Source organism: Gigantopelta aegis, chromosome 1 (genome assembly GCF_016097555.1).
Source record: "Gigantopelta aegis isolate Gae_Host chromosome 1, Gae_host_genome, whole genome shotgun sequence".
Classification (NCBI taxonomy): domain Eukaryota; kingdom Metazoa; phylum Mollusca; class Gastropoda; order Neomphalida; family Peltospiridae; genus Gigantopelta; species Gigantopelta aegis.
The window spans coordinates 25,078,985-25,318,280 of record NC_054699.1 but is presented as its reverse complement, the minus strand read 5'-3'; the positions used below and the strand labels follow the sequence as shown (position 1 = coordinate 25,318,280).

The 239,296-nt window shown below is 37.5% G+C and overlaps 3 protein-coding genes across 21 annotated transcripts; 2 read left to right on the top strand and 1 right to left on the bottom strand.

Moving 5' to 3' along the window:
• Positions 1-47,241: 47,241 nt before the first annotated feature.
• On the bottom strand, positions 47,242-109,445 carry LOC121372822 (sodium/hydrogen exchanger 9-like). Of its 8 annotated transcripts, XM_041499289.1 has the most exons (21): positions 109,175-109,445; positions 107,697-107,914; positions 104,163-104,240; positions 103,618-103,694; positions 101,639-101,736; positions 98,349-98,454; positions 96,798-96,936; positions 94,671-94,776; positions 91,961-92,049; positions 91,059-91,172; positions 89,252-89,363; positions 86,839-86,992; positions 84,922-84,973; positions 82,180-82,263; positions 74,609-74,662; positions 73,259-73,354; positions 70,299-70,378; positions 69,728-69,836; positions 68,437-68,574; positions 52,728-52,752; positions 47,242-47,469 (listed from the first exon to the last, which is right to left on the bottom strand). In XM_041499289.1, exons 1-20 carry the CDS (start codon positions 109,359-109,361, stop codon positions 52,729-52,731), a joined length of 2,115 nt encoding a protein of 704 aa, XP_041355223.1. In that variant the 5' UTR covers positions 109,362-109,445; the 3' UTR covers positions 47,242-47,469; position 52,728. The 8 variants fall into 8 exon arrangements, with proteins under 8 accessions (XP_041355223.1, XP_041355221.1, XP_041355236.1 ...); XM_041499287.1 differs by lacking the exon at positions 52,728-52,752; XM_041499288.1 differs by lacking the exons at positions 47,242-47,469; positions 52,728-52,752 and adding an exon at positions 63,085-63,621.
• A 2,324-nt stretch (positions 109,446-111,769) lies between these two features.
• Positions 111,770-178,251, top strand: LOC121372738 (LIM and senescent cell antigen-like-containing domain protein 1). Of its 12 annotated transcripts, XM_041499241.1 has the most exons (15): positions 124,878-126,929; positions 126,963-127,169; positions 143,581-143,691; positions 153,213-153,329; positions 161,444-161,489; positions 162,606-162,672; positions 165,518-165,638; positions 168,081-168,152; positions 169,259-169,336; positions 170,466-170,561; positions 172,129-172,183; positions 174,174-174,266; positions 175,422-175,470; positions 177,643-177,718; positions 178,105-178,251. In XM_041499241.1, the coding sequence occupies exons 2-15, from the start codon at positions 126,988-126,990 to the stop codon at positions 178,217-178,219; spliced, it is 1,278 nt and encodes a 425-aa protein (XP_041355175.1). In that variant the 5' UTR covers positions 124,878-126,929; positions 126,963-126,987; the 3' UTR covers positions 178,220-178,251. The 12 variants fall into 12 exon arrangements, with proteins under 12 accessions (XP_041355218.1, XP_041355220.1, XP_041355196.1 ...); XM_041499284.1 differs by lacking the exons at positions 124,878-126,929; positions 126,963-127,169 and adding an exon at positions 111,770-111,869; XM_041499262.1 differs by lacking the exons at positions 124,878-126,929; positions 126,963-127,169 and adding an exon at positions 116,878-117,189.
• A 38,146-nt stretch (positions 178,252-216,397) lies between these two features.
• Positions 216,398-217,468, top strand: LOC121372732 (mid1-interacting protein 1A-like). Its single transcript, XM_041499211.1, has one exon. The coding sequence runs from the start codon at positions 216,587-216,589 to the stop codon at positions 217,103-217,105; it is 519 nt and encodes a 172-aa protein (XP_041355145.1). The 5' UTR covers positions 216,398-216,586; the 3' UTR covers positions 217,106-217,468.
• Positions 217,469-239,296: the final 21,828 nt, after the last annotated feature.

The window sequence follows — 239,296 nt, the reverse complement described above, 5'->3', positions numbered from 1 at the left end:
TCATGTTGTTTCTTTGCGGGTAATTTATTATATTACTAACTGATAAAACTAAATATGCAGGCTATGGAAGGTAACCCGACGGGGGTGGATCCTAGAACGCTCCACTACTGAGCTACGTCGCCCCCTATGCTAACTGATGACGTAACGATAATGGAGAAATCACAGTCAGTGAGGTCCAGCATCGTTTTTCTTCTTTCTTTTTACACCTACGTGTGCATGTACCTCATTCAGTGTTTGACAGAAATGACTAAGTCTTTCCCACCCTTACCACATTACCTCTTTTCCACCAAAACAGTGTCAAAGTATTAAACAGTAGTTAATAAACTTTATAAAGTTTTAGTTTAATAATTGAGGACCATGACGTCATCTTACTTTTTCCTCCCTTGAAAAAAGAGACCCAACTCACTAGCATTTTGGTAAAAGACCATTTATTTGTGAATATTCAGCTGAGATTTATGCACGACAGCCCCTGGGATCCTAAATGCCCGCCTATGGTTTAAAAATAAAGAAAGATACAGGCATTTTTAATCTCAAGGAAATGACAAAAAGGGTCATAATTATAACGAGGACTCATTTAATAAATATTTTTAGTCAAATGTTTGTGTTACTTTCATTTTTTTGGGACAATATTCACACCTATACAAACCGCACACAATCAGAAATTGGCGGGTATCACACATATATTTATGGAAACTTTGCTCATCAAACCTTAGAAAAGCCCTCATTTGAATAGAACTTTAGCTATGCAGTTTTTTTTACAAAATCAGCTTGTTTGAAAATTGCCTAAAATGATCGCGCTTTACGAATGTCAGAAGGAAAACCCCGGAGGAGCAAAGGGAGCTAACTGTATACTGCTGCTTTAGTTGAAGCCTACTTGTAATGATACATGAGATTTTAGGATGTATACCACCAAATCAAATCCCATAGACGACAATAGTAACATATGTGTCTAAAACTCCAACCTGCAGCGTATCAATCGACATAAACACAACGGATATAACTACTATAGTGCTGTTGGAAATATAATAAAAATTATTTTAGTCGAGTATTTCTTAAATATTAAACAGACAAGTAAATATTTTGTAAATATCTATTTAATTATAGTCTACCTAATTTAGCATTTATTTGTTTGGGCTCTCATTGATGTACAAGGTGGTGTTTACTTTTGAAATTAAAAGAAATATGTCAGTAAACAGGTGATTTGTGCACTTTATTGGAACAGACTATAACAAAGTTTAGTCAACATGTCTGATGATGGTTTACCCCTATTCCTCTCCAAAACTAAATATTTGTAGGCATTTATAAGTAACTTTTGAGCAAAACTGTCAAGAACCATTTTGAGTTTGTCATCTATTTTCCGGTATTAAAGGTGCTATCTCAAAGTTGCATAATGACAGCTATTGCAAATCATGTTTTTATTCAATTTGGCTTTAACATTTAAAGACTACACCTTTAACTATATGCCCCTAAATGATTATAGGAAATTATTTTATCTACTAGTAAAAAATACATTTTTATTGGAGAATCTTTATCACAAACAGATGCTCACATATAACACTGATATAACACTTTTAAGTGGTTGCAAGATTGTCTAAATTTCTACTGTATTTATATTGAATTTATATTAACTAAATATGCTAGTCAAAATTAATAATTTATGCTGCAATTTAAAATAATCAGTTATCTTGTAGTTTTAAATTAAAAGTTTGTTTAAAGGTAAATGAAACTGACACATACCCATCAAAATGTGTTATAGTCTGTTCCAGTAAAGGTCACAAATCTCCTGTTTACTGACATCCTTATTTTAATTTCAAGAGTAAACACCACCTTGTACATCAATGAGAGCCCAAACAAATAAATGCTAAATTAGGTAGAGTATCATTAAATAGGTATTTACAAAATATTTACTTGTCAGTTTAATATGAAAGAAATAATTGACAAAAATCATTCTATTTTCGACACTACTTTACCACCCCTGACCCTTAAATGGAATCAGAAAAAAAATTTGGGAGTCACGCTGATCATTTCAGAGATAACGGACTACCCTAGAGACTACCCAAGTTACGCACAACATTTTAGAACTTTTTCTTTACAGGTACCCCATACATGTTTCAAGCACAAGGCTTCTCGACACAGTGGTACTAGATGAAATAAAATTGCTCAGATGAAACATCTTCTTTTTTTACAACAAACACACTCACATTTATCACCAATCACGGGACTTGTGGTGTTAACTGCTCTATCAAAAGTTGGATACACCTCGAACTTTCACCCAGCCGGAAGTCATTTGGTTTAGTACTACCTTTAGTACCTTTGAGAGACAAATTGGTTCCCGAATCTTATCATATAGGCATATGAAAAAAAATGATCGACTATATGATGGAAATGGTGTAGAATGATAGAAATGGTGTAGAATGGTAGAAATGGTGTAGAATGATAGAAATGAGGTAGAATGATGGAAATGATGTAGAATGATGGAAATACAAGTAAAACGGTCTCTGGTTAGCACATTTTACCCGAATATCTGTATAATTTGTGCCCGTATTTGACGTTTTGTTTCAACACTAGGTTCCCCCTCCCCTCCTCTCCCGCCTATCTCATACGCTTATGAACAATGGCATTCTTCTTCATTGTGTTGGTTTTGACTCATACACGATACGGCATTACAACGTGTGGGCATAATTCTACAACCGTATTCTAACAACAACAAACTCGGTGATCTGTTATTCACACTGCAAAACTGTCAATTGTGGTTGCTGAGATCAGGACATAGGGCTCAACGTGCACGTTCAGAGAGATTGATCGCCAGGATGTACAGTTATAAACATTTGAGCCAAATTTTACATTGGTGACGTCAAGGTTTAATTGTGACAAGTAGGGTAATAATGTCTTCAAAAAAAGTAGGGGAACCTGAAATATTAATGTTAATATCAACTATTAGACCGAACATACGTTTTGACCACAGACATGCTAGTAAAAAACGTTCAGGTCTGTTTATTAACACACCGAAACATTCCATAGTTTGCACGTGCATTACGCAGTTGCCCGGTACACGTGCGTGGGGTGTCATTTTCGATTTTGACAATTTCCAGGAAGGTCGATTAATCACTGTGGAACATTATTTCTGTCAATCTTTTTCATTCTGTTGATCATACAGTTGTTATTGTTTTGGTTTTAGTCTTTTTTATTGCTTGAATTTGCGATGCGGCGTTTGCAACGCGATGAGCATCTACGGGCTATAGGCATGCTGCAAACGGGCAGAAGTCAGCGTGAAGTGGCCAACACCTTCAATGTTTCGAATCGGTGATTAGCAGACTATGGAACAGGTACCAACAAACCCAAAATGTTGACGACCGACCCCGTTCAGGTCGTCCCAGGGCAAGGACAGGAATACAATATCGATTCATCCGTAACCAGGCTCTACGAAACCGAGGTCAAACGGCAAATCAAATTGTTGCAAACCTTCATCAGGCTACTGGTGTCCGAGTTACGGGTCAGATGATTAGAAATTGTCTTTTATGCAGCCCATTGTCGTGCTCGACGGGCCCGGGTTGTGCCTACGTTGACAAATCGTCACATTACCCACAGACGTAAATGGTGTAGGGAGCGTCAGAACTGGGGTATTCGTCGCTGGTCACATGCCATGTATTCAGATGAGTCTCTATTCACTTTGGACTTCCTTGACAGGCGTGGTCGGGTCTGACGACGACGAAATGAATGGCACGCCAACGTGACAATGCGATCTCATGACAGATTTGGCGGTGGATCGGTTATGGTGTGGGTGGTATCACTATGACTGACACAACCCCCCTCCATATTGTGCAAGAAAGGGTCACTGGGCAGTACTATCGGGACAACATGCCGACACCCTTTGTTGTCCCGTTTGCTAGGCGTGTGGGTCGACGTTTTGTTTTTCAGGACGACAATGCCCGTGCTTACCGTGCACGAATCGTCAATGCTCACCTCCAGCAGTAGAACATCTAACGAATGCCATGGCCAGCAATGAGCCCAGACCTTCCCCCCATTGAACACGTCTGAGACATGGTAGGGAGACGTGTGTGTCAACGTCAAAGACCGCCGACCACGTTAGCGGAACTTAGTCAGGCGCTGCAAGAGGAGTGGAACAGACTCCCTCAAATGGCCATTGGGAGACTCATACGCAGTATGTCCCATACACTGAATGAATGTCTGGCACTTGGTGGCGGTATCACCCACTACTGATAAAAAAAAAACCCGTCAACTTTCAAATTTCACTTCTGACCCCAATCGTCCTTCAAGATCTTTGGTGGTCATAAAACCTACTGTAATGCTGAATTACCAGTTGTAATATTTGCCCAATTAATTCACTATTATCATATAATCATTCCCCACAGATAATATACCTTACAAATTTGGCAATTATAAGTTCTTATTAGAATTTCCGTACCTTTTTTGAAGAGTATATATATATATATATATATAATATATATATATATAGATATATATATTTGTACTATACGTGTGTGGTGGACAGTCACTGGTTTCCAGATATCAACAGTGATCATCAGAGTTGCTGATACAAGAAGCGAACTTTGTTCACTTTTATTTGTCTCCGATTCATCCTGTTATAACAGTAGTATGGAGTTGTCTGGTATGTATTACTATATATATATTATAGTTATTTCACTGTTGTTTCACATAGTTTATTGCTTTTGAAAAACAAGTGGATTAGGCACGCATTTTATAACTTTAATATTCTCGGAACCGAACATACGGGTACTTCAGCCGCCATTGTTTATCACGTGACGCGGTGAAGGTTTTCCTTAGTTACTTATGGTTTGATAGTGAACTTTCGTCGATCATTTACAACAGTTAACGGTCACTATGCCTAAAACATGTTGAAAAAATCATGGAACAAATTATAGAAACTTAAAAGAAAATTCTCTTCTTAACCGTTTAAGGAGTTTTAGACTATTAACTACTCAGTTGCCCCCCCCCCCCCCCCCCACCCCCCAACAGAAAATCCTAGCTATGGCCCTGTAGACAGGATAGCACATACCACGGGCACCAGTCGAGAAATAATATGTGAACTATGTAGATATTTAGTCAAAATTGGTAGTGTTTATAGTTAAATTGCTGATAGGGGGAGGTGGGGTGGGTGGTGGTGGGGTAATAGGTGAGAGCCTGTACCGGGCTGCGGACCCTGTACCTATCAGCCTTATCTCCTAGTGTAGGTCCGTTTTTATAGCGTGTTACAGCATTTAATTAGTCGGTGCTCTGTATCACCACGGCCAACTAAATCTTCAGGGCCTTATTCCACGGAGCGATCGTATAATGCTATACCTCGGCTGTCTTGTATAAAAGGTACATGTATACTAGATGAATGTGGCTTATGTAACATATTTTCATGCACACAGGTGAATGTTTTGTAGTTAAAATGTGCTGATAAACGCTATGGGCGTACGACCTACCATTTTTGTAACGGGGGGGGGGGGGGGGAGGGGGCTTAATGAAAATGCCCGAATCTGAATAACATTTCATCATATTAGAATTACTGTCAAACAGCTATATAGGGTTGCATTTTTACACGTATTAGAACTAATTTTGGGGGTTAAATGATGGAAATACATGGTTTAAAAAAAGTAATTTTTGCTCGAATTTGAGGATTTCCTCCCGCACTAGGGGCCAATTATGTGACCAATATGTAAGAAAACAGTGATAAAATTTGACTCATCTAGAGGTACAAATATATTAACTACAGAATGTAGAAGCACGAATTTAAATTAGAAAATTATTTGGTAAAATTGTCAACAAAAGATGCTAGAATATTATGTAAATTTAGAACTGGAAATGCCAAACTACCTATATAAACCGGTAGATGGTGAATTCCATCATATTTTTAATTATACGTATTTAGTTAAAGTTTGTTTTGTTTAACGACACCACTAGAACACATTGATTTATTAATCATCGGTTATAGGATGTCAAACATTTGGTAATTTGACATATACTTTGACATTTTTTTAATTAGTAGCAAGGGATCTTTTATACGCACCACCTTGTAGACCAGGGCCGTAGCTAGCGGGTGTGTGTGTGTGGGGGGGGGGGGGGGGACAAAATCCGGAAAAAAATTATAGAAACTGAAAGAAAATTTAAGGAGTTATAAACTATTAATACTAATAAAGAAATATTGACTAACGTTCAAGTATATATTAAACAAATTCATCGTTTTCATTAATAAAGTATTATTTAAATTACCATAAGGATTATTTGTAAATGTGATAGCGAGTTTAACTGCACACGACGTACTATTTGTGTAATCTTTTGCATCACTACTTTTTTTTTCTTTTTTTCTTCACATTCTTCTGTATATAATTATGTTTCCTTCCACTGGTTATACTTGACTGTATACATGTAGTTTATATTTACAGCTATGTAAGATAGGTCGCCAAGTATATTGTATGAATATAGAAGACGGCCTCGTAAGTTGTCAAACTTGTGCCCGATTCTTGTTTTCTTTGTACATTAAAATATGTTTCCAAACTGGGACCACAAGACCATGGTATGGTACGCCAACATTAAACCCAAGGTCACCATGCCTGGGCCAACTTCGTTAACCGCAAGTCTACTAGAATTATTGCAAGATTACGTATGGGAGTTACTTTGGGTTTAAATAGTATTAAATTTAAAATTTAAACAATTACTTCTCCCAGTTGTAATAGGTGTAACGTCCATGAAGACGTGAAACATTATCTTTTTTTGCAAAACAACGGAAAAAATAAATTAATTATTTTTGTAAAAATAATATTCCTTTTACGTGTGGGGGGATGCGATTATTAAAAGGAACCACAAACCAAGCACTTTGTTTAATCAGTGGTCTACAAATAAAAACCGCTCAACATTTTCCTTAAGTCACTAATTTTAGTTTTATAAAATATTAATTTAATAACCCCCCCCCCCCCCCCCCCCCCCCCAACACAAAACATTCCACTTCCAAGCCTTTAACCGGAACATATAAAATAATTCCAAAGGAAATAAAAAAAAAAATTAAATATTGTAAATGCTTTATTTCAGAGTGATTTTTAAAGTGTTGGTTTAAATGATTTTGGAATGCGGAGGTAGGTACAAATAACATAAAATAGCTGAAAATGCAACATCATGTCTTTGAAATTTTTATTTTTAAAATTGGTGGACCGATAGTGTGGTTTGGGTGTGATAGGGTTATTGGAATGTGGAACGACCCATGTTTTGTATCTACCCTCTACTAAAATGCAATGAACCATTCCTCAAAACAGGTGTCTCAAAACAGCTTTGATCTCATTGCGTTGAAATCTGGAATACTTTGATCATGATTTTCAAATAATAACCTTTTGATGTATCCCGTTATTATAATTCCATTAATAGCGGCATCCAGATATAAATTATTTTCCTAATTATAAACACTTATCATTAAATACACTAAATCAACTATGAAGAACATTTGGTATTTATACAACTTTAAAAACGAGCGGAATTATATATCTCTCCTACTATAAATTTGTTTCGTTTGAAAAACAACAAAGTAACTAAAAAATAATAATAATAGTCGATTGAGACGAATTCATAACTTATCTGGTTTTATTTATAAAATAATAATAATTTATATTAAATTTTAACAATTCAATTAGAAATTAATTCGCAACATAAACATAAACGTTGATGTCGTCGTTGCCGCTGATGCCGTCGCCGTCGCTGATACCGTCGCCGTCGTCAAAACCGTCGTAAAAGAAGAAGTGATTCGTTTAACGATGAACTCAACACATTTTATTTACGGTTATACTGACGTCAGACATGGTTAAGGACATCAAAGATAATGAGAGAGGAAACCAGCTGTTGCTATTCCATGGGGTACTCCTACCGAAAAACCAGCAAGGGATCTTTTTTATATGCACTTTCCCATAGAAAGGACACCACACACCACGATATTTGTTATACCAGTCGTGTGGCACTGGTTGGACTGGGGAAAAAACAGTGGGTTCACCGAAGAGATTCGATTCCACGACCCAAGCACCTCAGTCGAGCGCTCAAACCACTGAGCTAAATCGCTGCAGCGGTCCCAATTTTAAAGTAACGGTATTTTTATTTTGCAAAAACGTCCGTAGTGCCCGGAGGTCAGTATTCTACGGGGTCAAAATACCACGTTACTGGGATGCCGTAGTATTCTGACCCCCCGGTCACAATTCTACCGTAAAAGTCAGTTTTCTATGGCAAAGAGTCATTATTCTACATAGAAAAGTGACCGGGGAGTCATTATTCTACATAGAAAAGTGACCGGGGAGTCATTATTCTACGTAGAAAAGTGACCGGGGAGTCATTATTCTACATAGAAAAGTGACCGGGGAGTCATTATTCTACATAGAAAAGTGACCGGGGAGTCATTATTCTACATAGAAAAGTGACCGGGGAGTCATTATTCTATATAGAAAAGTGACCGGGGAGTCAGTATTCTACGGGAGTCAAAATACCACGTTACACCGGCCTCCCCTCCCTCCTGACCCTCACCTGGTCACACCAATTTTTAAAATATGATTGGCAGCCCCTTTCTTCTTAACTTCCCATGGGCTTAATGAATATTGTTTTATAATTATTATTAATTTTAGACCAGCCCATCTAAATTTGCGCCGAAATTATATTATATTAATCATTTATATAGGTTAGGAATGTTAATATTTTTCTTTAAGAGCGCAACTAAAACTTATTAACCCCAATTTTCCCCTTCTTTATACTTTTGACGTTAATATTAAAAATTTCAAAATTGACCCTATTTGTTAGGTTATCCCTATTCCGAGTCAGACCTCCGATCCTATCGGAGGCCGGACTCGGGATAGGCGTGTTCGAAACCCTAGTGGTGTATGAACACGTTAAATCAGTTACTAAGCCAAGCTAAGCCACTCAACTAAAATTATATTAATTAATTGAATTGGAGATGGGTGAGTTTAACCTTTATTTTAAATAAATTTTTAACAATTTACAAAATTTATATATTTGTATATAATTGTATATATTATTTTAATTTGAATTTTTAGTGTGATGTTGGTATGTTGTATGAAAAGGTGTGAATGTGAGGTCGGCTTGGGATGTGTGTGTGGAGAGGGGTGGGGGGGGGGGGGATTTATCTGGCAGTAAAACTTTCTCCCACTACTTGGCTTGAGTTGTATATATTGTTCTTTTTTTTGTTTTTGGTGTTGGTTCTTTTTTAGAATAATTCAAAATTGATAAATGTTTTTAAAAAGCGTGCCCATTTTTTTTTTTAAAGTTATTTTTATCATGTTTTTATCCTTTTATGTAATAAAAATTAAAATTTTAGCTTGTGCTAACCATTCCACATTTTACCCCCTAGGGCTAAAATTCCTTTTTAAATATTATATTTATTTTTAGAAATGCCCGCTCTAAAATGTGACTAAAATAAATTTAATTAAAGTAAATTTAAATATTATATAAAAAAAAAATTAGTTTGGTTTTGAACTAAAAAAAATTATTTAGATCTGCGCGTGTAAATTTAATAATTATTAGGTCCCTACTCAATTCCTAAAAATAATGAGTCAAAATTCTCTCGTAGTATTACTGTCCCGAGCCACGCCACTGGTTATCCAGAGACAGGGCCCGGGACAGCCATGCCTGAAACCGTAGAAGTATATGGGCATGTTAAAGGTACTCTCTCTCTCTCTCTCTGCAAACTATTAACTACTCAACCCCCCCCCCCCAAAAAAAAAAAACAACAAAAAAAAAAAAAAAAAAAAAAAACAGCAACAAAAAAAACAAAAAAACAACAACAAACAAAACAAAACAAAACTGGTATGCATATCCAATTATATATAATGCACATTATTGCTTAATATCAACATGTATAATCTTACAGTTAATTAATAAAACGGTTAAATGTGACGGCTGTTATATATTACGGGCGCAGCCATTTTGTACCATCCCAGTGAATACGCCCTCTGGCGAGCTAGTGGTTACGTAATATTTATCGTGTCACGTCAGGAACTGAAGAAACAAAACGTACCTGATTTTTGCGGATGCCTCGCAATGTTCTGTATTAATATCCATCCCCGTAAGCCAGCAATAAGTATATATTATTTTTCAGTACAAAATAAACCACTACTGCCAGTTTCGAAATAACTGTATTATGTTTCGTCCATACATTAACCCACGGACTGACTTGATAAGCGGAGTGTTGTTTTAGTTAATTGGTCCTTTCATTTCGTGGCCTGCACCTGTGATTCCTTATTGGCAGGTGTATATTGCATGGCATCGTTAAGACACACATACCAAAATACTTGCCAGGTGTTTTTTTAAGATCTCATGGTATTGTGGGATAACCTGCTGCCCCTACAATTGAACATTCTCAGCCACCCTGCTTTATTACTGTAAATAATTCTGTAAAACTCTTGATTAAGTAGACTTTCCCATCTAAAATAACAAAACGGCCAATTACGTCGTCCCAGAGAAAAGAAAATTATCACTTGGGTGGTCGTTTTAGCTCGAACGTACTCTTCCAATAGGCCTAATAATATGCTTTTTTTCTTTGGATATTTTAAGAGAGAAAAATTTATTTATGTCATTTATGTTGTTTTACAAGTCTGGTTGATTAAAGTCAAGCGCCTTGTCGTATACTACTAAACCACTGTGCATACAGGAGTTGGGCGGAGCTGGCGTCACTTCGCCCCAAGCTATAGTACCGGACGCCACGAAAACAAAACAAAATTACGCGTTTTTCATTTCTTGAAGTGTCAGTATGGGAAGGTGGTCCGGGTATGCATCTTTGTAACACATAAGGCTCATGTTGGAGTTTACTATCCCTTTAAAAGAATAAATTCTTGTCTTGTCTTGCTAAGATCAGGTTAGATGCATAGCAATCATATGCTCTTAAAGTAACCTCAGCCCTATGATCTCTTAGTCGAATCCAGATCGAGTACATTAAGCCACTGATAAAAACCCGGTGACGTCATGCCTTAGTGGAAATCCCGATTCTCGAAGAACGCGACCAAAGAGAGACAGACAAGGACAGAAAGGGAGAGAGAGAGAGAGAGAGAGAGAGAGAGAGAGAGAGAGAGAGAGAGAGAGAGAGAGAGAGAGAGAGAGAGAGAGAGAGAGAGAGAGAGAGAGAGAGAGGGATAAACAGACAGACATACATACATACTGGCAGATTGGGGATAATATTCGTTTAAATATGTTGGTGGAGAGTTCCTTAAAAAGAAGAACAATATCCTAGTTTAGTGTGTGTGTGTGGGGGGGGGGGGAGGGGAGTACCAAAATGCTCGTCAAAACATCCCTGATCACGTCATTATATTAGGTTGCAATAAATTATCATCAGTAAAGGTAACAACCAAATACTAAGTTGTATGCATAATGTTTATACTCAATCCGCTCTGTGTGTGTGTGTGTGTGTTTCTACGTGGATGAGTTACAAGTACATATTATATTGTTTATCTACGAACCGATTTACAGAGAACAAATTTTGGCAACGAATCCATCCAACCATATATAATATGCAGTCGGTCTAAGATTGATTCTCGGCGTGACCCATTGGGCTATTTCTCGTTCTAGCCGGTTTTCATGATATGGTGTAACAAATTCCGTGGTATATATTAACCTGCCTGTGGGACGATGACTATAATAGATCCGTGTTGCTAATCAAAGAGTAGCCCATAACATGACGGCATCGAGCTTCCTCTCTGTGGTCTTTTTGGAGTGTGTGTGTGTGTGGGGGGGGGGGGTGTTTAGTTTTTTAGTGAACATAGTGAAATGAAACTCTTGAATTTTGTTTTCTAGGCCAGCTTAAAGAGATCAGGATCGTTCTGTTGGGAAAAACGGGCAGCGGGAAAAGTGGTACAGGAAATTCTATATTGGGATCAGATGTCTTTGACGAAAGTTGTTACCCTGAAAGTCAAACAAAACAATGTTCCAAGGCCAAAAGGGAACACGACGACAGGAGTATCACAGTGGTTGATACGCCAGGTTTTTTTGATACTGCGAGAAGTGAAAGCGAAATTGATGATGAAGTGAGACATGTTTTCATGGCACTGATGATTTATAATGTGAATATTCGGATGTGTATAGGCTACCTCGTCCTGTGCACGTGTGTGATTGTAAGCCCATATTTTATAAATAAATGTATGTGTATATTACATAGAGTAGGGCGCACATTAATAAGTCAATACTTTTCTTAATGTGCAGGGCGAGTTGTTTCCCTCCATTTAGCTAATTTAAATAGGCGGGGAAATTTTTATGTTGTTGTTGGAAGATTTATTTTGTTAATAATGATACAAGTTATACAATAATACATTTTTGGTTTGTGTGTCCATTTGTTGCACTATTTCGGGTGAGAAACGATTGAAACATGGTGTCACAAGTTTTGAATGTACCTGCTATATATAGGGTATGTAACAATATCCACACTTTCTGCGTGCTTTCGGACTGTGTTATCATCATCGACTGGTGCGGCTGTTTTGACATGATCCGTTGATTTATCTACCACTTTAAATAAACGTTACGGACATAATGTATCGATGTGCATTGAAAACCAATGGCTCGAAGCTCTCGTGGCACATACGCATGTAAAAACGTTTCCAGACCAGGCTCGGAATCATCTGTTAACGCCTATTTTTACGGACGATAAACGGACCGTTTTGGATATAATGACAATTTGTGTGTCATTAGCTTAGCAGACATCATCAATTTTATTCCTCTGTGTATGTATGTATGTATGTATGTGTATGTGTATGTGTATATATATGTGTATGTGTATGTGTATGTGTATATGTATATGTGTAAGTATATATATATAGTCAAACGTCGGTATCTCGACCTCGGTAACCTCGAGTACCCAACATATCTCGAGGTCCATTGCCGGTCCCGGCATTTTCCCTATGTAATGTTACCAAATCGAACACTGTTATCTCGAGCACGCTAACCTCGAGTACCAGGCTTATGTCGAGCACATTTCGGTGTCCCTAGGTACACTTTGTTGGTTTTTCCCTTGAAGTATAACAAAAATTACCTGCTTTGACTATTGCTTTTATTTGCCATTATATATATGTGTGAGTGCGTACATGTGTGTACGTGTGCGTACATATGCGTGTACGTGCGTGTGTGTACACGTGTGTGTGTGGCGTGTGTGTGTGTGTGTGTGTGTGTGTAATATGTACACTCACGTCTGTATTAGTGTGATATGATATATGTACACAAAACGATCATATTACGATACTGACACCCCGGTGTATGTTGGTGATACGACACAACTTACTTCGCTATCTTGTACCTGTCATTTATACTTTATACCCACACCCGAGCAGGCCAGGGGTATTAAGAAAATAAAGACTTCGTGTGTTCTTAGTCCGTATGGTCGTATTTTGTTCCAGGTTCGTCGGATATGCATGCATTGAAATACCTGGCATTCTGGGCCAGGCGGCCACGTGGTATTGTTTAATGTTCACCCCGGACTGTTTGTGGACCGCACCCCCACCAATTGACGTAAAGACTCATATGACACTTAAGTAATGTTTTATGTGCGGTACGAAGAGGATTTTTTCTTCTTCTTTCTCTCTTTTTCTTTCTCCCTTCCCCCTCTCCCTTTCTTTGGTCAACCAGTGCTTTACGACTGGCATATGAAAGCGAACATTAATTTACAATACTAGTATTCATTGTTGTACAGTACGGGTAGGATCTATCTATCAAATCATCAACCCATCCACCCATCCATCCGTCCATCCGTCGATCTGTCTGGCTATCTATCTATCTATCTATCTATCTATCTATCCTATCTATCTATCTGTCTGTCTGTCAGTTCGTTCCTACGTCCATCTGTCCATCTTTTTATTTCTCCCTAAGCCTCCATTCCTTTCTTTCCCATAATGGGGAGGGAGGGTGGTGGTTCGAACGAACAATGCAATATCAGGCTACTCACAAAAATGTCCAGAGAAAATATCGACAAAACAGTTCATATTCGAATCGCCCCTGACTATATCGTTGACTGTTGTTAAGTTTGCAAACACATATGTTTGGCATAATTTATATCATTGACTATTGTTTATCTCGAGCCACGGATATCTCGAGCTTGGTGGTTCGGTCCCTTCAACATCGAGATACCGCAGTTTGACACAGGCCTGGCAGCGTCGTCTCGTTGACACCACTAAACGCTGGAGAAAGGGATGGTACGGGCTGTGAGGGTTGCTGGCTGAAACCTGTTTCGCAGATGCGTAGTTCGGATTCATGTGTCTTGGCGAGGGGTTGTCACGGGTGGTCGGCCGCTACGGGGACGGTCACTGACCTGGTTGTTTTGTTGATATCGTTGCCATAAGTGTCATATGGTGTTTTTGTGGACGTTGAATTGACGTGTGACATCACCCTGCGAGGTCCCAGATTCAAGCATCCCTATTACTAGTCATCATCTGTCATTTTCACTGAGGCGTGGCATGACGAGATTGCATCAAACAGTTCACTAATGGTGTTTTTCTGACTTCTGGACTTCTGAAGGCTGCACAAAGTGGCTATGATTTGCGACTGAATGTCTGGCCTTTTATGGTGAACACTGGACAGCATTTCTCCCGAATATTCCATGTTTCTTGCACAAAGCATGAAATCGCTGCAACAACTGCTTGGTTGCATTTCTTTGAGCTGTTTCATGCACAATTTCTCTGTTTTACATCCATAAATATATATATATATATATATATATATATATATATATATATATATATATATATATATATATATATATATATATATATATATATATATATATATATATATATACACACACACACTAGAATACAGTATATGTTATTACCAGTTTTTTTCAGCATTGTCAGTATCATATATTAGGAATAGAAATTGTATTACACGAGCCTCTGGCTTATAATATATAGTTCTTATAATTAATATTAGCAGTATAATTTAACAAAATGTATATTAAATTTTAATAATTAATTTTGTTTAGCCTTGAGTGGTAAAACGTTCGCTTGATGCGCAGTCGGTCTAGGATCGATCCCCGTCAGTGGACCCATTGGGCTATTTCTCGTTCCAGCCAGTGCTCCACAACTGGTGTATCAAAGGCTGTGGTATGTACTACCCTGTCTGTGGGATGGTGCATATAAAAGATCCTTGCTGCTAATCGAAAAAGAATAGCTTATGAAGTGGCGACAGCGGGTTTCCTCTCTCAGTATCCGTGTGGTCCGTAACCATATGTCTGATGCCATATAACTGTAAATAAACGGTCGAGTGCATTGTTAAATAAAACATTTTCTTCCTTTCTTCTATTTAGCCTTGAATATGTTTATAATATTGTCTGTGTAAACTTCATTGATAGATGTGCAGCGTAGGAATGCAAAATTTAATTGATAAATAGCTTTAAATGAAAACGAAGATAGGAAGGAAGGTAATGTTTTATTTAATGACACACCCAACACATTTTATTTACGGTTATATGGTGTCAGACATTTGGTTAAAGACCACACAAATATTAAGAGAGGAAACCCGCTGTCGCCGCTTCATGGCCTACTCTTTTCGATTAGCAGCAAGGGATCTATTATATGCACCATCCCACAGACAGGATAATACATACCGCGGCCTTTGTTACACCAGCTGTGGAGCACTGGCTGGAACGAGAAATAGCTCAATGGGTCCACTGACGGGCTGTGAGGGTTGCTGGCTGAAACCTGTTTCGCAGATGCGTGGTTCGGATTCATGTGTCTTGGCGAGGGGTTGTCACGGGTGGTCGGCCGCTACGGGGACGGTCACTGACCTGGTTGTTTTGTTGATATCGTTGCCATAAGTGTCATATGGTGTTTCTGTGGACGTTGAATTGACGTGTGACATCACCCTGCGAGGTCCCAGATTCAAGCATCCCTATTACTAGTCATCATCTGTCATTTTCACTGAGGCGTGGCATGACGAGATGGCATCAAACAGTTCACTAATGGTGTTTTTCTGACTTCTGGACTTCTGAAGGCTGCACAAAGTGGCTATGATTTGCGACTGAATGTCTGGCCTTTTATGGTGAACACTGGACAGCATTTCTCCCGAATATTCCATGTTTCTTGCACAAAGCATAAAATCGCTGCAACAACTGCTTGGTTGCATTTCTTTGAGCTGTTTCATGCACAATTTCTCTGTTTTACATCCATAAATATATATATATATATATATATATATATATATATATATATATATATACACTAGAATACAGTATATGTTATTACCAGGGTTTTTCAGCATTGTCAATATCATATATTAGGAATAGAAATTGTATTACACGAGCCTCTGGCTTATAATATATAGTTCTTATAATTAATATTAGCAGTATAATTTAACAAAATGTATATTAAATTTTAATAATTAATTTTGTTTAGCCTTGAGTGGTAAAACGTTCGCTTGATGCGCAGTCGGTCTAGGATCGATCCCCGTCAGTGGACCCATTGGGCTATTTCTCGTTCCAGCCAGTGCTCCACAACTGGTGTATCAAAGGCTGTGGTATGTATTTCCCTGTCTGTGGGATGGTGCATATAAAAGATCCCTTGCTGCTAATCGAAAAATAATAGCCTATGAAGTGGCGACAGCGGGTTTCCTCTCTCAGTATCCGTGTGGTCCGTAACCATATGTCTGATGCCATATAACTGTAAATAAACGGTCGAGTGCATTGTTAAATAAAACATTTTCTTCCTTTCTTCTACTTAGCCTTGAATATGTTTATAATATTGTCTGTGTAAACTTCATTGATAGATGTGCAGCGTAGGAATGCAAAATTTAATTGATAAATAGCTTTAAATGAAAACGAAGATAGGAAGGAAGGAAATGTTTTATTTAATGACACACCCAACACATTTTATTTACGGTTATATGGTGTCAGACATTTGGTTAAAGACCACACATATATTAAGAGAGGAAACCCGCTGTCGCCGCTTCATGGCCTACTCTTTTCGATTAGCAGCAAGGGATCTATTATATGCACCATCCCACAGACAGGATAATACATACCGCGGCCTTTGTTACACCAGTTGTGGAGCACTGGCTGGAACGAGAAATAGATCAATGGGTCCACTGACGGGGATTGATCCTAGATCAACCCATCAAGCGAACACTTTACCACTGGGCTACGTCCCACCCCCATAAATGAAAACGATGTCATTTTCCCGGTCTTTAATCTGTACATTTTCCCGGTCTTTAATCTGTACATTTTCACGGTCTTAATCTGTACATTTTCACGGTCTTTAATCTGTACATTTTCACGGTCTTTAATCTGTACATTTTCCCGGTCTTTAATCTGTTCATTTTCCCGGTCTTTAATCTGTACATTTTCCCGGTCTTTAATCTGTTCATTTTCCCGGTCTTTAATCTGTACATTTTCATGTCTTGTTTAGTTATTTTGGAAGTCATTCTGTGAAAGTTTTGTTCAGTGATGTGTGGTGTAATAAATAAAATACTAAAGTTGTTCCCATGTGAGACCGTTTATATTACAACTTGTGTGTTTTGAATCACTAGACCCCCCCCCCCCCCCCCTCCAGCTCTGCCATGCCTGATCAACCTGAATATGTGTACATGTATAATGATTCAAGCATTAAACATATTCTGTAGTTTCTTTTATTTCATCATCCTGGTAGGTAAATCAGTGCGCCCCCCCCCCCCCCCCCCCGCTAAATTTTGCGACAATTATAATTTTATTATATTCTGACTAATGTCATTGGGTTCTCCCCAAAATGGATTTTCTGGATCCGCCACTGGTTATATCTTAATTACGTATAATATATAATTACATGCCGAGACCATGCAACTAATTTTAAATAGTATCGTAACTGAAAATTCGGCTGGGTGTTTTTTCATGCGAGTTTTGCTTTACCCGTTTTGAGCTACGTTAGCATACTGCCTTCACAATATGGCTCATTTGTGTACCCTAGACCATTACTTCAGCTTCCTGTATAATGTAAATCCAACATTAGAACAACAACAAAAAGTAACTGGTATGGCAAAAGGGAACCTTCAGGCCTGGTGCTTATAAAACTTGGCGAGTCTAGACTCGAGACTCCAATACGTGAACATCATGGCAACGCCATACAAATTGTATTTGTGAGACGTCATTAGAGATCGAGTCTGGACTCTTAAAAGTTTTATAAGCACGGGCCCAGATGTGCGAATCCAGGCAATATGGTAGCCATTTTGAATTGTGTCGGCAATCTTGGATTTGAGGTCAAATTCTAGGTGGCCCAGAAGCTAATTTCAATGGGCAATGGTTCAGGATGATGAATCCACCGAGAACACTTTGAAAGGAAAAATTGGCAGTTTTGTCCTTTGCTGGGACCTGTTTGGGGCTTAGTAAGCACTTACACTTTACAAAAGAGCCACTAAAACTCACTCTGGGTTAAAGCAGATACCAGAATGCGAACGAACCAGAGCCGATCGCTTAACTACTACTACCACCACACAGAGCCTGATTAGCTACCGATTTCTCAAAGGAATGCTGGTCAACTTGCCCCAGTGTTTGGTCAACTTGCCCCAGTGTTTGGTCAACTCGCCTCAGTGTTTGGACAACTGGTCCCAGTGTTTGGTCAACTCGCCTCAGTGTTTGGACAACTGGTCCCAGTGTTTGGTCAACTCGCCTCAGTGTTTGGACAACTGGCCCCAGTGTTTGGTCAACTCGCCTCAGTGTTTGGACAACTGGTCCCAGTGTTTGGTCAACTCGCCTCAGTGTTTGGACAACTGGTCCCAGTGTTTGGTCAACTGGCTCCAGTGTTTGGACAATTGGTCCCAGTGTTTGGTCAACTCGCCTCAGTGTTTGGACAACTGGCCCCAGTGTTTGGTAAACTGGCCCCAAACTTCACTGTCCATAAATAATTGTGACGAAATTAAAGGACGTCTACAACTTTGGGAGGAAATGTTTTATTTAACAGCTGGCCCCAGTGTTTGGTCAACTGGCCCCAAACTTCACTGTCCATAAATAATTGTGACAAAATTAAAGGACGTCTACAACTTTGGAAGGAAATGTTTTATTTAAACTCAACACATTTTATTTACGGTTATATGGCGTCAGACATATGGTTAAGGACCACACAGATATTGAGAGAGGAAACCCGGTGTCGCCACTTCATAGGATATTCTTTTCGATTAACAGCAAGGGATCTTTTATATGCACCATCCCACAGACAAGATAGTACATACCACGGCCTTTGTTACACCAGTTGTGGAGCACTGGCTGGAACGAGAAATAGCCCAATGGATCCCCCGATGGGGATCGATCCTAGACTGACCGTGCATGAAGCGAATGCTTTACCACTGAGCTATGTCCCACCTCTCTACAACTTTGGAGTCATTTTATTTATTAATATTATTAATATTACAGTGAAACTCCACTATTACGACCAATTATTAAATGGTTTTATTTTGGGGAGATCCTAATATCGGGTAAATAATAATCTATTACAGTGAACTGTCAAGCTTATTTTAATGACGTTTTGTGAGTTTGTCACTCATTTCCTTTAAGGAATGATCAGGCAAGGGTGGTGTGCATATTCAACAATATTTAATGCGCATTTTTGCTAAAAATATTGGTATATTAACTGATATGGGCTGACTAAACAGTGTGGGACGAGTTGGTTTTGGGGCGAGTTGGTTTTGGGGCGAGATGACTTGCTCCCTCTCAAACAACCTGATAGAAAAAACTCAACACAGATATGTATTCTTCACTTGCATGTATTTCTCCAAAGGTACATAAATAAACAAATACAAAACATAGTCAACAAAACACACAGAATATCAGACAAAATGAAAAGGAGAAAAAAAGAGAAAATACGAGAAATTATCAGCTGTATAAAACATACATAAACATTATACATTCATAATACCATATAGTATACGTTCATATATACCATGTATTCAAAACTAGCATTTCAAAGTTGATACATTTTATTTTAAACGGACATACCCAAGTTTTTAAACACTAAGGCATGTGTTTCACTATTAGAGCCATTTATGATCACTGAAATCAAACTTTACTTATATTTTATTGTTTAGATTATCCATTTCCGTACACCGAAGTTTTTCTAGTCATTCTGTTGTTTCTAATACCACAAAATGCACTTTGCCTTTAAGTGTATATATATGTCGGTCTAAATATATCAGTATTTAGATATATATACCATCGTTGCTGTTACTGGATCACGAAAATAAGTATGCTTGAATTTGATAGTACGGTGAAACCTGACAAAACCGTATATGAACACCCCTCCTCTCCCCCCTCCCCTCCCCCCCCCTCGGCTCAAACTGCACGGGACTATGTGTTTTCTTAAACCAGTTGTGGATCACTGGGTTTTATGAGAAATAGAGCAGTGGGCCTACCGACGAGGATTGACCCTAGACCATCCTGGGAAATGTTGGATTTTATTCGAAACTTTAATATAGTTATCTGTGATATTTGTATTTTTGCACATCTCTTCAGAGCCGATTTATCCTAGCAGCACATTATAGCACGTGCTACAGTCCCAGTGCTTAAGGAAAAGTAAAGTTTGTTTTATTTAACGACGCCACTAGAGCACATTGATATTAAGGAAGCCCAGCGGTGATGTGCATATTTATTTTCCCCAGGTAATTGTTTCCCCTCTCCCCGATGGGGTTGTAAAATATATATCCTGGGAAGAGGGCCCCCGCTGTTATTTGTGCTGTAGGCCCTGCGGATCCTTAAAACAACCCTGTAGCACTTTACACTGTTTTTAATTTTAATTTTAACTTTTGAATTATTTATATTGGTATCGATCATCAATTCATTCATATATTTACTACTATTTCACATCCAACGGCCGATGGGTTTTTTTTGGTGTTTCTGTGTTGTTGGTTGTTTTGGGGTTTTTTGCTGGGATGTCGCTCAACACTTTTTCATTCCTAGGGGCGGGACGTGGTACAATGCTCGCCTGATGCGCGGTTGGTTTAGGATCGACCCCAGCCGGGCTTTTTCTCGTTCCTGCCAGTGCACACGACTGATATGTTAAAGGCCGTGGTATATGCTATCCTGTCTATGGGATGGTGCGTATAAAACATGTGTATGTGCCCCCCCACCCCACCCCCACCCCTACATTTCTTGATCCAGTATGGGGTTTTTTTTTTTTTAAATTACGTGTGTGTGTGTGTGTGTGTGTGTATCTATATGTGTGGTGGGGAGCGACACACACACACACACACACACACGTAAAACAAATTGTCACCTTCCTACGCCTCTGTCTTGTTACTAATGGAAAAATGTAGCGAGTTTCTTCTCTAAGACTATATGTTAGAATTATCAAATGTTTGACATCCAATAGCCGATGATTAATAGATCGAATGGTGTTGTTAAACAAAACAAACAAACAAACCTTCCATTCCTACATTACGTACTCTGCCGACTTCCGACGATTATTTTAGTCGGTAGCATTCGAACAGAACCGTAATTTACCGAATCGAAGCAATGGTTATTTTTAAACTTGCGGGGATCCCCCAACTAGGTTTTAACACGATCCGAAGTTGTTTTGTTTTGAATGCTCACTGTGGTGATTAAAAGAAGTATCGTGGTCAATTCTGCATAAATCATCATCTAGTGATCAGATTCATCATGGATGGCAGTTATTTTTCTTATTTACAACATAAACTGAAACTCGTCAAGCGCAGGTTACACGTGTTTCTGTTAGTTTGTTGTCTGGTTGTTCTTCCACACAGCTGGATGTTCTACTGGCAGTGGAATAATCAAGAAACCCCCGAACTCTGGTGTTTCAGCAACTCGTCAGAACTCTTCTCTAATTTGTGGCGGTCTCTTACGACCATTTATGTCTTATGCTCGTGTCTACTTGAGAGAGTCAGGAACAATAGTAGTTATTTGTTTAAAGTTGTGATTTACATTACAACTGTGGTTCTTTCTGTATATATTCTATACGCATGGCGAATCTTTCTTATTCAGATGATATTATTTGTCTGTGGATTAAAACCAATGTTGGATGAAAGTTATATCCGCCTGAAATGGGATTTTCCATTAATGGCAGATTTTAGTTACAATAAAGGATATGAAGAGATAAAATATTCTAGATACAAAGGAGAATCAGTAGTATTTTGCTGTACACAATACATTAGCTTTCAAAGAGGAGCTTCACTAATCGGAGACCCAGCAGTGTGGACTAGAAACAACTATTCGATTATGAACAGCAGTCTATACCACATTAGAACGATATCAGAACCGATCCTTCATGATCAGCTGAGTGTTTTTCTAGTAAAATCTGACCTGGAAATCGACAGTGTTGATGACGGTGACTACGGCAGGTTTTCGTGTAGCGTTCTGCAAGTTGCTATAAATAAAACACTGTTTGAGCATTACTCGTATGATGAGCTACTGCAAAAGTTATTTTCTACAATACGTTACAAACTAAAAACGAGGTTTTGGTTACAGGACATTCCTTCTAGAGTAATCGATGTACAAGTGCCCATAGGCGGAATAATGCATTTTGAAGCATTTTATCGCAGACTCTCCGCGACTGCAATGTTAATAAACCATACTGTGAACGGAGTAAACATTCGAAAGGTTTGTACAGACAGCTGTTCACTACTTACGTATTTCTATTTTATAACGTACCACGGACTCTTCCGTGACATACCTATTCATTTGGTATTTGATACTAAGGTGTATGACCCCAAAACACAGTGGTATAACTTCTATCTCGGATTCACATTACTATGTATGTGTCCTGATGCATATGGTCGTCACGAAATCAGGTACACACGGTACTATTATGACAGAAGAACCAGAGGACAGGAAATAGATGAAGGGACGTATCCATATATATTCCACGTGACACCTAGAACCCAAGCTATATTTCCCTCTATGGATACTAAGAAAGCTGTAGTACTTGACGCATCTTTGAAAAAGTTGGGGCCGAATTGCTGGACTAGAAATAACACTGATCCTTTATGTTCCAATGTTAAATATGACATAGTTAAAGACAACGAATATTGTTTAGAAAAGGAACAGATATTGGTACATAATGTGATATATGTTGGTTTATCAATCGCATGGTTCTTCTGGAAACTATATCTGCATATACTCTGGAAATTAGAACGGCCAACCGTTACAATAGTTAGAGACGTCGTCACCGCTTATTTGTCATACAGCGAAAACCGTGACCGAGATGCGCAGTGGTTGGCGAGTGAATTGGAATCACGAAGAATTCCGACTTTCTGTCCAAGCAGAGACCTACCACCTAATAGGCCCACTTGTATAACGATGGGAGAAGCTATAGCCGAAAGACACAGATTCATAGTTCTGTTGTCTCCTGAATATCTGAACGAAAACCGCTATGACCTTTCAATGATTCTTGACAGAGTCTGCGCACGGACAAGCTCCGGAGATATTATTTTCTTGAGATTTGATCAATGTGATGTTCCCACAGGATGTACATCTTTCCGGTGTTTTGACTGGCCACCTGACGTGGATACTATCGCCAAATGCATAAATGAAATTACGCATAACAATGCGCTACTGTATTTGATGGATCCTAGAATGCTATTAACACCTCCATCCGATGAGATCCAGGTGGCCTTTATGCTTTTACTAACGTTTGTTTTCATAGCACTGATGATTTATAAAGTGAGTATTCTGATGAGTATAGGCTACTTCGTCCTGCCCATGTGTGTGATTGTAGGCCTATATTTTATATCTAAATTTATGTGTATGTTACTTAGAGCAGGGCGCACATTAATAAGTCAATAATTTTCTTATGTGCAGGGCGAGTTGCTTTCCTCTATTTAGGAAATTTAAATTGGCCGGGAAATGTTTATGTTGTTGTTAGAAGATTTATTTTGTTAATAATGATGCGAGCTCTTCAATCTGGATTTGGTGAGTAGCCTACGGTAGGTTATACAATAATACATTTTTGGTTTGTATGTCCATTTGTTACACTATTTCGGGTGAGAAACGGTTGAAACATCGTGCCACAAGTTTTGAATACCAGCTATATGTAGGGTATGTTATAGCTACGCCCTCGATCATTACACCCGTCACTCAACGGCCGCAATAACCGTGGTCTATCTAGACAAATCTCTCGGGAAAAGGATGATGTAACTAGCTTGTACCACGCCTCCGTTACATATTTATATTGTAGCTTTATTAGTAATGTTAGTGAAAGTGTTACTTTTTAAAACAATGTTCTAAGTTACTTCCTGCTGAACTATATGTGACCTGTAGGCGTAACTTTCTTCAGCCATTCAGCAATCGCTAAAATTTAGGTCAGACACGCCCGTGGTCTAACTATGGGTTACACCACGGGTAAAATCAAAGGGACCGACACCAAAGCATGGTACAAGTAACAATATCCACACTTTCTGCGTGCCTTCGGACTATGTGTTGCCATCATCGACTGGTGCTGCTGTTTTGACAGGATCCGTTGATTTATCTACCACTTAAATAAACGTTACGGACATAATTTATTGATCTTCATTGAAAACCAATGGCTCAAAGCTCTCGTAGCACGTAAAGACGTTACCAGACCAGGCTCGAAATCATCTGTTAACGCCTATTTTTACGGACGGTAAACGGACCGTTAACGGATATAATGACAATGTGTGTGTTATTAGCTTAGCAGACATCATCTATTTTATTCTTCTATGTATGTATGTATTGATGTATGAATATCTATATATTGTATGTATGTCGAGGTTCACTGTTACATACATAGATATTAACGCACTGGCACAGGGGATAATTAAATCCTTCCTGGCCTCACAAATTGTCCCATGCCGTTGCTGGGACTCGAACCTGTGGCACCGAATCGCCAGCAAATTGCGAGACTAACCACGATGCGCTCTGAGCTATCGAGGCATCGATAAAAAAGGATGCTCTTTAACTCAACCACATGCATCGGGCCTACAATCTACGCGGTCGATCCCGCGTATGTGCACGAAACAGTGGGCAGACCTGGCACTGGCTAGTATGTATTGATGTATGGATATCTATATATTGTATGTATGTCGAGGTTCAATGTTACACACATAGATATTAATGCACTGTCACAGGGGATAATTAAATCCTGTCTAGCCTAACAAATTGTCCCATGCCGTTGCTGGGACTCGAACCTGTGGCACCGAATCGCCCGCAAATTGCGAGACTAACCACGATGCGCTCTGAGCTATCGAGGCATCCATAAAAAAGGATGCTCTTTAACTCAACCACATGCATGGGCCTACAATCTACGCGGTCGATCCCGCGTACGTGCACGAAACAGTGGGCAGACCTGGCACTGGCTTGTATGTATGTATGTATGTATGTATGTATGTATGTATGTATGTATGTATGTATATGTATGTATATGTATGTGTATGTGTATATGTATATATGTATGTATGTATGTATATGTATGTATGTATGTATGTATGTGTGTATGTGTATGTGTATGTGTATGTGTATGTATATGTATAAGTGTGTGTGTGTGTGTGTGTGTATATATATATATATACTACTCAAAAGAAGTTACGGGTCAAAGGAACTTTTTGATCATTTTTGGAAGTATGTATTTTTTAGGCCAGATAGGGTTAGAATATTAACCTTTGTGTTGTCATTTGGACTAAAGACACCACATTATTAAGGGTCATGCAATCATTGCCCTTATCTTTAGAAACTTTTTAAGTTAACCCAAATTTCCTTTTCATGGATTTGAAGCAAAAACATAGTCAGACTAAACTGACAACCTGCCTCGATACACCCACTGTGATACCTCGTGCACCATTTGCACGTGCTTAGCATGAGTGTAATTCAATGCGTGCCAATTTTAGCAATAAAAGGGATGAGCATTTTCCTTTCATCATCACTTTAAATTTGAAGATGGTTTGACGACAATTCAGTTTGCAAGACAGGGGAAGGGCCATTGGCTGGCTACAAGATGGACACACTCAAAGATCTGTGGCTGACCGTCTAAATGTAAGCTAAAGTGTTATCGGTAGACTCTGGCAGAGGTTCAGGACGACTAATTCTATTCAGAATCGCTCCCATTCTGGAAGACCATGATCAACAACAGCACGAGAAGACCGTTTCCTGATAATAACGGCGTTGCGACAGCGTTTTGTGACTGCACGGCGTCTTCGTGATCAACTCAGAGCTGCTACAGGCAACAATGTGTCTGACCAGACCATTAGGAATCGTCTGCGAGACCAAGGTGTGTGATGTCGGCGTCATGCAGTCCGACCACAGCTACTTGCCCGTCACAGAAGGGCTCGCCTTGGTTGGTGCAGACGTCATATCCGGTGGAACCGTGGGCAATGGGCAGAGACATTATTCACAGATGAGTCACGGTACTTGCTCCAGTTCAATGATGGCCGGGCTCGTGTTTACCGTCGTCAAGGAGAAAGATTTGCTGATGTTAACGTTGTTCAACATCTACCATAATGTAATGGTGTGGGCGGGCATATCCATGAATCACAGAACCCCTCTGTACCCCTCTGTACATCCTTAATGGAAATTTGACTGGTCAGCGTTATCTCAACGAGATTGTTCAACCTTTTGTAATTCCACTTCTGCAGCGGATTGGACGAGGAGCTTGGTTCCAGGACGACAACGCAAGACCTCATCGTGCCAGGGTGGTGACCGACTTCCTGCAGCAGCAGAACGTTCAGCACATGGATTAGCCTGCAGATTCACCAGACTTGTCACCCATTGAGTGCGTGGGATGAACTAGGGTGGCGAGTTCGATCACATCACGTCCCTGCCGTCAACCTCCAGCAACTGGCTCAGCAATTAGTTGCAGAATGGCAAGCGATTCCTCAACGTTATTTCCAACGCCTGGTTAACAGCATGCGCCAATGTCGTCAAGAATGTGTGAATTCTAATGGTGGCTACACCAGTTACTGACGCTTCTACTACATGTGTGAACATCATTTTGGGGGGTGCATGACTTTCTCCATCTGGGTAGTAAACTAGTTTCAAAGCAAAGGTTTTTTGTTTTGTGTTTTTTGTTCTTGAGACATCAAATAAATAATTTGTCATTAGTCGTCACAATTTTAGCATATTAGCTTATTTTTATTTGCACAAATATTTTTGACCCTTAACTTCTTTTGAGTAGTATATATATATATGTATATACATACGTATATGTATACATACATATATGTATGTACATACATACATACATCTATCTATCTATCTATCTATCTATCTATCTATCTATCTATATCTCTATCTATACATGTATATATATATACATGTATATCCATGTTTCTTGCACAAAGCATGAAATCGCTGCAACAACTGCTTGGTTGCATTTCTTTGAGCTGTTTCATGCACAATTTCTTTGGTTTACATCCATAAATCCAATCACAAATTTATTACTCCAAATAATCCATGTCACAAAACTTTTGCTTTTTTAAGTATATATATATACATATATACATACGAATATATACTGTAGCTATACATACATACATACATACAAGCCTGGCATATCGTATATATATATATATATATATATATATATATATATATATATATATATATATATATATATATATATATATATGTATGCTATATATTATTACCAGTGTTTTTCGGCATCATCAATATCATATATTAGGAATAGAAAGTGTATTATACGAGCCTCTGGCTTATAATATATAGTTCTTATAATTAATATTAGCAGTATAATTTAACAAAATGTAAATTAAATTTTAATAATTAATTTTGTTTAGCCTTGAGTGGTAAAACGTTCGCTTGATGCGCAGTCGGTCTAGGATCGATCCCCGTCAGTGGACCTATTGGTGCTATTTCTCATTCCAGCCAGTGCTCCACAACTGGTGTAACAAAGGCTGTGGTATGTACTGTCCTGATTGTGGGATGGTGCATATAAAAGATCCTTGTTAAATAAAACATTCCCTTCCTTTCTTCTACTTAGCCTTGAATATGTTTATAATATTGTCTGTGTAAACTTCATTGATCTGTGGGATGGTGCATATAAAAGATCCCTTGCTGCTAATCGAAAAAGAATAGCCTATGAAGTGGCGACAGCGGGTTTCCTCTCTCAGTATCCGTGTGGTCCGTAACCATATGTCTGATGCCATATAACTGTAAATAAACGGTCGAGTGCATTGTTAAATAAAACATTTTCTTCCTTTCTTCTATTTAGCCTTGAATATGTTTATAATATTGTCTGTGTAAACTTCATTGATAGATGTGCAGCGTAGGAATGCAAAATTTAATTGATAAATAGCTTTAAATGAAAACGAAGATAGGAAGGAAGGTAATGTTTTATTTAATGACACACCCAACACATTTTATTTACGGTTATATGGTGTCAGACATTTGGTTAAACACAACACAAATATTAAGAGAGGAAACCTGCTGTCGCCACTTCATGGCCTACTCTTTTCGATTAGCAGCAAGGGATCTATTATATGCACCATCCCACAGACAGGATAATACATACCGCGGCCTTTGTTACACCAGTTGTGGAGCACTGGCTGGAATGAGAAATAGCCCAATGGGTCCACCGACAGGGATCGATCCTAGATCAACCCATCAAGCGAAAACTTTACCACTGTGTTACGTCCCGCCCCCTTAAATGAAAACGTAATTTTCCCGGTCTTTAATCTGTTCATTTTCATGTCTTGTTTAGTTATTTTGAAAGTCATTCTGTGAAAGTTTTGTTCAGTGATGTGTGGTGTAATAAATAAAATACTAGTTGTTCCCATGTGAGACCGTTTATATTACATCTAGTGTGTTTTGAATCACTAGATCCCCCCCCCCCAGCTCTGTCATGCCAGCTCAACCTGAATATGTGTACATGTTTAATGATGCAAGCATTAAACATAGTTTCTTTTATTTCATCATCCTGGTAGGTAAATCAGTGGGCAATGGTTCAGGATGATGAATCCACCGAGAACACTTTGAAAGGAAACATTGGCAGTTTTTCCTTTGCTGGGACCTGTTTGGGGCTTAGTAAGCACTTACACTTTACAAAAGAGCCACTAAAACTCACTCTGGGTTAAAGCAGATACCAGAATGCGAACGAACCAGAACCGATCGCTTAACTACTACTACCACCACACAGAGCCTGATTAGCTACCGATTTCTCAAAGGAATGCTGGTCAACTTGCCCCAGTGTTTGGTCAACTCGCCTCAGTGTTTGGTCAACTGGTCCCAGTTTTTGATGAACTGGCCCCAGTGTTTGATGAACTGGCCCCAGTGTTTGGACACCTCGCCCCAGTGTTTGGACAACTGGCCCCAGTGTTTGGTCAACTGGCTCCAGTGTTTGGACAACTGGTCCCAGTGTTTGATCAACTGGCTGCAGTGTTTGGTCAACTGGCCCCAGTGTTTGGTCAACTTGCCCCAGTGTTTGGTCAACTGGCCCCAGTGTTTGGTCAACTGGTCCCAGTGTTTGGTCTACTGGCCCCAGTGTTTGGTCAACTGGCTCCAGTGTTTGGACAACTTGCCCCAGTGTTTGGTCAACTTGCCCCAGTGTTTGGTCAACTGGTCCCAGTGTTTGGTCTACTGGCCCCAGTGTTTGGTCAACTTGCCCCAGTGTTTGGTCAACTGGCTCCAGTGTTTGGACAACTGGTCCCAGTGTTTGGTCTACTGGCCCCAGTGTTTGGTCAACTGGCCCCAAACTTCACTGTCCGTAAATAATTGTGACGAAATTAAAGGACGTCTACAACTTTGGAAGGAAATGTTTTATTTAACGACAAACTCAACACATTTTATTTACGGTTATATGGCGTCAGACATATGGTTAAGGACCACACAGATATTGAGAGAGGAAACCCACTGTCGCCACTTCATAGGCTATTCTTTTCGATTAGCAGCAAGGGATCTTTTATATGCACCATCCCACAGACAAGATATACATACCACGGCCTTTGTTACACCAGTTGTGGAGCACTGGCTGGAACGAGAAATAGTCCAATGGGTCCACCGACAGGGATCGATCCTAGACCGACCGCGCATCAAGCGAACACTTTACCACCAAGCTACATTCCGCCCCTCTGCAACTTTGGAGTCATTTTATTTATTAATATTATTAATATTACAATGAAACTCCACTATTACGACCAATTATTAAATGGTTTTATTTTGGGGAGATCCTAACAAAGGATAAATAATAATCTATTACAATGAACTGTCAAGGTTATTTTAACAACATTTTGTGAGTTTGTCCCTCATTTCCTTTAAGGAATGATCAGCCAAGGGTGGTGTGCATATTCAACAATATGTACCGTATTTGACCGGAAATAAGCCCACCTCCGTTTTGATAGCATTTAAGAAATTAGGCCCTCATTCGTAAATAAGCCCACCCCCAACTTCGTCACCTTATAAATAACATGAAATTGCAAGTTTGCTCAAAGTTCATTTAAAAGGTCATACCTCCTGCAGATAATTAAACACAAATGTAACACAATATTTTACCACCAGTGAGATTTAGCAGTCTAACAATAACAGTGTGTAACATTGTTTTCAATTTCATGCCTGCAGTATTTCTCTGAAGTATCCAAGCCCAAGTATGAACTAAAAACCAGTGTCTATTTTTACCACCACTGGGTCCGCAGTTAATGCTAATTAAGCAAATACCTTATTCTGATTGGCTAAGAACAATGACCTTAGATTGACAATTCTTTGTAGTGTAAGCTAGCACATTTTTGCTTAAAATATTGGTATATTAATTGATATGGGCTGACTAAACAGTGTGGGACGAATTCGTTTTGGGGCGAGTTGACTTGCTCCCTCTCAAAGAACCTGATAGAAAAAAACTCAACACAGATATGTATTCTTCACTTGCATGTATTTCTCAAGTTCAAAGATACGTAAATAAACAAATACAAAACACAGTCAACAAAACACACAGAATATCAGACAAAAAAAAAAGAAGAGAAAACACAAGAAATTATCAGCTGTATAAAACATACATAAACATTATACATTCATAATACCATATATTATACGTTCATATATCCCATGTATTCAAAACTAGCATTTCAAAGTTGATACATTTTATTTTAAAGGGACATACCCAAGTTTTTAAACACTAAGGCATTTGTTTCACCATTAGAGCCATTTATGATCAATGAAATCAAACTTTACTTATATTTTATTCTTTAGATTATCCATTTCCGTACAACCGAAGTTTTTCTGGTCATTCTGGTGTTTCTAATACCACAAAATGCATTTTTTATATTTTTAAAAATGCACGTGCATCTGAGAAATAACAGTTATGGAGTTGAGTTTTAGTTTATTTTTAATGGAATTTCACTGTTTTAACTTCACAAACTCGTTTCACTTTCTTGTAACGTTATCCAAATGTGTTACAGGTTTGTAACTTGGCCAAACTTACGTCCATTTTTACGGGTTGAAACTAGGGTCCGCACTTTTAAAGGGAGTATCCTGAGTTTACTGCATTGTATGATGTGTTTGACTAATGAAAGGTTGTAACAACCAGTATTACATATTAAATATACTGATGGAAAGAAATAAGGGAACGCATGGTATTTGAGACCAAATGTAATTCACTACTAAAGTAGTTGTCTGTATAAAATGCAGATATATTGTGGCATTGCATGTCAGTAGTGTGGTTATGTCCAGTAACACGGTTAATTTCCTGATTCTTGTGGACGAGGATTTTGGTTATAGTCAACATTTGGTGTTACTACTCGCATGTTCCTTTATTTATTTCCATCAGTATATATATATATATATATTTCCTTGTTTACAATATCAGTCTGTATATTCAATGTGTTTCTGATCCTCCTAATATTTGTAAGTAACCCAAACTGGATATGGTATCCCAATAATTTAACAAAAAAATATATATTAGGAAATAAAATGAAGTTTGTCCTAGTGCAAACACTAAGACGATCAAAAACACATTTAATATACAACCACTGATATTTTATTTAGAAAAATACATTTAATATGTAAATACAGGCGTTAAAAAGTCTCTGTTGGTCGACATCATCTTAACAATCGCCAAAAATGAGGATGGTCTCCTTAAATGACAAATAAAACGATAATTAAGGACATAAAGTAAACAACTAGAAAAAGCATGTTATATAATAGTCAGTCTGCTTTAACAACTAGTTACATTAAGCAACCATCTGGCATAAGAGAACATTATATTTTTCTGTCAAATCATTACAATACACACCAAAAAAACCTGTATTTAGAAGGCATCTGTATTTTAGGGACTAATTCTTTATATACAACTTATTATTCTATACAACACTTTCATCATTTAATTTATTTTTAAATTTAAAAAAAATTATATTGTCATAGTGGCAGGTGGTTTGACTATTTAAAAAATATGATTTCCGGTATTTTTGGGGTGGCAAGCAAATTGAGAATACAGTAAGAAAAACTTAGCCAACACTTAAAACTGGTAAAAAAAACACTAATTATAAAAACAAAGAAAATACTCCTCCCCCCCCCCCCCCCCTTTCTGGTTGTTACAATCTATTTGTATTTGTTTACCATTGTAATAATAACATCTATCTATATGACAATACTACTACTGTGCTCAAACACCTATCATTCTATAATAAACAGTCTAAGAAATGTGTTAACGAAGTTCATACAATACTGAATCCCTATCAAGACCAAGATGACACAAGTGCTTCACAGTGGGTCGAACATCCCATTATAAGACTGCAATTTGTCGAGCGTGCAGCACCATCAAGCACACACTTAACCAAAAACAAGGAGACAAAAGCAGGTACAAAACCCCCAAACATATTCAGTCAGTTTAGTGTCATACTTTGAACCACTTTCAAAGTCATCAAGACAAAACTACCAAAAATGGCTATATCCAAAATCATGGTTTCTATAAAAACAAAAACAAGTTTGAAAGTTTAAAAATTCAGAAAATTAAAAAAAGCTTTTTATTTTAGCATTTAATTTTCAGAAATAAGACTAGTGTTCACTAATGAACCTATAATTCAAAGACCATACACAATTGCCTGGCTTTTTAATCAACAAAAATTAACTCCATAGACATACACAGAATACATTTGAGTAAATTTTTTGATCATACTCAGAATTGTTTCGAACAAAGTCTGTGTGTAATCTTTAAAATTCACCAAGATAAAATTTCAAGATAATGTAAATTCCCCAAATATTTTAAATCCCTCCAATATATATATATTTTTCAGACTGAAAATAAATTACATAAAACGTGTACTAACACATTTTAGCCAGTTTCATGTATGCTTCAAAATTTATTAACATAAACATGCAAATATATTACTGATTTCTAAAAAAATAATAAAAAATTGTTTCACATTATTAGTATAGCATTTAATTGATGAACATTAATTTTTTTCACCATTTGTTCGTGCACGACATTTGTAAAATAGGGTTCAGATGATATCTATACATATTATGCTCACAAATGTACTTGAAATGTTTCAGCACTTTAAGTTAATGCCCTGCAGATCTTGTTCCAACCAATAACAGGAAGAAAATACAAATTGTTAACAAATAATTTTTAAACGAGAAAAAAAGTAATGGAAACAATATATATATGACGAGTTTAGGTGCAAAATGCGATATATCCATTTTTTTCATTTTCAGCAAAAGTAATTTTTTTTAATTGGCGTATGTTGTGTTTTGATCAAAAACGGTATTTACCCAATACAATTTCATAAGGATCAATCACATTTTGCGGCAAATCAGCGGGCCTACGATTAACCCTTACTGACATACAATAATGGCTTTAACTAAAAACAAGAAAATGGTTTACATCGCGTTTTGCGCCTGAACTCTTCATATATTTTGTTTACCTTGAGATTTCCTGCGCTAACAAGAGGTTGAGAAGTCAAAATAATGTTTAACTGTAAATAATATAACATAATATCAGGCAGAATAAATTTAATATTGAAAATTCACACGTGTCTTTTGTGATCTCATCATAATGTCATTGAAAGTTTAAATCATGTATAACAGGTATGACAGGTGACCAGTGGTTCGTGATCTCCTCAACATTCTCACTCAATGTATTTCAATAATAAAGCAACTTCAAAACACTGTAATTTAAATGTCACAAAATGTTCAGTCTACTTGCAATCACCACAAAACAAAACATGCATTCTGAGAGTACTGCTAAAGCGATACATGTCCCTTACCAGACCCAACAAAATTTTCATATCTCCTAAGTTCAAGGACCATAACTCTGTCAATAATGGTCAAATCTCTATCAAAATCAAACCTCATCTCTAACTATACATGATAAAGTGATACACAAAAGTTCATCTCAATATTTTGAGGCATTGAGAAAACCCCCTAAGTCCAGACACTATACTTGGGACAGTTAGATGAAAAGACTGAGACAAAACCTCCAGTCCCCTCCAGTTGGATTGGTATGTGACTAAGAATGAGGCCTTTCTTATTCTATATTAATTTGTTTAAAGCGACAGACCCTAGTTTTTAACTACGGTACTACGGCATATTGTTTCACTATTAGAGCCACTTGTGATCACTGAAATCAAACATTACTTACATTTTATTGTTTAGATTATCTATTTCCGTACAACCGAAGTGTTTCGGGTCATCCTAGTGTTTCTAATACCACAAAAATGCATTTTTCATATTTTTTAAAACGCATGTGGGTCTGAGAAGTAACAGTTATGGAGTCCCGTTTTATTCTATTTTTAAGGGTATTTCAATTTCACGGACTCTTGTTTGACTCTGTTGTATCTAAATTTATTGCAGGTTTGTAAATTAACCAAACTTAGTGTCCATTTTTACGGGTTAAAATTAGGGTCTAGATGAAAAATATGCCTTAGTGTTTAAAAAAACTAGGGCCTGTTCCTTTAAAGAAAACGAATCGTCTAAATTAGACTATATTAATTTAATGCTGCAAGTAGCAATGATGAGAAATATGGGTATTGCACCTTAAGCTTCAGTTTTCCAACTAAATCACACAAAAAATTAACAATTAAATTTCTGTTATATTCATTACAATTTAAAAAGAAAGAAATGTTTTATTTAACGACGCACTCAACACATTTTATTTACGGTTATATGGCGTCAGACATATGGTTAAGGGCTACACAGATTTTGAGAGGAAACCCGCTGTCGCCACTTAATGGGCTACTCTTTCCGATTAGCAGCAAGGGATCTTTTATTTGCGCTTCCCACAGGCAGGATAGCACAAACCATGGCCTTTGTTGAATCAGTTATGGATCACTGGTCGGTGCAAGTGGGTTACACCTACCCATTGAGCCTTGCGGAGCACTCACTCAGGGTTTGGAGTCGGTATCTGGATTAAAAATCCCATGCCTCGACTGTTGATCCGAACCCAGTACCTACCAGCCTGTTGACCGATGGCCTAACCACAACGCCACCGAGGCCGGTTCATTACAATTTAAAGCCAATTTAGCATTATTATTAATAAGTACACATATAATAATTATGTTTTAAATATAATTATAAGGATTGTCGGTTATTTCTTTTATTTTCATTGGGTGTGAATGTAAAATAAATATAAACAATCCTTACCAGAAGTACAGTTTGGCACTTGTAATTCACAACACATTTACCAATTTGTGTTAATTCAAAATTTCATTAAAAGCTTTATTTCATTGTTTCAAAGCTTAGTTTAGAAAAAATCAAATTTGACTACATATTAATATGCAAAACCATGATCCTGCTTGTGCAGGTGCAGTGTGTAAATTTGTTTATGATTATACATGTATTAACCAATAATTAGTTTATTATCCTGTTTGTCTGTGCCATGTTGTACAAATATTACATGTTTTGCATCCAGTTCCAAATGTGGAATGTTTATATGCAATAATGTTTATCTTTATCTTTATTTGACATGTATTTTGAAATAAAATTCACAAAATTATACTGTCTTGCTCAAGCACTGCGATATCTACATTAATATTGGTCATCTTAATGTTGATAACAGTCAGCACTAAATTTTTAATCTGAATAGTTCTCAGGGGCGACACAGTGTAAACGATAGTCGTATAACTAGAGGTTGCATGACTCCCCTTTCAAATTCACTTGTGGAGGACATTTTCAGAGATACAACAAATATAACCCACAAAACCAAAAAAAAGTGGTGTGGCCATGCCGTACCTCTTTGAAAAGTGGTACGTCAATAGCCCTACCGGCCGTACCATCTGCACCGGCCCTGGCTCTACCAACCGTACCGTCTGCACCGGCCCTGGTTCTACAGTGTAATAAGATGGAAAGCAAAGCTGCTCGTGAAAATGGTTATCAGAAAGCATAAAATATATTATTATACCCACATGGTTAAACATATCTCGGTTCATATCAAAGTGATACGTCCCACTGGAACACCACCAAGTGGAATGTAACACTTCGATGTAACACTTCGACGTAACACTTCAACGTCATCAATTGGCGCACTACAACCTTACAGGAAGGTCAACCAAACGAGTTGACTGATATAAATTAAGATTGTGGAGAGGCATTAATATAGGCCAATGGCCTGTTTGCCCATCCATTTCTTTTATGAAATAAATATTGTTTAAACCATATAAATTAAGATTGATTATAAATAGGATATTAAACTCGTCACCATTTTGTATCATGTTCATGTGCCTTGTGATATAATTTTCATTGTCACTCGCTAAAGCTTGTGACTATATAGAGATTATTATACGAGTTTGTGTGTTGTACTGCTTTTACGAAACGAGTGTCAGAAATTTTGTATTGCCCGAGCGAGAGCGAGGTAATACATGAATACCGACATGAGTTTCGTAAAATCAGTACGACTCACACGCGAGTGTAATAATTTCTTTATTATCTATATTATTATTGTTGTTTTCTTTATGAATAACAAGACCCAACTCAAAATGTTTCAGCCACAACTAGGAGAGGACGAAATGACGTGAGCTAGGACTGAAGAAGCAACGTCATGTTATGGATGTCGCTTCCCAAAATTACGTCATTATACTTGTTATTACACGTGTGCTTCATATGATTATTATTAACTGGGTTATGTTGAACCATATGGATAAAAATGAAAATTATTTCACTCGGTACATAAATATGACAGGAAATGAAAGCTCGTTTAATATCCTATAATTGTGTATTTTTAGTAGCGACTGCCTCTCGTTCCCTTTTAATATCAAGCTTTGCACCACTATAACCTTTTATAGTACCAAAATACATCAGTATGAGTATCTACATATATTATACAGCAACATGTAAAAATCAATAGGACATAACATGTCAATATGAGTATTTATATACGTTGTACAGCAACATATATAAATAATGTATATTAACCGGGACACATGCACAAATATATATACATGTATAGACAGACAGCAACATAGACAATAAAATAATTAATATTACCTTAATAAGTAACAAGATATATACCAAATTACATGCATATAACAATATCTTTTGTGAGTGTACAACCAACGACAAACAGAAATGTGTATTATATAAGTTCCCAAGGGCAACAGTACTGCAACTGGTTCATTGTATATCCAGGGATGTGCATGGTACTCATTTAAAGATAAAAAGCTGAAAATTCCATACCATATTGAAAAATAACACTCATTCTTAAGCATTTCCGATCAAATCTGTCCTACTTTGTGCACATTATTTTAGAAAAAGAAAAAGCTGAAATCAGATATCATAATATACAAAAAAGAAAGTTTGTTTTGTTTAACAACACCACTAGAGCCCACTGATTTATTAACCATCGGCTATTGGATGTCAAACATTAGGTAATTCTGATATAATACATGTATACAGATGATACTGAATGAATGACATGTGCTCGCAATCACCTGTTCTTTATGAAAACACTATCCTTATTACATGGGGAAGGGGGAGGGGAACTGGAGAGGGCATAAGTTATAGTAAGTGGGGAACAAACTATTTTTTGTCTTTGATGCTTAAATTTGTTTTACATACTTACATGTAATTGCCTGAAATATGATTGCATAGAAATGAGTTAGTAAATCTACCAATATTACTATGTTCAGTTCGAAGGAAAGTGTACATGTAAATACAGAATATATTAAAAATCTTTCCTGTTCATTATAAAACTAAATAGTAAATCTACTGATACATGTATTACAATGTTTGATTTGATGGGAAGTATAGAATGTATTAAAAATCTTTCTAGTTCATCTAAAGTTTAAAAGTAAATATTAAATCTACCAATATTATGTTCAATTTGAAGGGAAGTGTAGATACATGTACAGAATATATTAAAAATCTTCCAGTCCATCTACCAAAAATCTAACAATATTACAATGTTCAATTTGAAGGGAAGTGTAGATACAGACTATATTAAAAAAAATTCCAGTTCATTTAAAAATATAAATATTAAATCTACCAATATTACAATGTTCAATTTGAAGGGAAGTGTAGATACAGAATATACTAAAAATCTTTCTAGCATATCTAAAGTTTAAAGGGACATTCCTGAGTTTGTTGCAACTTTTAATATGTTATCGACTAACAATGCCTTTTTAACAATTGTAATTACATATCAAATATATTTTTCTGCATGAAATATTAATGGCTGTATATTAAACGTGTTTCTGATCATTCTAATACTTATACTAGGTTCTACTTTATTTACTGTAAAATCATTACAAACAAAATAAGAAGAAAACAGACTACAAACAACAAACACTACAATGACAGAACAATGAAAGTTACTTCAGTAAATTGTCCAGCAGAACACGACAAAGACTGGCACACCAAACTGCTGTTTTTAATAAGGTAATAAGTGTAAAATAATACATAAAACAATTTTGTTTATACATTATGTAACAGTTATTTTGTAAATGAATGTATGAATGTTTAATGACACTCCAGCACAAAAAATACATCGGCTATTTGGTGTCAAACTAAATGTAGTTATATTGTAAATGAAATATAAAATAATTTTAGTCATATCTTTTCTTATATTATATGGATGCCATGGTAACAAAACTATGAAAATGTGTAATAAATAAAAAGAAAGTTTTAAAATAAAAATTAGTACACAATTTTGATATTTTGTTTACAAATTATATACCAAATAAAACGTTATTGTTATATATCCTTGTAATAGTTACTGTTTGATAACATCTAACATGTGTATATATCTGGGTTTGCAAAACAACTTCATTTTGAAAATTATGGAGTATAAAATGGTATAAATAAATTAGGAACTGTTGGTGTTTTGTTTTTTAATTATTATTTTTTTTATATGAGTATACCTTCTTTGTAGCCTATTATCAAAACAGTATATTTATTGTAGTGGAACTGTAGAAGTTTTATTTATTTATTTATTAAATGACAAAATCATTGTTCAGTATGAAATATAACTTGAAAAAAATGTTTTTAAGAAACATTTTAAGGAATGGATTCTCTAAAACTACATTTTTAGAATTTATGAGTTGTATATAAAGCTACAATTTTGTTGGGAACCATTCAGGATGTACAATAAAAGGTGACCTGTGTTTTATTTATTAAAGCTATATTTACCATATTTTTCTCGGGTATTATACATTAAAGAAAACCAAAATGACATTTTGTTCAAACTTTAAGGTACATTTTGTACAGGTAAGCAGAGAGCACAAATGTTTGAGTTTTTTAAAGCCACAATAGTCACACCCATGTCCAAGATCACCCATTTGTAGATCATTTTTTAGGTTTATAATTGGTTGCTGCATGGTCATATCCCAATTGCTACAGCCATACCCATCCAACAAAATAAGCACAACTGAAATTGACTGCTCTATGATGCATAAGCTAACTGCAAGCATCATAAATATGTTTTAGTTGAAAAAGATATTTAAATTTGTTTTAATCCTAGGATTTGAATTAGATGTGTAAGAAATAAAATACTACATTTGTGTCAATTACAAAGAAAGAAATGTTTTATTTAACGATGCACTCACATTTTATTTATGGTTATATGGTGTGAGACATATGGTTAAGGACCACACAGATATTGAGAGGGGAAAGAAATGTTTTATTTAACGACACACTCACATTTTATTTACAGTTATATGGTGTCAGACATATGGTTAAGGACCACACAGATATTGAGAGGGGAAAGAAAGAAAGAAATGTTTTATTTAACGACACACTCACATTTTATTTACAGTTACATGGTGTCAGACATATGGTTAAGGACCACACAGATATTGAGAGGGGAAAGAAAGAAAGAAATGTTTTATTTAACGACGCACTCACATTTTATTTACGGTTATATGGTGTCGAACATATGGTTAAGGACTATACTGATATTGAATGGGGAAACACAATGTCGCCACTTTACGGGCTACTCTTTTCGATTAGCAGCAAGGGATTTTGTATATGCACCATCCCAGACAGGGTAGTACATACCACAACCTTTGATACACATGTACCAGTCGTGTGCACTGGCTAGAATGAGAATTGTGTCCATTAGATACCATTTATCTTATCTGTTGCTTAAAAATGTATCCAACTCATTTATGCTTGATAAATACATTACTTAAACAACTCATGGTAAGATAAATGGCATCCACTAATGTAGTATTCTCTTTGTTCATTTTTTCTCGTTCCAACTAGTGAACCACAACTGGTCAACGGTTGTCGTATGTGCTTTCCTGTCTGTGGGAAAGTGCATATAAAAGATTTCTTGCTGCATTAGAAAAAAATGCAGCGGGTTTCCTTTGATGACTATGAGTTAAAATTACCAAACGTTTGATGATGATTAATTAATCAATGTGCTCTAGTGATGTCGTTAAATAAAACAAAATTTAACTGTCCATTTTGGTTTTCCAAGTAAATACATATACTCATACCTATTAACACTAATGCCTTTGTAACCGTGGCTACATAAATACTTTAAAGGCAGGTCACATCTGAAATGCTATTAAAAAAAAGGACTTGAGTGTAACTGCATTAAAGGGACATTCCTGAGTTTGCTGCAATTTTTAAGATGTTAACTTTTTAACGATTGTAATTACATATCAAATATATTTTTCTGCATAAAATATTAGTGGCTCTATATTAAACGTGTTTCTGATCGTTCTAATATTTATACTAGGTTAAATTTCATTTTATTTCCTAAAATATATTTTTTCGTACATAATCCAGTTTTGGCTTCTTACAAATATTAAGATGACCAGAAACACATTGCATATACAGACACTCATATTCTAAACAAGAAAATATATTTAATATGTAAGTTTAATCGTAGAAATATTTTATTAGTTAGAAACATCTTACAATACATCAAACTCAGGAATGTCCCTTTAAGCACATGAACTTGTTAAAGCCGCTGACAGTAGTTTGTGTTATCAGGGTTTCTGTCAGAGGGTAAAACGGGTATGGCGCCATACCCAAATGTTTTTGCAGATTATTTTTTCTTAAAGTTAACCTTCTGACAAAATTAATTGCACTTATCATTAATGTATGATTTTCTTAACCCTAACCCTAAACCTAACCCATTTTCTTTCTGGAGGAGCCTCCGATACCCCCAGTTGACTGGTTATTTTCAATTCCATAGCGCCATACCCAAAAATTTCTTTCTGGCAGAAACACTGGTTATGTATTTATTAGTAATAAAATATCAAACAGTGGTGTGAGATTGTGGCTTTAAAACTGTTACCGAGTTTGCATTTGGCATCATTAGGAGAAAACTGAATGATTGGCAGGCAAGATTGGGACTTTAAGACTATATAGCTGTGTAGCATATTTAATATTACTATTTAGTAAAAGATATTAAATGATGAACTGATAGAAAATGTTTCAAGATAAAATCCAACATAACAACAACAAAAACAAAGCAACAACAATTGCTACCTACACGTATGTATATGATATGCTAACACAAGAAAAGAAAAATGTGATATATCAATAGATACATCATGTCCTGTAAAAAACATAGAACACTTTCCATTTCAACTTATTTTTGTGCGTATATTCAATTAAGGTTCAAGCATGTTGTCCTGGGCACACACCTCAGGCTGTCTGTCCAGAGGGTTAATTGTTAGTGGTTAGTGAGAGAGAAGAGGGTATAGTGGTCTTACACCTACCCACCGAGTCATTAAAACTCGCTTTGGGTGGGAGCCGGTACCGGGCTGTGAACCCTGTACCTACCAGCCTTATGTCCAATGGCTTAACCACGACACCACCGAGGCCAGTCTTACAACACACCCCAGTGTACTTGTTAAGTAGACCTATTATAATTAGTGTATGAAGTTCAAAATAAGTGAGGGACAGTCAAACACATGACAGTAGGAACAATGTAATACTTGCATTTATCAGGGTTTCTAGAATTTTTATAAAATCCACTAGCCATGGGATCAGTGATTTAAAAAAATTACTAGCCATTATTAAAAATTCGCAAGCCCTACTTTACATTAAGTTAATACAATTTTACTAAATAATAGTAATAATTGGATATGTCACCTAAAGAGGGAGATAGAGCTTTAAAACACTAACATTGAGGGGTGGCATGGGAGCAGGATATTCATATCTACAAAATAGACTTAAATGCAACATATAACACAAAAAAATTCACTAGCCGCCGGGCATGGCAATAGTAGTTATTTACTAGCCCAACATTGAATAATTGAATATCCCTAGCCATATGGGAGTGGGGCTACCATAATCTAGAAGTCCTGTCGGGCAAGGCAATAGTAGTTATTTACTAGCCCAACATTGAATATCCCTAGCCATATGGGAGTGGGGCTACCATAATCTAGAAGTCCTGTCGGGCATGGCAATAGTAGTTATTTACTAGCCCAAAATTGAATATCCCTAGCCATGGGAGTGGGGCTACCATAATCTAGAAGTCCTGTCAGGCATGGCAATAGTAGTTATTTACTAGCCCAACATTGAATATCCCTAGCCATGGGAGTGGGGATACCATAATCTAGAAGCCCTGTCGGGCATGGCAATAGTAGTTATTTACTAGCCCAACATTGAATATCCCTAGCCATGGGAGTGGGGCTACCATAATCTAGAAGCCCTGCATTTATTCTAACTGTAGTGAATAGCAAAGCAACAGCATCGATGTGATAAGACATTGCTATCAAATGTTTATGCCCTAGCCAGACTCCAATAAAATTTGTTTTGTTTAATGACACCACTAGAGCAAATTGATTAATCAATCATTGGCTATTGGATGTCAAACATTTGGTAATTCTAACTTGTAGTTAATCAGAGGAAACCCGCTACATTTTTTAATTAGCAGCAAGGGATCTTTTTATATGCACTTGTCCACAGACAGGAAAGCACATATCATGACCTTTGACCAGTTGTTGTGCACAGATTGCAATGAGGAAAACCCCAATAAATTGAATGGATCCACCAAGGTGGTTTGAGATTCAAACAGAGACAGGAAGGTTAAAGCTTGTGAAGTTCATGCTAAATGATTAATGCATAAATAACAAAAAGCACAATCACTGCAGTTCTTTAACTCTTTCACCACGACAGGCCGGTATACCGGCTAGCGATACCAGTGCCTCTCGCCACGACAGGCCGGTTTAGCGGCTTGTAACACCTGTTCATATTTGGCGCCAAATGACGCGTCAATAATATAATTAGACAAAATCTCGCGCGACCATAGCTGCCATGAGCTTCATAAACTCTAAAATCTGTTATGTCCCGCTTTTGTGAGGTTTTTTGATTGGGAAATGTTTTTTTTCATTGTAAATATTGTAAAGCGGGTTTTTGGTATATTTAAAAACCCGCTTTACAATATTTACAATAAAAAAACCGTCACTAAAGCAATAGCTATTGTTCGAAACACACGTGTTAATTATGATTGGAGCTTCATAAACTCTAAAATCTGTTCTGTCCCGCTTTTGTGAGGTTTTTTGATTGGGAAATGTTTTTTTTTTATTGTAAATATTGTAAAGCGGGTTTTTGGCATATTTCGGGTGACCGCCATGTGACACACTGTAATGGCTGCGCCCATGTTCTAGCGAATTTTGAATGAGTTTTTCCAAGTTTATACTGATATTCTGACTGTAATTAAACATGAACCGAGGTGACGAAATTTCGTCTGTTGAAAACAATGGTTGCGATTCAGATGACGGGTTTTCCGATGATGAAATGTGGGATAATATGGACTTTGGTGCATTTGATTTAATCGAGATTGGCGATCGTGAATGAAATGTCATTAAACATGGCAATTTAGAAAAAAATGATACCGATGACGAGTTACAAGATGACTTGCCACTGTTTTACCACGCGCCTGAGTTTACCTGGACACATGATCCATATTCGGTTACCTGCAGATCAACGTTTACTAAAAATCCGGGGCCCGTAAACGTGTTTGACGTCAACACAAACGCCATAGAGTACTTTTCGCTATTTTATTCCAATACAGTGTATGGAAAAATTGTGTAATTTACCAACATGAATGCAAAAAAAAAGCTTGATACAGATCCTGCTAACAACAAAGGTGTGTGGTATGATATTTCTGTTGATGAAATGAAAGCTTAATTTTGCAAAAGCATTGTAAATATATATTTTAAAATTATAACTGGAATGTTAATTAATTAATTATCCAACAAGAAAAACATTTGTACTGGGTTGTTTTTTTAAATTACCAGTCCTACCTACTCAAATAGGCGAGTAATATACATAGTTTACCTGTAATTACCAGATTTATACCTGTTGAATCTAACATTTTTAAAGTATTAATTTTTTTTATCTAGACAGCCGTCCATTCACCTTTCTGGAAATGTATAGCCTATAACTAAAATTAATGATAAAACAAGTAGTTTTATCCTTTAACAAACATGATCATAAATCTGCTATTTAAACTCAGTGTGCAGGGAAGGTCAAGACTGTAAAACTTAGTGGTGAAAGAGTTAAGCATGCACAAATTTATCATGACATGATCTAGATCGCACATTCAGTGCCAGCTTGGAGCATCCATTTCTACGATGTTGTTGACATCACCTGATGATATACCTTATGTGTTCGATGGGGTAAAGGTCTGGGCTCATGACTGGATATGCATGGCAGTTAGGTTGTTGAGTTTGAGCATTGTATCATGTTTTATTTACTCTTATTTACAGTTGAATGCAAATATGCAAACTTAAAACTTGTCATTCAACAAATCTGGGATGGGACGTAGCCCAGTGGTAAAGCGTTCGCTTGATGCGCGGTCGGTTTGGGATCGATCCCCTTCAATGGGCCCATTGGGCTATTTCTCACTCCAGCCAGTGCACCACGACTGGTATGTCAAAGGCCGTGGTATGTGCATATAAAAGATCCCTTGCTACTAATGGAAAAATGTAGCAGGTTTCCTCTCTAAGACTATATGTCCAAATTTCCAAATGTTTGACGTCCAATAGCCGATGATTAATAAATCAATGTGCTCTAGTGGTGTCATTAAACAAAACAAACTTCTACTTCAACAAATCACCGCAATTGAATTTAAGCTAATTAGTCAAATATAATTTATTACTGAACAGCCGAATTCTTTGAAGAGCATTCATTTTGTTATTTTTGTTTAGCCAACTGACACTTCAATTTGGCTACAGATTTTGGGACCCAATCCACAAAACTGCAAATAATATAAGGTTCTATCTTAAACTCTGAATATCCCCTACTTATTCACTTCACCACATTTAAACAAAATTAATATAACTGGGCTATTTCAGATGTTTTTACATTATAGATGGGTGGGCTCCGAAGTATAACTTTATGTATGGTGTGTACTTGAGACATTTTGAAAACCAAAGCTCGAAATTTCTTTTTGTAAAAAGGGGAGTGAACTCTGCTTCTCGCATTTTAATGAGGAAGCAGTTCTCAACCACTTGAATTGATATAAACTTTAATTTTATGAAAAATGAAACCAATCATTTTTGTTAATATTGCTCCACATAGCTGACACTAATTTCTTAATTTGAATAGATGTACAATGCTTTAAGGTGGAAAGAAAAAGTCACATGTGAATTGATTATAACTGGTGCTTCAAAGATTCTAATAAAGTCCGAGACACTAATGTCATGACAACGCCATACAAATTGTATGCATATATGATGTCATTAGAGATTAAGTCTGGATTCTAAAAAATTTATAAGCATTGGACCTGAAAGAACAACATTTATTGTGCAATTTGAATGGCAACTGCCTCTTGCTCTGTCATTTTGAAGCCTTTGAAAACACATACGGTAACTGGAAAGTAGGTGTTAGGATTTTAAAATTTTAACACCCATACCACCATTTTATTATTTCTGGAACAGTCACTGATAATTGGTAAAACAGAACTCAAACCACAATTGACTGAGAACAAATCAGCTGCACAAAAATTAGCAAAAACAACATCTACCCTAAAAAAGTACTAGCAGAGTTAAAATGGTCATAATTATTATTTCAAAAACTCAAAATTCTTGAGAATTTGTTTTATCTGACATAATTTTGATATTAAAACAAGTTTTAAAAACTGAGTGTTTTCAAAACTAAACAGAGAAATGTAAATATGTTCTATGAATGCAGACCTATATTCAGTTCTATAAAGGTTCGATATAAAACAAATAATGCAGAGATTAATATTAACCAGCTGTAACGATGATTCATGTACCTTGTTGTATATGATCCACAGTACTAGTGTTTTCCCTAGCTTGTTTTAGCATGGAGTGTCACCATGCCTCAATAGCCTCTAGCCAACTTGCCTAAATCAGCACCATGCTGCTCCGAGATTAAACAAGCCTTTTTCAACAATTAATTCTGAAACTGCCTTTATAAAAAAATACACAGAAAATTTATTATTAATTAATAAAATATGCCTGTTATATATTTTATTATTCATTTATTAAAGCAAGCACATTAATTACATTTATTTTTATTTCAAAAAATGTTTGACTTTAATGAAAAAAAAAGTGCCCTGAAAATGCCCCAAAAGGGTTTAGTCTACCATGCCTTGCTACATTTATAGGGAAAACACTAGGTACCTCCATAATCTACCAAAGTCGTCTGGTGATCCCTTTAAATGGATGGGCAGGCTCAGCAAACTGCCCACCAGTCAAAACATTCAACACTTCACAACTGCTGATTCGAAAGTATTTTGCCCTCTCCTCCAATCAGAGTTGAGGATAGCTGTTTAGCATTTTTCCAATTTGTTGTTCTGTTGTATCACTCAATGACAGGCTCTTTTTCAGTCCTCCAATCAAAACCACTGACACACACTTTCTGCTTTGCAATCCTCCAATCAAATTAAATGATACATCTATTTTTTTAGAAGTATCATCATCATTACATTATCCCACCAATGAGACGCTTGTGTGCACTTCACAACAGCTACTGCATATAAATAAAAAATATAATTTTTCCACATCAGGAAATGGTCGATATTTCATAGGCATTCAAGCCACTTCAGCTGTAAATAGGCCAGACACTAATACAGATGGTGCACGGAGTTACAGTTCTTGTTGGCACTGTTTCAGACTTTGTCACCAGAGGGCCCTGCTAAATTGACTCTCATGTTCATTGGTATTGTACTGCCTGGTTCCATCCCCTGCTCGCATTTCTTGCTTCTGTGAGAAAAAAAAAAGATGAGAAAAATATAAATTATGCGTGAGATAGACAAAACACTACAACACTGATAGTAGAAGAAAATTCAACATACATTTTTAAGTGAAAAGCCTGTAATAGTAAGCTTTAGATGCAACCTCTCTTTATCCACAAGAATAAGGGCTTCTTTGTGATAAAGTGTGTTTTGTTTAATGACACCACTGGAGCACAATGATTTATTAATCATCAGCTATTGGATGTGAAACATATTGTCATTTTGACACAAACATAGAGAGGAAACCTGTTACATTTTTCTATTAGTAACAAGGGATCTTTTATATGCACCATCCCACAGACAGAATAGCACATACCACAGCCTTTGATATACCAGTCATGGTGCACTGGCTGTGACGAGAAATAGTCCAATGGGCCCACTGACGAGGATCGATCCCAGACCAACTGTGCATCAAGCGAGCGCTTTACCACCGCTTAGCCAAATACACGTACATGCAGGTAGGCTGGTAGATGCAGAAATCTCCAACCACACCTCAACGTGTCAAAGTTTACCTTTAAGACCATGTACTTTATATATAAATTATGTATTCCATCTCTTTGGCAATAAAATTAACGTTATGTTATATTATATGTTACATTTTTACGAATATTATTATTCCAGATTTTCTACTCAGGTTTAACATTCCAACAAAAACTGCTTTGCTATGTGTAAATTAAAATGTTATAATTTACATATATGCAGGGTAGATGGGCATTTTTGGTTGGTTGGTTTGGTTCGTTTTATTTTCTTTTCTTTTTTTCTTTCTAAGAGTTCACTGTTCTTACCATCACAGGATTAAAATCTGATATTCCATACATCAGAATATTCAGGCAACTTCAGAAAAGATCATAGGGGTGGGTGGGGGATCTGTAATTTTCTGAATGTAAATCAAACAGGGCTAGAAATACATGGGAGTACAATATGCCCTAAGAAAAACAAAATGGCCTGCTGAAAATAAACACAGCACAGCATGGGGTGAGTGGATGGTTTGGGACAGTGTGTGAAAAGTTAGAACTTAATTCTGATGTATTTTAGAACATTATAAAATTAAAATTAATGAGCTTAGCCTCAGTTATATAAAAAATGAGATGATCATACATACATCTCTTGAAAAATGACCTGCAAATGACCTGGTAATTTTTATTTTTATTTTTATTTCACCTGCTACATGTAGGTATAGAAATCCATTAGCCATGGGATCAGTGATTTTAAAAATGTACTAGCCATGATTAAAAATTCACTAGCCCTACTTTAAATACAATTTAATTAAAAGTAATAATCAGATATGTCATCTAAAGAGGAAGATAGAGCTTAAAAATCCTCAGACTGGGGTGGAAAGAGGGGGCAGGACATTCATATTTACAAAATATGTAAATGCAGCATTTGACAAGGGTTTTTCCCACTAGCTGTCGGGCTAGTTATAGTTGTGATTTACTAGCCCAACACTAAATATCACTAGCCATGGGAATGGGGCTACCATAATCTAGAAGCCCTGTGGACAAACTGCTTTATGCTTTGAGCTCTGTATCACATCCTGACAACAATAAAATCAACCATGGAGCAATATATGCCCCATTAATATAATTAAAAATATAGACATAAAACCTGTTAAAATGGTAGTATTGTAAAAACAGCATTCGTGTGGTGCAAGTTCTTGTTGTGATGTTGCTTTTTGCAACAACAAAAATGTAGAGAAACTAATAACTCACAAAGAAAACACACCAATGTTTACAGTGACTAACATCATACAGTTACCAATCAAAACGTGCAATAACATCACATGACACCACATCTACCAATCAGAGTGTGCAATAACATTGTATGATATCAGTAACGAAATCAACACATTAACATTGAAAAACCACAGAAAAAGATAATAAAAAACAGAATAAAAGTTGAAAACAATGAAAATACTGTCCATTTATTTATTATCGAAAAAATCAGGCCGCCTTGTGTTTTAAGGCGAGCAATTACCCATGCTCGCCATAGTCCGTGTAAAGTGCCAACCAGGCGGGCTACAAACTGCCCACCTTGCCTAAAATATTGTTGAAGAATTACCAATCTATACAGAAGTACATGTACTTTCCCTAGGCTTGTTGTACAAACTCACCTAATAAATACTAACAGAAATAAATATTATTTAAATCACAAAGTTAAAATCAATAGTCCGTCCCACGGAGAACGTCTTTTTTCATGCTATGAAATTTACTACAAGTTATTTATTTCTGAGCTGATTGTTTTCTAAATTGGACACAAAAACAGTAGTTGTTTGTTACTTCTAAAACACTTTTACTTTTCTACAAAAAAAATTAAAAATTGTAGGAGGATGGGACGGACTATAGGTATTAGTGTTCTGTTTAATTCTTAACCTACTGTACCTTTAATAAGAGAACCCTCATTTTCTACATAGCAGAACAAATAAATGAACACAATTGTGCAGTACTGCACAAGTATACAAGTAATTTCTACATGCAGAAAATATAAAATAAAATTATGGGGAATATTAATGAATAGCTTTAAAATATAAAAAAAAAAATTGTATTGTTTAACAACACCACTAGTGCACATTGATTTATTAATCATCGGCTATTGGATGTCAAACATATGGTCATTTTGACACAGTCATAGATAGGAAATGTGCTACATTTTTCCATTAGCAGCAAGGGATCTTTTATATGAACCATCCCAGACAGGATAGCACATACCACAACCAGGGTTCATACACCTAAAGGAAGTCACAATTCAAGGGTTTTTCAAGCACTTTCCAGGTCAACTTTACCAAAATTCCAGGACCTTACCGAGTTTCCACAGGTCGTTAAACACGCAAGTGCCAACCATCTTTGTGGGTTTACAATAGATTCCTTAACTTGACACGCTCCCTGAACTTGCTAAATACAGACATCAAATTATAATTTTCAAGGGTTTTCCAGACCGCAAGATGATTTTCAAGGGTATTCAAGCACTGGAATACATTAGTTTATTTTTAAGGGTTTTCAAGGGTTTTCCAGGCACGTACGAACCCTGCACAACCTTTGATATACCAGTCATGGTGCACTGGCTGGAACGAGAAATAGCCCAATGGGCCCACCAGCTGGGATCAATCCCAAACTGACCTTTAAAATACAGACAATACAGACAACAGAGTCAACATATTTTAAGGGAGGCCCATCGTAAAAAAGTTATTTATTTAAGAAATGTTTATAGAATACTGTGATATTTTAAATTATAGTATTGATTTAAGACATATGAAAGTGCATGCACCAGTCCCTATTGAACAGTGTCTGTGTTACTTTAATCAGTAATTATTCTTGTGTAATTTTTAGTGTTTATATGTGCTATTTTGTCTTTCATCATGATATTCTCCAAGACGTGCTTTTGTGTGCATGCATATGTGCATATGGTGTGTTGTGTGCGTGTGTGTGAGTGTATGTGTGTGTGTGTGTGCATATGTGCGAGTGTATGTGTGTGTATATGGTGTAGTGTACGTGTTTGTGTGTATGTGTTTGTTTGAGTGTGTCTGTGTGTGTGTATGTATGTGTGTGTGTGTGTGTGTGTGTGTGTGTATGTATGTGTGTGTGTGTGTGTGTCTGTGTGTGTATGTAGGTGTGTGTATGTATGTAGGTGTGTGTATGTGTGTGTATGTAGGTGTGTGTTTATGTGTGTGTGTGTATGTGTGTGTGTATCGGTGTGTGTGTATGTAGGTGTGTGTGTGTATGTAGGTGTGTGTGTGTATGTATGTAGGTATGTGTGTATGTATGTGTGTGTGTGTGTGCGTCTGTGTGTGTGCATGTAGGTGTGTGTGTATGTAGATGTGTGTATGTAGGTATGTGTGTAGGTGTGTCTATGTAGGTATGTGTGTATGTGTGTATGTATGTATGTGTGTGTGTGTGTATTTGTGTTTGTGTGCATGTACAGATGTGTGTGCATGCATGCATGTATTAACCAAACCCTCAAAAATACCCACTGATCAGTGACCTTTTAAATGTATATTGCATGCTTGCTTTTTTTTTGTATGCATGCTTAAATACTAAAGAAGTAAGAAAAACCCTTGACCAGTTAAAGTTTAAAAAAAAGAAAAAAAGAAGAGTAAAACAAATTGGGCTGAGTTTATGATGCCTGTTTTTCTGAAACGCTGGTGTTTAAGCAATTATGTAGTTAGGGTACCAGACATTTCGCCCCCAAGCCAGTTCACCCCCAGGTCTGTTCGCCCCCAGTCAGTTCGCCCCCACGTGCATAACCAGTTTGCCCCCACAAAGGTACCAGTTGGCCCCCATAAAGATACCATTATGTGATGTGAATGTGTGGTCTGGACCCATCTGTGTGTGCCGAGCTTCCTCTAGTGCAACCCTACCTTATTTTAAAACGATTGTGCGCACTCCCATGTGCATTTTTAGATGTGCAGTTCGCCAGTCATCGAACTTTGATGCAAGTATGATTTACATTTTCAGATCACGTGGAATTTTACTTTTGTAATCCGGAATAAACAGAGTTATTATGAATGTTATCTATGTTTAATTCTTAGTCAGGTGTGCCATGTCGCAGGTTCTTCATACATGAATGGTAAACAGCCTTTTTCGGGTGTGTAGTCAAAGAGCATCTGTTGTATTGAAACCGAAACCCATGGTCGGTCCCATGATTATGTGACGATAAGGTGGTACACATCCTAGCTGGTAATTTAAATCTACTAATATACTGCTGGCACCAGTTCTTTCTGCGGACAAATACAACAAATTAACAAAACATTCTGCGATTTTAGCCTGCTATTTATACCACGAATAGGCGATGACAACTCATGATAACAATGCTTAAAAATGACGAACGACTGGACTAGCAAATCACGCTAAGAAAAGAAACACACACAATACAATAATTGTTTAAAAGTAACAAATAACTGGGAGTTGGGGGTGAACTGACTGAAAGTTGGAGGCGAACTGACAAATAATTGGGAGCAAACAGGCAAACAGTTGGGGGCGAACTGGTACATGGGGTGAACAGGTCAAACTAGGGGTGAACTATCTTGTGGGCAAAATGTCATGGATTCATGTAGTTAAAGCATGTAAGTGTAAAACAGGCTTTGTAAATTCGGCCTATTGTTAAAACTATATTTGTGCATGCATGTGCATGCCTATGTGTGTGTGTATGCGAGCATCAGAAACAGAAGAAAAATTCAACCCGTGAAAGATGCGAAAAAAACCAAAAAAAGAAAAACAAATTAATAATTTCTACCTCATGCATGAATCTCAGCCTCATGCTGAAACAAAACAAAACACATTTATGACATTTATTTAAAATCAACAAGCATTTTGAGAGTACAGCTAAAGCAATTATACATGTCCCCTACCTGGCCCAACAATATTTTCTATCTCCTAAATTTAAGGGCCATAACTCTGAAAAGTGGGTAAATCACCATGAAACTTCAACTTGATCTGTGAAGCTATATACAAATGAAAACCTATATAAAAAATTTCATCCTGATATCTCCAGGCATTGCAAAAATCCAGAACACAAATTTTCACATCTCCTAAGTTCAAGGGCCATAACTCTGTCAAAAATGGGTAAATCGCCATGAAAGTCAAACTTGATCTGTAACAGTATGTGATAAACATAGACTCAAAAATTCAGCTCAATATCTAAAGGTCTTATGAAAAAGAAAAAAACCCATCCAGAAAACATGTGGGACAGACGGACGGACGGACAGACGGTCAGACAGACAGACAGACAGAGACAAGACAGACAGAACAGAGATGAAACCTACATTCCAATCTGCCTACAGAGTGAGCTAAAAGTCATAGAGAGAGGACATTATGTGGAACGGTTCAGCTGTTATCTGCACTATGCCAATATAACTAATGCCATTGTTTAGGTAGCAGTGTTCTGGAGATCGGCTATTGGGGGTCAAACAATGGTAAATGCAAAAACATGTTTATGACACCTACATCATTGCGGTTGCAAAACGAGAGTACTAGTAGGCGTTCAAAACTGACTAGTAGGCGTTCAAACTGACAGAGTAGGAGTTGGGGGTTTATCGAGAGCTACAGACACTCAGTAATGGGGGCATGCACGGGGGGGGGAGAGGAAAAGAAGGGTTCCATGGGCCGGAGTTTGTTACCACAGATTTGTGCACTGTAGTCCACTTGTAATGCATATAGTTGGTGAAATTGTTGGCCCAAGAATAGAACAAGTATGACTGAGTGGTTTTCCGTTTTAAAAACAAGCTATTTTCCATTTCATGTTTTTGTAAAGTCCGTTTCATTTCCATTTCAGACTACAATAAGCAATTAACAATTGAACTAACACAAGTTGTGACAAATTAAAGTCCGAACCAAATTGTTAACAACTACAATAAATTACTCTCCTACCTTTAATTGCCGATACATTTCCCCCAAATTTTGTTTAGACACAAGTTGTGAAAAAACCATTACAGTGACACAGATTCCACATACGAGACTGTAACGATGTTACCAGTGTCGACTTCGTTGATAGCATAGGGCAAAATACATGCAGTTTTCTGCCGTCTGCCATTTTGTTTCTTTATGGAATACTCTTCAGAGGGGTGAAAGCCTCCAAAGTATGTGTCATAATTAATATAAAAATCAATGTTCTCATTAAATCAAAGTAACCCTACATATTAGTAGCGAAAAATTCAAAGCAAAGGCTACAATTATAATAACTACATAAAGCATGATTGTCTAACAATTAAGTGCACTGCAGTTAGGGTTCACAAAACGTAAACATTTATTTTTTCATCTCTGTGACAGTCTAACGTCGTCTGCAAATTGAAGTATGCTGAAATAAAGTAACATTGCAACGTTCAGCCAGCCGTTTTTTGCTAAACGTTTGCAAACACATTTTGACGGGTGGTTCCAGAAATGGTCATTCGGTTTAATGTGTAGCGTAAAAATCTGTCTTCCAAGACAAGCGTTAGCGACAAACTGCTGGCTAAACTTACTCCTGGAAAAAACCCTGTCCCATCTGTGCAGGCGCAACAGACTAAGCAATAAACCAGCCCCAAGTTCAGCCAGCAAACGTTTCACTAACATTCGCGAAGTATTTGATTGGTTCCCAATGTCACCATTTGGTTTACCGTGAAGCACATAATCCAGTCTAGCTTTTGCCAATAGTACTGCGCACGGGTCAATCGTCAGTTTACAGAGTGTGGTAATAGTAAAATAGTATTAAAAATTTTAACTTTGCGGAAAATCGTAATTCCGTTTCCAAATGTAAATTCCGTTTCACAATGGGAATTCCGTCTGTTTGCCGCGATCGCAAAAATCACTGGGTCTACTGTGTTCATGAATCAAAACAAAATATATTTTAAAAACAAAGGCAATGAGCAGTAATGGACACTGTATTCGTAAGAAACTCCAAGTTTTCCTGAAGAAATTAACCCATAGAAGCCGAGCTATACATTCAGACAAGAACCAAGAAAATATAAACTGGAGTCTGAGCAACTGTGGCGAAAATAGACATCGGAAATGAGGGTAGTAAACGTTGCATGCGACGCCTTGTTTTGCAACCACTGCTACATGTATATCTGTCACACCCACCCCCTAGAGGGTGTATACTATCAAATCAAATCCCATAGACAACAATAGTAATATATGTGGCTAAAACTCCTACCTGCAGTGTATCAATCGACATAAACATCACAGATACAAATACTACCAAGGCTCACCCTTAAAGTAAATCAGAAAAAAATGGGGGTCAAGCTGCTCATTTCTGAGATAATGGGTAGCGTCTATGACTACCCTAGTTCTGCACAAAATTTGAGTACTTTTTTTCACAGGTACCCCATACATGTTTCAAGCAAAAGGCTACTTGACACAGTGGTACTAGATGAAATAAAATTCCATAAATGTTTTGCCCAGATGAAACTTTTTTTGTTTTACAACCAACACACTCACATTTATAACCAATCACAGGACTTATAGTGTTCATTTCTCTATCAAAAGTTGGGTGCACCTCAAACTTTGACCGAGCCGGACGGAAGTTATTTGGTTTAGTACTACCTAGAAGCTTATTTCCTAAAACGCTTTTTTTTGTTAACATACGTGTAATTTTATAACTGACAAGGAAAACAAAAATACAGGTCTACAAAATGTCCTCTCTACACAGCACTTAGGTCTCACTACACAGTTCACTTCCGAGTGAGAGTTCATTCATCACGGTCCACTATAGTTCCTAATTGTGACATATGTTGTGGTTCACATTTTCACTTGTAACAATTGGGGAAGAATTAAAACAATTTATATTTATCAATGGTAAGCCCTCTTGCTGGATTTCCCCCGTTATTTTATAATATTGTGCAGTGACTTTTTGGGATATGGGGCAGGACGTAGCCCAGTGGTAAAGCATCCGCTCGATGTGCGGTGAGTCTGGGATCGATCCCCATCGGTGGACCCATTTGGTTATTTCTCGTTCCAGCCAGTGCACCACGACTGGTATATCAAAGGTCATGGTATATACTACCCTGTCTGTGGGATGATGCATATAAAAGATCCCTTGCTGCTAATCGAAAAAGAGTATCCCATGAAGTGGCGACAGCAGGTTTCCTCTCTTAATATCTGTGTGGTCCTTAACCATATGTCTGACGCCATATAACCGTAAATAAAATATGTTGAGTGCATCGTGAAATAAAATATTTCCTTCCTTCCTTTTGGGACATGGGAGTGTAGCAGAACAAGCAGCCAGTGTGAATCGGTTCCTGAACCACCTGTTTGGACCAGTACTACATCCAGATGCAGTCATAATACAAAAAAGTGAGACCGTAGTTCATACTGAACCTGGGGTCATAATTCACAAAGCTACCGAAGCTAGATCTTAGCGCTACAATATCGTAAAACTGTCGTATTGACTTCACAGTTTAAGACGGTTTTATGATATCATAGCACTCCGATAGATTTGAAAATCTGTAGCCTGGACACCAAAAGAAACAAAATTTAATAGTATGGCTTGAAATAAGCATTTGTTAAAAATTCATCTATTACTCAGTCTTTATTGATATTTTGAACCAAATTAATGAACTCAAGCTATATAATACATTTGCATCAAACTTTTGAAGCATATTAAACATGATCATCTCATGTTAGGGGCATAGTATGGTCTAGACCTGGGGGTGTTGGGGAGGGGGGAAGAGGCTGTTCACATATGAACCTAGTGGACTCTATTTTCCTACATTTCCCAGCACACCTATATTGCATTGTATTTATTACATACCTTCTTTTATGTTTTACAAAAACGTTTTTTAATTTAATCATAACACTGTTAAATCTATGATCAAAACTCCTTTCATGGATTTGCTTAATGTTAAGAATCACACTCTGTGGGCAGCCTTGTGTAATGTTTCAAATACGATGTGACATCATTTTTAAATCATATATGATGTCAGTAAATAAAATGTGCTCACTGCAGTAAAAATTAAAAAGGGAATTCCCCATTTAAAAGTTCCGGTCCAGATCCCACACATGTGCGATACAAAATAAATTTATCACACTGTTTCAAAATGTCTTTATCACTATAGTAAGATTGAATAGGGGGTATTGTAAAATCGAGAGTATTGTAAGTTCGAGACTAGGCGACTTTCGTGAAATTCACGAGCATGCTCGTGTTTCAACCATTGTTTTTGATAATAAAAACATCAGAAGAGACACCAAGAGTTTATGAACAAGTTTCAAAGAAATAATGCAATAAAAACAGATATAACCAAAACAAAATGTTTGTTTATATAGTTTTTAACTGTTTTCACTAATTCCTCGTTTCACATCGGAAACGCAACCCAGCATTATAAAAAATACGGAAGTAGAGAAAAATGGTTTGGGTTGGATGGCAAAAATGACAGCTTTTGGTCACATGACACATTGGGAGGGACTCTGTATGGCCACGATAAAGTAATTAAATGGGTACTAACAGAGTTGAGGGTCTTATCAAATAAACAGCAAATAAAGCACTGACAGAGTACTTGAGAGTGGGTGATAATGCCAGGAATTCTGCTTTTAATGTACTGCACCAAAGAAAGAGTGATCAGGAGAGGTGATCGATTCTTTTGCCCTCACTGTAGGTCCAATAGTCAAAACAATGAACAGTAAATTACATGTTCCATGCTGATTTTCAGATTTTCCACAGTTGTCAACATTTAAAATTTTATGACGTTTCATTACTCATTGTTTTATTAATGTTACTGTCCTTTCCATCAGTTGGTTAAAAAAACGGAGGTTTGTTTTTAATATAAAAGAAATGTTATAAAATGTCCCAAAAACAAAACATTTCTTGAGTTTGCGGCAATTTTAGAGACTTTTAGACGATTGTAATTACATATCAAATATATTTTTCTGCATACAATATTAGTGGCTGAATATTAAACGTGTTTCTGATCGTTCTAATATTTGTACTGTTAAATTTCATTTTATTTCCTAAAAACGATTTTTTCGTACGTACAAAATTATTTGTAGACAAAATCCAGTTTGGGCTTTTTACAAATATTAAGACGACCAGAAACACATTGAATATACAGACACTGATATTCTAAACAAGAAAATATATTTAATATGAAAGTTTAATCGTAGAAATATTTTATTAGTCGGAAACATCTTACAATGGAGCAAACTCGGGAATGTCCCTTTAAGTGACCTCAACTGAATGTGACGTCATAGAATGTAACACTGTGTTTACTCTCGACTTTACAATATTCTAACCGGACACCATTTGTTTTAGGGGAATTGTGTTTATTATATTAGCAGTGTTCCAGTGAATTTTATTTTCATTTGACATTACATTACTATAAACATATTTCTGTACAGGTAAGCAACATTTATATTGTTGTCAGTTGTAAAGTATGGTCCTTCCGAGTAAGTTCAACGTTAGGGTCTCGAAATTACAATACTCAACTGTATGTAATAAAAGATATGATAATATTTATGCTGCAAGTGAAATAATGTTCAACTGTCACAAGCTTATAAAGCTCTGATGACATTTACATGCATGTCCCAGTAGAAATAGTTTTCAGTTGTATATAAAAGTTAAAAGTTTGTTTTGTTTAACAACACCACTAGAGCACATTGATCTATTAATCATCGGCTATTGTATGTCAAACATGGTCATTTTGACAGTCATAGAGAGGAAACCTGCTACATTTTTTCATTTGTAGCAAGGGATCTTTATATGCACCATCTCAAAGACAGAATAGCACATACCACAGCCTTTGTTATACCAGTCGTGGTGTCTTGTACATGTAAAGGTTCCCCTAACACCATTTCAGGAGAGTAATCTTAAGCTTACCTGGAGTTTACTCATGACTAAGACCGATTGGAATTTTAGTATAATTGTGATTACAAATACTACATGTAGCTGAACTGAGTTAGTGAAGTTAAAGGGACATTCCTGAGTTTGCTGCATTGTAAGATGTTTCCGACTAATAAAATATTTCTACAATTAAACTTACATATTAAATATTGTTTCTTGTTTAGATATCATTGTCTGTATATTCAATGTGGTTCTGGTTGTCTTAATATTTGTAAGAAGCCAAAACTGGATTTTGTCTTCAAAATACTTTTGGAAATAAAATGAAATTTAACCTAGTACAAATATTAGAACAATCAGACATACGTTTAATATACAGCCACTAATATTTTATGCAGAAAAATATATCTGAAATGTAATTACAATCGTTAAAAAGTCTCCGTTAGTTGATAATGTTAAAAATTGCACCAAATTCAGGACTGTCCCTTTAAAATTTGTTTGGTTTAATGAACCCCACTACAGCACATTGATTTATTCATCAACAATGACTGGATGTTAAACATTTGTCAATTCTAACATAGACTCAGAGGAAACTACATTTTTCCATACACAGCAAGGGATCTTTTCTTTTAGATGCACTTTCCCAGACAGGACAGCACATACCTTGGCCTTTGAAATACCAAATTGTGGGTCCACTGAGTTGATTCGATCCTATCACACAAGCACCTCAGGCGAGCACTCTACTGACTTCGTTCGTTTGTTTAACAACACCACTGGAGCACATTGATTAATTAATCATCGGCTATTGGATGTCAAACATTTGGTAATTTGACTTATAGTCATCAGAGTAAACCTGCTATATTTTTTCCTAATGCAGCATGGTATCTTTTATATGCACTTTCCAACAGACAGGAAAGCACAAACCACACCCTTTGTCCAGCTGTGGTACACTGGCTGGAAGAAGAAAAAAAAACCCAATCAGTTGAATGGATCCACCGAGGTGGTTCAATCCTGTTACACAAGCACCTCAAACGAGCTCTCAACCGACTGAGCTAAATCCTGCCATTCTACTGACTGAGATAGATCTACATTTTTGTAGATCCCCACCCACAACTGACTGAATTATGCATGTGTCTAAATAACAAAGAAAAATAATGCAAAATAAAAATATTCAATAATTTATTTTCAACATAACAAAAGTGATGACAAATGCACACTGTCCTTGTAAAATAATGTTATACAAATTGAGATAAACAAAACATGTCGCGGCCAATCAGAACAGAATATTGTCAGAGAGAGCCTCAGGGTAGATTACTCAAGTGATGCTATACCATCTTAAAATAAATATTAATTATTGTTACAATGTATACTGTTTGTTGTACCACAACCTACATGTATTTATATAAGTCACAATCACTCACATAAAAATATCATTACTGATTTCTTAGAAGCTATTAACAATGAAAATTTCCATATGTGTACATTGTATAAACCGTACTCTTTATTGTAATCTGATTGTATAATCAGCAATTATTTTAATTGTAAATTCAGATCTATTAATAAATGGAAGAAAAAAATATTGCAATGGGAATTAATCTAATTGGACAAACTTGCTGTCCCAAAATCTCTGCACATGGAGGGGGGGGGGGGGGGGGGGGAGAGAGGGGAATCCCACATCACATTCTTAAAGTTAATTCATTCATAATGACATTTTTATCTATTACAGAAATGTCCACAGATCCAGTCTTGTAAGAAATGATATATGAAATTGTCATTAATGATAAAGTAAAGTAAAGTTTGTTTTATTTAACGACGCCGCTAGAGCACATTGATTTTTTATCTTATCATAGGCTATTGGACGTCAAACATATGGTCATTCTGACACTGTTTTTAGAGGAAACCCGCTGTCGCCACATAGGCTACTCTTTTTACGACAGGCAGCAAGGGATCTTTTATTTGCGCTTCCCACAGGCAGGATAGCACAAACCATGGCCTTTGTTGAACCAGTTATGGATCACTGGTCGGTGCAAGTGGGTTACACCTACCCATTGAGCCTTGCGGAGCACTCACTCAGGGTTTGGAGTCGGTATCTCGATTAAAAATCCCATGCCTCGACTGGGATCCGAACCCAGTACCTACCAGCCTGTAGACCGATGGCCTGCCATGACGCCACCGAGGCCGGTCGTCATTAATGATATGCAGTCTGATTAAATCAATTAAAACAATTATCAGTATGTATTTGTTATGATAATATATGAATAAATGTATACCTACAAATGTAAAACATATATTACACGTTACATTAACACACGTACATTCCGATAAAAAACAACAACAACAACATACATAAATACTTTGGCCATAGAACTTGTTTAGGTACAAAGCACTGGGAATAGAAAATGTTCCTAAACCACTTATGGGTTAGACAAAAACAAATTCAGGTAACCCATTTCGTTTTTAGGTAAACCCATCATGAACATGTAAATGATGTCATAAATTCAACGTGTGAATGAAAAATGGGTTATGCAAACTATACTTACGCAAGCGACGCATGAACGAAAGTACCGCTCTCGTAATTTTCAGAAGCCCGAGGTATGATTAATTTTATAAACTAATTTTTATGTTATGTGATTTACGACATAAGTGTGCATTCATTCTGTGATATTTGTTACAAACTACATTCTCTGTGTGCTGGGGTGTCCATTAACATTCATTCATTCTATCATTCACTGGGGTATTTGTCAGATAAACATTACAACCTGTGTTTTTCTGTGTGCTGGGGTGCTGGTGAACATTAATTCATTCATTTCATTCATTCATTCATTCCATTCATTCCATCCATTCATTCATTCATTCATTCATTCATTCATTCGTGTTATGTGTTAGGGTTTTTTCTCCCTTGACTAATTGATTTATTTGTTTATGTACATAAATGTCATATACATGTATGTATGTGACAATATTATTATACAAAAGTTAAAACAAATGTGTGGTTTTGACCTCTTCCTTGGCAAATATAAAGGTTAAAAATAAATGCCATGTGTGACCATGACCTCTTTCCTCCATCAAATATCAATAACTTTTCAAAACACAATACATACATGTACATGTACTTGTTGACAAACTTGAATAAAAACAATCATCCTAACATCATGTAAATCAGTGGGGAGAAATAATCTCATATCATGACAATGGTGACCTTTGATATGCTGACCTTAAATCAAACTTGACATAGGACTTCAGATTAGAGAAGGAAGGAAATGTTTTATTTAACAACACTCAACACATTTTATTTACGGTTATATGGCGTCAGACTTATGGTTGAGGACCACACAGATATTGAGAGAGGAAACCCGCTGTCGCCACTTCATGGGCTACTCTTTTCGATTAGCAGCAAGGGATATTTTATATGCACCATCCCACAGACAAGATAGTACATACCATGGCCTTTGTTACACCAGTTGTGGAGCACTGGCTGTAACGAGAAATAGCCCAATGGGCCCACCGACGGGAATTGATCCTAGATTGATCGCGCATCAGACGAGTGCTCTACCACTGAGCTATGTCCTGCGCCTTGGATTAGACAGTTCAATTTAATCGTTTGTTACATTCATGAACATTCAAGAAAAGATCAGAGCTTTCTTTCACCCCGCTCTGTATAACCTGTATCATGAATACAGCCTGGGTTTGTATTGGGGTTGTTTTTGTTGTGGCTTTTTTAAATTTTAGTTTGTTGTTTTGGTGTGTTTTTACTTCATGTACATGCATGAAGCATAATGGTCAATCTGCACAGAATGTTTGTCTACAAACAAAAGAAAATAATGTGGGAATGTGAAAAACCTTGAATAATTTAGTTTCTTATCAAGTGAAAACCAGCACAATAAATAGGGAATTATCAAATGGGGAGTTATCAGTGCAAGGGAGAAAAATCAATATCACTGGCAAGAAAGCATACTGACACAAATTACTGGCAATAATTATAAAAGAAACCAAAAACATTAATTAAATTATTATTTTAAAATAAGTTACATACATGTTTGTAAGACTAATTAAAACAACAACAGGAAACAAATTCTAAAACAGAGAAATAACCAAATCACCATGGAAAATAAGACAATAAATTAAAATGGAAGGAAGGAAATGTTTTATTTAACGACGCACTCAACACATTTTATTTACGGTTATATCGCGTCAGACATACAATTAAGGAGCACACCATATTGAGAGAGGAAACCTGCTGTAGCAACTACATGGGCTACTCTTTTCTATTAGCAGCAAAGGATCTTTTATATGCACCATCCCATAGACAGGATAGCACATACCATGGTCTTTGTAACACCAGTTGTGAAGCACTGGCTGGAACGAGAAACAGCCCAATGGTTCCACCGACGGGGATCGATCCTAGACCGACCATGCATCAAGCAAACGCTTTACCACTGGACTACGTTCCGCTCCTTAAATTAAATTAAAATGGAGTGATGGTAAGGACAACCTATAGGTACATTTCTACACGTATAAAACTGGCTGAATGTTAAATAGCATTTGATGGTTTGCTGAACACAATGTTTCCTGGCTTGATTGCTTCAGGGATTATTTCCAAAATACAACTTGATCAAAAGTGGTAGGACTGCCCTAATAGGACTATTGATTACCGAAAGAGGTAGAAATGCCCTAATAGAACTATTGATTACCGAAAGAGGTAAGACTGCCTTAATATTACTAGTGATTACTGAAAGAGGTAAGACTGCCTTAATATTACTAGCAATTACCGAAAGAGGTAAGATTGCCTTAATATTACTAGCGATTACCGAAAGAGGTAAGACTAGAATTAAGGAGTGAGAAGTTGGTCGTCACTGCTGAAACTGTAGGTCCTCGCCATTTCGATCTAAGTGAGAGAAAAAAAGGAAACAAAACAAAATAACACAAACTGTAGAAGTCTCATGCAAGATGAATGTGAGATGCATGTACGTGTGATAAATGTTATATACTCATTACATAATCTCTCTTACAGATAGATGGATGTTGGGTAGGTCAATGAAATGTGATAAATATACTCGTTACATAATCTCTCTTACAGATAGATGTTGGATAGGTGAATGGAATGATAAGTTAGTGGGTGGGCTTCAGATAAATGAGAAGGGATAATGAATGGATGAGGGCAAGTGGGTGAGTGAGCAAGTGGGTGAGTGAGCAAGTGGGTGAGTGAGCAAGTGGGTTGGTGGATGTATGTATGGCTAAACATTTGTGAAAATCTCCAAATCTACAACCACCCACATATGCACTCACTCACACCTCTCCCTCCCTCTTTCCCTCCCTCCCTCTTTCCCTGTCTGTCTGTCTCTGTCTCTCTCTCTAACTCTCTTTCTGCCTCTGTCTCTTCTGTCTCACACACACTCAGACATACCTGCCCACATACACACCTGCATGAATACATACCTGTAACATACATACATAAACACACAAACATAGTGTCATGCCAAACACAGCACATGCTATGCACCATTTAATGACACCCCAGCACACTCTTTAATCACTGGTTATTAGGCCATTAGGTGTCTTAACAGTGGTATTAGAAAGGAAAGGAATGTTTGTTTCATGACACCCCAACACACTCTTTAATCACTGGTTATGAGGCCATTAGGTGTGTAACAGTGGTATTAGAAAGGAAAGGAATGTTTGTTTCATGACACCCCAATACACTCTTTAATCACTGGTTATTAGGCCATTAGGTGTCTAACAGTGGTATTAGAAAGGAAAGGAATGTTTGTTTCATGACACCCCAACACACTCTTTAATCACTGGTTATTAGGCCATTAGGTGTCTAACAGTGGTATTAGAAAGGAAAGGAATGTTTGTTTCATGACACCCCAACACACTCTTTAATCACTGGTTATTAGGCCATTAGGTGTCTAACAGTGGTATTAGAAAGGAAAGGAATGTTTGTTTCATGACACCCCAACACACTCTTTAATCACTGGTTATTAGGCCATTATGTGTCTAACAGTGGTATTAGAAAGGAAAGGAATGTTTGTTTCATGACACCCCAACACACTCTTTAATCACTGGTTATTAGGCCATTAGGTGTCTAACAGTGGTATTAGAAAGGAAAGGAATGTTTGTTTCATGACACCCCAACACACTCTTTAATCACTGGTTATTAGGCCATTAGGTGTCTAACAGTGGTATTAGAAAGGAAAGGAATGTGTTTCATGACACCCCAGCACACTTTTTAATCAGCGGCTATTAGGTGTTTAACAATGGTAATAGAAAGAAAAGGAATGTTTGTATAATGACACCCCAGCACATTGTTTATTCAGTGGGTGTTAGGTGTCTAACAATGGTAATAGAAAGGAAAGGAATATTTGTTTAAAGACACCCCAGCACATTGTTTAATCAGTGGTTATTAGGTGTCCACCAAAAAAGAAAGGCTTTATTGGTTGACACCCCAGCACATACTTTAATGAGCAGTAGTCAAGTGTATCACAGTAATCATGGCATTCCTGTTGTTGTACAAGTCATTCCTACCAATTAGCATGAACAAATCTTTCACACACACACACACACACACACACACACACACACACCAGTAACTATGTTCCGTTCAGAGAACAGCTATATTTATGTGTCCTTTGAGATATGCTGAACAAACTACATGTGTATAGCTGAACTTCACCAAATCAGGTAAAAACATCTACAGCTTGATTACAGTGTTCTGCCAGAAAGACATTTTTGGGTATGGCACTATGGATTTGAATGCAACCATGCAGTCAACAGGCAGTGTTTTTGCCAGAAAGAAATTTTTGGGTATGGCGCTATGAAATTGAATGCAGCCACAGTCAACAGAGGTTAAGGGGGGCCTCCCCAACAAAGAAAATGGGTTACATTTAGGATTAGGGCTAAGAAAATCGTACAATAACGATAAGAATCATTAATTTTGTCAAAATGTTAACTTAAAAAAATAATAATTTGGGTATGGCGCCATACCCATTTTACCCTCTGGCAGAAACCCTGACAGGGGGTATGAGGGGCCTCCCCCAAAAAAGGAAATGGGTTATATTTAGGGTTAGGCTTAAGAAAATCATGCAGTAATGATAAGAGTAATTAATTTTGTCCAAAGGTTAATTTTTTTTTTTTAAATCTGCAGAAAAGTTTGGGTATGGTGCCATACTCATTTTACCCTCTGGCAGAAACAAGATGATATTTTGCTTAAGTTTAAGTTTAAAAACTCAAAGTCTAACTAGCTATCATATCCAACAGTACGTTACAAACATATGGCATGTAGTTTCCCTATACAAGGAAGGAAGTATTTTATTTAATGACGAACTCAACACATTTTATTGATGGTTATGTGGCATCAGACATATGGTTAAGGACCACACAGATATTGAGACGAAACCCGCAGTCACCACTTCATGGACTACTCTTTTCGATTAGCAACAAGGGATCTTTTATATGCACCATCCCACAGACAGGATAGTACATACCTCGGCCTTTGTTACACCAATTGTGGAGGACTGGCTGGATCGAGAAATAGCCCAATGGGTCCACCCACTGATGGGAATTGATCCTAGACCACTTTACCACTGGGCTACATCCTACCCCTTTCCCTATACAAAGTCAAAGATCTACATTTTGTTACAAGTATTTTTGTAACATATTCTTTAGCTTTATATATCGAAATTACCCATGATATGAGAATCTCTGCATTCATTTACTGTATACTAAATTTATTTGGCTGTAGAAAAAGGGAAATTCAAATTTATTTCGCTGTTGAAAAAGGGAAATTCAAATAAACTTAAAACCCCAGAAACTATTTAAAGCATGTCCGAGCGTTTCCCTTTTCAGAAATACTTAACCTGGCCACTGTAATGAACTGTATCTCTCAACCACTCCACACATACTTGAGAATATGAATTGGTTTGAACATTCAAACAGCCAATCAAGTGACTATTATCTTTTTTTAACTCTCTCGTGCAGATATATATTGTCTCCAACATATTGGAGGTAACGTTTGAGATTTGTGACTGCTTGCTCCATGGTAATGTCCAGGCCTGGTGCTTGTAAAACGTTTAGAGTCTAGACTCAAGACTCTAATATAGAGTCTGAGACACTAAATGTCATAACACCACCATACAAATTGTATGCATGTGACGTCATTAGAGATTGAGTCTGCAACTCATGCAATTAAGAAAATGTCCACAGCAAAAATACATAACATTAAAAAAACCCTGAATAAAGGCCAAAGCAAAAAAGTGCTGTGGCGAATTAAAAACTCCACGGCAATCTCCACAGCATTGCCAATTGCCGTGGGCAACTGCAGGGGTTGAGTCTGGACTCTAAAAGTTTTATAAGAACAGGCCCTGGTATCCAGAGCCATACTATCCAATAAAATAAGGATGTTCGAAATAGATTGTTCAGTGAGTAAACCTTCAACTGATTACAGTACATCACATAAGTTGCCATACGAGTAAGAAAAATAAGTTTCAGTGTTTTGAGGATGTGTATTAAATAGAATATCACATTCATGTCTTTTAAGATACCATTTATCTTCCAATTCTTTGTTGCTCAGTAAGTGGTTTTTTTAAACAACTAGTAGATAGATACTTTGGGCACCCACATGTGGCTACTGGGATGTTCAAATCATTCTATATAAGGTTGGGGTAAGTTAATGTATGAAATGAAATGTCTTTATAATCACGACATAGGGCTCGAACTTAATGCCAGCAACTGCCGTCGGTGACATAAACTGCCGTTGGTTGGGGGCGTCACAGATGGCACTTTTGTGCTGCCAGATAAAAATTACAGCCGTCGGTATAGCTCTTAACTGACAGCAAAATGTATAAACGTGTATGAACATTATCTGCCAGTATTTAACACGGATGTTTGGGTCCTGGTTGGAGTTAATTGGTGTTTAGTTTGTACCACGTAACAGAACTATATTTAGTCATGCGCATACCCTTTGCATGATTCCATTTATAATAAATTCTTCTTTATTGAAGTTTATTGACATAAATTCAAGAAATTAGACTACATGTAGGCTACATACAGAAAAATAACCTTTCAGTCAAGTTTATTTGCAGCAAAAGTCAGTTTAAATATTTGCCATTGGCATACTCAAAATTGCCATCGGTGGGCCCTTTCACCGATGGCAATTTATTTTTTAATTGTCGTGGGTGATAAATTCTTAAGTTCAAGCCCTGACGACCTGAAAGTCAAACTGTAGAACTAACATGATCAACTGATGACACAAAAATGATGCTTAAACTGTTACACAAATGAATGATGTATTCTTCTAGCAGACATCAGTCTTGGGAAAAACATTTATAACACATCACATACAACATCACAAGAAATCCATTTGTAAATCCCAGCTCAAGAACTTTGTCCACATACGAGAAGAAAAAAGTTAACTTTGAACGAACAGCTAGAAAACTTAACTTTAGATGAATGGCTAGCTAGCTGATCACTATGAAGCTGATGAAAGTTCGACAAATCTACTTTAAAAAATACTTTAACTAAAGCTTAATTAGAAGCAAGCTTTCTGTCCCACATGCATGGAAAAGTCGCCTATTAAAAGGCAAAACAGGAATTCTGTTAAATTAAATATTTCATGTATAATATAAAATGCAAAATTAACACTCGTAAATCTTCAATAGCTGCTACACTAGAGAAGGAACGAGATGAACTATGAAGTACGAACCTCTGCGGCGTTGGGCTGCATCTCTGCGGTGTGGTTGTTGGCCGACGGCGCGATGATCTCGCTGCTGCCTCCGATCGACATCTGTGTGTTGTCGATGATCATGTCAGTGTCGGAGTCTGAGTCGGCTTTCAGTTCACCCTGAAACATAAAACACAGTACTGTGAACAGAAACGAAAAGAGGAATGTTTCTTTATAATGATGGGGAGGGGGTGGGGATTTAACTCAGTCACTTGAGTGCTCACTTGAGGTGCTTGCATCCTAGGATTGAACCACCTCAGTGGATCCATTAAACTATCTTTTTATTTATGGTTATATGGTGTTGGATATATGGTTAAAGACCACACAGATATTGAGAGGAAACCTACTGTTGCCACTTCATGGACTACTCTTTTCGATTAGAGGGGAGGGGAGGGGAGGGGAGGGGAGGGGAAGGCAAGGCAAGGCAAGGCAAGGCAAGGCAAGGGGGGGGGGGGAGGGGAGAATATGGGAGGCAAAGGGTAGGGAAGGGAAGGGAAGGGAAAAGAAGGGAAGGGAAAAGAAGGGAAGGAAAGGGAAGAGGGGAAGGGGAAGGGGAGGGAAGGGAAGGGGAGAGGGGGAAGGGGAGGCGAGGGGAGGGGAACACAAAGAAGCACTGGTTTTGTTCTGACCTTATGCTACAGTCACATATCCACCGATTCAGGATAAGGCACCCGTACGGGCCTAAATTTCCTGGAAAATTAGCAAAATCTCATAGCGGCCGCAAGGGTGCCATGACTATCCTGTGGACGCCTTGGCGTTCTTTCCTCACTGTAGGGCGCATTGGAAGCTTTTAGTGCGGAGTTAAAGGTTCCCGATGTGTCGGTAGAAATGTTTATTGGCCATAAACCCGTAGACACGTTGTATACAGCACCAAGCGGGCCCAGTACGGCCCCAGCAACATTCATACGGATACCGTACGATTTTGGGATAAGTATCTTACGATGTCCATGTGAGTCCCTCATGAGCCCTGTACGATGTGTAAAAATCGTACGGGTATGTCACGGCTCCTGTCTGACTGCCGTGTGGCATACGTAGTATTATCCTGCGGTACCACGGCAGCTTATCCACGGGCGCCTCGTGATTGGAGTCGAAAAAACTTCAAAGGGCACCACGCGGGCCCCGCTGAATATGTGACTGCTACATATGGATGCCGCAGACCCCTGCGAGGTAGAAATATTCATACGGGGCCGAAGGATATGTGACTGTAGCATTAGCAGCCCCATACCTGACAAAGAAGAAAATGAGCATGAACAAATACAGGTAATGTTTTCACCTGAGAAAGCTGTTCCTCGGTGGTGAATATCTTTGCGAGGGGGAAGCAGCACTTGGGTAACGTGTCGAGCAGCGATGGCCGTGAGTTCGTCAGCAGAGGTTTCATGAACCTAAAAACAAACAGTAAAACAATTAAGTGTCCAGTGTAAATCAGCAGGATCACCAAGTCATGCTTGGGTAAAATCTGGACAACTAAATATTCAGTGTTCGAGATTAACGGTATGCTGATATCCCGGGGATACCAGACTTCAAGAACCCAGTATCCCACCGGGATACCATATAATGTTGTTGGTCTTTTTAATCCTGCATTTTTAATTTTCGCTGAAACAATGAAAGTCATCATTTACTGGTGAAGTTCAGTAACAGTATTTTCGAGCTCGTACCCAGTCTAATGCTATGCCGTAATAATATCTCTCACAACTCGTACCCAGTCTAATGCTACACTGGAGCAATAGTGCTGTAGCAATAGACTGAAAAACTCTCTAAACCAGATACCTCTTAAAACCAGACATTTTACTTGGTGTCCGGTTTAGAGGGGTTTCACCTTAGTTACAATATCAATATATACTTACAAGACATCGAAGTGGTGCCACTTAGCCACAAGCCACGCTTTGTCGGGCTTCTTGGGACCCGGCTGAGATTCCTCGGGGGGCTGGAAATAAAACAATACAATCATATCACCCAGATATATAACCACTACCCGGTACATACACACATGTACAATACAGTAGCAGTCAAGGTGTGAAATCTTCATAAATAATATAAACCGTAAATACAGTGTATTACTGATGGGACGTAGCCCAGTGGTAAAGCATTCGCTTGATGCGTGGTCAATTTCAAATCGATCCCCATAGGTGGGCCTATTGGGTTATTTCTCGTTCCAGCCAGTGCACCATGACTGGTATATCAAAGACCATGGTATGTGCTATCCTGTTCGAGGGATGGTGCATATAAAAGACTGTTCAATCAGCAACCAGTGGGTATCATGCAAATGCAACACATGGTCTAGAGAAAGTGAAACAACTTGCTTATTTTGTTTTTTTTAGTTAGTGGCAAGGGGTCTTTTACATATATATTATAACTTTTCAATGGACATGACAGCACATACCACAACCTTTATAGACCGCTGATCATAAGCATAAAAATAAATAATCTAATAAATTCACTAAAAGAACCTATGAACTACTGGCAGTGTTTCTGGGTATGGTGCTATTGAATTGAATGTAACCAGTCAACCAGTTTGGGGGCTTCCCCCAGACAAAAATATGGGTTAGGTTTAGGGTTAGGGTCAAGAAAATCATACCGTAATGATAAGAGTCATTAACTTTGTCAAAACGTTAACTGAAAAAAAAAACAATCTGCAAAAATATTTGGGTATGACGCCATACCTGTTTTACCCTGACTGTTACAGTATAGATCTGTATATTAGTATATAGATTTTTCTATCTTTGTTACTCAACAAATATCTATCCCCATAAGCCACATGGGGGTATATAACTACATGCATGTAAAGAGTAACGTTCATTTCCAAAACAAAATATACGCCAATTTCCAAATTTTGGATTTAGCAGTAAAGGTACGCTGTTTGCTGATGTTAGTACTACTCAGCAATATGACAAAAGTTTTTTTAAAGTTTGTTTTCTTTAACAACACCACTAGAGCACATTGATTTATTAATCATCGGCTATTGGATGTCAAACAAATGGTCATTTTTGACAAAGTCATAGAGAGGAAACCCGCTACATTTTTTCATTAGTAGCAAGGGATCTTTTATATCCACCATCCCATAGACAGGATAGCACATAAGTCTTTGATATACATGTACCAGTTGTGGTGCACTGGCTGGAACAAAGAAATAGTCCAATGGGCCCACCGACAAGGATCGATCCTAGACCGATCACACATCAGGCATGCTCTTTACTACTAGGCTACATCCCGCCCCACAATATGACAAAGTTTACATCAAAATGAAATATATGCTCACTTAATAGGATCTTATACAGGTCTGTCTTTCATGTGATATGCATATATGCTACATCATGTACATACAATGAATATGCTACACCATGTTGCAGAAGAACCAAGTTTTCCTCAAAATTATCTAAATTAATATATAGTGTTCTGGAAATGAACTCTTTATAATGATCATGAACGCCACCAGAAGTAAATCCTAGGTAATCAGAAGAGTATGAGATTTTCAAAGTGTCTGGATTACTAAATTTAAAATAAGAGTTACATGTATCTAACATAAAGGAAGGAAATAGTTTATTTACAGACGCACTCAACACATTTTATTTACGGTTATATGGCGTCAAACATATGGTTAAGGACCACACAGATATTGAGAGAGGAAACCCAAAGTCACCACTTCATGGGCTACTCTTTTTGATTAGCAGCAAGGGATCTTTCATATGCATCATCCTACAGACAGGATAGTACATACCACGACCTTTGTTAAACCAGTTGTGGAGAACTAACTAGGAGAAATAGTCCCATGGGCCCACCAACAGGAATTGATCCTAGATCGATCACGCATTAGGCAAGCGATGTACCACTGAGCTACGTCCACCCCCTGAATCTAACATAAGAGTTACATGTATCTTTCTTGATTGACAAACATTAAAAACTCGTTTTAGTGATTACATGTAAGTAGATATTGTTTCAAGCATAAAGAAAGTAATAACTTCAGCAAATATCAGCTCAGATTGAACACCCAAAACTCTTGATTCAAAACAAAGGAGTGAGACACTTAGCAGCCATATTGGCAAGTATCATAAAATTTGTAAGACTAGACCTGATTGGACAATTCACACTGAACATGTTTCTCCATGTATGTTTGATTTTTGTGACTATACAATTTGTGATACTACATGTGTACATGTATGCATTGGCCTTGTGTCAAATAAAGCTATACTTTCAAACAGTGTTTTAAATAACTGTACAAACATGGATTAATGTAATAACGTAAACTGTTAGAATTTCATTTTTCATTTACATGTCATTGTCAATAATGTGAGTCTGGATTAATGAGGTTATATAAGTGTAAAATCAAATAAAAAGTGAGAAGTGATGAAAAGGTGAAAAGACAATTTCATGCAAAATAAATTAACTGTAAATTTGAAAAATGAAAAATGATATAATAATGAATACTTAACAAACAGATAACATAACAAAGTACATAGAATTCAACAAAATAAAAATAAATATAAAACAAAGATTTAATAAATGAACGAGTATTTTGTGAACTAAAACACCTGTTACAGTAATAGACAACATCATATTGAATAAACAATTCAAATGAAACATTAAAACAATGGTTTACAAGATAACGAATATGAAATTTTAATAAACAACATCATATTGAATAACACTTCATATGAAACATTAGAAGAAGAAAAATGAATGTAAAATTTCAATAAACAACATTACCTGACAATGCATGCTACAATGTACATAACAATTCAAATTAAACAAAACGACAATTTAGAAAAACAAATAATCAATTGTACAAGACAAAACTAACATGACTAACCACATGGTACATGTATTTTGGATTGCGTGGTACACAATAACGCAGTAACGACGATGCAAGCAACATATTGAGAGAAGTATAACCTTTAGCCATGCTCTGTAAATTGTAAATGAAAACACACAATAACATAGATGAAGTTGGTGCAGGAAAATAGTAGCAGTGAAAGTATATATAGGGTATATGTGCACTATTAGTAGATTACATGTAAGCTGTATGCTGCAATCAGCCATAAAGTTCTATTTTTAAACACAAAAAAAAAAAAAAAAGGGAAAAAAAAACCCACAAATAAAATACCGGTAAATAATTACTAAAAAAGAAAGAAAGAAAGAAAGAAAGCAAGAAAGAAAGAAAGAAAAAACAACCCCCAAAAATATTTTAATATAGATCGAGTACAACATTAATTTATAAAAATACAAACCTTGACGTGAAAAAAAAAATGGAAGGGAAAGTATCAGGGTTTCTGCCAGAGAGTAAAACTGGTATGGTGCCATACCAAAATATTTTTGCAGATTTTTTTTTTTAAGTTAATCTTTTGACAAAATTAATTACTCTTATCATTACTGTATGATTTTCTTAACCCTAAACTTAATCCATTTTCTTTCTGGGGGATGTCCCCCATACCCTCTGTTGACTGTGGTTGCATTTAATTCCATAGCGCCATACCCAAAAATTTCTTTCTGGCAGAAACACTGGGGGAATTATTAACTGCTTCCCTAACTTTGATTATGGGGTGCCATTTAAGATACATGTATTACCATTATGATACCATATAAATTACTCTCCTTAACTATAGTAAGTATTAAGATTTCAGTTTAAAATCTTTTAAAACAACTTGATTTCTTGGTCACATTAAATTTAGAAAAATAAAAAATGTTGTTTAGAATTTAGTTTTTACAATAATTTTTATTTGTTTATGAAAAAAAAGAAAAAAAAGAAAGAAGAAAAACAAACAAACATATTTTTTTGGTTAAATATAAAAATGTTACATTCTTATTTCATGCATTCATATGAAATCACATACATTTTTATTCTTTAGCAAAATCATATTGAAATTTTATATTTTAGCTTTTACAACACTTTTAATTTAAAAAAATTTAATAGCCAACAGTAAATATATAACATAGCATTACTTCATGCATCATTAAGAGACACAAAAGTTAGCAAACTCAATGTCACAGATGTCAAAAAAAAAAAGGGAAAAAAAGAAAGACAGAAAACAGAAAAATCCCTGCCGACCAACTGAACGACACTTTACAGTAAAGGTTTGCTTTGTTCAAAGGCACCTCTAGAGCACACTGAGGTATTAACCATCGACTACGGTTGTCAGAAAAACTAAATGTATCTAAGTACCTGGTCTAACAATGGGGAACTTGGTTCAGTAGGCGACTCCTCGGACTGCCCTAACTGAAAATACACACAGACATCGCCACAACGTTAAAGCATAGACACACACAGCACAGTTAAACCTGCCTATACTGGCCACCCATGGTACTTTAGAGCAGTGGTCTTTATACAGTGGTCAAATGATGTATTCAAGTATTTGAAGGGCACATTTGAAATGGTATATATAAACCTAAAAGATGTGGTCTTTATACCTTTGTTTTTTAAGTGTCTGTTATATATTCCATTCCATGTTTGGTGCTTAATTATACCCAATTAATGTTCTAGCAAATTGGTCCTGGGAATACACCTAAGCCATTACAAAGGCCACAACAGTACACTATAGATGTTGTTTTTAAGGCAAGGTGGTCCATATGCAGAGGTTTTGCTGGGACAAAGTTAAGTGCTTTATAACAAATTACATTTTAATATACAATGTATTTTTGTGCTTGTAATATTTACATGTGGTTCAGGCATGCTGATCCTGGGCATACATGTTAGTTTCTCTGGGCTGTCAAACAAGGACAAATGTTTTAAAAATTTGCTTTGTTTAACAATATCATTAGAGCACATCGATTTATAAATCATAAGCTATAGGATGTCAAACATTTGGTAATTTTGACATATAGTCTTAGAGAGAAAACTTGCTACATTTTTCTATTAGTATCAAGGGATTGTTTATTTGTAGCTTCCCACAGACAGGACATCACATACCATGGCCTTTGATATATCAGTTGCGTGGACAGCAAAGAACACAATCAGTGGGAGCACTCTAATGACTTAAAATTTGGGATTCACAGAACGAAATCTTGCTAAATTTGTCCAGTAGTAGCAATGGATTGTTTATATGAACTTTACCATAGACAGGATAGCACATACCATGGCCTTTGATATATCAGTCATGGGGAGCAGCAAAAAACACAATCAGTGGGAGCACTGTAATGACTTAAAATCTGGGATTCACAGGATGGAATCCTGCTAAATTGTTTCAGTAGTAGCAAAGGATCATTTATATGTACTTTCCAGTGGACAGGATAGCACATACCATGGCCTTTGATATATCAGTCACACGGACAGCAAAGAACACAATCAGTAGGACCACTATAATGACTCAAAATTTGGGATTCACACGACGGAATCCTGCTAAATTCGTAGCCCGAATGTGTCCATTATAGAAGGTTCAACTGTACACACAACTCACACATCACATACAGCAGAATTACATAAGCACGAAACAGAAGATACCCACAGTTAAAATACATCAATGTAACTCCTGACCTCACAGAATTAACATGAATCAATGGTAAGACGTTAACTACACCCCAGCACTATGTTCAATCAGCGAGCCACCAGGTGTCTAAATGTTATGGTAATTGCAACACTGGGTCTGGAGAGAAGAAACTCACATGGTTACCGAACCTATTAGTAGTAAGGTTGTTTTTTCATATGGACTTTGTCACCTGACAAAATAGCACATATGTTTCATGAATACCTGCGACTGTCATAGAATACTAGCTAGAATTGGGGGGGGGGGGGGGAGGAATTTTGCTTAAGCAGCCTCTACAGTTACATGTACATTAAAAATATTGTTTTGTTTAAAGACACCACTAGAGCACACTGATTTATTAATCACTGGCTATTGGATGTCAAACATTTCATAATTTTGACATATAGTCTTAGAGAGGATACCTGCTACATTTTTCCATTAGTAGCCAGGGATCTTTGATATGCACCATCCAACAGACAGGACAGCACATACAACATTCTTTGATATACCAGTCATGGCACACTGGCTGGAATGAAAAATAGCCCAATGGACCCACCACCTGGGATCGATCCTAGACCGACTGTGCATCAAGCAAGCGCTTTACCACTAGGCTACGTCTTGCTCACCAGCCTCTACTAAGTTATGTAAGTATCAAATATATAGTAACTGTTATACATCAGAGACCACTGTCATTTTATTCCTGTTAAGTAACAGCTTACGGTATGCAGCCTTTTAAATGTACTTTCCTACAAACAGGACAACACATACAACTTTTTAAATATCATTAATAATGAAGAACTGGTTGGAACATGAAAAACCACAAAGAGATCTCAGGAGGATTGATCCCATGACCTCCCACACTTGGAGCCAATACTCTACGCCATGGGACTGAATACCACTTGGGCTAGACAAGGAATATATGTGACTCAGTGTAAGTCTAAACACATGTACTAAAAACTAACAACAGTCAGAAAAAGAAAGAAGAAAATGTTCACAACTAAAAACAGAATAATGGAAGAAAAGAAAGTTTAAACAGACAAATAAAGGAAAGAAAGAAGAACAACTGGATGTCAATATACAGCAAGGTTCTTGTGTTTATCTGCAAACTTTAGCCACCTTCATGTCAGTGACGTTTTATTCAAACAGAAATTAATTTTCCACATTGCTGTTTTCATTTGTTTCATAAGCTACATGTATACCTCAGTGACCACTTGTTTTGGTTTCATTTGTTTCATAAGCTACATGTATACCTCAGTGACCACTTGTTTTGGTTTCATTTGTTTCATAAGCTACATGTATACCTCAGTGACCACTTGTTTTGGTTTCATTTGTTTCATAAGCTACATGTATACCTCAGTGACCACTTGTTTTGGTTTCATTTGTTTCATAAGCTACATGTATACCTCAGTGACCACTTGTTTTGGGGTCTGGGACAGATGAATGTTTGGACAGCTGAATATAAAAACAAGACATCAAAAAATAAATAAATTATTGACACCATGACACAACTCATTTGAATAAAATGGTGGCCAAATACAGAGGAGAATGGAAGCAAAGATACAAGTTTGTTTTGTTTTATTTAACACTCAGACAGAAGCACACTGACTTATTAATCATCGGCTATTGGATGTCAAACATTTGGTAATTCTGACATGTAGTCATCAGAGGAAACCCGCTACATTTTTCCTAATACAGCAAGGGATCTTTTATATGGACTTTCCTACAAATAAGAAAGAACATACCACAGACTTTGACCAGTTGTGGTGTCCTGGTTGGAACGAGAGAAAAAAAACCCAATCAGCTCAATGGATTCAGCAAGGTGGTTCGATCCTGTGATACAAGCACCTTAAGCAAATACTCAAGCAACTGAGCTAAATCCCACTCCCTCAAAGATACAAATATACCTGTATGTTCTGATGCAAAAATACTCAAAGATACAAATATACCTGTATGTTCTGATGCAAAAATACTCAAATACAAATATACCTGTATGTTCTGATGCAAAAATACTCAAAGATACAAATATACCTGTTAAGTTCTGATGCAAAAATACTCAAAACGAAAGATTGAAGGAAAGAAATGTTTTATTACACCAGTTGTGAAGCACTGGCTGGAACAAGAAATAGCCCAATGGGTCCACCGACGGGGATCGATCCAAGACCGACCGTGCATCAAGCGCACGCTTTATTACTGAGCTACATGTACGTTCCCCCCCAAAAAAAAATGAAAGAAAATAAAAGAATAGAAAAAGACACAACAAATGAAAAAACAAAAACAGAAGAAGAAAAGTAATATATTTAAATCAAATTTAAGTGTAAAGGAAAGGAATGTTTGTTTAACGACACCTCAGCACATTTTAAACTACGGCTATTTGGTGTCTAACATATCTACACGGTTATTTTGATTATTGGTCTAGATAATGGCTGGAAACCCACTGCTGCCACAAAACCAAATGCTACCACAAAGCAGCAAGGCATCTTTTATGTGAGCTTTCCCACAAACATGGCAACACATACCAAAGAATTTGCAATAGCAGCACTGGTCCACCAAGCAGAGATTGATCCTACTTTACTAACAATTACACCACTGTCTGAGGTACTTCTATCTCACATACATACATACAGAAGAATGGTGAAAGAAAAAAAACAAAGTAGACACATGGATTTAATAAAAACAATGGTGGAAAACAAATACAAAAACTAGACCATGTAACAAACGTAACGAGCACAAACGTCAAGGAAATAAAATGTCCAACAAACAAACTTAAATTCACCATATAAACAATGGTGGTAAGGAAAAAACTGAAGTTAAAAAATGAAACACAGTGCTCTGTGTAAAATAGAAAACAAACAAAGAAGTTGTGAAAACTCAAACTACATTAACCTTTACTGTATCTAAATACATTTTTGAAAGAACATGCAATGTCAATTCACACAACTGACTTAATCTTAGACCTATCACCTCTTAGTTTTGTCCAAAAAAAAAAAGAAGGGAAAAAAAGGTAAATAAATAAATTTGCACAATGGCAACATAGGTTTTAAGCTTTTAAGCTGCATAAAAAAACTATTTAATGTGGCATCACTGCATATCCCTTTAACCAGCAGCTCACTTACTCATTCACTCACGCACGCACTTGCTCACTTACTTATTCACCTATTCATTCTATTACTCGATACCTCATTCACTTAACTAGTGTACATAGCTGTTTATAATGTTATGTCTAAAAATCAGAATCTTTCCTACATTTAATACACAACTTTAATTTGATGACTTGCTTTACTGGTGTCATACAACTGACATGTTCACGGCATGTATAATTGTTACAAGAAGAAACCTGACAAGCTACAGTTTAATTCCTGTATACTGCCACACAATCAGCTGATTTCAAGATGAAACAATGTTACTCTTTGGCAGTTCTCTCTAACAAATCATTCCAAACAGGAAGGAAGGAGTGTTTTATTTAATGACCAACTCAAAACAATTTATTTACAATTATATGGTGGCAGATCATTCCAAACAGGAAAGAAGGAAATGTTTTATTTAACGACGCACTCAAAACATTTTATTTACGGTTATATGGTGTCGAACATATGGTTAAGGACCACAACCAAACAGAGAACCAATTCCAATAACTTAGATGTACATGTATACTGTACATGACACACAATTTATTGTCACAGGAAAACATTTGCTTATCTAGTACAATTTTATAAACAAATCTGACTCAATCTTCTTGTTTATACACTCAACATGCTATCTCTGAATTGAATATTAACAGAAAATCCTAATATTAGGTTTTGGTATATTTAAATTACATTAAGTTAAAGGATATCTGTAAACACTTGATATATCTAAATTCTTTGACTTTGACCTCTTACATTAAGTTTGCTGGTTATTAGTTGAAATATTATCTTCAAATTCATGCATATTAGTTTGGATTTTTTTTTTTTTTTTTTTTTTTTTTTTTTTTTGAATATGATCTCTAAACACTTTCAAGATACCATATCCTTGACCTTTCAACAGTACATCTCCCAAGTTGAAACATATTGCAAAATTGTCTAAAACCGTCTAACATGAAGATGGCTTGATAGTCCATCAGTTCATTCATATACATTTGTACCAGCAGAATGGTATGCAGAAAACACTCAAAAATATGAGTAACTGTTATGATGGTGGCCATCTTGAAAAGATTGCACTGTTTGATGAAGAGAATATTCCAAATGAAATATGATGAATAATAATTTTTCATAAAGGTTCTTGGTCCTTTTATTACACTGTATGTTATTTCGGACAAAAGTATCTTCAAATAGTAACCATTTCCACAAGTGAAATTAGTTTCAAGTGCAAATAAATTATGGCATTGCCCAATCCTGAGGTGGGATCAACATGTTCATGTAGCTCAGTTGGGTAGAGCTCTTGTCCCAGGGGCCTAATTCACTAAACTCTTGCAACTTTGCGATCTCGCAGTGCAATGCTAAAAGCCTTACAAAGAAGATGCTTTATTGTCTACCAGAGCCTAAGAGACCTTTGTGAATTAGGTGCCAGGTTTAAATTTACCCCACATACATGTAGCCACATATGATGGAAGGAAAGAAGGAAGGTAATGTTTAATTTAATGACGCACTCAACACATTTTATTCACGGCGCATATGATGGAGATTCATAATAACTGATATGAGATTTTAAAAGTCCATGAGAGACGGAAACACACAAACAATTAAATAAAGAAAGACCATCTAAAAAATAAAAATAAGTTTAAAGCCGCAATATCAAGAATAAACAATGATTTAACTATTCAAAACAGACCACCCACATTAAGCTTCTTACTATTACATGTCAGAGTTCAATTTTCTTTTGCTATACAGGATTCATAGACTTAAAGACCAAACAAATTCAAAGACTTTCAAAGATTTTTACCTGCCATTTCAAAGACTTTCAAAGACTTTTACACAGCGGTCAAAGACAATAGAATGCGATAAAAATACCAAATCAGTTTGTTTACGTTGCTGTCCATGGCAAAAAATTGAGCTTTTTTACATGCATCATGACAGATTAAACTTTGTAACTGGAAAATATTACGTGCATGCATGCAGCTGTAAAAGATATCATAGCTTTGGCTATGATTTGTGAGAATTTAAGACTTTTAAAGACTTTTATTACAATTTAAAGACTTTCAAAGACCTAAAATAATGTTTTCAAATTAAAGACTTTGAAGGAACTTAAAGACCGCTACGAACCCTGCTATATTCGCTAATTAACTTCACTTAAAATGATTCTCTATTCTAGCACTCAAAAGCAGGGCACTATTCCACTACTGCGTGATGCAAAATATACTTAGACAAAAAAGTTGAGTAATTTGGTAAATGTGCTTAAATAAAAGAAAACTTATGATTTACAAAATAAAATCATTCACTGGATTTAATTGAGGCATCATTTGTCAGGATAGGGCGGGACGTAGTCCAGTGGTAAAGTGTTTGCTTCATGTGTGGCGGTCTGGGATCAATCCTTGTCGATAGGCCCATTGGGCTATTTCTGATGCCTGATGCATGATCAATCTAGGATTAATTCTGGTCGGTGGGCCCATGGGACTATTTCTCCTAGTTAGTTCTCCACAACTGGTGAAACAAAGGTCGTAGTATGTATTATCCTGTCTGTGGGATGGTGCCTATAAAAGATCCCTTGCTGCTAACTGAAAAGAGTAGCCCATGAAGTGGCGACAGCAGGTTTCCTCTCTCCATATATCTGTGGTCCTTAACCATATGTCTGATGCCATATAAATAAAATATGTTGAGTGCGTCGTTAAAAAAATAAAAACATTTCCTTCATTTGTGAGAATAAGTAAGAGATTTTCAATATAAAATGTAATGTGTGACTGTCACATAGTTCAATGGTGCTTGGGGGAAATCAGAAAATTATTTAAGCACATTTACCAAATTACTCAATCTGTTTGGCTAAGTATATTTAAAACATTGTTAAAGACTCTTAACTGCTAATAGGCTTACTGAGTTTATTAAAACTGTAGGTGTATTTGTATTTTACATTAGCAAATATTGCTTATAATACGGTTATGTGAGATTGCAGCTTCAACTGTGAAATCAAAACATACTTTAACATTCTATATTTGCTACTGGAAAAGAACTCGACAAGTGATTAAAATGCAACAAAAAACAAAATGGCTGAAGTGCAGCTAAGGGGAGATAAGCAAGGCAGAACTATTGTGAGTTAGTAGGGAAACTCAAGCAATACAGGCAGCTGAACAAGAGGTGGAACAAACCGGTGGGCCAGTGGAATTATGGGAAGTGTGTTGCTCGGTAACAGGCGAATCCATGGACCTGTACTGGCGTTGACCTTCTATTGCCTGGATGTGGAGGAATAAATATGTTTGTTTTTTAATGTCAGCACAATGGATGTGGAGAAATTAGTTTGTCATTGTGTGAAAGGTTTGTTGTGTAAAAGCTTTGCTAGGAATGAAAACATTTGGATTACTGTCATTTCAAATTAATTGATCAAGTTCTACATATTGAAAAAATTACAATTTAATTATTTATGTCACATGTTTGCTATTTGAAAGTCTGTTATGGTTTTTAATTGGTTAACAGTGAATTACAACTGTTCAATATGCAGCTATTAACAGATGTAACAACTACATATTTTATATACATGTGTCAAATAATATGTAAATAAGCAAATGTACATGTATATATGGAAATACTATAATAATTTCTTGCTTGTAAGCTGAATGGATGATTAGATGCTAGCGATTGGATTAGATGCTAGCTATTGGATGATGATGATCATGATAATGGTGATGGTGATGATGATGATGGAAGTAAAATATGGCCTGCTATTTTCTTCTTTTTTCTTCTTTTTTCTTCTTTAATACATGTAGGAGGCAAAACCAAATATGTACTGCTAAGAAAGAAAAATACGGCCTTTTGGAAATAAACAGCACGGGGTGAGTGGAGGGTTTGAGATAGCGTGTGAAAAATTAGGACATCTCAGATGTATTTTAGACCATTATAAATTTAAAATAGGACAATCACGAGCTCAACAAAAAATGATGTGCTATTTGTTTGGTCATTTCTATTTCACCTGCTAGATCTAAAAAATGGAATGCTTTTCAAAAGCCACTGTTTCGAGCCAGACAATTTAAACATAAGCTGGAAATTTATTAGGTTGGTCAGGGCTTCTAGATTATGGTAGCCCCACTCCCATGGCTAGTGATATTCAATGTTTGGCTAGTAAATAACTACTATTGCCATGCTTGTGATTTTTTTTTTGGGGGGGGGGGGCAAATGTTGCAGTTACTGTAAGTCTGTTTTGTAAATATGAATATCCTGACCCCACTCCAACCCCCAATGTTAGTGTTTTTAAGCTCTATCTGAGTATCTCCCTCTTTAGGTGACATACCTGATTATTACTATTATTTAGTAAAATTGTGTTAACTTAGGTAAAGTAGGGCTAGTGAATTTTTAATCCTGGCCTGTACATTTTTTAAATCACTGATCCCATGGCTAGTCGATGGAAAAAAATGTCCAGACACCCTGGGTTACTTCTATATCAAATATTTGTTTAAAAGAATATAGAATAAAATATCTTTCAGAAGACCTATGTTTAACCAAGCATGACTTATGGAGGTGATGAGTAACGTTTTCAAACCAAAGATGAGTTAAGTTAATAAAAAAAATAAGAAATCCCAAAACCATTAAAAACAAATGTGAAAACCAAATAAAAGAATTTCGATACATTGTCATTTGATATGCTATTGATGTAATGTGGTGTGTTTTAAGAACGAAGACAGTGGTGAAATTCTGTTTTAACATTGGGAGTCCAGTTTAGCTCAGACCTTGAGCATGAAAGGTCATGGCAATGGTCTCCTCCATTAGAAACAAATGTGAAAACTATATAAAAGAATTTCGATACACTGTCATTTGATATGCTATTGACATTATGCAGTGTTTTTTAAGAACAAAGAAAGTGGTGGAATTTAGTTTTAACATTGGGAATCCAGTTTAGCTCAGAGGTTGAGCATGAGAGATCTCGTCCCCTCCTGTCCCTAATCATGTTTTTCACATTCCAACCAGCACTTCAATACTTTATAAAGTAATCACTGTTGCATGCGAGATTAAACAAGTGATAAAATAACTGATAAATAAATGTATGAACCAGTGCACGGTGTTCACCATTTTTTTCACCATTTTTTTTAAAATAGAAGGCTGTTTGAGAAAAGTAGGTAGCAACATTTACTGAATGTAGACAGATTTATAACCGTAAGCATGAAGTACATGTATAGGTGGCAGTAAGGGCAGCAACAGTCACCAAAAATCGCTGCCTTCCGCTTAGATTAAATTTCTACGAGTTGCTTCCATCTTGAGTAGTAAAGAGTGAGTGCTTCACACTCCAAAAAATATATTTCGAAGCATTTAAATTTCCAAGCCCACTCAAAGGCAGCATGAACATGTTGGGGGGGCATAATTAACCTTCATAATTTCAATACATTTATGATGAATTCTTTAGCATGTTTTACAATGAATTACAAACTAAAATTGATATAAGATTTATAGCAAGTTTGTTTTTTAATTAATGTAGTGTTTTCCCTAGAAATTTGCCATGGCAAAACACTTTTGGACCATTTTCAGGGCACTTTTTTTTTCATAAAGACAAATAATTAACTGAAATAAAAATCATTGTAATTAATGCATTTGCTTTAATAAATGAATGGCAAAATTTAATAATAATATTTTTTTAGTGTTTTATAAGGCAATTTGAGAATTGATTACTAAAAATGACCTGTTTAATCTCAGGGCAGCATATTGCTGATTACCCTAAGATGACACATGACTATTGAGGCATGGTGCCGCAGCATACCAAAACAAGCTAGGGAAAACACTATAATGTAATCATTACCAAAATGTTAATAATGATATATACTGTTTTGTTAGTACGTATGTGCATTCTTTAACCATACTGTGCCAGGATTACAACAGAATACTGAGTGTAAAGAGAGTCTACTCACACTTCTAACTGTTGCCACATTCTGAAGGTCCAGATCTTCGTCCACCCCGACACTGAAAAACAATTTCTACAAGTTACTCATGATGGTCTGTGTAAAAACAGGGCTTCTAGATTATGCAGTCCCACTCCCACGGCTAGTGATATTCAATGTTTCGCTTGTAAATAACTACTATTGCCATGCCCAACGGCTGTCAAATGTTGCAGTTAAGTCTATTTCAATTTCTTCAAGTTACTCATGATGATCTGTGTGAAAAGAATCATTAAATATGACTTCAGCAGGCCCTAATCTAGAATTGAACAAATTTGAGAAGTGACTTCTCCCTTCCCAGAAGAAAGGGGAGAAATTTGATAACAATAGGCAAAGTGAACATTTATCAGTATATTTCATAATGTTTAGCCATTCATTCGAAAAAATTATGAATTATACACTCAGTTCTAATTGTAATATTTCAATATAAAATACTATTACTTCTGGTAATAATTTAAACAAAATAATTCTGTTTCATTAAAAATGTGGTATTATTAAGTAGTTGATAATGTGTCGTTTTGTTAAAATGAAAGTAACAATTATGGTTATTTTCTGGTATTACTAAAATGAACGTGGCCCAGAATTAATAACGCTTGACTAATAGCTGCAAATGGCGCGACATGCATTGATGTACAATTTGACGCCAAAGTAAAAACACAGACCGACAAGGTGCCAAATGAGCTGCGATTTTGTTTTTAAAAATCAGAATAGGTCCAAAATATTACGGCGACTTCGACTTCTCACTACTCGGCGACTTGAGGCGACTTTTGGTGAAGAAAACGTTCATTCGCCGGCTAGATTAGTGCCTGTTTCACACCCAAGAATTATTAGCAATTTGGCAAAGTTTCAGAACTTTAGCCAATTTATAAAATACAACAAAATTAAGGCTCTATAAATAATTGCATTTATTTTAATTTTAAATGAGTTTCCTAGTAATTTAATAATGAAACTATATTTGTCAAATTCAACAGAATATTGTGTTTGTTGATTTGGCTGCTAATCAATTAAAATACAACTGAGTGATTAACGAACTGTGCTGAAACTCATATCAATCCATCAATTCACATAAGACTTTTTTTTTCTTTTTTTTTTAAATATATTTATTATCCCAGATATTTATATATTGATAATGTCAGGGTTGGGGCCCTGAAATCATTATCTTACAATAGATACATAAATATAAAGTGCATTCAATAAAATTACTAGTTAACTGAAACAGTCAAATTTGGAGCACAAAATTAATGACAGACTAAATATATAATAAAAAAGAAATTAAACAGATAGATAGAGAGAAAAGAAGAAAAGAAAAATCCATATTTCCAAATATTTTGGCATTGCTATTAAAAACTATGGCTCATGATAACTTCACCGAAAATGACAAACAATTTTTATATAAAAATTACATTCCCAGTAGAATCTTCTTTTTTTCGTTGTTGAATTCATCAATACATAGAATTCATCAATACATAAAAATAGCATAGTAGAGTGAATTTATTTTATGCCAAATTTGTGACCACCATCATAGCTTGATTGCCTGATGTGCGATCGATCTAGGATCGATTCCCGTCAGTTGGCCCTGAGCTATTTCTTGTTCCAGCCAGTGCTCCACAGCTGGTGTAACAAAGGTCGGGGTATGTACTATCCTGTCGGTGGGATGGTGTATATAAAAGAACCCTTGATGCTAATCGAAAAAGAGTAGCCCATGAAGTGGCGACAGCAGGTTTCCTCTCTCAATATCTGTGTGGGCCATAACCATGTCTGACGCCATATAACCTTAAATAAAATGTGTTGAGTGTGTTGTTAAATAAAATATTTCCTTCCTTCCTTTTATAGCCTGTTTAAATTTTTCAAAAATTATATCTTTTATCTAATCATAAAACAGACACTTACCTAATTTGTAACCACTGCAGCATGGGCGTGGTCAGACACCCACAGACTATCACAGTTGACAGAACGATGATCATCGTCGCCGGCACCATCAGCTGACGGGAATCAGTTGATGTGTTTCGGATCGAGAGAGCAAACGCAATCGCACCTCTCAAACCTGAAAAAGGAATTACGTTATAAACATGACTGCCACAATGACATTGACACTGAAGTACATTTGTATCAACAATAATGTAAATTATGACAAAATCAGTCTGTATGCCTAAATATTGTTGACGAAACATTGAAATTTTAATCTTATGGTTTTAAACAGAGACAGTAATTTTATTATAAATATTGTTCTTAAATCCAACTCTGTTTCATACAAGTACATTGTGTGGTATTCAAACAAGACAAAGGCTATTATGAATTTAACAATAAACAAATGTGAGTTACAGTACTTGAAACTAGAAAAAAACTTTATATACTCTTCAAAAAAAGATGGGGAACCTGAAATATTAATGTTAATATCAACTATTATATCGTTTTGACCACAGACATCCTAGTAAAGAACGTTTAGGTCGGTTTATCAACACACCAAAACATTCCATAGTCTGCACGTGCAATACACAGTTGCCCTGTACACGTGTGTGGGGTGTCATTCTCGCTTTTGACAATTTTCAGGAAGGTCCATTAATCACTGTGGAACATTATTTCTGTCAATCTTTTTCATTCTGTTGATCATACAGTTGTCATTGTTTTGTTTTTAATCATTTTATTGTTTGAATTTGTGATTTACTGTCACCTTTCAAATTTCACTTCTGACCCCAATCGTCCTTCAAGATCTTTGGTGGTCATAACACCTACTGAAATACCGGTTGTAATGTTTGCCCAATTAATTCACTATTATCATATAACCATTCCCCACAGCTAATATACCTTACAATTTTGGCAATTGTAAATTCTTATTAGAGTTCCCCTACTTTTTTGAAGAGTATAATTTCTTTTTCACTGATTTTGTTTATTTTCATGCTTATATTCAGTTGAGAAGTACTGGTTTGGAAGGGGAAAAAAACAATCCAGGAATTTCTGTGGAGATTTGATCATGTGACCTATAGCACCTCGGGCAAGTGCTATATTGACCAAGATATGTAGACCCTGCCCCTATATCCAATGACACTGTATAATAAGATTGACTCTATCATGGGCACATGCTTCAGCTATCTGGGCAAAGAAGTTTATTTTGTTTAAACAACACCACTAGAGCACATTGATTTATTAATCATCGGCTATTGGATGTCAAACATTTGGTAATTTTGACACAGAGTCTTAAGGAGGAAACTCGCTACATTTTCCCCCATTTAATAGGAGCAAGGGATCTTTAATATGCACCATCCCACACAGGACAGCACATACCACAGCCTTTGATATACCAGTCGTGGTGCACTGGCTGGAACGAGAAATAGCTCAATGGGCCGATGGACAGGGATTGATCCTAAACCGACCGCACATCAGGCAGACGTTTTACCGTGTGGCTATGTCCCACCCCATATCTGGGTGAATTGATCCCGGATGGGAGTAAATGGTCAGTGAAAAAGAAGTCAGCATAGTGACCTTGCATCTCAACACTGAGCGATGAAGTCACTCTGGATTAGATACGGTAAAGGATTTGAACCTAGCGCCTAGCAAGTTTAAATCTGAGTTTTAACCACTTTAAAGTCGCAGACTACTCGTTTTGACACGTAAAAATGGACACTAAGTTTAGTTAATCTACAAACCTGTAACTCATTTGGATAATGTTACAATTGAGTGAAAGAAGAGTCTATGACTTTAAAACCCGGGAAATATCCTTAAAAATAGACTAAAACTCGAATCAATAGGTATAACCTCTACTTCTCAGATGCATGTTCGTTTTTACACATATGAAAAATGCATTTTCTGAACCAGGATGACCAGAAACACTTCGGATGTACAGAAATGGATAATCTAAACAATAAAATACAAGTAATGTTTGATTTCAGTGATCATAAACGACTCTAACAGTGAAAAATATGCTGTAGTAGTTAAAAACTAGGGTCTGTCACTTTAAACTTTCACTCTTGGGTTAAGCCACTACTGAGATTCAACCCAAGTGGTTACCAACTCTAAATCAGATGACATAACAACTTCAAAACTCACTCTTCATTTGAGCCACTGCTGCGATTTGACCTCAGTGCCTACCAACTCTAAACCTGATGACTAAACCACTTCAACACCCACTTTAGGTTTAAGTCACTACTGCGATTTGATCCCAGTGCCTACCAACTCTAAACCTGATGACTTCAACTACTTCAAAACTCACTTTAGGTTTAAGCCACCACTGAGATTTGACCCCAGTGCCAACCAAATCTAAACCTGATGCCTTAACCACTTCAATGCCGAGAAGAGACGATCTCACCTGAAAACATCATCATGTGCTGGAACTTCAAGCGGATCTTGTTGGTCCGGCCCAGATTCAGAAGGAAAGACAACGGATACACATTGAAAGCCCGAGCAGCTACTGAAGCAAACTGTGAACATCAGTCAAGGATTTTGTAACGCAAGAGTTATAACAGCAAATGCTACATTTTGCAGAAACTTCTCTTCTAAACACTTCAGCATCTATATTAAAAAACATTTATGGTTGGCACTGCTAGCAGTGTTTTTGCCAGAAAGACATTTTTGGGTATGGCGCTATGGAACTGAATGCTACCATAGTCAACAGGGGGTATGGGGGACCTCCCCCACAAAGAAAATGGGTTAAGTTTAGGCTTTGGGTTAAGAAAATCATACAGTAATGATAAAGAGTAATTAATTTTGTCAAAAAGTTAACTTCAAAAAATTAAATATGCAAACAATTTGGGTATGGTGCCATACCCATTTACTTTATCAGCAAAATGTATAGTACTTGAAGAAAGGAATCAAATTTCATTTAAAGGGACATGCCTGAGTTTGTTGCATTGTAAGATGTATCCGACTAATAAAATATTTCTACGATTAAACTTGCATATTAAATATATTTTCTTGTTAGAATATCAGTGTCTGTATATTCAATGTGTTTCTGGTCATCTTAATATTTGTAAGAAGCCCAAACTGGATTTTGTCTTCAAATAATTTCGTACGTACAAAAAAAAAAAAATTGAAAATAAAATGAAATTTAACCCAGTAAAAATATTAGAATGATCAGAAACATGTTTAATATAATATTTACAATCGTTAAAAAGGCTCAGTTAGTCGATAATATATTAAAAGTTGCAGCAAACTCAAGAATGTCCCTTTAAGCACTTTACAGACCTTCAAACCGGCAGCTGTCAAGATTCTTAAATGTAATTCATTGAACTAAATTATCATTTATCTGGCAGTGAGTAAGATGCCACTGCACAAGAATTTTGACTACGCCACATTTTTAACTTCCTTGATCTTGTACAGTTAATATACAAAATAATAAATTGTGGGTTTCTCTGCATTACAAAAATGACGGACAGCTGTTAAGATTCTAATATGTAATTCATTGAACTGAATTATTATTTATCGGAATAAGAAAGAAAGAAAGAAATGTTTTATTTAACGACGCACTCAACACATTTTATTTACGGTTATATGGCATCAGACATATGGTTACGGACCACACAGATTTTGAGAGGAAACCCGCTGTCGCCACATAGGCTACTCTTTTACGACAGGCAGCAAGGGATATTTTATCTGCACTTCCCACAGGCAGAATAGCACAAACCATGGCCTTTGTTGAACCAGTTATGGATCACTGGTCGGTGCAAGTGGTTTACACCTACCCATTGAGCCTTGCGGAGCACTCACTCAGGGTTTGGAGTCGGTATCTGGATTAAAATTCCCATGCCTCAACTGGGATCTGAATCCAGTACCTACCAGCCTGTAGACCGATGGCCTAACCACGACACCACTGAGGCCGGTCGCTTATCGGAATAAGATGCCATTGCACAAGAATTTTGACTACGCCATATTTTGAACTTCCTTGATCTTTTATAGCTAATATATAAAACTATAAATTGTGGATTTCTCTGCAGACAAAACCTACGGATAAAACGATGAATACAGCCATATTCTGATGTATTCTGTCAGGTTAACACAAACAGAATTAGGTCCATGTTATCAAGTAAAATTCTGCTTAAATTCAGTAAACTGCAATAAAATCCATAAACAAGCTCTCTATATAATTCATGTTTTCTACCGATTCATGAAAAGGATACCAAAGCAGAAAAGATAAAACCAGCATGCCATTTCTGGTACTGGAACGTGAAAATGGAGACACCAATGTATAAAAACACAAAGTTCTCCGATAAAAATCCAGTGAGTTGAAACAACTGCAAGTAAAAAAATACATCCATATAATATATCTATATACATTATACATCATGACTATCAAAATAATTTATTTGTCAGAAACTGAACATGCAATATTGATTACTTATATTTTATTAAAATTAATTACATTCAGTGTTCACTTCAAAGGGCCTTTCTGTCCCAGGTCAGGCCTCTGGCTATCCAGAGACCGGATCCGGGATGGACATGTCTGAAACCATAGTGGTATAGGGGCATGTAAAAATAATCTAAAGTCTAAGTCAAAAGGCCTTCTCTGAGAAGTCAACTGCAACTTACATGTATGTCTACACTTCTATTAAATGGCCATCTCACTGATTTTTTAAAAAGTTTGTTTTGTTTAACGACATCACTAGAGTATATTGATTTATTAATCATCGGCTATGGATGTCAAACATTTGGTAATTTTGACATAGTCTTAAGAGAAAAAACAGCTACATTTTTCCATTAGCAGTAAGGGATCTTTTATATGCACCATCCCACAGACAGGATAGCACATACCACAGCCTTTGATATACCAGTCGTGGTGCACTAGTTTGAACTAGAAAAAGCCCAATGGGCTCACCGACGGGGATCGATCCCATACCGACTATATGTCAAAATCATCAAATGTTCGACATCCAATAGCCGATTATTAATAAATCAATGTGCTCTAGTGGTGTTGTTAAACAAAACAAACTTTAATTTCGAGTGGCATTTGCTGCCTGCCTTCTGTGGTCTTAGAATGTGGTGTTAGCTCTCTCTCTCTCTAAAACAATTGTCTGAATATTACCTCTTTAGTTCTCGTCTTCGACTCCGCTGATAAGTTGTTCTGCGTGTAATGAGCTTGCGTAATTCCACAGAACAGTACCGCCACAATACCTGCAAAACAGAACAGTGACAAATAAACACACAACCATGATGTGTAATTCCACAGAATAGTACCGCCACAATACCTGCAAAACAGAACAATGACAAATACACACAAAACCCTGATGTGTAATTCCACAGAACAGTACCACTACAATACCTGTAAACACAACAGTGACAAATAAACACACAACCATGATGTGTAATTCCACAGAACAGTACCACTACAATACCTGTAAACACAACACTGACAAATACACACAAAACCCTGATGTGTAATTCCACAGAACAGTACCACTACAATACCTGTAAACACAACAGTGACAAATAAACACACAACCATGATGTGTAATTCCACAGAACAGTACCACTACAATACCTGTAAACACAACACTGACAAATAAACACACAACCGTGATGTGTAATTCCACAGAACAGTACCACTACAATACCTGTAAACACAACAGTGACAAATAAACACACAACCATGATGTGTAATTCCACAGAACAGTACCACTACAATACCTGTAAACACAACACTGACAAATAAACACACAACCGTGATGTGTAATTCCACAGAACAGTACCACTACAATACCTGTAAACACAACAATGACAAATAAACACACAACCATGATGTGTAATTCCACAGAACAGTACCACTACAATACCTGTAAACACAACAGTGACAAATAAACACACAACCATGATGTGTAATTCCACAGAACAGTACCACTACAATACCTGTAAACACAACAGTGACAAATAAACACACAACCGTGATACTCCAACACAATGATGGTAAACAAACCTAACTTTGATAATTACAAGTGATAAATAAAGTAAAAGTTGTCGATAATTGTGGCTCCAGGGCACCATTTTATGAACAAAAACAATCTTAGCGCTAAGATCACCATAAGTGTATAAGAAAGATATGTACTTAAGGTTATTTTAATGCTAAGATCGCTTCGTAAAACGGGGCCCAGATGTCATAGCTTGTGTTTTAACATACCTAAACTTAAAATTTTCTTTTAATACATTCCCTCTATATGTACAACACCTACCCACTCTCCAAAGAAAAACAACTACAGCCCCAGGAATAAAACAGTGAACAGATGGCTGCACAAAGAAAGGAAGGAAGGAAATGTTTATTTAACAATGCACTCAATACATTTTATGTTCAGTTATATTACATCAGACATATGGTTCAGGACCATACAGATACAGTGAGGAAACCTGCTGTTGCCACTTCATGGGCTACTCTTTTTTATTAGCAGCAAGGATTCTTTTATATGCACCATCTCACAGACAGGACAGTACATACCATGGCCTTTGGTACACCAGTTGTGGAGCACTGCCTGGAATGAGAAATAGCCCAATGGGTCCACCAACAGGAATTGATCCTAGAACGACCGTGCATCAGGCGAGCGCTTTACCACTGAGCTACGTCCCGACTTTTTATTAGAATATAATTATGAGAACACAGTTCACAACCTTCAGTGGTCATTAGTATGGTTTTCAGCAGCATCTGCCACCAACACTGCCTACTGTCATACATACTGTACTCATTAGATAGATATAAATTATATATATACTTTATTATCATTATATAGAATACTATACAAGTTTTCGACAGATATTTTTTTACGAAATAAATTAGGGAACTTCCTGAAAGTGAGGTCAGATACCATGGGAAGTTCATTAGTTTCCTATAAATGTAATCTAGTAACAACAAGGATGGCATTTTATTTATTACCCACCTTCAAATAATGTAAAATCTGACAATTACTTCCAAATATTACCAAACGAGACATGTGAATACACAGAGCCAAGACCAGGGAAGATGACGTCACTTACTGAAGTCACGTCACTTACTGAAATCACGTCATTTACAAATTAATACACACCTAGTGGTGCATACAAAATCAGTATATCACACCCAGATGTTCATCTGGTAGATAATAAAACCGCCTTATTATCAGGTTTACAATTAGATCATGTCAGGTCATAGGGCTTGACGTGCACATTCAGAGAAAGCTGTTGTAGCACATGCCTGTCATGGGCGCAGGGGTTGGTGGGAGGAGGGACCGTCCGCACTGGCTGATGCAACAGAGCACCAGCAGCCCGACCAGGGTCGGTAGCGAGCAGGGATTTACAATTATACACCGCACTCAGTAAATATAGCCACCAACTTTTCTAAAAACTGTTTCCCACTTTCTAAGACAATGATCACCTAGAAACTCTAGGCAGACGCAGGGTTCAAAATTAATGACAACAATAATGGCAATTGCCATCATTGAGATATAAATTGCCGCAGGTAAAGAGCATAACTGATGGCATTTTTGTGCTGTCGGTAAATCTTCTCAACAATGGAAAAACGTATACACCTGGTGTATATTACCTAATAATATTTATTAACATTTGCACATTTGAAATAGGTCTACATACAGCAAAATGACCTTTTAGTCATCTTTATTTGCTGCAAATGTCACTTTAAAAAAAGTTGCCATGGGCAAGCTCAAAATTATTGTTGGTGGTCAGTTTCACCCATGACAATTTGTTTTTTTTAAATTGCTGTGGGAGACCAATTCTTAAGTTTGAGCCCTGCAGAAGAAACAATGTCTTTGACTTACCTGTAAATCCAGCACTTTCTGCTGCCTGGAATGAGCTGTAGGACATGAGGAAAAACAGTGCCGTCTCCAGCAAGGGGAAATCTCGTATTTTGGTAAACTTTGTCAACTACGACCAGTTAAGGAAAGTAGACATTTCTAATAAACGTTTCTACATTTCAATTCTATATTTCAACATTGTATGGTGATGATTTATGATAGTGAGCCCTAGCAATATGAATTTATGAACATCTCAGGGCTAGTTCTGGCACTGCATGGTGATGATTTATAATAGTGAGCCCTAGCAATATGAATTTATGAACATCTCAGGGCTAGTTCTGGCACTGCATGGTGATGATTTATGATAGTGAGCCCTAGCAATATGAATTTATGAACATCTCAGGGCTAGTTCTGGCACTGTATGGTGATGATTTATGATAGCACGCCCTAGCAATATGAATTTATGAACATCTCAGGGCTAGTTCTGGCACTGTATGGTGATGATTTATGATAGTGAGCCCTAGCAATATGAATTTATGAACATCTCAGGGCTAGTTCTGGCACTGTATGGTGATGATTTATGATAGTGAGCCCTAGCAATATGAATTTATGAACATCTCAGGGCTAGTTCTGGCACTGTATGGTGATGATTTATGATAGCACGCCCTAGCAATATGAATTTATGAACATCTCAGGGCTAGTTCTGGCACTGCTTGGTGATGATTTATGATAGTGAGCCCTAGCAATATGAATTTATGAACATCTCAGGGCTAGTTCTGGCACTGTATGGTGATGATTTATGATAGTGAGCCCTAGCAATATGAATTTATGAACATCTCAGGGCTAGTTCTGGCACTGTATGGTGATGATTTATGATAGTGAGCCCTAGCAATATGAATTTATGAACATCTCAGGGCTAGTTCTGGCACTGCATGGTGATGATTTATGATAGTGAGCCCTAGCAATATGAATTTATGAACATCTCAGGGCTAGTTCTGGCACTGTATGGTGATGATTTATGATAGCACGCCCTAGCAATATGAATTTATGAACATCTCAGGGCTAGTTCTGGCACTGCTTGGTGATGATTTATGATAGTGAGCCCTAGCAATATGAATTTATGAACATCTCAGGGCTAGTTCTGGCACTGTATGGTGATGATTTATGATAGTGAGCCCTAGCAATATGAATTTATGAACATCTCAGGGCTAGTTCTGGCACTTACCAAATTTGCCAATTGTGAATTTTGAAAGCAAGTTGGCGAATTTGGTTTTAATTTGTTGAACTAATTTCACGCAATAATTTTTAAAGAACTGTTGATTTCTACAAGTTTAATAGACAATTTGGTGAATTGTTTTGCTCATCCAGAGATAGCCCTAATGTCATCCAATGTCATCCAAATTGCTAAAATGGGAAGTCCTATTTTAATTATTGATACCCGGTAATATATATATATATATATATATATATATATATATATATATATATATATATATATATATATAGAGAGAGAGGATTCGTCACAAGTATTTTTTACTATGGAAAATATCAACCGAGTCTATGTTAATCGGTATTTGTCAAGGCTCTGCCATGACAAATACCAATTAACTAGAAGAGGTTGATATTTTACATATTAAAAAACACGAGTAGCGAATTCTATTTATCCTATAACACTTCTAAAATAACATTTTAATTCAATTTTTAGTAAATCACAGTACAAAAATCACTGCCATGGGTAATATGATGTCATCACGATTAGCACAAATTAGTTTAACGTCACACATTTTAACGTTACGCTCAGGTATACAGATCTTGTTGGCTTGTAAACAAATAACCCATTCACAGCAACACATTACCCAGAGACCTTGCAAAGTTGCATACCATTATTAACCGGGTTAATACACTAAATTATCACATTGGTTTATGACATGAATATCATGGGTAAGTTATAGGATAAATGTAAATACACAGACACAAAATTATTTTTCAGATAATATATTATCTATTTTATATTTGTAATGTTTGAATGAAAAATAGACTAGACTTATGCAAGCAATGGGCGAACTAAATCATCTTTTTCAGTTATCAAACTGAGGCTTATGAATATAATATTACGGTAAACCCAAACAAGATATATAATGTCAAGGATACCAAAGCTGTAAAACAGCCAATCGCAGATCCAATAGCAAAGGCTCCAGCAAATATCCCCAGAAAATTGCCGAGAGATTTGAAAAATGCTTCTGCACTGAAACCAGTCGTGGCCTGCAGTGAGCCATATTTTTCCACAGATCTACAAAACCAAAAACAAGATATAACATTAAGTTCATCAAAAGAGTAGAGCAAGGTGGTATGCCGCATATACCATTCGGAATCGGTATTGTGTCAAATCTGAACATACCGAAATTTTGGTATTGAAAAATGTTTTACGCCATTTAGTAAAGCACTAATAATATATCTGACAAACACAAAATAGCTGTAAAGAAGAGAGAAATGAGGGCCTTGTGTATGGAAGTTAATTTTATTTATATGATTGTGTATCGAAGTTAATTTTATTTAGATGAAATTACTGGGTGAGACTTAACTCAGGCATGCACTTAAAGCCGAGTATACCGAAAATACCGCTTGATATTGGTATCAGTATGGAAGTTAATTTTATTCACATGATTGTGTATCAAAGTTAATTTTATTTAGATGATTGTGTATCGAAGTTAATTTTATTTAGATGAAATTACTGGGTGAGACTTAATTCAGGCATGCATTTAAAGCTGAGTATACCAAAAATACCACTTGATATCGGTATCAGTATTGCATCAATACCGAATACCGTACTGATACCGAGGTAAATCACCCCAAAATACTGATACCGAACCTGAAATATCCATACCGCCCAGCTCTACAAAACAGCTGGTAGCCGGTGGCTTCTACTATCTATAATACACAAGGACTTTTTTAACAGTTTCTGATCTTTCTGATCCATTCACCTTCTTCGATCTGCACTGCCTACCATCTTTGTACTTGCCCAATGCTGAATAATGCAAGGATCTGCCATCCATATACCACATGCACTGCATTAACTATTTCATAATTCCTATTATTTTATGCACCCCAATGGTTAAAAACACTAACACAACAAAAGGAAGAGCCTTTTGTTTATTTTACAAAAACAATAACTTTTGGGGGGGACATTTCAAAATCTTAAGTAACCTAAGTCAGTTCATGTGAGTTTTATCTAGTTGGAAGGAAGGAAATGTTTTATATAATGATGCACTCAACACATTATATTGACAGTTATAAGGGACCACACAGATATTGAGAGAGGAAACCCGCTGTCGCCACTTCATGGGCTACTCTTTTCGATTAGCAACAAGGGATCTTTTATATGCACAATCCCACAGACAGGATAACACATACCACGGCCTTTGATATACCAGTCGTGGTGCACTGGCTGGAGCAAGAATACCTAGTGGGTAACTGATTAGGAAGATGCTGTCACATGACTGGAATGGGTAAACAGGTCTTATTGGAAGATTTAAGCCATTTCATTGGTTGTTGGGATGCTCGGACAAGTCTTTAACTTAATGGGGGAAATGTCAAAGGTCAGAGGTCAGGCTATGTTGACAAGAAAAATAATTTCAGTGCCTTCATGTGATCAATTTTAGAACAGCCCTAACATTAAAAAAACCATGGGTGCATTAGTCTTACCCTGAAAGAACGATGGCGACAGCATCATTGAGGACACTTTCTCCGAATATAATGGCATAGAGGTCAACATCCACATGCAGATCATGAAATATTGCAAGGACCGTCACTGAAATATTAATACAATGCCACACATAAGAATCCATTGAAAAATTAAAATCAATATATTCTACATAATATATTGTACTACATGCAATACTGGACAGAAACGGCATTCAAAGCAAATCATCAAATAAGAAGGGGAAAATTAAGTCTAATGACACCCCAGCACATTATTCAATCAGCACAAATCAAGTATCAGGTTATAGTTTAAATTGCATTATTGTATGAAACACAAGCAACATACATTGTACCTCTCAACTATGACTTCAACTGGATAACTAATACATTTAACCTGTTCACTGTGTTAAGGATTATGTTGTACGTCCTCTGTCTATAGCTGGCAATACTGCGTGGATATGCATTGTACCTACTTTCATAATTTACTTTCTCCTCCACTACCCCCCCCCCCCCCCCCCCCCCCCCCAGCAGAATAACTAATTAGTCTGGCGAATTACTTCCCTTTAGACTCTTTTTTTCGTGAAACCAGTTCAAGCCCTGTAGGTAGCACTATACCAATTAATTTCCGGCTGGGTCGAAGTTCGAGGTGCACCGAACTTTTGATAGAGAAGTTAACATCACAAGTCCTGTGATTGGTTATAAATGTGAGTGTGTTGGTTGTAAAAAAAATTAGTTTCATCTGGGCTAAAAATGTATACAATTTTAATTCATCTAGTACCACTGTGTCAAGTAGCCTTGTGCTTGGAACATGTATGGGGTACATATAAAAAAAAAGTACTAAAATTTTGTGCGAAACTAGGGGTGTTGTAAAAACATCTGGTTATACCGAAAATGAGCCATGAAAGGTACCATTTTCTGCAGTTAATACTTTGAGGTAGGGGTTGTAGTACTGATATTTATGGGTCATAGTTTGGTTGATATATTGCATATAGTGTTTTTAAACACAAATGTTAACATGGTCGCCTATGGGATTTGAATTGGTATAGTCCAACCTATAGCACATATTCAGTGCATAATAAAAAAGATTATGATTTGTGTCATTTAATTAAATTAAACTATACTGTTTGATTAAATAGCGGTCACTCGGCCATGTAAGTTCACAATGACCTTGACCTTGACAATAGTTACTGTACATGGCTCTGAATGGAGTTTGAATAAAAATTAGCACTGAGGAAAAGTTGGTTTTGGCCTATAATTCATACTATAAAGATTTGAATATTTTTATTTACATGGTGTTTGACTTGCCATATACAACTACTCTTAAATATGGTAATATATCTAGGCAATCTGAACTTAGATTTAAATAGCAATTTATTTTTATATTAAAAATAACATGTGCCAATATTGGGTTAATGTCTTTAATTTCCATAAACATAGTTAATGTTTCATGTATGTACTTCTGAAAGCTTAACTTTTTAAAGACCTTGATTTTTATTGTCCTTTTGACATAGGTATAGGGTGCTAAGTCATATTTTAGATAAATTTGTAGTTTTATGCACACACAAAAAAATTAATTTGAAGAAAAACTTTACCAAAGCCATAATTAAACTTTTTGTCACTATTGTGCCTTCTGTTCTCATTTATACATAACAATAAGCTTGTTAAACTTATCTTTAGGTCTCCAGATCAAATCTTTTTTTAAAATAATCACTTAGTTTGCTCACATGAAGTGCATTTTAAGTGTATACTAGATTTAGAACCAATTTTTTCAGATGTGATTATCTACCTTGGTGTAAGTTGATAATTTATTTTATTGTTAAAGCTGTATTATCCAATGTTAATAGCTAAATAATATGCTGGATTACAGATTGTAGGAATACATCCAATATACATATTGTATTGATCTGGATTAGAAAAAAATGCAATAAAATAGATGTTCGGGTAATCATGTCATTTAAAAACATGTTTTTTTAGTAATGAATCCAAAATAAATATGTGAAAGCTGCATGATAATTCCAAATATTACAAATATTTAAAACCTCCAACTACAGTAGGGTATACATAAAATATAGTCAGGAATATTGGTGGCTGCCAATGGTTTTGATGGTCCATTTTCAAAATCTGCATAGCTGATGGATTTGAAATTCCCGCACATGGTAACTTGAAGACAGCCACACTCAGCATACAGGATTTTCCCTCAAACAGTGATGTGCAGGACATGAAGTCATTACTTCATACAGGTGCAGTCATGTTGATCTTTCCTTCCTCAGACATTGCATTTTTTTAATACTGTTATTTCTTTGATGTGCCTATTAAGGTCTTCATAATCTAGGGGTCAGTCAAGTACATGTGTTTCAATGGAATAGTTTTAAGGAGTTGAGGTACTCCGAATATCCATGTTGTCTCTACACATATAACTGAGCACACACACACATCTGACAGTAAATATCTTCAGGAGTATTTTTTTTTTTTTTTTTTCAAATATGACATATTGCATTTGTACAAAACTGTCCAAAATACATGTGCCTTGTGAGGTGTACATTATATTAGGTTGCACTGTAGAAACAACAGTTTCAGTGAAGTTGTCAGTTTATGTTAGAAGACACCATATCCTGGTTGTTATAAAAACACATGATTCGCCACCTTTTGAAACATGTATGTTATCAGTATAGGTAGCACTATACCAATTAATTTCCGGCTGGGTCGAAGTTCGAGGTGCAACGAACTTTTAATAGAGAAGTTAACACCAGAAGTCCTGTGATTGGTTATAAATGTGAGTGTGTTGGTTGTAAAAAAAATTAGTTTCATCTGGGCTAAAAATGTATACAATTTTAATTCATCTAGTACCACTGTGTCAAGTAGCCTTGTGCTTGGAACATGTATGGGGTACATGTAAAAAAAAGTACTAAAATTTTGTGCGAAACTAGGGGTGTTGTAAAAACATCTGGTTATACCGAAAATGAGCCATAAAAGGTATCATTTTCTGCAGTTAATACTTTGAGGTAGGGGTTGTAGTACTGATATTTATGGGTCATAGTTTGGTTAATATATTGCATATAGTGTTTTTAAACACAAACGTTAACATGGTCGGCTATGGGATTTGAATTGGTATAGTCCAACCTGTACCTGCTAACTGGTAAATGGAAGAAATGTTTTCGAAATTCAAGTAATATAGCATAGCAAACTCATTAGCAGTAAAGATATTAAAGGTAAACAATCAATTGCTCAGACTGTAAAATCATGTTTACGAATAACATGGCATCAAGCAAACATAAACATGAACGGTACTTTACCTGGGTCGGTGGCAGAAATAACGGCCCCGAAAAAGAAACAGTCATTGAGACTGAATGTAATGCTAGACATGAAGCTGGTTAGGCCATACAGGATACCCCTGAAAACAGCAAGAAAAATGTTAGTTTGTTTTGTTTTTAAAAATCACTAGAGCACACTGATTAATTAATCATCGGCTATTGGATATCAAACATTTGATAATTTTTATATACAGTGAAACCCCTCTAAACCGGACACTCTTGGGACCAAAGACAATTGTCCAGTATTAAAGAGGGATTTGGTTTAGGGAGGTTACGTTCTGTACTGTTTTTTAAAAAGGGACTTTTTATACAGTCTGGTTTTGAGGGAATTCCGGTTTACAGAGGGTCCGGTCTTGAGAGGTTTCACTGTATAGTCTTAGCAAGGAAACCTGCTACATTTATCCATTGGTAGCAAGGAAGCTTTTATATGCACAATCCCAGACATATCACTGCCTTTGATATACCAGTCATGGTGCACTGGCTAGAACGAGAAATAGCCCAATGGGCCCACCAATGGGGATTCTTAGATGATGTTTCAAAGGACATCTCAGCTATTTGTAGACCTGGGCCCCGTTCCATGAAGCGATTGTAGCACTAAGATCACCTTAGTGCATAAAGTAGCTATGCACTAAAGGTGATCTTAGGGCTAAGATCGCTTTGTGGAACGGGGCCCTGAACGTGAATAACATTGAAGGGTAGTAATTAATTTCTCTTCTAATTTATCTTATGAGGAGCCATTTAACATACATGTATTAATTACCATACTGATACATTCAAAGTCCACATGCTAAAGGAAGATAAAAATTAGTATCCTTAAACTAGACTCAGAGAAGTGATGGGGAACGAGAGTGGTAGCTCCTCTTAAAGGCATACGGTCACAGATTTAAGGACCTTATTTCTCTAAAAATGGATAATAAATAAAAATTACATTAATTGTTGGAAACAAAATCTAGCTATTGCATCACCTTAACTGAACCATGATGGAGTGAAATCCATGTGAATGCTCTCGGCAATTTTAGTTTTTTAATTATGGACCACTGCCATAATTCAATTATTTTTTACAAAATATCATTCATAAATGGAGTATGGTGGTTATGAAGATGGTTGAAGAAAGTACATTTAGTGACAAATCAAATTATTTTGGTTCAGGTAATACTTTGTTTGTCCATTAAATAGGTCAGTTGTCTGTGACAATATGCCTTTAAATGGTAACGTGGTTATTTCTACATTTGAAAACCTGCTGATATCACATTTATCTATTCTTATTAATACGGTCATGTCAGGTCATAGGACTTAATGTGCACATTCAGAGCAAGCTGTTGTAGCACACGCCTGTCATGGGTGCTGGTGTCAATCCATACCGGCTCTTATTAATAAAACGGAAAGGGATCTTTTTTATATGTGCTTTCCCATAAGCAGGACAGTAAATACCACAGCCTTTGATTCATATCATCATTCCTGAAAATAGGGAATTCTGAATATATCTGGAACACTGTCAAGAGTAAACTCAAAAGCAAAATCTTCTTGTGAAACTTCTTATCAGAAAGTAAATTGAGCATCTTGAGCTGCATTTGCTGCCAGCTCCGTCAAATGTGAGCTTTGGTGGTGATGAAAAGTTTGTTTTGTTTAACGACACCACTAGAGCACAATGATTTATTAATCATCAGCTATTGGATGTTAAACATTTGGTAATTCTGACAGTCTTAGAGAGGAAACCCGCTACATTTTTCCAATAGTAGCATGGGATCTTTTATATGCAGCATCCCATAGACAGGATACCACATACCATGACCTTTGAGATACCAGTCTTGGTGATGATGATGAAGACAATAATTTATTTCCATGCTATTAAACAACATAAATTCAATTTCATGGATGTCATCCTATGGTAATAAAAATTAATGTGTTAAAAAATGGAGGAAACAAAAAAAATATATATATATACCATGTTTAATACTCACCCTACAACTAGACATGAAACAGTTGTTCCTATAAAAGCATACATTATTATGGCACCAAGATTCTTGAAGAAATGTCGCTGAAAATATAAAATACATTTCATAGAGAAAACAACATACAAAATATCCCACTTTTACGTATGACTTTCTTTAAAGAATGGGTTTTTTTGTTTAATATGGTCATTTCACTTATTGACACTAACATTTGGTAACAGATTTTCTGACCCAATTCGCCAAATTGCTATTAAGATGTCCAGCTTAAACTATATGTGTGTGCTTTTAATTAAAGGAAACTGTTATAGTTCTGTTGAAAAACATTTACAGGGTTAGGGTTAACAATCTTAATTAAATTTTCAACAGAAACTGAGTATAATACTCGCATAATCTATAAATTCCTAAGAAATCTCACCCTTTTCATGCTATATCAATAGAAAGTGAATGCAATCCTTACATAATCTATAAATTCCTAAGAAATCTCACCCTTTTCACGCTGTAACAGAAAACGAATGTGATCCTTATGTAATCTATAAATTCCTAAGAAATCTTACCCTTTTCATGCTATATCCAGCTTCAAATATAATCAGTGGCAGTAGAACATTAAAAAACAACTCGGGGTCAAAGGTTACCTGGAAAAAATAATATTAAGAATTAAGTTTAAACATGTTTGCAGATTCATAAGTCACAGTGCCAGTGCATAAATAATATATGTACATGTTTCTAGTAACCATATATTTCAGCTCATAGACCCTGCATGTAAAAGTGGGTTAATTGAAAGTCAAATAAAATATGAGACAAAGTGCTTTAGTTCAAACAGTGCATATTGTTTATTTATCATATATCTTACATTTTCAGTGCAATCAAAGTATGTGATATTTTTCAGATCACATACTTTAAGAATTTGATAACTTTGTAAATTAGATGTAAATTAGTCGAAGTCTCGGCACTAGGTCTATTGACATTTAAGCAAACGTACTTGGGTGACACTCCATGATTGTTAGCCTCGTGTATTTCAGTATCGTCAATATCATATATTAGGAATAAAAATAATGTATTATGCTCGCCGGAGACTCGCATAATACAATTTTTATTCCTAATACATGATATTGACGATAACGAAAAACACTCTGGTAATAACCTCTATGTCTCAAGTATACATACATGGTGTGTGTATATTCCAGGGCCCATATTTTTTTTTAGCAATTTTAGTGCTATGAAATTATAAAACCATTGTAGGCTATGACGTCGCTATAGAACATGCCATAGTGAAGTCATAACATATGATTGTTTTACGATATCATAGCGCTAACATTACTTGGTTTACATGGGCCCTGGGCTTTAGATCAAACCAATTTGGGCACAACAAGGCATTTATTTGTTTTGAGCACACCAAGGTCTTTTTAGTGCAGTAATATTAAAAACAGCTGGCAATAGAGTTGCACATATTCAAAATGCATTTCAAGTAATATTAATCTAATCACAGCTTAAAGGCATATTGCCACAGACCATTGATCTATTTAATGGTTTAACAAAGTATTATCTGAACAACAATAATTTGATTTGTCCCTAAATGTACTTTATTCAACCATCTTCATAACTACTATACTCCATTTATTAACGACATTTTGTAAAAATAATTGAATTATGGCAATGGTCCATAATTCAAAAACTAAAATTGCCGAGAGGGATGACATGGATTTCACTCCATCATGTTTCAGTTAAGGTGATGCGATAGCTACATTGTAGATTTGGTTTCCAACAATTAATGTAATTTTTATTTGTTATCCATTTTTAGCGAAATAAGGTCCTTAAATCCATGAAAGTATGCCTTTAACCTTACATTGATTATGAGGTGAAGTTTTCATGTTAGAATGTTTACAAACTTGTACTTAATTGGAGCTTGCTTATTTTGGGCAAACTTACATGTATTTAGGCCACACTCTTTATTGCCTCAGCTTTGGTGCAGTCAAAAGCCCTGTCTTTTCAGACTTATTTTCAATTCCTGTGTACATATGCATATACATAGTGTTTTCCCTAGCTTGTTTTAGCATGGTGCAGCACCATGCCTCAACAGTCTAGCACCATCTTGCCTCAATCAGCGCCATGCTGCCCTGAGATTAAACAAGCCTTTTTCAGTAATTAATTCTAAAATTGCCTTTATAAAACACCCAAAAAGGTATTATTAATGAATAAAATATGCCTTTTATATCTTTTGACATTCATTTATTAAAACAAGTACATAAATTACATTAATGTTTACTAGTATTTTAATTTTTTTTAAACTGTATTTTTAATGAAAAACAAGTGCCCAGAAAATAGTGAAAATGGCTCAAAAGTGTTTATCTACCATGCCTTGCCTAATTTCTAGGGAAATCACTATATACATATACATATATGCATACACATATACATATACATGTATGTATATGTAGCAGGATGGATCATTGAGGACAAGATGTGAACAAATACATGAATAGGTAAAGATCCATGGAAAGGTGCAGTGGGTGCACATGTCTAAACTTCAAAGTGTTTCCCAAAAATCCAATGCTACTTGATATATACACCTGGAAATTAATTACGCACCACATAATTTTGACCATGTTGCTTGTACTTTGCAAGTAATTGTGAACATTTCGTGGATACAAATAAAACAACTGAAATTAATGTTCTGTGTACACAGAGGATATTAAAAAAAGACTGACATTAAATGACGCTGTTGTTTCATCAATATTTATAATTTAATGTACGGTACTCTAGAGAAAAAAAGACAGAAACCATAAATATACATGAAAATGTATGGAAATTAACTAAGTAATTTATTCACCCAGCAGATACACATATGTAAAACTCTCAATATCAGGTTTAAACTCTGCCAGTATGGACAACTACTTCTATACACCTTTTTGACTGCAATACAATTCAGGTGGTGTTGAATAAGTTTTAGGTGTATATAATGCAATTATTTCTTTTGGGGAGATATATCTGGGTCAGCTAGGTGTTCTGTGGAAGACAGGCTGTATATACATACAATGCAGCAACATTTGAAAATTTATTAGCAGCTATAGTATTTAGTTAATGTTACAAAATGTCGTAGCATACTAGCAATCTCTGAATCTTTTCCTGCAATGCATGCTAAACTATGCAATGCGAGTGTGCGAATAATTTTTACATGCTCATATACCACTAGAGTTTCGAGCATGTCCGTCCCGGGGCCTGTCTCTGGATAGCCAGGGGCTTGTCCCGGGACAGATTATGCAATGCACGTTAAACAATGCAATGCATGTTAAGGTATGCAATCTTCATCCTCTGCCACAGATAAACCTGGTCTGACCCACAGTACTCACAAAACATTTGGGGGGGGGGGGGGGGGGGGGGGTTAACACCACCACTAGAACACATTTTTTAATTAATCATCGGCTATTGGATGTCAAAGATTGGTAATTCTGACACAGCACTAACAAATGATTTCCAGTAATAGAAGACAACAGGTAGTTCCAGAGCCCTCTTAACATTAATTAATAACCAAAAAGAAAAAGAAAGAAATGTTTTATCTAACGATGCACTCAACACATTTTATTTATGGTTACATGGCATCAGACATATGGTTAAGGACCACACAGATATTGAGAGAAAAAAAGAAAGAAATGTTTTATTTAATGATGCACTCAACACATTTTATTTACTGTTATATAGTGTCAGACATATGGTTATGGACCACACAGATATTGAGAAAGGAAACCCGCTGTCGCCACTTCATGGGCTACTCTTTTCAATTAGCAGCAAAGGATCTTTCATATACATCATCCCACAGACAGGGTAGTACATACCATGGGCCTTTGATATACTAGTTGAGGTGCACTAGCTGGAGTGAGAAGTAGCCCAATGGGTCCACCGACAGGGAACAATCCCACACCGACCGAGCATCGAGCGAGTGCTGTACCACTGGGCTATGTCCCGCCCCTAATTAATAACAATGCCAGAAGTAGAGAGAGGTATATTTAGCATTATAAACCTGGTGGGACGGTAACAAACATGGCCAGATTTAGAACTGTGTAATTATCGTACGGCCCCTAAGCTATGCTTACAGTTTCCTCCAGGGCACCATCTTCCTGTGGCTTGGACACTGTTCCCATGACATCATACTTGATAGTCACATTCTCGGTGGAATTCACATGCTTTGCTAAAGACACATATAGATGTTCAGGAGGATTCACTGCATAAAATGTTTCATTCACAATCATTGCATGTGCAACTTCCTTCGTCGATACATTAGTGTACCTGATTATGGCTCCAATAATAAGACCTGTACAAAAAACAAATAAAAATCAAGCACAGCCTCTGAATTACTTATGTGCATAATTATATAAATCTATATTTAAGACAAATTAAGGCCTTGACCGTAACTTTTTGTGTACAGTTATAAAACCTGTTAGCTCCCAGTAAAAACTGGTAGCCCAAATTTTACAAATTACAAAAGATAAAAAAGCAAAATCATTTATTTTTATTTAAACATGTTGTTTTAGGTGGAGGGTTTAGGAGTTTAAGCATCTTGTTGATTGCGGAGTAACTGGATGTGAAAAAAAAAATCTAGTTGCTCAGTGGATTACTGGGTTTAGACATCTAGTAGCCAGAGCAATAAAAATCAGTAGTGAAAACACCTTGGGCTACTGCTAAGGTCGAGCTCTGAGACAGTTTTAGCACTTAACAAGGAAATAAAGACAATAAAGAAAACCTTAACTGTATGTACATGTAGTGTACTAGCTATAATACAAATATTACGAATATACTAAGCAAACTTAGTGCTAAAATCACCTTAATGAAAATGTCACTTAATTTGATATTAAATAAGATTAATTCATTAATTAGAATGACCAGCTCCGTGCTTATAAATGTTAAGGTCTAGACTTTAATAAAGTCCAGACTTTAACGTCATGTCATGGCAACGCCTCTAATCTGCACAAGCCATATTTTTATCTTTATTTATGTAAAGGGACTGTTGAATAAAAAAAATCTTAGAAAATGTTAGCTTGTTTTGTTTAACACCACCACTAGAGCACACTCGTTCATTAATAATTGGCTATAGGATGTCAAACATTTGGTAATTTTGTTCTTGTAGTCTTATAGAGATGAAATCTGCTGCATTTTCCATTAGTAGCAAGGGATATTTTATATGCACCATCCCAGACAGGATAGCACATATACCAGTTATGGTGCACTGGCTGGAATGAGAAATAGCCCAATCGGCCCACCGACAGATCAATCCTTACTATTGGGATATATCCCACCCTAGAAATCTTAGAAATCTGGTCAAATACACATAAAACAATTGACCATAAACAAGACATTTTTTTTAATGAGTCTAATAATAGAAAAATATCATTGGCCACTGTGGCACCAGTAATGAATAACCAGCATAATATGCGGTCAATGTCATATAATCATAATGGTCATGTGACCAGTGTCATTTATTATTTATAACATATCAACACTGAATTCTATAAAAGATTTTTTTTACTGAACTCTTCAAATACTATTTTGTGATTTTTCAAAACCGAGAACTCACCATAAACCATAGACAAGCCAGTTTCGTGGACAAATCGGAAACGTTTGTACTTAAAAAGCCAGACTGTCAAGATTGTCAAAAGTAACAAGCCCAATAGCATAAGAATTGTAATACTGTCAGTCTGGTGTTGTTTGTTGACGAATTCTTCCTTGTCTGCTGGAACTAAATCAGGCGGTCGGATTGCCATTGCGAATGACAAACCGCTAGACGGATTGATAACTTATCAGCAGACGAGTAAACAACACATGAAGACGATAGTGAACTCCCACTAATTAACTTCCGCAGTGCGCAGCGCACTCTAAAAATGCAGAGTCTCGATAAACTTGGATGATTTCTTCGACGACAATTTTTTTTTTTTAACCGCAGAAACTCCTCGGCCATTTCCGGAACCTTTTTTTTGCGAAAACATACGAGAATTTCCGAATGCGAGCGATCGCGCTCACTCCATAAGCATGGTGATGATGATAACTAGTTTAACGTGCCCATATACCACTAGGGTTTCGAACACGCCCATCCCGAGTCCGACCTCCGATAAGATCGGTGGCCTGACTCGGGATGAGGGGGGGGGGGGGGGCGGGGGGGGGGAGGGGGGGGGGGGGGGGGGGGGGTGGGGGGGGGGGGGGGGGGGGGGGGGGGGGGGGGGGGGGGGGAGGGGGGGGGAGGGGGAGGGGGGGGGAGGGGGGGGGGGGGGGGGGGGGGGGAGGGGGGGGGGGGGGGGGGGGGGGGGGGGGGCGGGGGGGGGGGGGGGGGGGGGGGGGGGGGGGGGGGGGGGGGGGGGGGGGGGGGGGGGGGGGGGGCGGGGTGGGGGGGGGGGGGGGGGGGGGGGGGGGGGGGGGGGGGGGGGGGGGGGGGGGGGGGGGGGGGGGGGGGGGGGGGGGGGGTAAATGGGCAGAATTTTGAAAATAGCAATTAGTAAAAAAGTTAATAGATTAAAGAAAAAAAATAAAAAGGTTACAAGCCAAAAATAAAAAAGAATTGACTATTCGGCCGAATATTGATCATAAGCATGGGCGTAAAACAGTGGGGAAAATTCGAGCAGTTTTTATCTGGGTAAAATTTCGGGCAAATCGACCCCTCCAGCTCCCCTAAATCAAAGAGTCCCCATACGCCCATGTCTATAAGACTGTTTTTTGCGCATAACGTGAAAATGATATAAGACGATTGTACCAATCAAATTGTACGCGAACGCCCGGTTTCCTAAACACGCTACCTGTATTTTGCCTGAGGTTTTTTGTAGTGACACCGGAGGGACTGGGGAACGGGGTTGAGGTGGGGTGCTGCGCTGGGCGTTATATGTTGTTGTTTTCTTTTTTTTGTTTTATCAATCCCCGTCGGTGGGCCCATTGGGCTATTTCTCGCTCCAGTCAGTGCACCACGACTGGTACATCAAAGACCGTGGTATGTGCTATCCTGTCTATGGGATGGTGCATATAAAAGATCCCTTGCTGCTAATCGAAAAGAGTAGCTCATGAAGTGGCGACAGCGGGTTTCCTCCCTCAATATCTGTGTGGTCCTTAACCATATTTCCGACGCTATATAAATAATATAAAGTAAATAAAATGTGTTGAGTGCGTCGTTAAATAAAACATTTCCTTCTCTCATCTTAGTTCATCATGATGCATTCGAGGTTAATTTTGATGAACTATCTCGATCTTATCTTATACCTATCAGTGGGCAGAATGAGCGGTTACTGTACCATTTTATAAATGGTATTCCAAAGTATACATGAAATAGACGTTGATTTAAAAGCATAAATAAATCAATAAATAATAATAATAATAATAATAATAATAATAATAAAATTTAAAAAGAGGAAGGTGCTAAAAAAGGAAAAGAAAAAAGAGAAAGAAAGAAATGTTTTATTTAACGACGGACTCAACACATTTTATTTACGGTTATATGGCGTCAGACATATGGTTAAGGACCACACAGATATTGAGAGAGGAAACCCGCTGTCGCCAATTCATATCATGGGCTATTCTTTTCGATTAGCAGCAAGGGATCTTTTATATGCACCATCCCACAAACAGGGTAGTACATACCACGGCCTTTGATATACCAGTAGTGGTGCACTGGCTGAAACGAGAAATAGCCCAATGGGCCCACCGACGGGGATCGATCCCAGACCGCCCGCGCATCGAGCGAGCACTTTACCACTGGGCTACGTCCCGCCCCTAAGAAAAAAGAGTACGATTAATAAAATACCGTAGTGGTGTTTCATCTTCACCCCACCTCATACTGCATGCTGTCACCACCCCAGCCTCCCCTCCCTCTTCCCCAAAAAGGAAAGAAGCTGAAGAATGGTCCTGGACAGAAAAGCCGGCCGAGGCCGGCTCTTGTGCCCAGGACAGGCGTGCGCTACAACAGCTTGCTCTGAATGTGCACGTAAAGCCCTATGACCTGACCTGACCAACTGAAGAAAAAAAATGGAGTGATGTTTTTATACAAATGGTCTACGAGCCTAATCTGGTATATAATTCGACATTACATTTTAGCTAAAAGTTTAACTAAACATTTGGTTTATGGAATTCGTTTGCAAGAATAATTAGGCTATCTGTAAGGGACTTCCTTATATGTAAACCGGAAATGACCTGTGGGGTTGGTTTTCCACCATGTTGATGGTTGGAATTTCGCGTTGATTTGTTATAGGCTTGGCGGAAAAACTTAGCTTTCCAAAAGCATATATGACTGGCAGGTAAGTGTTAATTTTACTACTTTGCGTAATTTCATGTAGAAAAATGTTAACTGTTTCTGTAAACAGTTTAAACATATGATCGTCTGTAAATCATAACTTTGAGCTGGCCCTTAAACCCGCACCGCACCGACTTGTAACTGGGCTGCGCCTGCGTACGGCGAAACTTAGCACTTGCAGACGATAAAAATTACTTCGGCTTAGGTTTACAGAATGAAGATTAAAACGTTAGATTACTAAATTATTACATTTAATACTAATTTTGTTGGATGAACGAGTTCTGTAATAATAAACCTGTTACTGTGGTTGTGGTGTTTGTGTGTTGGTTTTTTAATAGTGAGTGACTGAGTCATCAAGTCCACATAGTGTTACCTCCCTTATAACTAGTGTAAGGTGTTTGACATATTTTTGGGGAACTACTGATTTCTTGGTGTAGTAGTTAATTAAGGCATCAGCCTTGAGTCTGGCGAGTAAAGTGTTCTGTTCTGTTTATATCCCGTACCAGCCTCAATCACTTGTGCATGCATATAGCAAGGGTGTGGGGGTCAAACCACCTGTATGCCCACCCCCTTGCTAAGAAAATGTTAATTTTTAAAAATATTTTCCTGGAGAGCATGATCCGACAACACAGTCTACACCCCCCTCCCCCGCATACCATTTCCTGCACATGGGCCTGTCGACTGAAAAGTTACATGTTTGTAGTATAGAATTGGTCATAATAGTTTTCTATAAAATACTAGTGAAGTGTGGATTGCAAGAGATGTCTGACAATTATTTTTGTGCTTCCATCCATTTGTGGTTTAAGCATGCTTTCCTGGGCACACATCTCAGTTATCTGGGCTGTCTATCCAGGACAGTGTGTTAATTTGGTTAGTCGACTTAGTTGTTAGTGCTTAGCGAGATCATAAGTTAGTGTAGTGGTTATAAAACTTGCTCTGGGTGAGATCTGTAGTGTTGGCTAGCTTACTAGAGACATTACGGTAGTTACTATCACAGGTTCCTGTGACATAGCTTCTGCCCAGCACTCACATCATGGTCGCTTAAGTTTATAAGTTTACATAATAAATTGAACCACTTGAAATAACAATCTTTGTCAGTTTATTCTACAATAATAGCATATCAAACAAGATCCAGTACCATGAATTGAACTCATTACCCTACCAGCCTCAAGCTTGATAGCTTCAGCACTACACCACTGAAGCTGGTCATGGTGATGAAATATTTATATGTACATGTAGTTTTATAGCCTGTTGCTTCAGTGCCAAAGAGCTTCAGCCAGTAGTTGAAATAGATAACAGTACATTTGAAGATATTTATATGCAGAGCTGGAACTAGTTATCAGACCTGATCTCATCCTGTCCTGCATGATAACAGCTGTTGGGTTTCCTGACACATTTCCATCATACTTGGTGAATACATGCCATTACAGGGTTTCTGCCAGAGGGTAAAATGGGTATGGTGCCATACCCAAATGTTTGGCAGATTTTTTATTATTTTAAGTTAAACTTCTGACAAAATTAATTATTCTTATCATTACTGTTCTCAACTCTCTAGACCCTAACTCTTCTTACTCTCTTTTCTTTCTCTCTCTCATCGCCTCTCATCTCTCCCTCTCTCTGAATGTCCTTCTCCTCCTCTCTCCATAGCGCCATACCCAAAAAAACTCTCTCCTCTCTCCTCTCTGCTCTCTTGTCTGTTGTGTGTGGTATATATGTATGTGTATATGAAATATACAGTATATATATAACCTGTTTTCTTTTTATATATATATATATATATATAATATTTCTTTAAAAAAAAAAATGAAAACTGGCCAAACAAAATTTGGTTCCAACCATTGAGTTCTGTATCTGGCAGCAACAGAAGATTTTCTTTCATTCTCAGTTGACCCATCTGGTGGTATAATAATATCCATATGTTAGACATCAAATAGTCATATAGTTTTCGCCTTCTCCCCTCCCTCTGTCTGCATGTGTCTTATTTTTTTTCTTTATGTTTTTTTATATATATATTTTTAAATCCCAGGGCTTTAGATCTCACAAAATTGGGCACAGCAGAGACTTAATTTTGTCTTTTCTGAGTGCAGGAAGGTCGTTTTAGTTCAGTACTGTCATTAACAGCTGCTGTAGTTGTAAGAAATGCATCATCTTAAGTTATTTTAATCTAATTAAACTTAACATGTCAGTGATTTTAAGGTGAATATTTTGAGGTCAGCATGTTCGTACTTAATTTGGGTTTGATTATCTTGGGCATATATATGTATTTTTGGAAACTTTTTTATCACCTCGACTATATGCTAGTGTGCTGCAATGTACAGCCCTGTTTCCTTTCCTTAATTACAATTTATAACTAAGAAGTAACTATTACATATAAGTCCTGCATTGTACTCTATAGGCTACCTCATAGTACATAGATGCATGAAAGGGTGTGTGTGTATGAGAAAAGTGGGTGCGTATTTGAACTCTGTTTGGATATAGTTACCAAAACATATTTATTTTGTTTTATAGACACCATTCTAGAATAGAACCTCTCTGAACTGGATACCCCATGAAATTACCTTTCTTTTACTTGGTCCGTGGGTGTCTGGTTTAAAAGGGTGTCACTGTATAATGTATTTAGCGTAAATGCATCTAAATCATCTTGTCCCCACGAATACCACCATTATGAATTCAGTACATTGACTATGAGGTAGCATATAAAGAACAATGCAGGACTTGTATGTAATAGTTACTTGAAGTAACTGTTACATATAATTCCTGCATTGTTCTTTATGTGCTACCTCATAGCACATCTATGCATGAAAGGGTGTGTGTGTATGAGAAAAGTGGGTGTGTATTTGAACTCTGTTTGGATATAGTTACCAAAACATATTTATTTTGTTTTATAGACACCATTCTAGAATAGAACCTCTATGAACTGGATACCCCATGAAATTACCTTTCTTTTACTTGGTCCGTGGGTGTCTGGTTTAAAAGGGTGTCACTGTATAAATGTATTTAGCGTAAATGCATCTAAATCATCGTGTCCCCACGAATACCACCATTATGAGTACAGTACATTGACTATGAGGTAGCATATAAAGAACAATGCAGGACTTAATAATTATATGTAATAGTTACTTCAAGTAACTATTACATATATATACCGGCGTCGTTGTTAGGCCATCGGTCTACAGGCTGGTAGGTACTGGGTTCGGATCCCAGTCGAGGCGTGGGATTTTTAATCCAGATACCGACTCCAAACCCTGAGTGAGTGCACCGCAAGGCTCAATGGGTAGGTGTAAACCACTTGCACTGACCAGTGGTCCATAACTGGTTCAACAAAGGCCATGGTTTGTGCTATCCTGCCTGTGGGAAGTGCAAATAAAAGATCCCTTGCTGCTAATCGGAAAGAGTAGCCCATGTAGTGGTGACAGCGGGTTTCCTCTCAAAATCTGTGTGGTCCTTAACCATATGTCTGACGCCATATAACCGTAAATAAAATGTGTTGAGTGCATCGTTAAATAAAACATTTCCTTCTTTCTTTCTATTACATATATAAGTCCTGCATTGCAGGACTTAATAATTATATGTAATAGTTACTTCAAGTAACTATTACATATAAGTCCTGCATTGTTCTTTATATGCTACCTCATAGCACATCTTTACATGAAGGGGTGTGTGTGTGTATGAGAAAAGTGGGTGCGTACTTGAACTGTTTGGATATAGTTACCAAAACATATTTATTTTGTTTTATAGACGCCATTCTAGAATAGAACCTTTCTGAACCGGATACCTCATGAAATTACCTTTCTTTTACTTGGTCTGTGGGTGTCTGGTTTAAAAGGGTGTCACTGTCCCCACGAATACCACCATTACGAGTCCAGTACATTGACTATGAATATTAATTGAGCTACAGGAAATACTGTTCGTTAGTTTTCACCTTGTTTGGTCATGGTGGCAGGAAGTTGCTCATCGCCCTGTGTTGAAAGTGGTATTTATCACTCGGTCAGTGGTATGTATGTATTATTTGTATACAGGGTTAGGTACTACATGGTGATAGATATACATGTATGTAGATCTATATATCTATGGTATTGTGGATTTTGTATATTTGTTACCTTCCTAGTGAACATGTTGGGATGTCATTAAACATTATTTCATCTAAGGCTGGTGGATAACAACAATTCAAGAACTACATGTAAATGTGGATATATAAGAATCATCTTTCAAAGTGCAAGTTAGGAAGGAAAATGTTTTATTTAACGACACACTCAACTCATTTTATTTACGATTATATGGCATCAGACATATGGTTAAGGACCACACAGATATTGAGGGAGGAAAGCAGCTCTCGCCACTTCGTGGACTATTCTTTTCAATTAGCAGCAAGGGATCTTTTATATGCACCATCCCATAGACAGGATAGCACATTCCACAGCCTTTGATATACCATGCAGTCATTATACACTGGCTGGAGCGAGAAATAGAAAGTGCAAGTTAGATGATGATATGAGTTTTGTTGTGTTAATCAACCAAAATTGAAGCTTAATTATCTCGGAGGTTAGTTGAGAAAGGAAGCTCATTGCTGGCATGTACACCTCATCTATTTAAGTTATTATCAATCAGCAGTAAGGGATCGTTTTTGTGTTCAATCTTTTCTACAGGCATGATAGCACATACCACAGCTTTTGACATAGCTGTAACATGTTAGAGCATTGGCTGGAACCAAAAATAACACAACACATCCATTTCTCAAGAACTTGGTCCTACATGTATAACTGTATTGCATTTCAAACAGGTGCTCCCACTACTGGTATATAATCAAAGGCTGTGGTATATGCTATCCTATATATGTGATGGTGTATATATAAAATATCCCTTGCTACTAATGGAAAAATGTACCAGGTTTCCTCTAAGACTATATGTCAAAATTACCATATGTTTGACATCCAGTAGCCGATGTGTGATAAGTCAGTGTGCTTGAGTGGTGTCGTTAAACAAAACAAGCTTTAACTTTAACTTTCATACAGGTGCTCTAACTGCTGACTCTTGCATTCAGCTCCTCCATACAGTACTTTACTCTGGTAAAACTGCACAACATTGATCACGTTAAATTGCTGGCAGCCTTGTTGCACATGGTAATGTTTGTTAATGGTGTAATCAAGACCGAACCATTACCATTGTGTTACATCAGTAATTCCGCTGTTTTTGCTGGACATATTGTGCTGAATTGGGAGCAAAGCTATTAATATGGATGTTGGACAGATTGAAACAGATCTCGAAGTTGAAAGCAAAATAAATGTCACAGACACATCGAGTGAAACTGGAATCGTGCTTGGTGGGTAGGTACCTCTGTCAATATTTTATGTAACATTGAGATTTACATTATTAAAAGTTTTATTTAAATTCAAGCTGTTATTTCAGGTAAATATTTTATGTACTCTTGAAGCATAAAGAACAGCTTTTTTCCTCCTGACACAACATGCTTAATTTGTTAAAGGTTGAAAATCCAGTTTAAGTTATGTAAATATAAAATTAACAAATGATGAAACAGTTTATTAAACTTACCACTTTTTAACCATTTTAGATTTAGTTTTACAATATATACCGAACTGTTAAAGATTAAATATACTCGGATAAACTAAATGGGGGCATGAATTGCATGTTGCACCAGAGCAGTTGATGTGATCTTTGATAGTCAAAATAACCAGATTTTAATACCTTAGATCTGTTTGTAATTTTCATTAGTAAAATGTTATAGTTTGCTGGCTTTCTACTAGAAAATAATTTGAGGCTACATTATAAAAACAAAACCGATCATAATGTCCCTACTAGCATGCACTGGCATAAGAAATGGGGAGAGGGGCAAGGTGGCCACTTTTCAGATATTTTGCTTTATATTTGCTTTTAATAGTGTAAAAGTGTATAAATTAAAAGTTTGTACCCCCACACTTTTTGGCACCTTCCTACGCCACTGATAGGTGGTTATGGGTCTGAAACCTTTTGAAATATGACTGTACATTCATATACTTGACACATTTTAAACAGCAGTTCTCTTACTATAATCTATATGTATGTAAAAAAAATAAAAATTAAAACTCCATTAATTCTTAAGATTTTAGATATATAATTTTACCCTTTATATCCTCTGGCAGAAACTCTGTTTTGGGAATAGCAGGATTTCTAAATTTATGGGGAACACTTTTTTTTCACTGTTCCTGCTCTGTGATCATTAAAGGCATATTGTCACAGACCACTGACCTATTTAATGGTCTAACAAAGTATTACCAGAACAAAAATATTTTGATTCATCACTAAATGTACTTTATTCAACCATGACCGGCCTCGGTGGCGTCGTGGTTAGGCCATCAGTCTACAGGCTGGTAGGTACTGGGTTCGGATCCCAGTCGAGGCATGGGATTTTTAATTCAGATACCGACTCCAAACCCTGAGTGAGTGCTCTGCAAGGCTCAGTGGGTAGGTGTAAACCACTTGCACCTACCAGTGATCCATAACTGGTTCAACAAAGGCCATGGTTTGTGCTATCCTGCCTGTGGGAAGCGCAAATAAAAGATCCCTTGCTGCTAATCGGAAAGAGTAGCCCATGTAGTGGCGACAGCGGGTTTCCTCTCAAAATCTGTGTGGTCCTTAACCATATGTCCGTAAATAAAATGTGTTGAGTGCGTCGTTAAATAAAACATTTCTTTCTTTTTTCTTTATTCAACCATCTTCATAACCACCATATTCCATTTATTAATGATATTCTGTAAAAATAATTGAATTATGGCAATGGTCCATAATTCAAAAACTAAAATTGTCGAGAGGGTTGACATGGATTTCACTACATCATGGTTCAGTTAAGGTGATGCGATAGCTAGATTTGGTTTCCAACAATTAATGTAATTTTTATTTATTATCCATTTTTTGAAAAATAAGGTCCTTAAATCCGTGACGGTATGCCTTTAAAACCCATTAAAACAGTTTTTCTGTAATTATCATATGGTAATGGGGGATTATGTTACTGTATAATGGATAACAGACTTTTTGTTCCATGTTTTTGCCAACCCACTACTACTGTTTTAGAGAATTCTTAATGCAGGCATGTCCTGAATTTGGGATGGGACGTGGCCCAGTGGTAAAGCACTCACTTGATGCGCGGTTGGTCTATAGGGTGGGTGGGCTATTGGATTATTTTTCGTTCCAGCCAGTGCACCACAACTGATATATTAAAGGTTTTGGTATGTGCTATTCTGTCTGTGAGTGTGCATGTAAAAGTAATGAAAAAATGTAGCTTGTTTCATTTCTAAGACTATACATGTATGTGAAAATTACCAATTGTTTTACATCCAATAACCGATAATTAATAAATCAGTGTACTCTAGTGGTGTCGTTAAACAAAACAAACAAACTTTTTTTAATTCTGCAAAGGATATACATGTATGTAAGATCAGTTCATTTGTAGTGTTTCTGTCAGAAAGAAATTTTTGAGTATGGTGCTATGGAATTGAATGCAACAACAGTCAACATGTGGTATGAGGGGCCTCCCCTAGAAAGAAAACGGGTTACATTTACGGTTATGGTTAAGAAAATCATACAGTAATGATAAGAGTACCCGGTAATTAATTTTGTCAAAAGCCAAAAAATTTTTAATATGACGCCATACCCATTTTACCCTCCAGAGTTTTGTCACCTATGTTTGTAGACTCCGATAATGGGCACCGTTTCCCACCATTCTACAGAGCCTGTAATTTTTTTATTCCCAATTTTGGATTAAAAAATTCCCATTCTCAATGTACCAGGTAATTCTCATTCACTTGACAAACCTTCCCTCCCCAATAACATTTTGTAATACACAATAGATGTATTTATTTGAATAAACATAAGTACATGTATACACACACACACACAGATATATACATACATTACTTTTTTAATTCTAACTTAGCTTAATAAGAGGTTTTTGAAATGAAACTGAAATTCCCAATTTTTGGAAAACGACATTAAAATTCCCATTGTCAAAGCCATGGGTGTCAAGTCAAATTTTAGAAATAAAACTCTGCTCTCTGTCAGAAACCCTGGTACTAGTTATTTGTTATAAGTACCCGTGAAAAGAAATATATATGGCACTTGCAACTTTGAGATTCCAACAAATTAGTACATGCATGTATAAATATTACTATCAGGGGAAGTAACTCCTCAAGGCTTGATGATCCGATTTTATAATACTGGCATGTATTTTACTTTTTAATGTAGCTCTGTGCTTTATGTTTATTGATAACATATTCCAACAGAAATAGTATGGCCACAGGTCATTTGCTTGGCCAAAATCATGAAATATTTCTCCACATGTACATGCAGTCTGCAGTTTGACAGTGATTATTTTATTGCCGACAGCTCTGTATACAGAGGCAATTGAATTGTTAGACTGAATTTGATAGGGGAGAACATGTAGTTTGTAAACATGTGTAACTTGTTAACATTGAAGGCATCTTTGTGGTAATTCTAGCCCATGCAAATGTAGTACGTTTAGTGTAAAATGGGCTTACTCTGGCCAGGTTTAGTGTGTGTGTTCGTTTAAACCAATATCCAGGGAGAAAGAGCTTGACAACAGGCATTGTCCTTTTCAGGATGTGTTGCCCCCAGACAGGCAAAGGTGCATAAAAAAAATTGTGTATCTTCATGATTGTCAACAGCCTGTTTGCCATGCTCACAAAATTTGGTATTTCTTTTCAACTAACTATTTTATAAAGTAGGTCTTTCAGGAGCCTAGCTTCCATATACATGTATGCAGGTACTCAGCTGCCTACCACCTGAGATTACAAATATATATATTTTAAAATTAAAATATATGATGTAAATGCGTGTATGTTCTATGCCAATAGCGTTTTATTGCATTGCCAAAAAAGTGCGTACCGCCTGAAAATCCCAAGCTAGCCCCCTGCAGCTGATAATTACGAAAATGATCATTTTGTTTGTACATTGCCAGTTAATTTTCATTTCTCGAAGGCCTTTTAAGTTTCATGTACATTATGCCTGATAATTTGTCTCACAGATGCCAGGGGTGGAATTTAGTTCAGATGGTAAAGCGCTTGCTTGAGGTGCTTGGGTCATAGGATCAAACCCCCTCGGTGGACTCGATATGTTTTTTCCCATCTCAAGCAGTGCCCCACAACTGGTATATCAAAGGCTGTGGTATGTGCTATCCTGTCTATGGGGAACTCCAAAGTGTATATATGTAGATTCTTGGGTGTTAATGGAAAAATTCAGCTGGTCTCTTCTAAATTACTACTCCGTCTTCGCCAGAGAAGGTGAGTGTTCACTCCCATTCTCCTACACGCTCACCTGGAAGGTTTTAGGACAGTGGCAAATTGATCTCCTTGCAATATTTAATATTTTTAATGAATATCATTTGTGATTGCTTGCCTGGCATAATTTAAGGAACTAACCTGCCTGTGGGAAGGGCAAATAAAAGATCCCTTGCTGCCTGTCGTAAAAGAGTAGCCTATGTTTCCTCTAAAAACAGTGTCAGAATGACCATACGCTTGACGTCCATTAGCCGATGATAAGCTAAAAAATCAGTGTGCTCTAGTGGCGTCGTTAAATAAAACAAACTTTACTTTTCATTTAAGGAAAGTTTTATCCTCTGCTTACTTTGAAGGGCAGGATGTAGTCCAATGGTAAAGTGCCCGCCTGATGCATCGTCGGTCTGTGATCGATCCCCGTTGGTGGACCCATTGTGCTATTTTTCTTTCCAGCCAGTGCACCACAACTGGTATATCAAAGACCGTGGTTTGTGCTATCCTGTCTATGGTGTATATAAAAGATCCTTTGCTACTAATAGAAAAATGTAGCAGGTTTGCTCTCTAAGACTATATGTCCAGTAAGATTCTACTGACAGAACTAAATCGATTGATCCCCATCGTTGGGCCCATTGGGCTATTTCTCGTTGCAGCCAGTGCACCACGACTGGTATACCAAAGGACATGGTATGTACTACCCTGTCTGTGAGATGATGCATATAAGAGATCCCTTGCTGCTAATCGAAAAGAATAGCCCATGAAGTGGCGACAGCGGGTTTCCTCTCTCAATATCTGTGTGGTCCTTAACCATATGTCTGATGCCATATAACCGTAAATAAAATGTGTTGAGTGCGTCATTAAATAAAAAAATTCTTTCTTTCTTTTTTCTTTATATATTTGCATATGGCGTCATATCCGTTTTACCCTCTAGCAGAAATCCTTCCCCCCCCCCCCCCCTCTTTGTAGTGCTTACATGTCCTCTTGGTTAGCAAAAAGAAAAGATGAAGACATGTGCAGTGTACATGTATGCAATAGGTATACATACCTGTATATGGTTACTCTTATTTGACTTATTTTGTGCTTGTGGTACAACGTACAAGTATAATTCTGTATAGCTGGGTGGGGAACACGTCACCTGCCTCAATCCAGTTCACGGAAAGAATGTTTACAATGCAGATAATGTTTGACATTGTGTTGATTTATAAAGGCGTAATTTCACAGTGTCTGCACTCTGCTCAGCAAGGCGTGGTTTTGTTGTTAACGTTCAAGCTATTGAATTAAAGCATTTCATTTTAATTATTGATTTTGTGTGTAATCCCAGAACAGTTGGATGTGTGTTTGAGTTTGTTTTGTGTTGGTGATGTGTCTGTCAAAGTGATACATGGATTGTTGTTCATAGAATGGGCGGGGCGTAACCCAGTGGTAAAGCGCTCGCTTGATGTGGGGTCGATTTTGAATCGATCCCCGTCGGCAGACTCATTGGGCTATTTCTCGTTCCAGCCAGTGCACTACAACTGGTATATTAGCTGTATAAAGTAAAGTTTGTTTTATTTAACGACGCCGCTAGAGCACATTGATTTTTTTATTAGCTGTATGTGCTATCCTGCCTGTGGGAAGTGCATATAAAAGATCCCTTGCTGCATTAGAAAAAATGTTGTGGGTTTCCTCTGTTGACTACGAGTCAGAATTACCAAATGTTTGACATCCAATAGCCGATGATTAATTAATCAATGTGCTCCAGTGGTGTCGTTAAACAAAACAAACTTTATTTGTTGTTCATAGAATGCTGGCATGTGTATGACCATCAGTGATACCAAATGGTGATCTGTTTTTTTCAGAAGTTTAAATGGGTTTTTTTTGTTTAACAATACCACTGGACCACATTGGCTATTGGATGTCAAACATATGGTCATTTTGACATTCGTAGAAAGGAAACCTGCTTCATTTTTCCATCAGTAGCAAGGGATCTTTTATATGCACCATCCCACAGACAGGATAGCACACACCATGGCCTTTATATACCAGTCACGGTGGACTGGTTGGAACAAGAAATAGCCCAACGGGCCCACCGATGGGGATCAATCTTAGACCAACCGTGCATCAAGAGAGCACTTTACCACTGGGCTACATCCTGCCCCCATGACCAAATTGTGATCTGTCTTTTCACAAGTTTAAAGGGTTTTTTTTGTTCAACGACACCACTAGAGCATATTGATTTATTAATCATTGGCTATTGGATGTCAAACATTTGGAAATTCTGTTAGACTCATAGTCTTAGACGGGAAACACTGCATTTTCCTATTAGTAGCAAAACAATCTTTTATCATCCAACAGACAGGACAGCACATACCACATCCTTTGATATAATGAACATCAGTGATACCAGGTGGTGATCTGTCTTCTCATAAGTCTTGAGGTGTGGGATTTAGTTCTGTCAATAGAATACTTTCACTCGTAACAGTTGCCCATGACTCTGAGATGTCTCTTGCATCAAAAGCCATGGTATGTAATGTCATGTCTTTGGGAAGTTCATATAAAGGACACATTGCTGCTTTCTTTCGTAGGTGTTGCCTATGTGGTAGCAGAAGGCTTGTTCTCGTCCTGTTTCATATAAAGGACACATTGCTGCTTTTTTTCGTAGGTGTTGCCTATGTGGTAGCAGAAGGCTTGTTCTCGTCCTGTTTCATATAAAGGACACATTGCTGCTTTCTTTCGTAGGTGTTGCCTATGTGGTAGCAGAAGGCTTGTTCTCGTCCTGTTTCATATAAAGGACACATTGCTGCTTTCTTTCGTAGGTGTTGCCTATGTGGTAGCAGAAGGCTTGTTCTCGTCCTGTTTCTTTTGACAAAGTGTTGAGAGACCATATGTAATTTAAAAAATTTGTGTCTTGAAATAAATATTCCTTTCCTTTCACACAAATGTTGTTGCAAATAAATATCAGTATATTGTCGGACCCATTCAGGAACACTGAGCAAATGTTACCAAACTTGCAGTGAGGCAAAAATACTAGTGATTTAATTTACCAACAGCATGACAAAGTCAGCTAGTGCGCCATGACTGGTACCTGTACCAGGTATATAAAAATCTCGCCATGGTGTGTATTATCTCGTCCATGGGGGGGGGGGGGGGGGGGGGGGGGGGTGGTTTGAGGAGTAACTGCTCCCCTAGCTTAGATTATGGGAATCATGATAATACCATATTGAGCACTGATATTTAATCCTTTTGTAGAACTATTTTCATAAAAATTTGGGGAGCTAAAGTTACTCTTCTGAAATGTCCTCGGAGGGGGGGGGGGGGGATTAATTGGGAGCCAGATTAATAGCTCCCTTTAAGGAGTGAGGTCTGAATATTATAGGTACGTGTTGGACACCAAATAGTTGCAGGATAAAATTGTTCTTACAGGTACATGTACAGTGTAGGTGATATTAAAATAGCTTCCAATACCATTTTCAGAATTTATTACATGTATATATAACCATAGAGTGCATAATTTAAAACCAGTGGCAGAATCAACAAGCCATTACGGGATTATAGTTTATGCAATATAAGAAGTGGGTCACATTGAATAGGGTGGGCCGTATACATTTGTCCTCAGGTTATTATTGTACCTGTGTGTGTACTCAAGCGTGTGTGTGCTAGCAAAATGGAATGCTCCAGTCTAAAGGTCTGGCCAACCACTGGAACAAGGCGCGTGTCAGTAATTCATTGTTGATGACACTCGAGAAGAACATCGTATGACAGTGTTGGGACGTCAAATGCTACCACATGGTGAAAAGACAAAACGCACTGACAACACGTGCTGTCGGTTTACGTAAACTGTTCCATAACAGTCAACAGGGTATTGTTAATGTTGGTGCAGGTTCTCGGTTTCATGTCGCTTGCTTATGTATAGGACATGTTTGGAATTGTAAAGAACTTCAGGACAACTGTATGACTTAGTGATAACACAGGTGGAATGAAATTTTAACTGTGCAGTAACAAGTTTATTGTACATTTAGTTTGTGGTGTGCATAAAAGACAAAGACAGTTGTAAATAACTTGAGGACAATTGTATGAATTAATAACAGCACAGGTGGAATGAAATTTTAACTGTGCAGTAATAAAGTTATTGCACATGTTTAGTTTGTGGTGTGCTTAAAAGACAAAGACAATTATGTATAACTTGAGGACAGCTGTTTGAGTTAATCACAGATGAAGGGGAATAGAATTTAACAGCATTAATAGAAGTATTGCATATCTTCAGTTCTTGTGTTGCTTAAGACGACAAGAATTACAGCATGGACTACTTGTCGTATGTGGATTAAATTTCAGCTGTGACTTAATAAAGTCAGGTTTGAATTTGTTATCTGTTTTTTATCTTGAGACATCTTGATTTGTCAACAACGATTACGATAGGACTGTCCTGTTAATTGATTATGGAACATGTGTGAATTAATATCAACTGCATTATTCAAGACTGGGTTTTTAGTTTTGACATATCTTTATAACAAGGACACATTTTGAGTTGTAAAGACCCACAAGGACTATTATGTGAACTAAAATGAACTGCATTTTAAAGTTCATGTAGGTTTTGAGTTCTCTTATTTCACATTTATAATGAGAACCTGCTTTGAATTGTAAACAAACAAGAGACTATCATATGAACTGTGATACCTGTTTTAAGTAAAAATAACCTGCATTAAATATTCGTGCAGATTTTCACTTTTCGTATCTGCCCTTTAAAAAAACAAGGACATGTTTTGAACTGTAAACAACCAAAAGGACTATCATATATGAACTGATTGCAGCATGTGTGTGGAGTAAGAAATTCACGGCGCATGATTGATTGATCGTCTGAACACTGACAAAGACCGTTTATTATTAAGAGACCTTTCACCCAGCCTGGTTATAGCTGGAAGGGACAACAAACAGCCACGCTCTATCGGGGTGAAGACAAGAGGAAAATAGAGTCTGAATATTCACACCTTCACTGCCATAAAACGTAAACAGGTTATAAAAGAAGCTACTACGGTTGTCTTTTCAAGTTTGATTCAAGAAATGTTTTTGAAGACACTATCTTTTCAAGTGAGATTCAAGACAGTTTTTGTGGAAAAGCCTTTACCTTTGTGCATCACTTTGGATATTATTCGGGTGTCAGGAATATGAATATTGAAAGATTTGTGCCATGTATTGTCATTTTCATATTAAATTGAAGTATCTACAGTTGTATTCTTGAGGAAGATTTATATGCATTTGTATATGTATACTGTTGCAGAAAAATCAGTGATCAAGAATATAGTCATTTAAACTTTATAGTGCATCTTTCTGTTCTGCCTGGTGGAAGCAGTTCAGTTTGAATTTCGTTCTTACAGGGAATTTAACTGTAATGGCAGTTGTATGACAAGGACAAGAAAGGATTTATTACCTATTAAACTGAATCGAATCTGTTCAGTGAAAGTACATTGTATGTGTTAAGCAAAAAGGGGCATACTCACATCCAGAAGATCCTGAATCAGTCTATTCTTTGAATAGATACATTGTGCATGTACTGATGCATGCAGAGTGATAGTAATACCACCCATACACTGAATCGGTCTGTTTTGTGAACGTACATTGTTCATATACTGGTAATCAAACGGGCAGTTGCACCAGAAAAAAAGAAGAAGAAACAATCATTTCAGTGAATCTATATTCACAGCTTCCTGAATTGGTACTTTTTGTGAATGTACATTGCAGCCATCAGCAGAAGGATACATTCACCAACAAACTAAACTAAAATACTTGATAAAACAAAAAATACTGCTTTGAAAACAAACTTTTAGTGCATTTGTTGTCAGTTGTGGAAAATATATTTGTTTTAAAATGGCAAAGACTTCGCGACTGAATACCGGTAGAGGATTTAAACTGCAGGGGTTGGACGAGACTACGGAGAGTCCGCTGTTCCAGAGGCGAAGAATTGCACACACTCAAGATGAGCCTGGAACCCCTCTTGATGAGGCCATGGCTGCCCTTAGTTTTATCAGTCAGGATGGTGCTGTTAAAAGGTAATCACTTTAATATTTTAATAAAACACACTCACGATGAGTCTGGAATACTTCTAGACAAGGCCATGACGGCTCTTAGTCAGGACGGTGCTGTTAAAAGGTAATCACTTTAATACTTTTAATAAAACACACTCACGATGAGTCTGGAACCCCTCTTTATGAGGCCATGGCTGCCCTTAGTTTTATCAGTCAGGATGGTGCTGTTAAAAGGTAATCACTTTAATATTTTAATAAAACATGCTCATGACATGGTGAGCCTGTAACAAGGTAATCACTTTAACGGTGTACGAGATTAACGGTATCCTGATATCCCGGGGATACCAGAATTTAATTTTGGATACCAGACTTCAAGAACCCAGTATCCCACCGGGATACCATATAATGTTGTTTTTTGTTTTATTAATCCTGCGTTTTAATTTTTTCGCTGAAACAATGAAAGTCGTCATTTACTGGGGAAGTTAAGTAACAGTATGTTCGAGCTCGTACCCAGTCCAATGCTATGTTGTAACAATATCTCCCCCAACTCGTACCCAGTCTAATGCTACACTGGAGAAATAGCGACATAGCAATAGTCTGAGAACTGCTAAGTCGCTATTGTTTTTGTTGGATGTTTCCCCCCTACAAATTTTATTTGGGGTAATGATTCCACATCTGCAGAAATTTATACAGGTAGGTTTATTATTAGTAATGTCAGAAACACTTGTAGATTACTGCTAGAAATTAATTTATGTTAGCATTACTCAAAAATAGATGCAGCAAATTGTTTTGCCGATTCCGTTTGAGGGTGTATACTACCAAATCAAATCCCATAGACGACAATAGTAACATATTTGGCTAAAACTCCTACCTGCAATGTATCAACCAACATAAACGCCACGGATATAAATACTACCACCCCTTACACTTAAAGTGAATCAGAAAAAAATGGGGGTCAAGCTGCTCATTTCTGAGATAACGGGTAGCGTCTATGACTACCCTAGTTTCGCACAAAATTCAAGTACTTTTTTTTACAGGTACCCCATACATGTTTCAAGCACAAGGCTACTTGACACATTGGTACTAGATGAAATAAAATTGCACATTTTTTTTACCCAGATGAAACTATTATTTTTTACAACCAACACACTCACATTTATAACCAATCACAGGACTTGTGGTGTTCACTTCTCTATCAAAAGTTGGGTGCACCTCGAACTTTGACCCAGCCGGAAGTTATTTGGTTTAGTACTACCTATACTGATAACATACATTTTTCAAAAAGTGTCCAGCTATGTGTCTTTATGACAACCAGGATCTGGTGTATTCTGACATAAACTGACAACCTCACTGAAACTGTTGTTTCTACAGTGCAACCTAATATAATGTACACCTCAAAAAGCATATATATTGCATATAGTTTTGTACAAATGCAATATGTCATATTAAACAACAAAATGTTTTAAAACAACAAAGATAGTCAGAGTACCTCTACCCCTTTAAAGAATTCCATTAAAACACATGCACTTGATTCACCCCTAGATTATGAAGACCTTAACAGGCACATCGAAGAAATATCAGTATTAAAAAAATACACTGGCTGAGGAAGGAAACACAAACATGACTGTACCTGTATGAAGTAATGACTTAATGTCCTGAACATTAGTGTTGGGAGGAAATCCTGTATGCTGGGTGTGGGTGTCTTCAAGTTACCAGGTGTGGGAATTTCAAATCCATCGGCCATGCTGATTTTCATAATGAACCATCAAAACTATTGGCAGCCACCAATATTCCTGACTATATTTTATTTATAGCCTACTGTAGTTGGAGGTTTTAATAGTTGTGATATCTGGAATAATCATGCAGCTTTAACACATTTATTTTTGATTAATTACTGAAAAAAACTATTTTTAAATGACAAAATTACCCGAACATCTATTTTCTTGCCTTATTTTCTAATCCGGATGAATACAATATGTACATTAGATGTATTCCTACAATCTGTAATCCAGCATTTTATTTAGCTAGTAACATTAGGTAATACAGCTTTAACAATAAAATAAATTATCAACTTAATCCAAGGCAGATAATCAAATCTGAAAAAATTGGTTCTGAATCTAGTATAAACTCAAAATGCTTTTCATGAGAGCTAACAAAGTGATTATTAAAAAAAAAAAATGATTTGGAGATCTAAGTATATGTTTAACAACCTTATTGTTATGTACAAATAAGAACAGAAGGCACAATAGTGACAACAAATTTAATTATGTTTTCGGTAAAGTTTTTCTTCAAATATACTTTAAATTTTGCATAAAACTACAAATTTGTCTAAAATATAACTTACCACCCTATAAATATGTCAAAATGACAATAAAAATCAACTTCTTTACAAATTTGAGTTTTCAGAATTTCATACATAAACAATTAACAATGTTAATGGAAACTAAAGACATTAACCCACTATTGGCACATGCTATTTTTAATATAAAAATAAATTGCTATTAAAATCTTAGTTCAGGTTGCCTATATATAATACCATATTTAAGAGCAGTTGTATATGGCAAGTCAAATACCATGTAAAAAGAAATTATTGAAATCTTTACAGTATGAATTATAGGCCAAAACCAACTTTTCTTCAGTGCTAACTTTGATTCAAACTCCATTCAGAGCCATGTACAGCTAGTATTGTCAAGGTCAAGGTCATTGTGAACTTGCATGATCGAGTGATGGCTAATTAATCAACCAGTATAGTTTAATTAAATAAAATGACAAAATCATAATATTTTTTATTATGCACTGAATATGTGCTATATGTGCTACCAAATCAAATCCCATAGACGACAATAGTAACATATTTGGCTAAAACTCTTACCTGCAACGTATCAACCGACATAAACTCCACGGATATAAATACTACCACCCCTTACACTTAAAGTGAATCAGAAAAAAATTGGGGTCAAGCTGCTCGTTTCTGAGATAACGGGTAGTGTCTATGACTACCCTAGTTTTGCACAAAATTCGAGTACTTTTTTTTACAGGTACCCCATACATGTTTCAAGCACAAGGCTACTTGACACATTGGTACTAGATGAAATAAAATTGCACATTTTTTTTACCCAGATGAAACTATTATTTTTTACAACCAACACACTCACATTTATAACCAATCACAGGACTTGTGGTGTTCACTTCTCTATCAAAAGTTGGGTGCACCTCGAACTTTGACCCAGCCAGAAGTTATTTGGTTTAGTACTACCTTGATTGTGAATTTCACGAATTCCGCGATGTCGATTGCGGCTTAATGAGAACAGTGCCGTCCAAGTTTGTTACGATGTTATTTATGAATTTCATTTAAGTGGGATACTAAATTCTCAGGTGGGATACCAGATTTTGAAATGTTAGTATCCAACTGGGATACTGCCCCAATTTTTTAATCTCGAACACTGTTTAATATTTTAATAAAACATGCTCATGACATGGTGAGCCTGGAACACGGTAATCACTTTAATATTTTAATAAAACATGCTCATGACATGGTGAGCCTGGAACAAGGTAATCACTTTAATACTTTAATAAAACACACTCAAGATGATTCTGGAACCCCTCTCGATGAGGCCATGGCTGCCTTTATTTTTATCAGTCAGGACGGTGCTGTTAAAAGGTAATCACTTTAATACTTTAATAAAACACACTCATGATGAGTCTGGAACCCCTCTCGATGAGGCCATGACTGCCCTTAGTTTTATCAGTCAGGACAGTGCTGTTAAAAGATTTATACTTTAATAAAGCAAACTCACGATGAGTCTGGAACCCCTCTTGATGAGGCCATGGCTGCCCTTAGTTTTATCAGTCAGGGCAGTGGTGTTAAAAGGTAATCATTTTAATACTTTAATAAAACACACTCACGATGAGTCTGGAATACTTCTAGACAAGGCCATGACGGCTCTTAGTTTTATCAGTCAGGATGGTGTTGTTAAATGGTAATCACTTTAATACTTTAGTAAAACACTCACGATGAGCCTGGAATACTTCTAGACAAGGCCATGACGGCTCTTAGTTTTATCAGTCAGGATGGTGTTGTTAAATGGTAATCACTTTAATACTTTAGTAAAACACTCACGATGAGCCTGGAATACTTCTAGACAAGGCCATGACGGCTCTTAGTTTTATCAGTCAGGATGGTGTTGTTAAATGGTAATCACTTTAATACTTTAATAAAACACACTCACGATGAGTGTGGAATACTTCTAGACAAGGCCATGACGGCTCTTAGTTTTATCAGTCAGGATGGTGTTGTTAAATGGTAATCACTTTAATACTTTAATAAAACACACTCACGATGAGTGTGGAATACTTCTAGACAAGGCCATGACGGCTCTTAGTTTTATCAGTCAGGATGGTGTTGTTAAATGGTAATCACTTTAATACTTTAGGGCGTAACATAGCCCAGTGATAAAGCATTCACCTGATGCACGGTCAGTCTAGGATCGATCCCCATCGGTGGGCTCATTGGGCTATTTCTCATTCCAGCCAGTGCACCTTGACTGGTATAGCAAAGGCTATGGTATGTGCTATCCTGTCTGTGGGATGGTGCATACACTTCATATAAAAGATCCCTTGCTACTAATTAATGGAAAAAATGTAGCAGGTTTCCTCTGTAAGAGTATATGTCAGATTTACCAAATGTTTGACATCCACTAGCTAATGATTAATAGATCAGTTAGCTCTAGTGGTGTCATTAAATTTTTTATCTTTTTTAATACTTTAATAAAAGCACTAACCTTTAGGATGGGTGGAGGGGGTTGTAAAGGATTGACATATCAATGGAAATCGTGTTTTCTGTATATATACAGGTATGTAAATGGTAAAACCTGGCCTTGTGCTTATAATATGTTTAGAGTCTAGGCTGGTGACTGCATGCATAATAATGAAGTCTGAGATTTTAACATCATGGCAACACCATATAAACTGTACATGTTTGTGTGCGACATTATTAGAAATTTGAGTTTAGACACTAAACATTTTTTAATTTAGGCTCTGGCTTGTCCATTGGTGCCTGAGACAGAAACAAATGAAAAAAAAAAAAAAAATTATACATGAGGCACAAAGCTTCACCAGGTGGTTCTCCCTGGAGGAAAATTAGCCATTGCACTTCAGTAAGGCCGACTTTTTCATCAAATTAAACAAAGATGCTTGAATCTGAATAACAAGGTTTATTCATATTTATTTAGCATTACTACATGTGCCAAACCTGCAGCTACATGTAACTAGGGTTACAAACGAATCGCTATGTATTATTATTTGGATTACAATAAATATATTTTGAGTAGAATCATCAATGTAGGAAATACACGGTGAAAAGCTTTTAGGCTAGCTAATTTTACCGGAACATCTCTAGTAATTTTTGCCCATCATTCAGGGTGAGGGTAGGGTGGGGCGAGGCAGTTGAACCCTTACCCGACCTTCCCCTGATGTAATTATCAGTTGACTTGTCCGGTCAGACAAGTTTGTTACAACGGTCAACACAAGCATTCTTACATTTAGATCGAGCCTTGTAAATCTTGTTACAGGATTTATTTTTTTCTCTTTAGATGTTTCATTTCCAGTGCTAAATATCATGTTTTATGGTAGGCATTAGATGGACATTCAACACAGATCAGTTCACTCATTTTCATTGTCAGCCGAGAGTCGTCTTCCGATGGTAATGTAACCCTATCTGCTTGGACTCTGATATATAGAACTGTAAGCAGTTGGCACAGTGTTTAACTGGACAAAAGAACTGGTCTTGCAACTCTGGGTTTACTTGTTTGTGAACAACGCAGACTGATAAAAGATACACAAAAACTACAGTAGTCTTTACAATAGAGACATTCTCAGAAATCCTCATTGGCATACCTCCATATGCATGTATGAACTGAGTATTCAACTCATCTGCATTGTTTCACACGCAGTAGCAGACGTCTTTGTCTTTGTCATGCTGGGGTATCGTTAAACATTCGTTCAATCATTTCAACTGATCTATACATCTGCATGTGCATAGATGTACAACCAGTTTCATCAACGGGCGGGATGTATGCCACTGGTAAAGTGCTCGCCTGACATGCAGTTGGTTTGGGATCGATCCCCGTTGGAGGGCCCATTGGGCTATTTCTCATTTTACCCAATGCACCACAGCTGGTATATCAAAGGTCGTGGTATGTGCTATCCTGTCTATAGGATGGCGCATATAAAAGATCCCCGACTCCTAGTACTAATGGGAAAATGTAGCAGGTTTCCTCTCTAAGACTATATGTCACAATTATCAAATGTTTGACATTCAATAGCTGGGGCGGGACGTAGCCTTGTGGTAAAGCGCTCGCTTGATGTGTGGTCGGTCTAGGATCGATCCCTGTTGGTGGGCTCATTGGGCTATTTTTTGCTCCATCCAGTGCACCACAACTGACATATGTCTGTGGTATGGTGCATATAAAAGATCCCTTGCTGCTAATCAAAATGAATAGCTCATGAAGTGACGACAGCGGGTTTCCTCTTCCAATATCTGTGTGGTCCTTAACCATATGTCTGACGCCATATAACCGTACATAAAATATGTTGAGTGCATTGTTAAATAAAACATTTCTTTCCTTCCAGTAGTCGATGATTAATAAATCAATGTGCTCTAGTGGTGTTGTTAAACAACTCAAACTTTAACGTCATTGGCATACTTACATGTGCATGTATAAGCTGGTCTGCATTGTTTGACACCCAATTAATAGCCGACATCTTTGTCATGCTGATGTACCGTTAAACATTATTTCAGTCATCACCACAACTGGTCAACGGCAATGGTATGTACTTTCCTGTCTGTGGGAAAGTGCATATAAAAGATCCCTTGCTGCTAACGGAGAAATGTAGTGGATTTCCTCTGATGACTACAAGTTATAATCATCAAATGTTTGACATCTAATTGCTGATGATTAATAAATCAATGTGCTCTAGTGGTGTTGTTTAAAAACAACCAAACTTTGTCGGTCATTTCAGCTAATCTCCATTTGTACATGTATGTACAACTGTTTTCAACTTGTCCAGTAGACTAGTGAAAATGTCTTCTTATTTTCATCGGCAGTTATATGTACATGTCCATCATTCTTGTTACGCAATGCAGAAAATTGGCCACATTTATACTTGGGGTGGGTCAGGATCCAGTAAACTTCACCTGTGTAGACTATCGTAAACAGTTGGGCAAGCACTGTGGAATGCTAGTCAGTTGGACTTTCCATTTGAAGTTTACACTGTACAATGTCCATGTATACACTATAACTTACAGGGCGCTGTTCATTGGCTACATGGCTGCGTTTACTGGTGATGTCACTCGGAAAATTAAGCAACATTACACGACAGTGAAACAGATAGCACACCTGATGGTGTAACTGTTGAAGCTGTGCATTCTTGACCCTTGCGTAATTAAGTGAAAACATGGTTGCTTGTAGATGTGTTTGTTTGTATTGTGACGATTTGTGTTGGTTTTTACATTTGTTTGTGTAGAAATGTATTTGAGGATATCAGTCATTGGGAATTGTTTTAAGATTTCACATGAATCGTAAAAAGGATGTAATCCAGATATTTTGGGATTCCATATAATCTTCTTCTTCGAAATCTGAGATTCGTGGAAGTGCAGAATTCTGCTAAATTTGTGGCCTGGATATGCATTGGTTTATTAATTATTCAGGTACACGTTATATCACTGCTCGTGGCTATGGATTACTAGTACACATCCATCGACAATGACCAGAGTTCATATTGACATATATCATTCATTGTACACACATATATATACTGTATGATGTCAGGATTTTGTCTGTTACGATGAAATGAATAAATATAAAATAATAGAGAGATCTCATTTGTGTGTGCCTCAACAAATGTGTGTATGTCACATTGTGTGTACAAAACACAGCTGTCACCTGACCGCCTACCTGGATGTTTATTGCCTAATCAATCACCTTGTTTTTTGTACAGCAGACTGGTGATCATTAGGGGGAAAACACACCAGTTACCTCGAGGATAATTGTCGCATAAAAATCTGGATTTCTGTGTCCTCTACGTATACATTTGTACATATAATTGTTGTTCTACTTGAGTGAAGACAATTGTTTTGGGTTGTGTTTTTTCCCATATTATTGTCTGTTCGAATTCTAAATTTTGTGTGTGTTGGTTGTTGGTTTGCTTTTCAAGTAAATGGTTAAAACAAATGAGAAAAGAGGCTTCTGAATGGTCAGTACTTGGCAAAGGAGTGACCAAAGAAGATTTTAAACAGCTAAAATTAGGAGTGAATACTTGGTAAAAGGATTAATAAAAGAGGAGAATAAATGGGCAATACTTGCTCAAATTTGGACTGAGAAAAGAGGATTCTGAATGGCCATTGTATGTACTTGGTAAAAGGAATATTATATATAAAGAGGATTGTGTATGGCCAATACATTTACTTGGTAAAAGGAATATTATATATAAAGAGGATTGTGTATGGCCAATACATTTACTTGGTAAAAGGAGTATTATATATAAAGAGGATTGTGTATGGCCAATACATTTACTTCGTAAAAGGAGTATTATATATAAAGATAATTGTGTATGGCCAATACTTGGCAAGAGGAGTATTCAAAGATGATTCTATAATTGGCCAATGCATGTACTTTGTAAAAGGATTAGTAAAAGTGGATTCTATAAATGTCCAATACTTTGTAAAAGGAGTATAAAAGAAGATTCTAAGCAACTGCAATTAGGAGTGGATAGAGTCTAAATGGCTAATACTTGAGAAAAGGAGTTACTGTAGTAACAGAGGATTCTATAAATGGCCAAACATTGGTAAAAGGATTAATAAAAGAAGATTCTATAAATGGCTACAAGGAGTGAGAAAAGAGGATTTAAACTGCAGCGTCTGAATGAAAAGACGGGCAGTCCTTTGTTTCAGCGACGGAGACTTGCCAACGTAACACATGATGACAGCGGCCATTCGCTGAATGAGGCAATGGCTGCTCTTACTTCTGTTATTCAGGATGACCATGAGAAAAGGTATTGGTTGTCATACTCAGTGTTTTCTGTTATTCAGGATGACCATAAAAAAAGGTATCAATTGGTTGTCATACTCAATGTTTTCTGTTATTCAGGATGACCATGAGAAAAGGTATTGGTTGTTATACTCTGTGTTTTCTGTTATTCAGGATGACCATGAGAAAAGGTATTGGTTGTTATACTCAGTGTTTTCTCTTATTCAGGATGACCATGAGAAAAGTATTGGTTGTTATACTCAGTATTTTCTGTTGTTCAGGATGACCATGAGAAAAAGTATTGGTTGTTATACTCAATGTTTTCTGAGTCTGTTCACACATTTTAACTAAGCTACCTGGTGAAAACAATACAAATATATACTAATTGTTTTCTTTTTTTTTTTTTAAATTTAAAGATGGAAGAGAGAAAAATACTTTAATGCATGTTGATCCATTGGACCGGTCATTTTCAGATTTAATTTTCTGTAATTATTGCACGACATACATGTAGCCATTGATAAAAACAAAAATTGGAATTAATGTGTCATTTGTTTTCATTCATTCTTTCTTTTTTATTATTAAAATTTTTATTTTTTTATTTTTTTTAGATAAATATGAAGAAAAAAATAATATATTTATTGTAATTATTAAAGTGGTAAATGGTAAAAATGAAGGCCAGCTGTAACCCAACATAATCACAAAGATTCTGAATGCAATGTAATTTTATCGCATCTGAAGGGCCGGACATAGCCCAGTGGTAAAGCATTCACATGATGCTCTACCAGTCTAAGATTCATACCTGTTGATGGGCCAGTGCATCACGGCTGGTATATCAAAGGCCATGGTATGTGCTATCCTGTCTGTGGAATGGTGCATATAAATGATCCCTTGCTACTAATGGAGAAATATAGCAGGTTTCCACTAAATGTTTGACATCCAATAGCTGATAATTAATTAATTAATGTGCTCTAGTAACAAAAAAAATTAAAATCCTCCCACTTTGTCTTTGCTAGGTTTTCATCCATATTTCATTTGCAACATTTGTAAATTTAAAAAACTGAAATATTCATTATATTGGCATATCCAATAAATACACTGTACAAATTTTTACATTTGACTTACAAATACAATTTCCAATTCCTTTCTTCTTCTTTTTTTTTACACTGGCAATAAATGTACTAAAACATAATATGCTTTCAACCCTAATATTGTGTAATAGAAATAGAAATTTCTGTGGACAATGCCTTTACAGGTTATAAAAAAGTATAAGACCAATATACACGTATCCATTAGCTTAGAGATTGGTTGTGAAATTCCTATTGCAGACAGGTGATTGTCACCTGTTTACAATGGCTCAAAAACAGGTTTGTGTACACTGTACGTTTCAGTAGGCGTATATAAACTAGCAATACAGATGTAGACCTCAACAGGCTTTCTGAAGTTACATAATAAAAGTAAACGGATGATAAATACCCCTACTAGGATCGAGGTATACGAGTTTGAAATGTGAACACTTCATTTCAAGTGCTTTAACAAATGTTAAACAACATGCAGTTCTCTTACTTTCATCTGTCTAAAAATTATTAAAATATATCCATTAATTTCCAAGATTGTCGGGTAAGTAATTTTAAAGTATTACTAATTTACCCTCTGGCAGAAGCCCTGCTCAGTTGTTCTGTGTTTATTGACATTCACTTGGTAAAATATACAACTGCCAATACTTCTGTATAACACAGGCCTTTCTATATGAACGGAGCAGTTGTTCTCACTTGCCTAATATATAATACTAGCTCGCCCAAAGATGGGAAGTGGTGAGTGGTTCTGTGTACTGCTTTCATTATTTTGCTTAAGTGTTACGATGCTTATTAGCTATATAGGGTTTTTTACAATGCCTCGAGATATTGAGTGAATGAATGAATGAATGAATGTTTAACGACACCCCAGCACAAAAAATACACATCGGCTATTGGGTGTCACAAATAGTAAGTATATGAAAATAAGATGAAACTATTGTTACACATTATAACCAGTTTAACTTTCATGGCGATTTATCCATTTTTCATAGAGTTAGCATGTGGTCCTTGACTTTAGGAGATATGAAAATTTGTTGGGCCTGATAAGCTTCAGAAATACTGCCAGAATGCTTGTTATTATTATTATTATATATTTTTTTAATGTATGGAATTGCTGTCCTTTAATACATGCATTTGAAATTCTGTGCCAAGTGAAGTGGAGAGGCCTGTAATATAGAGTGCATTCACTGTATAATGCCACATATTTCTATAAAATGTTATAACATTTGGATGTGGACACGGGCTTTTTGTCCATATTGTAATAAGTGCTTGCATTTTATTTTTAAATTGCCCCTGTTTGAAAACTGGTCACTGATAAAGGCTGCTTTTTCTGTATGGGGTCATCCATGGGTAGAAACTAATAAACTCGCCCCTTGCCTCAGGCAAGTAGAAATTGCTGGAGACCAAGTACCGTACAGATAAGATAAAATAAGATAAGATAAAATTTATTGCATTTAAACATTCCACATGGGAACAGAGTGCACAAAATAACATTAGAAAGTTGCAATATCAACAAACAATTAATGACTATATTTTTACATACATATATACACATACATGTATGTCACTACTACAGTCTATTCATTATATTGGAAAACCAACTTGCAAATAACACCTATGTTGGCTGGGTCCTGATTTTTCATAATAATAATAAACTGCTCTTTGGGTGTCATGTTTAAAAATTAAGGGTTGTAGTTGGAGATAAAATGAAATAACATGTTAAATAAGTCTAGATGGTGTCTCAGACCAAGGTGATTACTACACAGTAATTCTAAGGGTGGGTTTTTTCACATGGGACAATAATAAATGTTACATATCTGTTGGTCACATACATGTAGTTCCAGTAATGGGAGGATTAGTACTAATAATTGCTAGTGGGGTGTGACGTCGCCCAGTGGTAAAGCACTTGTTTGGTGCCTACTTCTACTGTGTTTTTGTTTGGTGTTCTTAGTACAATATGTTAATACAATTAGGTGGGTTGGTGAACATGTGCTGTCTTTGCCATGAGCAACATCAAGGCGAGCTGTAGATCACTCTCCTGACAGGGTGCTATATAGGCAAGCAATCAGATGAAGTTTCAAATAAGATTTATTAAAATATTTTACTGCAAGGCAATCAATTTGCCACTCTCTGTAAACTTTCCAAGTGACTGTGATGGATGGAAGTGTTTTAATTTAATGACGTACTCAACACATTTTATTTATGGTTATATGGTGTCGGACATATGATTAAGAACCACATAGATATTGAGAGCGGAAACCCGCTGTTGTTACTTCATGGGCTATTCTTTTCGATTAACAGCAAAGGATCTTTTACATGCACCATCCCACAGACAGTATAGCACATACCACAGCTTTTGATATACCAGTCGTGGTGCACTGGCTGGAACGAGAAATAGCCCAATGGGCCCACCGACGGGGATCAATCTTAGATCGACCGCACATCAAGCAAATGCTTTACAACTGGGCTACGTCCTGCCCCAAGTGACTGTGAAGGGAGTGGAGGTGATAACAAACCTTTCCTCACGAACACTGCATGTGTGTCATTTAATTTGACTTATAAAATTTCATTTTCTTTGAGGTATGTGCCAGGTAGATATACAGCCCATACCTGTACCTTATCTTTAGTAAACATTGGTAAGACGTTTTGATATTTGCTCTACTGTAATTCGGCTTCACCTGTGGCAAATGTCAGCTCTTGACCCTGGCAGGCTCTTCACATTAAGTTGTGTCCAGTTCTTCATGGTGTAAGCTTAGTGTACGCTGGATTCTCTGAAACACATTCAGGTCGGACTGATGAAATGAAAGTTAAAATTTGATTTATTAATCATCGGCTATTGGATGTGAAACATTGTTAATTTTGACAGATAGTCTTAGAGAGAAACCCCGCTACATTTTTTCATTAGTAGCAAGGTATCTTTTACATGCACAATCCCACAGACAGGATAGCACATACCACAGCCTTTGATATACCAGTCGTGGTGCACTGGCTTTGATAAAATTTTGCAAGGAATGTTTTAGTTTAATGATGTCATACACTCAACACATTTTAGTTATGGTTAAATGGCTTCAGACATATGGTTAACGACCATACAGATAATGAGAGAGAAAACCTGCTGCAGCCATGTAGTGGGCTTTTCTTTCTAATTAGCAGCAAGGGATCTTTTATATGCAACATCCCACAGACAGGATAGCACATACCATAACCTTTGTTACACCAATTGTGGAGCACTGGCTGGAATGAGAAATAGCCCAATGGGCCCACCTATGAGGATCAATTCTAGATTGACCCCATATTACACGAACACATTACTACTGAGCAGGTGTATTATAAATGTGAGGCTTGGCATACATTATGATTTCTGACTGTTAAAGACGTGTTAATCTATTCAGAATTAAAAACAATGTATTTTATTGTCTTTTATGTTTTTGATCATGGTTTATTACAAGAATAAAAACGCTGTATGACAAGTGTGTTTAAAGAGGTGATAAAAAAAATATATAAAAATAAAATATGCATATTGCACACATAAAATTGAAATTATATTATTGCGCTAGCTGTTGTAACACAGAATTCATTTTACCGGCTGTGTGTTTCCATGGTTACATAATAGAGATGGTCTGTAATCACCTTGGTGATGTCGGTTGTGAAGCTGATATACAATGGGTCGTCGACACTCACCACGGGGGTTCTGGGACTTGAGCTGTTGCATGATTCATATTTTGGGATTGGTATTGATTGAAAGTAAAAGCATACAAGTACACGTGTACATACTTGTATGTACCTACAGGATTGCTGCAAAAAATAAATAATTCAAGGGTATGTAATGAAAACAAAACAGCCCATAAGTGTCCCTATTAGGAGGTTATGGAAGGAAGGAAATATCTAACACATTTTATTTACGGTTATATGACATCGTACATATGGTTAAGGACCACACAGATATTGAGAGAGGGAACCCGCTGTTGCCACTTCATAGTCTACTCTTTTCGATTATCAGCAAGGGATCTTTTATATGCACCATCCCACAGACCTGATAGCAGATACCACAGCCTTTGATATACCAGTCGCGGTGCATTGGCTGGAACTAGAAATAGCTAGGAGGTTATGGGTTTGAAATGTTTTGAAATTGGGCACTGCATTTCAGGTGCTTTGACAAATTTTAAACAGCAGGTCTGTCCTATTATCCTCTTATCATAAAACTAAACAAATATATCCATTAATTTCCACTATTTTACCGTCCCTACCCACTGGCAGACACTCTGACCTACCGGTAATACACATGGTTCACACTAGAAATAATTTTTGTTTTATATATATTTGGGGTTTTTTGGGGTTTTTTGAGTGTTTGCCTGACATGCTTGGGTCAAAGGATTGAATCACCTTGGTGAACCCATTGTCTGATTGGGTTTTTCCTATCCCAACCTGTGCCCCATGACTGGTATATTAAACACCATGGTATGTGCTGTCCTGACATGCTTGGGTCAAAGGATTGAATCCCATTGGTGGATCCATTGTCTGATTGGGAGGGTTTCCTGTCTCAACCTGTGCCCCATGACTGGTATATCAAAGGCCATGGTATATGCTGTCCTGTTTGTGGGAAAGTATATATATAATATCCATTGCTGTCAATGGAAAAATGTAGTGGGTTTTCACTGAAGATGAAATATTATAATTACTAAATGTTTGACATTCAGTAGGCGATGATTAATAAATCAATGTGCTCTAGTTGTACTTGCCTAAAGATGGAAAGTGGTAAGTGAAAAATATGAACATTGCTCTTTTTTTGGTTAGATGTGTGGAACTACTCTCCTTATTAGTTCCCTACCGATCCAGGGGGGGGGGGGGGGGGGGGGGGGGGGGGGGGGGGGGGGGGGGGGGGGGGGGGGGGGACTATATAGGTTTCGTCTCTATCGTTCTGTCAGGGGCAGAACACAGCCCAGTGGTAAAGAGTTCACTTGATGCGCAGTCGGTCTAGAATCGATCCCCGTTGGTGATCCCATTGGGCTATTTCAAATTCCAGCCAGTGCACCATGACTGGAATATCAATGGCTGTGGTATGTGCTATCCTGTCTGTGGGATGGTGCATATAAAATATCCCTTGCTGCTTGTCGAAAAGAGTAGTCCATGAAGTGGCGACAGCGGGTTTCCTCTTTCAATATATGTGTGGTCCGACACCATATGTCCGACACCATATAACCGTAAATAAAATGTGTTGAGTGCATCATTAAATAAAACTTTTCCTTCCTTCCTATCCTTCTGTCAGGGGCAGAACGTTGCCCAGTGGTAAAGCGCTCACTTGGTGCGCAGTCGGTCTAGGATCGATCCCCATCGGTGGGCCCATTGGGCTATTTTTCGTTCCAGCCAGTGCACCATGACTGGTATATCAAAGGCTGTGGTATGTGCTATCCTGTCTTGCTGCTAATTGAAAAGAAAGAAAGAAATGTTTTATTTAACAATGCACTCAACACATTTTATTTACGGTTATATGGCGTCAGACATATGGTTAAGAAAAGATCCTTTGCTGCTAATCGAAAAGAGTAGCCCATGAAGTGGAGACAGCGGGTTTCCTCTCTCAATATCTGTGTGGTCCTTAACCATATATCTGACACCATATAACCGTAAATAAAATGTGTTCAGTCCATCGTTGAATAAAACATTTCCTTCCTTCCCACAATATTTTAATTACATTTTGTGATGTGATACAACTGATTACGTTTTATACATGTAGTACAGAAGTTGCTCAAAATTATGATACTGCTTTATAGTTTTCTTTTGTCCACAGGATCACCACTGTGGACAAGCTACTAGTAGTGCTTATTTCAAATGTTGTATTGCTTTAGCAGTACTCATAGAATGCTTGTTTAATTTTTAAAACCAAACTTCTCACTTGAAATTCAGGAGCATCCAGTAGATTTCTCACAAGCAGTGGGCTTTTCTCTCACAGTGCAGGGTTTCCAGATTATGGTAGCCCCACTCCCATGGCTAGTGATATTCAATGTTGGGCTAGTAAATAACTACTATTGCCATGCCCGACGACTAGTGAAAAACATTTGTCAAATGTTGCAGTTGAGTCTTATTTTGTAAATATGAATATCCTGCCCCAACCCCAACCCCCAGTGTATTAATTTAAAAGTAAAGTAAGGCTAGTGAATTTTTAATCGTGGCTAGTAAAAAAAATTAAATCACTGTTCCCATGGCTAGTGGATTTTATAAAAATTCTAGAAGCCCTGTAGTGGATTACTCTCCTAGATTACTTTTCATGGGGAGATTCGTGGTGCTGTCATTGCTTTGTAATATTAAATGTTTTCTTTCTTTTTCTTTTTGTTTTCACAGTTCGAGCATGTCGATAGGCAATGTGGCATGTCGCCGCTGTGGGGATGGTTTCGACATTCACGAGCAGATCGTGAATTCTAATGGGGAAGTATGGCACACCCATTGCTTTGTGTAAGTATATCTAGCTGGCTTGATCTGTGGTTTCATCGTGTTGTACGTGTTAGATCATCTCTGTGTACAGGGTATATAGTCATCATTCTTTGTGCCATTAAAATCAGATACAGTCAAGTACTCTTATAGTGAACTGGAAAGAACCATGATAGTCAGTGTTTCTGCCAGAAAGAAATTTTTGGGTATGGACATATGGTGCTATGAAATTGAAAGCAACCACAGTCAACAGGGGGTATTTGGGGCCTCCTCTAGAAAGAAAATGGGTTACATTAGGGTTAGGGTTAAGAAAATCATACAGTGATGATAAGAATAATTAATTTTGTGAGAAGGTTAATTTAAAAAAAAAAAAAAAAAAAAAAACATTTGGGTATGGCGCCATACCCATTTTACCCTCTGGCAGAAACCCTGATATTAGTTTGTTCGTTATAGCAGTAGTTTGTTGTACACATTTGCATAAGTTGGTTATTAATGTATAGGTAGATAAAGTGGGACTTTACGGTCAGTTCGTTCTACGCAGTAGTTCATTCTAGGCATGTTCATTATAAGTGTACTTTACTGTATGTGTGTAAATTACTGTCTTGGTTTATGTCGTTATATTAATTTCTGTTAGTATTAAATCATTACCTAGGTAAGTGCTGTCATCATTTATTATTCCATCATATAGTTAACTAGTATGTACATTTGTAGCTATAACATTACTGATACTAGACATTTTTAACTGTCAGTTATAGCTGCATTTAAATTTGGTTTTAGTTAAAAGTTAAAGGATGCTGAATAAAAGGGACGTGTCAGGAAATACAATTAGCCATAATTATACAGTGAAACCTCTCAAAACTGGATCCTCTGTAAACAGGAATTCTCAACCCCCACCTCTTACCGGACAATTTTCAGTCCTTTTTTAAAAATCAGTACAGAACTCGACCTCTCTAAACCAGATACGTTGTACCTCATGAAATCAGACATTTTAGTTGCTCCCGGGTGTGTCTGGTTTAGAGGGTTTCACTGTATATATTTGAATAAGGCCAAGTAAAAAAAAAATTGTTTGGTTCCTGTTACATGCCAAAAACAAATAGGGTAGGTAGGTAGGGAACCCCCCCCCCCCCTTCCCCCATTTTCGAGCTAATATTTCCTGAATAGTATAGCAGATTAATATATTAAAAGCTCTTTCTTTGTGTTACAGTGCAACTGACAATACATACTCTAATGAGGGTGAATGGTAGAAAATAATTCCTTGAATGTCGTTTCATTTGAAATTGATTTAAATAATATTATTTGATTTGAATGAGCACATTTTTGACATTCTACTCTGTAAATGGAAGACACCATTGACACCACATGCTCTCGGACGTGTTCTCGTACTCATTCGGAACTACTCGGAACTTGTGAATCCAATCGGAACACCTCGTCACATTCCGCTAGGCTTATATTTCGTGGAAATGTACAAGGAGTTCCGAATGGCTTTCGGAAGCTTTTCATTTGGAACTCTTCGGAAGTAAAATTGCGCGAAGTGTTTCGGGTCTTCTGGTAACGAGATCTTGAACTGACAGATCTCGTGGCATCTCTCTGCAGTTGTTGTTTTTAGAGTCGACGGAAATTAGGATTGATATTAATGGATTATTAAATAAAACAGGTGGAAAAAAAGGGGAGGGGGGGGGGAGGTTAAAAAAAAGTTTAGGGTTGGCACCAAAAATCTAGGGACGGTCGGGTAACCGGAACCAAACAATTTTTTTTACTACGCCTAATGTTGCATATTACCATCTGTATATATATATATACACTAATAATGTGAATTGTGTGGGTTTAGGGGTACTTGTACCTATTAAATTTTTGATACAAGTCGTCGTAGGTTTAGATATATGCCATGTTTGTTTTTCTAGTATTCATGCTACTAATAATATAAGGAACTTAAATATATTAATTATAATATGACATCATCATGATTCTGTTTTTAAAAGATTTTTGGTTTAGAATAAGTTAGATGCATTGTTTAAATGTTTATTTCTATCATATGTAGATGGCTGCTAGTTACAGCCTTGTGTACATTTGTAGCTTACAAACTGTACTCTACTGGCACATGCTGCAATAAACATAGGTATCCATAAGAATGCTGAATGCATGCTCAAGAATGAATTTGCATAGTACAAATTAGGTATTGTATTTTCTAACATTCTAAAAAATAAAATACATGTGCACCTTTGAAATGGTTTCTCTATGAAGTATACAATTAATACATGTTAAAAAACCTTTGATTGCTTTTTAGTCTCTCTCTCTACTCTCTCCTCTACTCTATGCCTCTCTCTCTCTCTTGCATCAACTCTTAATTACTCCAAAAAAACTCTCTCTCTGCTTTAATTCTCTCTTTAATCTCACATTTCTATCTCCCGTCCCTCCAGTATTTAATGCCCTCCCTCCCTCATACATGCTCCATTGAAAGGATTGCCCTCTCTCTCTCTCCCCTCTTGTAAGACATTGGTCCTCTCTCTCTCTCTCTCTCGAGACCTCACTCCTCACGATGCTCTCTCTCTGCTGATCTCTCTCTCATCTCTCAGATCTACTCTCTCGGGGCCCTATTAACTCTCGAGGAGATCCTCCCCCTCCCTCCGCTGCAAACAGCCTCACTTCGGATCACTGGAGGTCAGTGAATCCTCAACACGCTCTCACTCTCTCTCTCTCTCTCTCGCTCTCTCCTATCTTTTCCCCCCTCTCTCTGATCAAAACTCCCCCTGTCTCTCTCAATACGCTCTATCTGCGTCTCTCTCTCTCTCTCTCCTCTCTCTCTCTCTGACTATGAGTCAGAATTACCAAATGTTTGACACTCACTGGGCGCAATGTGCTCAAACTTTATTTAACTCTCTCTCTCTCTCTCTCTCTCTCTCTCTCTCTCTCTCACTCAGGGGCGGGACATAGCCCAGTGGTAAAGTGTTCACTTGATGCACAGTCGTTTCAACCAGTGCACCACTACTGGTATATCAAATGCCATGGTATGTGGTTTTCTGTCTGTGGGAAAGTGCATATAAAAGATCCCTTGAGCACTACATTAGGAAAAATGTAGCGAATTTCCTCTGTTGACTATGAGTCAGAATTACCAAATGTTTGACACTCACTGGGCACAATGTGCTCAAACTTTATTTAACTCTCTCTCTCTCTCTCTCTCTCTCTCTCTCTCTCTCTCTCTCTCTCTCTCTCTCTCTCTGACTCATAAACAATTTAAGTAATTCTGAACAAAAAAATACACTGAGGAATATTAGCATGAACTATATAATAATATGCAGTTCACAGGCAGCTTGATTAAAAGAAATCATTGAAAATAATATTGTGCTTGCATACATCCTCTAATATGCTATATAATTAGCCATTTTAGTAAGGTACATTTTATCATTTGTTTGTAGTTACTAGCATTACTGAATGAGTCCATTGTTAATTCCAGAAATACTTTGACCATATTAGTTTGTTATCTGGCATGTTTGCATTTATCATTTGAAGTCCAGAGCATGGTATATATATATATATATATATATATATATATGGTAGGTTGGAAACCAAATGCACACCTATAGATAGATACATGTAACAAGGGCTAATTCTGGGTGATCAGAAAATTTTGTCAAATTATCTTTAAAAAACTTAAAACCTACAGCTACATGTATTTTGTAAGAAAATATCAAATAACAAATATTTTTCTCCTTATTAAAATAAATCTTTGTAATTGTTCTTAAAATGTGCAATTGTGGAATTTGTCGAGTGACAGAGCTAGCCCAGCATGTAGCATACATCATAACATTTAAAACATTTAACACAGGTACATGTAATGTACATACCGTAGGTTACTTTTTATGTGAATTTATTTTTTATTTAAGGCATATTTATATTGTTAAATGTATAACCCCTCTTATACACATCTACAATATGCTACTTCATTGTCAAAAGAGCACTCGTGTGAGGTTTGATTGGTCACAGGATCGATTGCCGTCAGAAACCTCGGGGCTTTTTTTTTTTCTCTCATCCCAACCAGTGCCCAGTGAGTGGTACATTCAAAGTAAGTCATATACATGTATGTCGTCCTGCCTATTAGAGTGTTTTATCATTAGGAGAACCATATATGGTAGCTGCAGGTTTCCTCTGTATCATCCTAATGTCAAAGTAACCACATGCCAGACACCGAATAGCTGTAGTTTATTTCATTTCAACTTATTTTCGTGCTTATATCCAATTAAAGTTCAAGTACGCTGTCCTAGGCACACATCTCATCTATCTGGGCTGTCTGCCCAGGACAGTGGGTTAGTTGTTAGTGGTTTGTAAGAGAGAAGAGGGTGTAATGGTCTTACACCTACCCATTAAGTCATTAAAACTCGCTCAGGTTGGGAGCCAGTACTGGGCTGCAAACCCTGTACCTACCAGCTTAATCACGATACCACCGAGGCTGGTGCCGTAGTTTAAAATGTGCCGCAACAGTAATGATATTGTACACATATATCTAAAAAAAAGAGAGAAAAAAGATCATTTGCAGTTAGCGAGCCATTATATTATTATGTACACAGTTGAGTATTATAGTGTTCTGAAGTCCGTGCATTTCTAATAACCTCGTTGTAACAGTTACTCTTGATAAAACGGATGCTTTTGTATTTATAGGTTGACAGGTCATAATTCCATTACTTGCCGGAGGGCACTTTTAACACTGATTTATACATATGCATTCACAGTAGATATATGTGTATGCTGAAGAACGTTAGAAATAAATCATCAGACAATTTATTCCCATTGTAGTGTCTTAGTCTGTGTTTGGATTATTACGATTGTGAAATTTAGAATTGGTATTACCATGAAAGCAAATGTCTGCTGTTGTCTGCTGTGACCTAACCAACTCAATCTTTCTCTTTTTTGTTTTGGTTATGTTTTTAATATATATATTTAAAAAAAAGTAATATAAAATAAATAATAACATGATGATACATATCTGTCAGCTCACTTTGTAAAATGATGGCTATAGAGTTACGGTCAGCAAGCTAAAAAACCAAACAACTTTAATTGGTTAGTTTGTTTGTTCTTCTTCATTAATTTTTGTTTTCTTTCTTTGCTGTTTCTTCCTCTTGTTTGTTTTCCCCCTCATTTTTGACCCTTGAACACATGAAATAGGTATATTGAATAAAAGACGAGAACTATGTTGTAATGGCATTTCATTCTTATAATTATATATGTAACCTCGGCAAAAATTATATAGAATTTTTTTTTTACATATTGCACGAATAATATTTCACACCAAAAGGAAAAAAAAAAGAAGTTATATCAACATTCACACTGGAAACAACACCACCACCCTCCCATGGTTTATTGCTGTGGTGAATTTTCAAGACAGAATGGGTGTTTTATTCTCATTAAGTCAACAAAGGTTAAGCAAGAGAGGTATAATTGGGGCATGTTTTCTTGTTCGTAGTATAAATACATGAATGTTCCTGATTTATATTCTTTACTGGCATAGAATATGAGAAATAAAACAAAAAACAATAAAAGATTGTAAAAATTAAAACCCCATGAATATGTCATCTATGCAGGAACTGGAAACAGAAATTGTGGACCAAGAATGAATTAGGTCTATCCACAATATATTAGACATTGAGGACAGACCTACATGTATATATAGCTAATTCTTGGATAACGAAATGTTGAACTAGTTTTGGACTGCCAATGCGCTTATCACGGGTTGAAATAATTGGTCATCTGGTCACTAGTATCAACCACATTTTTTATTAGGTGCTTAGAGGCTATAGTAAAGTAAAGTTTGTTTTATTTAACGACGCCGCTAGAGCACATTGATTTTTTATCTTATCATCGGCTATTGGACGTCAAACATGTTGGTCATTCTGACACTGTTTTTAGAGGAAACCTGCTGTCGCCACATAGGCTATTCTTTTTACGACAGGCAGCAAGGGATCTTTTATTTGCGCTTCCCACAGGCAGGATAGCACAAACCATGGCCTTTGTTGAACCAGTTATGGATCACTGGTCGGAGCAAGTGGTTTACACCTACCCACTGAGCCTTGCGGAGCACTCACTCAGGGTTTGGAGTCGGTATCTCGATTAAAAATCCCATGCCTCAACTGGGATCCAAACCCAGTACCTACCAGCCTGTAGACCGATGGCCTGCCACGACGCCACCGAGGCCGGTTAGAGGCTATAGTGTTAATCACCTATGACTCTTACATGTAACTGACCCCTAATTTGATTCATATTGGAGACCAACTGACCTTGAACCTCAACCGGGTGTGGGGTGAGATGTTTTATAAATCCATAAAATTAGTTTTGTTATTTTAACAAGTCCTGCTATTTATTGACTATTAAATTATCAGTCATATGAAAATGTCAGTATACAGGTATGCTTGTATACATGTTCAGTGCAGATTCCAATTATAGGATATATCCTATTCTCAATATATTAACTTCTTACACGCCCATTGGTGAGAACACCATGTGTTATTTTTGATAACACATGGGTTGTTATCACACGTATGTGTGTTAACAATTTCAAGACATACAACTGGTTGATCCTAGGTCTAGTTGATGACCAGGTCACCAGTGCCATGCAACCAATGAAAAACAACACGGTGGAAATTGATTACATTGTGACGTATAGTTAACCTGACAATCATGTGTCTGTGACGTGCAAGTTAGCTGCAAGTGCAACAGCTGTAAATAACTTTTAGTTGGAAAAGATGTTAAAATTTGCTTAAAACCTGGTTTTTGAGGATATCTAAGAAATAGAATAATACATTCATGTCTGTTAGATACCATTTATCTCACAACTTGTTTAAAAACATATCAAACTCGCTTTCGCTCATTAGATACGTTTTAAAACAACTTGTTGTGAGATAAATGGTATCTAACAGCCACTTGTGTATTATCCTCTATATACAGTGTTTGCACATGGAGAATTCAGAATGTATCTTCAGGTAAGGGATATATCGAACACAGGGCTTGAAATTAACAACAAGACTGACAACAATTTCCGTAATTGTGATATGAATAGCTGTAGGTCAGGAGTTTTTTCCGATGGCAGTTATTTTGCTGTTGGATAAAAATTATTGTCATCGGTTGAAGAGATTAATTGTGGTTTTATATTTTTTACAAAATTTTCTGGTTTAAAAAGTGCCGTAGGCATGCTCAACATTTTTGTCGGTTGGAAATTTTGCCTCCAGCAAAAACATTTTAAAGTTGCTACAGGTAAGAACTTCTTAACTTTGAGCTCTGGAATAGATACAGTGAATCTGCAAGATATATACTGATGAAAAGAAATAAGGGAACGCATGGTATTTGAGACCAACTGTAATTCATTACTGGAGTAGTTATATCTGTATAAAATACAGATATGTATTGTGGCACTGCATGTCAGAACTGTGGGGTTGACGTCCAGTAACATGGTTAATTTCCTGATACTTGTGGATGAGGATTTTGGTTGTAGTCAACATTTGATGTTACTACTCGCGTGTTCCTTTTATTTCTTTCCATCAGTATATGTAGACCAGAACACATGGTAAGTTCATTGAATGCATGCATGTAGATCTTCATTTTTCCATTCTAGTTTTTATTTTCCACATGATATTGCATTATTGTGCTGTTGTGAGTTAAAATACATATTGGCACTGATGTGCAAAGTATTAAGCATTTTAATATTATTGCATTGTGCCATGGGAATTCTTGTTGTTGTTGTTGTTGTTGTTGTTGTTGTTCTTGTTCTTGTTGTTGTTGTTTTAATATAGCAATTAATTTGGTTGTTGCAATAATGTATCTGTATATGTTATACCTATGCGTATTAATTCTACATTATATTTTAATAGGGTTTATCAAATTTGATTGGGGATGTAAAGTTTTGTTTTAAGATCTATTGTTTTTCAGCTCATGCCAATAAAATCTTTATACATGTATATTTATTTCATAATAAAGGTTTTCACTCCGCTGTTCGTAACATTAAATAAATGTTATGCCATAAATCCATGTTAGTATGTACTAGTTGGTATGTTTTATTAGTGTTGTATTTTATGACATTTAATATGGATGTCATACAGATGTAATAATGCATGTTTGTAATCATGTATATTGCTGCTTTTCACTTGCTATATTATATACTAGTAGTTTTCTATGAATAATTATATATTCTTGTATGCTATTGTTCTTTCAGGACTGTTTAAAAAAAGGATCACATGTGTGGTGATGGTGCAGGGAGGAACAAAATCATGAATTTTTTTTTTTTAATACCCATCTGTGACATACTGATAAATTAAATTAAATGTATGTCAATACTTGCTTTTCATAAGTTTAGCAGATCTGCAAATGCAAGGAACATTGTGTTTTCATAATTTTGATTACACAGTTTTCATCAATTTAAAAACAATTTTATCAACTACTATTTAACATTTTAGAATTGTGTAGGGACTTCTAAGATTTGACTAGCAATCATGATGAGTTAAACTGAACAAAATATGCCATGCAAACAAAAATAAAATATTTAGTGTGATTCCTCCACCAAAACCTATCACCAAGTGATCATTTTTTAAATATTCTTTGAGCTTTTTGTGCACATACTTTTTTTAACTTAATTTTGCACGTCTCTATTGCTGTCAGAACATTTATATATACGTATTCTGTGCATAGATATATTACACATTCAAGTAGATTTTAATGCTTTTCTGATCTATTGGTAAAATTTACATGTCCATTTTACAATTAATTATAGTTCTGATTGACATTTAGGGTTGTGAAATACAAAGAATTGCAAAATTATTAACAATTAATTTTTGCATAAATATACTTTCATATTGTGTAAACTTAATCAATTGATATTCTTTATGCATCATTTAATAATTACATGTAGTTTATACAGTACATGTACGGCAGTTAATTTATTACTACAATTGCTAAAGGACATGTAAATTTAGCATAGGCATTAATTTGTTAATCTGGGTTTCCTTTTAAAATTAATTTTTGATAATACAATGTGGGTAATAAAGATTGTTTATTAAACAAAACATATTAGTTATGGATCATTTGGAAATAAATTTCTGATCTAATAATTAATGCATTTTTGAAAACTAAGTTGGATTAATTAATGTAATTTTAGGGCAGTCAAAAACAAGGTGAAATAAAAACTTGTACCTTTAAATTCCGACCTACATTTACAGATTATAGGGCTTGTAATTTTTAAAAACAATTTATTATTATTTTTTAATTTGATTATTAATATTGCTTTTGGAGGGGTTTTTTTCTTATTATTTCAAACATCCCTTTTTAGTAAATATTTCACTTATTTTATATGCACATTGTGCAAAGATATACACAGATTTTCTTAATAGTTAAGAAAAAAATAAAAGGCAACCCAGAGTTAGCAACATTCTTTGCTTGTTCATATGTATTATTATGCATATCATCACCAAAAGCATGATGTCTTTGTATATAGCTTTTGGTTCATTTTCTCTCACATGAATGTTCACCACTAATTTTATTTATGCTCATCACATACAAAATTTCCTCAGCAACGATCAACCTGCTCAGGCCCCAAACACTGGCTGCTTTAAATGCGGAGATGACCTTGACCCCCAGGAGCAGATTGTAAATTACAATGGCCAGGTTTGGCACCCCAAGTGTTTTGTGTGAGTATTAAAAAAAAAAATACTGTTATGAGGTCACTATCACACTTAAAGACATAACACTACAGTTACATGCAGTGATGGGTACATGTATGATAAAGAAATTTAACTAATGCTCCCTTACAGTGATTGATTTTAACAAGCACATGTATTGTTAAAAATATGGTAAATTTGGTTTTAAAAGGTGTAGCCGAAATCTGTTGTTCTAAATAGCACCCTTGTACAACTTGTAGCATAAACAATTTTTTTTTTTTTTTTTAAATGTACATCTTGTGAAAGGAGGACGGGACGTAGCCTAGTCGTAAAGCACTCGCTTGATGCATGGTCGGTTTAGGATTAATGCTGCCCGTCATTTCTCATTCTAGCCAGTGCACCACGACTGGTATATCAAAGGCCATGGTATGTGTTATCCTGTCTGTGGGATGGTGCATATAAAAAGATCCCGTATTACTAATAGAAAAATGTAAAAAATACCAAATGTTTGACATCCAATAGCCAATGATTAATAAATTAATGTGTTCTAGTGGTTTTGTTAAACAAAACAAACTTTATGTTGTGAAATCTCTAATAGCAGGCATTCAATTTTGGGATTTTTTAAAGGATTCCATCAGAATGTGTAACAATTATGTAGTCTAGGTATTTGAGATTCCATGTCCTAACCATAAGCTTAAGAACCATAATCTGGGAATGAGAAATATGATCAGTGGTTTATTATATGATAAAAAATACCTCTATGTCTGACGGAATTGACAATAACCAACACAATGTCACGTTAATAAGGTAATCAGGATTACAGCTATAGGATTATGTTAGGTGCTATTGAATATATAATGATATGTAACCACACCACAATATATAATGATATATAAACCACACCATAGCAGTGACTTACCTATGCATACCTGTCTACCTGAAGCCGACAGCGTACAAGTTCTATTACAACACAGTTGATTATTATAGAAATTACATACATTGCAGGCATGTGATTCTTCCATTTTTTTTGTGGAATTCTGCTTTAAAAAAAAAATCTTTTATCGTAAAATAAATCCGTGAAAATGTTTTCATAAAAAAAAAAATCCCATTTCCCTTTATTTTCAGGGGTTTTTTATTGTTGCACTTCCACTAAACCATTTTCTTAATGGCTGTTCGCTTACCTGTAGACAGTGTACCGCGATATAAGACTGATGATCAGTCAAAGAAATCGCTGCGCTTTTGTATGATAGAACATTTTCGGCTTTTTTTAAGAATACCAGATCACATGCCTGCATTTTTAATAGCTAGAATGGGTGGTTAAAATCTAGCTTCCATGAGATTTATTGTCAATCATGCTATGGATTGAGTTTCAAGTAGGGGGTCTCATGGTTTTGTTTGAATGTTTTGGGGAGGGGTAAGGATTGCTTTAAGGAAAGGGAAGATAGAATTCTGACAAATAATGCAGCCTATCTTATACAATGCATTATGACCATTTGCCAAATAATAACCAGTTTGTTAAGTTAACTTGAGGAGTTATAAAAATATATATTTATGACATCTAATATCCTTCATGCAGTATATTTTATAACCATAAGCTTTTAGTATTAATATTGTGCTTAATAACTTAACTGGCCTTAATTAACCTAAGCTGTTTCATCTTGCTTACAGGGTGCTTTGTTTCCTATCTATTTATATACACATATTTATATCTATTCATCTTCTGATATACCTTTTTTCTTTAGTCTTATAACACAGTCAGCAGTTACATGCACTAGTAGGTGGAACACAGTCTCAGTCTGGTTACAGTCAAATCTTACTGTCTACTTTGTCAGGTCTATGCCAGTTGATCTGATATTCTGGTTACAGTCAGATCTTACTGTCTACTTTGTCAGGTCTATGCCAGTTGATCTGATACTCTGGTTACAGTCAGATCTTACTGTCTACTTTGTCAGGTCTATGCCAGTTGATCTGATATTCTGGTTACAGTCAAATCTTACTGTACTTTGTCAGGTCTATGTCAGTTGATCTGATACTCTGGTTACAGTCAGATCTTACTGTCTACTTTGTCAGGTCTATGTCAGTTGATCTGATATTCTGGTTACAGTCAAATCTTACTGTCTACTTTGTCAGGTCTCTGTCAGTTGATCTGACAACTGCCAATATCAGTTGATCTGATAATCTGGTTACAGTCAAATCTTACTGTCTGCTTTGTCAGGTCTAATTCAGTTGATCAGACAACTGCCAATATCAGTTGATCTGATAATCTGGTTACAGTCAAATCTTGATCTGACAAAAATTATTGTTATTTGATACGACAGTGGTTACAGTCTAATCTTACTGCTACAGTGTATCATGTCTCCATTAGTTGATCTGACAACAGCTAATGTCTGTTGATCTACAGTTTGATTACAGTCAGATCTTACTGCTATTGTGCCATGTGATATCTACATCAGTGGGTCTGACAGCTGTCAATGTCAGTTGATCAGAAAGTCTGGTTACAGTCATATCTTACTGGTCTACTCTGCATTGTCTATGTTAGTTGATCTGACAACATCCAATGTCAGTCTGGGTCAGTCTAACCTTTTGACTTGAACAGTCATTCTGAAGGCCTTACTCCATCCCAACCATTGCCCCATGACTAGGCCATAGTACATGTATGTGATGTCCTGTCTGTGGGAAAGTGCAGATAAAAGATCCCTTGCTGCTAGTGGGAAAATATAGAGGGTTTCCTCTGAAGACTGCATGTCATAATTACCAAATGTTTGACAACCAACGGCCAATGTTTAATTAATCAATGTGCTCTAGTGGTGTCGTTAAACAAAATAAACTTAACTATTTACTGTCTGTTCTGCCATGTCTGCATTAGTTGATCTGACAGCAGCCAATGTCAGTCTGGGTCAAGCTGACCTTTTTAGCGTGAACAGTCATTCTGAAGAACCTTTATCCCATCCCAACCAGTGCCTCATGACTGATATATCAACGACTGTACACATGTAGTGCATGTATGTTTTCAATTATAGGCGATCGTTGGAACATCACTAGTTGACTTTATTGTCAACTGAGCAGTGATAGAAATAAGCAGAATATTTTACTAGTCTACCGGACAAATACATCTAGAAATCTACTTGTCTGCCATTATTTTCACTTGTCCAACTAAATGGTTTGTTTCATTCAAGCAGCAGGATGATGTTTTTGATTGCTTAAAATGAAACGCCACTGAATATTTTACTTGTCCACTGGACAACCACCGAGGTACATTTTGCTTGTCCGAATAGATTTGCACTTGTCGGGATAAACGGACAAGTGCTTATTTCAAAAACTGCCGAGACTTGAGAGGAGTGGACAGTAAGATTTAGCTTCAGTCAGACGAGAAAAGGTCTCATCACACACTTCACTACTGGAGAATAGATGCACTGAATTTAATGTATGACACTTGCACCAACGTCTTCACCACCATTCATAGTACCGGAACTCTTTATTCTTGTGTTATTAACGTCACGTGACCATACCTCACTACTGGAGAATAGATGCACTGAATATAATATATTAGTATATGTCACACCAACTACTTCATCATCATTTATAATACATGTAGTTCATCAAGGTAAACATTTTGTCCTGTTACTAACAGGTTTTTTTTTTTTTTTTCAAGGTAACCGTTTGACAAAATTAATTACTCTTATCATTACTGTATTCTTAACCCTAACCCTAAACTTAACCCAGTTTCTTTCTGGGGGAGGCCTCCGATACTTCCTGCTCACTATGGTTGCATTCAGTTCCATAGTGCCATACCCCAGAAACACTGACATATTATTGTGACCTTTATTTTGGGCCTTACATCCAAAGAATGACATTTATTTCTTGATGCACTACATTCATAGTAACTATATGATAGTATTTATGTGACGTTCACGAGTATTGTGTTTCAGTTTTTGTGTGATATTGTGTGCTGTGTTGTGCTGCTCTATAGAGATTTTTTTTTTTTTTTTCATGGCAGCTGCACATTTTGTTTTGTGTGTTTGCTATTTTTACATGAGCATAATAGTATTTTTTTATTTTGTTGTGCCGATAAAAGGTTTATTTCCATTGTTAAGGGCATCAACTGGATCATTTGTTTTATTGCCACATTTAAAATACAACGCCTCCACATTCTGTGTAATATATAACCACACCATGTTGTTTTTAATCAAATTCTGTATATCTATATTAACTACATTTTGTCTTTTATAGTCACATTGTGTCATATAGAGCTACTATCGTATATAGACACACTGAAATTTTATTTTACATCATTTAGAGGGGGGTGGGGGCTGTGGGGAAATTGAAACTTAACTCTTCATATAAATATTGTATATTAAATGTATCAAAATATACTGATACGTTAAATCACATCAAATATTAAATATAAATAGGAAGTGGGAAGATTGATTTTATTTTTTAAATTTACTATATTTTTGCTACCTTGATTATTTTGATGTCCCCAGGTCAGGTCAGGTCAGGTCAGGTGATAGGTTTTACTGTGCACATTCAGGACAAGCTGTTGTAGCACACGCCTGTCATGGGCGCAGGTATCGACTTCCGCCGGCTCCTTCATCCAGGACAGGATTATATCGCCACTTTTATCATTATTTTTGTATGAGCAGCTGTGGAACAGGGGAGGTGCATGACCATGCCCCATGGATGCCCCACTTTTCCCTGTCCTTAATGTTCAGTTTTATATGAGCAGCTGTGGAACAGGGGAGGTGCATGCCCATGCCCCATGGATGCCCCACTTTTCCCTGTCCTTAATGTTCAGTTTTATATGAGCAGCTGTGGAACAGGGGAGGTGCATGACCATGCCCCATGGATGCCCCACTTTTCCCTGTCCTTAATGTTCAGTTTTATATGAGCAGCTGTGGAACAGGGGAGGTGCATGACCATGCCCCATGGATGCCCCACTTTTCCCTGTCCTTAATGTTCAGTTTTATATGAGCAGCTGTGGAACAGGGGAGGTGCATGCCCATGCCCCATGGATGCCCCACTTTTCCCTGTCCTTAATGTTCAGTTTTATATGAGCAGCTGTGGATCAGGGGAGGTGCATGCCCATGCCCCATGGATGCCCCACTTTTCCCTGTCCTTAATGTTCAGTTTTATATGAGCAGCTGTGGAACAGGGGAGGTGCATGCCCATGCCCCATGGATGCCCCACTTTTCCCTGTCCTTAATGTTCAGTTTTATATGAGCAGCTGTGGAACAGGGGAGGTGCATGCCCATGCCCCATGGATGCCCCACTTTTCCCTGTCCTTAATGTTCAGTTTTATATGAGCAGCTGTGGAACAGGGGAGGTGCATGACCATGCCCCATGGATGCCCCACTTTTCCCTGTCCTTAATGTTCAGTTTTATATGAGCAGCTGTGGAACAGGGGAGGTGCATGACCATGCCCCATGGATGCCCCACTTTTCCCTGTCCTTAATGTTCAGTTTTATATGAGCAGCTGTGGAACAGGGGAGGTGCATGACCATGCCCCATGGATGCCCCACTTTTCCCTGTCCTTAATGTTCAGTTTTATATGAGCAGCTGTGGAACAGGGGAGGTGCATGACCATGCCCCATGGATGCCCCACTTTTCCCTGTCCTTAATGTTCAGTTTTATATGAGCAGCTGTGGAACAGGGGAGGTGCATGACCATGCCCCATGGATGCCCCACTTTTCCCTGTCCTTAATGTTCAGTTTTATATGAGCAGCTGTGGAACAGGGGAGGTGCATGACCATGTCCCATGGATGCCCCACTTTTCCCTGTCCTTAATGCTCCGAAGGCTGGAAATGCCATATCTGAACAGCTGAAATTCAACATTTTGTAATAGGTTCAGGCCCTATTCTGGTCCTCATATTTCCATGTCCTGGTCCTCATATTTTTATCATGGTTGACACCTGAAATTCAACATTTTGTCTGGGATGTATATGCCTCCGAAACGCTTAACAGGTTCAGGCCCTATTCTGGTGCCAGGCCATAGCACTGACAGTGCTCCCACCCCACCCCATCCCCCACCCCATCCCCCACCCCTTCCCCTCTTTTAAATACACTCCATGGGTCCTGTATATTTTTATCACAATTGACACCTGAAATTCAACATTTTGTCAGGGGTGTATTTGCCTCTGAAACCCTTAACAGGTTCAGGCCCTGTTCTGGTGCCAGGCACTGACAGTGCTCCCACCCCATCCCCCACCCCTTCCCCTCTTTCAAATACACTCCCTGGGTCCTGTATAAGTTTATCACAGTTGGCAATAGTGGTAACCAACAAGCCTGGATATCATTGTGATCGACTGTAGCTACTGTAACAATATTTATGAGAAAGAAAAAATATATATATAATTACATGTTTATAATATATATTTTTTAATATTGTGGTTCTTTATAAACTATTTAAGCTTGCTTTTTATCATTTAAATTTTCTCATTCATCAACATTATACGCATTCCAGACTCTTTCTATGTACGAGTTTATGAAGAGACCAAAGTTTCATTCAAATGTGAACAAAAATAACAAAAACTCTTTTATATACAAATGTAGTAGTGGCTATCGAAGCAAATCTAAGTAATATGTCTTACATATATGTACAGGTAGCTTGGGGCCATTTTCAAGGCTGACATCAATATTTTGATAAAAGATTGTTATTGCTTACTTCAAAAGTTTTTTTCTTTAGATGTGTCAGCTGCTGTTTAGCTGATGGTTATGTAGCTGTAAAATCTATAAAAATCTATAAACCTTGGCCAGTTTTTTTAAAACTTTGACGACAATGTAGGAAATTAATATTTGAACTAGAGTTTTATTGTTAGTAGATGTGAAGACAATAAGTGGGTGTATTGAATTGGTATTTTGCTTTAATGGTGTGTTCCTTGTGGCTGAACTTTACCATTCACTGAATCAGCATAACTCTGAAATATGGTTGTTGGTTGGGTTTTTGGGTTTTTTGTTTGTTTGTGGGGTTTTTTTTTTGTTGTTCGGTTTGTTTGTGGGTATTCTTCTTTTCTTTTTTTTTTGGGGGGGGGGGGGGGGGTTGTTGAATCTGTAAAGTTCATGAAACCAGTTATGATGAACAAGCATTAATGAATAATTTGATAAAATCTCATATAATCCACCAATCCTAACTAATTTATAGTTGTATTGTAAAAATATCTCCTTTTCCAACCAATGCTCCACAACTGGCATATCAAAGGCACATATATGTTGTCTTTTCTGTGGGATAAGACATTCGTTTGTTGGGGGGAAGGGGGAAATCTTTTTATATACACTTTTCCACAGACCGCTAGAATAGCACATGCCATATTACCAAAGAGTAGCCCACGAATTGGTGACAGCAGGTTTCCTTCCTCAATATCTGTGTGGTCCTTAACCATATGTCCGATGCCATATAACTAAATAAAATGTGTTGAGTCCATCATTAAATAAAACATTTCCTTCCTTCCTGATTGGAATGGGGTTAAAATGATGGATCCAACCATGCCAATAAACCCAGTGCACCTCATACAACCATTCTACCACTGAACCACAACTGGTCAAAGGCTGTGGTATGGGTTATCCTGTCTGTGGGGAAAATGCGTATAAAAGATCCCTTAAAATTGCTACTAATGGAAAAATGTTGCGGGTTTCCTTTCTAAGACTGTCAGAGTTACCAAATATTTGACATCCAATAGCCGATGATTAATTAATCAATGTGCTCTAGTGGTGTTGTTAAACAAAACAAACAAACCTCTACCATTGAGCCACACACACACACCCACACACCCACACCCACACCCACACCCACAGTCACCCCAACAAATGACAATGTAATATTTTTTGTTTGTTTTTGGGGGCTGGGGATCGGGTTGTTTATTTGGGGGGGGGGGGGGGGGGGGGTCTTTTTTCTTATAGTACTTGGATCATGCAGTTCATACACAATTTTTTTCACTTTTCCTAAAATATTAAATACATGTAAAAAAACTAAAAATGTTGAATCATTTAGTTTTGATTTTTTTTTTCTTGGGTTTGAGCTGTGTATTGTTATACACAGACATTTATCGGGCTCTTTTAGTCCTCACTTTAAACCTACAATATAACTAGAACAATACAGTATCATACAGGTGTTTCTATCAAAATATATAACGAGGATTTATTTATTTTAGGTGTGCCCAATGTTTTCAACCTTTTCCTGAAGGAATCTTTTATGAGGTAGAGTAATATGTTTATAGTTTAAAAATCACTAATTTTGTACACTTTGACATGTATGCATTTGTTGTATTTACATAATTAAACTCAATTAGCATGAACCTTTTTGCCTCTGTACACCAATTACTGAATTAGTATATTGATTTGCAATGTGACTAATCACAGAAAAACGCTCAAAACTATAGCGTAAATTGTTTTATTTAATTTAATTTTTATTTTTTGTATATCTGTCCACTTATGCAAAGAACAATTATTTCATTGACACATGAAATTTCCCATTCCTTAACATAAAATTGACAGAATTACTTATGAACTTATTAACTGGAATGTACATATACATGTACATGTAACTAATAAGTTTGAAACCTTGCATTAAAAAAAATATGTTGCCTGCATCTATATATATGTTTTTAGCAGGATGTAGCTCAGTGGTAAAGCGCTCGCATCATACACGATTGGTCTGGGATTGATCCTTGTCGGTTGGCCCATGGGGCTATTTCTCGTTCTAGCCAGTGCACCACGACTGGTGTATCAAATGTGCAATCGTGTCTGGGATGGCGCATATAAAAGATTCCTTGCTACTAATGGACAAAGGTAGTAGGTTTCCTCTCTAAGAGAATATGTCGAAATTACCAAATGTTTGACATCCAATAGTTGACCGGCCCCGGTGGCATCGTGGTTAGGCCATCGGTCTTCAGGCTGGTAGGTACTGGGTTCGGATCCCAGTCGAGGCATGGGATTTTCAATCCAGATACCGACTCCAAACCCTGAGTGAGTGCTCCGCAAGGCTCAATGGGTAGATGTAAACCACTTGCACCGACCTGTGATCCATAACTGATTCAACAAAGGCCATGGTTTGTGCTATCCTGCCTGTGGGAAGCGCAAATAAAAGATCCATTGCTCCTAATCAGAAAGAGTAGCCCATGTAGTGGCGACAGCAGGTTTCCTCTCAAAATCTGTGTGGTCCTTAACCATATGTCTGACACCATATAACCGTAAATAAAATGTGTTGAGTGCGTCATTAAATAAAACATTTCTGACTCATATATTAATCTGACTCATATGTGAAGAAAAAATATATATGGTGTAACTTACCAAATTTATTTTATTTACTTTCAGTTCGAAGGGCGAAAGTACTGCGAGCATGATTTCCATGTCTTGTTTGCACCATGCTGTGGGAAATGTGGTAAGATTTACTGATGTTATTCAAGTCCATGAGTGAGCCTAGTTGGTAGAGCGCTCAAGTCTCCTCAGTGGACCTATTCCCATCTAGTAAGAGTGTGTTTGTTTTCTATGTAGGTGAGTTCATCATGTCAGTAAGAGTGTTTGTTTTCTCTGTAGGTGAGTTCATCATGTCAGTAAGAGTGTGTTTGTTTTCTCTGTAGGTGAGTTCATCATGTCAGTAAGAGTGTGTTTGTTTTCTATGTAGGTGAGTTCATCATGTCAGTAAGAGAGTGTTTGTTTTCTATGTAGGTGAGTTCATCATGTCAGTAAGAGTGTGTTTGTTTTCTATGTAGGCGAGTTCATGTCAGTAAGAGTGTTTGTTTTCTCTGTAGGCGAGTTCATCATGTCAGTAAGAGTGTGTTTGTTTTCTATGTAGGTGAGTTCATGTCAGTAAGAGTGTTTTCTCTGTAGGCGAGTTCATCATGTCAGTAAGAGTGTGTTTGTTTTCTATGTAGGCGAGTTCATCAAGTCAGTAAGAGTGTGTTTGTTTTCTATGTAGGCGAGTTCATGTCAGTAAGAGTGTTTGTTTTCTCTGTAGGCGAGTTCATCATGTCAGTAAGAGTGTTTTCTCTGTAGGCGAGTTCATCATGTCAGTAAGAGTGTGTTTGTTTTCTCTGTAGGCGAGTTCATCATGTCAGTAAGAGTGTTTGTTTTCTATGTAGGTGAGTACATCATGTCAGTAAGAGTGTGTTTGTTTTCTATGTAGGCGAGTTCATCATGTCAGTAAGAGTGTGTTTGTTTTCTCTGTAGGTGAGTACATCATGTCAATAAGAGTGTTTGTTTTCTATGTAGGCGAGTTCATCATGTCAGTAAGAGTGTTTTCTATGTAGGCAAGTTCATCATGTCAGTAAGAGTGTGTTTGTTTTCTCTGTCGGCGAGTTCATGTCAGTAAGAGTGTGTTTGTTTTCTATGTAGGCGAGTTCATCATGTCAGTAAGAGTGTGTTTGTTTTCTCTGTAGGCGAGTTCATCATGTCAGTAAGAGTGTGTTTGTTTTCTATGTAGGCGAGTTCATCATGTCAGTAAGAGTGTGTTTGTTTTCTATGTAGGCGAGTTCATCATGTCAGTAAGAGTGTGTTTGTTTTCTATGTAGGCGAGTTCATCATGTCAGTAAGAGTGTGTTTGTTTTCTATGTAGGCGAGTTCATCATGTCAGTAAGAGTGTGTTTGTTTTCTATGTAGGCGAGTTCATGTCAGTAAGAGTGTTTGTTTTCTCTGTAGGCGAGTTCATCATGTCAGTAAGAGTGTTTGTTTTCTATATAGGCGAGTTCATCATGTCAGTAAGAGTGTGTTTGTTTTCTATGTAGGCGAGTTCATCATGTCAGTAAGAGTGTGTTTGTTTTCTATGTAGGCGAGTTCATCATGTCAGTAAGAGTGTTTGTTTTCTATGTAGGCGAGTTCATGTCAGTAAGAGTGTTTGTTTTCTCTGTAGGCGAGTTCATCATGTCAGTAAGAGTGTTTGTTTTCTATATAGGCGAGTTCATCATGTCAGTAAGAGTGTGTTTGTTTTCTATGTAGGTGAGTTCATCGTGTCAGTAAGAGTGTGTTTGTTTTCTATGTAGGCGAGTTCATCATGTCAGTAAGAGTGTGTTTGTTTTCTCTGTAGGTGAGTACATCATGTCAATAAGAGTGTTTGTTTTCTATGTAGGCGAGTTCATCATGTCAGTAAGAGTGTTTTCTATGTAGGCAAGTTCATCATGTCAGTAAGAGTGTGTTTGTTTTCTCTGTAGGCGAGTTCATGTCAGTAAGAGTGTGTTTGTTTTCTATGTAGGCGAGTTCATCATGTCAGTAAGAGTGTGTTTGTTTTCTCTGTAGGCGAGTTCATCATGTCAGTAAGAGTGTTTGTTTTCTATATAGGCGAGTTCATCATGTCAGTAAGAGTGTGTTTGTTTTCTCTGTAGGCGAGTACATCATGTCAGTAAGAGTGTGTTTGTTTTCTCTGTAGGCGAGTTCATCATGTCAGTAAGAGTGTGTTTGTTTTCTATGTAGGCGAGTACATCATGTCAGTAAGAGTGTGTTTGTTTTCTATGTAGGCGAGTACATCATGTCAGTAAGAGTGTGTTTGTTTTCTATATTGGCGAGTTCATCATGTCAGTAAGAGTGTGTTTGTTTTCTATGTAGGCGAGTTCATGTCAGTAAGAGTGTGTTTGTTTTCTCTGTAGGCGAGTTCATCATGTCAGTAAGAGTGTGTTTGTTTTCTCTGTAGGCGAGTTCATCATGTCAGTAAGAGTGTGTTTGTTTTCTATGTAGGCGAGTTCATCATGTCAGTAAGAGTGTGTTTGTTTTCTATGTAGGCGAGTTCATCATGTCAGTAAGAGTGTGTTTGTTTTCTATGTAGGTGAGTACATCATGTCAGTAAGAGTGTTTGTTTTCTATGTAGGTGAGTTCATCATGTCGGTAAGAGTGTGTTTGTTTTCTATGTAGGCAAGTTCATCATGTCAGTAAGAGTGTTTGTTTTCTATGTAGGCGAGTTCATGTCAGTAAGAGTGTGTTTGTTTTCTATGTAGGCGAGTTCATCATGTCAGTAAGAGTGTGTTTGTTTTCTCTGTAGGCGAGTTCATCATGTCAGTAAGAGTGTGTTTGTTTTCTCTGTAGGCGAGTTCATCATGTCAGTAAGAGTGTGTTTGTTTTCTATGTAGGCGAGTTCATCATGTCAGTAAGAGTGTTTGTTTTCTATGTAGGTGAGTTCATGTCAGTAAGAGTGTGTTTGTTTTCTATGTAGGTGAGTTCATCATGTCAGTAAGAGTGTGTTTGTTTTCTATGTAGGCGAGTTCATCATGTCAGTAAGAGTGTGTTTGTTTTCTCTGTAGGTGAGTTCATCATTGGCCGCGTGATCAAGGCGATGAACAACAACTGGCACCCAGACTGTTTCCGCTGCGAGATCTGTTCCGGTCAGCTGTCCGACTCGGGCTTCGTCAAGAACGCGGGCAGGTTGGTGCGGTCTTCTTTACGTCTTATACAGAAAGACAGTCACAGGTTCTGATGTCTTGTACGTCTTATACAGAAAGACGGTCACAGGTTCTGATGTCTTGTACGTCTTATACAGAAAGACAGTCACAGGTTCTGATGTCTTGTACATCTTATAGAGAAAGACAGCCACAGATTCTGATGTGTTGTACATCTTATAGAGAAAGACAGTCACAGGTTCTGATGTCTTGTACGTTTTATACAGAAAGACAGTCACAGGTTCTGATGTCTTATACAGAAAGACAGTCACAGGTTCTGATGTCTTGTACGTCTTATACAGAAAGACAGCCACAGGTTCTGATGTCTTGTACGTTTTATACAGAAAGACAGTCACAGGTTCTGATGTCTTGTACTTCTTATACAGAAAGATAGTCACAGGTTCTGATGTCTTGTACGTCTTATACAGAAAGACAGCCACAGGTTCTGATGTCTTGTTCGTCTTATACAGAAAGACAGTCACAGGTTCTGATGTCTTGTACGTCTTATATAGAAAGACAGTCACAGGTTCTGATGACTTGTACGTCTTACACAGAAAGACAGGCACAGGTTCTGATGTCTTGTATGTCTTATACATTCACAGGTTCTAATGTCTTGTACGTCTTATACAGTCACAGGTTCTGATGTCTTGTACGTCGTATACAGTCACAGGTTCTGATGTCTTGTACATCTTATACAGTCACAGGTTCTGATGTCTTGTGCGTCTTATAGAGAAAGACAGTCACAGGTTCTGATGTCTTGTGCATCTTATACAGTCACAGGTTCTGATGTCTTGTACATCTTATACAGTCACAGGTTCTGATGTCTTGTGCATCTTATACAGTCACAGGTTCTGATGTCTTGTACATCTTATACAGTCACAGGTTCTGATGTCTTGTGCGTCTTATAGAGAAAGACAGTCACAGGTTCTGATGTCTTGTACGTCTTATACAGTCACAGGTTCTGATGTCTTGTGCGTCTTATACAGTCACAGGTTCTGATGTCTTGTGCGTCTTATACAGTCACAGGTTCTGATGTCTTGTGCGTCTTATAGAGAAAGACAGTCACAGGTTCTGATGTCTTGTACGTCTTATACAGTCACAGGTTCTGATGTCTTGTACGTCTTATACAGTCACAGGTTCTGATGTCTTGTGCGTCTTATAGAGAAAGACAGTCACAGGTTCTGATGTCTTGTGCGTCTTATAGAGAAAGACAGTCACAGGTTCTGATGTCTTGTACGTCGTATACAGTCACAGGTTCTGATGTCTTGTACGTCTTATACAGTCACAGGTTCTGATGTCTTGTGCGTCTTATACAGTCACAGGTTCTGATGTCTTGTGCGTCTTATAGAGAAAGACAGTCACAGGTTCTGATGTCTTGTACGTCTTATACAGTCACAGGTTCTGATGTCTTGTACGTCTTATACAGAAAGACAGTCACAGGTTCTGATGTCTTGTACGTCTTATACAGAAAGACAGTCACAGGTTCTGATGACTTGTACGTCTTATAGAGAAAGACAGTCACAGGTTCTGATGTCTTGTACGTCTTATAGAGAAAGACAGTCACAGGTTCTGATGTCTTGTACGTCTTATACAGAAAGACAGTCACAGGTTCTGATGTCTTGTACGTCTTATACAGAAAGACAAATATGGCCTGCTGAAAATCAGACTTCACAGGGTTTGGGACAGTGTGTGAAAACCAAGTACCTCTGAGATGTCATTTAGAGCATTATTAAATTTAAATATAATAGAATCACGAGCTTTGCCTCAGGTAGATAGAAGATGAGATGATCGTAAATATATTTGTCTCTTGAAAAATGGCCTGCAATGTTTTGGTAATATTAGCAGGTGAATTTTTATTTGACCTGCTAGGTCTAAAAAAATTGATTTCTTTTTGCTTTTCGCAGGCCTTGCTGTATTTCAAGCCCTGAAAACAGTTACAATTTCTGATATCTTGTACATGTTACAAAGGACACGTGTTAAAAGTTTTGATATGTTGATGTTATGTATTGTTATGTTATGATTGGTTTTAGTACCGGGTATATAATTTCCATTTGTGTGGTCTTGTTATAAATGAAATCACAGGAGGATTTAGCCCAGTTGACAGAATACTGACCTGAAGTGCTTGAATGGACCTATTCTTTGGTGTTTTTTTATTTTTTATTATTTTAATTTTTGTTCCTTAACCAGTGTCACATGACTGGTTTGTCAATGGTTATGGTATACATTGTCCTGTCAGTGGGAAAATGCATATAAAAGATCCCTTGCTGCTTGGAAAAGGGAGTTGATTGGGGCACATTTTAATAACTATTAACGTGTACACTCTAAAATTTAGCAAAACTGTAGTAAGTATTTTGGAAATCATTGAGTTTGAAAAAGAAAAGTTGAATGATTTTTGTTTTGAAATAGAACTTCTATTGTTTTTTTCCAGAGCTCTTTGCCGAGAGTGCAATGCCCGAGAGAAGGCCAAAGGGATGGGAAAATATGTCTGCCACAAGTGCCAGTAAGTAGGACTGTAGTAGGCCTGATGAGTGAAAATTAAAATCAGTACATTACTGATGAGTTGAAATACTTTACTTGTAATGTGATTGTAATAATACATTTTGTTACCCATATGATTAAAAATGTCTCTGTTCATATCAAAGTGTTAAGTCAAGTGGGACACATTCCCATGACATCATATGATAACATCATACAATTGGCACTCTACAACCATACCAGAATGTCAATTAAATAAGATCATTGATATAAATTAAAGTTGATTATGTGTAATAAATAGGATATTAAACTCACTACCAATTCATATCATCTTTATGTTCCTCGTGAAATAATTTTCTATGTCACTCCTAAAGCTAGTGACAGTTGAAAATGATATCACTCGGGATATAAACAAAGCTTGTTTGGTATCCTATGAGGTCATAGAGGCAATACTTGGTGACTTCAGAATGAGGTTTACTAAGGTAAGTTACACAACAGTCAACCAGCAGCCATTGCTAGGACCTCCGCGCACACTATCCACCATTGTTTATGTATTAGGTGTGTCACAATACACTTGTATGTATCTCACAATATATGTATCACAATCCACCACAGCCCACGATACGACACGTATCCTGATTCCTGATTCACAAGAAAAAAGAAAAAACTTAAGTGAAATGATTTCAAAATAACAAATAAACATAATAATAGAAAAACATTGATTAAACAGTTTTAATGTAGAAATTCCACATAATAGACATATAGACATAAGCAGTTACCTAATATATTCTTTCCACTCCACTGTCTTTCCTTGATGGAAATAACTTATCAATAAGTACATCTTTGTTGGTATTAGTAAGTAGATACAAAATCAAAATAGGAATATATACATGGTCAAAATATGAATCTATAATGGAAAAATGTAGTGGGTTTTCTCTCTTAATACAATATGTCAGAATTACATGTACCAAAAGTTTGACATTCAGTAGCCAATGATTACTAAATCAATGTGCTCTAGTGGTGTCATTACACTAATTCAAGCTAACTTTATATGATCATATGTGTGTTTATCAAGTATTTAACTGAATTTAATGTTTTATTTATTTTGCAATATGGTTTTCTTGTTTCCAGTGCTATTATTGAGGAAAGTCACATCAAGTTCAAGGCCGAGACCTATCACCCTTACCATTTCAACTGCCATAACTGTGGGTAAGACATCTTCTGGTTTCAAGCATCATGTTACACAAGGTTCACACAAATTTCAAAAGTGCTTAAACTTGAGTTATCATAATGATTAAATGAAAAGCACTTGAATTTGTGAAAATGCATGAAAAGTACTTGAATTAGAGCAAATTATCTTGAAAAGTGCTTAAATTGCATATTCCTGCTGATATATTTAAATTTACCTTGCTCAAGCTTATTGTGTCTTGTCATTCCGAAATAGGTCAACTGGTATTGTTAAAAAAAATTTGCTTAGGTGCCACCATTTTACTACAAATATCATAAATTGTCAGATACAGTTTTATGAATGCTGACAAAATTATACAAGGCTGAATGTTACCAGTTGCTTTGACTGACGTCAGGACTGGTAGTAGTAGCTAAATTATACTTCTTTTGTTTTAATTGGTTTAAAGAACGGAATTTGGCTCAGTTGGTTGAGTGCTCGCTTGAGGTGCTTGTGTCGCAGGATCAAACCACCTTTATGGATCCATTCTACTGATAGGGTTTTTTCTCGTACCAACCAGTGCACCACAACTGGCCAAAGGCCATGCTATGTGCTTTCCTGTCTGTGGAAAAGTGCATATAAAAGATCCCTTGCTGCATTAAGAAAAGTCTGATGACTACGAGTCTGAAATTACTAAATGTTTGACATCCAATAGCTGATGATTAATTAATCAATGTGCTCTAGTGGTGTTGTTAAACAAAACAAACTTTAATTGGTTTAAGTACAGTGAATATGAAAGTCCTTGAAACGGTCTTCACCATGGGCAAAATCCTGAAGTCTCAGTGGTGTTAGATGTTGGATGAAGTTTCAAATAAAATGCATTAAATTTGTTATTACAAAGCGATCAATTTGTCACTGTCCTAAATAATTTTCCAGGTGAGTGTGGAGGGGAATGGGAGTGATCACTTAACTTTTCTGGTAAAGCCTTTTTGAAAAGTGTAATTTTGCAATGAAAAGTGTAATTTTGCTATAAAAAGTGTAATTTTGCTATTGAAAAGTGTAATTTTGCTTTGAAAAGTGTAATATTTCAATGAAAAGTTTTTCATAATTTTTCTGCCTAATGAAAGACAAGTGAGAAAGTTAAGATGTTTAAATGTGTTTTTATCTCTGTAGTGTGGAGTTGAATGCTGATGCCCGTGAGAAGGGAGGAGAACTGTACTGCCTGCGTTGCCATGACAAAATGGGAATCCCCATCTGTGGAGCCTGCAGGTAGGTGACCATTGGTTGCATGAAAGGTATTTCGGGGAGGGGGTCAAGGTCAAACATTTAATTTTCAGGGATGTGAGAGCTACGTGGAAACACGTAAATGCGCCTATAATAGAGTGAAATAAGAATCTGTGATATTGACATGGGGAAATACCTTTAAATACGTAGACGAGAGTTTCTCTTGGTAGCCATTGTTTTTCACAGGTACATGCATTTTATAAATTATGAAAAATGCATTTTGTGGTATTAGAAAAAAACAGGATGACGAGAAACACTTCGGATGTACGGAAATGGATTTTAATCTAAAGAAAATCTAATGTCTTGTTTTATATTAAAAACAGCTCTAAAAGGTAAAAAATATGCTACTGTGTTTAAAAACTTGCTCGCTTTAAGTAAGTAAATACAAATAAATATAACATAATTTTGTTTTCATTTATTCATGTTGCCAGCATGTTTCTAAAATGTATGGTTCTAGCGGTTAGAGATGTTTACCGATTTTATTCCTGTAATGCAGTGTTCGAGATTAACGTTATCCTGATATCCCGGGGATACCAGATTTTAATATTGGATATCAGATTTGAAGAATCCAGTATCCCGACAGGATATCATATGTTGTGTTTTTGTAATCCTGAGTGTTTATTTTTTGTGGAAACAATGTAAGTCGTCATTTACAGATGAAGTTAAGTAACAGTATTTTTTCGAATTCGTACCCAGTCTAATGCTACACTGGAGCAATAGCAAAAGACTGCGAACCATTATAAAATGTTTTCAACCAATACAGCCTTTAGTTTTATTTATTATAATTAAAACTGGCATGCTTGCTATATTTGAATGTCATATAACCATATCTAAAAGTGGGATACTAAATTCTCAGGTTGGATACCAGATTTTGAAATGTTAGTATCCAGCTGGGATAATGCCCCCAATTTTTTAATCTCAAACACTGTAATGATATTTGACTGATAATAATTTATGGTGGAAAGTTGCTGTTATGGTTGCAATGATATATTAGTACCTTATTGGTCCAGCCTTAGGCTATATAGTGTTTTTTATCACCATCTGTTTGTCTGTCCTACAAATAGTTTTCCAGACTTTCTTTTTGCAATGCCTCAAGATATTTAGCTGACATTTTATGTATAGCTTTATCATGTAGAGTTAAAAAGATCAAGGATTTGCCGATTTTTGACAGTTATAGTCTTTGAACTTGTGAGTTATGAAAATTTATTGGTCCTGTTTGGGGACATGTATTGCATTACAGGCATGACAATCTTCCACGGATTTGAAAGCCATTTATGTCGTTTCTGTGAATCATCCAAATCCGAGGAGGTTTTTTGGGGGGGTGTAGGTACCTTTATTTTGTCACTCAGATGGTCGAAATAAATTTTTCTCAATATTTCTAATCTGCTTTCGTGCCGTGTTGGGTTACTTCACACTTTAGACCTCCCCCCTCACGGCCAAAGGCCATGTACTGTCCGCTTTGCGCACAGTTAGCAAAGCTTTCAGCTGATTTTATCAAGTGTCATTGTCATGCCTAATGCGCAGTATTCTTTAAAATTTTAAAAAATTTTAGGAGGCCGATTGAGGAGAGAGTGGTGCACGCTCTGGGCAAGTCCTGGCATGTGGAGGTGAGCTAAATAACATTTCATACAAGATTAGTATGTATATACTCAACAAGGAAAGTTTAGCAAATATCTTTTATGACGTCTAAATTTTGCCATAGTTGAATAAATATAAAAGAAAACGAGTCCTCCTGTTGTGTTAAAGGCATACTGTCACAGATTTAAGGACCTTATTTCTCTAAAAATGGATAATAAATGAAAATTACATTAATTGTTGAAACCAAATTTAGCTATCGCATCACCTTAACTGAACCATGATGGAGTGAAATCCATGTCATCCCTCTTGGCAATTTTAGATTTTGAATTATGGACCATTGCCATAATTCAATTATTTTTACAAAATGTCATTGGAGTATGGTGATTATGAAGATGGTTGAATATAGTACGTTTAGGGACAAATCAAATTATATTTGTTCAGGTAATAGTTTGTTAGACATTAAATAGGTCAGTGGTCTGTGACAATATGCCTTTAAGGCAAAGGTTGATGAGTTTATGTTGTTTGTAAATGGGAAAACATTTCGGATGTGAATACTAATTAATAAAAATAAGTTAATTTATAAATGTTGTGACATTTCTTTTGACATTAGCTAAACTTTCGTTGTTGAGTATATGTATATTATATATCTTCATATAGGAAGTAAAATAAGGCCTGGTGTTATGGTTTTAAGATAGCAGATCAAAAGAAATATGACCTGCTAAGAAAGAAAAAAAATGGCCTGCTGGAAATAAGACAGCATGGACATTAAATGAAATATTCCTTTCTTTTCAGTATACAGTGACTAGAAGTTAAGAGCAGGATATACAAAACCTGTTTATGACTTACACGCATGTAACTACATATATTTGCACCTGCATTTGAGAAAAAACACCTGCATTTGAGAAAAACAGGGTTTGTAAATTAGGCACGTGTTTTATAAAGGGAGATAATTTCTATTATACAGATGTATTTTTGGTAGTAGATCTTTATCCTTGGGTTGTGAGATATTCTGCCCCTTTTTTGATTCGTAAAATACTTTAAACATGTTATTGATAGATATATGGTGTGGAAAAGGTCACTCTTTTAATTTCTAAATATTTGAAAATCCCATTGGTTATTCAGCCAGTTTTTCAGTTTGTAATACAGCAATTACACAGTAACTTGACGATTTTTTTTATTGGCAATATATAACTGTATTTCAGTAGTAATTCATTAGCTACTAGTAGACCATGACAGCAGCAGAGTATTTTTTAATCATTCACTTTATCTAGATAAGACTCAATGGTTGATATTATGAAAAAATTATATTTGTAAAAGTTCATGAGTGATAAAAATATAGCGGACATAAGGCTGGTAGGTACAGGGTTTGCAACCCAGTACCGGCTCCCACCCAGAGTAGGGTGTAAGGCAACTACATCCTCTTCTCTCTCACTAACCACTAACAATTAACAACTAACCTTACTGTCTTGGACAGACAGCCCAGATAGCTGAGGTGTGTGCCCAGGACAGCGTACTTGAACCTTAACTGGATATAAGCACAAAAATAAGTTGAAATGAATTACGTGAATATCTTGTATTACACTTGTATTATAATTTATTGGACAGTATACTTTGTTTAAACATTTTTACTTTGTAGAAGTATCTGAACTGGTGCTTATAAAACTTTTAGAGTTTAGACTTGAGACTAATAGCAAGCATTGAATTTTTTTTTACTTTGTTGTCTTTTTAGGATTCTGCAAAAACCATAATCATGATTTAATGTAGAATTTTGGGATTCAGTCACATAATTTTACGCTTTGGTCCCAAAGTCTGGGATTTTTGGAAGCTTGAATAGAATCTGATATTCTAATACCATGACAACGCCGAACAAATTATATGCGTGCGACATCTTTAGATATTTGAGTCTAGTTTCGAAAGTTTTATAAACACAGGTTAATTTTTATAGCTATCTGTACTGTGAATTGCTAATCTGATTAATATCCAATGTTCACTGATTAACATTTAGCTATTTTGTTGTAGCACTTCGTCTGCGCCAAGTGTGAGAAGCCGTTTCTCGGTACTCGTCACTATGAGAAGAAAGGTCTGGCCTACTGTGAGCTGCATTACCATCAGGTGAGTGTCGTAAACCACATAATATACTCACTGTGAGCAGAAAGGTCTGGCCTACTGTGAGCTGCATTACCATCAGGTGAGTTTGTCGTAAACCACATAATATACTCACTATGAGAAGAAAGGTCTGGCCTACTGTGAGCTGCATTACCATCAGGTGAGTTTGTCGTAAACCACATAATATACTCACTATGAGAAGAAAGGTCTGGCCTACTGTGAGCTGCATTACCATCAGGTGAGTTTGTCGTAAACCACATAATATACTCACTATGAGAAGAAAGGTCTGGCCTACTGTGAGCTGCATTACCATCAGGTGAGTTTGTCGTAAACCACATAATATACTCACTGTGAGAAGAAAGGTCTGGCCTACTGTGAGCTGCATTACCATCAGGTGAGTTTGTCGTAAACCACATAATATACTCACTGTGAGAAGAAAGGTCTGGCCTACTGTGAGCTGCATTACCATCAGGTGAGTTTGTCGTAAACCACACAATATACTCACTGTAAGCAAAAAGGTCTGGCCTACTGTGAGCTGCATTACCATCAGGTGAGTTTGTCGTAAACCACATAATATACTCACTGTGAGAAGAAAGGTCTGGCCTACTGTGTTCTGCATTACCATCAGGTGAGTTTGTCGTAAACCACACAATATACTCACTGTAAGCAAAAAGGTCTGGCCTACTGTGAGCTGCATTACCACAGATGAGTTTGTTGTAAACCACATAATATACTCACTGTGAGCAAAAAGGTCTGGCCTATTGTGAGCTGCAGTACCATCAGGTGAGTTTGTCGTAAACCACAGGTTACACTACCTATGAGGTGTCTTGTATTTGGGGTTTTTTGTTTGGGGTATTTTTGGTTTTTTGTTTTAAGGTGGGAGTGTGTCTCAAAGAAAAACTTCATCAAAATCAGATATGTCAGTAATAATGCGAAATACGAACATTAAATTGTTTTGTAAGAAAAATAAATTAAACTTTGGTTAGGATGTTTTTCTCTTTTGTTTCTTGTGACGTTTTTTAATTTACTGGACCTTTGATTATTTCCATGAACAGATTTGACTGATATTCATGTCTTAGTTTATAATCTTTTTGAATTTACTGGATATTTTTATGGATTCGTGAAGATATTTGACTGAGATTTGTCTTTGCTTTGTTTCAGCTGTTTGGTAATATCTGCTTTGTGTGCAATAGCATTATTTCAGGAGATGGTAAGTAAAGAATCATTTTCCTCGAGGGGCGGGATTTAGCTGAGTCAGTTGAGCACTCACTTGAGGTGCTTGAACCACCTCAGTGGATCCGTTCTTGTTCCAACTGGGGTTTTTCTTGTTCCAACTAGTGCACCACAACTGGTTAAAAGCCGTGGTATGTGCTTTCCTGTCTTTGGGAAAGAGCGTATAAAAGATCCCTTGCTGCATTAAGAAAATGTACCGGGTTTCCTCTATTGACTACGAGTCAGAATTACCAAATGTTTGACATCCGATAGCCGATGCTTAATATATCAATGTGCTTTAGTGGTGTCGTTAAACAAAATAAACTTTAACATTTTCCATGAACTAAATCCACAGTAAATATACATGAATAATTATATTTTTTAAGTTGAGTTGCTATTGAGAATTTATCAAAGCATAACTTACTCAAACTGCATATTGACGCAATTTTACAGTAAATTTATGACTGTTATGCACAGGGCTCGAACTTAACGGCGGCACCGATGGCAATTGCCGTTGTTGAGATATAAATTGCCGTAGGTAGCAAGCATCACCGATGGCACTTTTGTGCCATCGATAAAGCTCCTCAACAATGGCGAAATCTATACACCTGGTGTACATTATCAGGCAATATTTAACATTTGCACATCTAAAAGATGTCTACATATAACAAGATAGCCTTTCAATCATCCTGTCATGTTTATTTGCTTCAAATGTCACTTTAAAAAAATTGCCATAGGCAGGCTCAAAATTGCCGTTGGTGGACTGTTCTTTTAAAAACTGCCGTGGGAGACAAATTCTTTAAGTTCGAGCCCTGTATACATCATTAAAAAAAAATATTTTAAACGAAAATAAATGTTTATAATTATAAATATGTGGGTAATTTTTGGCATGTTTCCATCAGATAACAGTTCAATTGTGCTTGTCATGGACACAATCTTTAACTTTGTCAGAGTATAAGACTCCATCATATGTGGTCATGTGGGATAGAAAAAGTACACCAGAGGTGGTGGAAATATTAGTTTTAAAAAAAATCCACCACCGAGGGTGCACTTAATCTATCCCACATTACCGCATATGCTAGAGTATTTTTCTCTCATCCATTCGATAAACAAACTATTATTTTACACAAAGAGATAAAGAAGTATGAAAAACTAACTTCTTTATTTGACCATTTTATCATAAGTAAAATCTACACTATCATATTTGCCGAGTTTGTTTTATGTGTTAAATAAAATTTAACACTACCCATGTTAAACACAATGACATCATAGCCTATGCAAGATAGATTTATTCCATATGAGCCGATGTCATGGAACATGTTTTGCATAGCTAGGAATGGAAGAAAGTTCTGTCTAAGACGGGTAATTATAAATGGCACAACTCATAATTTGAAATGCACATAAATCAGGGTTTTTTTACATCTGAGGTTAACATTGATTGAAGTGTTAAACACATTCTACTTCTCGTTTTTGAAAAAAAAACTGTGTGTAATAAAGTGTGGTTGGTATGTACTATTATGGGAAATGTGACATAGCATAGTTAAAAGAGCCCTTGATGCACAGTCGGTCAGAGTATCGATCCCCATGTAGGGCCCACAAGGGATTTCCTCGTTCCAGCCTGTGTACCTTTAACTGGTGTAATACAGGCTATAACCATACTCTCCTGTCTGTGGAATACTGCTTATAATAATAAATCCTTTGTTGCTGATCTGAAAGAGTAGCCCATTGCTTATCAGCAGCGGGTTTCCTCTCTCATTATGTTTGGTCTCTAACCATATGTAAGGGGCGGGGCTTAGTCCAGTGGTAAAGCATTTGCTCGATGCGCGGTCGGTCTGGGATCAATCCCCGTTGGTGGGCCCATTGGGCTACTTCTCGTTTCAGCCAGTGCTCCACAACTGGTGTAACAAAGGTTGTGGTATGTACTATCCTGTCTGTGGGATGGTGCATATAAAAGATCCCTTGCTGCTAATCGAAAAAGAGTAGCCCATGTAGTGCCGACAATGGATTTCCTCTCTCAACATCTGTGTGATCTTTAACCATATGTCCGACACCATATAACCATAAATAAAATGTGTTGAGTGCGTTGTTAAATAAAATATTTCCAAACCATATGTAATTAAAATGTGTTGAGTGCATTGTTAAGTAAAATATTCCTTTCTTCTGATTTCAGTGTTCAGTGCCTTCAACAAGTCATGGTGCGTTAACCACTTCGCGTGCTCCATCTGCGACCGCAAGATGAGTCAGAAGTAAGATCTTTACTCTTGTCTTTATTAGTTGTCTTCCAAAATATCCATGTTTGGGTGGGGACAAGGTAGAAGGCAGTTTTAATTTCCATCCATACATAAAATAGTTGGCCATAAAAAATAAACAGTTTAGCTTTTTCTGTGTTAAAAAGGAATTGGGTAAAACTCTGTTACTTATATTAATTAAATTATATTTTAAAATAATATTTGCTGGTCAATTCAAAATGAAGCATAAAAGTTTTTTTATAGTTGTAATGTTTATACATTTGTAGTAGTAATTTGCATATGTTTAGTGAAAAACAGCCTTGCTGTTTGCCAATCACATGAAATTTATTTATTATATGTTAATTTCTTCCTCTTTTTTTCTTTTTTTTTTCACTCTCTCCCAGAACAAAGTTTTTCGAATTTGACCTGAAACCGGTTTGTAAGCTCTGTTACGACCGCTTTCCTGGTGAGTTAAAGAAACGACTCAAGAAGGCCTATGATGAAGCTGCCAAGAAGTAAATCAGCCAGTAAAAAAAGATATTTTTTAAAAACCTGTAAGTTCAGGGAGGCAACTCTTGTCATCATGGATGAAGAGGGACAACCCTTGCACCAGAAGAATACTCGGCTAACTTGACCAAAGAGCTTTGAGACGGTGCAGCCGACAAGATATTTATGGTAGTGGTTCCAGTATGGGCAGACCTGTTTATATGTGTAGGACGTAGGTGGCAAGATATCCTTGGGTGCCAAGGACACATTAGCTTGCATGCATATGAAGTTAAGTGCTTCACGTATTATATATCACCATGTGTAGAGTTTTAACGTATATTTATGTATTGACAGTCATGTAAGACAGTGTTTCCCTGTTATAGGTCCATGGATTTAATACCTGGGTCCCGTTACACGAAGCAATCTCAGCGCCAAGATCACTTAAGTGCTTAACTGCCTTATTCACATAAGGTGAACTTAGCGCTAAGATCGGTTGGTGGAACAGGGTGCAGGTCAGTGGACCGATGTCAGGATTATTATAGATAAGTGTGTACCAGTTAGCTAGTTGATTATTATGTGAGCAGTAGAGATATTTATTCATGTATGTCTTGATGATGAAATGTTCTTTTCAGGAAGTGTAAGCCAAAAAATAAAACAAGGCTTTAGATGTCCAAATCATGATGATAAAATCCCATGGCCAAAATATGTCCATGTTAAAATTAGAGGTTACATCTTACTATTAATAGGTGTGGGGTTTTTGGCATTTAAAATATCGTATTTAAAAAAGAAAAAAAAAGAAAAATAATTCATTTTTACCTGTACCTTTTCACATTAATTTTCTGAAAAACAGGAGTGATATTTGAAGATTTAAATGGCTAGTTAAAAAAATAAAGCAAAAAGTAAAATAAAACCTTTGGTCTCAAGGCTCAAACCTTGTCCAACTCCACACCAATAATTTGAATCGGCCCTTAATCAAGTCTAAAGTTTAATAATAAAAACACAAAGTGTATATTGATGGCATTTAAGCCTACAGCACCGATTCGTATGGCATTTGACAGTCCTCATTGTCAGCCACTTGGCCAACCGATACTTTCACTAAATTAATTCTCAATTAATCGAAGACAAGATCAGTGCTGTCGGTCATTGCATTCGGAAACACTGGAATCGTAAAACGATGTACTTTTGGTATTTTTGTGATTGTATCTCATAATCTTGCGCTTCAGACACACAAAATGTGGGATTCGCAGAATCACGGAATCGTGTTTAAATTTACAGACTGCTTGAACAGTATTGAGCCGTTGACAAAATGCAACGGTGTTTGAGGTGCTATCTGAAACATTTCTGTGGTATATGAAAATCAGGGCTTCTAGAATTTTAATAAAATCCACTAGCCATGGGATCAGTGATTTAAAAAACATTTACTAGCCATGATTAAAAATTCACTAGCCCTACTTTACTTTAAGTTAATACAATTTGACTAAATAATAGTAATAATCAGATATGTCATCTAAAGAAGGAGATAGAGCTTAAAAACACTAACATTGGGGGTGTTGGGGTGGGGGCAGGATATTCATATTTACAAAATAGACAAAACATTTGACCCAAAACGATTCACTAGCCATCAGGCATGGCAATAGTAGTTATTTACTAGCCCAAAATTTAATATCACTAGCCATGGGAGTGTGACTACCATAATCTAGAAGCCATGTGAAAATTAAACAGTGGAAGAGTAGTGAGATACATTTCGTACCTCATGCTCGTGACTTCTTCAAGACTATTTAATGAAGCAGTTTGAGAGTCCGATATTTCATGATTTCATATTCAGGGGATGGATTTCTTTATGAACTTATAAAGTTATTTTAAATATGTACAAATCCATGTTGGTTTATTGGGGCGGTCTTGTCTTCTTTTTGGGGGGTGAGAGGATTTTTTAAAGTTTAAATAGATATTTCTTCTTATAATATCTGTCTTAATCTTTTACAGGGTGCAGTTTCTGTTTTTTCGTCCAATAACATCATAAGAATTTCACATGAAAAACATGAATAATACCAAAACCAGTTTTGATTGCTTGTTGGAAAATTCTGATGGGGAAATTACAATGTAGATACAGTGAGAATAGGTTATTTCTTTAAGAGAGAAATTTGTTTTAGCTTTTCCATTATTGTAAATAATAATCTTCTGCGATTTTTAACAAAATATTTGAAATAAATTTCTATGTGCAAATTTCATTACCTTAGTTAAAATAATTAAGTCTTGTAATATTTTTGTGTTCTTGTTTTTCAAGTGCCTTAGTTATTCCATAATACAGTCAGACCTTATTATAATAGCCATGTTTGTTCCAGGCTCACTTGGTTTGGGGGTTTTGGGTTTTTTTTCATTGTAATGAACTTGTCATACCCTTAAAAATATTCTGATACTTGTCCAGATAATGAAAGAGGATACCTACTGTCACCATGTAGGCTACTAAACATTTAAGTGCAGATTTAAAAAAAAAAAATATAATAATTTTTTTTTTTTTACTTTGGGCTCTGTTAATATCGATAGTTTGGGATTACATCTAATAATTTTATGCTTTCAACAAAATCAGGGATTCTCCGAAACACAGAAACCTGCTAAATTCACAGCCTGGCTACTAACATTGAACAGCAGCTAGGGATCTTTTATAGTCACTTTTCTCATTCACAAAGCAGCACATAGTGTGGTCTTTGATATATCAATTTCGGAGCACTCATTGGGATTTGGGGGGGGGGGGCTACATTCAGTTGGTAAAGTCGTCTGATTATAGTTAAGTATGTAATTATGTGTGTGTTTAGGCATAATATATCTTAATTACCATAAAAAAGTATGCAGTCATGTGGCATAATTTGTTAATTTGATGTAGAATACATTGGCTTGGGGAAAAGGTTGTAACTGCGTACATCTAGGTTTTGCCAATATATCAGTGATTCTGTAGAATTGTTAGTCCCTGTACCAGGGGTGGGGAAAAATAAAATTGTCTGTCAGTCCCACTTGAATGTCATCACTACGGGGGGGGGGGGAAGAGAGAAAGAAAGAACCTGTACTGTTTAAAAAAAAAAAAGGAATATTTATTTAACAACACCTCAGCCAATTTTAAACTACATCTGTTTAGTGTCTAATTGGCTAATTAAACTTAATGAAGAAAAAAAAAAAGTTTTATATATAAAGGGAGACAACCTGTTACATCTTAATTAAGAATGTAGGTATTCAGAATTTTATCGAAATAAAAGAGACAGGACCCGGGATAGACATTCCTGAAACCTTAGTATATAGGCATGTTAAAAAAAGTTCAAGCTCAAGTTCTAAACGAAAGAAAGTGTACATGTTACATACACATTGCAAAATGGTTTGGAACCAAATTCAAGGCATTTAGAATCCATTTTACTGAATTTTAATAACATGAACAGACTGGCTAATACAGTAGTTGTATTGTATATTTATAATTTCGATTCTCTCTTGTGCAACTATAGTTTCCTGTTAAATATGTCATATTTTATGGAGAAGACATATTTAAATGGAGAAATGTAGGGAATGGTTTTTGCTATGATATATTAAACAACAAAAATTATATACATGTACACATTACATTATAATGTATACAGTGTCTTCATTCTTATATTTAAATAATTAAATTTCCATTAAATTTATTACCACATAACGTCATCCCATTGGTCCAGATGTAGCAACAGGAGTTTGTTCACCGATTCACACAGTTTGTGGATGATTTTTGTGTTTTTTTCACATAAAAAAATAATAGACAATCCTTTAAAAAAAAAATCTCTTCCTTCCCCTTTCCCTTCCACCCACCCATCTTTTCAGTCAGTCAAAAATTAAATTGGATGTAAAATAAGTATTTCTACAATGCACACAATATTATTTTGAATAGTTAAGAACAATTAACAATACTTTTAATCGTATCTCGCTGGTCTGAGTTCATTTCCAACCTCTGCAATTAAAAAAATTGTCCATGGCGAAAACACTTGCCATTGAAAAAAAAACCTGAATATTGTCCAAGGTCAAAAAGTGCCGTGGATAACCTTAAACTCCACGGCATTGCCAATTGCCGTAGTCAGTTGCAAGGATTGTACTTCCCAACCATCACTCCAACCCCTCTCACCCACCCCCTCCAACCCCTTCAGGAAATCGTGGATCTACTCGGATATTGGGTCATTTGGTTGTCTCCTCTTTGTTTTTGTTTTTGAAAGCCTTTTTAATGTTCATGTTAACAATATTCCCAATGGTTTTATTTATACACCTGTATTTGTTTCATACCTCAATAATGTCGCTCTATCTAAACCTATGCATGGCTTGAATAAACTGGGTTGTTATTTACTCTGAGAGTGTCTTTGTTTGTTTATTGACTTGACATAAAACAGGGGTCCGAAAACGTTTTATTAAAGTGTGTGTGTTGATTGTATTCTGTAATGGTGGCTATTGTGTTTAAACACATGATACTAGTATACATATAAAACAAAATAATTACATGCACATACACATATATCTGTGCACATACACACAATCACAAACATGCATGCACATCAATACAAATGCATACACACTCCTGTACTATAGAGGGTATGTTGTATATTAAAAAAAAGAAGAAAAAGGGCAGGTCATGGTCCAGAGGTACTCCATTCGCCTGATATGTGGTTGGTCTAGGATCCATCCCCGCCGGTTAACCCATTGGGCTTTTTCTCGTTCCATCCAGTGCACCACGACTGGTATATCAAGGGCTGTGATATGTACTATCCTGTCTGTGGGATGGTGCATATAAAAGATCCCTTGCTACTAATGTGACGGGCATAAAGTATTAATTCACCTACCTCCACTCACTCCCACCTTCAATTCTGGAACACCCCTTACCACACAGGAGTTGAAAGCGAGGAAGGAAGGAGCCAACTCTGAACACAAATGCATTACCCCACCTCTCCCCTTAAAAATCTAATTAAAATATAGTTTCCCACCCCACCCATTGGCTTTCATCCTCCCAGGCCTGTGCATGCCTGTTCCAAAATTGGCGGTGTGTGTGTGTGTGCGATACAGCCTAATGTTTTGCCGCGTGTGGAGATGTGAGTTAAGTTAGTAATTCACAGCCATGCAATCCCTTGCCACACTGTCATAACGGGGGATGGAAGACGAGTGTCGGGGGGAGGGGGGTATAATGACAGAGCCGATACAGCCTACTGGTTTTTCCAGTTTGGGGATATGAGGTAAGATTATAATTCACAACCAGGATGTCCTTTACCAAACCGGCGTCAAAAGCGGGGGAGAAAAGGAACCAAAATTGCCGGGGGGGAGGGGTAATATTGAAGGCATACAGCTTAATATTCATTGCGTGGGTATGTGACGTATAGACATTTGTAATTCACAAGCAGGACAACCTTTACCACACAGGTATCAAAAGCAGGGAAGGGGCCAACATTGGCTGGGGGGGGGGGGGGGGGGGGCATATTGAAGCCGATGCAAGCTAATGTTATACCCTGTGTGGGGATGTAAGGTAAAAGTTTATAATTCACAACCAGGATGTTTATAACCACACGGGTGTCAAAAGCGGGGAGGGAATAGGCACGGCGGAAGCAAGTAGACATTAGAGGAGCTGACTGGAAGGAAGGAAATGTTTTATTTAACGACGCACCCGACACATTATATTTACTGTTATATGGCGTCGGACATATGGTTAAGGACCACACAGATTGAGGGAGGAAACCTACTGTCGCCACTTCATGGGCTACTCTTTTTCGATTAGCAGCAAGGGATCTTTTATATGCGCCATCCCATAGACAGGCTAGCACATACCACAGCCTTTGATGTACCAGTCGTGGTGCACTGGCTGGAGCGAGAAATGAGATCGAGGTCGCAAAGTAACGTTTCTAGGGGCGTTCGGGGGTATGCTCCCCCGTAAAACTTGGAAACTAGATGTCCTGAAATGCAATTTCCGGTATTCTACAAGTAAAATTAATCCCTGTCTTAAGAGTTAAAGTTTGTGTTGTTTAACGACACCAATAGAGCACATTGATTAATTAATTATGGACTATTGAATGTCAAACATTTGGTAATTCTGTCGTCAGAGGAAACATGCTACATTTTTCCTAATACTGCAAGGGATCTTTTATATACACTTTCCCACAGACAGGAAAGCACATACCACGGCCTTTGACCAGTTGTGGTGCACTGGTTGGAACGAGAAAAAAACCAATCAGTTGAATGGATCCACTGAGGTGGTTTGATCCTGCGACGCGAACACTCAGCCGACTGAGCTAAATCCACCCCCACCCCTTGTCTTAAGATTTACTACCAATAATATTTTTATTCCGAATTATTGGGGGGGGGGGGGGGGGCTAGAGGCACGCACACACACACACACCCCTGCTCCGCCGTACCTGGTGAAGAGGCCAGAATTGGCGGTTGAGGCAGGTTAATATTGATGCCGATACAGCCTAATGTTATTCCACGTGTGTGGATGTGAGGTATAAGTTTATAATTCACAGCCAGGCCATTGACCCTCGCCACATGACGTGACATATCAGTGGTATATTGTGTGTTTACTCGGCGAGTCGACAACACTAGTATAACCTGTTGATTTATGACATAGACAACACGCGCTGTGTATTATGCTGATGTGGTAGTGTTGTTGTAGTATTTAGAGTGATTCGACTGGCAGTAGCTAGTTACCTGTCCAGGGGCCTAATTCACTAAACTCTCGCAACTTTGCGATCTCGCAGTGCAATGCTAAAAGACTTGCAAAGAGGATGCTTTGTTGTCTAGCAGAGCCTAAGAGAACTTTGTGAATTATCCCCCTGGATAGAGGAGCTGGCCAAGGCCGGCAGCTGTGTCCATGACAGGTGTGCGCTACAACAGCCTGCTCTGAATGTGCACGTAAAACCCTATGATCAGACATAACCGGTAGCTATAGTTCTCATTAGAGGCACAGTTTCTGGCACAAGTCAAGAGTGATGGTCTCTACCCCCAGTGTGCGTGTTTGAACATTAATTTGATATATATTTAAGCACGGTAAAATGTTGACATTTTATGCGACGGTCACCCGTGGGCTTATAAAGTGTGTTTTGTTTAACGACACCATGCACTGGAGCATAAGCCTACGTGCATTGGGTGCAAGTAGCCCGAGTACTCTTACTGTAAGAGAGCTAGACGGAAATTTGGACATAAATACGCTCTCATTAGCATATTTATGTCCAAATGTCCGTCTAGCTCTCTTACAGTCAGAGTACTCGGGCTAGGGTGCAAGGAAGGAAGAAATGTTTCAACAACGTACGCAACATGTTATAATTACGGTTATACATTCCTTTATCTACTCAATACAAACATTTTCAGATACTATATTATTACCAGTACCAACAGTTATAAATTATGTCCTTTCGGTTGGTTTCCAGTGCACCACGACTGGTGTATCAAAGGCTGTGACATGTGCTAACCTGTTCGTGGAATGGTGCATATAAAAGATCCCTTGTTGTATTAGGAAAAAATGTAGCGGGTTTTCTCTAATGACTACGTGTCAGAATTACGAAATCTTGACATCGAATAGCCGATGATTAATCAATCAATGTGCTCCAGTGGTGTTGTTAAAGAAAACAAACTTGATGTGTTTTGGTTGGTTTCTTACATAAGTATATCATTCTTCACGTGAAAATACTTCAATTAGATTGTTTGACTTTGAATTCGGGGCATTCTTTTTTAAATGATATTCCATCCTGAAATCTTTTTCACTTTCTTATTTTGCGTTTCTATATTCATTTACTCATTAATAAATAAACCAGCAACGGGATATTGGATGCCATCTCTGAAAACAGCACAAAGAACTGCAACCAATTTGTGCATGTACACATGGGATCTGGCACCTGGAAGCCTGGATACAACATATTAGTCAAAATTAATCTAATTCTATACCTTGCCAGTAAATATCAATATCCATGCATCAGATCACATTTTGGATATCATATTTGAGTTCAGCACCCAGAGAAACAACAAATCGTATATTACAACCCATAGTATATCAAAAATAAACCTACCATTACAAACATTGTCATTTTGAATGTTTCCCATTAACCGATATCAAACATCCTACTACGTCAAATATTCCATCGGATTCAGATTCTACGGACAAAATGGCCATAGAAACAACTCTAAAAACTCAACTTTTAAGAAAATAGTTCAAGTTTGCCTATCCCTAGTTATATGGCGTCAGATTTGCAGGTAGAATGCTGGACTCTCGTACTGATGGTCTGTAGTTCGAATCCCTTAAAGGGACATTCCTGAGTTTGCTGCAATTTTTAAGATGTTATCGACTAACAGAGACATTTTGACGACTGTAATTACATAGAAAATAAATTTTTATGCATAAAATATTACTCGCTGTATATTAAACGTGTTTCTGATTGTTTTAATATTTGTACTAGGTTAAATTTCATTTTATATCCTAAAAAAAGATTTTTTCGTACGTACGAAATTATTTGAAGACAAAATCCAGTTTGGGCTTCTTACAAATATTAAGACAACCAAAAACACATTGAATATACAAACATTGATATTCTAAACAAGAAAATATATTTAATGTGTGAGTTTAATCGTACAAATATTTTATTAGTCGAAAACATCTTACAATGGAGCAAACTCAGGAATGTCTCTTTAAGTGGAAGGTTGATTTATCTGTTACATTAGTTAGCTGAGCGTATAGAACTACATGTAATGTACTTGTTTACTAACTGTGTATTTTATACTCATTTACACATCGGGAGGTAAAACTGGTTTAACTTGCTTACGTCCAATTAAGGTTCATACAGGAGCGAAGCGTCGTCTGGACTTGTGGGTGGATGGAATTCGAATATGAACCCATCGGAACCTTTTTTTCTACATTTTCCATGGACATCTGTACTGTAAAAAGAAAAAATCGACACCTCCCACCCCTAGTCTACGACTCTGTCTTTGTAGTTACAAACTGCGACTATAACCGTTGGAGACAGGGGCGGGAGAGGAGGGGCAACTACCGCCCTAGTGCTGGAGCAAATTCTCAAATTCGGGCAAAAACGATAGAGAAATCTGAGCAAATTGTGTTAACCTGAGCCATGTATTTCTATCGTTCTACGCTCAAAATTAGTTAGGCTACAATCCGTGTAAAAATGCGAAGTGATTCGTTTGTAACCCTGTTGTATAGCTGTTTGGTAGTCATGCTGATATGAATAATTGTTGTTATCCAGATTCGGGCATTTTTGTTTTATTCGGACAAAAGCCAGCCTGCCCTCCCCCCCCCCCCCCCCCCCCCCCCCAAAAAAAAGAAGGAAAAAAAGGGAGCCCGTACGTCTATGACTGCGACATAGAGTTTGTACTTTGCACATCTTGTTGAAGAAGAACGATTATGTGGGCGTTCGTGTAATGCAGCTTATTACGCTTCTTTCAGAAAATATCTCAGGCGTAGGACGATGAAAGCAGCGGCATGTTATAAATATTACAGTATTAATTAGTTTTTCCAATGCACTATCTTCCGAGTTGGGAGCAGGCGCGGATCCAGCAATGTTTGAAAGGGGGGGGGGGGGGGTCTTCGTGCAGTTACTTAAACGCGCTCTGTCACGGATGGTTGACTTAATTACTGACCCAACAAAATATCATATGACAATATATACATTTGATTTGTACCTAAAAGTATTTTATTGAACCGGTTCCCTCCCATTTTGCCTACAACCCAGTATGCCTACACTCAGTTTGCCGACAGTGTGAAAAAGTGACATCCCCAGTTCAAAGTGGAACAGTCCCTATTATTTTGTGTCTCAAACCAATATAAAAATATTGTATTACATAAACAATTAATATTATAATGAACATAAGTAATGTAATTGGGGCTTAGTTGCACAAAGGTGATTTCATGCTCTTTATGGTGATTAGTATTAGTGCAATGATCCCAAACTGTGATCTTTAATATGTGATCAAAGTGAAATGGCCTTCATGATTCTTTGATATAGGATTAAAGTTCAACTTTGTACAAAATATTTGTTTAATATTTGTGAGGTCATTTTATAGTTTAATTGTTTATATTTTACTTGTTTTTGCTGTGTAATGTTAATCGTTTTTATAATAAAATATGTGTTTGTCATATTATTTTGTCATGTTATTTTTAATGCTCCACTTTTAACTGGGGATGGCATCTTTTCATACTGAGTGTAGGCAAAGTGGGTTGTAGACAAAATGGGAGGACACCATTGAACCATCTATATAACCACCATATCACACTTATTATTGATATTTTATAAAAATAATTGAATTATGGGTACAGTCCATAATTCTGAGAAAAATTACGGCTATTTGGAGAGCAGAGGTGTGACGTATTATTTTGAGTCACGTGACGGGCATTCCCCGAATAACCGCAGTGCCAAAACGATTTACCAAGCTCGTGTAACGAGAACGCTTGACCGTCCTCTGCGACGTAGGGTAAATAGAAAGAAAAAAACCCCAATGAAAATAAGTTAATAAAAATTAATAAAAACATGTACTGAATGATATTAAGCTTATACATTAATTTATTTCAGTAACAGAAGGATGTTAAACGTCGACAATCCCGACTAGCTAGGCCTTTGCATCTATAGGTAAATTTATCCTTACGCGAAAACATCTGAACATCTGGATCACAAACACCGTCATTTTCCACCTTGTCAAATTCATTATTATACAAAATATGCCATAACAGCTGACTTGGGATAGGAATTGTTATATTTTTAAAGAATACTCTGAACTAGACGGTGTTTCATTCCACAGAAAAGGTGAAAAATTCAGATTTAGTTTTTCTTAAAAATTAAACAACTTGAATATATTTTTTATTTGCAGTACTGTATTCAATATATATTTCTGCACGTGAAATGATGGTTTGGCACGCTAATAGCCATTTCAGTTTGTATGTGTGTTTTTTACAACTGTCACAGGTAAGAAATAGTGTCCACTAAGTTATGGACAACAGCAATATCAAACATTGCACTAAACATACACAAGGGACATTTTATATGGTACTACAATTTAGGCAAGCTGTCCCTTTCTATGAATTAATGTCATTTTGTTATAAGATAAGGTTATATTTTATGTAATCACCTAAATGTTTACTCTTATCATATATTTTCTTACAAACTATCATTTATAATTTGAAAAATATTTCCTATATGTTGCAAGAAGTAGTTTTGCTATATATCAACCAGCACATCCTTTTACTGCCATTGTAAATATATGCTAATATCCATTAACAACATAACTTTTCTTTTTTACAAATGCATTTGTTCATGAAAGTAACCTAGTGGACATGCGGTAACATAGTAGACCAGGTTTAACTTCCACTAAGTTACTTATTATAACCATCCAATGAAAGAACCGACTTACGGTAAAAACTCCGATTATCTATATTTAATGATCAGAACAGGCTGATACAGTAATAAGAATGAGTAACAAGGTCATATGTCTAAATACAGATAAATAATTATTTTACTGAGGTCATCAGATTAAATGATTCCATCGAAATTGACAATAAATAACATTTAAATTCTTAACTGTTACACATTTAATTCAAGTGAGTAAATGAATGATTAAAGACACCTCAGCATGAATATCATAATATTTGGAATCAAACAAAATGTTCCATGGACAGTGTTTCTGCCAGAAAGAAATTGGTGAGTATGGCGCTATGAAATTGAATGCAACCACAGTATGGGGGCCTCCTCCAGAAAGAAAATGGGTTAAGTTTAGAGTTAGGGTTAAGAAAATCATACAGTTAATGATAAGAATAATTAATTTTGTCAAATGTTAATTAAAACAAAAATCTACCCAAAAATGTGGGTATGGCACCATACCCATTTTACCCTCTAGCAGAAACTGATGGACCAGTATAACAAATACAAAACTGAACTACAAGCCAATGCACTTTTTTTTTTAAATTTACTTCAGCTGACAAAATCATATATTTTTTCTGTTTTTATTTTTTAACACTTCAAATTTTATATGTTAAATGCATGCATGTGTACATGCTTATATCATTTATAAGACCTGGCCTCACAACGTGTGTCAGTTTGTTGATGCTAATTACCATTAGAGGTTGGTTTGGGAAGGAAACAAACCGTTTTCATAAATATACCCATATATGTCCTTATTGTTGAGGCAGAATGCACTCCACCTGTATAGCTGTCTCATTGTACAATCTTATGATTCCTTGTTTAACACTGAATTGTAAAACAAATACAGCCAGACAAATGAATGTAATTTCCATTTATAATGCATATTTAGAGAAACAAGGGCTACTAAATCCGTGATTGAGCTCCTTTAAATGGAAGCTGTATATTGGCAGTGAATGCGGGTTTTTTCGTCTTGAGCAGCTGCCCCCTCCCCACTGGACCCGCCCCTGGTAGGAGCAGTGCTCCCGCTCTCCCTGTTTTCAATGCCTATAGAAATTAGCACAGGACAGGTGTGGGTCTAGAATTTGAACAGCGGAGTGCGGAATAAGAGCGTGCTATATTAAGGGTGGGTTTTATTTTATTTTATTTCGGGGAGAGAATGGGTGCGCTCCTTTCACCTCTCCTGGTAGCCCGAGTACTCTGACTGTAAGAGAGCTAGACGGACATTTGGACAGTTATACGTCCAAATGTCCGTCTAGCTCTCTTACAGTCAGTGTACTCGGGCTACTCTCCTGGCTGCACCAAGTCATCGACTGGCAGAGGTGGAGTAAGTCCTGGACAGTCTTCCCGTTCACTCCATTGCTGTGCGGAGTACTCTGGCTCTCCGGGAGAGTGAAAAGAGCGCACCCTATATTTATTACTTTACATGTGTATTTTATAAGCAAAACCGGGAGTGTGCACCAACACAACACCCGAATCCGCGCCTGCATGCATGGCGGCTGTGCTTAAAATTTTTTTGGACCCATGGGGAAAGACAATTATTGGTTTGAATTTTATGAAATTTCACCAAAGTGGATCTGAAATGTGTATAAGGCAATGACCGATGGCAATATTCGGTGTTATGCTTCGCGTGATGGACGTTGTACTTGAATGGAAAAGTTTTGTTTCATAACAATCGGTATCACTGGGTACATTTTTTGAAGTAATGTCCTTGAGTGTTCAGGGGACGTTATATCTTCTGTTGTGACACATCGAGTACAACATCAGTGTTGTGTTATGCCCGGCGCAACGAGCTTTTTTTAACGCATGCGTCTTGCGTTAAAAAACGCATCCGTACGAACGCAGTAAAACGCATCGTGTGCGACCCCCTCTGCGTTGCGTTTTTTTAGCGCTGCGTCGATTTTTCAAATATTAAACATGTTTGATTTTAGACGCACAAACGCATCCGTCTCCTACCGCATCCGTCTAAAAACGTACATGTGCGCCTACTTGCGTCTTTGTTGCGTTCACATTTTTATATTGACCAATCATCTGTCTATTCAGTAACATGCCTTTCGAAATTGCCTCTCCAGCTGACAGTTTACCAATTAACAATTATTGGTTTCAGTGATGAATAGAACTGTGACCCGACCATTAAAAATGACTAACATGTAAATGTTTCAACACAAATAATTTCCAACTGCTCATATTTGAAACAAAGACTAGGCATGTGTAATTGATGACATTTCTAAATAGATGAAATTAAAAAATATAAATTATTGCATTCATTGTACAATGCCTAATAATAATAATTAAACAAACAATTGTGAAATAAGAAAGATTTATATCGTAATAGTATATTGTACATAATGTTTTAAATAAAGTTTATTATGTTTTAAAATGTATTAATAAATTACATTTAATCTTTGTTATTTTTCCTGGAGTAAAGTATAAATAAATTAATTGATAAAAGAAATCGTCAGTAGATCGCAGGAACGCATCGCAGGTAGGCGCACACGAGACTCATCCGTCTGCGTTGAGTCTGCAGGTTTTTTTTTAACGCAGACGCATGCGTTAAAAAAAACGCTCGTCTGCGCCGGGCATTAGTCACTGTGTTAGCTGCAGTATATGTGTACCAACTTCTCTATGTGGGAGGGGATTTCAAAATCATTTCCACGTTGCACGTTTCATCTCCTTTTCAAAACGTCTGGATCTGAAATTGTGTGTATATATTTATCACGTACTGTGACAGATCAAGTTTAACTTTTGTGGCGATTTACCCATTTTTGACGAAGTTATGGCCCTTGAACTTAGGAGATGTGAAAATTTGTTTTCTGGACTTTTTTCCAGAAGACCTTTAGATATTGAGCTGAAATTTTGTGTATAGGTTTATCACGTACTGTGGCAGATCAAGTTTGACTTTCGTGGCGATTTACCCTAGGGCTAGATAAATCTGTCCGACCCGAGGGCTAGACGATTTCTACATACGCGTGACGTCATAACTCATGGTTTTTAAAATTCTGTTTGCCATTTCACGTTGTAGCATTGTTTTAAAAATATTTAAACAAATTAATATTTTCAACTTTATATTTATTGGTAAGTTGAACATTACATATTTATGTCGTTGCATAAGGTGGACTGTATTTTTCCGCGTATGATTAAATGAGTTTGCAGGTGAAATTAATCTTTTGTTACTGTAATTAAATTTGCAAGAAAAAAAATCATCACCGTTGTGAGGTATAGATAAGGCAATTCCAACCCTCGGGACAAAATTGTTTTGTAAGGGCCTCGGTAAACCTAGGTCCTCATAAAAAAACATTTTGTCCCTCGGGTTGGAATAGCCGTATCTATACCTCACAACGGTGATAGATTCTATTAATCATTTGTATATAGCTTTACAGACCAAGTTTAACTTTCGTGGTGATTTACCAACTTTTCAGAGTTATGGACTTTGAATTTAGGGGATACGAAACATTGCTGGGCCCGGCAGGGGGCATGTATTGCTTTAGAAGTACTCTCAAAATGCCTGTAAATCATCGGCTAATGGATATCAAACATTTTGTAATTTGACATATCGTCTTAGAGAAGACACCCGCTACATGTTCCCATTAGCAGCAAGGCATCTTTTATATGCATCATCCCACAGACAGGATAACGCATACCACGGCCTTTGATATACCAGGGGCCTAATTCACTAAACTCTCGCAACTTTGCTAAAAGACTTGCAGCAAAGAGGACGCTTTGTTGTCTAGCAGAGCCTAAGAGACGTTTATGAATTAGGGCCCAATTGTGTTGCACTTGCTGGAAGGAGAAGTAGCCCAATGGGTCCACCGACGGGGGTTGATCTCAGACCGACCGCTCATCGGTCCCACCCCTCCAAGGCCGGTTAATAATCCCAAACTACTAAAAGTTTGTTTTGTTTAACAACAACACCAGAGCACATTGATTAATTAATCATCGGATATTGAATGTCAAGCATTTGGTAAATCTGACTCGTAGTCATCAGAGGAAGCCCGCTACATTTTTCCATTAGCAGCAAGGGATCTTTTATATGCACTTTACAAACAGACAAGAAAGCACATACCACGGCCTTTCACCAGTTGTGGTGCACTGGTTGTAATGAGAAAAACCCAGTCAGTTGAATGGATCCACCGAGGTGGTTCAATCCTGCGACCCAAGCACCTCAGGCGAGCGCTAATTCCCCCCCCCCCCCCCCAAAAAAAAAAAATAAGAAAAAAAACAAAAAAAATAAACAAACTAACTACCAAGTCTGCTTGCACCTACAATTACGGTACTTGAAACCTCACGACGAAACGCAAACGTGTAACCTGAAGAAGGAAGGAAGGAAGGAAATGTTTTATTTAACGACACTCAACACATTTTAATTACGGTTATATGGCGTCAGACATATGGTTAAGGACCACACAGATATTGAGAGAGGAAACCCGCTGTTGCCACTTCATGGGCTACTCTTTTCTATTAGCAGCAAGGGATCTTTTATATGCACCATCGCATAGACAGGATAACACATACCACGGCCTTTGATATACCAGTCGTGGTGCACTGGCTGGAACGACAAATAGCCCAATGGGCCCACTGACGGGGATCGATCTCAAACCGACCGCGCCTCAAGCGAACGCTTTACCATTGGGTTACGTCCCGCCCCTTGTTTTTAAACAAGACCCCCAACCAAGCCCAAACGGATCAATTTTATCAGCTGAATCTTGTAAATGTCAGAATGACACGGCCTAGCCTTGAATGAGACAATGCCATATGGACGAAACCTGTCAGCAGCCGTACAAGGTTTCCAATAATACACCACCACGATAAAGAGGAAAGGTCAATGGTGAACTCTGTTTGGCAATACCACGTTCAAACACGCGTTGCGATAAAGGAAAGGAATGTTTGTTTTTTTAACAAAGGAAGAAAATGTTTTATTTAACGACGCACTCAACACATTTTATTTACGGTTATATGGCGTCAAACATGGTTACGGACCACACAGGTATTGAGAGAGGAAACCCGCTGTCGCCACTTCATGGGCTATTCTTTTCGATTAGCAGCAAGGGATCTTTTATATGCACCATCCCACAGACAGGATAGCACATACCACGGCCTTTGGTGTACCAGTTGTGGTGCACTGGCTGGAGCGAGAAATAGCCCAACGGGCCCACCGATTGGGATCGATCCCAGACCGACCGCGCATCAAGCGAGCGCTTTACCACTGGGCTACGTCTCGCCCCTTGTTTTTAAACAAGACCCCCAACCTATTTTAAACTCTAGCCGTTTGGAAAGGAAAATAAAGGATTATTTGTTTAGCGACTCTCCAGAACATTTTAAACTACTTGCATATATGTGCTATATAACCCTCGACTGATGCGCGGTCGGTCTAGGATCGATCCCCGTCAGTGGGCCCACTGAGCTATTTCTCGTTTCAGCCAGTGCTCCACGACTGGTATATCAAAAGCATATGTGGTGTGTTTCATCTTTTCTGTGGGATAGTGTTTGTAAAAGATCCCATGCTCCCTTAAAAAATGTAGCTTGACATCCAATAGCCGATGATTAATAAATCAATGTGCTCTAGTGGTGTCGTTAAACAAAACAAACTTTAACTTTTAACTATGTGATATATAATATATATCGACACTTAAGAGAGATATACAGTGACAGACAGACAGACAGAGAGAGAGAGAGAGAGAGAGAGAGAGGAGAGAGAGAGAGAGAGAGAGAGAGAGAGAGAGAGAGAGAGAGAGAGAGAGAGAGAGAGAGAGAGAGAGAGAGAGAGAGCCCACAGGCAGGATAGCACAAACCATGGCCTTTGTTGAACCAGTTATGGATCACTGGTTGGTGCAAGTGGTTTACACCTATCCATTGAGCCTTGCGGAGCGCTCACTCAGGGTTTGGAGTTGGTATCTTGATTAAAAATCCTATGCCTCGACTGGCAAGAGAGAGAAAGAAAGAGTATGTGTGTCATGGGCGGATCCAGGAAATATTTTTTTTAGGGGGGGGGGGGACAAAAAAAGAAGGGCACATTGACTCGTCAAAAGGGCACCTTACTACAAGTTTTGATATTTACAAGTAATATGAATTCCTACAGTTCTACGTCATAATATACTAGCAATAATGAAGTAAATTGGCGTCACTCGCGTTAGAACCTCAATGGGGCCCCATTGAGACTCAATAACACAGACACATATCTGCAGGCTTGCGCATGTACACGAAAATCTTGATTTCATTTATCTACAATATAATTATTGTTTACTTAAAAAAAAAAAAATTCTACAAACAAAAAGGGCACTTGGACATTTTGAGGGCACTTGAACAATTTTTGGGGGGACGCGTCCCCCTGGTCCCCCCCCCCTTGGATCCGCCCATGTGTGTGTATTAGTTATACACACAGACAGACAAACAGACAGACAGAGAGAGAGAGGAGAGAGAGAGAGGAAGAGAGAGAGAGAGAGAGAGAGAGAGAGAGAGAGAGAGAGAGAGAGAGAGAGAGAGAGAGACAGTGTGTGTATTAGTTATACAGACAGACAGACAAAAGGACAGAGATAAAGGACAGACAGAGAGAGAGAGAGGGAGGGAGCACATACCATTGCCTTTGATGCAATGGGGCACTATTGGGAAAGTGGGAAAGCACTGAATACACGGACAACGACTGTTGTCCTGTCCTTAATTGAATTGACACCGCGTGCACTTAATGTAATACACCGCGCTATTAAAAATAATGGAACACCGGCGTCATTTATTTTTCTCTCTGTTATTATAGCGCATGATTCTCGTCTTCCGGACCACAGAAGCACGGGAGACCGGCCTCGGTGGCGTCGTGCTTAGGTCATCGGTCTACAGGCTGGTAGGTACTGGGTTCGGATCCCAGTCGAAGCATGGGATTTTTAATCCAGATACCGACTCCAAACCCTGAGTGAGTGCTCTGCAAGGCTCAATGGGTAGGTGTAAACCACTTGCACCGACCAGTGATCCATAACTGGTTCAACAAAGGCCATGGTTTGTGCTATCCTGCCTGTGGGAAGCGCAAATAAAAGATTCATTGCTGCCTGTCGTAAAAGAGTAGCCTATGTGGCGACAGCGAGTTTCCTCTAAAAAAAACCCAGTCAGAATGACCATATGTTTGACGTCCAATAGCCGATGATAAGATAAAAATATCAATGTGCTCTAGTGGTGTCGTTAAATAAAACAAAGTTTTTACTTTTACAGTAACACGGGCGTCATTCTAGCTGCTGTATCATTTCTGTGGGGCGGGACGTGAAATAGTGGTAAAGCGGTCGCTCGATGCGCGGTCAGTCTAGGATCGATCCCCGTCAGTGTGTCCATTGGGCTATTTCTCGTTTCAACCAGTGCACCACGGCTGGTATATCAAAGGCTGTGGTATGTGCTATCCTGTCTGTGGGAAAGTGCATATAAAAGATCCCTTGCTGCATTAGGAATGATGCAGCGGGTTTCCTCTCATAACTACGATTCAGAATTACCAAATATTTGACATCCAATAGCCGATTGATCAATGTGCTCTAGTGGTGTCGTTAAACAAAACAAACTTTTAACATTTCAGCCGGAAGCAGGCGTGTACAATGTGAGTGTGTGTGCGTGTGCGTATGTGTGTGTCGTCTCTCTCTCTCTCTCTCTCTCTCTCTCTCTCTCTCTCTCTCTCTCTCTCCTCTCTCTCCTCTCCCTCTCTCTGTGTGTGTGTGTGTGTGTGTGTGTGTGTGTGTGTGTGACAGAGTGGGGTGGGGGTGGTTAGGGTGTGTTGGTGTAATAGGTTGGGGGTATCGGAGGTCAACCCCCACCCACCGCTCAAGCATAATTTTTTTTTTCAGTATATTTCCTGGAGCATTATGATTCGACACCTATAAACTTCGCTCGCCAAAGTCTAGACCCCCCCCCCCCCTTCCCCCCGCATAAATTCCTGCACACGCGCCTGGAAATGGGGTGGGAATAAGGACAGAATGTAGTTCAGTGGTTAAGTTGTTCATCTAAAGATCGATTAATAGTAGAATCGATCTCCCTCACTGTTAAACACCAATTTTATTTTTGTCAAAAAAATATACATTTTGTAGGCATACATACATATTTATATATAAAATAATATAATGTGCATACTGCGGGGAATGGTATGTAGCATCGGGTTACAATCGATAAAATTCTATAGTAAATGCATGCATAGAAATAATATACAATATAATAACATGTGTCATGTATCAATGTTGTTACTGAAGAAAGGACACACTAGAACAAAGTGATATTCGTCCTTGTCTACATTCATATTGCACAGACGACAAATTCTATTATTCCTATCAATATTGTGGTATCTGCCCGTTTCTATAAAGAGATTATGGGAAGATAATCTATATTTACTCAAAATATGTTTTATTTCAAGGCAATAGGTTTCTGAAGATAAGGCTGTAAGCAATAATTATTAACAACGAATTTGTATAACAGACATTTTGGAGAATTGTTGAATACAGCATACATAGATTGGATAAATTGATCAGTCATTCTCTGTTTGAATAGTGATATAAATGTATTGCGATTTTCTACATTTTGATTATACCATATGTGACCAAAACCATTAATGAGAAGCAGGTCTCTTATTTGACTAACCCAATTAACAGAACGTGGTTTTCTTATGCACTCGTCATATAGGGTGGTATAACACACTTTCAAAATACAGTTATCTGTATTCAACAAATTTATCCAATATTTAACCATACGGATGTTCCTACTTATGAACAAAGGTGATCTATCTAATTCAAAATAGACCATCATATTAGTAGTGCTTCTTTTCACGCCTAAAATACGTTTACAGAATTGTAAATGTAGGATCTCGTGACTATTTGCTTTGTGAAATGCTGCTAACATATGTATCAAACAGTGATAGTAATGTTTCTGCATTTAAGAAATAGTTACTAGTTTTACCAAATAGAGCAGCCATATCTTTTCTACCTTGGTTGCATATTACCTTCTGAGCGGTATTAAATTTTCCATTATAATGAAGACAGACCCCAAGATAGTTAAAACTGTCAACAATTTCTAAATCGGTTTCGTGGTATATCCACCTTTCTTCAGGTTTCACATTTCCACCTTTTCTGAATACTACAATTTTACTTTTATTAATATTTACTTTTAAATTCCATTTGTTTGAGTATATATCCAAAGTGTCTAACATACTCTGCAATTCAGGCGCACTTTCGGAAAACAATACTGTATCATCGGCATACTTCAGTAGATAAAGATGAAGATCCAGATCCAGGGGGGTGAGGGTCACAGAGGTCCCGTGACTCTGTCCCGCCCTTTTTAGCGACTTTTAACATGCAGTGGGGCGAGACGTAGCCTAGTGGGAAAGCGCTCGCTTGATGCGCGGTCGGTTTGGGATCGATCCCCGTCAGTGGGCCCATTAGGCTATTTCTCGTTCCAGCCAGTGCACCACAACTGGTACATCAAAGGCCGTGGTATGTGCTATCTTGTCTATCGGATGGTGCATATAAAAGATCCCTTGCTGCTAATCGAAAAAGAGTAGCCCATGAGGTGACGACAGCGGGTTTCCTCCCTCAATATCTGTGTGGTCCTTAACCATATGTCCGACGCCATATAACCGTAACTAAATGTGTTGAGTGCGTCATTAAATAAAGCATTTCCTTCCTTCCTTCCTTCCTTCCTTCCTTCCTTCCTTTAAAGGGACATTCCTGAGTTTGCTGCACTTTTTAAGATGTTATTGACTAACAGCAACTTTTTAACGATTGTAATTACATATATTTTTATGCATAAAATATTAGTGGCTGTATATTAAACGTGTTTCTCATCCTTTTAATATTTGTACTAGGTTAAATTTCATCTTATTTCCTAAAATATAGTTTTTTCGTACGTACGAAATTATTTTAAGATAAAATCCAGTTTGGGCTTCTTAAAAATATTAAACCGACCAGAAACACATTGAATATACAGACACTGATATTCTAAACAAGAACATATATTTAATATGTAAGTTTAATCGTAGAAATATTTTATTAGTCGGAAGCATCTTACAATGCAGCAAACTCAGGAATGTTCCTTTAACATGTAATTGTCCACAATATATCATGTATCACTAAATTGCCCTGAAAACGTATCTCTAAGCATCTTTATTTTAAAAAACAAATTTCCTCGGAGCATACTTCTAATCCCCCTTACTGATCTCATTCTTATTGGGCTAGCAAACTCAAACTCCCTTCTTAGAATGGTATGACCTCTCCCCTTTACAAAACCCTGGATCCGCTCCTGCACACCCCAACCCATCTAATGATCCTTCCCCAACTGTTACACCAACAGTATGTACTGTGGTATGTATTGTTTTATTGAAAAATTCACCACCGCCACCGCCACCCCCCCCCCCCCCCCCAAAAAAAAAAAAAAAAAAAAAAAAAAAGAGATCCCTGGCTACTTTTACCGTAGGAATAGTCGGTGTGACCGCAACAGGTTTCCTCTCCTTCGTAAATCAACACAGTGTCGAAATAAAAAAATATGTTAAAATACTGTGACCGGCCTCGATGGCGTCGTGGTTAAGCCATCGAACCTAAGGCTGGTAGGTACTGGATTTGCAGCCCGGTACCGGCTCCCACACAGAGCGAGTTTTAACGACTCAATGTAAGGCCACTACACCCTCTTGTCTCTTACTAACTACTAACAATGAACAACTAACCCACTGTCCTGGACAGACAGCCCAGATAACTGAGGTGTGTGTGCCCAGGACAGCGTGCCTGAACCTTAATTGGATATAGGCACGAAGATAAGTTGAAATGAAATGGAAAAAATACTGTGGATTAATTTTATATTACATTATATTCGAATAAAACAGCTCGTTTTTATAACATTTTGACTGAATACGATTTTGACAATAATTAAGATACGTTTAACAAAAACAAAAAATTAAATTTATTTGCAAAGCACATGTAAAAAAGCAAAAAAAAAAAAAACATGTTAATCTCGGTGAGCGTATAGTTACGTCATAGACAGAATGACATGGCGTTATTAATATCACTTTGCCTTTTGTTATCAGCTTTACGAGCATTGTGAACATATCTAAAGTCATAATACAACAGCTGATAATATAAGTTGTAGAAGCATCACGAAGGGTATATGGCTTTTTATGTATCCTCTGTGTGTTCTGTGGCTTTTATGTACCCTCTGTGCACACAGAGGGTACATAAAAGCCATATACCCCGAGAGATGCTTCTACAACGAATTTATCTTGCCGACATGTTAAACTATATAGCCAAATAAGTTAAAATAACGCCAGACAATAATTGTTAACAATTTATTAACGGAGTCGTACCACGTGGACGCGAACGAAACCACTTGCTAGTGACGAAAAATAGTTCCATCAATAAACAAGTTTTTAACTTCAAATGTTTGTAATACGAAATTGTCTGAAAGAGATATTAATAAAAAACAAACAACAAACTTTATTTATTTATAATCTAATTATTGCTTTAGCTTTAACTGGGGTGGCTGGAAACTGTTGGAAATTACAGACGGGGTATAAGAAAATTTGGCTCCGCCCACAGGGGTATAAGGGATTTGTCCAACGGTAAACAACCAATGAGATTAAAGAATTTTACATGCAAGCGAGATAATAGTAATAGTCTACTACATGAACATAATATCGCTTATAAAACCAGCGACTTTTACACATTAAAGGGACATTCCTGAGTTTGCTTCATTGTAAGAGGTTTCCGACTAATAAAATATTTCTGCTATTAAACTTTCATATTAAATATATTTTCTTGTTTAGAATATCAGTGTCTGTATACTCAATGTGTTTCTGGTCGTATTAATATTAATTTTGTAAGAAGCCCAAACTGGATTTTGTCTTTAAATAATTCCGTACGTACAAAAAACCATATTTTAGGAAATAAAATGAAAATTAACCTAGTACAAATATTACAACGATCAGAAACACGTTTAATATACGGCCACTCATATTTTATGCCGAAAAATATATTTGATATGCAATTACAATCGTTAAAAAGTCTCTGTTAGTCGATAGCATCTTAAAAATTGCAGCAAACTCAGGAATGTCCCTTTAACGCATCCCGTAATATATTGCAATACAGCCATACTATGTGTGAATAAACACATAGTGACATATTTATGATTTAACACAAAAGGCCGTTTTAACCATATCTGATCGTTCTGATCACTTCTCTTCTTTTGAGCTGTACTGCAGATGGTCTTCTTTGTTCTTACCCGATGCCACACTTCGCAAGGATCGTGTTGCGCGCAGGTCCAGTCGACAAATATAAATTCCATAAATACAATTGCAATGGACGCCGCCAAGGGCGAGACGTAGCCCAGTGGTAAAGCGCTCGCTCGATGCACGGTCGGTGTGGGATCGATCCCCGTCGGTGGACCCATTGGGGCTATTTCTCGTTTCAGCCAGTGCACCACGACTGGTATATGAAAGACCGTGGTATGTACCCTGTCTGTGGGATGGTGCTTATAAAAGATCTCTTGCTGCTAATCGAAAAGTGTAGCCCGTGAAGTGGCGACAGCGGGTTTCCTCTCTCAATATCTGTGTGGTCCTTAACCATATGTCTGCCGCCATATGACCGTAAAGACAATGTGTTGAGTGCGTAGTTAAATAAAACATTTCTTTCAATGGACGCCGCCATCTTTATCTCGACTTATGAGAACGGCTATTTACACGGTGATCGTATTTTGTGGGGGCAAACCAAGTGTAAGGCCAATGCACCCATCTAAACTTTCACGTGCTAAGCACGGGATGCGTCTAGTTGCTATACTATATAAATATAAATTAAAGTTTGTTTTGTTTAACGACACCACTAGAGCACATTGATTGATTAATCATCGGCTATTGGATGTAAAACAAACTGAAATACCCATCACTGTATAAAAGATTATGAATACTAGTAGATGGGGAAAACATTTTTATTATTAATATTATTATTATTATTTTTTTTATGGTTTATTTGTCCATAAGAGAATATTATAGCTCTAAATGAAAGTTTGTTTGTTTAACTACACCACTAGAGCACATTGAGTAATTAATCATCGGCTATTGGATGTCAAACATATGGTCATTTTCACACAGTCATAGAAGAAACGCGCTACATGTTTCCATTAGTAGCAAGGCAGGGCTTCTAGATTATGGTAGCCCACTCCCATGGCTAATGGTATTCAATGTTGGGTTAGTAAATAACTTCTATTGCCATGCCCGACGACTAGTGAAAAAAGTCAAATGTTGCAGTTAAGTCAATTTGGTAAATTTTATATCAATAAGCTGCCCTCCCCCCAACACCCAAATGTTAAAATGTTAATGTTTTTAAGTAACATCATATAATTACTATTATTTAATCAAATTGTTTTAACTTAAAGTAAATTAGGGCTAATGAATTTTTAATCATGGCTAGTGAAAAAAATTATAATCGATCCCATGGCTAGTGGATTTTATAAATATTCTAGAAGCCCTATCTGTAATATTTTTAAATGGTTTAAATATCCAAATAAAAACTAATTAATAAACCATTGCGAATGTAACTTGCCGAAATATATTGCATATATAGCATAATAAAAATGCTTACTAAATTATATCGCACGTGTTTGCAAATCTATCGTATTTTATATATTTAACATATTTTAATTAATAATTTACCATATGAAAGCACAACAGGTGTTTCTATTGTAACAAGATACAAGTATACTGAGAGAAAGAAATAAGGCAACACTTGGTACTAGTATTGTAAACTAAAGTTTGTTTTGTTTAACGTCACCACTAGAGCACATTGATTAATTAATCATCGGCTATTGGTTGTGAAACATTTGGTAATTCTGACTCATAGTCATCAGAGGAAACCGGCTACATTTTTCTTAATGTAACAAGGGATCTTTTATGCATTTTCAGGAAAACACAAACCACAGCCTTTGGCCAGTTGTGGTGAATTGTGTGGAACGAGGAAAAGTCCAATCAATTGAATAGATCCACCAAGGTGGTTCGATCCTGCGACGCAAGCACCTTGAGCGAGCACTCATCCGACTGAGTTAAATCCTGCCCCCTTGGTATTGCAGACTATCAGCGTAGTTTTTTTTTAAATTATTATTTATTTAACGACGCCACTAGAGCACATTGATTTTTTATCTTATCCTCGGCTATTGGACGTCAAACATATGGTCATTCTGACACTGTTTTTTAGAGGAAATACGCTGTCACCACATAGGCTACACTTTTACGACAGGCAGCAAGGGATCTTTTATTTGCTCTTCCCACAGGCAGGATAACACAAACCATGGCCCTTGTTGAACCAGTTATGGATCACTGATCGGTGCAAGTGGTTTACATCTACCCACTGAGCCTTGCGGAACACTCACTCAGGGTTTGGAGTCGGTATCTGGATTAAAAATCCCATGCCTCGAATGGGATCCGAACCCAGTACCTACCAGCCTGTAGACCGATGGCCTAACCACGACGCCACCGAGGCCGGTGTATACAATACAAAGATGTAGTGTGGGACTTAATGTCAATGATGTGGAATTTATTGTCAGTGGCACATTTATCTTCCTGACTTGGGGGCGGGACGTAGCCCAGTGGTAAAACCCGCCTGATGCGCGGTCGGTCTAAGATCGATCCAAGTCGATGGGCCCATTGGGCTATTTCTCGTCCCAGCCAGTGTACCATGACTGGTATATCAAAGGCCGTGGTATGTGCTATCCTGTCTGTGGGATGGTGCATATAAAAGATCCCTTACTACTAATGAAAAAATACAGCGGGTTTCTTCTCTAAGACTAAATGTATGAATTATCAAATGTTTGACATCCAATAGCCGATGATTAATAAATCAGTGTGCTCTAGTGGTGTCGTTAAACAAAAATTCAAAATACAGTTAAGAAATGACTAAACTATTTGAGTTGATAATGAAATGGTAACTTAATGCCTCAAAAAGTTTTTCTCAGAATATTACATTTTTATTGTATTGGTTTCCCAAGGGAGATAAGTGTTCAGGTGCCATTCAGTACTACGGAAATTCGATAATCCGGACACTTTTGGGGGAAAAAAAACATAGTCTGGGGTTCCACTGTACATCTTGCTTAGAATATGAATATCTCTATAACCAATGCATGTCTGGATGTCGTAATCTCAGAATCTCAATATCGATGTTTGTCTAAATTAAATAATTCCGTACGTACGAAGGAAGGAAATATTTTATTTAACGACGCACTCAACACATTTTATTTACGGTTATATTGCGTCATACATATGGTTAAAAGAAAGAAAGAAATGTTTTATTTAACGACGCACTCAACACATTTTATTTACGGTTATATGACGTCAGACATATGGTTAAGGACCACACAGATATTGAGAGAGGAAACCCGCAAAAGGAAACCCGCTGTCGCCACTTCATGGGCTACTCTTTTGATTAGCAGCAAGTGATCTTTTATATGCACCATCCCATAGACAGGATAGTACATATCACGGCCTTTGTTACACCAGTTGTGGAGCACTGGCTGGAACGAGAAATAGCCCAATGGGTCCACCGACGGGGATCGATCATAGACCGACCACGCATCAAGTGAACACTTTACCACTGGGCTACGTCCCGCTTTTCTTAGAGAGGAAACCTGCTACATTTTTCCATTAGTAACAAGGAATCTTTTATATGCACCATCCCACAGACAGGACAGCACATATCACGGCATTTGATATACCAGTCGTGGTGCACTGGCTGGAACGAGAAATAGCCCAATGGGCACGTTGACGGGGATCTACCTCAACAGACTAATAGAGGTTAAGGTTAGAAATCTTGAATGTATAATGTATTTATCAAACTTTTTTATACACCAAGCTACAAAGTCTGTGTTAGAATTCGGTGAGGTTTGTAAAAGAGATGTGCGCGTTTGATTGACAAATCACTTTTCTACATCGCTGTACGTCTTCACATGTTCGAGGCATGGTCGTAACTCGGGAAACCGGTCAACACAACAAAATTCAAGTGGAGGCCAGTCTAATGTTCAGAGGGTTTATATTATTCTCGCGGTCGCAGTCTAGCTACATAGTATTTTGGAGTCCACCTGGAAATGCGTTCCGAAACACGTAGCAAGGGATCTTTTATATGCACCGTCCCAGACAGGATAGTACATACCACGGCCTTTGTTACATCAGTTGTGGAGCACTGGCTGGAACGAGAAATAGCCCAATGGGGCCACCGACGGGGATCGATCCTAAACCGACCACGCATCAGGCGGACGCTTTACTACTTGGCTACGTCCCGCTCTTCAGGGGAGGATTTTCAAAATACCCTGGGGAAAAACAAACCATATAGGCTACATCAGCTTTCTGCTTAGGTCTATATCCTCTAAGGTTCAAGTAGCCTCCTAAGCTGTCCCTCGCAAATTAATCTGACAGTATAACCTAAGATCCTCTAACAAAAACAAACTTCAGCTACCAAGGCCTCATACTGAACTATATATATAAAAAATCCTTCAGTTACTCAGGTGTTCAGATATAGAATACAATACCCCTTGATATTAGACACCAGAAGTCAGTTGCGAACTTTAAATCCAGCCTGAAACAACATCTCATGGATGTTTATTTGGCTGATTAGTTTTTATTCTATATAATAATTATGTTTTGAGACTTTAGTGTCAGTATTACACAACTAACAGATGTCTGTTAAATGTAAGATTTCTCTAGTCAATATGTATGTATGCATTATTATAATAGTATAGTACTTAGTATATATGTATTTTCTTTTCCAGTATGTCAATGTATTGTTGAGGGCCAAGTGGAAGATTAGCTTGTAACCTGTCTCCCTCATTAAATAAAGTAATTATTATTATTATTATTATTATTATTATTATTATTATTATGCGAACCCAATATCTATCAGCGTTGAAGATCATGGCTTAACCACTGCACCTCACGCAAAATTTCAGTAAATGTAAGCGAGTTGTTTATCTATTTATTTATTTATTATTTAAATTATTTATTTATTATTTAAATTTATTTAAATTATGTATTTAATTATTTATTATTTATTTAATTAATTAATTAATTTTATTTATTGGAAAACATAATATGGTGCCAGTTACATGTAAATTAATGAGATTCATATTATACATGAAAATATTTTGCACACTACCCTGTGTAACACGAAGATCCTGGTTGTGGAAAAAACAAGGAACAATTCGCAGAACAATACAGTGAGTAATGGTTCCTGGGATTGTCTGTGACGTCACCCAAGAAGTCGCAGTTTCCTCCTGTCGTTCCTGAAAAGTGATATCAGTTGTCTGGAATACGAATTACGAATATATACGATGTCCGTAAACAAACCAAAAAGTAACTGTTTTGTTATTTTGCAGGACGGCTTCCAGATGTTTTCCGGGAAGGGTACAACATCAAGAGGGCAACTGTAGTAAGCCTACTCCATCGTCCAAAGAGAACTATATAGGTTGCACTAAACCAATTAATTTCCGGCTGGGTCGAAGTTCGAGGTGCACGGAACTTTTGATAGAGAAGTTAACACCACAAGTCCTGTGATTTGTTATAAAAAAAAAATAGTTTCATCTGGGCTAAAAATGTATGCAATTTTATTTCATGTAGTACCACCGTATCAAGTAGCCTTGTGCTTGGAACATGTATAGGGTACCTGTAAAAAAAAGTACTCAAATTTTTTGCGAAACTAGGGGTGTTGTAGAAACATCTGGTTATACCGAAAATGAGCCATGAAAGGTACCATTTTCTGCAGTTAATACTTTGAGGTAGGGGTTGTAGTACTGATATTTATGGGTCATAGTTTGGTTGATATATTGCATATAGTGTTTTTAAACACAAACGTTAACATGGTCGCCTATGGGATTTTAATTGGTATAGTCCAACCTATAACATGCATATTATATAAAAAAAAAAAAATTCCAGCGGAAACACATAGCCAACCAAAATATTACATCTTGTCTACCACATATAATAAGAAATAAATCAATTATATTCAAAAGTGAAATTTACACTAGATTTTCCGGGTACTTTAAAAAAATAATAATGGGGGGTGGGTGGGTGGTAAGGGCGCGCACCCCTAACTCCCATCGTTAAGTAGACCCGCAACTGTTTAGTGGCGTGAAATTTCAACCCTTCCTTTTACCACATTATACTGGTATTAACAGGCCACTTGTCAAAGTCGTCATTATTTACATTACGGGTGGAATGTAATGCAGTGGTATATTTATACATGTATAGCACTAGCGATGAGTTCCAGGGTCGATCGACGTCGACGGACTTGGGTATCCCGCCCCAACTATTGCTTCCTAGCAAGAACATTAAATGTCGTGGTATGTACTGTACTGTTTATAGGAAAATGTATACAAATGATCCCTTGCTGCTGGTTTTAGTTGCATTAGTTTATGTGGCAACAGCGCTCTCACTTTTCTCTTCATGTCTCTCTCCCTCTATTCTGTGTTTCCTCTCTCTCTCTTATTTATATTTTTATAATATCTCGCCTATCTATATAGTTCTTCTCTCTCTCTATCTCTATCTATCTCTCGATATCGTGTGTGTGTGTGTGTCGCTCTCTCTTTCTAGCTAGACAAACCGTTCTTTTCTCTTCTTCTATACCATGTATATTTTTTTGTGTCTCTCTTCTCTGTCTACCCTATTTTATTTCTTTATCTCGTGTCAAATCTCTCTGTCTCTCTCTCTATTTCCTTCTGTCTACTCTCTATCTATCTGTATATCTCTCTCTCATGTCTCTTCTCTATCTATCTCTCTATCATCTCTCTATCACACACACAACATAAACACACTCTTATCTCTCTCTTTCTTTTATCTCTCTCATTCTTGCTATCCCACGTCTGTTCTCTGTCTGTCTGTCTCTGTACGTCTGTCTGTATCGCTATCTTTATTTTTCTCGCACAGCTCTAGCGATAGCACTTTTTTCTTTATCATCTCTTCTATATATCTCTCTCTCTCTCTATCTCTCTCTCTATCTATTTCTATCATTTCTAACAACACCCCTTGTTTTCTTTAGGGTAGTTCACTCTCTCTAGCTTCTTTTTCTTTTTCGTGTTTCCACCTTTCTTTTTTTCTCTGCTCTCTCTGTTCGTGTCTGTATCTGTGTGTCTGCCCCCCCCCTCTCTCTCTCTCTCTCTCCTCTCTCTCTCTCTCTCTATCCTCTCTCTCCTCTCATCTCTCTCATTCTAACTACACCCCTTTTTTCTTTCTATTAGTTCTCTCTCTCTAGCTTCTTTTTCTTTTTTCTTCTTTTCACTTTCTTTTTCTTTCTGCTCTCTCTGTTTCTGTCTGTCTCTGTGTGTCTGTCTCCCCCCCCAAAACCACCACCCCCCCCTCTCTCTCTCTCTCTCTCTCTCTCTCTCTCTCTCTCTCTCTCTCTCTCTCTCTCTCTCTCTCTGCATCTATCTATCTTTCTATATATCTCAAAATAACTTTATGTTAACCAGTAAATACAACAGTTTAAAATGGATTCAGTAGTAGTTAAAAACACATTTGACATCATTTTCTTTTTGACATGCACGTTATTTAGATTATAACAACAAACATATAACAACAAAACTAAAACAGAATGGTCTATTGTAAATATTTAAAATATACCCATACAAAACAGGAGCTTTATCTTTGACCTTAGACCATGGACCTTTTAGCCTGCCTGTTAATCCGTCCCCCGTGTGTATACCCCCGCGATATATCCGAGTGGTCTTTTACCGTCGCCCAGTTGTATGTAACAACCGAAACGTGAGATACGATATAGCGTTATTGACAAAGGGGTATCGCTGATCCCCGTGAAGTATGGAAATGAAGCCCACGAAGCAGAACACGAAACAGACAGACCTCGATAGACTAAGGTATTAAATGAATGGATGTTTTCATTAACCGACTCAATGGACGTCGCCGGGTTTTAAAGGGAAATTCCTTTATAAGATGTTATCGACTAACAAAGACTTTTTAACGATTGTAACTACATATCAAATATATTTTTCTGCATAAAATATTAGTGGTTTTATATTAAACATGTTTCTGATCGTTCTAATATTTGTACTAGGTTAAATTTCATTTTATTTGCAGTTTGGGCTTCTTACAAATATTGAGACGATCAGAAACACATTGAATATACAGACACTGATATTCTAAACCTAAAAATATATTTAACATTATTAGTCGGAAACATCTTAGAATGCAGCAAACTCAGGAATATCCCTTTAATGTCCTATACAGATGTCGACTACAATGTCCTCAGGTTGTACTATACCAAATAAAATCCCATAGGCGACCATGTTAAGGTTTGTGTTTAAAAACACTATATACAATATATCAACCAAACTATGACCCATAAATATCAGTACTACAACCCCTACCTCAAAGTATTAACTGAAGAAAATGGTACCTTTAAAGGCTCATTTTCGGTATAACCAGATGTTTTTACAAAATCCCTCAGTTCCGCACAAAATTTGAGTACTTTTTTTAGGTACCCCATATATGTTTCAAGCACAAGGCTACTTGACACAGTGGTACTAGATGAAATAAAATTGCATACATTTTTTTTTAGCCTAGATGAAACTTTTTTCTTCTTTTTTTACAACCAACGCACTCACATTTATAACCAATCGCCGGATTTGTGATGTTAACTTCTCTATCAAAGGTTCCGTGCACCTAAAAATGTTTAACCCAACCGGAAATTATTTGGTTTAGTGCTACCCTCAGCACATGGTAATCGTGAAAGGATCCACAATATCAACTTCCGGCAAAGGGGGTGGAAGTAGAGTTTGAGGTGTAAAGACGTTTTCCAAAATCTTCCTTCTTTACGGACAAAGAAAGAAATGTTTTATTTAACGACGCACTCAACACATTTTATTTACGGTTATATGGCGTCAGACATATGGTTAAGGACCACACAGATTTTGAGAGGAAACACGCTGTCGCCACTTCATGGACTACTCTTTCCGATTAGAGTCAAGGTATAATATTTTATTTGCGCTTCCCACAGGCAGGATAGCACAAACCATGACCTTTGTTGAACCAGTTATGGATCACTGGTCGGTGCAACTGGTTTACACCTACCCATTCAGCCTTGCGGAACACTCACTCGGGGTTTGGAGTCGGTATCTGGATTAAAAATCCCATGCCTCGACTGGGATTCGAACCTAGTACCTACCAGCCTGTAGACCGAAGGCCTAACCACTACGTCCTTAAGGCCGGTCTTTTTACGGACAAGATATGGGCTATTGCAGACACGTTTGCAGGAAATTATGCAAGGTGGGGGCCTAAACTGTGCCGAGCAATATTTCTAGGGATTTTTGAGCTATGCTTCTCTGAAAGATATATTTAAAAAAAAAAAAAAAATTAAGATGTTATCGACTAACAGAGACTTTGTAACGATTGTAATTACCTAAAATATTAGTGGCTGTATATTAAACGTGTTTCTGATCGTTCTAATATTTGTACTAGGTTAAATTTCATTTTATTTCCTAAAATATGTTTTTTTGTTACGTACGAAATTATTTGAAGAAAAAAACCCATCCAGTTTGGGCTTCTTACAAATATTAAGACGACCAGAAACACATTGAATATACCGACACTGACATTCTAAACAAGAAAATATATTAAATATGAAAGTTTAATCGTAGAAATATTTTATTAGTCGGAAACATCATACAATGCATCAAACTCAGGAATGTCCCTTTAAAGTTTGCTTTGTTTAACGATACCACTAGAGTACATTGATTTATTAATCATCGACAATTAGACGTCAAACATTTGTAAATTTTGACATATAGTCTTAGAGAGGAAATCCGCAACATTTTTCCATTAGTAGCACGGGATATTTTATATGTACCGCCATTTCACAGACAGGATAGCACATACCACGACCTTTGATTTACATGGGCGGTTCCAGGAAATAATTTACGGTGGGACTAACGAGAAAAGCGAATTAACAATTTAACAATGTAGCACTTGAATATTTTTAGGTGGTCTCCTCCCCCCCCCCCCCCCCCCCCCCCCGACTGGCCTCGGTGGCGTCGTGGCTAGGCCATCGGTCTGCATGCTGGTAGGTACTGGGTTCGGATCCCAGTCGAGGCATGGGATTTTTAATCCAGATACCGACTCCAAACCCTGAGTGAGTGCTCCGCAAGGCTCGATGGGTAGGTGTAAACCACTTGCACCGACCAGTGATCCATAACTGGTTCAACAAAGGTCATGGTTTGTGCTATCCTGTCTGTGGGAAGCGCAAATAAAAGATCCCTTGCTGCTAATCGGAAAGAGTAGCCCATGTAGTGGCGACAGCGGGTTTCCTCTTAAAATCTGTGTGGTCCTTAACCATGTCTAACGCCATATAACTGTAAATGAAATGTGTTGAATGCGTCGTTAAATAAAACATTTCTTTCTTTTTTTCCTGCCCCCCCCCCCCCCCCCCCCCCCCCCCCCCCTTGAATCTGCCTCTGCACCAAAATAGCTGCAGTTAACAAAGTGCTGCGAGGTCGTTAAACAAACACCTTTTTTTTCTCTTTGCTTTTTTTTAATAAAACAATATTTGAAGTGGATTGGCAAACAGGCGATAAACCTACATAAATAAATGCCACTCAACATTCCTTTCCTTTTCAAAGTGCAGTTACCGGCCTTGACCTACAATTTTGTGTATCAGCAGATCAATCGGGCGGTAATGACCTCGTGGGACGATTGCGATATCATCAAGTGCACCTGGACACATTGCCGCTTTGTTTCGCAGCCGATTTCGTTGATTAGGTGACCTATCCATTAAAACTTATAGCGAGATACAGTGTTCAAGGGTGCCACTTTTAACTCTAGCCATTTCATTATAGATTCTGAAGTCCCAGTGACATAAAAAAAAATGTTTAAAAATGAGGCCTAATATAAAGCTTTTGTCTTGAAGTATGTAGATAATTATCATACGACGTAAAGTTGCAGCCGCGTGTGCAGGGGCCTAATTCACTAAACTCTCGCAACTTTGCGATCTCGCAGTGCAATGTTAAAAGACTTACAAAGATTTAGAGGATGCTTTGTTGTCTAGCAGAGCCTAAGAGAACTTTGTGAATTAGGCCCCTGGGCCCCGTTTCACGAAGCGACCTTAGCACTAAGATCACCTTAAGTGCATAACTACTCTATGCATTTAAGGCGATCGTAGCGCTAAGATCGCTTCGTGGAACGGGGCCCTGGACATTTAATTGTGCAGGGGAACTGTATTATATATTAATTTTCATCCCTCTACAAACCTCCCACAAAGTTCCCTTGGCATTCCCCTCATGTCATTGGGCCCCCTCCCCTTAAATGGATTTTCTGGATCCGCCACAGGGGAGTCTGTATTGTGGCAAAGGGTGGGGGTCGAGTCGTACTACTCCAGAAAATATATTAAAAAAATAAAATAATGAAAATTCGTCTGGAGCAGGGGCGTTAGATCTAACCCCCACATCAAACCCCCACACAACCCCCACCACAACCCCCACCCCAACCCCAGCACACGTGTCTGCGTTGACTTAAGTACGTTTAGTTCGTAACCAGTTTAAAATTATTAAAGGAGGAAGGGGGTGGGGAAATGTGTGTAAAACAATGATGGTACAGTAAGATCGAGATATTTTAAACTAACCCCCCCCAAAAAAAAAACCCCACAAAAAAACAACAACAACAACAACAACAAACAAACAAACAACAACAAAAAAACACAAAAAAACCTCTTATTTTCCTATCACTACTCTCCTTCCCCAACCCACCTGCATCCCTTTCCGCTAGGAACAGTCTTGAGGCCTGTCAAGTCACATGTATTTAGGTATTTAGACCTACTTTTTGTCCCCCACCCACGCACTGAACCGAGCTAAGCCATGTGCATTTTCAAACGGACCTACAAACACTTTTTAAAGAAGCACAATTCTATATACAAACCTGTAGTGTACTTCAGTTTGACCCCCATGGAAGCGTTCAGCTGTTAGACAAACCCAGTAGCTCGGTGCCCGATGCTAGTGCTTTCTCAAGCTGGGATAACCACAAATGTTAACCCAATAGCCCGACGGGCTAGTGCTTAAAGGCAGATTTAAAGGCTTAAAGGCAGATTTAAGGACCTTATTTCTCTAAAAAAAAAATAATAAATACAAATTACATTAATTGTTGGAAACCAAATCTAACTATTGCATCACCTTAACTGAACCATTATGAAGTGAAATCCATGTCAACCCTCTCGGCAATTTTAGTTTTTGAATTATGGACTATTGCCATAATTCAATTATTTTTACAAAATATCATTAATAAATGGAGTATGGTGGTTATGACGATGGCTGAATAAAGTACATTTAGGGACAAATCAAATTATTTTTGCTCAGGCAATACTTTGTTAGACCATTAAATAGGTCAGTGGTCTGTGACAATATGCCTTTAAAAGAACAAAAAACCCACTAATGGTTCAAGAGCTTCACTGTTGAATATTGAGTCCAGTAATTCGCGACCCATTTCTAAAATTAATCTACTTACCCGTGTTTTTATTGAAGATTAATTTGCACAAGAAAGAAAAAACTTTTTTTTTCACCAAAAACAATATATTATGGTGGTACATATGTACTCATTTATCTAATTAAAACAAAATCGATCCGATTCGGATATTAAACAAAAATCACATACATTTGTTTAATTAAGTTTTTTAATGTATGCACCACTCTTTAGAATCCAGTATCCTCTCTGGTAATTAAATGTAGTGTAACATAATTTATAGTGGTTATTATACAATTATTTATTAGCTTTGAGGCTGACGGCGCTAGTTACACGGTCATTATTTACTCCTTTGTTCTTGGTTTTAGTGCAACAATGTCGTATTAGGATCCTAATGAATGTGACTGGAAATTAACTGCATTGAATGCTGGCATATTCAATGAAATAGTATTGTTATGGTTAAGCCATCAGAAATTAATTTGAAAGAAGAAGAAGAAAAAAAGGTTCCCTTTCAGTTAGGATGCCAGCTGGTTTGGATAGGGGACAGACTAAGGTATCGGGTAGCAAGGCTGTTACAGCCGTTAAAACCGAGCTCAATTAAGTACCGGATCTGTGTATTTTTGTGTATTTTTGTATGTATGTACGGCAATGTACACCCACCATCATGTTACAATAATTATATTGACTGACTGCTATATTTACGTAGAAGTGGATCCAAGTCAGGAATCTCTGGCGAAGTGAGATATTATGTCCATGACAGGCGTGTTTGAACAGTTATATGATGGAAGCATATGCATGCCAAAAATTACTCACACAAACATAGGGAAATGACACTTGAGCAGTCCCTATACCGAGTTGGCCTACCTGCCTCGATGTCGTCGTGGTTAAGCCATCGGACACAAGGCTAGTAGGTACAGGGTTCACTACCCGGTACCGGCTCTCACCCGGAGCGAGTTTTAACGACTCAGTGGGTAGGTGTAAGACTACACCGACTTCTCTCTCACTAACCAATAACAATTAACAACTAACCCACTGATTGCTGAGGTATGTACCCAGGACTGCGTGCTTGGACCTTAATTGGATATAAGCACGAAAATTAGTTGAAATGAATGAATGAATGAATGAATGAATGAATGAAGAGTTGGCCTTAGCACTGATTCCACGTGTAGTTGTGGATATATATTCCGAAAACAATTAAAAACATTTCTTGTGAATGCATTTTATATGAAAGGCAAAGGCGCAAAAGTTTTCTAAGTGAAGAAGACAATAAAGAAATATGTTTATATGTTCATAAGTGTATTTATAAATAAAACAAAAGGTTTCCCTTAATTACTAAATAATATACGGACGTTAGTTAATTTGTTTTGTTTAACGATACCACTAGAACACATTGATTTATGAATCATCGGCTATTGGATGTCAAACATTTGGTCATTTTTACATATAGTCTTAGAGAGGAAACCCGCTACATTTCCATTAGTAGCAAGGGATCTTTTATATGCACCATCCCACAGACAGAATAGCACATACCACGATTTTTGATATACCAGCCGTGGTGCACTGGCTGGAACGAGAAATAGCCCAATGGGGATCGATCCCAAACCGACTGTGCATCAGTGGAGCGCATTTACCACTGGGCTACGCCCCCCCCCCCCCCCCCGCCCCTAATTCCGTACACAGACTCAATTCTTACGAAATGGGAGTATATGTACGGAATGGTACCTTGGATTTCGAAGATTACTCAGGACAGTTTACAAGCATTCTATTATTGGACCCTATTATCTATGTACACATTGCGCTTTTGCCATTACGCCTACACGGAATGTTCGATTGCATGTTCTGTAGCCTAATGGAATGACTCCAAAACGATTAAATAGCAAGATGTTGTTGGTTTTTTCTTTTCTTTCTTTTACTTTTTAAAAAAAAAATTTTTTTTCTTTTAACAATACCAAAGTTCTAGATATGATTTCGTGGTTCTGACATTTGAAGATTGTATGGATTTAGTTTCAAAACGTGACATTGCGTTAATCAAACATCCACGTCTATCGGTTACGTTTATAGCCCTGTCCTAGCCTAACCCCTTTTTGCTCAGTATCGCGTCATGAAGACCTGATCCTATACAGCCAATCACCTTGCAGCATTTCTGCATAGCTCCTCGGTAGGTTACGAGGTCACTACATTGAAAACATGGGGGCGAAAGCATTGTGAGTTATATAAATTACTGTTCATCAGTCATATTCCTTTGTATTAAAATATCGTAACTGCTTATATCAATTATGTTCTTTATTGATATTTGTTTTATTGTTTAATGATACCATAAATATTTTGATTGCCTTCGTTTTACAAATGGACAAGACCAACCTACCACCCCTAAAATATGAGTCGTGAGGTCTTCCAGGAAGCTGACTACAGTGTTATGCTGAGTATCGAGGTATGGTTGCCGACCAAGGAAGGGGATTAATTGTATTTCATATGTGTGTGTAGATAACGCTTTGTATATAAATCCAGTACTGTTTCGAATTTTTGTGTTAGAGAAAAAAACCCTGGACAGCGTTCATTTTGAAAAGGAAAATATTTATAACAATAATGGAAGGAGAAATTCAGGATAAATCGGAATCTCGAGAAATGACTCAACAATCGTTGTTGACGGCGTTAAGTCGATTCGTTCAAGCCGTAGACGCAATGGATGACGCCGTGATGATTCCCAGCAAACTTCGAGACATGGAGGTTCTACATATTGACGATGACATCATTCGAGAAGTCAACAACAACAACAGCAGCAGCAGCAACAGTAATAACACCAAGGCTTTGTTGCCAGCCTTACCGGCTGGGGCGGATATGTACAGTTTTTATTCCATGCTGAACGCGGTGAAAAGTGAAATCATAACGGGACCTTCTAATGAAACAGCAGACGAGAATTGTGACTCAACAGCAGCAGACGATGCCGTCGTGAACGTCAGGAAAACGGCGCAAGCGTTCAGACACCATCTTTCCGGTCTTTTTGACGTCCTGCACCAAATGACCGAAACGGCTAAATATCTCAAATGTAGGTATGAAACTGAAGTCACTCAATCGTCGTCAAAAGTGTCTACTTTCACGATATGATAGGACATTATAATGTATTATATATGACTAATATGACATAACTTTCTTCATGAATGATGAAATACCTTTCTTTTTTTTCTTTTTTTTTTAAATGGAAGATTTTTTCTTTTTTTTTACTAACTAACAGTTTTTGACGCAATCTGTCGATAAAATGTGTGGATGTGAAATGAAATTATTGTACATAACACTGTTCACTGTTATGGGCGTTGCAATACTTACTGTATAACACATACACTGCGGCGGATCAAGAAACTATGATGGAGGGTTTCTTAAGTGTGGAGTAATATTTTTCACCTAATTCTCGTGTTTCATCTAGTATTTCACCGATGTTGAAACTGATTTTTTTTTTTTTTTTTTTTTTTTTTTAACAAATTAAAAAACAAAACCCCAACTTAGTGTGTATGTGACTACAATAGACTTTTAAGACACACTGTGGATTGACATCTGATTAACACAAATTATGCGTAAACATTAAAAAAAAAAAACCCTACAAAAACACCACCAGGATAACACAAATAAAATTATGATGGAATCATAATTGAATTAAATTATTAATCATTGTCTGTGAATGAATTTCATGTACTTTAGAATACACCCCCATCACATTATTTATTCGGCAGCTGTTGGATGTCAAACATTGTGTCTTGTGTATGTGTAGTGGATGAAGAAGAAACCGGCTTCCATAGTTTGAGCTGCTATCGATGTTTTTCACCGTCTCGTGGTTGCAAACGGAAAACATCACCATGATGAAAGACTGAACGAAACGCGTGGTGAAACATTGACTGAAAATCGTGATGAAACAGTGAAAGGAAAAGCGTGATGAAACATGGAACAAAAAGCATGATGAAATATATAAATATATATATTACTGAAGATGTGACGCGACCCGTGAAGCAAAGCGTGGATTGTAAACACCAAACTGGAAATGACCGTTTGTGAAAACATTGGACATTGTAAACAGAATGGATCGCTAACAATATTTCCATCTCATTGCGCTCGATTTATTTTTGCAGTCGCTAAGGACAACGGGTCGAACACCAAACATAAAAACAACCCATATAACCAAACAAAGAATGCACTACCAATTCATGATGGCCGTTAGTGCATGGACATTTGTACAGACGATTCACCTTATTCTTTTTCATATAACACATGGCGGTTATATCGTCCGATAAATAATACCTATTTTGATTGGTTGCTAGATCAGTCAGTCAATCAGTTAGTTACTTCCCTGACGACGTTTTCCCGAGGACTTTGATTTACTGAAACAACTCCCATTGCTGGATCTAGTCGAGTTCAAACCGGATTTGTGAAGAGGCCTAAACAGTTGAACCCAAAACATGGTTCATGGTCGAAGAAACTATTCGTACACGTTTTGGTGTATCGGGTTTCAACAGTGGCGTGGTGAAGGCGGTGCGAGGGCAATGGATGGGGGAGGGGGGGGGTGTGTGTGTGAAGCTATTCACAAGGGTCAACTATTGAATGGGACGGCAAAGAGTCAGTTTATGAGAATGTAACAAACGTTTCCTTAGGTTCAAGCCCTTAGCCAACTGGTGTTACTTAGGGGTGGGACATTTCAATTTTAAAGAGGGGGGCGGGGACATTATTAAGGTACACAATTGCAGATTATATGGGGGCAATCATTCGGGTTGGGGGAACATTAACCAGTTTTCATATTAGATAATTTATTGCCCATAAGTCTTGATAAGACCATAACCTATACAGCGTCAAGGCCATAGCTTTTATTGTAACTAAATATAATTTTCTACGCCATCCCCCTCCTTTCCCTACTAGATAAACCATACCACCCTTCCAGATGAAACCCAAAGCTATGGCACGGAGTGCCTCAGTGTTGGTAGACGGGTGGAATTTGGTCTTGAGAAGCTATGTTTATTACCAATTTACAGGGTAGATGGTTACCCAAGGTACATTTTCACGACAATGTTTTTGTTGAAGGGTGTGGTGACTCGGATTATTTATGCTCCGCCCTACTCGTACGACGACCGCCAACCGCCTTCACTACGCCCTGGGAATTCTGTCGATTCTGTTTATGTGGTGACCAATGTTGTGTTGTTAGTTTTGACTTGGTTACCGTTCGCTATAGAACTGTATTTGCCAGTGTAAATACGCGCGCGCGTGTGTGTATGTGTGTGTGTGCGTGCGTGCGTGTGTGCGTGCTATAACAGGAGAGCATCTCGGAAGACGACCTGGTTGTATTTATGTGTGTGATCTTGCGTGGGTGACTGAGGTTGCTATACTTTATGATTTTGTATACTGTAATTTGCAGGTCCGTAGGAACGATTTTTTGGAGCGGGGAGGGGAGGGCACAGTTTCTAATTAGGGGGTAGGGGGCATAAGCCAGAGTTGTATCTGTGTACAGAGTAGGACCACAAAAATGTACATTTTCGTCCTCGATTAGGCGGGGGGGGGGGGCGGGGGGGGGGGGGCGGGGGGGGGGGGGGGGGGGGGGGGGGGGGGGGGGGGGGGGGGGGGGGGGGGGGGGGGGGGGTGGGTGGGGGGGTCGGGGGGGGGCGGGGGGGGGGGGGGGGGGGGACATTTCCCCCTCCCGGTTCCTACGGGCCTGATTTGAAAGTTGTTCCAAAAATGATCAACTTTGGGAGGGAGGCATTTTGTATTATTTTTATAAACATATAAAGCCTACTACATGTACTAACAAAATCAATTAAATTTTTATAGAGATTTTGTTTTGTAAATCAACCCAACCATATGTGTATGTGTTTAAAATGTTGCCTCCCTCCCTCAAGCATGTTCTCAGTTTTGGAATGACCCTAATCGGAGAACCTCCTGACGTACAAAGGGGATTCAGGCGCGGATTTAGGTGGGGTACCCTTTATTTCTGGTCTAGCAGACCTCTACATGAAAAGAATTGAGGGGAGTAATTCATTGTTCCCTTAACTGTGATTATGGGGAACCATTTAAGATAGTACCATATTTTATTGATACCATATCAATTCATATGCTAAGGGGAGCTAAAAATTACTTTCCTTGAATTAATTTCAAGGGGATTACTAGTAACTGAGTTAGTGATATTTTCCCTTTAACGCCGAGCGCTGGTCGAGTAACTAAATTGAACTTTGTATACGGTGGGGAGATTTTGTTATCAACGCCACCGAAGGACATTATATTAAGTTTAAGAATCCTCCCCACCAAATACAAAACCCTAGATCCGCGCCTGGGATGTATGGACATTCGTCAGTTATTTGTTTTGACGTTCCCTTTAATGCCAGGGTTAGTGTAATAGATATAGCTGCTATTTATTTGCCAACTGGTTGGTTGGTAAACATGGCCTCTGATACATGTAGATATTAAAATGTAATAAATATTCAGAAATTTAACGGCGTATCTTTATTTCGATGCTGCTGCGCTATAATATATATATATATATATATATATATATATATATTGAAAATGCTTTTTAGTGATAAAATTGAATATTAGTCAATTTAGTGTTGCCCTATAACAGCGGAAATGTAACACACTCATAAACAACGCGAGTGCTAATGATTACATATTGTCAGTGTTTCTGCCAGAAAGAATTTTTTGTTTTGGGTATGGCGTTATGGAATTGAATGAGGGGGTTGGGGGGGGGGGGGGTGTCCCCCCAAATAAAATCAGTTAAGTTTAGGGTTAGGGTTGAAAATGAGATAAGTTTAGGGTTAGGGTTAAAAAAAATCATACATTAATTATAAGAGTAATTAATTTTGTCAAAAGGTTAACTTAAAAAAACAAAATTTGCCAAAAAAACCCTGATTGTAATAATGGATGATTTTTAATAAACATATTTGTGAGGGTTATTGTTTGTGGTCGCCTGTGATGCAGTTCAGCTAATTAATTTGATTTAATTTGGTGATGTCCGGATCTATGATAGGCATTTAAATTTTATAAGCACGCTATCCGAATCATTGTGTTTGCATGTCTTTGTAGTTGAATATAGGCCCACATGAAGTTGATATATTTTATAATTTATTCCAATATTGCTTCTTCTTTTTTTCGCTGAGATACGTAAACGCATCATTATAATGTTTTTCTTGATTGAAATGATTTGTTGTTGACCAGAACATTAAATATATTTAGATTTAAAAAAAAATGTTATAAAAATATTTAGCAAATTAACATTTTGTTTTTTTTATGTAACATGCAAATAATGGGCCAACATAGTTTATTCTGGCTTTATTGAGCTCAGAACGTTGCTCTATTTTTAAAGATTTAAACATGGAATGGATCGCAATGTTGTTTATGTTTTGTTCCAATGTTTTTCGACTAAACCATTATCGGCATATCACGATCATGCCCACTGACAGAGCACGTTTTATGCATAACGTCCACCACTTAAAGGGACATTCCTGAGTTTGCTGCATTGTAAGATGTTTCCGACTAATAAAATATTTCTACGATTAAACTTTCATATTAAATATATTTTCTTGTTTAGAATATCAGTGTCTGTATATTCAATGTGTTTCTGGTCGTCTTAATATTTGTAAGAAGTCCAAACTGGATTTTGTCTTCAAATAATTTCGTACGTACGAATTTTTTTTTTTTTAGGAAATAAAATGAAATTTAACCTAGTACAAATATTACAACGATCAGAAGTACGTTTAATATACAGCCACTAATATTTTATACAGATAATATATTTGATATGTAATTACAATCGTTAAAAAGTCTCTTAGTCGATAACATCTTAAAAATTGCAGCAAACTCAGGACTGTCCCTTTAACTCAATCCACCCCACTTTACGTGAACCCCATTGATTGTTGTTTTGGGCTCACTGCAGCTTAACCATTATCAATCTGACCCGTTCTTGATCATTGCATTTCGACTTATTTTCATGCTTATAATCCAATTAAGGTTCAAGCACGCTGCCCTGGGCACACCTCATTTATCTGGGCTGTCTGTCAAAGACCGTGAGTTAGTTTGTTAGTGGTTAGTGAGAGAAAAGAGGGTGTAGTGGTCTTACACCTAGCCATTGAGTCGTTAAAACTCGCTCTGGGTGGGAGTCGGTACCGGGCTGCGAATCATGTACCTATCAGCCTTGTGTCCGATGGCTTAACCACGCCACCACCGAGGCGATCAATACCGATGTAACACAGCCAACGTTATATGTGGTAAAGCGTTCATCTGATACGCGGTCGGTCTAGAATCGATCACCGTCGATATACCCATTAGACTATTTCTCGTTCCAGCAAAATCTCAACAACTAGTGTAACAAGAAAGTTTGTTTTGCTTAACAACACCACTAGAGCACATTGGTTTATTAATCATCGGTTGTTGGATGTCAAACATTTGGTTATTCTGACATATAGTCTTAAGAGAGGAAACCTGCTACATTTTTCCATTAGTAGCAAGGGATCTTTTATATGCACTTTTCGATAGACAGGAAAGTACATACCACGGCCTTTGATCAGTTGTGGTGCGCTGGTTGGAACGCAGAAAAAAAAACCCCAATCAGTTGAATGGATCCACTGAGGTGGTTCGATCCTGTAACGCAAGCACCCCAGACGAGCACATAACCGACTGAGCTAAACCCCGCCCCCTGGTGTAACAAACGCTGTGGTACGTATTATTCTGGAAATTTGAATATAAAATATCCCTTGCTTGTGATTGAAAAAAATAGCCCATGGTGTGGCGGTAAGTGGGTTTCCTCTCTAATTATCTATATGGTACTTAACCATGATATATCCGACACCGTATAACCGTTAATAAAAATTGTGTTGTGCGTCTTTCTTTCTTTTTGTCTTTCTTTCTTTTTTCCATTTTCTTTCTTTTTCTTTCTTTCTTTCTTTCTTTCTATAAACTTTATAACCTCTTAGATCAAATATATCATCACAGGATATCACATACCACGACATTTGATGTACCAGTCGTGGTGCACTGGCTGGAGCGAGCTATTAGGAAGGCGTGAAGAGAAATGTTTTATTTAAAAGGACACACCCTGGTTACGTTTATTTGTTAACCATTACGGCGTTGTTTTTCGCTATTAAACCCCATTTTTCACAAATAAAATTGCACTTTACTTACATTTTATCAATATAAAACCTGCTTTTTCACTCCATTTGATAAAAAACGTGATCTAAGTGTGTTACAGGTTTGTAGATTAACCAAATTATAATTTATTTTCGCTGGATGGAACTAGGGTGTGCGGCTTTAACGACGCACGCCACACATTTTAATTACGGCTATATGACGTTGGATCGGCTATTTTGGTGTCTGACCTATACAGTTACCGCCACACTATATAGTAGGGAATAAACCAACTGTTGCCATTTACTACCGATTGCTGGCAATGAATGTTTTATGTGCAGTTTACACCCACATGATAGCATATTATACCACAGCCTCTGATATAGTAATTGTGGAGCACCGAATGGGATCATTCCTGCGATTCATTTCATTAATTCATATTTATTATCGTGCTTCTATCCAATTAAGGTTCAAGCACGCTGTCCTGGACACGCTATCCTGGTTAGTGAAAGAGAAGTCGGTGTATGTAGTGACCTTACACCTACCCATTGAGTCGTTAAACTCGCTCTGGGTGGGAGCCGGTACCGGGATGCGAACTCAGGTGGCTTAATCACCACGCCACCGAGGCCTGGAATTCCTGCGATTGGCCCCTGCGTGTGCTGTAACCTCACCGTGGTGCAGGGGTGTAACATTATCTTTGAGAATGGCCAATACAGCACAAAATTGAAGTTTTGAGTAAAATTCAGTATCCGTAAAATTCTGTGATATTTGTGTTTTTGCACAGTTCTTTACACTGTTTTTGTTTAAGTCTTGAATTTTTATATTGATGTTGATCATCACTTTATTTATTTGCATTACCATAGTTTGACACCCAATAGCCGATGTATTTTTCGTGCTGGGGTGTCGTTAAACATTCATTCATTCATTCATTCCTGCGATTAAAGATCGCACCTTAAGCGAGCCGTCTTGTCAGTGTGTTCCAGAGTTGCAGCCGTGTGCAAGCTCGTTTGAATTCACAGTTTAAATTGTGACTTGAATTGGCAGATAAAAAAAAAAAATAATACATGTAATTGACAATGGCCTCCTCGCATTTCCTCCCTGTTGTGAGATCGTAAAGGTCGTTCTCACGGTAGTCTGATAGCAATGATTCGACGAGAGACACAAAGTAATTACGGGCTTAGTTTAATGACACGTGTACCTTCAAGACGGATACCGGCCTCGGTGGAGCAGTGGTTAAGCCATCGGACTACAGGCTGATAGGTACAGGGTTCGCAGCCCGGTACCGGCTCCAACTCAGAGCGAGTTCTTCAGGGCTCAGTGGGTAGGTGTAAGACCACCACACCCTCTTCTCTCTCACTAATCACTAACCAACTAACAACTAACCCACTGTCCTGGACACACAGCCCAGATAGCTGAGGTGTGTGCCCAGGACAGCGTGCTTGAACCTTAATTGGATATAAGCACGAAAATAAGTTGAAATGAAATCAAGACGGATTCGGGGCGGGATTTAGCTCAGTCGGTTGAGTGCTCGCTTGAGGTACTTGCGTCGCAGGATCGAACCACCTCGGTGGATCCATTCAGCTGATTGGATTTTTCTTTCGTTCCAACCAGTGCACCACAACTGGACAAAGGCCGTGGTATGTGTTTTTCTGTCTGTGGGAAAGTGCATATACAAGAACCCTTGTTTCATTAGGAAAAATGTAGCGGATTTCCTCTGATGACTACGAGTCAGATTTACCAAATGCTTGACATTCAATATCCGATGATTAATTAATCAATGTGCTCCAGTGGTGTCGTTAAACAAAACAAAACAAACTTCAAGACGGATTCAGATGGCGAACCCAGCACCAATATCGCCCTACCAACTTTGTCCTTCGCTGTTATTTAGTACTAATATTTCTGTCGAGAAGCCGGTCCAGGCCCATGCCAGGCGTGCGCTACAACAGCTTGCTCTGAATATGCACGTAACACTCTATGACCTGACATGACCCGTCAGGACAATGTCATGTCTCTGCCATATCACGGGGTGAAACATGGCCCATGACAGGCGTGCGCTACAACAGCTTGCTCTGAATGTGCACGTAACACTCTATGACCTGACATGACCTGACATGACCCGCCAGGACAATGTCATGTCTCTGCCATATCACGGGGTGAAACATGGCCCATGCCAGTGGTATGTAAAGCGCTCGCTTGATGCGCGGTCGGTTTGGGATCGATCCTCATCGGTGGAACTATTGAGCTATTTTTAGTTCCAGCTAGTGCATCATGACTGGTATATCAAAGACCGTGGTATGTGCAATCCTGTCTATGGGATGGTGCATATAAAAGTTCCCTCGCTACTAATGGGGAAAAAAATGTAGCAGGTTTCCTTTCTGAAACTATATATCAAAATTACCATATGTTTGACATCCAGTAGCCGATGATTCATAAATGTGCTCTAGTGGTATAGTTAAACTATACCATTGGCGTCAGAATCCACGTGGAACACAAATTTAAAAAAGGCGAATATACGCCCCCACCACCCACGCTTTTATTTTAGTTTAAACAGTATGTATTCAGTCTTTGTTCACTGTTGAATCAGTCGGCAGACTAAATGCTATTATTAGGACTTCTCACTGTATACATATGACAATGGCAAGGTTTTACAGAACAACATGTTAAATGTTGATAGTGCTATCTTGTCAATCTGTGATACCACGTGACATGTTATTACAAAGCCCATGGAGTAACGCCACCACACCGCTCGGAGCAAAGGTAACTAGTTACGGAAACCGAGGATATACTTGTACTGGGATGTGATTATTATGTTATCTCAGTGATCAGCCGTAAGGTCATTCCCACCAGGGTCGTATTTGGGGGGTGGGGGTGGGACAGGAGCAGGAAACCGGTCATCATGCGATGCGCGGTCGGTGTGTGATCGATCCTCGTCGGTAGGTCCACTGGGCTATTTCTCGGGGGGGGGGGGGGGGGGGGACTGGTAAAGTGCTGGCTTGAAGAGCGGGCGATTTGGGATCGATCCCCGTCAGTGGTCCCATTTGTGCCATTTCTCGCTCCAGCCAGTGCACCACGTGCTATCCTGTCAATCTAAAAGATCCCTTGCTGCTAATCGAAAAGAAGTGGCGACAGCGGGTTTCCTCCCTCAATATTTGTGTGTTCCTTAACCATATGTCCGACGCCATATAACCGTAAATAAAATGTGCTGAGTGTGTCATTAAATAAAACATTTCCTTCTGTTACATCATATTCCTCTGGAAGTAAATTTTTTATTTAACGACGCACTCAACACATTTTAGTTACGGTTAAATAGCGTTATTGTGAGAGAAAACCCGCTGTCGCCACTTCATGAGCTACTCTTTTTTATTAGCAGCAAGGGATCTTTTATATGCACCATCCCACATACAGGATAGTACATAATATCACGGCCTTTGTTACACCAGAAATAGCCCAATGGGCCCACCGACGGGAATCGATCCTAGATCAATCGCGCATCAGGCGAGCGTTGTACCACTGAGCTACGCCCCCCCCCCCCATATTCCTTTGGATCCGCCACTGACATAGTAATTGAACGATGGCGTGCAACCTAGCTGAACGACTGTAAAGTTGATTTCGCAGTATGTCTGCTACTTCTATTATTCCAGACAACCTGCTTCAGTTGCCCAGCAACAGTGAGAACAGGAAACAGCTGATTGATACACTATCGCCTCGTTAAATGTTCCTCCCAGGTTCAGGTAAAGAGAAATATATGGCAGTATTATCTTTCAAGTCTGGTATGGTGGAATTCTTAACTGTATGCATGTCTTTTCTAGACTTCCAACCGGTGACGGCATATCTGTCAACTTTCACGTTTTGGCCGTGAGATTCACGCTTCCCCCCACCCCACCCCCCCCCCCTCTCTCTCCCTCTCCTCTCTCTCTCTCTCTCCTCTCTCTCTCTCTCTCTCTCTCTCTCTCTCTCTCTCTCTCTCTCTCTCTCTCTCTCTCTCTCTCTCTCTCTTACGATTTGATTGTCTGAACATACCCATAGCAACTTAAGGATGGAAATGTATGGCGTGTGTGTGTCTCTCTCTCTCTCTCTCTCTGTTTTTGTGTGTGTGTGTGTGTGTGAGAGAGAGGGGGGGGAGAGAGAGAGAGAGAGAGAGAGAGAGAGAGAGAGAGAGAGAGAGAGAGAGAGAGAGAGAGAGAGAGAGAGCGAGAGAGCGAGTGGGTGTGTGAAGAAGTGAAAAACGTCTCACCCAATCACATGAATGGGCGGCCATCTTGGATTTCGAATCGGCCATGATAGGATCATTTGGATCAAGTTTGGTTGAAACCTACCTGGTGGAATTGAGGAAGAAACCGAACATTCGAAACGTTGACGCACAACGGACACCGCACCATTGCATAAGCTCCCATAAGCTAACACTCTGGCTTGTACCCCCATTCCACAAGAGATGGTATCCCCAACAAATCAGATATCGGTCCCAAGGACCAGCTAAATAGCATTTTCGTTACATTGTGAACTGAATGCTCATGGATATCTTGTGTCAAAAACAACTATGAACTAGATACATGTCACATTTTTTATGCATTTTGTATGAATTTTTCCACAGACAGAACAACACATACCACTGCCTTTGATACACTAGAAATGGGGCATTGGTTGCGACGGGGGGAAACCCCAATCCGATAATGGGTCCACTGAGGTAATTCGATCCTCGGTCGAGGTCTTTACCGACGAAGCCAGATCCTTTAGCGGTTAAGATATCAGACTAATAGGTTGTGGGTTCGCTGAGGTAGTTCGATCCTCGGTCGAGGTCTCTACCGACGAAGCCAGATCCTGTAGCGGTTAAGATATCAGACTAGTAGGTTGTGGGTTCGCTGAGGTAGTTCGATCCTCGGTCGAGGTCTCTACCGACGAAGCCAGATCCTGTAGCGGTTAAGATATCAGACTAGTTGGTTGTGGGTTCGCATCCAATGACAAACTCTCACCCAGGAGCGTTTTAACGGTTCAGTGATATGCCAGTCGTGGGCTACTGGATGGGACACATTAACAATGCGACAGTTCCACCGATGGTGATCGATCCCATGCCTCATCGTACCTCACACTGTCGGAGTAAAGACACAATTATTTATTGGTTTACCATGTGTATTAAATGAAGGAAGGAAATGTTTTATTTAACGACACACTCAACACATTTTATTTACCGTTATATGGCGTCAGACATATGGTTAAGGACCACACAGATATTGAGGGAGGAAACCTGCTGTCGCCACTTCATGAGCTATTCTTTTCGATTAGCAGCAAGGGATCTTTTATATGCACCATCCCACCAACTCGTTACAGGCAGTACACCACGACTAGTATATATCAAAGGCCGTGGTATGTGCTATCCTGTCTGTGGGATGGTGCATATATAAGATTCCTTACTACTAATGGAAAAATGTAGCGGGTTTTTTCTCTATGACTGTGTCAAAATTACCATGTGTTTGACATCCAATAGCCGATGATTAATACATCAATGTGCTCTAGTGGTGTCGTTAAACAAAACAAACCTAAACTTAACATTAAATCTTTGACATAGACCATGTGTATTAATGATATTTATAGCGTCTATTAATATTTAATTATTAAAACACAACAACAACAACAACAACAACAACAAACAAACAAAACAAACAAAACAGTTGCATTCGACGATATAATATTTATAATCAAAAGGGCCTTAATAGTAAAAGTGATTATCAATCTTTTTTTTTTTCTTTGGTTTATGCATACACGCCATAGAATACGTTTTCAATCAATGTATCTGGAATATTATAATTCCATCTACTGACGTCAGCAGATTCAAAAATCGCTTCATACAACCAAACCGTATCCCCTAGGGGCACGACAATAAGATCGATTTCTGGCAAAAATCTATAGACACCATGAGCAAATCTTGAAGTGCGAAATATGGTGTGAATCTTCTGAAAGTATTGAACCTGTTTTAGCACACGGCCCTGCAGGAGGAGACCAGAAATAGCTACAGGGGCCGACGATCGATGATGTACGTCTGTGAAAGCGGTTCTTCGATTACCGTTAGTCTACAAACATCGACTTACAAGTTGAGCGGAATCAATTTTATATTTGATGGATGGCTGTGTAGGTGTCGGTTTTTTTAAATATTATTTTTCCTTTTCTATTTTTTTTTCACGCAGAGGGTTATAAGATCAATTGTGGACAGAGAGCTGATTAAAATAATACTGGCTTGTACGCTTTTTCTTTCTTTGTTTCTTTTCTTTTCTTTCTTTCTTTTTTTCTGTTTGTTTGTTTGTTTGTTATTAGAAAGCTGTACAACAACTATATCCCCCTCTCCTTCCAACTATCTGACGCACGTAGAGAAAGAGAGAAATATATATAGAGATGAAGGAGGAAGGGGGGGGGGGGGTAGAGAGAGAGAGAGAGAGAGAGAGAGAGAGAGAGAGAGAGAGAGAGAGAGATGTTTTATTTAACGACGCACTCAACACATTTTATTTACGGCTATATGGCGTCAGACATATGGTTATGGACCACACAGAGTTTGAGAGGAAACCCGCTGTCGCCACTACATGGGCTACTATTTCCGATTAGCAGCAAGGTATCTTTTATTTGCGCTTCCCACAGGCAGGATAGCACAAACACATACCCATTGAGCCTTGCGGTGCACTCACTCAAGGTTTGGAGTCGGTATCTGGATTAAAAATCCCATGCTTTATATTTTGTACATTTACATGCATACACTTGGTTTGATCTCTATATTAAAACCATCTGCCAGGCCTATAAAGTTCACATTTCAAGACCGTACCGTAAGTGGGGTTGATAGTTCAAATATAGGGTCTCATCCCGTTATACAAAACAGGCGCTTCTTAACAAAAGCAGTAGGATATGTTTTTCTGTCTCTACTATTTAAGACCTGCATTTCATAGATTCTGGGGTTGGCCTTCATTGACGGATTTTAATTTATATATTTGTGATATATATCTATTTTTAACAAACATGCTGAATAACATCAAATAGTTTCCACTGAAACAACTGTTTTTAACAATTTTAACAATTTTATTCGACAGCAACATATTGACATCCCCCCAAAAAAGGAAAACCAAACTAAATACAGGACAGTATTTGGAGGTGTTAAGGGGCCTGCACATCTCCCAAATTTCAGAAAGGTCACTAATTATTTTAGAATACCACGAATAAAAAAATAAAAAAAAATAATAATAAAAAATAATAATAATAATAATTAAAACTAAATAAATAAAAACAACACAAAAAAACAGACCCCATAAAAAGCAGCACCCACCCGACGCGCCCACCCCTCCCCAAACAACCACCACGTGATATTCTGGTAAGTTAAGTTTTCAAGTTGCACCTTGTCCCTACAAAATAATAGCCGGTAAACATGCAAGGTAACTATGCTCAAGGTTGGCTAGACATCTCAAGTAGCAGTGTAGGCCATAATATTGCCTTTATTTACGTAATACATCGCTCATTTACGAAGGGATTTACACGACGCATACGGCTATTGGAAACAAAACAAAAATGGCCTGCAGTCATATTTAATTAAGTACATCACCTACGTAGGAAGATAGAAGTATGACGTACCACATTACATCAGGGCCGTATCTAGTGGGGAGATGGGAGTGCAGGGAGCACATTAAATCAAGAAAGAACCACACTTTCTTTCTACGTCCGTTCAGACTAGGGAGATGGGAGTTTATTGCATCCAGTTCATAACTATGTACTTTTATTAATTTGTTTTAAAAAATTAATTAAAAAATCAAAATCAAAATCAAATAAATAAAAAAACTTCAAAATGTCTCCATTTATACCCCCACCAGGTGCGTGGCAGGAATTTTAGCGGTGGGTGGGTGGGGGGGGGGGGGGTAGACTGTGGCGAGCGAAGTTTATAGGGGGAGGGGTCGAGATATGCTCTCCTGGAAAATGTATTGTAATTTATTTTATTTTATTTTTATTTATTTTTTTTGGGGGGGAGGGGGGACGGGGGTCAACTACCGAAACCCCATACCCGAACACGCACATGCTCACAAAAGGCAATTTAAAACATTTTCCTTCCATTTCTGTTCCATTCATCCCCTTAAAAACAAAGAATCGCCCCCAGAAACAAACCTAGGTGAGTTACGGTCCTTGACAATGAAATTACTTCTGACCATGCCTAGCAGCGATACAGAGAATGGACAGTATTTGTGTTTATAGGATTCATAATACTGACATACTGACATATTAATTAATGAACATCCACACGTTACGTATCTGCAGCCCTAGGACTCTTTGCGATTTTGTTACATGTGTGTGAATATCGGAAAATAACAAGAGGGGCCTACTAGCACTAGGTATTGCAGGGTCATAGCGGTGGGGGGCGGAAGCAGGGGCGCGGGGGGGGGGGGGGGCAGAAAAAATTATAGAAACATAAAGAAAAAATACGTTGGAGTTTTAGACTATTAACTATTCAGGTCCCCCCCCCCCCCCCCCAACAAAAAATCCTAGCTACGATCCTGTATTGAACCCCAACAGAGATGTTAAACGCACAGCGTATACAACAAACACATGCACGCATCTATGCGCGTACACACACGCACGCACACACACACACGCGCACATCCAAGCACGTAAGCCCGCAATCTCGGACTGTCTCGCTCTCTCTCTCTCAATCTGGGGGCGGGGCGTAGCCCAGTGGTGAAGCGTTCGCTTGATGCGCGGTCGGTTTGGGATCGATCCCCGTCGGTGGGCCCATTGGGCTATTTCTCGTTCCAGCCAGTGTACCACGACTGGTGTATCAAAGGCCGTGGTATGTGCTATCTTGTCTGTGGAATGGTGCATATAAAATATCCCTTGCTACTAATGGAAACATGTAGCGGGTGTCCTCTCTAAGACTATATGTCAAAATTACCAAATGTTTGACATTCAGTAGCCGATGATTAATAAACAATGTGCTCTAGTGGTGTTGTTAAGCAAAACAAATTTCTCTCTCAGTCTTGTTTTTTTTTTGTCTGTATATCTCTGTCTCTCTGTTTTTTGTTGGGTTTTTTTTGTCAAACATCTTTCTGTGTGTATGTGTGTGTGTGTGTGTGTGTGTGTATGTGTCTATATATATATATATATATATATATATATATATATATATATTATATATATATATATACATTGTATATAATCTTTCTGTATTTGTGTTATCTTTCTCTGTATATATGTATGTCTCCCCTCCCCCCCCCCCATCTCTCTCTCTCTCTCTCTCTCTCTCTCTCTCTCTCTCTCGCTCTCTCTGCAATGTACTGATTTTTTCATTGTTTGCTTAATGTTTTATTTATGTACCTTTTGTTTGTTTGTTTTTAACACGCTTCACACTATTGAAGAAAATAATGGGTAAACCTTTCGAAAACCTGATTATACCTCAGCCTTTTACAGCGGCAAGGTAATAATGATAGTCATTAGAGTGTATAGAAATAATCACACCACAGCGCCAAACATAATTACACCATACAAAGAAGTCGATTACGCAACTTCAAAGTACCTAACGTAAATGACCCCCACCACCCAACTGGAAAGCAGTATTCTAACATGGTGTAGGTAGAACGTGCTTACCGCATGGTGTGGTTTTAACCCTGGGCCTCAGGTAGGTAGGCCCGGAGATCATACCTAACCTAAAATAAAGGTGTGTGTGTGTGGGGGGGGGGGGGGGGGGGGGGGGGGAGGTCAAATGAATTGAGTCAAAATAATAAATCAAATGTATATAGGATCTTGTCCACCTAAAAAAAAGAAAAAAAAGAAGAAATGAAATGGTTTATTTAACCAACCACGCAACACATTTTATTTACGGTTATATGGCGTTGGACATATGGTCCAGGACCACACAGATATTGAGGGAGGAAACCCGCTGTCGCCACTTCATGGGCTACTATTTTTCTCGATTAGCAGCAAAGGATCTTTTATATGCACCATCCCATAGACAGGATAGCACATACCACGGCCTTTGATGTACCAGTCGTGGTGCACTGGTTGGAGCGAGAAATAGCCCAATGGGTCAACTGACGGGGATCGATCCCAAACCGAACGCGCATCAAGTAAGCGCTTTACCACTGGGCTAATTTTAAAAGAACAATTTTAAACTAAAATATCAGGGCCCGCGGAGTATAATTTAAAGTGGGGTGCGTAATACGTGGGGAGTAGGCGCACTGTCAGTATAGTGATTTAGAAAGATGAAAACACATATATTTGAGGGCCCGAACCTGTTAGGGCGATTCGGGGGCATGCTCCCCAAAAGAGAGTTTTGAATTTGAGGTGTTAACGGGACATTCCCGAGTTTGCTGCATTGTAAGATGTTTCCGACTAATAAAATATTTCTACGATTAAACTTACATATTAAATATATTTTATTGTTTAGAATATCAATGTGTGTATATTCAATGTGTTTCTGGTCGTCTTAATATTTGTAAGAAGCTCAAACTGAAATTTAACGTAGTACAAATATTAGAATGATCAGAAACACGTTTAATATACAGCCACTAATATTTTATGCAGAAACATGTATTGGATATATAATTACAATCGTTAGAAAAGTTTCTGTTAGTCGATAACAGCTTAAACAATGTAGCAAACTCAGGAATGTCCCTTTAAAAATAAAGCATATTTAGCCTTCTGAGCACAGTGACAACACTTTTAAAAGCATGTTTCTGGGAGTGCACCTTGCCCTGCCTCACGTCATGCACTGTTTTGTAAAGACAGGAGTCACGGGTATATATATACATGTAGTGTTTTGTAAAGACAGGCGACACGGGTATATATATATACATGTAGTGTTTTGTAAAGACAGGAGTCACGGGTATATATATATACATGCACTGTTTTGTAAAGACAGGAGACACGGGTATATATATATACATGCACTGTTTTGTAAAGACAGGCGACACGGGTATATATATACTCTTCAAAAAAAGAAACGCAAAAGGGTACAAATGGGTTATAACTCCGATTTTATGTTTCCTACCGGTTCATGCTTTGTGAATATAAGGTCATTGCATGTCCCAAACACATTCCCACGGTTACATTCGATAAAACGCAGCTACTGTACAATAAAGTTCCAAAATGTGAATATTCGCAAAAACGCAGCCACGTGCAAACCATGTCACCACTGCACGTGCGTTGTCTGCATGTGCAACATGAACACCGACAGTATAAAAGTGCAGGGTGTTCGCTTGCCTGGCCTCTGTATCTGGCCGACAGTTGACAATCCAGGACATGCCACGTCTCAGTGAACCGCAGAGAAACAATGCACCATCGGCCGACTAGACGCAGGCGAATCCAGAACGGCCGTTGCCAGGGCATTCCATGTGTCCCCAAGCACCATCTCCAGACTGTGGGACCGTTACCAGCAACATGGATCAACACGTGACCTCCCTAGATCCGGTCGACCACGGGTCACTACCCCGGGCAGGACCGCTACATCCGGGTACGCCACCTTCGGGAACGATTGACTACTGCCACCTCCACAGCCGCAGCAATACCAGGTTTGCGCAGGATATCCGACCAGACCGTACGGAAACCGCCTACGTGAGGTAGGAATTCGTGCCAGACGTCCAGTTCGAGGTATCATCTTAACACCACAACACCGTCGACTCCGACTGCAGTGGTGCCAGATTCATCGACCAATGGCCTCAACTGCGATGGAGACAGGTGTGGTTCAGTGACGAGTCCCGATTTCTGCTCCGACGTCATGATGGAAGATGTCGCGTGTATAGGCGTCGTGGTGAACGTTATGCGGCAAACTGCGTGCAGGAAGTGGACAGATTTGGCGGGGGTAGTGTCATGGTGTGGGCAGCCATCTCACACACTGGCAGAACTGACCTGGTCCACGTGCAGGGCAACCTGAATGCACAGGGCTACATTGACCAGATCCTCCGGCCACACATCGTTCCAGTTATGGCCAACGCCAACGCAGTGTTCCAACATGACAACGCCAGGCCTCACACAGCACGTCTCGCAACGGCTTTCCTACAGAACAACAACATTAATGTCCTTCCTTGGCCATCGATATCACCGGATTTGAACCCAATTGAGCATCTATGGGACGAGTTGGACCGACGCCTCCGACAGCGACAACATCAGCCCCAGACCCTGCCCGAGCTGGCAGCAGCCTTGCAGGCCGAGTGGGCCACCATCCCCCGGGACGTCATCCGTACTCAGGTTGCTTCAATGGGCAGGCGGTGCCAGGCAGTTGTCAACACACGCGGAGGCCACACCCGGTATTGACTCCAGATGACCTTGACCTTGGTGGTGTGTCCTATCACTTACTTACAATGGACTAGAGTGAATTGTGAACAATCCTGCAACATTTGGTAATTATCGGACTCACCATTCAATAATTAAATCAATTCTCCAAATGTTACGACAATGTGGTTTTGCGTTTCTTCTTTTGAAGAGTATATATACATGTAGTGTTTTGTAAAGACAGGAGTCACGGGTATATATATACATGTAGTGTTTTGTAAAGACACGAAACGTGATTTTTGTAACACTTGTACCATAAACGATGAACAATGTAAACAGGGTACATTTTGCATCCGAAATGGTGGAGGGTGTGGTGGTGGGGGTGGGGGCTGAATCCGCTACGTACAGCTGTACCGGTCTTGATGATGTGACTGAGCTATAGGACTTAGGGCTGATAGGCTTTTAGGCTCACATCCCAGTATCGATTCACACACTACATATGTGACACGGGCGTAGGAAGGTGCCAAAAGGAAGGAGGGGGGGTGGGGGGGGGGGAGCACGCACACACATAAATACATGTATAAATATAATATATAAAAACCATCGCTGCTGCTACAAAGTGTGGGTGGAAGGTAGCACATGTTCCCCTTGCCCCCCTCGCTTCCGACACCAGTGCGTGAATTAAACAACTCATGTAACGCTACTGCACGGTCTTCTATCTCATTAATCACCGGCCTCGGTGGCGTCGTGGTTAGGCCATCGTTCAACAGGCTGATAGGTACTGGGTTCGGATCCCAGTCGAGGCATGGGATTTTTAATCCAGATACCAACTCCAAACCCTGAGTGAATGCTCTGCAAGCTGAAGGCTCAATGGGTAACTGGTTCAACAAAGGCCATAGTTTGTGCCATCCTGCCTGTGGGAAGCGCAAATAAAAGATCCCTTGCTGCTAATCGGAAAGACTAGCCCATTAAGTGGCAACAGCGGGTTTCCTCTCAAAATCTGTGTGGTCCTTAACCATATGTCTGACGCCATATAACTGTAAATCAAATGTGTTGAGTGCGTCGTTAAATAAAACATTTCTTTCTTTTTATCTATCTCATTAATCAATATTATAATAACTAACCCGCGTACCTGATTTTTTAATTGGATATAATAAGCACCAAAAAAAAAACCCATGTTGAAATGAAAGAAGATTAACCATCAACACCGTCGTGAAATGACAGGGCACCGAAGTTTGGGCGTGTGTGCAGGGGGTGAGGGTGTTTCGGGACTACCCCCCCCCCCCCATTTTTTTTTTTAATTCGGGAAAACATCATTCGAACCCCCCCCCCCCCCAAAAAAAAAAAAAAAAAAAAAAATATATATATATTTTCTCGCCACAGTCTATCACCCCACTGTCAATTTAATTGGATATAGGTAAGATTAAGAAAAATCAAATTGAAGTGAAATGATCTATCATTTTTTTAAACTGGAGTTGAGAAACTAGGTTGTTGGCCCTGATTCTGTGCATCGAGGGCACTGGCAGTGTCACGTACTATAAGTAGCCTACCTTTGAACTTATCGGCGATATATTTATTACACAATGATTTTCACACTGACAGATGACTGATAAGATATCTCTAACAACATAAGCCACTCTGAGTATTAATATCCACGTCAAATTTACGTACGTCAGTCACACAGTGTTAATTGGTATTCAGGCATGGATACCCCTTCCCTCCACACCTTCAAACTCCTAACGACGCCCGTCAACAATTACGTAACCCAAAATCAGGCGATGCTTATATATACTAGTATATAAAAGTTAAACAACCCCACTTGCCTTAAAGGGACATTCCTGAGTTTGCTGCACTTTTTAAGATGTTATCGACTAACAGAGACTTTTTAACTATTGTAATTACATATCAAATATATTTTTCTGCATAACATATTAGTGGCTGTATATTAAACGTGTTTCTGATCGTTGTAATATTTGTACTAGGTTAAATTTCATCTTATTTCCTAAAATATAGTTTTTTCGTACGTACGAAATTATTTGAAAACACAATCCAGTTTGGGCTTCTTACAACTATTAAGACGACCAGAAACACATTGAATATACAGACACTGATATTCTAAACAAGAAAATATATTTAATATGTAAGTTTAATCGTAGAACTATTTTATTAGCCTGAAACATCTTACAATGCAGCAAACTCAGGAATGTCCCTTTAAACATACATGTATATTTACAACTGAATAGGCCTTTAATCCATGTTTATGGACTCGTCAGTTCTATGTACACGTGCATGTGTATGTATGTATGTATGTATGTATGTATGTATGTATGCATGCATGCGTATGTGTGTGTGTGTGTGTGTGTGTTGTGTGTGTGTGTGTGTGTGTGTGTGTGTGTGTTGGGAAGAGGGGTCTAGTGGTGGTGGCGGTAGTAGTAACATTTGACTAAATAAACAGAAACATGTGGTTAATTATTTGTCAGAGGTAGACAGAAAACCAGAATGTTTTAAATGGTCATTAATCACAAACTAAAGAAAGACACAATTTAAAACAAATTATTCTGGGCAGAAAATGTTTTTTAGGGGTGGGCATAGGCGTGGCGGCGGAATGGGAGGTAGTCTAGTTTTATTTTACGTGATACCCCTACTCCTACCCCGATCTATGCTTATCCAAATGATATGCAAAGGAAACTGTATGACATACATATGCTAATAAAGTCTCGCATATATAGACTGCATGCGGCGCGTGTGTGTGCGGTCCGATTGTTGAGTCCGATACGTTTGCGGTTTGCGTATTGGGCATACATATATATATATACGCTATATACGATTATTTCATTGCGGCTGTCCGCATGCGTTTAGCAGACGCACGCATCCAGTCTAGACGCTCTCACTGTAGCCAACACATTTCGATTTTATTATTATTATTATTTTGTTATATATATAGCCGGACCTCATCCAGTTTATATTAGACTTTGAGCGGCCTTGAGCTACTGTGAAATCAATCCGACCTCGTATATCGGATTTCTTACTGTAGGTTTGTTTGTATACAGACATAACACGTGTTACTCGAACAGCATTGAAATGTAAATACTTGTAATTGTGGCGCAGTATCCGGGGGTTGGGGTGGTGGTGCGGCATCTATATTAAACAAAACCCACCAGAGAGAGAGAGAGAGAGAGAGAGAGAGAGAGAGAGAGAGAGAGAGAGAGAGAGAGAGAGAGAGAGAGAGAGAGAGAGGAGAGAGAGAGAGGAGAGAGAGGGGGAGGGAGAGGAGAGGGGAGAGGAGGAGAGAAGAGGAGAGAGAGAGAGAGAGAGAGATGGAGAGAGAGAGAATAGATTTTTTGACTAGATATAGAAGATTCTGGAGAGAGAGAGAGAGAGAGAGAGAGAGAGAGAGAGAGAGAGAGAGAGAGAGAGAGAGAGAGAGAAAATCTGGCTATTTGACACTGATAATTTAAATGTCAGTAAAAATGAAGTAGGAAAAATGTATCTATCATCCGGGGGGGGGGGGGGGGGGCTCATGCGTCATCCCCATCAGATCTACCCTTATCAGCATGTGTGACATGTCAAGTTTACTGTTTACAGATTAAAAGTTATTCGAAACTGCTCTGGTGCAAGGAAACTTTTCGAAGCAGCAAGAACGTGATGATGAACAATTCGCTTTCTAAAAATCAGTGGTATGTACTTTCCTGTCTGTGAGATGGTGCATATGAAAGATCCCTTGCTACTAATGGAAAACTGTAGCGGGTTTCCTTTCTAAGACTATGTCAGAATTACCAAATGTTTGACATCCAATATACGATGATTAACAATCTAAATAAAATTAGCTCCACTATTACATGTGGATCTAACAGCAAACCCGTTGGAGTTCATGTCCAGTTGACTTTTCATTCGACCAATCAAAACCTTACTTGCAAAATCATGCCAGTGATTTGATGATGATGATAACTAGTTTAACGTGCCCATATACTACTAGGGTTTCGAACA

Excerpts from the sequence above, each read along its gene's own strand:
- LOC121372732 (XM_041499211.1), top strand. The coding sequence starts at position 216,587 with ATGGAAGGAGAAATTCAGGATAAATCGGAATCTCGAGAAATGACTCAA.
- LOC121372738 (XM_041499241.1), top strand. The coding sequence starts at position 126,988 with ATGGCAAAGACTTCGCGACTGAATACCGGTAGAGGATTTAAACTGCAG. Across the intron at positions 175,471-177,642 it reads TAGCATTATTTCAGGAGATG|TGTTCAGTGCCTTCAACAAG; the intron begins GTAAGTAAAGAA and ends TTCTGATTTCAG. Across the intron at positions 177,719-178,104 it reads GACCGCAAGATGAGTCAGAA|AACAAAGTTTTTCGAATTTG; the intron begins GTAAGATCTTTA and ends ACTCTCTCCCAG.
- LOC121372822 (XM_041499287.1), bottom strand. The coding sequence starts at position 109,361 with ATGGCAATCCGACCGCCTGATTTAGTTCCAGCAGACAAGGAAGAATTC. Across the intron at positions 107,915-109,174 it reads TGGCTTGTCTATGGTTTATG|GTCTTATTATTGGAGCCATA; the intron begins GTGAGTTCTCGG and ends TTTTTTGTACAG. Across the intron at positions 84,974-86,838 it reads CTGCAGTGGTTACAAATTAG|TGTCGGGGTGGACGAAGATC; the intron begins GTAAGTGTCTGT and ends ATTGTTTTTCAG.